The 276,281-nt window shown below is 40.8% G+C and overlaps 34 protein-coding genes, 2 long non-coding RNA genes, 1 other non-coding gene and 1 pseudogene across 96 annotated transcripts in view; 16 read left to right on the forward strand and 22 right to left on the reverse strand.

Moving 5' to 3' along the window:
• Positions 1-269, forward strand: part of LOC135676274 (uncharacterized) — a 4,484-nt gene extending 4,215 nt beyond the window's left edge. For both annotated transcript variants that reach the window (XM_065187249.1, XM_065187250.1), the window contains exon 4: positions 1-269. This exon is cut by the window's left edge and continues 231 nt beyond it. In XM_065187249.1, the coding sequence (XP_065043321.1) occupies positions 1-48 (48 nt within the window). In that variant the 3' untranslated portion in view covers positions 49-269.
• A 1,301-nt stretch (positions 270-1,570) lies between these two features.
• LOC103987776 (chloroplast processing peptidase) lies at positions 1,571-5,779 on the reverse strand. 3 transcript variants are annotated; one of them, XM_018827072.2, is made up of 7 exons: positions 5,104-5,779; positions 3,761-3,829; positions 3,608-3,676; positions 2,615-2,701; positions 2,437-2,538; positions 2,012-2,079; positions 1,571-1,917 (listed from the first exon to the last, which is right to left on the reverse strand). In XM_018827072.2, exons 1-7 carry the CDS (start codon positions 5,725-5,727, stop codon positions 1,776-1,778), a joined length of 1,161 nt encoding a protein of 386 aa, XP_018682617.2. In that variant the 5' UTR covers positions 5,728-5,779; the 3' UTR covers positions 1,571-1,775. The 3 variants fall into 3 exon arrangements, 2 of the variants coding, with proteins under 2 accessions (XP_018682617.2, XP_009404449.2); XR_010514216.1 differs by having other exon boundaries at positions 1,863-1,917; positions 2,410-2,538; XM_009406174.3 differs by lacking the exon at positions 2,437-2,538.
• Positions 5,780-15,581: 9,802 nt separating this feature from the next.
• LOC135676275 (uncharacterized) lies at positions 15,582-19,397 on the forward strand. The gene is made up of 7 exons (XM_065187252.1): positions 15,582-15,840; positions 16,838-16,948; positions 17,038-17,136; positions 17,285-17,395; positions 17,491-17,794; positions 18,141-18,280; positions 18,612-19,397. The coding sequence occupies exons 1-7, from the start codon at positions 15,703-15,705 to the stop codon at positions 19,146-19,148; spliced, it is 1,440 nt and encodes a 479-aa protein (XP_065043324.1). The 5' UTR covers positions 15,582-15,702; the 3' UTR covers positions 19,149-19,397.
• A 1,300-nt stretch (positions 19,398-20,697) lies between these two features.
• On the forward strand, positions 20,698-27,286 carry LOC135676276 (uncharacterized). The gene is made up of 9 exons (XM_065187253.1): positions 20,698-20,881; positions 20,989-21,573; positions 21,649-21,731; positions 22,088-22,441; positions 22,744-23,031; positions 23,100-23,342; positions 23,431-23,652; positions 25,973-26,528; positions 26,609-27,286. The coding sequence occupies exons 1-9, from the start codon at positions 20,737-20,739 to the stop codon at positions 26,821-26,823; spliced, it is 2,691 nt and encodes an 896-aa protein (XP_065043325.1). The 5' UTR covers positions 20,698-20,736; the 3' UTR covers positions 26,824-27,286.
• Positions 27,287-27,431: 145 nt separating this feature from the next.
• On the reverse strand, positions 27,432-29,073 carry LOC135676277 (mitochondrial arginine transporter BAC2-like). The gene is made up of 3 exons (XM_065187254.1): positions 28,933-29,073; positions 28,404-28,720; positions 27,432-28,311 (listed from the first exon to the last, which is right to left on the reverse strand). Exons 2-3 carry the CDS (start codon positions 28,683-28,685, stop codon positions 27,616-27,618), a joined length of 978 nt encoding a protein of 325 aa, XP_065043326.1. The 5' UTR covers positions 28,686-28,720; positions 28,933-29,073; the 3' UTR covers positions 27,432-27,615.
• A 2,621-nt stretch (positions 29,074-31,694) lies between these two features.
• Positions 31,695-36,183, forward strand: LOC103987779 (uncharacterized). The gene is made up of 2 exons (XM_009406179.3): positions 31,695-33,373; positions 35,710-36,183. The coding sequence occupies exons 1-2, from the start codon at positions 31,824-31,826 to the stop codon at positions 36,017-36,019; spliced, it is 1,860 nt and encodes a 619-aa protein (XP_009404454.3). The 5' UTR covers positions 31,695-31,823; the 3' UTR covers positions 36,020-36,183.
• Positions 36,184-36,879: 696 nt separating this feature from the next.
• On the reverse strand, positions 36,880-39,229 carry LOC103987780 (probable membrane-associated kinase regulator 2). The gene is made up of 2 exons (XM_009406180.3): positions 37,424-39,229; positions 36,880-37,313 (listed from the first exon to the last, which is right to left on the reverse strand). The coding sequence occupies exons 1-2, from the start codon at positions 38,493-38,495 to the stop codon at positions 37,249-37,251; spliced, it is 1,137 nt and encodes a 378-aa protein (XP_009404455.2). The 5' UTR covers positions 38,496-39,229; the 3' UTR covers positions 36,880-37,248.
• A 144-nt stretch (positions 39,230-39,373) lies between these two features.
• Positions 39,374-44,862, reverse strand: LOC103987781 (uncharacterized). Its single transcript, XM_009406181.3, has 5 exons — positions 44,555-44,862; positions 42,171-42,432; positions 41,867-42,066; positions 41,593-41,780; positions 39,374-39,896 (listed from the first exon to the last, which is right to left on the reverse strand). Exons 1-5 carry the CDS (start codon positions 44,647-44,649, stop codon positions 39,610-39,612), a joined length of 1,032 nt encoding a protein of 343 aa, XP_009404456.2. The 5' UTR covers positions 44,650-44,862; the 3' UTR covers positions 39,374-39,609.
• Positions 44,863-45,255: 393 nt separating this feature from the next.
• LOC135676278 (uncharacterized) lies at positions 45,256-51,991 on the reverse strand. Of its 3 annotated transcripts, none has more exons than XM_065187256.1 (3): positions 51,833-51,991; positions 51,155-51,241; positions 45,256-47,897 (listed from the first exon to the last, which is right to left on the reverse strand). In XM_065187256.1, exon 3 carries the CDS (start codon positions 47,609-47,611, stop codon positions 45,647-45,649), a length of 1,965 nt encoding a protein of 654 aa, XP_065043328.1. In that variant the 5' UTR covers positions 47,612-47,897; positions 51,155-51,241; positions 51,833-51,991; the 3' UTR covers positions 45,256-45,646. The 3 variants fall into 3 exon arrangements, with proteins under 3 accessions (XP_065043328.1, XP_065043329.1, XP_065043330.1); XM_065187257.1 differs by having other exon boundaries at positions 51,126-51,241; XM_065187258.1 differs by having other exon boundaries at positions 51,155-51,237; positions 51,833-51,985.
• A 2,372-nt stretch (positions 51,992-54,363) lies between these two features.
• On the forward strand, positions 54,364-58,249 carry LOC103988401 (uncharacterized). The gene is made up of 3 exons (XR_010514217.1): positions 54,364-54,587; positions 54,683-56,086; positions 56,370-58,249. It is a non-coding gene; the product is annotated as an uncharacterized LOC103988401 (long non-coding RNA).
• Positions 58,250-60,565: 2,316 nt separating this feature from the next.
• LOC103987783 (F-box/kelch-repeat protein At3g61590) lies at positions 60,566-62,975 on the forward strand. Of its 2 annotated transcripts, none has more exons than XM_009406186.3 (2): positions 60,566-60,882; positions 61,422-62,975. In XM_009406186.3, the coding sequence occupies exon 2, from the start codon at positions 61,453-61,455 to the stop codon at positions 62,671-62,673; it is 1,221 nt and encodes a 406-aa protein (XP_009404461.2). In that variant the 5' UTR covers positions 60,566-60,882; positions 61,422-61,452; the 3' UTR covers positions 62,674-62,975. The 2 variants fall into 2 exon arrangements, with proteins under 2 accessions (XP_009404461.2, XP_018682542.2); XM_018826997.2 differs by having other exon boundaries at positions 60,566-60,860.
• A 1,647-nt stretch (positions 62,976-64,622) lies between these two features.
• On the forward strand, positions 64,623-68,390 carry LOC103987785 (uncharacterized). 3 transcript variants are annotated; one of them, XR_010514220.1, is made up of 5 exons: positions 64,623-64,788; positions 66,771-66,855; positions 67,059-67,267; positions 67,370-67,654; positions 67,842-68,389. It is a non-coding gene; the product is annotated as an uncharacterized LOC103987785 (long non-coding RNA). The 3 variants fall into 3 exon arrangements; XR_010514219.1 differs by having other exon boundaries at positions 67,059-67,263; positions 67,842-68,388; XR_010514218.1 differs by having other exon boundaries at positions 67,059-67,654; positions 67,842-68,390.
• An 848-nt stretch (positions 68,391-69,238) lies between these two features.
• Positions 69,239-73,676, reverse strand: LOC103988402 (uncharacterized). The gene is made up of 3 exons (XM_009406934.3): positions 71,560-73,676; positions 71,292-71,483; positions 69,239-69,962 (listed from the first exon to the last, which is right to left on the reverse strand). The coding sequence occupies exons 1-3, from the start codon at positions 73,674-73,676 to the stop codon at positions 69,398-69,400; spliced, it is 2,874 nt and encodes a 957-aa protein (XP_009405209.2). The 3' UTR covers positions 69,239-69,397.
• Positions 73,677-74,116: 440 nt separating this feature from the next.
• LOC103987786 (DEAD-box ATP-dependent RNA helicase 38) lies at positions 74,117-80,353 on the reverse strand. The gene is made up of 8 exons (XM_009406187.3): positions 80,024-80,353; positions 79,659-79,952; positions 79,351-79,578; positions 78,820-78,885; positions 76,436-76,837; positions 76,246-76,357; positions 74,675-74,760; positions 74,117-74,586 (listed from the first exon to the last, which is right to left on the reverse strand). Exons 1-8 carry the CDS (start codon positions 80,270-80,272, stop codon positions 74,524-74,526), a joined length of 1,500 nt encoding a protein of 499 aa, XP_009404462.2. The 5' UTR covers positions 80,273-80,353; the 3' UTR covers positions 74,117-74,523.
• Positions 80,354-83,768: 3,415 nt separating this feature from the next.
• LOC135676279 (ubiquitin C-terminal hydrolase 13-like) lies at positions 83,769-89,764 on the forward strand. 4 transcript variants are annotated; one of them, XM_065187260.1, is made up of 9 exons: positions 83,769-83,900; positions 84,103-84,169; positions 84,283-84,442; positions 84,546-84,703; positions 84,972-85,981; positions 86,095-86,281; positions 86,373-86,460; positions 86,766-87,328; positions 89,229-89,687. In XM_065187260.1, exons 1-5 carry the CDS (start codon positions 83,790-83,792, stop codon positions 85,280-85,282), a joined length of 807 nt encoding a protein of 268 aa, XP_065043332.1. In that variant the 5' UTR covers positions 83,769-83,789; the 3' UTR covers positions 85,283-85,981; positions 86,095-86,281; positions 86,373-86,460; positions 86,766-87,328; positions 89,229-89,687. The 4 variants fall into 4 exon arrangements, with proteins under 4 accessions (XP_065043332.1, XP_065043335.1, XP_065043333.1 ...); XM_065187263.1 differs by having other exon boundaries at positions 86,399-86,460; XM_065187261.1 differs by having other exon boundaries at positions 86,135-86,281.
• Positions 89,765-90,423: 659 nt separating this feature from the next.
• Positions 90,424-92,304, reverse strand: LOC103987788 (ethylene-responsive transcription factor CRF1). The gene is made up of 2 exons (XM_009406189.3): positions 91,999-92,304; positions 90,424-91,726 (listed from the first exon to the last, which is right to left on the reverse strand). The coding sequence occupies exon 2, from the start codon at positions 91,654-91,656 to the stop codon at positions 90,667-90,669; it is 990 nt and encodes a 329-aa protein (XP_009404464.2). The 5' UTR covers positions 91,657-91,726; positions 91,999-92,304; the 3' UTR covers positions 90,424-90,666.
• Positions 92,305-100,614: 8,310 nt separating this feature from the next.
• LOC135676280 (plastid division protein PDV1-like) lies at positions 100,615-103,381 on the reverse strand. The gene is made up of 2 exons (XM_065187264.1): positions 102,982-103,381; positions 100,615-101,292 (listed from the first exon to the last, which is right to left on the reverse strand). The coding sequence occupies exons 1-2, from the start codon at positions 103,297-103,299 to the stop codon at positions 100,777-100,779; spliced, it is 834 nt and encodes a 277-aa protein (XP_065043336.1). The 5' UTR covers positions 103,300-103,381; the 3' UTR covers positions 100,615-100,776.
• Positions 103,382-109,798: 6,417 nt separating this feature from the next.
• On the forward strand, positions 109,799-112,279 carry LOC135676281 (high mobility group B protein 13-like). The gene is made up of 10 exons (XM_065187271.1): positions 109,799-110,283; positions 110,377-110,763; positions 110,855-110,883; positions 110,995-111,100; positions 111,182-111,247; positions 111,339-111,404; positions 111,477-111,581; positions 111,670-111,770; positions 111,854-111,938; positions 112,014-112,279. The coding sequence occupies exons 1-10, from the start codon at positions 109,870-109,872 to the stop codon at positions 112,149-112,151; spliced, it is 1,497 nt and encodes a 498-aa protein (XP_065043343.1). The 5' UTR covers positions 109,799-109,869; the 3' UTR covers positions 112,152-112,279.
• An 81-nt stretch (positions 112,280-112,360) lies between these two features.
• LOC103987791 (UDP-glycosyltransferase 72B1) lies at positions 112,361-114,419 on the reverse strand. The gene has a single exon (XM_009406192.3). The coding sequence runs from the start codon at positions 114,033-114,035 to the stop codon at positions 112,599-112,601; it is 1,437 nt and encodes a 478-aa protein (XP_009404467.2). The 5' UTR covers positions 114,036-114,419; the 3' UTR covers positions 112,361-112,598.
• A 1,720-nt stretch (positions 114,420-116,139) lies between these two features.
• Positions 116,140-116,973, forward strand: LOC135677436 (uncharacterized). The gene has a single exon (XM_065189793.1). The coding sequence runs from the start codon at positions 116,140-116,142 to the stop codon at positions 116,971-116,973; it is 834 nt and encodes a 277-aa protein (XP_065045865.1).
• A 332-nt stretch (positions 116,974-117,305) lies between these two features.
• On the reverse strand, positions 117,306-121,274 carry LOC103987792 (probable polygalacturonase). Of its 2 annotated transcripts, none has more exons than XM_009406194.3 (6): positions 121,025-121,274; positions 120,528-120,864; positions 120,264-120,384; positions 118,667-118,841; positions 118,250-118,320; positions 117,306-118,126 (listed from the first exon to the last, which is right to left on the reverse strand). In XM_009406194.3, exons 2-6 carry the CDS (start codon positions 120,858-120,860, stop codon positions 117,495-117,497), a joined length of 1,332 nt encoding a protein of 443 aa, XP_009404469.2. In that variant the 5' UTR covers positions 120,861-120,864; positions 121,025-121,274; the 3' UTR covers positions 117,306-117,494. The 2 variants fall into 2 exon arrangements, with proteins under 2 accessions (XP_009404469.2, XP_009404468.2); XM_009406193.3 differs by having other exon boundaries at positions 121,034-121,273.
• A 1,768-nt stretch (positions 121,275-123,042) lies between these two features.
• LOC135676285 (uncharacterized) lies at positions 123,043-126,983 on the reverse strand. Of its 4 annotated transcripts, none has more exons than XM_065187299.1 (4): positions 126,669-126,983; positions 126,487-126,596; positions 126,189-126,414; positions 123,043-123,490 (listed from the first exon to the last, which is right to left on the reverse strand). In XM_065187299.1, exons 2-4 carry the CDS (start codon positions 126,510-126,512, stop codon positions 123,233-123,235), a joined length of 510 nt encoding a protein of 169 aa, XP_065043371.1. In that variant the 5' UTR covers positions 126,513-126,596; positions 126,669-126,983; the 3' UTR covers positions 123,043-123,232. The 4 variants fall into 4 exon arrangements, with proteins under 4 accessions (XP_065043371.1, XP_065043372.1, XP_065043374.1 ...); XM_065187300.1 differs by having other exon boundaries at positions 126,493-126,596; positions 126,669-126,974; XM_065187302.1 differs by lacking the exon at positions 126,487-126,596 and having other exon boundaries at positions 126,669-126,970.
• A 361-nt stretch (positions 126,984-127,344) lies between these two features.
• Positions 127,345-129,809, reverse strand: LOC135676284 (probable trehalose-phosphate phosphatase 6). Of its 6 annotated transcripts, none has more exons than XM_065187295.1 (10): positions 129,704-129,809; positions 129,229-129,430; positions 129,007-129,147; positions 128,831-128,902; positions 128,618-128,743; positions 128,372-128,428; positions 128,043-128,144; positions 127,837-127,914; positions 127,615-127,755; positions 127,345-127,517 (listed from the first exon to the last, which is right to left on the reverse strand). In XM_065187295.1, exons 2-10 carry the CDS (start codon positions 129,418-129,420, stop codon positions 127,374-127,376), a joined length of 1,053 nt encoding a protein of 350 aa, XP_065043367.1. In that variant the 5' UTR covers positions 129,421-129,430; positions 129,704-129,809; the 3' UTR covers positions 127,345-127,373. The 6 variants fall into 6 exon arrangements, with proteins under 6 accessions (XP_065043367.1, XP_065043366.1, XP_065043364.1 ...); XM_065187294.1 differs by having other exon boundaries at positions 129,229-129,504; positions 129,704-129,772; XM_065187292.1 differs by lacking the exon at positions 129,704-129,809 and having other exon boundaries at positions 129,229-129,608.
• Positions 129,810-133,689: 3,880 nt separating this feature from the next.
• LOC103987795 (uncharacterized) lies at positions 133,690-141,199 on the forward strand. 22 transcript variants are annotated; one of them, XM_065187272.1, is made up of 11 exons: positions 133,690-133,945; positions 134,100-134,233; positions 134,324-134,420; positions 135,642-135,729; positions 136,203-136,376; positions 136,725-136,830; positions 137,323-137,505; positions 138,974-139,139; positions 139,550-139,872; positions 140,469-140,558; positions 140,825-141,199. In XM_065187272.1, the coding sequence occupies exons 4-11, from the start codon at positions 135,715-135,717 to the stop codon at positions 140,887-140,889; spliced, it is 1,122 nt and encodes a 373-aa protein (XP_065043344.1). In that variant the 5' UTR covers positions 133,690-133,945; positions 134,100-134,233; positions 134,324-134,420; positions 135,642-135,714; the 3' UTR covers positions 140,890-141,199. The 22 variants fall into 22 exon arrangements, with proteins under 22 accessions (XP_065043344.1, XP_065043353.1, XP_065043345.1 ...); XM_065187281.1 differs by having other exon boundaries at positions 136,212-136,376; XM_065187278.1 differs by having other exon boundaries at positions 133,717-133,798.
• A 324-nt stretch (positions 141,200-141,523) lies between these two features.
• On the forward strand, positions 141,524-156,201 carry LOC135586094 (cyclic nucleotide-gated ion channel 1-like). Of its 6 annotated transcripts, none has more exons than XM_065187266.1 (8): positions 141,524-142,707; positions 145,975-146,151; positions 147,373-147,904; positions 149,588-149,800; positions 152,647-152,924; positions 153,517-153,628; positions 154,022-154,258; positions 155,442-156,201. In XM_065187266.1, exons 2-8 carry the CDS (start codon positions 146,123-146,125, stop codon positions 156,117-156,119), a joined length of 2,079 nt encoding a protein of 692 aa, XP_065043338.1. In that variant the 5' UTR covers positions 141,524-142,707; positions 145,975-146,122; the 3' UTR covers positions 156,120-156,201. The 6 variants fall into 6 exon arrangements, with proteins under 6 accessions (XP_065043338.1, XP_065043339.1, XP_065043340.1 ...); XM_065187267.1 differs by having other exon boundaries at positions 141,524-142,500; XM_065187268.1 differs by having other exon boundaries at positions 141,524-142,500; positions 145,980-146,151.
• Positions 156,202-170,269: 14,068 nt separating this feature from the next.
• Positions 170,270-170,971, forward strand: LOC135677437 (putative B3 domain-containing protein At3g49610). Its single transcript, XM_065189795.1, has one exon. It carries the CDS (start codon positions 170,270-170,272, stop codon positions 170,969-170,971), a length of 702 nt encoding a protein of 233 aa, XP_065045867.1.
• Positions 170,972-171,295: 324 nt separating this feature from the next.
• LOC103987797 (receptor like protein 28) lies at positions 171,296-183,693 on the forward strand. Of its 10 annotated transcripts, none has more exons than XR_010514221.1 (11): positions 171,296-172,323; positions 175,340-176,278; positions 177,246-177,400; positions 178,762-178,979; positions 179,838-180,450; positions 180,541-181,038; positions 181,150-181,257; positions 182,094-182,258; positions 182,368-182,470; positions 182,547-182,638; positions 182,719-183,693. XR_010514221.1 is itself a non-coding variant. In XM_065187305.1 (9 exons), the coding sequence occupies exons 2-9, from the start codon at positions 175,968-175,970 to the stop codon at positions 182,585-182,587; spliced, it is 2,109 nt and encodes a 702-aa protein (XP_065043377.1). In that variant the 5' UTR covers positions 171,296-172,323; positions 175,340-175,967; the 3' UTR covers positions 182,588-183,693. The 10 variants fall into 10 exon arrangements, 4 of the variants coding, with proteins under 4 accessions (XP_065043377.1, XP_065043378.1, XP_065043379.1 ...); XR_010514222.1 differs by having other exon boundaries at positions 175,340-175,405; positions 175,490-176,278; positions 182,368-182,638; XR_010514223.1 differs by lacking the exon at positions 182,368-182,470.
• LOC135676286 (pentatricopeptide repeat-containing protein At3g49170, chloroplastic-like) lies at positions 182,312-185,338 on the reverse strand. The gene is made up of 2 exons (XM_065187304.1): positions 185,171-185,338; positions 182,312-185,072 (listed from the first exon to the last, which is right to left on the reverse strand). Exon 2 carries the CDS (start codon positions 185,006-185,008, stop codon positions 182,420-182,422), a length of 2,589 nt encoding a protein of 862 aa, XP_065043376.1. The 5' UTR covers positions 185,009-185,072; positions 185,171-185,338; the 3' UTR covers positions 182,312-182,419.
• A 137-nt stretch (positions 185,339-185,475) lies between these two features.
• LOC135676287 (long chain acyl-CoA synthetase 4-like) lies at positions 185,476-196,444 on the reverse strand. The gene is made up of 19 exons (XM_065187308.1): positions 196,044-196,444; positions 195,803-195,866; positions 195,641-195,730; positions 194,735-194,791; positions 194,250-194,298; positions 193,908-193,984; positions 193,243-193,282; positions 193,077-193,171; positions 192,325-192,492; positions 192,076-192,186; positions 191,918-192,005; positions 190,431-190,497; positions 190,153-190,228; positions 189,943-190,060; positions 188,313-188,558; positions 187,799-187,938; positions 186,683-186,865; positions 186,421-186,540; positions 185,476-185,733 (listed from the first exon to the last, which is right to left on the reverse strand). The coding sequence occupies exons 1-19, from the start codon at positions 196,184-196,186 to the stop codon at positions 185,698-185,700; spliced, it is 1,968 nt and encodes a 655-aa protein (XP_065043380.1). The 5' UTR covers positions 196,187-196,444; the 3' UTR covers positions 185,476-185,697.
• A 789-nt stretch (positions 196,445-197,233) lies between these two features.
• LOC103987800 (uncharacterized) lies at positions 197,234-200,857 on the reverse strand. Of its 2 annotated transcripts, XR_010514227.1 has the most exons (3): positions 200,204-200,658; positions 197,478-197,877; positions 197,234-197,397 (listed from the first exon to the last, which is right to left on the reverse strand). It is a non-coding gene; the product is annotated as an uncharacterized LOC103987800 (transcript). The 2 variants fall into 2 exon arrangements; XR_001978385.2 differs by lacking the exon at positions 197,234-197,397 and having other exon boundaries at positions 197,647-197,877; positions 200,204-200,857.
• A 1,717-nt stretch (positions 200,858-202,574) lies between these two features.
• LOC135676288 (uncharacterized) lies at positions 202,575-209,136 on the reverse strand. Of its 2 annotated transcripts, none has more exons than XM_065187310.1 (21): positions 208,813-209,136; positions 208,021-208,100; positions 207,546-207,632; positions 207,293-207,343; positions 207,064-207,181; positions 206,903-206,959; positions 206,757-206,821; positions 206,522-206,605; positions 206,387-206,437; positions 206,235-206,297; positions 206,106-206,152; positions 205,908-205,974; positions 205,748-205,810; positions 205,338-205,427; positions 205,186-205,224; positions 204,862-205,089; positions 204,713-204,798; positions 204,545-204,593; positions 204,286-204,366; positions 204,083-204,176; positions 202,575-203,043 (listed from the first exon to the last, which is right to left on the reverse strand). In XM_065187310.1, the coding sequence occupies exons 1-21, from the start codon at positions 208,928-208,930 to the stop codon at positions 202,862-202,864; spliced, it is 1,800 nt and encodes a 599-aa protein (XP_065043382.1). In that variant the 5' UTR covers positions 208,931-209,136; the 3' UTR covers positions 202,575-202,861. The 2 variants fall into 2 exon arrangements, with proteins under 2 accessions (XP_065043382.1, XP_065043381.1); XM_065187309.1 differs by having other exon boundaries at positions 202,728-203,043; positions 206,903-206,977; positions 208,813-209,076.
• Positions 209,137-212,447: 3,311 nt separating this feature from the next.
• Positions 212,448-220,355, forward strand: LOC135676289 (membrane-associated progesterone-binding protein 4-like). The gene is made up of 8 exons (XM_065187311.1): positions 212,448-212,655; positions 212,774-212,850; positions 212,950-213,021; positions 213,505-213,542; positions 214,570-214,613; positions 215,312-215,358; positions 218,877-219,051; positions 219,990-220,355. Exons 1-8 carry the CDS (start codon positions 212,539-212,541, stop codon positions 220,155-220,157), a joined length of 738 nt encoding a protein of 245 aa, XP_065043383.1. The 5' UTR covers positions 212,448-212,538; the 3' UTR covers positions 220,158-220,355.
• Positions 220,356-235,615: 15,260 nt separating this feature from the next.
• On the reverse strand, positions 235,616-250,146 carry LOC135676290 (protein SEEDLING PLASTID DEVELOPMENT 1-like). 3 transcript variants are annotated; one of them, XM_065187314.1, is made up of 10 exons: positions 249,162-250,140; positions 248,872-249,086; positions 247,136-247,286; positions 245,360-245,551; positions 244,583-244,745; positions 244,215-244,459; positions 237,831-238,007; positions 237,638-237,760; positions 237,169-237,494; positions 235,616-236,433 (listed from the first exon to the last, which is right to left on the reverse strand). In XM_065187314.1, the coding sequence occupies exons 1-9, from the start codon at positions 249,573-249,575 to the stop codon at positions 237,180-237,182; spliced, it is 1,995 nt and encodes a 664-aa protein (XP_065043386.1). In that variant the 5' UTR covers positions 249,576-250,140; the 3' UTR covers positions 235,616-236,433; positions 237,169-237,179. The 3 variants fall into 3 exon arrangements, with proteins under 3 accessions (XP_065043386.1, XP_065043387.1, XP_065043388.1); XM_065187315.1 differs by lacking the exon at positions 245,360-245,551 and having other exon boundaries at positions 249,162-250,146; XM_065187316.1 differs by lacking the exon at positions 235,616-236,433 and having other exon boundaries at positions 237,315-237,508.
• Positions 250,147-250,598: 452 nt separating this feature from the next.
• Positions 250,599-252,491, forward strand: LOC135676291 (transcription factor PCF5-like; annotated as a pseudogene).
• Positions 252,492-252,628: 137 nt separating this feature from the next.
• Positions 252,629-254,705, reverse strand: LOC103987806 (protein IQ-DOMAIN 9). Its single transcript, XM_009406224.3, has 6 exons — positions 254,325-254,705; positions 253,982-254,104; positions 253,759-253,902; positions 253,458-253,685; positions 253,202-253,315; positions 252,629-253,128 (listed from the first exon to the last, which is right to left on the reverse strand). The coding sequence occupies exons 2-6, from the start codon at positions 254,054-254,056 to the stop codon at positions 252,805-252,807; spliced, it is 885 nt and encodes a 294-aa protein (XP_009404499.2). The 5' UTR covers positions 254,057-254,104; positions 254,325-254,705; the 3' UTR covers positions 252,629-252,804.
• Positions 254,706-256,183: 1,478 nt separating this feature from the next.
• On the reverse strand, positions 256,184-259,793 carry LOC135676292 (prefoldin subunit 6-like). The gene is made up of 5 exons (XM_065187317.1): positions 259,634-259,793; positions 259,491-259,561; positions 259,246-259,370; positions 259,053-259,113; positions 256,184-256,584 (listed from the first exon to the last, which is right to left on the reverse strand). Exons 1-5 carry the CDS (start codon positions 259,713-259,715, stop codon positions 256,528-256,530), a joined length of 396 nt encoding a protein of 131 aa, XP_065043389.1. The 5' UTR covers positions 259,716-259,793; the 3' UTR covers positions 256,184-256,527.
• A 306-nt stretch (positions 259,794-260,099) lies between these two features.
• Positions 260,100-265,938, reverse strand: LOC103987808 (mannosyl-oligosaccharide 1,2-alpha-mannosidase MNS3). Its single transcript, XM_009406227.3, has 6 exons — positions 265,702-265,938; positions 264,000-264,958; positions 263,087-263,345; positions 261,070-261,267; positions 260,794-260,942; positions 260,100-260,700 (listed from the first exon to the last, which is right to left on the reverse strand). Exons 1-6 carry the CDS (start codon positions 265,780-265,782, stop codon positions 260,442-260,444), a joined length of 1,905 nt encoding a protein of 634 aa, XP_009404502.2. The 5' UTR covers positions 265,783-265,938; the 3' UTR covers positions 260,100-260,441.
• Positions 265,939-266,268: 330 nt separating this feature from the next.
• LOC135677714 (uncharacterized) lies at positions 266,269-267,771 on the reverse strand. The gene is made up of 4 exons (XM_065190090.1): positions 267,271-267,771; positions 267,067-267,171; positions 266,757-266,840; positions 266,269-266,646 (listed from the first exon to the last, which is right to left on the reverse strand). The coding sequence occupies exons 1-4, from the start codon at positions 267,766-267,768 to the stop codon at positions 266,428-266,430; spliced, it is 906 nt and encodes a 301-aa protein (XP_065046162.1). The 5' UTR covers positions 267,769-267,771; the 3' UTR covers positions 266,269-266,427.
• Between the last annotated feature and the right edge of the window lie 8,510 nt (positions 267,772-276,281).

The following is a 276,281-nucleotide window of genomic DNA, read 5'->3' on the forward strand; positions in this document are numbered from 1 at the left end:
AATACCAAACCTATAAGGTTCTCCCAGAATGCATGTTCCTATGAGTGACTTCTAGATTTAATGCTTGGCTATTTGGTTACACGTAATAGGGAACATAACGTGTTTCATTTCCATGTCAGTGAGTGTGATTTAGTTTGTGATAGAAGCAGTAGTGGTATTTGGTTAAGAGTTTGCTAGAAATGTCTTGGTTTATGCTCATTGTAAGCCTATCCTTGTATCATTAAAACAACAAAATGGCAGGATTTTGGTGCAGCATCTTTCAACTCAAATGTCTATGATTGACTGACAGCAGTATGGCAAAGTGAGCTATTTGTGTTCTATGATTCATGCTTTTCATATTTGTTGTCTCATATATCGCGTCTGAAATCTCATCTCCTGATCTGAAAACCCCGTCAAGATTGCATCTTTCCTTCCAAATTCCCTTCAAATTTTCGTCTTGGCGATCGAGCTCGAGGAACACCGTAGCTCATCTCCCTCGTTCTTGCTTATGCAACTTTGATTGACGATGCGGATGACAATCTTGATGAGCTCCAAGGGCTTGGCCAATGACATTGAGGACGATGGTGTCGCTCATAGTAGGTCGTGTGGGCCTTTGCTGAGCAAAGATTATCGTCCTTAAACTAAGCAACAAGAACAACAAAATGATTTTCGTCTTGGTGATCGAGTTCGAGGAACATCGTAGCTCATCTCCCTTGTTCTTACTTATGCAACTCTAATTGATAATGCGGATGACGATCTTGATAAGCTCCAAGGGCTTGGCCAATGACATTGAGGACGATGGTGTCGCTCATAGTAGGTCGTGTGGGCCTTTGCCGAGCAAAGATTATTGTCCTTAAACTAAGCAACGAGAACAACAAAATGATTTTCATCTTGGTGATCGAGCTCGAGGAACATCTTAGCTCATCTCCCTTGTTCTTACTTATGCAACTCTAATTGATAATGTGGATGACGATCTTGATAAGCTCCAAGGGCTTGGCTAATGACATTGAGGACGATGGTGTCGCTCATAGTAGGTCGTGTGGGCCTTTGCCGAGCAAAGATTATCGTCCTTAAACTAAGCAACGAGAACAACAAAATGATTTTCGCCTTGGTGATCGAGCTCGTGGAACATCATAGCTCATCTCCCTTGTTCTTACTTATGCAACTCTAATTGATAATGTGGATGACGATCTTGATAAGCTCCAAGGGCTTGGCCAATGACATTGAGGACGATGGTGTCGCTCATAGTAGGTCGTGTGGGCCTTTGCCGAGCAAAGAGTATCGTCCTTGAACTTAACAACGATACTATCGTCCTTGAACTTAACAACGATCGTCGTCGAGCTTATGTTCAGGTTTATTAGAATTGATTCATAGTTAATTATGACTCATCTTAAAAACAAATTGCTTATCAAATTCAAATCCAATTTATTTTCACAAAGGAGTAAATAATGGAGTCGAAACTTTAAAAGAACTATTATTTCTCTCTCATAATTGCATTCATGAAATAATGCTAACTCAAAGTCACCCCTGTTTTCCATACCGAGGAAGAAGACTTGTCTTCTTGGAGGAGTTCCTGAGACGGAGTTCCATATAAATGACCATAGTATCCTTTGCATGTACAACTACCAACATTATATGAATTGTGTAGTCTACAAGGAGGCAACAACAGTGGAAACCTACAGGAAAAATTGGTTTCTGTGCCTCACAGACACCACGTTTGGTGTGGGTTTACATAGAATGAGCACATAAGAATCTTGTAGAAATCATAATCCGACTGCAGCAGTTACATCTGCCTTCTACTTGGCATTTTGTGTCACTAAGCTGCTATTAGGCTTCACATTTTCACAACTCTCACTGGAAATTGTGCCCCCAACTCTCTTAGGTGGCCAGTACCGGAACACTGATCTGCCAATTATGTTCTTTGCGGGAAGCGGACCCCTGGAGAACAGATTAAATTATAAAGCAAGTGCCACTTGATTGATGCTTCCAAGAAATATACTAAAAGAGAGATTGTGATAGTGAAAAAGATTACCATATGTGAGAGTCGTAACTGTTGTTGCGATTATCGCCCATGACAAATACAGAGCTTTCAGGCACTTGCTGCAGTAGAACAACACAATGGCTGTTAAGAAACAATATGTAAATACTGAAGAAATCACAAAAAGTGAAATAAAGCACCGTGGAGTAAGGCAGTTGGAAAAACAATTCCTAAGCAGAACATAATGCATAGAATGGGCAGAGTTCTTGATAGCAGCAAAAAAAATTGCAAGGAATCAGATGTATGGTTAGGGTGAATCGAGCAGAACCACTCGGTCGCTTGATGGAACTACAGGATGAATGATTCCTTGACCAGGTGAAATTACAGATTTTTATATGTAACCACACCAAAAGTATATCTCAAAGGTGAACGAGAACAGAATATAATCTTGCCCACTAAAGGTTGCCAATTTATGTTACAGCATGTCTGCTCTCTGAATTGCATTGGATGCTTGCCCAAGAAAGATTCCAGTATAATTTGTGAAGAAAGCATAAATTCATGCTGTAGTCTTCTTTTGGGACCTATAAAAATAAAATTTACCACACATTTCTCACATATTGATTAGGAAGACATAAAAGCAATTGACAAAATCCTTACAACTGGGCTCATCTCATAAGATGGCGGCTCAAGAATAAAATCTTCATCTCTTACTGTGCCATTTACTACTAATTTGCCATCATGAACCTGCAAGGTAATGGGCAAAACCAATAATCATTTTTTTCTGGATACATGGAAAAGAAAACTTCCAATGAAAAGACATAACAAACTTCTTCCTGACTGAACATTTCAGACACCTGCTTGCTTAATGCAGTCTGCTTTGACCGGACCTAAAATATTATAATTCAACATGTTCACTAGGGGAAAAGTTTGATCAATATGTTCACTCGTTAAACATTAATACACCACCGGGTCAGTCAGCTAAATGGAGCTCCTATGACCAGTTTCCACTTTCAAAGACTTGTCATCTTTTCATCGAACCTGTTAAAAGCTATCAGAAATACCTAAAACTTTCATATTACTTTCTAATAGTTCTTTACTCTAGACAAACTTGTGAAACTTTGCTCGTTAAAGAACCAAATACAATAACATCCAGAAGCAATGGTGGAGCTAGGACTAAAATATATGGTGGATCTAAAAGAAACCAATAGTTTGTTGAATTACATAAAAAGAGACTAGATTAATGTATTAAAAAATTATAGGGGAATACAAACAACTGAATATATATCAAATGTTTTTTTAGCATGAAGACAAATATCTCCCAGGGCTAATGAGCACAGGTTAAGCTTAAAACATGACATACTGCAATGCCTGACACCATGTAAATTACAAATCGGCACAACTCATGACCATACACTGGGGAAGCAAGTATTCAGTTTGTAAACAAATAAATTGTGCACAAATATATCAGTTCTTACGAGATACAAGTTATTGTTTGTCAACAAGTTAAAAAACATAATAAGTGTACTTTCTAACTCGCACTGTCAAGGTATCTCCTATCCCAAAAGGAAAGTATCAGATAGCATTTAAGCACAACTATCACTGTACCAAAAATTTGTCCATTTAAATAAAAAGCATGATTAAGTTACTCACTTCTACAACATCACCCTCCTTGGCAACAACTCTTTTGATAAATACATCATCATCCGTATATCCCACTTCCTGTATAGAACATTTTATAGTACAGGAGGATGTACACAAAAACTTGCATATAATGATTGTCACAGTTAAAGGTACTCTACTTACCTGCAACACGGGTGGACTTTTGAAGATAACTATGTCATTTACACATGGTTTTCTGAAGTAATATGTCACCTAATAAAGGATAAAATACTAATTAGAAACAAACAATCTCAGATGCAGAGGAGACATCTTTAATGCGTAAGCATTCATAATGTTTAATTATTGAAAAAAAATCTAACAATGGATAAAATCACCTAAGCAACGATTTGGTTGAGTTGCACCAATGTAATTATTGATAAAGATGAGATCACAAAGAAGACCAAAATGACAGAACCCTAAAAATGCTGAAGCCATAATTCTAATGGGTTAAGCTATAATATTTTCTAGCCATAAGTTTATACTGGATTTTCAGTAAATGAGATAATTTCAGAACCTAACCAGTCTTCTACACAGCAGCCAAATCACATGTACATTACACGTGTTACAATGTGGCCTGACTTCAGGTCATCTCCCGGAAGCCCAGTGTACAGTCAAGGCCTATTCAGCCCTAGTTATCCTTCTAGACCTCTAAACTAGTTCAAATATGGATCGATTCAGCATGTTCAGCTTCCGACAGCTTGGTACAGCCTTTGGACACATTAATCCATAAGAATTCAGTACAGAAGAGTCCAATCCAGGATGGTATGAGTTTGCAATTTTATCTCAGACGGAAGACAACTTCTCTGTGGTTTTATAGAAGGAAAGAAGACCTATTTACTTTTGGTAAAAGACTGGGAAGTTCAGTCCCTAGTTAGAATATAAGCTGAGAGATCCTTTCTAAAGACTCTCCAATAAAATAGGAGAGGAGAGGGGTAACCAAAACTTCTCACCAAATTCTACTAAGAATACGATAGACTTTTCTGTTATTTGTTATTCTCAAGCTGATTCTTGTCATTATTCTTGTTGTTAATTTAGTTGGTCGCACATGTCAAAATAATGTCCGTGATTTCCAGTTTGCACATGATATAGGCTAGGCAAGTTGATGGGCAAATGATCATCCGTAAGTGATCTTTTCCTATCAATCCAAGTTCATTTATTGCAAATGTCAAGAGCAATTTATATCAATATATGCTTTTGCAAGATCTAATACTTAAAAAACATTGCATTGAGGTCATCAATCTTTAACCCGAAGCCATCTTAGTTAGAACCTAACCCTAACTCGTACCCGTAGTTGGGTCAGCAATCATTTTTGCATATACCAACAGTATCAAGAACTCAAATCCAGCATTCTTCTCCAAATGTTAGCTACCAAACCCACAACCAAATCATTTTCCTCCTCAAGTATTTCACTACGAGATTGCCTTTTGAGAACTTCAACAGAACAGATAATCAAGATTGAATCTTTACCGTGGAGCCAAGAACAGTACCTTTTCGGCAACAATGCGATCTCCAACATTAAACGTGGGGTACATCGAAAGAGAAGGAATGAACCGCGGCTCGGCTACGAACGTCCGAAAGGCCAAGGAAATCGCCAGCGCCCCCAAGACAGTCTTGGCGTCCTCCTTGGTGATACTCACCCATTCCGGCAAAAGACCTTTCCTTTTCTCCTCCTCCTCCTCCTCATCCTTCTCGTCCTCCTCCTCCTCTCCTCCATCCCCACCCTCCCCGTTCCCGCTTCCACCGCCGCCATTCTTCCAGTTCAACAGCGGCGGGGCGTCAATCTCGTCGCTCCGGTCGTCCACTCCCCTGCCGCATCCGACCTGCCTCCGGTGCTCCCGCGGCCGGAAGAGCTGGAACCCCAAAAAATTGGAGCTCTTCGGCGGAGAAGAAGAGCGGGCACGGTTATAGGCGGCACTTTTGGAGGAGCAGATGGATTTGCAGTGGTTGGGGCTGGGGTTCTTGGAGGATAATTGGGAGGTGCAACGAGAAAAAGAGGAAGAGGATGGGAAATTGGTCGCTTCGGTGATAGCGTTCTTAGAGGAAGAAACGAGGTGACTGGTTTTAGGGTTAGGGTTTTGAGAGGTGGGAGCGAAGAACCGGAGAGATGACATCGTCCTTCTCGGCCACCTCCCTTCCCCGTTTCCCTCAGTGAAAGATTGGAATGATAAAGAATTATTTTTAGTTATTATGATTATAATATATATATATATATATATATATTTTCTAATAATTTTTTTTCTTTTATTCAATAATGTTTCTTTTTTTTAATTAATATTTATAATTAAAAAAATACTCAAACGGTCTCTCAAAAAGTTAGAATTATATATATATATATATATATATATATATATATCAATAGTATAAAAATTAAATAAAAAATTGACTTACTATGATGTTTTGGTAAAAAAATAATAATTTATTTTAAAATAGTATATATGATATAAATAGACTCCTAAGCTCAACCAAACTAACTCTAAATTTAAAAATATAATATCGAATGATATATGAGATAACTAAAGAAATATAATATAATATCATTTATAGTATTTTTTAATAATGTATAGTATTTTTAGTACTCAATAAAAATACTATAAACGTTATTAAAAAATACTATAAATGAGTTAAATAAAATTCCTGTAATAATTTAAAACCAGTGAAAAAATTAATAAAAAATTTTGATGGGAAAATTTGATTGAATATATTTTAGATATTTTTTGAATTATGGACACGCTTAAAATAAAGCAAAGAGGCATTGTGAGGATTTTTTTATAGAAATATACAATTAATTTTTGTTGTCATTATCATTGGACTTAATATTTTTTGCGTAATAATTCATATATATCAACGTAATAGAAAAATTATCTCAAATTAAGATTTCCATCACAAGAAAAAGAAACAAAAATTACATTCTCCAAGCAAATACCAAATTGAGCCAACTGTATGCCATCCATTTCTTGTTGCTGACCCGAAAGCATACTCATCTCCAACTCACGTATCACAGAGGCCTCACTCTTTCTTGCTGCGTGCGACCCGTGCTCACCGGTGCTTGAGCTCTGCTCGCTGCCGCCGCCGTCGTCTTGGCTCGTCAAAGTGTTCGCCAGCCTTCTCGTCTCCGTCATGTACCCGTACTGCCCGCTCTGACCAGGTCGCCCCGCCTTCGCTAAGCTCGTCAACACTTACGCCTCCTTCCAATGCTCGAACAACCTGCTCAAGGTCAAGAAGCTTCTGATCACCATGATCATGGTGGACGAAGATGAAAGCTCGGTGGTCCTTGACTCATTCGAGGTGTCAGGCTTGCCGAGTGAGGGGTGCAAGCAGCAGCACCGGCGATCATACGCCCCATCTCCTTGTAATCGTGGTCATCCCCTACCTCTGGATCAACGAGAGCGTCGTGGTCTCCTGCGTCGAGTGCTCGAGACATCAGTGGCCGTGCCTGCAACAAGATCGATGATGCATGATGGAAGATAGTCAGATCTCGAGAGAACAGGACGCCTACTACCGATCACTTCCAGAATCACTACCCCGAAGGAGAAACGTCGTCCGTCACTTAAATGCTGTTAGATTATGTAATTCTATTTAATTAAGTAAGATATATTATAGATATTGATCTCTATGGGCTAAGTGTGCATCATAGTACATCTGATAGCATCTTAGCAATTGAGATATTAAAGTTTTTCTCTTAATCTCTCTCTCCCCTAATCCTCTAATCCATCAATCAGATCCGAAGATGCAGCGTTTGTAGATTAGATAATGTTTATTCTTCTGAACAACAAGAAAGATACTCATCGTAATATTGTTAGATCCAATTTATTTTATTTCAATCTTAGCATAAAAGTTTTTTCGTATTACAGATAACATGATTACAGATTTTATGCTAACAATTGGTATCAGAGCTAAGTTCTTGAGATCAAATATATTAGATATATTATTTTTGTTTACGATGCCTGAATGATTCGTCGGATATTATTAATCTGTTTTTTCTATATGATTTGCTCTATTACTAATTATGAGCAATGTAAAATTTTATGTTTGATCGATGAATTTACTGTTTACTATCATCGATGTTATTGAGACGATCATCTCTGTTGATCGTTGTCGATGAAGGGTCGTGTACCACCTCGTAGTCGCGCATCACGGTCGTGTGCAGACAGCGGTCCGCTTGTGAGCGGTGGCGGCACCACGAGCATCCCACACCGCGTGTGAACGCGGTGACCGCGAAAGGCGACGACTGCACCCCGTGTGAAGGTGACGGTCGCCCTCACGCATAATGGTGGCGCCCGCAAAAGGCGCATGCGGAAGGGCGGTGGTCACAGATGGCGGCAGCCACTACCCCCGTGGACAGTGGGTAGCGGTTGCGGTTGCACCAAGGCGACAACCAAGCGTGGGCAGGAATTGTCGCAACAGTCGCACGCTGGCAACAGTCGTGGCCAGCCGTGCATGTCGTTCGTATGCAGGAAAGGCCGCAGTGTCGCAGCGGCCGTGCGCAAGCAACGTTGCCGCTTTCGATCCGAAGATGAAGCGCTTGTAGATTAGATAAGGTTTATTCTTCTTAACAACAAGAAAGGTATGCATCGTAATATTGTTAAATCAAATTTATTTAATTTTAATCTTGACATAAATTTTTTTTCCCAAATAGCATGATTACAGATTTTATGCTAACAAAAGCAACTCTCAATCTCGTTGGCCAATCCATCGTCTTGACTAACAGCCTCTGGTAATGCACCACCGGACTAGAGAGACGAGATGCCGGTGGTGCACGCGGCTGATGATGTCGACTTCCGCCTGGAACTCGCGCTCGCCCTACCGGCTCTCTTGTTTCAGTCGTTTGACGGTGACTTCTCGGCCATGTTCGAGCTTCCCTTTGTGTTATAAATTGTTCAAATTAAGAATTTCTTTTCAAAAGATTTATTTGAAAAGGTGTTTTCTTTTATTTTTTGGTAGTTATTTTTCAAAGGTCGTGTCTTTTGAGAAAATAGTTATAATTTTCAAAGGTTATGTCTTTTGAGAAAATAGTTAATTTTCAAAGGTTGTGTCTTTTGAGAAAATATCTATAAATAGCTATTTAGGGGTAAATTACAGAGACAACTCTTTCATGCTCTTCTTCTTTACTCTCCAAGTGATTGAGTTAGACATTCTCTAATTCCTTTCTGAAGATTCTTTATTGTTTGCTCAATACAGATCTTCTAAAGGCTTGTCATATCCACTAAAACTATTTGCATCAAACCCAGAGCAATCTTATTGAGAAGAGGGTACAAATATCGTTTTTAGGAAAGTGTTTATACACGTTTCAAGCCTAAATATCTTTCCTAAAGTATTCTTGATCTTGTGTTTGTTATTTGTTTCCATAGTGGGTTTTATCCTCTTCTTTGTCGTACCTCTTTTTTCTAACAATCTAAAAACGATATCTTGTGAGTTTATTCAAATTCACTATGGAGGCTACAAATACCATCAAATTATTGAATCAAGATTTTGTTCGTTTGGATCGTTTTGATGGAACGAATTTTACCCGTTGGCAAGACAAGATGAAGTTCATGTTGACTGCTTTGAAGATCTTCTATGTGCTTGATCCAAATCTTCAACCAATTCCTGATCCAACCGACGATGACACCGATGAAATCAAGGCTGAACAAAAGAAAAGAAATGAAGATGAAGTCATGTGTAGAGGACACATTCTCAATGCTCTTTCGGACCGGCTTTATGATCTTTATACGGTGGAACCATATGCAAAAGCAATTTGGAATGCTTTGAAATTCAAATATCATGCCGAGGAAGAAGGTACAAAGAAATTTTTAATTTCTAAATATTTTGATTACAAGTTTGTGGATGGCAAGCCAATCTTGGCACAAGTACATGAGTTGCAGGTCATTGTTAATCAATTGAAGGCTGAAAAAATTGAACTTCCTGAACCTTTTCAAGTAGGGGCTGTAATAGCCAAGTTGCCTTCATCTTTGAAAGGGTATAGGAAGAAGATTTTGCATGACTCCAAGGATATTACTTTGGATCAAATTCAAAAACATCTTCGAATTGAGGAGGAATCGAGGATAAGAGATAAGAGTGAGAACTCTTTTTGCAATATAAAAGCAAATGTTGTGAATCAACCTAAGAATTCCAACAAAAGCAAACAAAACAAGGAGAATCATTTTGGCCCCAAAAGGGATCAAAGAAAATTTAAGAAGCCACAGAGTGGAGGCTGTTTTGTTTGTGGAAAACCTGGTCATTTTGCTAGGGATTGCAGATTTAAAAAAGACCAAAAACCAAAAGTCAACTCCGTTGAGGGAGATGATAATATAATCGCTACGGTGAGCGAAGTGAATGCCATATTTGGCAAGGTTTCTGGTTGGTGGTACGATACTTGTGCTACTGTCCATGTTTGCTATGATAAGGGACTCTTCAAGACTTACAAAGAAGTCACAGAAGGGCAAGAGATTCAAATGGGAAATGAAGTTCGTTCTAAGGTGATTGGCAAGGGAAATGTGGAACTCACTTTCACTTCAGGTAAGAAAGTCACTCTTACTAATGTTCTTCATGTACCGGATATGAGTAGAAATTTAGTGAGTGGGAATCTCCTTAGCAAACCTGGAATTAAATCTGTTTTTGAATCCGGAAAGTTAATTCTATCCCGTAATGGAACTTTTGTTGGAAAAGGCTATTCCGCTGAGGGAATCGTCAAATTATCTATTGTTGACAATGATTCTAAAGTTAATAAAGATATTACTTCTATTTATATTGTTGATTCTTATTCATTATGGCATGATAGATTAGCACATATTGGAATTAGCATGATTAGAAGAATGGTTAAGTGTGGCCTAATAAATTGTCATTTTGATGATCTTAATAAATGTGAAATTTGTGTTAAATCAAAGATGATGAAGAAACCCTTCAAAAGTGTTGAAAGATATACTAATTTGTTAGATTTAATACATTCTGATAGATGTGAATTAAATGGCATATTAACGAGAGGAGGTAATAGATATTTTATTACTTTTATAGATGATATGTCTAGATTCACATATGTGTACTTATTGAAACATAAAAATGATGCTTTTAATGCTTTTAAGGCATATAAAGCAGAAGTTGAAAATCAATTGGGGAAGAAAATTAAAGCTTTAAGAAGTGATAGAGGAGGAGAATACTTTCCTAATGAATTTAACTTGTTTTGTGAACAACATGACATAATTCATGAATGTTCAGCACCTAGAACACCTGAGCAAAATGGATTAGCAGAAAAAAAAATAGAACTTATCTAGAGATGATTAATGCTATGTTGTTGCATGCTAAATTATCTTATAATTTGTGGGGAGAAGCTTTATTGGCTGCATGTCATATCTTAAATAGAATTCCCTCTAAAAAGAATAAGATCTCTCCATATGAGTTATGGAAAGGAAGACAACCTAACATTGGTTATTTTAAAGTGTGGGGGTGTCTTGCATATTATAAGAATAATGATCCTCAAAGGACAAAATTGGGACCTAGAGGAATCAAATGTGCATTTATAGGCTATGCCTCAAATAGCAAAGCATATAGACTTCTTAATTTAAAGTCTAATATCATAATAGAATCTCGAGACGTGGAGTTCTTTGAACATTTATTGACTTCTAGTAATAATGTTCATCCTCCAACTAGTGAAGAGTCACTAGTGAAGAAATCTCAAAAGATTGGTGAGCAACCTAATATTCCTTTGATTGGACATCAATCAAGTTCACAAGAGGTTGGAGAGCAATCTTACGAATTAAGGAGAAGTACTCGTGTACGAAAAGCAAAAACATTAAAATCGGATGAGATTGATTCTCAAAGTATTTCTTTTTACTTTGTAGAAGGAACTAACGAGAGAGTATTAAAAACAATTCCTCTTGTTTTACAAGTGGAAGATGATCCTAAAACATTTAAAGAAGCTATGGCTTCTCGTGATGCTACTTTTTGGAAAGATGCTATTAATGATGAGATGGATTCTATTATGTCAAATCATACTTGGGAACTTGTCGATTTACCTTTTGCCTCAAAACCTATTAGTTGTAGATGGATATTTTGTAGGAAGTATCATACAAATGGTACTCTCCAAACGTTCAAAGCAAGGTTAGTTGCTAAAGGATTTCGACAAAAGGAAGGAATAGATTATTTTGACACATATGCTCCTATGGCTAGGATCACATCTATTAGAATTATTTTTGCTTTAGCATCAATTTTTGATCTTTATGTTCATCAAATGGATGTCAAAACGGCATTTCTAAATGGAGACCTCGATGAGGAGGTTTATATGGAACAACCCGAAGGTTTTGTTCTACCGGGAAATGAACATAAAGTGTGTAAACTTATTAAATCATTGTATAGTTTAAAGCAGGCTCCAAAACAATGGCATGAGAAATTTGATGCAATAATTCTTTCTAATGGATTTGTTCATAATATTACAGATAAATGTGTTTATCTCAAAACTTGTGATGACTATATGGTGATAGTTTGCCTTTATGTTGATGATATGCTAATAGTGAGCAACAACATAAAAGGTATTGTAGAAATAAAGAAGTTTCTATCTTCAACATTTAAGATGAAAGATCTTGGGCAAGTTGATACTATACTAGGTATCAAGGTAAAAAGAAATAGTGGGGGATATGTTTTGAGTCAAACTCATTACATAGAGAAAGTATTGGAGAAATTCAGTCACTTAAAAATCAAAGAAGCAAATACCCCATTTGACCCAAGTATCAAATTAGTCAAGAATGTTGGAAGAACAGTGGCTCAATTAGAATATTCAAGTGCTATAGGAAGTCTTATGTATGCAACGCAGTGCACAAGACCTGATATAGCATTTGCAGTTAGTAAATTGAGTATATTTACTAGCAATCCAAATGTAGAGCATTGGAAGGCTATTGAAAGAGTTCTTGGGTACCTTAAACGAACCAAAGATTATGGCCTACAATACTCAAAATTTCCTGCTATTTTAGAAGGATATACTGACGCAAGTTGGATATCGAGTTTTGGAGATAACAAATCCACTACTGGTTGGGTGTTCACCTTGGGAGGTGGCGCTGTTTCTTGGAAGAGCAAGAAACAAACGTGTATAACTCACTCAACTATGGAATCGGAATTTGTTGCTCTAGCAGATGCAGGAAAGGAGGCTGAATGGTTGAGGGACTTTCTATTAGAAATTCCATTGACTTCTAAGAGTGTGAATTCAATTTCTATACTTTGTGATAGTCAAGCCACTTTAGCTCGTGCATATAGTGAAATATATAATGGAAAGTCAAGACATATAAGTCTTAGACATGATTATGTGAGGAAATTAATCAAGAGTGAGATTATTTCACTCACATTTGTGAAAACAAATGAGAATTTGGCTGATCCATTCACCAAACCTCTTACAAGAGAAGTTGTAAGATCAACATCAAAATAGATGGGGCTAAAACTCCTTGAATAAAAGATCCACCAATGATAGCAACCCTACTCAACATTATGAAATGAGTAATGAAGAGTTGAAAGGGTAAGAACAAGTCATTGATATGTGGAGTGGTTCAGCACTTTGAAATATTTTATGAGTCCCATCTAAAGATGTTAAAGTGATGGTTGTCACCGAATGAGGGTTGAGTTAATTATACTCTTAATGAAGTTCAGTCAAGTTAGGACAAGTATCTCAAAGAGTGACAAAGATACTATAAGAACTTCACATATATGAACTTAGAAGTAGTGCCGCTTCGATTGAGAGTTGGAGTTTCTCTCATAAAAGTTCATGAACTTGGATGAGCCCAAGGCCATATTAGGGCTAAGAGAGATTTTATGAGAAATACAAGAATGTTGTATTTATGTGTGTGGTATCACTGGTGTTGTCATGAGGAATAACAAATTCAAAGCTTTTATGCTATTTGGGATTTCGACTTCACTTTGTGATGCTTACACTAAGGTAATATTCAAATCGAAAGATATATTACTTTATTCATAAATACTATTTAATCACTTGGAGAAAATTTTAAATTTGAACAAGTGGCGGATTGTTATAAATTGTTCAAATTAAGAATTTCTTTTCAAAAGATTTATTTGAAAATGTGTTTTCTTTTATTTTTTGGTAGTTATTTTTCAAAGGTCGTGTCTTTTGAGAAAATAGTTATAATTTTCAAAGGTTGTGTCTTTTGAGAAAATAGTTAATTTTTAAAGGTTGTGTCTTTTGAGAAAATATCTATAAATAGCTATTTGGGGGTAAATTACAAAGACAACTCTTTCATGCTTTTCTTCTTTACTCTCCAAGTGATTGAGTTAGACATTCTCTAATTCCTTTCTGAAGATTCTTTATTGTTTGCTCAATACAGATCTTCTAAAGGCTTGTCATATCCACTAAAACTATTTGCATCAAACCCAGAGCAATCTTATTGAGAAGAGGGTGCAAATATCGTTTTTAGGAAAGTGTTTATACACGTTTCAAGTCTAAATATATTTCCTAAAGTATTCTTGATCTTGTGTTTGTTATTTATTTCCATAATGGGTTTTATCCTCTTCTTTGTCGTACCTCTTTTTTTCAACACTTTGTACACCGATCCGAACACACCCATACCGATCCGAACACACCCTCTCCGAGGAAATTAGCGTGGGAGAACCAGTCTGTTGCACCCGCCAGTTCTTCGTATGTGAAGCCAATCCGATGCAGACCACCGTGGGTGGTGGCTGGTTGCGGAGCTAATGGATGTTTCAGCTCCCATCAGCTGCTCGACAGCGGTGTCGGATCAGAAGGGTAGGAAGGTGTTCGATCCGGCTTTGGTGTTTTCTTGTATGAAGTATATTGTAAATATCATTGTACACTATGATCTTGAGAGGGTCGCTCAGGTAAGTAAAGTGGTGAGAACAATATGATGTAATAATATATATTGTTATATATATAAATGATGAGGGATGATGACAGCTGACAAAATGAACTTACATCATCAACGAAAACTAAAATTGAAGTCATTAGAAAAATAGAAGAAAAGTTACACGTAAGACAAAAAAAAAAAAACCAAATACCAAAACTTTCACAAATAATTGAATGCTAATTAAACTATTGAATCTAATATATAAAAAAAGGTGACATATAGTCTATATATATATATATATGTATGTATATGAATCTATTGGCTTATTTTTTTTATACTTCCTAATAAAACATAACATAAAAAAAAGATTTAATTTGAATAAAACCGAACGAAGTAAAAAACTAAAATACTTTTTTTTAATTTAAATTATATTTTTTTATTTTAAAATTATTTTAAATAAAAAATAACGATTTCAATCAAAATCAAAATGATCGATTGTGACCTAAGTCTAAGTGATATACTTGAACTCAAAATCGATGGTTTTAGTTTTGTGATTCTAATTTCATCATTTTAAAATTTTTATATTTTTTAAAATTATAAATAATAAAAAAAATATCCCTAAAGACAAATCATTTATATGTTATTGAGAGGGGCAAAGTGGTAATTTTTCTTAGTCCAACTCGTTTGATTGATTGATTTATTTATTTTTAATTATGAAACCAGTGATTTGGATCGAAATTATTAGTTTTAATTAAAAAATCAAAAATCGGTAAAACCATCGAACCAATTTGGTTGCGATTCCAACGCGGTTGAAACGGTAAGGCAAAAGGGAGACTCCATGAGCTTATAATTCCGTGAATTGGTTAATAATAATAATATTAATGTCTAAAATTCCTTGATTGCTTTCGTGGTTCGTCGAATTTTCTGAGGTCTGAGCCAATTGGAGCCCATTAAACCCGGCCGAAATCCGATCCAACTCTGGGCCGATGGGTTGGCTAATAATAATATTCGTGTCTAAAATTCCGTGATTATTTATTTTCGTGAGACAGTATCGATTTCTCAAATATAGAAAAATTAAAACTTTGCATTATGGGATTGATTGATGCAATTACAAATCAATATATTACTTTTCATTTACGACAGCTGGAAAAAAAATAGTGCACGCTCATCTCCAGTTGTTTTGGTGGGTTCCAACAAGTGGAGGGCAGAGAAAGCAGTCCCCCCTTTCTCCCTTCCTCTCTACTCCTTTTCTTTCTCCGTGTGTGTCAGAGAGAGGGAGGGAGAGAGGAAGAGAGATAGAGAGAGAGAGAGAGGATGCCGGGGAGCCACGATCAGCGGTCGAGATCTGCCAAGGCGGTTACCATCCACGGCTGCGCCCAGTCCGGGGACCTCATCGGCGTACAGAAGCGGCTCCAGGAGAACCCGTCGCTCCTCAATGCGAGGAACGCCGTCGTACGCCCCCTTCTTCTCCTTCTCGTCCTTGGTCGCCCTTTGTCTCGATGGATTCGTTGTTAGTCGTCGACCGTGTCGCGCTCCTCATTGTTCTTGCTGCTTATTGCTATCTGTTTTTGATCGAATAAAATTAGTTACATGGAAACTTCTATTGCCGATTTGTTGGTTCGCTTCGACGCTTTCATAAGCTTCTGCTGTGTCTAAATTTTTTGTTGTCTTTTTCCACACTTTCGTTAAAATTCTTGTCTTTTTTTTCATTTAATCTTTTTGTTCAAGCAATTTGGTGCTTGAATGATTTCTTTGAACTTTTTTTTTGCCGAGGCATCAAAAGTGGTTGCTTTCGTTTATTCTTGAATCATTTTCAAGATCAATATATGCATCTGATATATCTGTCCTCTTTTTAAGCTGCTAAAACATATATCATACATCTCAATTCGGTAGGAGTTAACGGTTCAAAATTTTAGTTTCATATGTACAACTTTTTCTTATCTTGCTAAATTCTTGAGAGAAATAAAATAGAAAATTGTTATTCTAACTTCTTGATCCGTGACCTGTTTTTATCTTGGGGAAATTTGGTTTTGACGTTCAAATTCAAGGGATCTTTCTAAATTTGCTTTTTGTGAATTTGTTTATGGTTTGGAATTTGGGTTTTGTGGATGTTCTTCTTAATAATCTTCATCAGTTGGTAGAGAATGTTTTTGGGGCAGAATTCTTATAAGTTAGTGTTATTCTAAAATCTCGGATGATTAGCACATTGTCTTATTTTCGATGTTGGTTTGGCAAAATGGTGACTATAAGCCTTTGGATCTTTTCAGAACCTCACCTTATGCATTACTTAAAGCATCAATGTACTTAATGTTGCCATTTGATAGTCAGGTTACTCTTGTGGTTAGGCGTGCTTAGTTTAGATCTTGCCAATTGTTGATCACATTGTCTACCACAAGTGCTACTTATTCTTGCAACACTTATGTTCATCGAGGTTTCTGATTATTTGTAGATGGCACAAACACCACTTCATGTGGCAGCTGGATATAACAATACTAGTATCGTCAAGTACCTGCTTGAGTGGAAAGGTCCAGAGAAAGTTGAGCTGGAGGCAAGGAACATGGTAGGCTGAGAGAAATAATTTCTTCTTATCAGTGTAAGCATTACCAAACTATTTGTTCGTTAACGCCCATCGGTGCATACTGATTGCAGTATGGTGAAACACCATTGCACATGGCAGCGAAAAATGGTTGCAGTGAATCAGCAAGGATGCTTCTCAGACACGGTGCTTCTCTTGAGGCAAAAGCCAATGCAAGTTCTTTAACAGCATTATTCATTTTTCTCCCAAGTCATGGATTACAGATCTATAATTTTGGCTGCCTTGCCATATGTTTCTGGTTTACTATCCTTGTGCACTGACATTCCCTTACCTTTATTTTTTTTGTTATGTCAATTTCAGAATGGAATGACTCCATTACATTTGGCTGTTTGGCATGCACTGCGAGCAGAAGATAGCATTACAGTGAGCACATTGCTAGAATATAATGCTGATTGTAGTGTCAAAGATAATGTAAGCTTTCATTATTTAGCATTGTCGGATTATCTTGAAATATCTTGAAAGAGCATGTGGCTAGCAGACATCTAACTGTACTCTTTGTATGATAGGAGGGAATGACCCCTTTAAATCATCTCTCAGATGGTGCTTCTAGCGAGAAACTTCGAGGACTCCTTGGTTGGCATATGGAGGAGCAAAGAAAGCGAAAAGCAATTGAGTCATGCAGCGAGGCAAAAGCAAAAATGACTGAGTTTGAAGCAGCTATCTCAAATATTGTGGGATTGCAGGAGCTCAAAATGCAATTGCGTAGATGGGCTAGGGGTATGCTCTTTGATGAGAAGCGCCGGGCATTGGGATTAAATATAGCACCAAGAAGGCCTCCACATATGGCGTTCCTTGGTAATCCTGGAACAGGTACTTGCTACCAGACATAATACTATGATAGGCTCTGGTCCGTAAGTTGCAAAATATGTGATACAACTTTCCATTTTGGCAAGAAGTTGGATATGCTGCTCTGGCATCTGATCGAGTTGATCTCTTTTAACAATCTGACTTTTATGTGTAATTTTGATGTGAATTAAACTTGAAAGGGCCAACTCCATAATATTAAGAAAAAATAATCCTAAATCTCTTTTCTCTGAAACATAATACATTTTTCGGGGAAAATGTATATGCATTTGAATGTGTTGATCACTTAAACTACAAATTATTATCTTTGATTATCGCAAAGATTTCTTATAATGCTTCTGATATCTGACAGGCAAAACGATGGTCGCCCGGATTCTTGGGAAACTCCTCCACATGGTGGGCATTTTATCTACTGACAAAGTAACAGAAGTGCAAAGGACCGACCTAGTTGGTGAATTTGTGGGGCACACAGGACCAAAGACTAGGCGCAAGGTATATATACTTTTATTTTGCAATAGATATTAGCTTCAGAGTTATTTACCTGACATCACAAAATGGCCTGTTAATTTCTCTATCTGTAGTTCTCGATGCACAAAAAGATCTTTAAGTTGCTTCTCTTTCTTTCTATCGACCCTCTATTGCACCATGAACCATTTATGTTGCCCATCACAATTTTCTTCTAGTAGTGTGTTTTGTTTAAATGTAAGATGTATTCACATAGATTTGGTCAAAATGTGATTTTCTTACACTAATTTGGGGGCTGTGCTGTGTTAAAGTTGTTGGATCAAACATCCTAATGTTACATTAAACTATTTTTTCCCAGATAAATGAAGCAGAGGGAGGAATACTTTTCGTCGACGAAGCCTACAGATTGATTCCAATGCAAAAAGCAGATGACAAGGACTATGGCTTAGAGGCACTCGAAGAAATAATGTCCGTGATGGACAGTGGAAAGGTGGTGGTGATATTTGCCGGGTATTCTGAGCCAATGAAACGTGTGATCCAATCGAACGAAGGGTTCTGTCGGAGGGTAACCAAGTTCTTCTACTTCGACGACTTCAACACCACCGAACTTGCTCAGATTCTTCATATCAAAATGGACCACCAAGATCAGAATAGTTTACTGTATGGGTTCAAGCTCCACCCATCTTGTAGCGTCGAAGCCGTTGCAGAGTTGATCGACAGAGAGACGACGGATAAACAAAGGAGGGAGATGAATGGGGGTTTAATTGGTCCATTGCTTGCAAATGCTCGTGAAAACTTAGATCTTCGTCTTGATTTTGATTGCACCGACACTGATGGTTTAGTGACAATAACATTGGAGGATCTGAAAGCAGGCCTGGAACTACTTTCACCATGATATTTCTCTGCTTAGCTTACAGCTTCACTTCTTGTAGTCAGCTCAGCTCCAACAAATAGCAGATTGTCACACTGCAACAGTAGTAGGTATGATTCGTTGCTGCTGATGTATTCTTTCCAATGCAATGAGTAGTAAATCTCAGGTTGTATGGGATAAATGATTAATTGTTTGCTTCTTATTTGATGGTGTAATACGTAAAAGCAAGTTTGCATCTGTTCTATAAAGCGTTTGTCATTTGTTCTTTAGCCATTAACATGAGAAATCATGAATAGTTTCCGTTCTAATCTATTGGAGGGGTCACATGGAGACGTCTGTCGAACAGCACACAGTTGGTGAGGCACATGGAAGAGATATAGTGTTAGATCTGCTAATGACACTGATAAATGGTATCTTTATGTGGATCCACATGCGGTTTAAATGGATGACATGAACGGGTTACGATCCGCTTCTTATCGGGTAAAGCGGCGTTCCGCATCCGATCGATGTTGCCGTATCTTCGATGGGGTCATCCGATGCGGTCCCGATGGAGCAAGACAGGAACATAGGTCGACCGAAACAAGCGCAAGCCAAATCAAACGGAGATTTGGGCAATTAGAAATCGGGCGGTGGTACGAGCAGGATCAAAGCTTTCAGATCGATGGGGCTGTGCGTTTGGTAGTCCTTGAGCGCATGATTTCGCATTTTGGGACGGTCGATTTCTGGTCTGAAGACGACGAGAGAGTTCTTTTTCTTTGCCCTCGCACGGGAGGTGTCCTCGATTACGCATTATTCTTATTTGAAGGTTTGAATTTGGCCACGCAAAGTTTCAATTTTATTCCCCCGTATTCACGCAGTTCATTAGTCGTCGCATATCATATCGCATTCGTTATTTACCTTTTATAAAAAATAAAAATAAAAATAAAAATAATTAATATATGAGAGGGAAGTAACATATAATGGAATAGAAACTCCATCAAATATCATTTCTACCTCAACCACTAGTAAACCTTTTTCTATTAAATTGGGATTTCTATTCTCATAAAACATAAATTAAAATTCACAAATCCTATTAGTTATGATTGACTCTCTACCCGTTTGCATTCATCAAAGCCTATTAATTTTTTTTCTCTTACTATTCTTGATGTATTTTCAATATATTTTAATGATTATTTTGTTGTATTTTGATATATAATTTAAAAAAATAGCATTTGAACTTTTAAGAAATTTATGTTTAATATACTTTGTGAAAGTATATAAAATAATATTTTGGATTAGAATTTTTTTATGTTGCATTAAATCATGCATTAAACTAAATCGGACACGTATATATATACCGATCAATATTCATTAATTTGATCATAATACAATTTGTGTACCTTTTATTTTTATTATTTTATTTAACAAGATAAGATAAGAGAATTCGGTATATCATTTGTTACTGCATCATATCAGTTGGATTGATATAAATAACATTTAGGGATTTATAACGTCCGTTATATATCTAAATAAAAACATGATATATAGGCTTCATGTCGAACCTACGAAAACAGCGCGGGAAAACAAAGACGCGGAAGAAGAGGCGGAAGAGAGAGGAGAACGAGGGGGCGAAATGGGAGAAGAGGATTCGAAGCCGCCGCGGCGCGACTTCCCGGCGTTCCCTTTCGAGCCCTATCCGATCCAGACCGACTTCATGAGTTCTCTCTACGATTTCCTCGACAAAGGAGGCGGCATCGCCATGCTCGAGAGCCCCACCGGTACTCCTTTCAACTCTCTGCTTTCTCCATCTCCGTCGGTTTCCGTTTCCACATCGCGACCTGTTATGGATTCCTTCCCCGACGACCCTTCTTTGATTTGGGATCAGGGACTGGTAAAACCCTAAGCCTCATCTGCGGCGCCATGCAGTGGGTCGTTGACCAGAGGAGGAAACAGCGGCAACCGAAGCCGTGTCGCGGTCCCCCGACGCTGAATGCAGATCCCGGTGAAGCCAACCATGGTGGTGATGACGATGAACCCCAATGGATGAGGGACTTCGACGTCACCGCTGCGGATAAGAAAGAGATTCCGAGAAGAAGAAATAGTTTTGCGTTGGGGTATTTTGACAGGAAGGCGTCGATTGCAAAACCTATGGCCGGGAAGAAGATCCCTGTGGAGCCCGTGGATGATGAAGAGGAGTATTTGGTGGAGGAATACGAGAGCGAAGAAGAGGGGATGGGCAATGGCGTTGGGAGACCGAAGAGGAAGGGAGGAAGGGGTTCCAATTGGAGCAGCAGCGATGAGGAGGCCGATGAGGAGGAAGAAGAGGAGGAGGTGACGCCACAGGTTTATTTCTCTAGCCGGACACATTCACAGCTGTCACAGTTTGTGAAGGAGTTCAAGAGGACGGCTTTTGCTTCGGAGCTCAATGTCATTTGTTTAGCTTCGAGGAAGAACCTGTGTAATAACTCTGGTGAGATTGTATTCTGATGTGTTGGTTTAGAGAGGTTATCTTGCACGAGTTATGTTTATATCTGATTGTGACCAGAGGTTTTGAAGCTGGGGAACACTAACCAGATCAATGAACGGTGCTTGGACTTGCAAAAGAACCAGAAAGATGCTAAAATGAAGGTCTGTGAAATTTATTTTATAAAATTTTGTTTCAATTTGTCCTTTTCTTTTTGGTTCTACGGTTTGAGAACCACTTGCCTTTAGTATTATTATCTGGTTACGAATTCTGAGATACACTGGTGCTGCTCCTCGCCAGCTTTCTTTAGTCATGATACACGCGACAAGATGATGCAGATGATGATTTATCCCCTTAAGGCTATTGTTTATCTTTTTATAGTCTTTGCTCCTGGCATGCTAATTGTTAGAGTGAGTCAATTAAGCTACCATAGAATGATATTCAGACAAATTGTTGATTCTTGATGCTAATGATATTATTATTGGAAGCTGCAACTTATACAATGGGCATTCTTATGAAGGTCCTGAATGACAAGGGGAAGGCACGGTGCACAAAGATCGCATCTGGTTGTCCTATGTTAAGAAAGCAGAAATTGCAGAATCTGTTCAAGAGTGAGGTACAGGACAGGGGTGCAATGGACATTGAGGATCTTGTGCAGCTTGGAAGTAAAATCGGGAGCTGTCCATACTATGGAGCTCGTAACATGGTTCGTTCATCTGATATCGTTGTGCTTCCCTACCAATCCCTATTGTTGAGGTCAGCTCGTGAGTCGTTAGGTTTGAATTTGAGGAGGAATATAATAATTATTGATGAAGCCCACAACCTAGCTGATTCCTTCACCAGCATGTACAATGCAAAGATCACCCAGATGCAGGTAACTCCTCCAGAACAAATGTATGAAATTGTTTGATGGATATAAACAAGCGATTGTAAAACAATAGAACCTATTTCAACCAAAAAATTGAGCTAAACTTAGAGACTTTATGATCAACTTATCCATAGAATCTTGATACGTGTTCTGCTTTATGTAACTCCATAGAAGTTACTGTTTAATGTTTGTTACTGGTTACAGTAGGTGTTTTGGCAACTTCAACTTATTAATCTAACTAGTGTTTATCATGCTTGGCTAAACACAACAAGGCTAAAATCACTTCTTTGATTTCATTCTATTGTCAGTTGAAGCAAGTACTCTGCAACCTTGAGTTCTACCTTGACAAGTTTCGAGGTCGTCTGGGAGCAGGAAATCGACGCTACATCCAGACACTTATCATGTTAATTCGGTCCTTCCTTCAACTGGTGCTTCAATTTCATGGCATCGATTCTTGCAGAAATGAGCAGGAGTTGAAAGGGAAACTTGGTGATACTTCGATGACGATAAATGAGTTCTTATTTTCTCTTAACATTGACAACATCAACTTCGTGAAACTCCACAGATATATGAAAGAAAGCAAAATAATTTACAAGGTACCACATTAGTGGCATCCATCTATCCTTGGATTTTATTCCCAGCTGATGACCCTATTGGCTTTCAGGTAAGTGGATATGGAACTAAATTGGCAGGCTTACTGAGAGACTCCATTCATTCTGATAGTCAGGGCAATGATACAGAAGGAAGCATCTTATCTGGCTTTCAGGCATTAGCTGATATTATAATTTCACTGGCAAACAATGATAGAGATGGAAGAATATTACTCTCAGGACTGAAACTTGCTGATCAAAGAGAAGAAAAATACATTAAATTTGTGATGCTTTCTGGAGAGAGAATATTTTCTGAGGTCTATTCTCCCAGGTCCACTAAAATTTAAAAAAAAATACAAAGACTGTTTTGACGGTAGCAACCTAACTTAAAATTTTTTCCTGCAGATTTTGGATCAATCATATGCTGTTATTCTGGCTGGGGGGACACTCCAGCCTATTGAAGAGACAAGAGCACGTCTCTTCCCTAGCTTGTCACTAGAACAAGTGCATTTCTACACGTGCAACCATATTGTCCCTCCAGAGAGTATTTTGCCCATTTCAGTTTCTCGTGGACCATCAGGCATCAATTTTGATTTCAGTTACAATTCAAGAAGTTCTTTGAACATGGTTTGCTCTCAGTCTTATAATTTCTAATTCACTGATGGAACAATAGTTGTAATATTTCTGTTGATTTTATTTGAATGCTAGATGCTATATTGAACCGAAGGCTCAAAGCAGATGTTTATTGCAAAGTTAACGTGCTGTTTGATAGTATTTCTTATGAATATGTAATGTCTAAATGAATGTTATTGAAATAATTAAACTGTGACTGATTCATGAAAGAAAGGTTTATGTCACTCTGGAATGAATATTGTTGATGTATACAACATCACTGCACTTTCATTTATGAACGAACAAAAAGGTTTGGTTAATGGATTTTATTGAGGAATACAAAGGGCCAACACATTATAATTATCTAAGATATAGCCAACGAACTTTGTGGTGTAAGTTACTGTTCACCACTTGTTGGTAACCTAGAAAAAGTGACTAGACTAGCACTGAATGCAAATTATACAGATCATGGAAAAGCCAATTATCATTTCAAAATGGTGTTTAAATTTATTACAAGTAAATTGTAGTTCCTTATATATCAATTGCATTTAGTAATGCAACTCAAATTCTATTATATATAGTAGATCATGGAAAAGTCCATTATTATTTCAAAATGTTGTCATAAGTTTATTTTCAAGTAAACTGACCTGTGATACCTCATATATCCATTGCATTTTATAAGTGCAACTCAAGTTATAAGACATTCTGTTTTACTTTCCCTTGAGCTTAAATGAGAAATGTAATAGCATATAGTTTTAACTTTTAAGTATATACCCATAGAGAATAGTGAACTGAGTCATTCACCACCTCGAATGTGCTGATTTTTGTAGTTCCTCTTTTTTTAGGTTCTTTGTTGATTGTTTGAGCATGACTTTGACATGTGTTTCTTGATCTGGCACTTATGTATTTAGCTGTCTGTGTTAGAAATCTCTAGGAGTTGCATTAGTGTTGAATTTTCCTGATCTTGTGATCTTTGTGCTAGTGGGCACTTGGTCTTGAGGCTGTTTTTGTAAGTAGCAGATAAAGTGATTCAGCACTATCTGTATCCCTTCATGTTCTTCAATAGAACTAGAGGGACCTGGTTCGGTTACTAGGATTTGACTACCATACTCTATAAATATTGTGACAGATATTCAAATCACATAAACTGTCAATATTCAACTTGGACCACATTGCGGTACTTCCTGGACTTATTACTAGCATATAGGGTATCATCCTTCTTTAACCAGGAATATTGACCTACATAGTTTTGTATGATGGGAAATGATTTATGCAGCCAACCCAAGAAGTTGGGACATTAAGGCTTGTTTTTTACTGTTATCATGTATTATCATTCCTTGAATTTGCCTATTAACAAGAATCTTTTTGATATGATTGTTATATTTGTTGAACACTTCTGAAAGGGCTGTTTTTTGTTATTGACTAATTGATGATGGGATGATTGTGATCAGGACATTATGAGCATGGCCATGGAGTAGGGCTGGTAATATATGGATGTCAGTTTCTTGTTTTAACTTAAATTCCAACTTTTTAGTAATCTATTGTTCACTGGGTGGAGCAATTGGACTAGTCAGCATGGCATGACACTCACCTTGTATGACCAATAACAAGCTATCATAATGCCAAGATTAGATGGCACACTCTCAGTACAATACGAGATCACATATCAGTAACCAGGTAGACCAGTAGTGTTTACTTGGTGTGCCTCAGTATGCTTGGAACACAAAATCCTTGGTTTCTTTTCGAAAATGATAGCTTATTTATGATAAACAATTTAGGGGGTCTTAAGGTCGTCTTACTTTTTTTTGTATACTTTAAATGGACACTAGTAAACTTGGCTAAAACCAATTCTTTCATAGATATGATAGGAGAATATAAGAAATCCTAAAAATATATTGTTGAATTACCAGCACAGTTCATTATTTTTCAGACTTGCACTATCTGCATATCCATTCATTTGATGTCCATGCATAATAGTTTCCATTGTTTGAAGCTATTCCATGCTTGCAGTTAGCTACATCTTCATGGCCTAGTTGCATATAGAGCTACTTTAGACCTGTTAGTGTATACAAGAATGGAGTATAGTTATTTGAGAATTTTTAATGTCTTAGACATAATTGTTACTATGCATCATCTGCAATTTGATGATGAGCGTTTTTTGTTGCCAGCAGCCTAATTCTAGGCACCTAGAAGATTTTTTTTAGAATCCTGTATATAGCTATCACAGTTCATATTTTTCTTTCTGATTGTTATTATGCTACTTAATTTAAGAGAATAATGCCAATTTATTCTCTATGTCTATCTTATGTAATTGTATGGTTTATTTTCCAAGCAGATAGAAGAACTGGGGCGCCTACTTTGCAATCTAGTGGCAATTGTTCCAGAAGGAGTAGTAGTGTTCTTCTCTTCGTTTGACTATGAACGACGAGTTTATGATGCATGGAAGGCTTCAGGACTGCTTTCAAAAATTCTAAAGAAAAAAATTGTATACAGAGAACCCAGAAGCAGTAACGACATTGATCTTGTACTTAAGAAGTACAAAGAAACAATTGCATGTTGTGATAGAACACCGAAATCTTCAGGAATCAGTGGAGCAGTACTCCTAGCTGTAGTTGGTGGAAAGATTTCTGAAGGTATAAATCTAAGTGATGGTATGGGTCGTTGCATTATAATGGTTGGACTTCCATATCCAAGCCCTGATGTTGAATTGATCGAAAGAGTAAAACACATAGAAGGACTAGGAGAAGCCCCCTTACAGCGATGCAGCGAGTCCTTCGGTGGTATACCTTATGATGACTGCAAATCTGGCTTTGAATTTTTAAGAAGTTGCAAGCAAAGAGGAAAAGAGTACTATGAGAACTTGTGCATGAAGGCTGTGAACCAATCAATCGGTGTGGTTTCTTTTTGAGTTTTATTAAGAAATAGCATTTAGTTATTGGCTCTGTCAATGATCTTTTCCTTGCTACTGCAGGTCGAGCTATTAGGCATATAAATGACTACGCTGCGGTCTTGTTGGTGGACTCACGATATGCATGCAACTCATCAAACCGGAGTCCCTCACACCCGACTAACAAGCTACCCCTGTGGATAAAGCAACGGTTTGTTTCAGCCACCCAAGGCTACGGTGAAGTCCATAGATTGCTGCATCAGTTCTTCCAATTTAATAGAAAGAAGATGCCTAAATAAATGCACACAAGCACAAATAATTCGGACTCTCAGATGGATTGCTGCTTCTGCTGAAAACATTCAGGAGTATACATACATCAGATCTCAATGAAGAAGCCACATTTTCTCAGAACAAACACATGCTCGTGGCCGCTTGAGAATTTGCATTTTTGCTTGGTATAATCCTTGTTACTCGTTTCTTTATCTTAGATGTTAGCAATTCTTATTCTCAACAAGATTGTGTAGCTACTTTTCTTTCTTTTGTTTTTGTTTTTTTTAATGTTAATTGAGTTTCTTCATACCATGATATGTAGAACTTGATCCATAAGCGAATGTTTGAATTCCGCTTTTAGTTATTAGAATCATGTAATTTGCTTCTTTACACGGGAGAGAATGAATCAACTATAATTCAATCAGTTGTGTTGAATTTTGATAGAAGAATGAATGTGTCTTTGGAAACAGTGTAATTTTCATGATCCGAAACTGATGCATTAATCTTCATGATCAGTTGTTATGGTCTTCTTGTCCTCAAAATAGTGTTTGAATGATACATGAATTCACACACTACACCAGTTTAATTGCGTGACCTCTAACTACATCGAGCCGAATGACATCTCAACCAAAGAATGTACTTCAAACTCAGTTCTTTCATTCATAGCTACATCGAACGAGTTCTTATCACCAAAGTGTCTTATGCTCTTTTCTTTCTGCACAACAGAATCTAAACATTGGATACAAACTATGGATGAGTAATATCAATACTCCAATGAACATATGGAACAGGATTCCTAGTTTTACTTCACCCTTGAGAGCTCAGGTCTCCTCCATTGCCAGCCCTCGACTGTTGCTGACCAAGGACCTAAGAGCTAGCTCATAAGCAGAGAAGATGGCTCCATTGACAACAAAGGCCCGGGCAACAGCAGTCCCCATTCCTCGGAACAGCACAGCAACACCTTCTTCTTGTACGCTCTTGCGGATGCAGTCCACAATTCCGAGGTACTTTGGCGGCGGCTGGCCGGCCTGAGGCTTCGATTGCGCCTGCAGTCTGGACTTCACCACATCTAAAGGGTAGCAGCAGATCCAACTCACCACTCCTGCTAATCCTCCGGCGACCAGCATCGTTCCAAGGCTTTCCTGGCAAGTTTTCCGGCAGCCCGGGTGAATCTGCTCTCTTGCGTACTCGTATGTCCAGAAGTAAACTCCATGTGAAGGTGCATCTCTCAGGACAGTGATCCATAGGCCTCGGTATACACCTTTCATCCCTTCCTTGTTTACGATCTCCTTGGCAACGCTGATCGGTCCTATCCCACCTCTTTTGTAGCCCTTGTCACCGGTCATCTGCAGCTGAAGCTTTATCTTCACAAGCTCGACCGGGCTTAGTATCAGACTCTGCAAGGCGCCCGTTCCAACTCCACTCAGCGCAACACTTGTATAGGAAGGGGGTTCGTTCATGCTCTTGGAATCAAAAGCTCTGGAGAAGATTGCATACACCTGGAAGACCATGGCATTCTGCACAAGGAAGGACGATCGATGCACATACGAATGAGCTTTGCTAATTGCTAGCAGTTATTGTAGGCTCTCCGAGACACGAGGAAGCAGACCTGGAAGGCGACGGAGGCGAGGGGAGCGCCCATGCCGCGGTAGAGCGCGGCGGGGCCCTCGGTCGCGAGGATGCTGCGGAGGAGGCCCACGGCCGAGACGGGGCGGCGGGCGGTAGCGGTAGCGGTAGCGGCAGCGGCGGGCGATGGAGCCGGCGGCTGCTGCAGGCTGATGCGGAGCGTGTCGAGGGGGTGGCCCGAGACGACCCCGGCCATGCCGCCGATCCCTCCCGCCACGAACTCCCTCCCCCAGCTGCTCGCCATGAACTCCGGCCAGAACTCCATCTCCCCACCACCATTCCACACTCTCCGCCTTCCTCCTAACAAGACCTTACTTAATTAATACTCCTTGAACAGCGCAGGAAAGAATGGGACGAAGAGCAAAGGGAGGCGCGCAGGAAGCGGCCAAAGACTCTGGTTCCGAGGGCGCCGTGCGCGCTCCTGAGACTGGCGGACGGCAGCCGTGAGACCAACCGCACCGGTGCTTGGTTTAATGCGAGCGGTGCAGGGGAAAGTTGCGTCTTTTCCTTACGTTCTGGTGGTGCTGCGAGCGTCAGAGGCCTTGCAGCGGTCGTGGTACGACAGGGAGAGGAAGGCGGGTCGAATACGTGGATGGATGTGCTAAGGCATGCTAAATCCGTGCGCAGGAGGAAGAAGACCCGATGACGAGAGAGAGACTGGATCACGTTCAACACATGAGCAAGACGTGTAGTTATCTTCTTCGTCGTTGGTTATCCACACGAGAGAAATGGCAGGCATTGCTTCGTCATGTGGTGCAATGTAATGTTGGATGCCGTCACGACTCAATAATTGATAAGAACCACTTACCAAAGATAATTAATCCTAAGTTGAGAGTCTCAATCCCTTCCCTTCCACATTGTGTGGGATTAAACTTAGAAATTAAATCAACTTAAAACTATGAGTTTCACAAAATTCAAAAAACACGAACTCCTAATTAATTTAGTTGATAAAAACTTAGAATTCCATCTTTGGTCATTTATTCCATAGAATTTTATAAATAAAATATTTTTTTTATAGTATTTATATTAAATCCATGGATTGTCATAAAAAAAATAAGGTAATTCAACTTGTCTATTGTGCATGAAATAAATTCATAACTCTACCAAAATCCAAAAAGGAAGAAAAGTTGAGATGAACAATCACATATGCACCTGATTTCTTTGATGGCCAACTGATGCTGCCTCATTCAAGCCCGTCTTTTACGGTACTTATCTCAATTTTTGTGAGATAATGATGTACTCGGTTGACATCATCCCGATCTTTACGGGGGAGGGGGGGTTCGTGTCTTATTCAAGAGATATGGTGCTGATATGATCCGTCATGTTATCAAATTATGCTCTATCAGTGATGTATAAGATGAACTTGGAAATGAATGGTTTTCTACCCCTTGTTGTTGATGGCATCACTCACATGCACATATTGTTTACCGAACTTTTGAGTCACCTGAGTATTAAGTAAAAAAAGCAACCTAAATGGAGCCTTGGTCTGTTCAAGAACAAATCAATTTTCTGTGGAAGGGGCCGATCTCTCTATGTTGAGCAATCCAAATGTATTATGTATTGCTTTGGTTAATCTATGCAAGCAAAATATTAGCGAGAACAATTTATCTGCATCTTAACCATATGTCTCGTCCTTTATTTGATGATCTTATACAAGCTAATGAGTATGTAAGAACATCATATTTACAAACAGTTTTTAGTCAAAGACAAAATTCACCTCTCGATCAACGATGATCCATCCTTTCAAATAAATAAACAAAAGTAAAGAGAAGGTGCTTAGCATAGTGACTTGGACTAATGACTTAGTCGACATCTTGGTATTGCATGGGTGACTTATGGTTGATATGCAATCGATACCTCAATGCCTTGTGATCGACTTGCGTTGACATCTCAACACATATGAAAATATACAATTGACATATTTATGTATTGTGACATGTGTCGAACATCTTAACACCATGTGAAAGACATGTGATTGACAAATAGTTAACACCTCGACGTTTCATGATCGAGGTGTTGACTAAGTCAAATCAACTATTACCATATTTTGAGTTCGACACTCATGACATCATGATCATAATTAAATTCAACTGTAATGCATAACTATTTCTCATAATTATCATATTGATATATTTTCTAAGATTTATTTTTGAATCATCCAAACTCTAAGTTAATTTAGAGTAGACATTTATTGAGAATAACTCTAACACAAATATACAAATTTAGTGTTATCATAGTTGAACAAACCGTACTTTTTCGACTGATATTAAATTAAGATTAACACCGATAACAACCAACCGTCAACTTCGACCGTCAAATATTGAATTAAGACATACTAAGCAGATCGAGGAATACTGACATCTGAATTGCAATAAGAGAGAGCTACACAACTACCCATCATCATTATCATCTCATTTCAAGACAGTATTCTGTATAATATAACATCAGTTTTTGCATCAAAAGATTCATATTTTATATTAAAACATTAAAGTGAGATTGATAATATGATTTACTGTTACGTTCATAAATGAATTTTCTTACATTCGATTGTAGTGTTAACTTAGAAAGTATCAAATATGGGTTAAAAACTCTTCAAATCACTTCAAACCAAAAATAATATATATATATATATATATATATATATATATATATATATCAACTTGCTTTCTTGTTGAACCAATATTAAAATGAAAAACATTGCAATTGGTTATGCAATCGAGTATATCATGATTAATTTACAAGTATAATATAATAAAATTTGTTCAATTCATCTCATACTACAACAATTAAAAAAATAATAATACTAATAGTTATCCCCTTAATTTATATAATTCTTATTGATTTTAATGACTTTATAGTTCATTATGAGGAATTTTATAGTTCATTATATAATAATAATAATAATAATATTATTATTATTATTATCATAGGAATTTTCGAAGTTTAATTTGGTGATTTGGGGAACGAATTATGAGGCTTTTTGGGTATTTCAACAGATTTGGATGCCTCGAGTAAATTCTAAAAAAAAAAAGAAAAACCAATTATGAAGTATTATTATTCGTAGTAAATTATTCTAAATATGAAATATATTTTTAAAACTTTGAATATTTAATTTTAATTTTAAGACCACATGAAAATACATTATAAATTCGACCAACTTTGAATTAATCGAGAGATTAATGTTTGTCGTCGATGACCAATAATTTCTAGCTTCAATTAGAAGTCAAAATTAGGGCAAATTGACCCATCCAATTTGTAGTAGGAATCGTCGATTGGAGCCCTAATTTTGTTCGGCTTCCTCACCCCGCGAGCCTTTCCATACCCTCCTTCGATCCCCCCACCCTTCTTCAACTTCCCAATCTGTGCCTTCGGTTCTTGGAATCCCCACCAACACGCAGCGAACATGCTTCTGTCGCCCGGCCATTCCCCTCGCCAGATCTCTACTCCCCCCTCCTCCTCCTCCCTCGCCGCCCGAACCCCCTCGACTGCCGATGGAGCGCCGTCCTCCTCCTCTGAGGTCGCCGCCGGCAACCCCCGGAAGCGCCGCGCGGCCGTCCTCGACGAGGACACCTACGTCGCCGCCATAGAGCGCATCGTCGAGCGCGACTTCTTCCCCGACATCCCCAGGCTCCGCGACCGCCTCGATTGGCTCGAGGCCGTCCGCTCCGGCGATCCCGTCCTCATCCGCGACGCCCAGCTCAAGATCCTCGAACGCCGGGCCGCCGCTGGAGAACCCGGCGCCGCCACCGCCTCCGCACGCCGCTCCCGGACCCGCACCCCCGGATCCTCCTTCTTCCCCTCCTCCGCCACGCCCTTCGGCTCCACCCCGTCGATCCCTCCCGCGGGTGATGGTCCCTCAGGCCCCGCGACGCACGACGATCCCTTGGCCGACGTCGACACCTCCCTCTCGCTGGATGAGTTCCTTGGTCGGTACACTAGCGAGGATAACGAGAGCTTCTCCAAGATCATGGAGAAGGTCAATCGCAAGAGGAAAGAGAAATATGCCCATCTGTTGGAGGGCGAGAAGGAGACGCCGATTAAAACCCTAGAAGACGTGAAGAAGGACCGGATCACCGATGGATATGGAACCTCCGGGCAGCCGGTTAGCACCTTGGATGGTTGGAAGTACACGGCGAAGAATCTCCTCATGTATGATCCGGCGGACGGGGGGGAGGTGCCACTGACCGAGGAGGAGCAGGCCGAGCGGCTCAAGGGCCTCACCAAGGAGATCAACCGTTCCAACACTCGGTTTCACGGCAAATCAGCATCCGAATCAAGGCCCACGAAGGACGAGGAGTCTGTCGCAATTCTCTACACCCCGGTCGCTGGTACCACTCCGACTGGGGCTGCTTGGCCTTTTGCTGATCGGGAGGCTGAGAGGTCTAAAAAGTATGACTTGGAGGATTTGAGGAAAACACCGAACCCCTTCTTTGAGGAATCAACCAAGAAAGGAGAGAATGGCTACAGCTTTGTCAGGACTCCGTCCCCTGCACCAGGTGTTGATGAATCCCCATTCATGACATGGGGAGAGATAGAGGGTACACCTCTGAGATTAGACCTCGAGGAGATGCCCGCCGGCATAGGTGGAAGCAGTGATGGGCCTCACTTTAGGATCCCTCTGCCTTCATCTCGGGATGTGAAAGCTCATTCGTTGGCGAGGGAAGCTGCACGTAAGGTGAGAGAGAGGTCTAAGATGTTTCAAAAGCCACCATTGCCATCACCAGCAAGAGGAGGCAGTGCCAGCCCAAGTGTGCGAACACTTTCTCCAGCTGCTCAGAAGTTTGTTAGGAATGCCATTGCCAAGTCTTCTCGCTCTGTGGATGAGACTCTTCGAGCTAGCTATCGTGGGTCTAGCCCATTCGCAAGCACCCCAAAAGAGAAGACAAGGTTTTCAAGGGATGGGAGCTTAGGATCAAGATCTCCTTCAACAAGACAGGGATCTACTCCTCCCTGGTGATGTAGTCTTCCCACTCTTATTAGATAAATATAAAAAACAACAAACTTTTGTGTTTTTCTCTTTCGCTGTGTGCTACTGATGTGTAACGAACACATGACAAGACAAAGTTCTGCTGAACATGGAGGTGATTGCCTGCTTGTTTTATTTTCACACCTCTCTGTCAATTCATGTTGTTGCTTCTGTTTGATCTTTATATTGTGTTCATATGATGAAGAAGCCATTAATTTTTTGGTGATTTGCAAGAATTAAGTCTTTCTTGGCTGAAGTGTTGGGTATGGATCTATGACCAAGGGAAGTAAATAAGTTTATGAGAAGTCTAGAACAGAACCGTGCTATGTTGGTAATGGAGTGGTACATGTCTCATATGCTGGATTCAATTCTCTTTGTCGCCTTTTAGAGCGAGTTTGCTGAAATCGACATGGCTATGTGGATATTCTTAAATTAATAGACTACAGTGAGCTCAGGCAATCATTGTCCTCTCTGATTCAAGTTTCTTTTTCTCAGTTTCTTTGCAGTTTTTCTTTTTCTCACTGGTATTATTATCAGAAAACTAGAAAAGGGAATATTGGTAGCTGTAGCTCGTAGGCATTTGCCTCTTGTGCTTTTCCATTTCCTCATTCATCATTCATGCCTTTTCTTTTTACATGTATGTTTGTTAATAATATCTAGAAGACAACTAACTTTATGGGTTCATGAAGTTCTTTCTCGATAGTTTTTGGCAGTTAATAGACTTGGTGAATGAACAAGAGTTGATCACAAATTCTTTTCTGTTGTTTCCGTAGGTAATGAATTGCAAGAATATGATTGTTTATTAATTAGATTATTTGGTGATATCGAGTCACAATAGTAGCAATTAATAATTCCATTGTACCAATGAATCCTTCTATGTTTCTCCGTGTCCTCATAATGGTTACTCTATTGTGCCAAAGAAAACATAAATGTTTATCCAAAGGCCGAAGTAGAGCTGAGCATATTGGTAATAATCTTTTAGTAATTTCTATGGTGATAGTAAAAGCTCTTTATGTTCTCAATCAAGTTTGTTGAAACCATTATATCAAGTTAAATTAGCTTTTGAATAGTAGAATTCCACAGTCAGATGCAAGCAATGTCCTGATTGACGTTGATTTTCTTAATTATTACGCAATATAGATGTTGATTGTCATCTTGTTGGTCCTATTATAGTATTATCTTTGAAATGCTTTGAGGAAGATCAATGGATCTATGATATGTCATGCTTATTGTTCTACTTGTGCTGACCATTTTCACCTCTTTGTTCTCATGCCGCTTCTACGTGAATGCATGGCATGATGATGAGATGATGATTAAGCTTGATCCAACTGTTTTGATCAACTGTGCGGAGTTTTTCTAGTCAATAAGTTATGTTCACGGTAAGTCAATGATAGTGAAATGGCAGCCATATTATTTTTCATCGTTTAATCAAATCTTATTATCTTAGATATATTCAGACCATATTAGGTTGTTTATTGATGTCACTTCTCATAATTGCAAATCTTATTTTATTCTTTCTGGTTACACAGACATCCATTTCAACATTCTTATCTCTTCTTCTAATCTGTGAACATTTTGATTCATGAAGCATACCTGACTTTTAAGTAACTGTTTTTTCTCTTTGATATTTGCTATTTATCATTATTGATTTTTTTTTTTTGTTATAATAAGATGTTACTGTATGCGTCCATTCTTCTCTAAGCATTTATATATTTATTCATAAAGAACATGCATGATTAGGATCATACTTCTCTGGTAGTGAAAATTGTATCCTCACCTTTTATGGTAGGCTCATGCACCAAAGTCCATGACAGTCTGCATGGTTGTGAGTAATTCCTCTTCTTCCCATTAGCCATCGAAGACTTTTTCATGTCAAGTTTGATCCCCAAACACTTGCTGCATTAACAGAAACACCATCAGCTTTCAATCCATTATGTAATCCTAAGGTTTTTATTTGCCTATACCAGTGGAAATCATCTGCTGATCCAACAAGGATAATATACTGTTCCTTGTATACTGCTCCTGACCATGTTACATACAGCATATAATTTGAACTGCCCCTTACCTGAGACCTCCTATCTTTAGTGTCTTCTTCTTCGTCTGCACTGTTGTTAGGTCCTTTGGACGTTTTTCTAAGACGATCAAAACTTCAAATTTTGTATGACTATAAACGAAAATTTCCTACTATTTTTATAGTTCTTAATGAGTCCTAAATTATTTGAGCTTGCTGCTGGATGAAGATGCCATGTGCTCCCATTCAAAGCTTCTCCCAGGTCATAATACTTTCGCATAACTAACCTTATCTTCCAACTTTTTTACGCAGGCCAACTTACATCAACGCATCCAATTGCAGCCTAAACAATGGCGGGAGCATAGAGATGTGTGCTGACTGCCGAGTCCATAAGAGAGAGAGAGAGAGAGTTGGGCAAGGTGATGATGCCTGTGGCCCTTCCAATAATAAGCCAAGGATCAAAACGCCCCCCCTCACGAACAGAGCTGCTGGTCAACACCAGACTCAGTCGAAGACAAATCATGGTCTTCTTCCGTCGGAGAATCACAAGCATCACTGCTCCTGTTATTGCTCATGTCATGTTGGGGAGACCACCAACAACGCTGAATCCAACACCATTTAGAAATAAACCCTCCCTACCAACTCCCACATCCATCTTTGTCTCTTCTCCCCCACCAGTTTTATCTTACTTATTCCCAACCATCACGTTCCTGGAGTAAACCGCGGCGCTGAAGACGACCACTTTGTAATGACTCCTCTCTCTCTCTCTCTCTCTCTCTCTCTCTCTCTAATAAATGGTACGTGATTTCTTCATGCATTTTATTGCGACTTAGGAGAAAGGCTTACATATTTCTTTGGACGATTTTTCTTAAAAGAATATTTTCTTTTTGAACTTTTCTGGGATCATGCTCTTCAATCTTTTTTTTCTAACACCTTAAATATTTTTCTATTGTCGCTTCCTTCTTCACGACAATTGCGTCTTATTTGTTATAATATCCTTCGACTGGGTGCAATTATTTCAAAGTTGCTCTGCTTTCAAGATAGATGTGAACATGATTCAAGAATTACCTAAGGATATTGACAAAAAGGAATGATGAGACAAGATTGAAAAATGAGATAATCATAATGAGACGATGAGACGAAATGATGAGAATTATGATGAGATAAAAACTATAAGAGAAAGATGATAGGATCAAAATGACAAGATAAAAGATGATAGGATCGAAATGATGGGGTGAGAGCTATGAGCCTCATTAAAGAAAGCATGATAGCTTTGAAAAAAAAAAAAAACTACGGTGATAAAAGATATTTAAGATATTAAAAAGAATAAATGTATCAAATAAAACAAAAGAAAACGGAAGGTATCATCGGCCACGTCTTTTGGGGTCTGAGGTTGCTACTTTCCCCTGCCGAAAAGCTAAAAAAGGTGGCGCATTTCCAGGGTACGTGAGCTGCACAAAGCCTCCAAGCACACAGAGCAGAGACAGAAGCTAAAGCATTCATTGCTCCACCATATTGCCATAAGATTGCCATATTATGCTGCAGCTTTCCCGATGCCACGGGAATCTTTCCCCTCCCCTCCCCTCCGGTGTTCGTTCACATGTGAGAGTGAGCGAGCAAAGCTCAGCCCCATCACTCTCACCTTCTCATCATTGCACTCTCGCTCGCCAATCAAACACCCACCACATATAGTCGACACAACCAGTACTTGGCATCATGGATAGATCGAACGCACGATTTTTACAGCGAGGCCTTCCTCCTACTCTACTTGCTACGAGAACCAAGGAGATGAGACACAGTGAAGGCTTTTACTGTTACTGCCAAAATCGGACGGCCGGGAATAAGCGCGGCTCAGATCTGATCGCCCATCGCCCGGATCGGGTCGCTCTTCGATCTCGCCAACGGCGACTGCGACCCTGCGAGATCGGAGAGCCCGACGCCTTAGGAAGCAAGTAAAGCAAGTAAGAGCACTAAGGGACACCGTCGGTGACCGTATCTAGGATCGGGTGCGTCGTCGCTCGCGTACCTTTCTCCGGGGCGGTGAAGGAACGCTTGCAGTGGGCGATGGCGCTCTGGATCCCGTCCTGCTGCTCCAGGAGCGTGTCGTCGCGCCGCTGTGGCGGCGGTGGAGGAGGCGGGACCGCGGCCACGGTCGCCGACGCCGACCGGATCTTCCCCAGCCGCTTCCCGACCACCCTCAGCCCCGCCGGGAGGCCCTTGACCCCGCCCGCGCTCGCCGCCGGCGCCGTTTCCTCCGGCTCCACCTCTCCTGGCGCTGGCTCTCCGGGAAGCCTCGGCTTCTCGCCGTGCTTCCTGGAAGCCCTGACGTAGAGCGGTTTGATCATGTTGACGTACTTCTGAACGACTTCCCTCGCCAGCCTCTTCTCCTCCGCCGCTGTGACGGAGACGGCGGTGTCTTCCGCTTGCGGTTTCACCGCCCGGTTGGCCGAGGAGTTCCGGGAGCTGTTGTCCCGTGTGAAGAGCGAGATGATGGGCAGCTCTTCCACCTTAAACTTCACGAAGAACCTGCTCTGATGCTGCTGAAGTTGCTGCCTCGGGGAGGCACCAACCACGGCGGCGGCATTGGGCTCCGCAGCGGTGGGTTTGGGCTTGCGGAGCCCGAGCAAGAAAACACGAAACTTGGTGGCGGATCTGAGGATGGAGGCCGCCGGGAATTGGGGTTTATTGTCAGACTCGGAGGCCGCGATCACGATCGAGGAAGGTCCCAAAGGGACGAGCTTCCCCTTGAAGAAGAGGTCTTCAGTGGGGGAGAAATCCTCAGTCCGGATGTCATCACCCCCTCCTCCGCCGCCGCCGCCACCATTTCCGACGGAACTCAGCTCGAAGTTGAACTCGCCCTCTTCCACCTCGTCGTCGACGGTAAGGGCGGGGAACTCGAGGTCGAAGAAGGGTCCTTCATCGTCGTCGTTGTCGCCGCTGTCATCCGTGGTAGCCGAGGAGGGGCGTAGGAAGGCGGTGGCGACCACAGGGGTGGCGCTGCAAGGGCGAAGGGTTTCAGCGACGGTGGATCCTCCTCCTCCTCCTCCTCCTCCGCCGCCGCCGCCCCGCCAGTATTTGAGCAGGGTGAAGGATTCCATGGTCGGGAGAGCCAGGGGTGAAAGCCGACCTTTAAACCCTTTACTACCAATTACTAAGAAAGAGTCAGAGGACTGCCTTTCCTCTCTTCAAAGTTCAAACTCTCTCCTTTTCTTGTTTCTCCCAACTTTTAACGGCGGTGTAAGCCAGCAAAAAGCGAGAGAGAGAGAGAGAGAGAGAGAGAGAGAGAGGGGCTGCAGTCCGTCAGTCAGTCAGTCGCTGAAACAGCGGCAGCAGATGAACAATATTACTACGTGCGGAGGCTTTTGCGGTGCACGAGAAGGAGAACACCGCGAAGCACACCGAGACGCTCTACATCAATCGTTCACGTATTGGTCGTTTGACTTTGACCACCAGGCATGCAAGATTCGAAAGTAACGCCGTAAGTCGACTTGGCTCATACAACGAACCGTTACATCGGGCCATGACACGTTGCAATCGACATCCTAACCTTTTTAGCCGTACCCTTACATCACGGTAACGGTATCTATTCCCACACCTCGAAGCAGGTAGAAGAAACATATAAAGCTGGTTAAATCCCTCCATATAAAAATTGTAAGAAAATTAAATTGCAATAACGTGACGTTTGGATCTCCGTATGTCCGATCCCTTATCAACAGTATAATCCCTTAAGACCGCTTGTCGTTCATTACGGGTGTGTCCAATGCAACTCGTCCGATCAACATCCGACCCCTAATCTTAAAGCTAATCTACGTTGTTATCCTATCATTCACCACATGGCATGCCTTGTTTCCCTAAGTTACAACTATGTAATGTATCGAATGCAATTTATCTTTGCAACATATAGAACTAAATAACCAAAGATAACTCCTGCTCATTCGATCAAGTAGAGTCGGCTATGTTTTTTTCATGTAAAACATGAAAAACAATCGATCGCCTTAAATTAATTTCAAAACGAAAACAAGCACACTTCGTCTTAATAAGAGTGCAGAATTCAGAGAAACTAAAACAAAAACAAGCATCTCTATTCATATTTGACAACTAAACACTGCATTGGAAACAAATCAAGAACATACAAGTGGATGATGACATTACCTGCTCTTTCATGCTGATCATGGCATTTGGCTGATATAGAGGCAGTCGAGAAGGAGTTAGTTACTTGACCTTCTTCACAAGAGCTGATCTCCTGAACTTGGCATCATCCTTGATGAAACTCCACCAGAGGTACGTGAGGGGAATGGTGGTGGCGTGCCACAGAGCATGGGCATCGGCGTATCCATGAAAAGGAGGGAAATCATAGATCTCCAAAAGCATTGCGAGAGCACATCCGAATACAACTGCCCAGAGCTTGAAACGTGAAGGATGACGAGTTACACCACCCCAAATTGCCCACATCAGAAGTTGAGAAACACCCATCAGAAGGCACACTTTCATGTTCCACCCTGCCAAAAACAAAAGGAAAGATTAGAGGATAATGGGAAACATATGTGGGTTAATGGTTGTCAAAGCCATATTTGGGATATTCACTGAACTTCAAAACAAAGAGAACATAGCTTTCTGTATGCATTAAGATGACCATTGCGTCATGATGACAAGATGGCTTCTTACTTTCAGGAGTAGAACAAAGACTTTATAAAGCAGGGTCACCAAAGGCATCTTAAAGAATTTTGTACTATTTGCTAATTCAATTAAAAGTGAGATAACTGATCTTGCATGTGGATTTGGCTGACAGATGAGAAATCTAAGTTGAAACTCTCCCTTCTTTGTAGACTTGCTATATTCCTTACTGTGACAATATTAATCTGAGATATTAAGTAGATTATGATACGAGGAGATAGAACCATAAGCATCAACATCTACAAGACAAATAATTAACGTTTACAAAGATACTTGTACCTTTACAAAGAGAATCTTGAAACTGTGTTGAAGTAGTATTGCTAAAAAGAATAGCCTAGTGCATAAGATTACTGCCAATGTAGAGTTTAAGAGAGTATTCAGTCTTACTCCTACAAATAGTGAGGTTATTTCGGCAACAAACAATGCAGTCTTACCTATTATGTTTATCAAATAGGATCAATTAGTTTCTACAATGTCACTGGTCTATATTGGTTTAATAATAGTTAACTACATAACAAGAACTTATGATTTTAAACAATAAGCAAGTCGTGGATATGGTACCAAGAGAGAGAGAGAGAGAGAGACAGATAAGTGAAATTGTCTTCTTTAGGTTCAAGGATGACATGGGCAATAATAAATGTTAAACTTCCTGTTAGAATCACTTAGCATCTTTTGGTCAAAGCTTAGGAATCAAAATCTGAAACTATAATCTTAAAAAACAGAACAAGACATCTTACAAGGTAATATTAGCACCTGGATAAATGAATCACCAAGTGGTGTCGAGTTCACTAACTTGTTAATTGAGGTTCTAACTATCATACTCGACAAATTCAAATAGTAAAAAGAAACTGTGCATTAAGTTATCTTAGTTGGCTTCTTTGATAAATACATATAGATAATTAGGATGATCTCTTCGAGTTTATATTTGTTAGTACCTGGACATGTAAGCCAAATTTCTATAGAACATGCGTGCTCATGGTAGAAAGTGTGCAATGGTTGTTTGCCAAGTTATGCAATCTTCGAATGTAACCTTTAGAGAACAATGCACAGAAGTAGCTGCTATATGACGGTGGAAATTGAAATGCATGGTCATGAAGGTACTGGCTAGCTTTTGACAGATTATTGCAAAGTACTATGCTCGAATACCATCTTTGCCACTTACCCTTTGCAAAAATAAGAAAAAAAAAAGAAAATGCATGGTTGTAACCGTCCTCCATGCTAGGAATGTGTCCTGTGTTCTTCAATTATGTACAAAAAAGATGAAAACAGGAAGAAATCAATGCACAAGACTCCCACCAGTACAGGATATGCAGAGAGTCAATGTAAGCAGTCTTAACCCCCACCCATAAAGAAAGAAGTTATTCAACGCATTACATAGAGTCGAGCTAATCTCAACAAAAAAATAATGTCCTGCGTCAGGTGGTCAAAACATATGCTCCCAATGCATAGAAAGAATGGCTACAATCACAAGTAAAATTAAGGAAGTTGGCTAACAAATTCGAACATGATAAGAGACCTTACCGTAGTCCATTTCATAGAAGTTGAGGTACAAGATATGTGTAGTCACAAAGGCTAAAATTGGGGCTGCAAACATGACCCTCGAAGCCTCATCCTTCACATCGAATACCCTTAGTAAACACAAAATGAGTGAATAGCCAAGCACAGCCACAGCAGATGAATAATCCAACTTTTCCGTCAAGTCAAAGTCTCTGCAATAGGTTGATCACCATCACCATAATAGAAAGCATCAAGCTGTAAATGGAAGTTTATATGGGGACCAAGTTTGGTGAGATACCGAGTATGGAATATAGCACTCCAGAACCAAGCATTCATGGATAAGACACCATATATATGCCACAATCCACTGTATTCATAGTATGTCCTCCGACTCTGAGGCCTAACAGGTAACTTGTAACGTAGTAAGATGAAAAAGGTTAGCCAGCCAATGAAATGCATCAATAGATTGAATGCCGAGAGGACAGCAGAAAGAGGCTCCTGCAAAGAAAACATAAACAAGGGGAGTTACCACCAAAGTAATAAAATAAAATAAGTTTAACATTGTACAAAGTTTATCTGCAAACCAGAGGAAATGAACAAACCTGGAAAATGAATACACGTTTGAAAGGCCATTTTCCATGATACTTAACAGGATGTTGACCAAGTTTTTCCCGTTGATTTTCTCTCTGCATCATACAGTAGTACCGGCAGTCACTCCTGCAGTTCAGTTGCTTCCATTGCAAGTAAAGTGGCTCTTGCATATACCATGAACTGTCGAGAGGCACATCACTGTTTTGAAACTGGCAGTGCCGAATGGATTGGTCCCCAATATCTCCAGTCTTTTCACATTGCCCAACACAATTTCTGGTATTTAGAGGCATGTCATGAAGTGTGAAATTTAGTTTTAAGCTCATGTTGAAAGAAAATCCAGGTCCAAGTAATACCTTAAGTTTAACCTATATTTAATAATCTAAAACCAGGCTGAAAAAAACCTCTTACTAACTTAAGGAAAAGAATATTAATGCTTACTTACTAAAACAGTCAGCAGTTCAAGATTTCATACAAGCATAAAAAATTAACCATGTTAGACAACACAGTAACACACATCTTTATCAAAAACTCGAAAATCTTAATGGTCTATGGCTTTCTGCCAATGTTCATTGTGAAACAAGAAGCACAGATTACTAAAGCAGGTCTATCTGAATAATATTAAATGGTGCCTGATTTGGATGCCAATAATTTCAACAATAGTAGGTACTGATGTTAGAATAACATGATTCTCTAGCACACCAAAAATATGATATTCGGTACAGGAATGCACCATTGTCACATATCAACTGTTCAAGAAAACAGTCCTTCACATCTACTGAATGATCCAGTTACTTTCTTGTAAATGAAATATAAGTTAAAAACTCTAAATATAATTAAGCACATAACAGCATGAAAATGAGAATACAAAAGGTCCAAGATCCATGTGAGACCAACGGAGGGGGCATCGTGGCTTTGATTGTCAAAAGAAGTAAGCTTCTTACGCATGCTGACCAGTGACTACCTTATTTTGAAAATAACATAAAAAAACATGCCATTCATTTATAGACAAAACAAAGTCAGGTGACAGGCACAATGTGGCACGATGTGAGTGACTGGGGCAAATTGATTATGTTTAGTAGTGTGACATCAAAATCACAATAATTGAATAGGTCATATGCAAATTCATAGTACTTGGAACTTAGCTGTGTGAAACCAAAGTATAAGCACAATAATTGAATCCACTTTGCCATGAAGACACCTTTTATCCAGAATTTTGTAATGTGCTTCTGAGTCGAATAGAACTGAAATTCTTTGAAATAACTATTGTAAAATGCAGCCAGACTTTGTATTCACTAAGATGTATTATTCCATTTTGAGAGTGATGCAATGATCAGCTTAATAACTTTTAAAGTATATTTAAGGACGAAAATACTTCCCAGTAGATAACGATATCAAATTAGTTCTAAGGCAAAGAGATTAACTCATCTCATTATGCAAGCCAACAACAACAAAACCGTAAATCCCAACAATTTGGGATTGACAACATCGATCTTTTGCCGCTATTGAGATATGTAAAAAATCATATGTTTAGTTAAGCTTAGAGTATTTAAATCTTTATTTATAATTTTCATTAAAGTCTTTTTAGATCTTCTTCTATCTTTTCTCGTACTACTAACATTAATTATTTAATCTCTTTTGACTACCGCATCCGAAGGTCTCCTAAGCACAAACTCATATCATCTTAAACGATTTTCTCTTATCTTATTTGCTATCGAAGCGATACCTAGTTGTTCACGAATAAAAGTATTTTTTTTCTTTTTTTCTTAGTGGCTCCACACATCCATCTCAACATTTTCATCTCAGCAATACAAACTTTTTGCATATGTTTTTTCTTAACTGTCCAACACTCTGATCCATAAAGCATTGTTGGTCTCACACTATGAAAGGTATCTCGTTCTGCAGGCCACTTGTTCAAATTTGACCCATGGATCCTACAACAACATTCTATTTCTAGCAAGAACTTAAGCAAAGATTAACAACGACATAAAAAATTTTGTGGTCACTGATATCAAGGAGCTTACACCAAGTAATGAATGCTATTTTTCTGAATTAATCATCGATCACTTGATTCTTAGATAGAACAAATTATCATTAAAATTCTGCAAATCAAGTGCAACTTGGCTAGATCAAGTTTCAGTATGTTCTGTGCATATCATTGTTAAGCTTATAATCCAATCCAGTCAAGATCATGCATATCACTTCCATTTAGATATCCATGAAAGAACAAAATTAAAAGGTCGAACACTTCACTTATGTTGGGGGCCTTGTTGCATAGATCTACATCAGGTAGAGTTATAGACGACTGTCCCAAAGCCAATCAACATGTTACACTTGAACAGGTATTTCCGTATCATCTCTCCAACATTGTTCAGATAAAACTAGGAACCTTTCGTACCTGTAGAGCGAATCCGCGTCGCCGGCGCTGGCATTAAGAACTCCGAATAGGCATCCGAATGCAATAAGAAGCGAAATCCAAGTGCCGACACCCATCTCGCTCAAGAGAGCTACAGATTCGGATGACAGGCAGCTTCGACGGAGGGATTCGGAGCTAGATCAAGATGCCCGGAAGAACAGTCCACCGGGCCGGCGATGCAGATGGGAAGGAACGCTTTCCCAAGTATAGAGAGAGAGAGAGAGAGAGAGGAGCGACGACTTCGGGGAGACTGGAGGCGGAGGCCGTTGAAGGAGGGAGGGGAGGGATTGTTCACGGCGGATCAGAAGAGGGTTAAGATCTGACCGCCCATGTCCATCATCGAGGGGTTCGATCTTGATGGACGGTTGGATCGTGTCGATAATGGTCGCCAAAACAAGAAATCTAGAACCTTCTTCGGCTTGTCGATAATGGACGGTTGGATCGTGTCGATAATGCTATTTGTTCCACAGCTTTCAAGCTTTTTGTATCGATGTTTACCTGAAGACCTTAGCACAGATATGAGAAACCAATAGAAAAAGATACAGTGCATCCCTCACTGACAATTTAGGCCACATCGACAAGCAATTATGAATGAAGCCTAACAGGCTGAGGAAGTATAACCTCATGGGTGTTAATGTAACATTTGAGACCACAACAATCAAAATACTTAAGAGCAAACAAACTTGAATCAAAGTACATCATATGGTCCAAAACTCTACAAGGGACCTTGTTATGTAGAAATCCAGATTACATGATAAGCATAAGAACTGTACATCTGTACATTTTTCGCTAGCGACAACAAATTACATCAGACCACACGAACTATCGTGCTTACATTTACACAAACACCACATGCTAACAGAACAACTCATTGTCTATTATGTAGATTAAGGGGGAAGAACCTACAGCAAGGATTGGCTCCCACAAGGTGAACAATTACCCCTTATTTGGATCAGTTGAATTACAGGCATGTTTCTACCCAACAGCTAAATCACTAATGATGTGTGCTGACGATGTGCCGCAGATAAATCAGGTCACACGGGGAACAAACATAGGAGACCGGTATTTTGGACTTCAAACACGGTTCCCCTGTTTGGAATTACCACCATCAACTTGGTTTGTAGAATCGCCACCGAGACTTGCACCGGTGGCCAGCATTGCAATGAGACTTGCGCCATGCACCCTACCTTCTGGAACAGAAGCCATCCTAGAATTAAGAGGGTTTGTAGTATGCACATGTTCCTTCTGATCACACCCACCAAAGCTAAAGAGGGTGCTCTTCCCATTTTTCATCTCCAGGAGACCCTCTAGATCAATAATCTCTTTCATCTTCTCATGCTTGCTGAGTGTTCCATTCTCTGAAGTTGCAGCCATCAGTTGATGTCCACCATGTACACAATGATCTTCCACCAGTGCAGTGTGTGCAGCACAGAGGCCTTTCTTCCCCCTAGCAAAACGGTCACAAGGAGGGCCACCATTACCGAGATTGGAACCAGGTTGGCCCCAAAAGCAACGCTTACCACCCCCATGAGCCTTGCAGAAGTCAGTACTACCCTGAGCGCTCTTTCCACAACCTTCAACCTTGCACCTCTTTCCACCACCATGACGAACACAGAAATCTGTCTTTCCTCTAGCACTTTTAGTGCACTCTGGTGCAGCACACCTTTTCCCACCACCGTGAGCTACACAGAAAAGGGTACCACCATGCACGCTCTTTGTGCAACCACCTTGAAATGCGCAACGCTTCCCTCCACCATGTGCCTTGCAGAAGGTTGTGCTTCCTTCAGCCCCCTTTGTGCAACCCATGTATGTGCACCTCTTACCCCCACCATGTGCCTTGCAGAAATTTGTGCTGCCCTGTGCACCCTTTGTACATTTAGGATGTATGCAACGTCGGCCACCCCCATGGGAAATGCATAATCCAGAACGGCCTTCTGCACTCTTGGTACAATTCTCCTTTTGGCATCTCTTGCCACCACCATGTCTTATACACAGACCAGATTTTCCCCTTGCTGCCCTAGTGCAGTCTTCATGGCTGCAACGACGACCACCACCATGAGCGATGCATAAGTCCGTGCGACCTTCAGCACTCTTGGTGCAGCCAAGATACTGGCATCGCCTGCCACCTCCATGAGCTTTGCAGAAGATGGTCCTGCCCTCAGCTCCCTTGTGGCAACCTTCTTTCTGGCACCTTCGACCACCACCATGAGCTATACATAGTCCGGAAGAACCTCTGGCTCCTTTTGCACATCCAGGAAACTGACAATTTTTTGTGCTACTATTGCATTGTTGTGCTTGAGTAACCCCAGAAGTGGCAACTGAACTTTTCAGCTTGTGCATCATGGTTGAGGAAGAGGAATCTGGCTGTCCAGGAGATCTGGCATAAATCATTGAATTGGAGAAAGAACTTCCAGCTGCGTCAGTGCTAGTTAACTGTGGCAGTAATTTATTCCCATGCTTCTGGCACGATGTTGTTGATCCTTTATCAACTGATCCTTCGTCAACTGCTGGCACTTGACTAACAGTTACTGGTTTGTCCAAACGAAAATAATGATGAACCGAGTCTGGAACTACACCAGTAATAACAGATTCGGATGGGCCTACCGATAAACTTAACTGAAGATCAAAGTTAGGATCAGCATTCATCATCTTTGGGACAGCAACAACAGATTTCTTTGCACTTTCTGTGTTTTCATTGCCAAGATTAAGATCAAAATTTAGTCCAAGATCCATGGAGGACCCATCATCAGTTTCCTTTGCTGAAGACATGGTGCAAGCTGTTGCAGAGCTCTTCTTGCTGCTATCTGAAGAACTTGATGGTCGGCCTAAACCTAAGACTAATGAAGCATTTTCTGTACCAGTTCCATCAACATCACACCACTTCCTCTTTATCCCTTTCAAACTCAAATCGTTAGCACCAGAGGGGCAAGGGGAACCAATCCTCAATGTAGTATCAGTGTGATACTGAGCCAAACTCTCAAAAGCATTTCCAGGTGAGACATTCAAACCAAGTCTGAAAAGCCGAAGCCTATCATCCATAACAGCAATTGGCAGAAAAGATCACAACCTCAACAATATATCTTGACAGGAAAATAAACAGTTGCCTAACTTCCGGGGTTGATTGAGATTAAGAATCAGAACAAGGATTCATGATCTCCGAAAAGGTCATTGCAACCTCCACCGAGAAATCCTGATGTATCACAACGATCCATTTACCAAAAACTTTGAGGAGTTATTTATGTACTTGGTAGAGTCTTAGGTTTGGCATCAGACTATGACAAGCAGAAACTGGTATCAAGAAAGATGACCAGGCAGTGAAAATTTCCTGTTGAACAAGTTAATTAAAACATTACTTGCTATAACTGGAGCTAGATCCAACAAATTAGTTTCTGCACAAACCAACTATAAAAGTCACATATAACACAGAAAAAGCCACCCGCAACTAGCATTCATTCTCCTAAGAAAAAGACAAAAAATAACACTTGAAATTTGAAAATTCCTCCACAACAATAGAACAGACCAGGCAATCAAATGTAGAAGAGCCTGGCAGAGTTGATTCCGAGGACTTAACAAATCCATAGAAATTCCACATGAAAGAAAGCACACCTTAGAAATTGAAAATCACATGGTACAAAAACCACAACCATCTAAGATCAAATATAAGTAACATATAAAAGCATGAATGAGATATTTGCCATTAGTCGATGAGTTAAGCAATACTTGTATATTGCAGCACAGCAAAATCATACAACCAATTATCAATTGATAAAAGATTACATGTATTTTTAAACACAAGGCAACTACAACTGATATGGAGACGAGTCGAACAATTATTAGTTGGCCATTCAATTTGCTAAGGGAAAACATAGGTATTTTAAGTTTCCAAGTCTGCAAAACACAAAACTCTTTCGTACAGTCATACCCTAAATAGAAAATAAGAAAATTGACTTGTAATAATGAATCCAGAATGGTAAACTCCACCTAAACATCCAAAAGAACTATCCGTACATGCTGGTCCCAAGGACTCATAGGTCCCTAATAGGTTCCTTCTAGGAAGGGGACACTCTCCGAAGGTCACATAGTTTGCTCATCCACAGCACTTGAATCAAAACCATCAAAGATCGAAAACAAAGTAATAAACAAAGAATGAAGTAACAGGATGACTTATTACCAACTATCTTAAGTTGAAGAAATGCAAGTGCTTAAAAAAGTGTCAATCGTAGCAGGCAAAGCAAAATCAAACAACCAATCATCAATTTAATATTGTTTAGCTGGATTTCTCATACACAGTGAATCTCAGCGACAAGTGATGTGTAGGTAAACCTAACAGTTATTTAAATGTTTACTCAAATAGTAGATATAAAGAGCACCATAAGACTAGTGTAAAGGGAATACAAGTGAAGTGCTTGCTTCCCATGTACGACAGGCTCTCTAATATGTGCTTTGAAGTATCCATGTTTTCCAGAGCAACCCACTGCTTGAGGCAACAATATCCACTTTATCTGAAGCTTAGCAAGGGAGCTTTCTGGCCACAAAATCCTTAGCTGCATTGAAGCATCATAAAGCATCTTTATAAAATGATATGGTCTGTGTGCAAAGCACATATTAGAACATAGTAGTTCTGTATTTGAGTTATTAAATTCAAATTATTTTACCTATTTGTTTAGTCTGATAATCGATTCTAAGTGTCTAACCTATCCACATTATATGGCTTTATACAGTTTGATTTCCATTAACCCCTGCTCTTTAAAGGCGATACAGTTCTTTTGTGAAATATATTGGCTTCTAAAAACCCATGACTCTGAAAACTAGGTTTCGTGGTGCACTCCACCTACAAATAGTCCCCATCTTTGAGATGGTCACATCCTTATTCCTCAGTAATACTTTCTGAAGCATAAAACCTGGAATTTGTTCCTGTCCACATCTTTTTATCCTATTTACATCTCAAAACTCTCCTAGAGAATCCCATCATTCTTGATGTCTCCATACTTCTCGTTTCTTTTTACCATCTATCCCTTTGCATTAGCTTGTAAAGGTCCATTAAATGAATTGTGAAGCAAGATATGTAAGTCTTTGCACTACTTAGCTCAATAAACAAGCCATTAGGACATCCTTTGCTGGGAGGGCAGATTACAGTGAGAAATACAAGTAATATTGAAATAAACCAATTTCTAAAACATGTAATTCTCAGTGAGTGACTCACAAATTTGTTGTAAGCTATGGAACAAAGATCTAGAAGGTCCTGATATACAGAACTGCACTGAAGATGTCATAGATATTTTGTCGATCCTTGCAGATTTGAAAGATCTGCAAGTGATGAAGGATGTAACTTTCTGCATAAACACTGCAAACCAGGTAAGATCTGTTTCCAACCTAATCTGATATCACACTGCAGACTTAATACTGCATAAATACTAGAAAAGCATTATAATAGAGTTAGACAGCTGAAAAACAAATGGTTTTCGATTCTACAGGTTACTGAGTTGCTTTTACTGGCATACTGGCTATATGAAGAAGGAAGCCTGTTGTTTCACATGTTCAGGGCAGAGAAGATATATGGGAGGAATGAAGAGAAAAGAGGAGGAAGAAAGAGTGGGAGAACAGGAAGATGGATGGGAGAAGGGAAAGATCGAGAAACAAAGAGACAGGTTATTTTTTTCCCCAAATTCTCCAATACTTCAAAGCTTCAATTCCACTAGTAGGCAGAGGATCCTTATTTGTTTAGGACATAATATCAGGAAAATATATTTTAAAAATAAAGAAATTCTAATCTAAGCAACCAGCTATTGACCAGCTCAAGTTTGATCTCATGTCAAATTCTTCATACAAAAAATTCTTCAGATCAAATCCAAATTATCCGAAGTAGACTTGTACCAGTTTATTTAAGACTAACCTGATCTAAATTAACCAATACCATTGGATCAAATCAAACAAAAACAGGAGTATAAACAGTCACAACTTGCTATCCAATCAGGAGATGCCAGTTCATGGAGGCCTGGATCGCGTGGTAGCCCCTAATATTTCAGATAGTATAGATCTAGTGCTGGGTCAGGGATCAGACCAGTATTGGGCACTTAAATAATTTCTTTCTACTAATGCACCGAGCATCTGCCAAAAAGCATAATAAAGATGAGGATATGTCTCCAAGCAACCCCTCAGTGCAGTTCACCATATACCATTACATTTATAATATATATCACTGTACATAAGCTCTCAGTGTATATTTCTAATCCTTAATATAAACATTATGGGAAAAAATAAATTTTGTAATAAGATCAAAAAAGTTACTACTAAGCATATGTACGAGACATCAGGAAAATAAAAGGTTCCTCAACAAAGAAGCAAGTAGATATAACCCCAAAAAAACGCTCCACCATGCAAACATAATAAGGAACCCAATAAAAATCTTCTAAAATCAAGAAAAATGTGCACTAGACATAAGAGGATTTCATCATAAGACCAAAAAACAACATGAAGCCCATTGACAAGCTTACTGCAGGATTCTAAATATAACAGCACATGGGATCATTAAAGATAAGTAGCAATTTACAACCTGCAGTCAGTCTGAAGAAGCATACCAACCTCAAAAACTTGATGAAGTGGTGAGCAACGAACAGATCCAGACCTCACGATGCTAAAGATAGGTGATGGTGATGACGATAGATCTATCTGGATCAAATAAAGTGAAAAAGTGGCAAGAGAAAGAGTTACTACGACTTCATATTTGTTTTCTATCATACAAGACTTAGTGGCACCGACTTGAAGATCAACATATCGCACTACCTTCCGTCTATTTATCGGCCATGGACATATATCGAAAAAGATCCACAACTTTCAACCACAGAATAAAGACGGAAAGCTGTCTTGGAAATCCGAGACAAAGAATCACAAAATAAAAATACAACAACAGGAATCATATCGATAAAACAAATAAAATCGGCCAAGACGTTAGGAAAAGAAAAAAAAAAGACCAAACTAGAAGTGAAAAAACACTGAGAACAACTGAAATCCGAATACGATGGATACAGACAACTTCTTTCAACAAAATCGAAACCCTCCATACCGACGACATCACGCAATAAGCACAAATCTGCGTCCAACAGAGGCACGGCATGAGAAAATTCCATCAAAACACCAGATTCCTCAGAACCGATTAGGAAACGGAAGAAGAAAACCAATCTACAAGGCGGATGTAAATGCACCGGAGATCTGCAACCCGGACCAATAAGAGACAACAAAACTAATGGAAAGGGACCTTACATCGGATCGAGTCTTCCAAAGAACAAGGAATCGAAGATCTCGAGCGGTAAAGCGATAAAAGATAGGGTTTTCTTGTTTCTTCTGCTTGCCTTCCCACTCCTTCCCCGCTCTCGCGGACGGCAGCGGAAACCAGAAACCACACGGATGCTGAAAGAAAGGGGCGACGCGAATGCGTTAAAAGTAGGCGTCGTTTTTGCATGGAAACCCCTTTAGACATTTATATTAATGTATATGTTTTTCGCAGGTTGAGATTTGTATTTGTGAATTTACCCTAAAAATTGCAGTAAAATCAAAATTAGTCTTTGCTGGACTTAACATCAAAATTCCTTTTTTTCTTTACTATCGATAACCAGTACAAAAATACTTGACCAGTTATAGTATTTTGTAATTACATTATAGTAGTACTTAAGGACTGTGTCGTATTCTATGTTGTAGGAGGAAAGATACGGAAATAACATGCTTTTAACGGGCATAAATGCAAAAGTCTCGAGGAACGGACAACAGCCGCCCAACGGGGGTGGCGGCGCAGGGTTGCGGTCACGTGGTCGTTGTTATGAGCACGTCATCTCCTACGTCAGATCAATGGCTGCGAACGTGGGAACCACCTGGACTGGGCGGAGATGACAAAACAAGTGTTGCCACGTTTTCGTCGTGGTAAAACTAGCGGTATGCGGATGTCACAAGTGGGGCCCAACTGAGCCACCACTCTTCATCCGGGACGTGGGTGGGTAGGTTTACGCGACGACAGCAATTCCTTTTCCCACTCTACCAAGAATCCCACCCTTCTCGGTGATTGCCGACTGAGGTCAAGGTGGGACCGCCTAAGACTTTTCAAGCTGGTGGATTGCAGGGAAGTGAAGGGTCGGGGTTTCGTAGATTCGGACGAATCTGCCATCCGCTGTTTCTGGGTTCCCTCGAGCCACGAAAGATTCTTCTTCTCCCTGTCGACCACTGTCCAAGGACCCATGAGAAGTGTTCGTGGCTCCACTGCTCGCCACGAGGCATTCCTGGGTGCCACTGTTGTCCTCACAGTGTTCACTGCCAAATGAGAGAGGTGAAGTTGGAGAACACTGCAGGTATGCTAGTGACTTGGTGGTGCCACTCAAGCTTAAAGGAGGTGGTACTGTGAGTTGTTGATCAGCTTGCGTATTGGTTTGTCTACCTTTTATGTCAAGAAAAATCTTTATTATATTAACAAACAATAATTTTCACCTCTGTATGGGCAATTTTGGTGCTTGCGCAAGGGATAGTCTAATCTGCAAGACTTGTTCTTCAGCCACACCTTTGCTGTTCAGGAAATTTCTTCATCTGGCTTATGTGATTCGGCTGGAATTCAGTGGCACCAACTGATGAATTACACCAGAGATTTCCATACATTTGGGCTTCTACAATCTTGTTTTGTTGTTGCCTGTGACAGACCTCTGTTCTGATGCCACCAGTCTTACTGGATGCTGAGTGTTCTCCATCCATGGCAGGAAAGAAGCTCTATTCCTTCCTCTTTGTAGAATAGATTAAAGCAAGATTTCATGACTCATTAGCAATATAGACTAGTGGTAGTTCTTAGAGGAAGGAGGTCACTTAGCACCTACCTATTCATGAACTAAGTTGCAAAGTGAAACCATTATAAAATGTGTTTTGCCATGACCTAATTGAGTCTAGTAAACACCTTTATATAAATCTATTCACCAGTAATGTGCTGATTCACCTATCTAAAATTCACATGAAAAGGACACAGTGGACCTGAGGAGCACCATCCAACAACCAAGAACATTGTTGTTTAGTGAAACCAGTGATTCAGAATCAGAATGACCTTTTGGATCAGTCCAACTTCCTTTTCTTCCACATCAGAAGCGCATGTGCATGGACTTTGAATCTAAGCCTTGACTGTCAAAGAGAGAGTGTGGCATTAAGAAATGCAAGAAAGCTCATCTTGTCTGCAAGTTCTTGCAAGCCTTTTTCTCTCTTTCCCTCTCTTTGCTTCTTTCTTGGGCAGGACCTATGAGACATCAGATCATGCAAGTTATCCTTTCTTTAATGTTCCTCTGCTGTGCAAGGATGCCTCCAGTAAGCTCCTCTGCAACTTCCTACTGTTCTTTCAGTCATCTGGCTGCTATTCCTTCTTGTATCTGTTTCATGCAGGCCATGACCATTTTCTTGGATTTCTTAGCTGACTGCGATGGTCATTCTCTGCTCATTGAAGCACAGGGACTCGCAATGAAGTTTCTTGGAAGCTTTGTTTGCAGAATGTATTGTTTCTTTAATCTAAATTGAGCTGATTCAATGGACATCAGCAAGCATTTTGTTGCCCAGAAAACGAATGAGTGACCTCTCAAGTCATCCATGAATTCCTTTCACCTATGAAATCACTGATCACCTGTCCATAGGATACAGTGCTGCCTTACGATTCGTGCATCTGACATGATTAAAGGAAAGCTAATCAGACGGTCTGCAGCTCAACGGTCTGCATAGACATAGCATGGGTCAATTTCTGGCCTTCGGTCTTTTAATTGGGCTGTAAACGGGCTGATGTTGATCCACTTCGCCTCTCGAGCGGGAAGAGCCGAGAAGGGTCGAGAAGCCTCTCGAGCCGAGCGTGCGAATGGTCTGCGCGCCATTCTCCGGAGAAAGATTGTGAAGCTCTTCTCCGGAGAAAGATTGTGAAGCTCTTCTCCGGAGTCGAAGGATTCGGGGGAGAGAGAGAAGGGAAGGAAAGAAAGAAAGGGTTCGCAGATCGATTCGCCGTTACTCTCACCAGGTTCGATCATTTCCATGCTCCGCCCTGAATGTTCCTTTTTCGTATCGCGCTTCTTGAAATTTTCGTTCCTTATGATGTGAAACCTAATGGGGTAGGGTTATGTTTGAGTTCCTTTTGTTCGTTCTGATCTGGGAGGGGGTTGCGGAATCGGCTTATGGGGTGAACCAAAGTGCGTGGGGCGAGGGAAATGGGGTAAAATGGGAGCGGAAGCTGCTCTCTCATGGGAGGATTGAGCAGAGATTACTAGACTCGTCGTTTCCCGCTTCTTCGCAGCCATCAGACAACGCAGGAAGAACACTTGTGGTGTGTAGGATAACGCAGGATGGACTCCTATGGATATCAACGCAGCTGATGTTGGAAAAACAGGATGGAGATGAAAATAAGAGTCTGCAGACTGATAAATGGAGAAATCAGTTCCCATGGCCAATAATCTGGATTCCTGGTGATCATAAATCAGAAGATGCAGTAAAAGATTTGGTGGTGAGAAAATTTGATCAAAATGTTGAAGAAAAATCACCCTCAAAGTTAAAAACCATTCCATTAAAACTTCTTGAGGATAGCACTGTGGTGAATTACTAAGAAATGTGGAGGACAAGCGCAAAACTCTTGGGCATCGAGAAGCATTAGCTGAGAAAGAAAGAAGAACTAAGATCATCCCTGTTAGGCATATAGAAGAGGACATGGATGAGAAGCACAAAATTAAGGAGAAGGACAATTCCCTTAGAATACCTAAAAAACAAGAGAATGGAGTTAACAAGTCATTAGATAGCAAACAATTGTCACAGATCAAGACATTAACGTTACCTTCTATATGTTGAGAGTGGATCCACTGGCAAGGAAGAAGATGGTAAATGGCACATCGAGGTCTCCTAGTCCACCAGTCCTTAAGGTCAATGAGAAAGCCAACAAGGACAAAACAGAAAGAGAACAGCAAACAGTAAAAGATAAGAAGGAACAGATACCTAAAAAAGAGATTCAGGCAGCAGAACCTTATGTTAAATTGTCAAATGAAGCAGAAAATTCAAAAAAGAAAAGTCAGGCAATGATGACAACTAATCTAAATGAAGAAACTGCTAAGATTATGAATGATCAACAGTCCAACAAAGGAGCAGGACTCAAGGTTATGAAGGTCAAGACAGTAGAGATACTAGAAGGAGGATGATCAACAACCAATTGATAAAGCACCACGTGAACTCGACGAGGGGAAGAGGCATATGGAGAGCACAGAAAGCATAATTACTGATGGAAAGAAGGCAACGAAAATTTTGTCACAGGAAGATGCAGCAGTTCTTATTCAATCTGCTTATAAAGGATTTGAGGTGAGAAGATCACAACCTCTTGAGAAGCTACGAAAAGTACATCAAATTCGTCAACAAATTGAGGTGGCGAAGAACAAAATTCAAATGTTTGAATCCTCCTCCACAGACCAAGATTTGAAACACAAGGTTGCAGCAAGTGAGACCATAATGAATCTTCTGTTGCAGCTGGATACCATTCAGGTGTGTGATCCCACACCTATCTTCACATGGTGCCTTTCTTTCTGCAATGACTAAAAAAATTATTCATAAATGTTAACTCTGTGCCATAAGAGTCAGTTATTGTTTATAAAATTGTATTATCCATATATCTGCATTTTTTAAGGAATCCATTGGTGTGGATTAGCGGGTTATTGGATTTACTTGAAACTTTGAACATGTCTCCTGTTTCATATTTGCTTCAGAAATTAGCTAGTATTCTGCTTTTTTATTTCTATTTTTGATTGATCCATTGTGTATCTGACAGGCGTTGCGCCAAAGTGTCGGAGACCTGAGAAAGTCAGTTGCTAGGGAGCTAACCATTCTTCAAGAAAAGCTTGATTCGCTAGGCAGTCCAGTCGTCGTGGGACACGAAAAGATGAAACTTAAACACCCCAGTCACACAGTTTCTGATTGTGGAGCTACCTCTGCGACTGACCCATCTGTTACTACCCATTTGGTGCCGGAAAATGTCATCACAATCAGCTGAGGCAACTTGTTCGTTGGAGATAACATCTGCGGATGGAAAGGAAGCAACTATCCAACGACAGAGAGATCTAAAACTGTTAGTGACTGAATCTCGAGATTTTGCAACTGGATCAAATAATTTCAAATCATCGAACAGCATAAAGAAATAGCTTTTATGAAATAGCAATTTGCTTCTGCGGTGAGGGACGCAATTGAATCACATGCTGTGGGGAAAGAACAATCCTTTGGATTGGAAGATGCAATAAAGATTGTAGCATCTACTTCTCAAGAAGTCTTAGAGGCGGCACCCTCTACCTCTGTAGATGAGGTGGCAAAACTTGAGACAGACAAGCATCTAGAATGTCAAGGGACCAACTCTTTTCTCAAACAGGTGAGAGATGAGCTGTCCGGTTCTAAAGCTGGAATTAGTGAGAAGATTGATGTTGAATTGGAGAAACCAATAATGCACTTGGTAGAGGGAGAAGCTACCAAAGTGGCATCTGAGGAATCAAAGCTTTCTTTTAGAACAACTAACCCTGAATCAGTGTGGCGTGTAGAACGCACAGCTGCAGTCTGCATCAAGGAAACTGTTTCACAGGGTGATGAAGTTGATACCAAGCTGGAGGATCTTCAGGTGCCTGAATTGCAAAACCCGGACCTTGTTGAGAAGACAGTGGGAGATACAGATGACCTCCGCATAGTCACAGAAGTTCCATGCTTTGAACATGCTGTCCCCATCACTGGTGTCACCGACAATGGAAACGCTCAAATGCCTAGTTGGCAACTTAGAAAAGCAGGCAGCAGATACTGACAGGATGGGTACACTCCTTATGGTTCCAACTTACAACGAAGGTCATTCACTGGGAGCTTTTGAACCTGGCCAAGAGAATGGAATCAGTCCAATGCTGTTGCCTGATGCCATCAGTATTATTAAAAATGAAGACATTTCTTCGGATTAAACATTTCGAGCAAACATTGATGTAGAAGGGACAGATGGGTCTGGCTGGATCAGATCCAAGGCTGCTTCCTGATGCAGCAAATATAAAAAAAGATGAATGTATCTATCTCTACGGCTGATACATTCGAAACCAATGTCAATGAAGTTGATGGTGCAGCTTCAGATCAAGAAAGCATGTCTTTTAGCAGACCCGACTCTCTAGCTCGAGGTAAGGCTGAAGGTTTGGCTCATTCGGCAAAGCTGAATGGTATTGCTCCTGATGTCCATTTAAGCAAGGAAGAGAATGAAAAGTTAAGAGAAATGTCAGAGAGGCTGCTTGAGGCACTGCTGGGAGTCATTGCCGATGTTAATGGAAGAGTCAAACGACTTGGAGAGAAAACTCTCGCAACAGTAAAGGTGCAAGGTAAAAAAGTTTCAGACCAAAAATGAACCCTCCTCCCATAAAAGCTGCATCATCCGCTAATAATGTGAAAGTTGCAGCTTAAGATATCTGTATACATATGCAGGATACGATAAGTATAAAATGAAGTGGTTCCCACCCCCACCTTTTTTTTTTTGCTTCATCTTTGTATGTACCAAATGGATTGAAGAATGTGCATGCTTTTCTATTGTAACACCGTGGTGTTTCTTCTCTAGTATCCTTTGGGAATGTCCATGCTTTTGTTTGTAATCCTGGGACTTTTGTCTCCCATTATTTTCATGCCATGTTCTCTTTCTCCTTCTTTCGCACTTAAGATGATGGGACCATAGAATGTTGCACTGTATATATTATTAGATCCCGTTTTCTGGAAATATTATTATTATTATTATTATTATTTATAATATGCGTATCTTTGTTTTGGTCAGAGACCGTCAATACATTGGTCGACAGAATCCATGGAAGCACGCACCGTAAACTCAACCATGGAGAGATGACTCGAATTTTATGCAAACACAAGTGGGTGGAGAGCTCGAGAGAGGAGATGCAAATTGCTCGATGCACCACAACTCAATGTCTCATTCCGCAGAACATTCTGAGCCACTAAAGTCATAGTTTGTGGCTCAAAAACTCTCTCTCTTTCATCTTCTTCTTCTTTAGTCGAGGAGACATAACCCTTTTACTCCAACACGCATCTCCATGCTTCTCTCTTTTGTTTACTACCCCTTAACCGCCGCAGTCTCCCCGAGTTTTCCTTACAGAAAGCGCCACCGGACTTCGTTTTCCTGTCTCAGCAGGGAATTGCCGTCGAGTCGGTACAGCCAAATCAATGGACTCCACAGATGACAGCCTTATTCTGAAGTCGACGTCGGATACATGTTTTTGACTATTAGTTCCTTTAGATCTTCTCCCTTCGTCCGCTGCATTTTTAGAAACAAATCGATACTCCTATCAGACTGTTTCCACTTCCGTCACTGCGATCGATTCAAACTGAGGTCTCTCACTTCATCTTCTTGTTTGGACAGATGCATTTTGGTTGCATCACTGATGTTGCAGTCTGATGTGGACTTGGATTTTGCTGCCACAGTCTCCATCTCAAATCAAAGCCTCCGAAGAAAAGGGCATGACTTGAAAGGCGATCTGAGTGGTGCTGCCACTACTCGATGACTTGTCTGTAGCGCACACGCTTTCCATGTCATTTGGAGGGTCAGAAGCAATAGAAAAAGGCATGTTGATCCACCACCAAATCATATGCCTTCATCGATACTAGCTAGTGGTGTCGGAGTTGTCATCTTTGTTGTAACACACACATTACCGATCGCCAAGCAACATATGATTCTGATGGAACCAACAAGTGATGCATGCGCCCACATTTCATTCTTTCCTTCATCCATCCCATCCCATCCCATCCCATCCCATGGAGTCTGCTTGCTTGTCTGCAAAAAGAGGATGCAAAATGAAAAGATTGAATTCCTTACTTGCACCATAAGAAATGACTCATTTGTTTAGACACACCACTCTTTCTGCACAATAATTGCATTGCATTGCATTCTGATGAACGTTATAGCTTGCAACCCGAAGAATCTAAATGTTCAGTACATTAAACCATCAACTTTTGGATGGTTGAGCAATAGATTTATGTCAGCTTGTGGGGATTCCAATCATACTGCTCACCGGATGGCTTTGTGGGTTACCTTGAGGACAAGCTTGAAAGGTTCTAATTCAAGCAGCATGTCAAGAAAGCCATGAATCCGTGGGAGGATAATAATATTCCTTCAGAGTGTATCCGAAGAAACATGGATATATAAATGAACAATGCACATTGTTTTATCTCATAAATCACATGACTATCATCGTAATCTTATGATAGTGAGAGGGTAACACAACCCACTCAATATATGTCACGTGCTTATATCGTAAATATTCTCTCGATTAATTCGTTACAAAAAAATATTTTAAATATGATAATAAATATAAGTTATCATTTATTAAAATTATTTCATCCTTATTCAATACTGATCAGGATCACATCAAGAGCCCTCAACCTCGATTAGGTTGCTCGAGTGTTCGAATTTACATAAGTATTCGAGTATTCTCCTCAATCGATTTCTTATAAAGGACTTAAATCAAATCGAACCAATCGAGATATCATCAATATTCAAATTATCATATTAGATTCCAAGAAGAGTATGCAAGGACAATACAAACAAATGACAAGCAACCCACCCACATAGCAATGTAGTGGCATGAGGTCGGGCAAAAGGAGGAGGAGCAATGGCGCCTCAACCAATCAAAGAAAGCACCCAACCCTACCTTCTCCCCATTTACCATAGGGGACGGGTAGGATAAGAAGAAGGAGGACTCTTTGAGTGTCATCATCCTCGGTGCTGAAAATTAAAGGAGGAAAAGAAATGGTTGCCTTCTCCATCATTTCCACCCGAAAGGTAATAATAATAAGCACAGTGAGGTTGGAAGGAGAATTCGAGAGCTCATGAGATCTGAAGGCTAAAGGTTGGGGTCCAGCAATGTAACCATCATTTCCTTAAATGAGTCCAAACAAGCTTCTGCTTCAATCCAAAAGAGGTGTATATATATGTGTGTATTTGGTCACAACCACAGGACAGTGATACAGCCCATCCTTCCTCTTCCACCCTCCTCTCCTCCTCTCACACACCCTCCTCCTCTCTGTTACATAGTCATGCCTGCCTCTTTCTCGCTTCCCTTATTTCTTGAAACATAGCCCACTGTTCCATCTGTTCCGTGTGTGTTCCTCTTCTTCACCGGTCCTTATCTCGAGTAAATCCTGGTGCTCATTGGTTGTCCTGTCCCTGTCCACTCCACTGTAGCGCGAAGGAGATGTAGGAGCACTCTTCTCTTGATCCCAGGCGACGCAGGAGTGAACTGTTTCAGATAAGGTTAGAAAGTCTGGATTTTTAGGTGCTCTTCTTTGCTTTGACTCTGATCTTGGGCAGCAAAAAGATGACATTTTTCCTGGTTCTGTCGATTGCTGTTGGATTATGTTTTGATTGATGCTGGTTTTGGAGTGTTACATGTTTCGGATTCTTACCGGAGGAAGAAACTCCATGTTCGTTTGCTCCGTGATGTCTGGCTCTTTTGTTTCCATGCGATGCGATGCCCTGGCAAATCCGGCGAGGTGGTGTAGGTGTTCGATGATTTGATAATGTGAATGGCTTTGGCTCTGTCTCGGCCGCACTTTGTCTTCTTCCAACAGCCGTCCGAAGCGATCAGTGTTTCGTTGGTCTTTCTTGGACGCCACCTTTTCGCTTCATTATGCTGGCAAAACACGGTGGAAGAAGATGTTGTGTGTTGTTTCGTTGATCTCGCAGGGAATCCATCTTTTCTTGCTGTTTTACTTGCGTCCTGATCGCGTTCGAGGCTTTCTCGGGATTTCTCTGACTCGAAGTTGGTTCTTTTACCATCTCAATTTTAGTTCCGCTGTTCTCCGTGCTGTGCAGTTTGATCTTGTCGCCCCGTTTCATCTTCCTCATGGCGGGTGAGAGATCATGGGAGGAGTCTTATCCCGTTACCTACTTCCGGGGCGAGGTTGGGGGGCTCAAGCCACTCCCCGAAGACAGTGACAACCGAGACGAAGACGCATTGATTTCATTGGACGCCATCCTGCCTGATGACCTCTTGGAGAAGGTTTTGTCCTTCTTGCCCATTGCGAGCATCATCCGATCGAGCTCAGTCTGCAGGCAGTGGTACGACGCCGTGCGTTCCGGGAGGTACTCATGGACCAAGATGTCGCCACAGAAGCCATGGTACTTCATGTTCACCTGCAGCGACGACGCCGTCTCGGGCTACGCCTACGACCCGAGCCTCCGGAAGTGGTACAGCTTCGACCTCCCTTGCATTGAGAAGAGCAACTGGTCGGCCTCCTCTTCCTGTGGGCTGGTCTGCTTCATGGACGGGGACAACCGGAGCCGCATCTTCGTCTGCAACCCCATCACGAGGGACTGGAAGCGGCTGCACGACGCCCCCGGCGAGAGAGCCCCAGACTACAGCGCGCTCGCCATGTCGGTGGACCGGAGAACTCACGGCTACACCGTCGCCGTCGCCAAGTGCAAGCAGGTGCCCCAGGATTACTACCAGTGGGACTTCTCCGTCCACATCTACGAGTCGGAGGCCAGATCGTGGGTGACCCCCTTCACCGAGGTCTTGGTGGGGTGGAGGGGAGGAGACGAGTGCGTGATCTGCAATGGAGTCCTCTACTGCTTGGTCTACTCCACCGCCGTGCTCAGGAACGTTGAGCCGCGCCACTGCTTGGTGATGTACGACCTCTCGGCCCGACCTTCCCGCACATCCCTGATGCAAATGGCCATCTCCGTGCCATGCTCGCTGACCTGCGGCAGGCTGATGAACCTCCGAGACAGGCTGGTCATGGTCGGCGGGATCGGGAAGCACGACCGGCCGGGCATCATCAAGGGGATCGGCATCTGGGAGCTGCACAGGAGGAAGGAGTGGCGAGAGGTGGCTCGAATGCCGCACAAGTTCTTCCAGGGCTTCGGTGAGTTCGACGACGTTTTCGCCAGCAGCGGCGCCGACGACCTCATCTACATCCAGAGCTTTGGCTCCCCAGCTCTGCTGACGTTCGACATGGCCCAGAAGCTGTGGAAGTGGTCGACGAAAAGCCCCGTCACGAAGAGGTTCCCCCTGCAGCTCTTCACCGGGTTCTGCTTCGAGCCCAGGCTCGAGGTGGCTTCCTGATGTCTTTCGCTCATTGCTTTGCCCTTTGGTATAGTTTTTGTTTCTCTTGGAAGGCAAGAAAGATCTCATTGGGGGCCTGAAAGATTCATATGAAATGTTTTGTTTGATGGAAAAGATTGCTCGTGGAAATGATCGATCATGTCGTCTACTTGATTTCGCTCACACAGCATATAGATTGTGTTGGACTTCATGTTCTATCTATAGATCAGAGCAAGAAACCAACCAGTTGAAACAGTTCATGTGCTTCATATCCAACACACAGTTTTGCTTGTGTTGTCTTCGTGACATCTCTTGGCTTCTCAGTACGGATTTCTTCTTCTTCTTCTTCTTCTTCTTCTTTTGAAGAAGAAATGATCTGCCGTTTATGTTAGATTTTCTCTCCGTGATTGAATTACCAATTGGATCATCTCATTAATGATCTGATAGCTCCCTGCAAACTGGTTGGTTGTATAAGCTGGCACAAACTATGACAACAATTTGCTCCTCCATGAGTTCCTGTGTTGTGAGTTCTTGGTGGAGACATGGCCAGTTTGGAGAACCAAACAATGTTATTGGATATCCAAATGCCTTCCTGTGTGGAAAAATCCAATCTTTCCATGGAGGTTGTGCTTGGGATATACTTCAGATGTTGGTCAAAGCAGAAAGGAGCAACATTGAATCCTGAAATTGATCGTGAGAAATCCAACAAGAACCAGACAAGCTAAGCTGCACTCGAGTTGAACAGAGTAGTGAAAAGGCTCAGGGGAGGAGGGTGGAGGAGTTGCATGGAAATGGCACAGTGAAGAGGAACAACCATCCATTCTTGTGACTCCCCATCAGGGTTCTGTTGGAATTGTGTGGCTCTGTCCGATTCAAGTCAGGGGGATGGATGTCAGCCGGTGGCTCAGGTCTGGCCACTGTCCCTGCCACCCTCACACCTCAACAGTGCCATTACCAGCTATTAAAAGAAGAGATGCATGGCTGTACTGCTACTACTAGCTGTGAGTTGTGATGGGAGCTGCCTCCTCTGCGTTGGCAGACTGATGCAGCAGACAGAAGCTTTCCAACCAAGAAAAAGGAAAAGCTTCCAAGTGGTTGGTGAGTTTGCTTGCTGAAGTACCATGGAGTCATGGCCAATCATGAACCACATCTGATGCACCCAATGCACCTCCTCCTCCTCCTCCTTCTTCTTCTTCTTCCTCTAAGCTATTGAATCTTGTCTTTTGCTGTCCATTTTGGGCACTGATCTCAGCAGTCTCTTGGAGGTTTCATATATGGTCCAAAACATGCTTATGAACTCATTACCTGTGACATTGCCAACATGGAAGCTTCATCCGATCAAAAGCCTTAGTTGTACATCAATCCTCTATCTAATTTGTGCAGTAGATCTTCACATCTTCTAAGAATCCACCACACTTAATGCTTGTCTTATTATAATGCCAAATATCCCACAGTAAAGAGATCTCTTCTCTTCTTCCTAAATAGATAGAGTTATTTCTTTACTTGATTCTTCTTTTAAGAGCTTAATGCTATTAACTTTGATGGTAATATAGGAGATCACCTCATAATCCTAATTTATTGTGGGATATTTGACATTTACTTCTCATTGACTTAGGGATTTTTTTTTTTCTCCAGCATGAGTTTTGTAAGATAGAAATTTAAGTATAATACTTGAAGAAAATTTATGTCCAGAATTCATCAATAAATTAGTAAAAAGTTTATCTTAATCTCCAAATTATTAATTTATTTGTATATTCAAAGTTATTAATTTTTAAATTTATTCCTTTAAATTTAAAATTATCAATTTTATATTAAATAATAAACTATCTTTAAAAGAATGTTATGTAAATACTCTAAAAAATAAAAATATTTATTATTATTATATAAATCATTAATATTATTCTTTTTTATTTATATATAAATGTTATAATTTGATGTGAGTAAAAAATACGCCCCTTTTGTTAGGATAAGCGCAATTGGTTTGACCGCCGCGGAGGCGTGGCGTAACCCCAAAACCAATCTCCGTCGATTCCGCCCTATTACAAGACGTCGACAGCAAGCAACATCGATCTCGATCCGCTCCCCTCGTCCGATGACCTCATCGAATCGCCGTCCTCCTCGCGACACCAGCCATCGGTACGTCCTCGTCGCATCCTCCTTTCGATCTTCGATGCGTGGCTTTTCATTCATTTATTGGATTTCATGTCGCTTTCGCCCGTCCAAGATCGAATCTTGGCGTGCCATTCTGTTAAATCTTGTCAGCGCGCTCGGCCTGATCTCACCATCTCTGTGGGATTTACGTGGATCCGCAAAACCTAGGTTGGGCGGTGTCCATGACCCCTCCTCGTGTCAGAAAAGGCGTCACCTTTTAGTGGGCGGTGTTTTGGATTCCTTGATTTGACGGGGGGAAACCTCTGGCTTTAAAGAATTACAGCTGCGTGGCAGCTGTTGGGGCAAAGGTTTAGAGAAGGGGCAGTTCAGGGCGGGGCTCTGAATCATTCTCTTTGTGTTCTTTTTGGTAGGTAATTTACTGTTCTTTTCGGTAGCTGTCGTGCTTTAGGCATGGTGGTAGCCTTCGGTGGCTGGAGGTTTCCATTTATTGCCTGCTGAATCATAAATCGACTCTCCAAGGTCAACACTTGCAGCTGGACACTGCAATAAATAATTGTCATGACCTAATTAGTCTGCCACTACCCGTAGACGAGTTCGATAGCCAATTGTAGCCATGGCGGTTGTGCTACTTTTAGGTGATGGAAAAGTACAGCATAGAATAGATTGCAGAATCTTCTTTCAACTAAATGCTCCTAGAAAGGCTTTATGATGAAAGACCGTTAACTAACTTACCTGGGGTTCACTTGTTCTTTCAGCTAGCGGACTAACTTTTAAGTGTATGAATTCTCTCTGTGTTCTTTCCACATCAACCTATTATATCCGGGAAACTGATCTGTGGAAGCAATTACTCTTAATGTCTGAACAAACATTGGTTTGTTTCTTTTCCTGTAGTTGGAGTACTCTGGGAACAATTCTTTTTCTTTTTCATTTCAATGCATGATGAGGAGGAAGGTAGATTGGATTTGCAAAATGTAGGGTTTATGTGCATGAGAGAGTGAAAAGGAAATGTCTGTGAACATACATGTCCCTGAAACAGACTTCGTTGCTGAATTAAGAGTTATAGTGGAATTTTATAAGCCTGTTTATGTTGATGGCTAAAAGATATCATTGATTTAGCACAGGAACATTTTGGAGTATCTTTTTTCTGATGAATCTGGGGTATATATTAGTAAAAGTTCTGAAATGGATTTTAGGATTCGGAAGCAAATTCTCATGTCACTCTGGTAATGGTTCGAGTCTTCAGGGTCTGCAACTGGTAGAATGTAATGTGTACAACCATCTTGTTCAACAAGTTGCTTCCTGGATCTATGATGTTAGATGGAGTCAGAACACAGTTCCTGATCTTTGGAACCATGAGGTTTGATCTCTGACAAGTTCGTTTGCTGTGCTGACACCTTCTTTTCCCTTGTTCTCAAGGCCACATCTCTGATGTTCTTGCCAACTTTATGAAGTTATATCTATTTGATGAGGCCTCTGTTATACCCTTGAGTTTGAGGAATTTGACAGTAAGAAAGCCCCCACACAATGTTTGCCACTGTTGTGTTGGAAATGCCTCTGTTCTGTTGCATAGAGATGAAGTTGATGGTATTTTGTCTTTTGTTATTCTTTCTTATTCCACTGTTTTGATTGTATATAATCTAGAATACTCCAAACTAAGTTAGCTAATGCATAAAAAGAGCAAAAAAAAGCAATATTCCCATGGATGACTTGTATAAGTAGTACACCAAATAGCTTTTTTCATGCTCTAGTGCAGCATTTTTAGGCAGCAGATTTCTGAGTCTCATTGACCGTCGATTAACTTTACCAAGAGTTTTCCATTTATCTTTTGTTTCCTTGTTTTCCAAATTGGAAGATAAAAAAAAAATCTTTCTGCTGCCGAGTTTTTTTTATCGTTGGTCCTTTTAACACAAATATTCAGTCAGCGTAAACTATCTATATTAGCAGCAGTATCTGATATTACAATATTGTTCTTTTAAATGAACTATTTTACATGTTACACTAAGCAGGTTAGCTGTGGTAACTGGGAAATTTCCTTCGGTTATGCGAGAATTCTGATCACAGATTTCCACCTCAAGGTCACCATGTAAAAAAGTAAGATCTATGGACGATCTTAATATCCTATCTTCATTCATCATTTTACAATTAATTTCTGATGAAAAGTTTTGCAACTGCTAGCTATGCTTTGTAGCTCATCTACTTATCTTCTTTGACCACTATACTTAGCACTGCCATGTTTTCCAGAAGATTTACATTCTTAGAGCACTAAAAAGATCTCATCTAACTTGCATAAACAGTGCATGGAAGAAAAGGATGAAACTAATTCGGGTGGTGGAGGCCAAATGCAGTTTTTGAACAGATCGCAGGTTAAGCATCCAGACGATAACTCCAAGTCTGAAGGAATAGAAGTGGATCGGATCGAAATTAGCAAAGCTCAAGTTGCTGTTTACTTTAATGCTTGTGAAGGTTCAAAGAACATGCATACGTAGCAGAATCATCAGTGTGGGTTAGACCACCTAATTGCTTATTCTGTGAAGAACTTTTCAGAAATTTCTGTATGTTCTAAGGTTGATCATGATATGTTAAAATATATCATGTTTGAATCCAGATTGCATTGACCAGCACAAGTCTGCAGATCTTGATATATCTATATCCTTAGCGAAATCAGCAGATGTGTAAGAGAATACATTGAAGGGAGATTTCTTGAAGCAAGGTTAGAGGTAGACAAGATGGTCTGAGAGCCTCAAGAGGTTCAATTGTTGGTGGAATAAGGCAATGAAAAGAAGCAAGTGATATGCACCAGATATCAACTTGACACATTCTTTGGTTCTTTTGGAAGGTACTCTGAAGTCTGAAGAGCAAAGGATGATGATTTGGCTTGTCTCTCACTCTGGTATCCCTTCATACATTTTGGATTTCACTCTTAGATGTTTATATGTACTAGTTGTGAATACTTGTGTAGTGAGTATCTTAATTGTTCTTATTAAGTTTAGCAAATTATTTCATTATCTAAGGGGAAAAAAAAGGTGCCTGAGTTTTTTTCATTTATATTTCTAATCTACAACCGTCTACATGGACAGGTGGGAAGGCAGCATCCCTTGGACATTATTTATGGCGGAGGATAGCCTCTTATTCATCGATGGCATCCTTCACCTGAGAGCTGAATTGACCATCAAGCAGGCTTCCACAATGTCATTGCAGTCTAAGTATTGCTTAGCCTTCTGTTTGATAACTGGCATTCTATGACCCCTGGATATCGGTGTAGAGATTCTCTGATGCCGTATGGGCGCTTAGCATGAACAGATTTTTGGAAGGAAAGGTGTGTTCTTGGATCCTCTTGCCTTTCTTACACGAAGTGCGAAAGCTCAGTCTGGGAGCTCGAAGCTAAATACATCTTTGCTTAATGTAATTGCACTCATACCTGTTGATATCGATACCAAACAAAATATGAAACATGACAAACCATCAGATTTTGCTATGTACAGGCAGCAGTCTTTCAGTTTTGTAGATGATTTCTTCTGTAACTAAATATTGATATCAGCCTGAACTGTTTTCCCATCATCACCTTGAAAATCTATATGTTTTTGACAACTGAGGGTTTGAAATTCAATGAAAACAATTGTCTGATTAACTTGATCTTTCTCAAAAGTCTTCTCAATCCTGATGTTCTTCTGCATATGAGAATCATTGTTTCTTTTATTGTTGTCCAGTGTGACTATTGGATCCAAGTGGAGCTTCAGAAGTGTATGAAATTGTGTTCTGTTTTGACATCTTTTTCTTATTTCAAGCATCAGATATACATAATACTCTCAGTGCTTGTTTTCTTGTTTCAAGTGGGCTGTAATTGACTCTATGTATCCTTCCAATTTTATTGGATGTCTCTGAAGAGACTAAAAGGAGTACAACATGAAAACTTTCCAAGGGGTCATCCATCCGACCCCTATCCTAGTAGGCTGTAATCCAATTTTATTGTATGTCTCCGACTAAAAGGAGTATAACATGAGAACTTTCCAAGGGGTTACCCATCCGACCCCTATCCTAGTATTACTCCTGTCCAAGGACGTTTAATTTCATAAATATGCTGATATGATTCACTTCAGAAATCTGATGCTTTAGTGCTGATATGATTCACTTGGATACACTGCAAGTATCAGCAGCTATTCTCGGTAATCACCACAACCTTGACTTCAAGTCCACTTGAAGTCAAACCTTGACGTAACCTTTTCTAGAACTGCTTTTTTGTCCTTTTCTAAGCCAACAAAATCTAATTTCTTGATATATCCAAGCACTATATTCGTTTATGAAACCAAAAATATCATTCTTCCACATTTCATCATCATTATCATCATATGCTCCTGTCATGAGAAAGATAATTGGCACCCCCAAACTTACATTTGCTATGTTCTCTGTAACGAGCAAAGGCAGCACAAGGACAGCATCACAAACCCAAAAAACATTGGAGTTGTTTAGAGCCCTCAGTAAATTGTTTGTGCTATATGAACTTGAATCGTTTAGGTACAACACTGGATAATCTGATCATTTGATAAAAGAATCATCAGACGATCCTTCTCTGAACCCTTAATATACAGGACAAGTCATACGAAGAACATAAATGTTACAGATAGTAATGGTTGCGTCAGACACCAGAACCAGGTTCTCCTTCATGGCGAAACAAGGCCTTGGACAACGGGTTGGAACGGTTCATACCGCCACAAGCATCCTCCTGGGACTGTGATTGAACCTTTCGATCCATCATCGGAGTCTCGCAAACCCTGTCATCGGTGGAGGAATGACGTCTCCTTCGTTTCAGTGGCTTGGGCAATGAAGAACGCATCAATCTTTCTGCCTTTGGTTGCTTCAGCGCCCAGACCCTCTGCAAATCCGGCACCCAGCTTGTGAATGATGAGAACCGCTTGTCTCTGTTCCTTCTTTGCTGTGCTTTCATTAGTCTTCGCTCGTGCGCATTATCCAATTTCTCTTGCTGTGTCCTGGCATACTTTTCCTGATGAGCAACTTCAGAACCAGCAGCTCCGATTGGATCTGCAGGAAATCTGTTGCCAATGTCAAAGTCCCCCCTCTTGAAGTCTTCACTGTTGCTGTTGGGTAATGAGTCTGAAGCTCCAACTTCATCCTCATCAAATAAGCCAAACTCCATTTGGTTGTATATCTTATCAATGACGTCTTTTAGAGAATGAGAGTACCTGCAAAGGGGATGGAAAAAGTTAATGACAACAATTACTTGGAGAAGTTTTTACAAAGAGTAAAAGAAGATATGATCAATTGCATGCATAACCTTGCCAAATTCAAAAAAAAAAAAAAAGGAACTGTTAACCCTTGTAATGTTCTCGTTATGCTTTATGTTGTCAACAGTCAACTCATAGAACCCCTTTTACTTGCCCTCCCATTCTTCTACCAGTTCATATTCTTCTTCTTCATGGGAAATGCTTGTGTTCAGTGATCTCCATGAACCAGTGCTCTCAGTAATCTTTCCGTCCTCGAACTTGCTCGAGCGCAAGCCATATATGTGCCAAAGCTTAAGCATTACATGGTAGTAGTTGAGAATGGAAAAGAGGGAGACGTAAAGGGAAGAGATTAGGGGAAATGGACCAGAAAAAGTGATTGAGAGGAAATGATGGGGATATATTTAGCAAAATAAAAATGATAGTTTTGGCTGTTAATATTTGGTTGACAGTTAATTTGGGTTTAGATTGTCTCCAGTGATGTAAAAGGGATGTATGAAAATTTCTTAGGCTTTACAAAAGCATGACTTGCAACTTTGTGAAGGTAAAACATGAATTTAGCATCACACACAAACTATTTTTCTATAAAAAAGCTTGTCATGTTATAAAAACCAAGTGCAGAGGAAAGGCATACTTTCAGCTGCAAGATGTTGCCAAAGAGCTAACATTCTCTGCAATACTCAAGATTGGTCAGATGTGAAAATTTGATCATAGTGGCTTGCAAGAAATTTGGGTTACCATGAAACACCCTTTCGACCAAATAGAAACCCTGTCCGGGTTCTTTCCACTTGTAATCTCACTGTTCCCTATGGTTGATCAATATATAGGTGTAACATTTTTCTTATTACAGGGACTGATGATCACTAAAGGTAATAATACATGTTCAGAGTTACTCTTTGCATATACTACTACTTCCAGATTCAATTAAAATTGTACCTTTAGAAAAAATTGAAGCCCACTTCATGTAATATTGCTCCAGATCAATGAGAAATGATAACCAGGATTTCTACAATGTGATTCATAAAACATGTTTGCTAAGCTTATCGTGCTGGAGCAATTACAAGACCTAAGACTCGGACATCATTGGGAGCAGAGAATAATGGACATTAAAGACAGGTAAGTTTTCATGCAATGCCAAATGTATTAACAGGAACAAAAGGATCAACCAGTTTGATTGTCCAAGAAAAAGAAAAGCAGAATTAATATTATGGGGAGATTTGAATCTATATAATAAAAAAAATTCACAATTTAGCATTATTATAACAATGCTATATATGCCAAGAAGAGTACCTGCATTTTATTGTTCTTTCTGCAAACTCAACAATACTTTGACCACAAAATGAATCCCCTTCCAGATTGATGTCAATAAACTGCAAAAGGGAGCATATATCTTTAATCATCTTCTGTTTTGTATTGTCTTCAATGCTTGGTCCGACACTCGAACAAAGTATTTCCATTCTAAACAAGATCTGCAACTCATGTCTGAAGTGCATTAAGGGATAAACTGATGCCAAATATGAAAAATTGCAGTTCAAAATCATAACATAAAGAAGGATACTCTCGAATTTTGTATTCTGTGTTGTATATATCAAAAACTGGATTTGATGATGCAATACGTGCAGGATTTGTGGTTTTGTAATTCAATATTAGATCCCTGGGCTTCACCAGTAGAAGACGAGAAACCTCATCAACAATCTTCACATAAGATGCATCGCCAGTTTCATCTGAGATGATATCCTCGACATTCTTTCCAATCTGTGCATCAAGAGCTTTAATAGACAAACCGACTAGGCGCTCAGCTAAATTTCCAATATCTGTATCTAGTGAACACAGACCTTGCTCAATCTTCTGAGGAATACTTCTCAAGAAAGTTTCCATGTCTTCCACGCAAGAAAATATTGGGGCATCCTTGTTTGCAGATGATGCACTTTGATGAGCATCCTCAGCGGAGGAAGGAATGGCATCTGCTTCAGATGCATCTTGTGAGGCAACATTTCTTGTTTCCACATCTTCTTTGATATCCAAAGGTTCCTTCTGTTCATCAAGAATTACTTCACAATTAGTATTGGACTTTACAATCTGTCTCATCCAACACTTCAAGAACATTAATTTCTTCGATTTGTCGTGTATCTTGCCAGAGTATAGTTGCTCCAGACCAACTCCTAAAGCAACATCATCTGTTTGACTTGACACCAATTCACGGAAGGAACTCAATGTGGCATTTTGAATCTGATTTAAATGCAATTTCTTTCTTTTCCTTCTACTGTCCTCTCTCGACCCAGCAAGTGCAGGAGTATGGAGTGTTTCAGATGTGCTTCTGCTTTTTCTAGCAACTAATTGGCATGAGTTCAGAGAATTCTTTTGGGGAACAGCAAGCAAAGCATAATTAACCGTAAAAGGAATTAGCATGCCCTCCATAGATTTATCATCACTGTCGTAAATAGATACAGAAGCCCAGTAGCTTTTGTTGTAGAGGAATGTGAGAAGGATCTGCCAAAGAGGCTTATCTGCAACCAACTCACCCTTCTCTCTGCAAAGCAATTTGAGAACACTGTCTGCAAAGAACTCTCCTTTAGCATGATTCCTTGAAACTTTGTTGCATTCTCCTGTAGTTCCTCGAATAAGATAAAGATTACTTGGGTCGCTCATAACCTTTCTTCCATCGTCGCTTCTCCACACTTCTCTAATGCGGATATTTGATGTCTTGCTGCCCAAAAATTTTAACAGAGATCCCGTCATGTCTGATCTTTCTCGGACTGGTTTCAGATCAAGTACTTCAAGTTCACAACTTTTGCACTCCAAAGGCTCCCCATAAACATCGACGATTTCTAGAACAAGCTCTGAGGTGCCCTTGTTGAGGCCACTATCCGCCGCAAAACCCATAGCGCATCCGATGTAAGGGAAAACCAGGCCAAAAGGCACCAGCGCAGATCCCAGAACGATTGCATCGGTGGAGCAAAACCCCCAACCCAACTCCCTGACCCCTCTCTCGAAAAATTCCGAGCCGGAAACATCTCTTTCGCAATGGTGGTCAAAATTGACGTCGACCCAACTGAGATGGATATCACAAAAGGCCAATCGCTCTTTTACCAAACCAAAACATTCCAAGAACCTCTTTAAGAACGCATCGGACGACATCGCCGAGTCCGACTCGCCGGCCAATTCCAAATCGACATGTTCCGACAAAAAGTTTGGGCCTGGGTACATAGGAGAGAACAGCACGACCAGATTCGGACGGATAACGAGCAATTCCTGCGCACCTTTGCGATCTTGAGGATGGGGTTCCCAGCCGTAGTCGTGCTCGAGCTGGAGGAGAGACTTGGCCAGCAGCGACGCGCGGGAGAAGCCATGGCCGGCGGAGTGGCATGAACCGGAGACCGAGCGGAGGGAATCGAGGGTTCGGGAGAGGGAGTCGAGGGTCGAGGCGGGGCAATCGAAGGAGAGGAAGGTGGAGGACTTGCCGAGGAGGCGGTGGACCGTGGAGGTGGAGAGGATTGGGGAGAGGGAGGAGAAGAACAGCTTGTAGGCGAAGAGGGAGGAAGCGAGGGGGGCGAAGGACAGGATCCTTCGGGCGGCAGATAGGATCGGGGAGAGGTAAGAGTAAGGGTTTTGGAGATCGAGGAGAGGGTAGAGGTCGATGAGGAGGACGACGCGTTGGATTCGAGAGGGATCCATTGCGAACGAGCGAGCGAGCGAGACAGGAAAGTTTGGATTAACTATTAGGAAAAATGTGGCGGGAACATGGAGCTCCATTGCTGGGTTTCAATTTTTTGGCGGGAAACGATGAACCGATGCGTAGGAGTATTTAAGTCACTACGCTTTTAGGAATTGAAATATTAGGAATCTCCAACCCAACTCACTTCATGAGGTTACAGTCTATCTTCCTTGTGTCATACTATTTATATTATATAGTTTGTGTATTTTTATTTATTTATTTATTTATATATAGTATTTGTGTTTATAAATCAATTAGCCAAGTTTGCATGTCAAAATTAAAAGTAAAAAATTGAGGATAACAAAATTAGGATCTATGATTAAAGGTCAGATTAGACAAAGAACTAACTTTTGTGCTGATACAACCTAAAGCTGATCAATTTATGGGTTAGTGGGATAAGTGACTCCAAACAATAAATTTATTTCAAAGAGCTCATACAAGGATAAAAAGTCATTATTATGCCCAATGGCTTTCCAATCTCTCAGAACCAAATTCAAATAATAGCTGATAAACAATGTCAAAGTCGATAGTCATTTTGTTCCAACTGTGCAATTTCTACAAAATATTTTATATGGTGAGTAAACAAACTTGAAGGTTTGACCGTCGTCTACCTGTCGAACCATATCTGCTAATAACACCACCATCAGACAAGATGTAAGAGCGCATTGACTGCGTGGAATGCCATCGCCATAAACGAGAACAAAATCTTCTAATTGTTACGATCGGAAGTACAAGATATATCAATCATACAAGGCACAACTTGCAAATTCCTTTTCGCATTTTATAGGTGCTTAGGGAGCCTTGGCTCTATAACAGACCAGCATCCTTCAGAGCAGACTCAAAATCTTCCTCACTCCTCCAGTTAGGGATCTGCGGCACAGTGGAGTGTAATCACGGTTCTTGGGATATTTCTAGATAAAATGGTGCATATAAAGAAGAAAGAGTACAAAGAGGTTACCTCAGGAATATGATGCTGGAAGTGACGCTCAATTTTCTCCATGACAGATCTGTCCCTATCAGTGCACAAGAAGTTGAAGACGGCACCTATTACCAGACAGGATCAGCAAAATACACAAGGTAAATTATGTGATTTGCCCAGTAAAGGATTGCATTCTATCAAATGAATAGAAATTATCACAAAAAGAAATGCAATATAACTCGGTCATAAAGATGTGGGACATAGGTACATAAATGTAAAATAAAATAAATATCAGATTGCCTAGATTTACTGCCTCCAATAGAAAATGAACAATTTTGTTAAGAATGTAACAATGTTCTAACTTGAGAAAAAACTGCTGTGATATGCCATCCATTGAGGTACCAGATAGCACATAACATGGTATGTGGCTAATATGCAGACACATGTGATTCATAATATAATATTTCGAGAAAAAACCCACAAACAATAATATACTGAAAAGATAAACAGACAAAATATATCCTATGGCTAAATCAAGTATTTATAAAATGATAATTATTCTCATTTAAGAAATTTCTTAAGAGACAAGTTATAAGAAACAGGTAAAAATTTAAACAGAGAGTCATTCTGTCCCAATGAAAAGAAAAGGAATCTACAGGAGGTAAAGGTGTACATGATCAAAATTATATAATCTCTTATCTCGCTTTATCATAATTAAATGATATTGTAGTTGAATAATTGGAAAAACCACATATTCAACCGTATTTTGATTTCCTAACACATTGTATTCTGTAGCCATACTTTCTTGATTATGCAGACCGCAAAAACAGCTATATAACAGCATATTTAGATTGGTTGCATCAACCATGTGCAATGCAGTCATATGACACATGCATATGCAGCGACACAGCATCTTTCAGAACATTGACCGCAGAGGTGGTGAACACAATTAAATAAATCAAACAATGAGGATGTTGAGGAATAATGATCTAATCATGTGTGTAGGCATATAGTCATGCACAGATGAGGAATTTGGCCATCACATTCCACTCTACAGTAACAAATAGTTTATCTGCACCAGTTTATCAATATGGAAGATCCTAACTTCATGCAAACAAAACATACATTTATTTACTTGACATAGGAATATGGAATATTTTTTTCCCACACCATTATCCATTGTATTAAACATGGTTCACCTTCCCAGTCCATACCGGTGTACCGATCGACTGTCGATATAATACATACAAAACCATACCAACGTACCAACATGTGGTACGGTGAGATGTACCAACAAACCAATATATATCACCCATATCGATCTCCCGTCAGACTAGTACATATTACCCATAGTGGGCGGTACATTACGGTATGATGAACCTTGGTATTAAATATTAATATCAACAAATCCAAGCAAGATGCATGTGGGTATTAGAATATCTAATAAAATGATCATTTGAGAGCACTTGTAAGTCTAAAAATCAACCACTTGCAACAAACAAACTATGAATCAATGAATCCATAGCACATGAAATGAACAAAGAACAAATTCTTGTTCAAAATTTTAATGTTAAATGTGAATTAGAATTAAGATGAACTGATTGAATTACCCTTGCTACCGAAGCGACCAGTTCTACCAACTCTGTGTAGGTATAGTTCACAATCTGGCTCTGACGGATTCTCATGCTTTACCGGAAGATCATAGTTGATAACCAAATTAACCTTCAATAGAACAAAAAAAACATAGGAACTATTAAGTTTAACTACAAAAATTTATCTGTAAATACATTAATTTAATACCTGTCTTTGATCAAATCCTCTAGCAAGGAGATCAGTCGTGATAAGAACTTTGGTTAATCCAGCTTTAAATTCCTTTATAATTAGGTCCCTGTCTTCTTGCTTGAGAGCACCTTGAACTGATGTGCATTCATAACCATCTTCAGTCAATGATTGGTGTAACATGCGAGCACTATTCCTTGTACGGACAAATATAATTGTCTGGCCTACTTTTTGTCCAAATTCAAAAATTTTGTCCTTTATTACTTCCACTTTGGCAAGTTCATCTGGACATTGGACCTTATACTGCTTTACTTTTTCCAATGTGAGTTCCTCCTTCTTCACAAATATTTGATTTCCATCTTTAATTACCCTTGATACAAATGCCTTGACAGCTTCATCGAAGGTAGCAGAAAAAAGAAGCACCTAAGAAAAAAGTCATCAAGAAAAAGAGCAGTAAGTTCAATCACATCTAATTGAATGTGGCATAGCAATATTATAGTACCATAAGATTATTATAAGATCGATTACAACAGATTGTACGACAGAAAAATTGAATATCATAGTATGATCTCCATACCATTTATTGGCCTACATATAAAAATAGTGCCTAAAGCAAACTAAGTCACAGGTTTCTTCTCTCAGTATGTTTGAGATAGTTCACACACAATGGTAAAAATTACGCGAGTGAATAGAAGGAACTACGAAGAAATCAACAACAAATTCAAATAAAAATGCAACTTTAAATTGAAAAATTGCATTAGCCACAATGTTAAAATAAGAAATTATCATACAACTAAAATTTTACTAAAACAAACACAACTACAAGCAATTTAAATAATAGACCTAATGATTGTACAAAAAGGTAACTCTAATTGATGGAGCCAAGATTCAATAAAAGAACTGTGTTTAGCTAAGCCAAGAATACGTGTTTCGTCATTTCAGTGTGAGTGCTTACATGTATTTATTCCATGTGAATCCAGGCGCCATGGAGCCATGGATAACAACAAAAAACAGAGCTAGAAGTTTATACTGCTTTCTATCAATGATTTTATTGATTGAGCAGATTCCGAACCCAAAACATCTGCATCAATTTTGCTTCACCCAGAAATCATCTGGAGAGTTCAGAAGAATGAAACACTCACTGGAAAGTAAGTGACACCCATACTCATGAGGATTCCCATTATAAGTCAGCCACTATAAATATCTAGATATGGAGTTAAAAAGCATATGAAATATGAGATATGAGTACAGCTTCCATCATGATTCTTATCATGAATTCAAGATTTCTCTTAAAGCATCGATAGACCCACTGTCACAGAAAGAGTTGCAGACAGGAATATCGGTGCTATTCTAGAATCAATTTCCACTACCTCTAGAACCCTTTAGGACAAAAAAGAACAATAATATATATATAAGAACCTACTAAAGAAATGGGGCGATTGATGTTCTAGGAATGAGAGAATGCTTTGTGATACCAGGTTCAACATAAAAAGGTGAGTTTAACTGAATCAGAGACAGTACCATATTGGTGCCAGAAACCAAATCTCATAACCTCTGCATTGCTTCAGTAATTTGTTATTGCCAATTTGAGAAACTGGATTGAAAGGGTCAACTGTGAATTACTCCCCAGTATTTATGTTGTGTCAATTTTTGAATTAAGGGGGTACATAGCTTGTATTTTGAAAATACCATTGTCATTGTATTTATTTCTAAGGTCCCCGGGGTTCTTTATAGGGAAAGAAATATGATAAGCTAGGATTCTCTTCCACTTATCAAGCAATCCTTGTTTGGACAAGAATTTGAGCTGACAGTTGAAGGATAATCAACCTTTAACAACATGATCTTGGAAATGTAAGTACCAGTTACTGTTCCCATGTCACCGAGAAAGGTGCAACCATTCCCTTGATTTGGGAGAAAGTCATTATGTAAGTCCTGTATATTTTCAACTTTTCTGGGACAAGTTAATACATTATCATGCTGCAAACGCATTCTGTTGGACAAGGACGTTGATGATGTTTGTTTCTTGCATATCTAAGTAACCATATATGGATCAGGATATCACCTAACCAAGTGATGGTGGAAAATTCAGAAAGATGAAGGGATAAAAGAATATTAAGATGGCTGTGACACTTAGACAGTAAACACATTATTCAATTTGGATTTGGTAAGATTACAAGGATCTAAACTACCAGCCTGCATGACTCCAATATGAAGGCATCTTTATATAGTCGATATGCATCTACAGGCCTTTCAGAATCTACTTGAATTCACGTATTAGTTCTCTGAACTGTTAGCAATCAACAATATAGAAACACCAGCATAACAAAACACAGGATAAGAACACTTAAAATCTGAACTCGCAATCCTAAACATAAAAAAGGAATTGCATCTTAAAAGGACCAGACCTGACAGCCACCACTGCTTCTTTGAATCTCTTTCATAATCCTTTCAGAATCATCCCTAAAGCCGTCCTGTACCAAAACAAACAAAATACACAACAAAATTTAAAATCCCAGGAAATAACAAGAATAATAAAAGTAGTCTAACAACTTAGAACAAAGTTACTAAAATAAAATAAAATTTCTGAGACACATCAAAAGGTCATCATGAGGACATACAAATGAGATTCATAGGAAACTAATCAAATTTCTCATTAAAATTCATCAATAATTTTCAGGCAATCCCACTTGGGATTAAAGTTGTCGATATGATATAATGATTTAGGATGAGCCCAAAGTGGGTTCAATTTTCTTCTTCTTTTTCTTGTTTTGCAAATATATTAATTAAGGTTGTCCAGTTGGAGAGAAATTACAAAATTGTTCATTAAAATTTTTGATTTCTCTATGACATTGGATTTTTGTTACAACAACTGCAGAAGGTAGAACTCCTAACACCAACAACCTACTTAAGATTAAAAATAAGTTACGAAGACCTGCCTCAGCCAGCATATGGTCTGCCTCATCAAAAACAAGTATCTTCACGTCCCTTGTGCTCAACTTTCTTGCCGATGTCCACTTCTTGATGGTTCCCGGAGTGCCAATAACCACTTGGTCAGTTACCGGTGGGCGCTTATTTATTGGGATGTAATTAGCAGAATCAGACGGAATAGCGCACATTGAAGTTATGCCAGTATATTTTCCCATCTTCAAAAGGACCGCATGATTCTGTTCCATTCATCCGAATAGTCACAAGTTGATATTCCAAACGCTATAGACATGAACAAGAATGCACTGAGCAGACAAACCTGCTGAGCCAGCTCTCTGGTAGGGCAGATGCAGATGGCCTGTGGAATCTTCTTCCTCGGATCAACTCTGCTCAACATTCCAAGCACAAAACATGTCGTCTTCCCCGAGCCATTGTGAGCTTGAGCTACCAGATCTTTGTATGGAGGCGTAAGAATCATAGGTAGAGTAATAGCCTGTATCTTGCTAGGCCTACTAAAGCCCATCTCGACATATAACCCTTTGATGAGCTCATCAGATAATTTCAAGTCCTCAAACGCCACGGCAGAGTTATACACAGTTTCACCGGATGTAACCTATTCAAGTTATAAATGGTCATGAATCGAGCTTTCCAACATCGGATTAAACCCTAGACAAGAATCCTTACAGCTTTGATATCGGAATCGTCGGGATCATCCAGCAGACGGCCGCCACCGTCGGAATCTTCCGGCGCCCGGTCGCCCCCATCCTTCACGTCGGAGATGGAAAGCGACTCGATCTTCTTCAGCTCGGACGGCTGGGCTTCGTCAGCGGCCTGCGATGGCGGCGCGGCCGCTTCCTGCTCTTCGTCGGACTCTTCGTCGGCCCACGACCGCTTCTCCTCCTCCTTCGCTGGCGGCGCAGCGCTGTCGGCCATGGAAGCAATCGGAGGAGCAGAGATGAGATCTCAGCGAAAAGAGAGACTTGCGAGGCTGTAAAGCATGGAATCGGCCGCCAAACCGTGTCATCACATAGGCCGGGTTCGTTCTTTTACCAATCGTGTGCTCAGAGGCCCCACAATGTGCTCCAATCACAATGCAGGTAATTAGAAATGTGATTTAATGCTTGTATTGTTTCTATTTGTGTCAAATAGAAACGATTCGACCCGAACCGACCTTCTCGTCACCGATCCACACGGAATCATTAGATATGTATTGGATGCCTTATCCCATTTTGTATAATACAAAATAAAGAAAATCATTTATTTGTTGTTTCACTCAATTATTATTGATTACTTGATTGATTGATCTTGCTTGTGAATATATTTTCTTAAATTCTTGATCTTTAATATCATCTTAGTCAATTTTTTTATTATAATCTTATATGAAAAAATATTTACCCTGGATGGAACCACAATCACTTAAGCTTAATTATAATAAAAAAATATATAAATAAATATTTTATCTATAATATTGATAGGTGATACTATCAACTAATCATCATTCAACAGGTAACCATGAAATTCTCGATAAGAGAAAAAGATCTAGGTCATCTTCTATCTGTTTGCTTGGATGAATAAGAGTTTAAAACAAATCTAGAGCAGCCAATTTGAGGCTATCCACCCTATCACCCAGGTGAACAAAAAGTCAAGACAGGACAACTAGGACAGTTAGAGATTATCACCCTTCTGCAATTGACTATAAAAACACATCCTTAACACAATGAATGGAAGGGATATTTTTTTGACACTCATGTCTGCACTCACAGACTTCAAGTTTCTTAGACGTCGAAGGGATTAGGTTAGGAAACATCTCTCAACCTTGGTCTTCATGAAGATGATATCTTAAGAGCTCAATGTTTTCACATCGGAGTCACCTCAAGCGACTCTAAGGCACATGAGTCAAGAAAACTCAACCCATGTAAGGAGAAATATGACAAGGCAGAGGCACAATACAAAATGTGCCTGATGCATACGAGTCGGGAAAACCCGACTTGCATGACGAGAAATTTGTTACAACATAGGCACAAGACAAAATGTGCTTGAGGCACATAAGCTATAAAAACTCAACCTATATGGAGAGAAATGTGCCATGACAGACGCATAATGTAAAATGCTCGATACGTAAGCCAAAAAGATCCAACAAGAGAACTTTGTCACGATGAAGACATAAAGCAAAATATGTTCAAGGTGCACGAGTCAAAAAAACCTGACCTGAGTGAAGAAAAATTCATTACGATAGAGGCACAAGGAAAAATATGTCTAAAGTGTGTGAGGAGAGAAATCTGCCATGGTAAAGGCATAAAAATAAAATGTGCCTAAGACGCATGAGTCGGGAAAACCCGACTCGCGTGGGGAGGATCCCATCACGATAGAGGTGCAAGACAAAATATACTTGAGGCATGTGAGTCATGAAAACCCGACTTACATGAGTAGAAATTTAATAGTGGAGACACAATGCAAAATATACCTTGTGCTGCAACAATGGAGGCAAAAGTCAAAATGTGTCCGAAGCATATGAATTAAAAAAATCCGACCCTCGTAATGAGAAATCTATCATAACGAAAGCATAAGATAAAATATTTTCAACGTATTTGAGTAAAAAAAACTCGACCGGTATGAGAATAAATCCGTCATAATGGAGGTATAATGCAAAATGTGCTCGATGCGCGTAAGTTGAAAAAAACCTGATCCGTGTGGGGAAAAATTTGCCATGATGGAGGCACAAAGAAAAATATACTCGAGGCACTTAAGTGAGCAAAGCATGACCCGTGTGAGAAAAAATTCGTCACGATAGAGGCATTGGACAAAATGTGCCCAAGGCATGTAAGTTAAAAAAAATTGAACCTGAGAAATTCATAATGACGGAGGCATAAGGCAAAATGTGTGTGAGGCATGGAGGTCGAGAGTATCGATCCCTACCTTCGTCCAAGGTGTGAAGGTCAAGAAGGTTAACCCTCACTTTCATTTAAGACGTGAAGGTCATGAGGAGATGGAAAGATCGGAAAACTTGACCCCCTGACCAATATGCGCCCTTCGATGCCACGAGGGATATTTCGACAATGGATCGCCACCAACAACACTAAGGAGGCGATCCTGAACGTACTCATGCCGGATGTACTAAAAGCTATACTTCAAACCTCTCTTGCAAGAGCTCCAAAGCATGCATGACGGGGGGAGGGGGGGGAGAAATGATGGAGGAGTACATTATTAGTTAATCATCATCCGATACGTTACCACCACGTAGAGTCCTCGGTGGGAGCAAAAGATCTAAGTCACATTTTACTTATCTACCTGCATGGACAAGGGTTCAAAAAAGGTCCAAGGTAGAAATTTCGAGGTTGTCCCTCCCTTGTCGCTCACGTGAACAAGAGACTAAGGGAGGATCATTAGGGCAGTTAGAGGCTATACCTCATTTGCGACTTGGTATAAAAATATACCCTTAACAAAATGAATTGGGGGGGGGGGGGGGGGGAAGACCACTCATGTCTACACTCTCAGACTTCGGGTTATTAACTTAAGCATCGAAGAGACCGAGTTAGAAAACCTTTCCTAATCTTAGTCTTTATGCAAGTAATACCTTGGGAGCTTAATGTTTTCACCTTGAAAGTATCTCCAACAACCCTACTTATACATGTCTAGACTATGTTGGACTGATTAAGATATCAATAACTTTTTCCCCTAGCAACTATAAAATATTCTCTTAGATTAATTTTTCATCAATTATTTCCCTTTCCATCTTGGGATTAACTTAAGTATGGAAGAGATCTAGTTAAACACACCATTCAACCTTAATTTTTAGGTTGATACATCAATGCACATCGAGCTATCTTGTCAATTACATCGAGTCTCTTTTCCATTCTTTTTCCTTTGGGTCAATCTAAATCGATTTAATTATAATATTTTTATGTTATATTATAATATTTTCATAAATATTATAAAAATAATATTATATAAAAATATTTATATTATATTATAATATTTTCGTACTTTGTTATAGTATTTTCAGTAATATCAAAAATATTATAATACTGAAAAATACTTTATATTATATTACAATAGTTTTCAAAAAATTAACTCTAAAAATTACTAGTACACATACTATTCAAAGGACATGAAGTTATATACTCTGATAATATTTGCATATATTTATATCCAATTCAAAGTTAGCGATTTAAATTTTATTTGTTGTTTTAATTAATAATTATATTTTCTTGCATGGATTTTCATTATCCGAATAATGCAATTAAATATACAAAAAAATGCAATATTGGTACATAAAAGGTATCCACGTTGTCCGGCGTACGTTACAGCCTTCTGCGCTCATCGTTAGCACCCTAAAATTACTGGAATACCCCCCTAGCGGCCTATATAAGCCCTGTCCCCTCGGAATAACCAATTCAAGGCAGCTTCATTCGCTTCTGAGAGCTCCCCTTCTTCGGTATTCTCCCCTCCAATGCCGCAGTCTCCGCCAAGGTTCCGCCCTCGTCCCTCCCACCCTCTTCCTCGGATCAGCTCCTTAGCCGCCCCGCCGCCAAGGACTATGACGACGCCATCCTCTCACAACGTATGCACCACCACCACTGCACTCCTGCTGCTCTTTCTCCTAATCTCTCTCGTTCCCTGCTTTCGTTCCTTCGTCTTTGCTCTAAGTGTCGATTTCGTCAAGGCTTTAGGGTTCGGGAAAGGTATCTGGCTCGGGCTTGGTGTCAGATGTGTAGGGTTTGACTTTGCCGTCAGGGAGCTGACTCATGTGGTGTTTTTTGCAGCAGGAGGACGATGAGATATTGAACCCTCGTCTGCAAATGGCTGAGGGACACCAGCAAATGGATCTTGGTTTTCTTCCTCTTTTCTGTTTGAACTTGATTAAGATTTTAGTGGATTGAATCTTTCTGATGGATTAAATGTAGCATTTGGGGTTTGATTCGTCTGTTTTATATGTCGCGCAGATGCTCAGAGTGAAACCGATAGTACTGATTATAGTACCAATGATGACGATGATGTTACGGAAACTTCTATTTCCAAGTTTACATGGGCGATCAAGAACTTCTCGAGGTTGAAAACCAGGAAGCTCTACTCGGACGTCTTCTTAGCGGGTGGCCACCAATGGTTCGTAGATTTCTCTTTTCAATGCTGATGGCGAATCCGGATTCTTTATCATTAGTAACAACCGTTCTTTTTCGTTCTTTTGTGTGTGGATTAATCGTGACAGGAGACTGCTTCTCTTTCCGAAAGGTAACAATGTTGATTCTTTGTCCATATACATGGATGCTGCTGATTCGGCGAGCTTAGTTTTTGGGTGGACAAGATTTGCGCATTTCGGTCTGACTGTAATCAATCAAATCAAATCCAACCGTTCGATCACAAAAGGTAAATTGGACTATCTAACGATTTTGCTCAATGATGTTTTCCAATTTAATTCAAATTGCCTACTTCGTCCGAGTCACTGGTTAAGGCCACACAGGTGGATTCCTAAAAAGAAAGCCTTCAAATAATTGTTGATTCATTTGTTTGATGATCTGCAATTCCTATCATTCATCATTACATATTGAACATACTTAGTCATTTCATTTGGCAGATAAAACTAATAATTCAGGTTATCCTTAAGAAATTTTCATTTTTTTCCTTGTTTTTGCAGATTGCCAGAACATATTCTGTGCACTTAGAAATGATTGGGGTTTTTCACATTTTATGCCACTAAGTGAAGTCCATAACTCGAGCGAAGGATTTCTTGTGAACGACACTCTTATAATCGAAGCCGATGTCACTGTTCTCCGATTCAGTGATTGGTCTTATGAAGAAAGAAAAGAGACAGGTTTGGCTGCTGTCAAGAGTCGAGTAGTTGATTGCTATCAGGACTGGACAGACCGCATTGCTTACTCCATGAAGGTGCTGAATCGCATGATTCCTCCTCTCCTTGACGGTATCTGTCAGTGCTTTGAGCGCTAGTCAAGCAAACCGATATCAGTGCTTTATTTACTCTTGGATAGGAATAATAAACAAACTGCTCTCTTTTGTTGCTTGAAACAAATATTATCATTTTCTTGATGCATTATTATTGCTTTAGTTAATTTTCTTTTTATTCCGCTTATCAATTGTTAGTGTTCGACCAAATTATTTAATTGTGGTTCTCGTTATATGACTTTTGGTTCTTAATCAAAATATGAGATTAGGATTTAAAGTTGATATTGTTTTAGTGGTTACTTCCAATCTGTACTGTGGATTTTTATTTTGCTAATAATACAACTGTATATAAAAATTATCGTATATGGAATAGAGAAGCGTATAGAGGTTATATAGCGCGCGGTAGCGCTCTGCGCTCCATAGAATTCCCAGAATACCCCTATTGGCCATCCATTTTCCGTGCCGTCGCTCCCCTCTGACAGTTCCCTTTCTCCGCCCTCCTCTCTCCTCTCCTTTGCCGTGGTCTTCCCCGAGATCGCAGGTCCATCTCCTCCGTTTTCGGTCGCGATTGGGCTCCTCCGCTTCCCCGCTCTCACGTCTCCACCTACGCTCGCCGTACGCGCCACCACCTCCTCGATATCTTGATATCTAAACCTTCGGAGTTTCTTTGACCTTTGTGCCGGCACCGTCGAAAGTCCCCAGCCAATGGCGGGTTAGCCATGATCTTGGTTTTCTTCCTTGGAGGTTGGTTTGAGATTTTGTTGTATTGAATTTGATTTCTTCTTTTCAATTGGAATTGATCTATAGGTTCCTTACTAATGCTGGAATTGTGTGACTTGATTGATTTATATTATTAGGGTATTGGTCGGTTTTCTTTTCCTTTTTTTGTCTGCATAGTTGTTCAGAGTGAAGCCACCAGTACTGACTGAAGCCATCAGGAGGAGGAACCTTCGTCCTTAGATTTACGTGGGCAATCGAGAATTTCTCCAGGTTGAACACCAAGAAACTCTACTCTGATATCTTTACAGTGGGTGGCTGCCAGTGGTAAGTAGAAATTTTCTTTTTGTACTAGTCGTGAATCTGAATTCATATTCAAAAATCATTTTATTTTTCTTTGGATTAATTGCTGATTCAGCACAACCTACCTTATGGGTGGAGTAGATTTGGATGGATCGATCTGGCTGCGATCAATCAAATCCAAAGCAAGCATTTGATATGAAAAGGTAAATTGGATGACCTGCTGATCTTGTTCAAGGATGTTTTCCAATTCAATTCAATTTGCCTGATAGTTCCACACTGGGAGATTGTACTTACATAATTGATCTTTCATTCAGGTGTTCGCCTAGAAAAATACACCTTGAGGCAACAAAATTCAAATGTTTTTTTATATTTTCTATTAAGTCTTGACATGAAAATTTAGTCAATCACGGGATTCATACAACATGATCCGGATGACAATTTTTGGATCAATTGTCCTGTAAATTTATCGTGACATGGAAATAATATGTCCAAAACTGCCCTGTGACAGGTGAAGTGCACAAAGGCAGCTTCCAAGTGCTAATCGGAAGTCAGCTGTTGATGCTCCACTCCGGTTCTATCGGTTCTCGCCCCTCGTAAATACGGAACCAATCCCGTAGCTGCTTAGTGCTTACAGTCTCATCCTTTACGTCTGATCAGTGCGATTGGTGCACATTATTCATAACCTTTCACCTTATTAGAGTCTTTTTGCATATCCACCCTTTGTATTGCATACCATGTTAAAATTTGATTTTAATATCTTTGAATCATCTATGCAGGAAAGGACAATATAGTCCAGATCTAGAAAGAAGTATGAGTTGGTTTATTAACTAAATATGTGTTCTACTATTAGTTTAGGATCAAGTTGATGGATTGGTTATCTGATCAAATCGACCGTATAGTTACTGGGCCAATAATCTAATTGAGCCGGATGACAATTTGGCAAATCAAGCCAATGGTAAAAGATATTTGATGATTACTTGATATTTATGAAGATGCATGCAAAGACAGAGAGAACAGTACCAACCTTTGAAAATATTATGATCCTCCACACATACCACTTGTGTGAGCCAGGTTGGTGCATTAATGTTCTACGTGTACCTACTGACTTTTCTATTATCATACAAAATGGAGATGTTAGGGTAATTAATGCTCTCCTGTATTAGTGTTACGTAGTTGATTAAACTCATTAGGTACATTTAAATTAAGGAGTATATGTTATTTCATGATTTGTGATTGTTGTGATATACACTGAATTCAAGCAACACCAGAATATCACACCGATAATCTAGAAAGAACTAAACCATGAAAAAAAGAGATTGTCCTAGTAGTGATGGCCTTGAGCAGCCCTAGTTAGAAGTTGCACAATCTCAAGTTAATTTGGATTTGACTTTTTCTAACTGCTCGATTTGGCATTCTTTATAATTTAGATGTACTAGGGATTTTGGAATTATGCTGCGGTAGCCATCTTGTTCTCTATATTTTTCTAGTGTAGTGCCTTATCTTCTAATTGTAGGTTTATGAGTCAAATCATGAAAGTTTTCATTATTCTTTGATTTCTTGATTCTTATGGATGGTTGTTTTTGTTGTATCATTACAGAATGTATCTTTCATCCCGATGAAATTTGTAGTGTTTTTTTTTTTGGAAAATGATGTGAAGGTTGTTAGGCTTTGATAATGGGTAGAGAAGAGACTAAATTTATTGTTATCTCTTTTCTTCTTATGTCATGTAAAGAGAGTATCCAGACCCAATTTTAATATGATCCGAAAAAATGTAGTATAGTTTAACCTTCAACAGATTTATCTTCTCCCTCCTGAATTGACTAATTTCACTACAGCTGAAATCAGCACTGATCAAAGAAAGAAAGAAACACATAAAAAGAAAAACCATGGCAGACATTGAAGCCCTCTTAGACCCTCCTGCTCTCCACATGAATTATGGTTTTGAAACAGTGAACTCTTTGTATAAATTGCAGCAATTAGAACGAGTGGATCCGTGGGCCATTGCATTTACCTCATTGTCATACCATATCCAGCCAAAGAATCTCTGGGAGGTCAGTACTATACATGGACTTGCTGGTCAATAATCACATAGCGTGTACATCCAGGGTTGCTGTTCCCGATATATAATATATTGCCTGAGTTTGGACCTCATGTGCCTACACTATTTTAAGGATTAAAATCTAAACCACCTGGAATTACAATTAATGGAGGCATTAAATCAGTGAAGGAGATGTGTTTGTGTGCACGAGTGGAAAACCTAAACCCTGGAATCAGGCCTAGTGAACCATTTTAGAAAGAGCGGCAACTGCTGCTTCTTCTTCTCATCTAATGTACTTTGTAGAGCTTTGTGTACTTGCAGGGCTTTAGGGTTTGTCATGCATTGAGGAAAAGAATAGGAGCCATGTGATCCACACATGGGATGGGACATTTTGGTCGTAAGAGCTTTTTTCTTTTTATTTTTTTAAATGTTCCATATATGTGATGCATAATTTTTAAAAACCTCACTTTGCAATTTATTCATAATCGATGGCTGTGTACTTGAATTAGATTCTTTGTTTTTCTAGATGACTCGACAATTAGATTTCGCACATATATAGACAAAAAAAAAAAGAGTAGATACTTGAGTTGGATTTGGAATGAATTTGAATGCTTTAGCATTAGTCGAGTTTGAACTTGAATAGGGTATTTTATGCATCGCAATTCCTATTTTCAGTTCACTACTTATCTGTGTATATATACATACACTGTAAAAGAGCACATTGTAATATGTTTCTACAAACTTTAAGTGTAGAACACATTAATTTAGGAGACTATTTCTAAGAGCATTGAATCAAGTTCTCCAAAATAAGATTTGGTTGGTAGTAGTGATGGGAGTCATGATTTGGTGTTTACAGTCTATTTTTTTGAATGATTTCTTTATATATATTGACCCTAAAATCTCACGCATCACGTGGTGGCTAAATATGTTCAGCTTAGTCTGCTGCATCGCTTACCGTCTACTGCGGAGGAGAGGCTACACAGGAAGCCACCGTGAGATGGTACACGAACATCTGGGAGTTGATGCTTGGTTGACTCCTCCTCCTCTGTGCATGGAATGGGGCGCTTATTGTCTCTCAAAACATATGGAGTTTACTCCCAGTCTGAGCCGTGCACAGGGACAGCAGCAGTCGCCATGGCCGGTGGGATTCGGCCGATACCGTCGCGCTTTGTCCCATTTGCTGGCCATGACCAATTCGTCCACGGTAGTGTGCATCATCCTATAGCTTCTCGGCATCTGCAGTCATATATAATTGTTTTGGGTGGCTCGATCCGAGTTTTTGTCGTTGTGCTCGGAAGGTTTTCGTTGTTGGGTTTCTCGTGGGTTATCACCGTACGCTTCCTCCTGCTACATCCTTATTTTTTATCCTGCTGGGGCCTCTCTTTCTTGCTATATTTGCTTTTTAACAATCACACGTTGAGGTGTCTAGTAAGAATTCAATTTTAATCACAGATTATTTTTATAGTTAATTATGTTTTTATCCTAGTTCTAAATCACGGGTTGTTATGTGTAGAATTGATACTAAAAAAATAAAAAGATAATTTCGATTCACATGATATTAATTTTATAAAAAAAATATTTTTTTTAAAATTTTGTTATCCTTTTTCTTTCGGCTTCGCTATCCTCTCCGATGGCCTATCTAATATGAATGGTGATCCTCATCTCTTATATTATCGAGGTGGTAATTCTCATCTCTTGTATTGTCTCAAGAGGATGGCCTACCTAACGATGATATGGATGGGGATCGTATCTCTTATATTATTGAGGTGATGATCCTCGTAGAATCAATGAAGAGAAAGAAGGATGTTAATATAATTTTTAAAAATATAAATATCAATATGCTAAACATACCAAACTATGGAAATAATCTATAATTATCCCTAACTTAAGAGGGGAAGACTACCATAAAATTCAAATTAGTTAAGAACTATTATATTTTTATCTTTGCAAGTGTATTTCTCATCCAATTTCTTCAAGATTTTTTCTAAAAATCATTTAAACCTTAAACTAATTTAAGCATCTCGGACGAATCATATCCCCTCAAAAAGATTAATTTTGAATATTAGATAGAGTAAGCGCAAAAATTGCGGTGAAATATGTACGATTCCAAGACAAAAACCCTGACCAATAAAACAAGAACTCGCTTGTGGCAAAAAGCAAAATTAAAATAACAAGAGAAGGGGAAGAAACGAGAAACACGTTCTCGATTCCGTTTCCCTGCCATTTAACGGAAGGAGATATTTTTGGGCAAAACTGCAAAAACTAAAAAAGTAAGATAATTACGAAAAGGGATTTAAAAAAAAAAAGGGGGCCAACATCTCTCTCTGGCGGCTACAAAATCGGACTATTAATCGGCGACCGCTGGACGGCATCAGACGGCGGCGAGAGGTTCGATCGGGAATAAGTCGGCTATGTCCTGGAAATAGTCGTCTCCCGCTTGCCACGTCGACGAGCCGAAGTCGAGGTCGGAGCCGATGAAGGTCTGGCTCAAATCCCCGGCTATGAAGCCGATCTGAGCGGAGTCGTCGAAAAGGCTTGGCTCAGCCGCGCCGAAGTCGAGGAAATTGTCGTGGAGCATCGCCTCCTCGAAGGGCAAAAAGCCACTGAGCTGCCCCGGTATAATCCCGGCGGTGAGCATACTTCTTCCGCTCTCCTCGGGGCCCGTAACCTCTGGCGGAAACCTCGGCCTCTCTGCGGCCTCCTTGGACGTCGTCAAGGAGGAGGAAAAGCCGTGGAGGACGGAGGTCGGGGAGGAGAGGTTGCGCGACTCCTCGCCGGAGTCGTACCCGCCGGAGATGAAGGTGAGGTTGCTATTGGAGGGGCACTTCTTCGGCGGCGGCTGGGGAGGGGGCTGGGCGGCCGCCATGGGGTGAGAGAAATTGGTGGTGGCGTCGGGACCACGGAGCCGGATGGCGGCGGAGTCGTAGACCTTGGCGGCCTCCTCGGCGGTGTCGTACGTGCCGAGCCACACCCTGACTCGCCGCCACGGGTCACGGATCTCCGCCGCGTACTTGCCCCACGGGCGCCGCCGGACGCCGCGGAACCTGCGCACAGCGTCGCCGCTGCCCGCCTCGGTGGCAGCGAGGGCGGCCGTCTTCCTCTTCCTGGCGGGTTTGCTCTTTCCAGCGGCCTGGGGGCGGGCCTCGAAGCGGATCTCCTGGACGTAGCGGCGGACACGGCGGCGGTCTCCCTCGTCGCCGGAGGAGTCGGTGGCGTCGTGGTCGTCGCAGAAGATTCTAACCGTGCGCGGCCTGGCGGCGTCGCAATGCCGGTGTTTGGGGTGCAGCAACGGTAGGGTCTTCGGGGTCACGTCGACGTGCTCCGTCCGCTTGGTAGGCACCATTAGCACCGTAACCTCCATGGTTCCTTGATAGCTCTGTTCTATTCTATACTATTCTATCCTATTCGCATCTATTTGCTCTCCCCCTCCCCTGCAATCCACCGAGAAAGCACAGAGACACATCATAAGAACTCAAATCTCCTTTGCTATACCGGCAAAATGAAATACACTCGAAGAACAAAGAAGAAAGGCATAAGAAGTGAGATTTCCAGGGAAGCCTCGGCGTTTAATGGAGGGAGAGGAAGACAAGCAAAACCCCACCGAAATGACCCCAAAAAGAGAGAACAAGAGAACAAGAGAGAGAGAGAGAGAGAGAGACGAGAGGGAAAAGGAGAAGGGGTTTAGAGGGGGTTTGAAGATTACCTCAAAAAGGCAAGAAGGCCACAGTGCGGTTGCAGGCAGCAAATAGTACGCGATCGTGTCGGATAGGAGAAGTAGAAGCAGCGGGAGCGGCGGCGGCAGCAGCACGGACTTCAAGTCTCGGAGGCCGCTCTGCTCTCCGTATGTCCCAGCATCAAAGCACCCGAGAAGAAGATAACGTGAACGGGGGAGAAGAAAGAGAGGTGGGTTTTTGGGGTTGGTGGTGTTGGCATCGGCTTTGGCGCTATTTGGTAGCAGCTGAAGAGAGAGAGAGAGAGAGAGAGAGAGAGAGAGATCTGCAGTTTGTTTTATAGGATCCCCCAACACCGCACTGCCGTAATACCCGACACCTCCACCACCTCACCACCGTTGCATTCGTACGTGAGAGTGAGAGAGAGAGAGAGAGAGATGGCGTTTGTTTCACCCTCAATTATTTTGCTGACTAATTTCAGTTTCCTCCCTACAAACGCTTAATTAAAATTTTCTCATAAAATATATTTTTTAAATAATCATTCTATTCGGATTGACGATAGTCTTTTGACGAACGCCGCTAACGAGCATCGCATATGAGTTTAATCACACCTGTTATCGGTCTAAGAGGTGGAGACAACTAGAGTTGTCATGAGCACTTGTAACGCTCTTTAGGTTCGAGGAAGATGGTAAACACAACATAAGGAAGAGAATGGGTCGTGCAAAGATAAGAGTAAAATAATCTTTTTACAAGGTCAAAGACGTTTTATGAAAAAATTATAAAATTAGAGTGCTATTTGAAAAATTCTCTAAGTTCAATTTTTTTTTTGAGAATTCACATATTTTTCTTTACCAATTTTACCCCTTTATTAAAAAAATATTTATTTATTTCAAATAATTATAATGATTACTAAGAGAATCTGATAACCCATCTATTTCTCAGAAAAAAAATAACAAATTTATGACCCAAGAAAGTTTATGTTATTCCACTGTAATTAGAATTTTGTGGGCTGTTTTTTTCATTTGAATTTCTTATAATAATAGGTCACGAGTTGAAATTCTATATTTAATCAGCATTCATAGTTATTAAAATATATGATAATCTAATCATAATATTTTATTTGACAAGTTGGTGTAAACTTAAGACTAAAATTGTTTTATCTCTTAATTAGAATCCAAAAAGGAGAAAATTGGATAGCGTCCATAAACAGAGCACTGATTTGATTTGATGGTCAAACAGAACAAAGGGGCTTTGAATTGCGACGCCTTTTTCCATGACATGTGTTCCTATGGATTCGCGTGGAATTGATAAGATGAGATGAGGGGGTCCCACACGTGGCAGGTGAGGCCAAATCAGGAGACACGGCCGAATGGATGGACTCGAGAAACCAAGTGGCTTATGCTGACGTGGTCTCGCGGCATTTGTCTCCTCCTCTGTGTGCGTCTATGTGGCATATCCATTTCTCGGCTCTCGCTGATCCATTTGTTGGCAGGACTAACAGATGGCAGGCAGCATCGGCTCCCATACTATGTCATGTATGCACAACATATGACCAGAAAGATACAACAGAGAGAAACAAAATTCCAAATCTCTACTGAATTATATATTTTTAATAGTGCTAAAATAAAATTTTGATTATCTAAAAAACATATCAAAAATTCGAAATTAACGTAAGTTCCATATCTTACAAATGTAGGAGGATAAGAGTGTTGTGTATTCCAAGTTGTTGTTTAAGAGAATCTAAAAGAGTGCAATCAAGGCTTTTTTACAATGGACTGAAAATTATTAGGGATAATTATATAAAATCATCAATTGATCGTAGGAAGATTTGTCGAATCGTTAAGCACTGTGACTAGGGATGTGGATATGTGTTAATGAGGTAAGGGAGTCGTATGATATCTTCGTAAACAAAGAAATGAGAGTAATAATGTACTCAAAATATATAATTAGAGTATTTCTTAAAATGTATATTTTTGATTGGTCTCACTTGGGTGAATGATCATAATTGAGAACGTACTACTGGCCAATCACTATACGATACAATATGAAGATTGACATAGAAAAAAAATTATCTTAATCACCCTCCGATCGTCAGCCCACCTCCTCTCTTAACCTAACCCTAAATCATATTAGGGGGGTGTGTGTGTGGGGCTATGAAAAAAGAAGAAAAAACTACAGTAATGAGGAGAATATTATAGCCACGTGATTCCAAAGATAAGGAGGAGAACAAGATAGAAAAATAAGAGAAAAAAAGGAAAAAAGATAAGGATAACGTAGTGAGACCGTTCTTAATCATCCAATAGTATTTTCATCTCAGGTTAGATCAAATTTATAGTAGATTCTTTGGGAAGAATTTGGATATTGTGTATAGTGACGTGATCCTTGTATCTCAATTATTCTCTTGTGATTGTTGTTCGGGTTTAGGGCAAGAGATTGAGATTTGTATATTCATTATTCTCACAATGGATTATCTGTAGTGTGCCCCATGATTTTTACCCTTCACTTTGGAGGGGTTTTTCACGTAAATCTTGGTGTTCTATTTGATTGTGATTCTATATAATTCCGCTGCATGTTATGGCCTGTTAGTATTTATTCATATACAAAAGTTTATTTCTCTTTATATCCCATCAACTGGTATCATGGACAATAGTCTAAGGGAGGTCGTTTGGGTTTATTTCCCTCTTTGTTGCCCACGTGGACAAACCGCCAAAGGAGGACATTAGGACATTTGTAGATTATCTCTTTCATTGATCATGTATAAAAACTAACCCTCGACGTCATGCCGAGGGACTCTCTTTTTGAGAAAAACTCATACCCGAGACATCTCAAAGCCACTTCAAACACTCCTATGCCTTTGGGCGTAGACTATATTAGGTTGACTCAAATGTTGATAATAATTTTTTCTAATATTTTTATGCCAAAAGGAGGGTTTAATGTCACAGAAATGTCCACACATCAATCCTCCCAATGAACACTCCAGCGAGGAGATCATGCCTCCAACTCATAACACTTTTACTCAAGGGCAGCAACTGTCATCCTTCCCTCACACGGATACGTCCACTTTGGTATAAACATCAATACGATACTGGTATCTGTTCAATGACCCATGCTTTTCGCCCCTAGGGACAATCTCAAGCCACCTACTTCTCTCTATCAAGGTATTTATAAACCTCACCCAATAGGTGTAGACGCTAACAGGCATGATGAAGGCTATTGCCCCACTTCTACCTCTGTCGTGAGTTGAGAAAACTCAACTGTAGGAAAATCTTGGGGGGCATTACATGCGCAGTGGAAGAACATAAAAATAAAATCCTCAAATTTTCCAAAGATGTGTTCATCGTCATGCAAAAATTGGTACGCAAAAACCCATGAAACTTAAATCCATGTATGAGATAGTGTTTCACCTAGGGAGATTGTATATCCTTAAATCCTTGTAGATCTCCAAGCCTACGATTTGAGGAGAAGAAAGGGAAAGGAGAATAGGAGATGACAACCAAGAGAACCTCTAGCCTACGGGCCTTTGGTTCTCTTCTATTTATAGAAGTCTCATATCAACTTAACCCTAATGGATCCTGCTCTATTGGGTATTGGATCTCCATCCAACTACCCAAGCCTATTAGATTAGTGGGTCTCTATCTAATAATCTCCTATTGGCTCTTATTAGATCTCATCCATAAGATCTAATAATTCAAGGGCTTATTGGATATCCAATAAGATATGGGCTCCAGCGGATATCTCATATCGGAACCTCTACTCGTCGCAACGCTTACCATATGTGTGTGACCCTCTAGGCCCAATATCGAGCTGGTCGTGGTCATACCTATCAAAACTCCTTCTAGGCCCAATATCAGATGTATTAGGCCACTATGTCGCAGTCCCCAGGTGATACAGGAGAATCCAATCCATTGGACATGTATGTCCTCCATTATTGTGTACCTATAGTCCTTCATCCATCTAATATCTCAGAGACTATATACCGGGCATGGTGCTGTCAGGCCCATACAATTTCTACATGAGTCTCGCTCTAATCGGATTCTCTCGGAGAACTCTTTCTCTCTAAATTCGAATGACCCTAGCTAGGGATTTATCTGAGCAAGAACATATGAGATATTCCTCTCATGACACCGAGAGTGGATGATCCTCTATCGACACTCAATAGTCCTTGTAAGATTGGCTGCCACTCTCAATAACCGACTATGCTAGATCTAGAATTTCCATGCCTATAAGTCCGGTATCAAAGAATAGAGTATTCATACAAGACATCCTTGGTGTCTCAAGTCTAAGGACCAAATACATCACTGGGACAATGGAATCATTGTCTGACAATGAGATATCATTCACCATCCAGCATTCCGTGAGTAAATCAATCGGTGAACTCATTCTCCAATGAACACATGTACTATATCTCTATTGTCCCCACACGAGCAGCTATAAGACTAACTGCATCAATCATATGGATGGGTATACAGCACACCAGTCTGTCCGGTTATCTTGATATCCATCTTGAGTAACCTATGACCGAAATTATTTAGGATATGTGTTTAAAGGTGAATCGATCTCATTATCATGATCTCATCACGATCCGATTTTCATTGCACAAATCCATGGACATCACAATATATTCATATAACAGATAATATAAAGTGATAAAATACTAATTAATAATAATAAGCAAAAAGACTATGTCAAGTCACATATGTCATCACTCACGTGATTGGCTTGTAGGGCACATATGACTAGCACCAACCGCATGAGAAGAAATATGGCGTGATGAAGAAATAGTCCAAATGTGCCTGAGACGCATAAGTCAAGAAAATTTGACCTACGTGAGAAGAAATTCGTCATGGCGAAGGCAAGGGCCAAAATATGCCCGAGACGCATGAGTCAAGAAAACTTGACCCACGCAAGAAAAAACCACCATGGCGGAGGCATAATCCAAATATGCCCATAAGAAGAAATCCATCACGGTGGAGATAAATGCTGAACGTGCTTGAGATGCTTGTGTTGAGAAAACTCATCTCACATGAGAAGAAATCTACCATGGTGGAGGTATAATCCAAATGTGCCTAAGATGCGTGAGTCGAAAAAACCCATCTCGCGTAAGAAGAAATCCGTCACAGTAGAGACACGAGTCAAATGTGCCCGAGATACATGAGTTAGGAAAACTCGTCCTGCATGGGAAGAAATCCATCACGAGGAGGCATAGGCTAAATGTGCCTGAGACATGAGTTGGGAAAATCTATCCCACATGATAAGAAATCTGCCACGACAAAGACACAATCCAAGGGTGCTCGAGATATGTGAGTTGGGAAAACCCGTCCCACGAAAGAAGTCCGCCATGGTGGAGACACATGAGTAAAAAGAAATCCATCCTGCATAAGAAAGAAATTTTCCACGATGGAGGCACAAGTCGAATGTGCTTGAGGCCCGTGAGTTAGGAAAACCTAACCAATGCCAAAATAAATCTGCTACGGTGGAGGCGTAGGACAAAATGTACTTGGGACATGTGAGTTGAGAAACATAATTCATGCCCAGATAAATCCACTATGATAGAAGCACAGGGCGAAATATACCCGAGGCATATGAGTTGAGAAACTCAACTTGCTCCAAGATAAATTTGCTATGGCGAAAGTGCAAACCCATATAAACCCGAGGCGTGTGAGTTAGGAAACCTAACCCACACTAAGATAAAATCTGCTATGATGAAGGTGCAGAGCAAAATGTACCCGAGGTATGTGAGTTAGGAAAATTCGACCCATGCCTATGGGTGTCTCCTTCAGGTTATAGAGGAATAGATTGGTGATAGGCCTGTTAGGTGAATTGAATGTCGTACTCCGAACCCCTCTAACAGGAGCCCTCGAAGCACGTCCTGAGGGAGAGAGGGGACAAATGATAAGGAACATATTGATGACCAATCACCATCTGACACCTATCGTCATGTGGAGGCTGACGTAAAAAAACATATCCTAGTTGCCCTCCACACATCTGCCCCCATGAACAACAGTCCAAGAGAGGCCATTCAGGCCTGTCTCCCTCTATCACCTATGTAGACAAAATATCAAAGGGGGACATTGGGATAGTTGTTGGTTGTTTGCTTCATAAATCAAGTATAAAAGTTAACCTCGATGTTGTGCTAAAAGACTCTCTTTTTGAGAAAAACTCATACCCAAAAGGGACCTCATAGTAACTTAAGAGTCGGAGAGATTGGGTCGAAAAATTTCGACCAATATCGATCTTGATGTAAGTACCATCTCGAAGCCACTTTGGATGCTCTTACATCTTTGGGCTTGGACTAATATCGACGATGATTTCTCACAAAAGGCATATACATCCAATTCTATCCTTCAACATGCATAATACATGCAGTTAGATTTTTATTCAGATTCAAGTTTTCTTATTAGAATAGTAATTTAAATTCATTTGAAGTTATAATTGGTTGAAATATTGTGATCCTAGTTAGGAAAATAAGTATCATAATGACCAGTGATTATTGGACATCATAATCACTGTGTTCGAACAACACAATAAAATCCCAAAAAATATGGGATAAATATTATCATTATTTTATTAAAAATATGACTATCATAATCACATAAATAAATCAGAACATAAATACAGGTCGCATAATAAAGGATCTAACAGCACTAAAGACTTTTATAACATAAGATTTATATCAGTCAATATAAATATTAATAAGGAATCTGTGAAAGATTGGGATGGGTTTGCTGACAGTAGAGCAATGAGGTAAGCATGCCCATCATCTTCCTGCTGCTTGCCCATCACCTGCATCTGCGCCGCAAGAAGGCAGCCATCTCCTGTTCTGGTGCTGCTGCTGCTATCCTGAAGCCTCCTTGAGATCCTCCTATTTGGGTTTGGGTTCGTCACTTCCGGCCACCATACATCCCTCTCTCAGAATACCGCCATCCTCCATTAATTTCACCTGCTACATGATCTCATAAAAAAGAGGCATCAGCTGCAGCTACAGTAACAGTAGTACTGGAAACCCCACAGACTCACGTTTGCAGACTTGGTTTCTCTTCTTCGGTGAGAGAAGACGCATCGAAGTGCGTCACACGTCACCTTCGCCCCTTCAAAGTTGCTGGTCATGGGATAAGGGCTTGATGGAAAAAGGATGGATCGAAGGCATTGTTCTTTCTCTTCTTCTTGTTTCCCCACCGACAGGAGTACGTGAAGGGAGTGTGAGGGAGAGGAAACATGTTGAATCTTTAACAGTATCCGTACGTTTGCGGCGTCCCACCCCCTCTCCATTGGAATGCATGAAGACGACGACCTCCTCCAGCCTTAAACCTCATTCACTCCGATACCAGTGTCGGCACATGCCATCGCTTGTGTATCTACATATTGGATACACGTATAAATGCAGCTTGAATGATCACCATTTATTTCTGATTCCCCCTTTCCACCACCATCATCACCACCACCAAGTAGAAGAAGAAGAAGAAGACCTCTTCTTCTACCGCTGGGTGAAGATAATGATGACGACGATGAGGAAGGTCATAATGAGGAACATGGGGTCATGGCCACCTACCACTTCTGCCTATTCACATGTGCAACACACTGCGGTAGTTTTTCTAAACTACGAAATTGAATGGCAGCTGACCGATTGCATGAAAGCAAATTTACTGATGAAAGCTACTGATTCATTTTACCATGCATGCTGAGCATCATTCATCAAAGACGCCATGCATGTGCGACTCATGCGAGCATTCTCAAATTAGATCTCAGATTTAATTCCTTATTCTTCTTTATGAATCTTTCAGAGATATATGATCACATTAACTAGATTCATTTTTTTCCCACCATTCTCAATCATTTAACTGAGAAGATGGAAAAAGCACACAACTGATCTCACATCAGGATAAAACTCTACATGGGCCAAGTGATCTTTGTGTAGGGACATGAAAGATTATATTTGATGCGAACCCAGCAAGAGGTAGTGGTGGAGTGAGGAAGAAGAGCAGCACGAGTACCTCATCCGACCAAGATTTTGACGGGTCGAAGAGCCGGAGGCATGTTGTCGTTTCTTGGAATCCAGTAAGGCTCATTGTGGATCCCCAGCGGCACCTCTCTTCTTATTCCGCCTCCTGACAAGTCAAAGTCCTGCAACAGAGAAGAATCATGAGACCGTGGATCCAGTGGCATGCAGATGGCTGTGATGATGATACATACCATCAACCAACCCCAACCTGTCTGATCATTTCATACTTACAATCTTGCAGTGTACTTTTAGGATTTTGAGATGAGATATGCAATAATAATACCTTCTGCAAACCTTTCATCTCCGGATGAAGCACTCACTCTCAAATGGCAATATATAGCGACCACCACTTCTTTTTGTTTGGTCGCGGTTGGTAATCAAGCGGTCATCATGGCCTTCGGTGACACCAAGCAGAATGATGGAGACAGTGTCGAAGAGGCAGAAGCCGACTCGATGTGACCTTCATACTTCAATCTTCGACGCATGTTAATGCATTTATAATGAATAAATACATGACATGTATGTATATATGCAATTACCAACCAAAACAATTTATTCAACAGTACTAGCAAATTAAACGTCAAATCAGGCTACAGTCAGGCAAGAGAATTATCTATAGTTTGATTACAATATCCAACCAAAGATAAGGTAGTGCAAGTAAGGTTGATATCAGGCAATCAAAGAACAAGAAAACACAGCTGGGAAATAATGACGTCAACTTACATGCAACAACAACAGAAATGACTGCTAAAAGTTTCTAGGACAAGATTTTGACAACCTCAAAACACATGGACTGATTACGTTCTTCAAACTAACCCCGAGCTGACAAAACATCAAGATGATTTATCTCACCATTTTGAGAAGAATTATCTAAAACCCAAGTATTCCTCTCACTTCTCTTGCAAGATAGTTGGTCCGGTATCTGCGGACTGCTGCTCTTAGAGGAAATTTGATGAAGCTGCAGAAAAGCAAGCATACTCGCAGCAAAAATAGCAGCATGGCTAAAAACACCACTGATATTCTCCAATCTGAATGACCTTTTAGCTAAAGACAAACTTGATACTACCATTTGCAGGAAAATGCTAGACCTTCTCTCCTCGTAATCTTCCAAATTATCACCAGATTGACTCCTTGGCATGTCATAGAGGGCCTCTGGTGTTATAAAACAGCCCTTATCATGCACATCGCCGACAAAAGCCAAGGCCTCTTCTATGACTTTGTACTTTTTTCCTTGATGATTTGCCAATCTCATGGCAAGAACAATGCGACTTTGCTCTAATTGGGCAACAGCAGCATCTCGTTCTGCTCGCTGCTGTAATTGCACAGTCTGTAGAAGAACAATGATAATTAGCTTAATAACTTAACTACGAGGTCACAATAGCATGATAGACCAATATGTAAATTTCATCAAAGCTTACAGTTGTCATAATAAGAATAAAAAAATATGAAATTTTTTTCAGCATATTCCTCTTCCATTACCCAAAACAAAAGGCATCACAACAATTTGAACCTCCATAACATAATCTGACTGTAGGAAGCTAGCATGTATTCCAGCTCATAGCATATAGTTACCTTATAACCATTTAGAAATTGCTAATCACTTTCATTTTATAAAGAAAATGGGAAAGATAGACAATGTGGATCTGAACTCTCCATAACAAAAGATTTGACAATGTTGAATCGAGTCCACAATTGACAAGCTTACTTCACGAACTGTTGAATGGCAACTGGCCTCCAGAACACAACAGGTCAAGAAAAAAAATATAACCACAAGTATCAAAGGTTCGTCATGCATACATACATGAAACAGGTATGGCACATCGAAAATGAAGATGAACTAATGAATGAACCCAAAATCTACATGTCCTCTAGAATTTCATCCCAACGAAGAACTAACTAGGTTCTTGTTATTCAAGAATAAATATTCCATCAACAATTTTTTGTAACACACCTTTATGCTACTAAGTGGAAGATGTTTGAACGCAGTGATTAAGACTGTAAGTTGACATAAAGGAAAAATACTTCACAAAAAGATATATGCTGTCAAGGTTTTATATGTCGTAAGCAATAAACACAAATCGAAATACCAGAGGCTGACAAGAACAACGTGTTGTAATGTAGGCAACTTAGGAATGATATGGTGGCTGTAGTGGTTGGAATAGGTTGTATTGGATTCTCAAATATAACTGGTCAGTTGAATTAAATCCAAGCACTAGTATAGCCAATCGTGTCTAAGCACATGTTAAACAATAACAATGATATTATCAACATAAACAGGGCAGACGTTCATATTAAATTCATAATGAAAATTGACAGGACTATAGAACAACATATATCAACAAAGATCCCAACCATACTGATAAAATGGCTTGCATGACCACACTTTAACATTTTCTAAAGCCTTGTCAAATTTTAGAAGAGTCATCATGTCACTTGAAGACTTGGTTGGAACCTATTGCTTAAGTGCAATAACAAGGTAAAGTTAACTCAAGTATAGTACCATAACTCATGTTCATCTTCCTCTTCTCAGAAATTGCAACACCCTCTTCACATTGGTTATCCTATCAAAATACAGGTCTAGAATTTCACAGCAATAAAGCTTAACTGTGGCTTAAAGAATTGGCAATACAGAACTATTGCTTATAGCGCAATCAACTTAGCTCAAATCGAGAACCATAATTTCTCGTCTTTGTTGTCTCAGATATTGCAATGCCACTTTGCATTGTACATTGTACCAATTCTACATGATGCCTTACATGATTGGTACATTGTACCCAATCGAAAAGGCATGGGCATGAAGGGATCCAAAGCTTCACCGGTAAAACTTTCAGTAGATCTAACCCGCTCAGGAAGACTTTGATCGATCTTGTCCTCCTCGACCCGCAGGTCGCATTAAACGCATAACATGTTAACCTCTCAAAGAAAACGAAGAAAATGTCAAGCACCTATACCAGGAAACAGAGAATTCAATCGACAGAGGACACCAAACATGCGACAAAGAAAGTGACCGACTTACATGGAAGAACTCGAAATGGTCCTCGAGGTTCTCGAGGGCGGCTCTGATGGCGTCGAGACTCCTCGCCTCCGCCGCCATCGCGGCGCCGTCCTCCGCAGCCGCCAGAAAATCTTTGGTGAACACGAACCCTCCCTTCCCGTCACCGCAGCAGGGCTCCGCCGCCGTCTCCACGGCGCGGGCGTCGGACTTTGCCAGGGACTTGATGGAGCGGAGGAAGTGGGCGCGGGAGAGGGCGTGGATGGCGTCGCTGATCTTGTCGTGGAGGTCCCAAATCCTCTCCAGCACCGCCTCGATCTCCTCCTCCATCTCCCACCCCATGGCGAACAAGAACGCGAGGGGGTTAGGGTTTCATTCGCCCCTCCGATTCGGGAACCGCAAGACCTTTTCTGGAAGGTTTTTAGGGAGGGGAAAAGGGGAAATATTTTCTTTTAATTTGTTTGAATTTAATGGAGAGGGAAAAGAACGGAAAAAAAACATATCTCGAGTGAAAACCTGAAAAGAAAATAATATTATTATTGGCATACACCACAACAATTTTCCGTAATAGCATATTTAAAGTATTCATGAATACTTTAAAGATTTATGAAAATAATATTATCATATACATGAATACTTTACATATTTAAAGTATTCATGTATATATATAATAATTATTTTAAGTATTATAATAGATATAAGTTAAAATTTTCTTTTATAACTATTTCAATATTCGTCTTCCATTTCGAAAAGTTGTTTCTCATAGGCATCTTTTAGTTACATCAATCATTAAACCTCGTATGACCACGTTGTTGCAGTGTTATATTTTCTTGATTTTATATTTTAATGATGAATAAATCAATTGATATGTTTGATAATTAATTAATATTTCTTTTTATTGAATATATATATATATATAATGCAGATATTTGAGTCGATTTAATCTTAAGAATAATTATGTGAAAGAATTACACGAACAGATGAACGAGAGAATGTACGAAAAGAACTAAATCTTACTAAAATTGGGTTAGCCATAGGAAATTGTTGGAGGAATATTTCTCAAGACTATCACCCTCTTTTACTTGTAGTTATAGTTAGAGGATTATAGATTATCGGGAGGATTAGTATTAAAAAGGTACATAAAAGTTTTTATCTTTATTTATTAAAAAAATTTGTATAATTTTTATAGAGAATTTTTTCTTTTATATCTCTTCTTAGATTGATTGTGTTTAACTTCTGAAACTAATTTATATAAATTTTTAAATTTGAACTTGATAGGGAGTACGTCATCATCATCTAATTTTCATCCGACATGTGACCACCATATAGTGATCGAAATGAAAGAAGAGGATGGAAGTCATCCCCTACTCGTTTGCCCACATAGACAAGGGTCCAAGACAAACGATTATGAGTCGTCCCTCTCTTATCGCCTACTTGGACAAAAGGCTAATGAGTGGTTATTAGAGATAGCTAAAGACTATATCTCTATAAAATATTTTCTGATGAGGTATAAAGGTTCATCTTCAACACAATAATAGAGGGTTACTTTTTTTTTACCATTCGAGTGCACACTCATATATCTCGGGTTGCTAACTTGGGCGTCAGATGGATCGAATTAGAAAACCTCTCTCGGAGTCTGTCTTCGTACAGGTGGTATCTCGGGAGATTGATGTTTTCATCTCAGAGGCACCTCAGATAACCTTGTGCATATAGGTTTGGACCACTTCGGGCTGACCAGGATGTCAATGACTTCTTCCCTTGATATTTTCGACACTAAAAGGAGATATCGATATAACAGGAACACCCATCCATCGACCCTCTCAATGAATACTCAAGCATGTATACTTTGTCTCCGACCCATAGTACTTTCATCTAACGGGTAGTAGCCACCTTTTCCGCATATGGACACATCCACCTCGGTATAAATATTAATACAATACATGCATCTATTTAATGACCCGGGTCTCTCATCCCTAGGGATGACCCTGACCACTTGCTCGTCCTCATCAAGAAATTCTTGAATCTTGCTCAATAAGTATAAATGCTAATGGGCATAATATAGGTTGTTGCTCTACTTTTGCTCTAATTAGCCCAACGAGCGATGCCATTGGCACCCATCAAGGTTACCCCACCCGACATAGTACTGATATCCCAAAAGCGCTTCAGATCCATCAAACCGCTAGCCGAGGGGACACTTCAATACCAACTCTATCTTACCTAAATTTGAGACTCAATCAGTGGATTCAATGGAGGATTTCTCTATGCATCTAACTATGCAGATGGATCAACATTTGAAGGAGATGTTACGAGAGTTATAACAATTAAAAGAGGAAGGGCTAGTCGACCCCACCTTGGGTCAATTATCGTTTACCTAGAAAATCCAAGAGAAATTGATTCCAGTGAATTTCCGCCTCCAAGGATATGACGCATTGCAAACTTAAAGAATATCTACCTATAATACATCTCTTGGGGTTAGGTCAGGGTGACTATGCCCTGAGCATCAAGCCTTGATCTACAATGTCTTTGGTGCTATTATAAAAAAAATATTTTCAAGGTATAAATGTTATAAGTTAAGAAAAGAAAGTTTCATTACTTGAAAAGACTACACTAATTAGATTAGGCCTCTACATCCAAAATGAGGCCTTGACCTACCTAGGTGGAGACTTCTCGGGTGGACGAGTCGAACGATGCAGAAAAGAATAGACGTATAGACTAAGTCAGGTAGGCAGACTCAATGACTTCAAAAAGACCAACACTTCATAAGAAAAAAATGTGTGTGAATACATGAGTCGAGAAAACTCGACCCATGTAATAAGAAGCCAACTACTGTAGGAGGTGCTAGTCATAGATGTCATGCAAGCTAATAGGAGGTACAAGACAAAATATACCCGAGGTACATAAGTCGAAAAAACCCAATTAGCATAATAAAAAAATTACTACTATGGAAGACACAAAATAAGATATGTTTGAGGTGCATGAGTCGGGAAAACTTGACCCGCATAATAAGAAACCTACTATAGAGGGAGGCATAAGATAAAATATAGTTAAGATGCATGAGTTAGGAAAACCTGACTCACGTAATAAGATACCTGACACAACGATAAGCACTCGAGGAGCGTGAGTCAAGAAAATCTGACCCTTGTAAGAAGGAATCCATTACAGTTGGAGGCATAAGACAAAATATACCTAAGGTGTGTGAGTCGGAAAAACCCAACTCGCATAAGAAGAAACTTGCTACTGTGGGAGATATAAAATAAAATGTGCCTAAGGCGTGTGAGTTAGAAAAACCTAACCCACGTAATAAGAAACCTACTATGGTGAGAAGCACAAGACAAAATATGGCCAAGGTGCATAAGTCGAAAAAACATAACTCATATAATAAGAAACCCACTATGACGAGAGACACACGACAAAATGGCTTGAGGCGCATGAGTCGGGAAAAATATACCCTAGGCGCATGAGTAAAAAAAACTCAATCCTTGTAAGAAGAAGTCCATTACGATAGGAGGCAAAACTAGACCTACATGAGAGTAAGTCTGTCATAATGAGATAAGGGAAAAAATACTCAAAGTAGGGAGATATAGTTTCGACCCCTCATTTACTCAAGATGGGTAGATCATTGCCTAACGAAACCTATCGGCCAATAAAACAAAAAAGGAGAGATGCAAGGACCTCGAGTAAAAATGAGGTCTCTATATAATAAAAAAAGAGATGCAGACTTGCTTTTGCCTGAGGCGGGGAGGCCGAGAAGCCTGACCCCCACCTTACATTAAGGCATAGAGGCCAAGAAGCTCGACCCTAACCTTACATCGAGGTGTGGAGGTCAAGAAGCTCAACCCTCACTTTCATCAAAGACGAGGTGGCCCCCATAGTGGGTTGAACCCATGACCACCCGAGGAGGTCAAGAAACTCAACCCCTACCTTCGTCAATGATAGGGTGGCGCCCACCATGGGGGTTGAGTCCACAACCACCTAGGGAGGTCGAGAAACCCAACCCCCACCTTATGCCAAGGGATAGAGGTCAAGAACCCTGACCCTCGCTTCATCGGGATATGATGGTCAAGAAACCCAACCCTCGCCTTACGCCAAGGTATCGAGGTTGGGAAGCCCGACCCCTACCTTTACTAAAGACGGAGTGACGTCCACTATGAGGGTTGAACTCATAACCATCTAGGGAGGTTGAGAAACCCAACCCTCATCTTATGTTAAGGCATGGAGGTCAAGAAGCTTGACCCCTGCTTCATCGGGATATGAAGGTCAAGAAACTCAACCCTTGCCTTATGCCAAGGCATAAAGGTTGGGAAGCCTGACCCCTACTTTCACTAAAGACGGGGAGGTTAGGAAACCATACTCTATCCTTCGCTTGAGGTATTAAGGTTGGAAAACCTGACTCCGTCCAACCAAAGTGTGTCCCTCAACAATACAAGGGGCAAGATAAATGATAGAGAATATACCATCAACTAATCTTAATTCGACATATGACCGTTACATGGTATCCGGGATGAAAGGAGAGGACGAAGGCCACCCTCCACCCATCTTTCCATGTGGATAAAGGTCTAAGGTAGGCAATCACATGTTGGATGAAGAGGCCATTGGAAATGGTTAGAGGCTATCTCCCCGTAGAATATTTCACAGGGGTTAAGGTTCATCTTAACCCCTATGATTTTAGCTATATATTATTTAAACCCCTATGGTTTACTCGTGTTTAAAATAACATATATATTTTAAAAAATATAACATATAAGCCCCTCCCGTCGAGTCTGAGTTAATAGACGTTAGAGTCTACTTACATGGCATAATGACTCATAATAAACTATTAATATAATATTAGTATAATTTAAGTTAAAAAGGGTCTATTTTAGCCCTTGTAATATTGGTCATGACTACTTAAGCCCTTATTGTTTTGTTTATATCTAAAATAATTCTTATATTTTTTAAAATATAACATATAAGTCCCTCTCATTATAGCATATAAGTCCCTCGCATCAAGTCTAAGTTGATAGACGTTAGAGTCTGTTTATATGACATACTGACTCACAATAAACTATTAATATAATAATATATTAATTTAAATTAAAAAAATCAAGATCACCATTAATTGTGGAAGGAGGCATCATCATAGAAGCGACCACTAGCAACAACACTAAGCCATTGTTGCCTAGTAGGATGTTGTATGAACGCAACATCTATCGAGCTAATGATAAGCTTAAGAGTTTCCGATCCTGCCTCAAGTGGATGTGCATTGACCAGTCCAACATTAGGCATGATGTAATGGTCTCCTAGTCCCTCTTCCTCCTCCTGAGCGTCTTCGTGTCCATTGCTTCCCACTTCGTCCTCTCTTATGGCCCCATCTATCACTCCTACGAGGTGGTGGTCCAACTCTCTCTCACCTCCACTTTCGACCTCTCCTACCTTTACCTCTCTTCCTACGGTCTCTGTTGCTTCATCTTTCTTGACTAGATAGACTTTTTTATTAAACTTAAATTATATATATTATTGTATTAATAATTTATTATGAATTAACATGTCACGTAAGTATACTTTGACATCTGTCAACTCAAACTTCATGCATGAGCTTATATGTTACGTTTTTTAAAATATAAGAGTTATTTTAGACACGAACAAAATCATAAGGAATTAAGTAGTACATGACTAAAATCACATGTGCTAATATATATATATATATATATATATATATATATATATATATATAATTTAAATTATATATATCATTATATTAATAGTTTATTATGAGTTAGTATGACACGTAAGTAAACTCTAACGTTTGTTTACTCAAACTTGATGGGAGGGGTTTGTATGTTACGTTTTTTATTTTAAACACAAGTAAACCATAAGGTTTTTAAGTGGTCTATGGTCAAAACTACAAGGGCTAAAATAAACTTTAATCATATTTCATAGAATATATTATTATTTTACGATTAGATATAAAAACTCATCTTCAACATAATGAATACCTTTTTGAACTACTTGCATTTACACTCATATACCTTGGGTTGCTAACTTAGGTATCGGAGAGATCGAGTCGAGAAACCTCTCCCGACCTTAGTCTTTATGCAAATAACACATCGGGAGCTCAATGTTTCAACCTTGAAGGCATATTCGACAACCTTATGTATATAGATTCGGACCATATCGAATTGATCAAAATATTAACAACTTATTGTCTCCAAAATACTTACACTAATTGGTATACATTTGTCACATAAATTTTTAAACAATTTTTTAAATAAAAATACTTTTATATAAATTTATGATTTTATAAAAAGAAACATGAGAGTGTGAATAAGCAAACTTAAAACATTTCGTACCAAATTTGAAGCTTTATACATAAAATCGAGGAAGTCAAATTTTGATTAACCTATCAAGAAAAATAATAATTATAAATGAAATATGTGTCCCTATTGCGACGGTGAATAATATTACTACCGTTCAAATATTCCTTCAATTTGATGATGCCAAAATTTTATTTCTATTAATTTTAAATTAAGGTACAATAAGTTGTGGTCAAAATAAAACTTGCAGGAGTCACAATTTGACCATCACTGCAACGTGACATATGATAGGGTCAACAAAACTAAGATACTGTCAACGAACTTCGTCTCTCAACGTCAACCATGTTAACATGCATGGGTCAATTGCCTCTTCGTGATTCGTGAATTTTGATCACTTCCCCTGGGAAGTGTTCGAAGACCCAACGGTCGAGTCCGCCCAATTTCGCGCCCGCGGAACCGAAATAGTTCTCAATTCTGCCTCACACTCGATTTGAATTTTGAATAATAGTACCGTTGTGTCTGACCGTTACATAAACCCCCAACATCCTTCGGTCCGTCTCCACCGTCTTTCCTCTGCCCTCATCTTCATCTCCCTCTTCTCTCTTCCCTTCCGTTAGCCATGGCAGCCGCGGCAGTTCAGAGGAAAGGGAGGAGCCGGAAGGCGCTGAAGAATTTGTCGCCGAGCGACATCAATATCCCCGCTGGCGAATCCTCGTCCCCGTTCGGGGAAGTTGGCAAGGAGAGCCGAGACGGGCTCTCTCAGCTCCTCTCGCCGAAGAACTCCAAGAAAGTCCCTCCCAAGCCCAAGTCTTCTAAGGCGACTGGCAAGTCTTTCGCCGACGAGTTGCAAGAACTGCAGGGGCGGCTGCAGATGCTTCAGCTGGAGAAGGAGAAAACGGAGGAGCTCCTGAGGCAACAGGATGAGGTGCTGAAGCAGAAGGACGAAGAGATCGAGAACTGCGGCAAGGAACAGGAGCGGCTACAGGATGAGCTCAAGAAACTCCAGAAATTGAAGGAGTTCAAGCCAACCATGGTACGCGCCTTCACTAGATTTGTATTTCTCTTTTCGTTTCGTCTTAGGACTAGGGTTTCAGGGGGTTTTTCTGCTCTTGTTGATTTCGAACAGAGCCTTCCTCTGGTTAAGTCTCTGAGAGAGAAAGATCAAGAAAAGAACGAAAAGAAGAAGAATCATAAGAACAAGACCGGCGTCGAGAAGACCAAGAAGCCGTGTCCGGCATACATCTCATGGTGCAAAGATCAGTGGAACGAAGCCAAGAAAGAGAACCCTGATGCAGATTTCAAAGAGATTTCCAATGTGCTGGGAGCGAGATGGAAGGCGTCGAGCGCCCAAGAAAAGAAGCCCTACGAAGACAAGTACCAGCAAGAGAAAGAGGCCTACTTGCAGGTGGTGAAGCAGGAGAAGCGCGAGAACGAGGCGATGAAACTGCTGGAGGAAGAGCAGCTGCAAAAGACAGCCATGGAGTTGCTCGAACAGTATCTGCAGTTCAAACAGGTCAGTTTCTCGTAAGAAAAATGATATGGATTCAAGATCTTTTGTTGGTGCCGCAGAAGCTGATCAAGGTTTGTTCCATTATGTATTGCAGGAAGCCGATAAAGAGGGCAGTAAACCGAGGTATTGTCATCTCTACAATCTCTTTTTCCTGTCTTTGAAGGTCAAATGTTATATCAAGATTCTTGGTTCTCTTAGTCTTTATGACTGATCCAGTGTCATATTTTCCTTCAGGAAGGAGAAAGATCCTTTGAAGCCAAAGCAACCCATGTCAGCTTTCTTCCTCTTCTCGAAAGAACGACGCGAGGCTCTGCTACAAGAGAACAAAAATGTCCTCGAGGTAATACTTAGCTTACAGAACCTAAAACCTAGAAGCAATCTGCAGTTACCCAGTTAATCTCATGTTATGTATCAACCTCAGATCTCTAAGATAGCAGGAGAGGAGTGGAAGAACATGACCGGAGAGCAGAAAGCACCCTATGATGAGGTATCAAAAAAATCGATCCTTTCTGCAGCCAACAGTGGAGAAATAACTTTTAATTGTTGCTTTATTCTCATACATTGGTACGTTCCCACAGGTTGCTAAGAAACAGAAGGAAGATTATAATCGGGAAATGGAGCTTTACAAGCAAAGAAAGCTCGAGGTAAGAAGAAACTAATGTTTCCAGAGCTCAAAAATCTAAACTAAGATAATACTAACTCAATGTACGAATCAGGAAGCTGCGACATTAGAGAAGGAAGAAGAGGAGCAGAGGAAAGTTCTAAAGCAGGAAGCCCTTCAATTGTTGAAGAAGAAGGAGAAAACAGAGAATATAATTAAGGTTGAATTCATTTTTCTTTCATGCTCGAGGCTTTCTGTTTTCCGTATGATAAACTCCATCGGGTAATGTTTACTGAAATCTTGAACAGAAAACGAAGGAGGACCGTCACAAGAAGAAGAAAAACAAGGAAGAACAGAATGCAGATCCTAACAGGCCAAAGAAGCCACCCTCTTCTTTCCTTCTCTTCAGGTTTGGATATGATGCTGGAGTTTTATGTCCTTCAGGTATTCATGTATATAGTTGAGGCTAACTCATTTCATTCCCTATTCCAGCAAAGAAGCAAGGAAGCAACTCATGGAGGAACATCCGGGAATCCCCTATTCCACTTTGAACGCCATGGTTTCAGTGAAATGGAAGGTAATAATCATCTAATTCTCCATGGATGAAGTGCGTTTTGGTGTGTTTCTCAACACTGCTTGCTTGCTGCTACAGGACTTGGGTGAAGCTGAGAGGCAGACATGGAACGAGAAAGCAGCAGAAGGCATAAATGCATACAAGAAAGAATTAGAGGAGTACAACAAAGTTGTCGCTATGGCCAGCAAGACCACTACTCCCGAACATGAGTCCTGAACTTTTGTAATGTTCAATTGTCTTTGTTGAACACTGCCCTTCTTGTGTTCTACTGCTTCCATTATGTTTATGTTGAACGATGAAATTATCCTGCAAGTCAAATAGTTTCATAGAGACCTGTTTACTAATTGTGGTCGGATTCTTCCTCTCATCAACATGTTATCTGTGTTGTGTTTCTGACGGAGATGTTGTAATTATGTTTCCGCTACTGCTCATGACACCATCGTGCTTTCTCACATCGATTCATGAGTTACACTGACAGATAATGTGTTTATTACACACTGAACAGCCTCCTGCGTTAGAAGCAGATCGCTGCATGGAACTAAGCACTCAATGTGATTCAATAGGGAGTGCGCACTCCAACACGGTCGAAGGCGACAGACACGGCCGATGAGACAAAAGCAAAGAAAGAAACCAAGCAATGAGAAATTGACGTTGGGAAGTAGCTTAGTTCGTGGCCTTCCACTTGTTGGCGACCGCGTCAAGCGCCGTGTACGCGGCGCCGCCCTCCTCCAGGCATCTGGCCGAAGTTTCCCGGAGCTCCGCCACCCGCTGATGCGCGGCCTTTCCCTCTTCCCCCTCCATCAGCTCCTTCACCACCCGCGCCACCTCCTCCCGCGGCACGATCCCTTCCTCCGCCCTCGGCAACCGCAGCGCGATCCTCGAGCCCTCCGCCAGCATCACCGCGTTCTGGCGCTGCTCTGCGAACAGAGGCCATGCCACCATCGGCACCCCGGCTTTCACGCTCTCCAGCGTCGAGTTCCACCCGCAGTGGCTCAGGAAGCCGCCGGTAGCGGCGTGGTTTAGCACCGCCGCTTGCGGCGCCCACGACGGGACCAGCAGGCCCACCTCTCGCGTTCGGTCCACGAACCCCGCCGGCAGGAACCGGAACGGGTCCTCCTTGCTCTGGACGGTGAAGTATGCCTCGCTGGCGTCCCCGCCGTCGCTCGGGCTCTTGACGACCCACAGGAAGCGCTGCCCGCTCAACTCCAACCCCAGAGCGAGTTCCGCCATCTGTGCCATCGACAGCGTTCCGCCGCTGCCGAAGGACACGAACAGCACCGATCCCTTTGGCTGCCGGTCCAACCACCGCAAACACTCGGCCCCCTCGTCGGCTTCGTTCTTCCCGGACTGCGTCAGCGGCCCGACAAGGTAAACCGGCGGACGGCCCGGTACGGTCTGCTGGAGGATATTTGCGGCCTCCGGCTCCATAGCATCGAAGGTGTTGGCGAGAATGCCCTCCGCCTCCCAGTACCGGCGCGCTTGGTGGAGCACCCACCGGTAGGCGTCGTTGGACCGGTCCTGGATCGGCTGGAGGAGGTCCGGTCCGGGGATGGGGACGCAGCCCGGTAGGCGGAGCGGCGCGGGTAGGTCCCGGTACTCGCAGCTGGTGGTGGCGTCGAGCTCGGGGAGGTGGAGGAGGAGCGAGAGTGTGAGGAGGTTGGTGGGGAAGAAGAGATAGGGCGGGACGCCGAGCTCGCGGGAGACATCGAAGGCGTCGGTGCCAAAGATGTCGGCCACGAAGGCGACGAGGTTGTCGGAGGATCGTAGGCGGGACAGGGCGTCGCGGAGGCAGGGGAGGGAGCGGACTATGGCGACAGCCATGGTGGTCTCAATGTTGGCGTCGGGAGGGAGGTCGTGGAGGGGAACGGGGGCGAGGGCGACGGAGGAGACGGAGTGGGGGAGGGAGGAGAGGAGGGTGGCCTGGGCCTTGGAGGCGGAGATGGCCAAGGTGATGATGGTGACGGAGAAGCCATGGCGGGCGACGAGGAGCTTGGCCAGTTCGGCCATGGGGATCAGGTGGCCAATGCCGGGCGTCGGCAGCAGCGCCACGTGAGGACGCCGCGACCTCGTACCAGCAGCTGCTCCGTTGCTGTCCTCCATGGCTACCAGAACGAGACTCGAGTATCGCACACGACTGGGACCCGTACAAGCCAATGTAACCGAGCGACGATGAGGTGAGTCCTCTCCCTTCCATCGTGTTATATACACGAAGGAGAGAGAGATGATGATGTAAAGCACGCGTCAGGCTCATCTCTGAGCGAGAGAGAGAGAGAGAGAGAGAGAGCGAGGATGAAAAATGATATGATCGCTTCCGACTAACTAAATCACCCAACAAACCCATTCCCTGCCTCAAGATTCGCACAGAAAGCCGCCGCCCGCCGGAGACTCGGTCGGATGGATGATAGTGTAAGTACTGATCGATGTGCACCTCCCTACTCCTAAGTGCATCCACATGATCGAGAAGGTTCCTCCACATAATTGAGACGCGGCTCATATCGAGTCCTCGCCGCCAATGATTCCATGAAAGAAAAAGCTGTATATTTCGGCAAAATATTCCCCTTTTTATGGTTTAGTTTAATTAATAGTGGCTTGTTTTGTTGTCTTACGTTGTTCTTCGTGCATTTGGCATGGCCAGAGTGGCTGACGATTGATTCATGTGTTAGGTTGCAGAACATGTCAACATGAGGAGGAGGAATCCCCTGTGAGGCGGCTGCCAGAGAAGAATACTAAGAACCTTTATTGGTAGGAATTATTGTATCAACCCATTTTATTAGTAGGAATTATTTTCTTACATCTATCAGCTGTACACCGTTGACCAAATTGACATCGGATTATTTTGACTCGGTTATCATCCCTCGCGTGTGAAAAGTACACTGCACATCGTGTCTACGATCGCAGGGAGCCATGGGCGTAGCCAAGATCGCCGTCGTCCTCTCCGTCATCTCCACCCTCTTCCTTCTCTCCACCGCCACCCGCCTTACCCTACCCGCCTCTTACGTGGCGGAGCTCGACCGTGAGCGGCCTGAAGACTCCCGCCAGGCGGCCACCGTCCTCCCCGTTGAAAAGTTACGCGAGGATGGTGCCGCTACCGGCGATGCCTTCCGCCCCATCGACCTCACCCACCGCCCCATCATCCACCAGTACCGCCATGGCTCCCAATTCGGCGTCCGCCTCAGCCGCGCCGCCGGCGACGAGGAGGTGGTCGTCCCCTATGGCGACGACATGATCTTATCGGTCCCGGCCAACGACGGGGAATCGAACGCCGAAGTGGTCAAGGAGGAGGAAGAGCAAGAGACAGTAGCGGAGGCGGAAGGGAAACAGGGACCGCAGGAGGTTGCGGCGCCGAAGTGGACGGAGGAGAGCAAGGGGGAGGAATACATGACCAAGAAAGAAAGAGAAGAAGAGCCTGATTCGGACTCCGACTCCGATTCAGACGACGAGGAAGAAGAAGATGGAGGTCGTTTGGCGCAATGGCTTTGGGGCCTCTGGAAGCGCTTCCATATCTAAGTTGACTATGGCGCTGCATGGACTCATGGATTTGGACGAGGACGGGCGTCAGGTATGCATGTATCGTGTTTGATGTATTGCTCAGCCCTCTTCCGTTCTTGTGTTCGTAAACAGGTGTGTGTACGAAAAGTGTTTGTGCTCGTATCTTGTTTGACGTTTCCCGATACGTTCTCTGTTCTGCTTTTAATACCAAACGATGTGTTTGTGGAAATGTCAGCGCTCCTCACTCGTGCTTATATGAAATGATCGAGCAACCTTAATGACGATAACTACAGCAGCACACGATCGAATCTCTGTTCACGGGCTCAGTCAATGTTGTACTGGAGATGGAGAGAGGAGTCCTTGTCTGGATGCTAAGTAGCAATAATGGAGCTCGGAGGATTGCTAGCTTTTCATTGATCTCTTCTATATGACCTTTCACTAATTTCTCGTATGTTTCTGTCCACATCTGTGGAGTTCGTCCTCACTGTTCGATGACCTGCAACCCACTGGTCCAAGATGTGACCCCCCTCATCTGCATTGGACCAGGAGAGGAGTCCACTGCTTTTATCCCGACGCTTCCGTCCCTCGAGAGGTGGCGGAGACGATGAGAACTTGTTTGTTTACTTTTCTGTTCCCTGCATACTTATTTTAATTCTCTTTGCTGTCCTGTCATACGCAAACACAACGACTCCACCATCATTCCCGTCGCAGATCCATGGAATGCGCCACCAGCCTCATCCTCTCGCTGCTCTCCACTCTCCTCTTCCTCTCTCATGCCGGCCGCCTCGCCCTTCCCCTCTCCGCCGCCGGGGACCTCGACCAGCCGGAGGGCGGCCTTCGCACGGCCACCGTCCCCCGCTTCGAAATTGATGCCCCCCTCTCTGCAGATGGCTCCCGCCGCCGCTACCGTCACCGCGGCGCCGCTGTTCCCTACGGAGACGGCGTGATCGCTTCGGTCCACGCGAAGGACGGGGAAGCAGGCGGTGAGGCGAAGACAGGCAGGGAGAAGGCTGCCGACGGGTGGCAGGGAACAGAGGCGGTTGACCATAGTGGGGGCGAAGAGTACAAGAAGAAAGATGACGACTTGAATTCAGGTTTAGACGAGGTAAAGGAGGCAGGAGAAGAGGAGCTGCGGCTTCAGACTAAGAATAAGAACAAGGATAAAGAGAAGAATAAGGAGAAGAACAAGGATAAAGACAAGGAGAAGGAGAAGAACAAGAACAAAGACAAGGAGAAGGAGAAGAATAAGGAGAAGAACAAGGATAAAGACAAGGAGAAGGAGAAGAACAAGAACAAAGATAAGGAGAAGAACAAGGATAAAGAGAAGAACAAGGAGAAAGACAAAGATAAGGAGAAGAACAAGAACAAAGATAAGGAGAAGAACAAGGAGAAAGATAAGGAAAAGGAGAAGAACAAGAACAAAGATAAGGAGAAGAACAAGGAGAAGGAGAAGAACAAGGACAAAGAGAAGAGCAAGCACAAGCAGGAGAAAGAGGGTGAGGGATGGATGAAGTGGTATCGGGAGCTGAAGAATCGCTTGGAGCTGTAGGTAGACCTCCTCCGGTGCTGAAGACAAGCTGGTAGCAGCTGACTGCAATGTTCCATCTTATCGTGTGTGTTTTCCTAGATCAGCATGACATGATCTGTTTCTTCTGTGTCGTATCATCTACTAGCAATCCGTACCTGTTCCGTGTTGATAAAACGTTCCATGTTTGATCTTGTATCATCTTCTTCCAATAATTGTTCTCTGTTTTCTTTGGAAAGTTTCTGGCTGGTGATGTTTTCAGAAGATGATGCATCTCCATCTAACTCTAGTGAATGTAGTCGACATTTGGTAGACACGATGAGAGTGAACAATCATTCTCAAAGAACATGATGCGATCGGAAGAACAGATTAACACAGTTGCTTATATTACCTTCAGAATCTTCATGCTGAACACCGCTGCTGATTTGCTGAAACAGTTCCAGCAAAGTCGAGACTTCCTTGGCAAATCATGTACGTATTGTTCTGTAGCACTGTGGCCATCTTCAAGATCTGAAGAACAAGATGACCGCAGAGCACTCCCAACATTAGAAATCATTCGAGCAATAGCTCATTGCAAAGCTGCTGGTGAGCTGCGGACATGGCCCTGGGTTGACTCCGAGCGCAGCCCCAGTGACGTCCGTGCACTTCCACGGCGAGGCCCCGACGCCCCAGAGCTTGACGTTGGAGAGGCATACCCGAGTGAAAGGCGAGTTCTTGATGCCCTCGATGGATCCCGGCTGCTCAACCTCCTCACCCCACACGTTCTTGATCGTCACTCCATCAACCGTCGGGACTGCGTTGGGATCAAAGTTCTCGTCGGGGTGGTCACCGACGTCGCCGGCGATCCTGATGGCCTTCCGAACGTTGTTCATGTTGACGTCGCTGATGGTTATGTTTCTGATGTAGCCTCCCCTGCCGACGTTGGTCTTGATGTGGATTCCAATGCCAACGTCGTAGAGGTTGATATTCTCCACCAAGACGTTCTCCACCCCGCCTGAGGTCTCGCTTCCGATGGCGATGCCGGAGAAGGGTGAGGAGCCAGTGAGCCTTCTCACCGTGATGCCAGAGCTTGGACGGCCGTAAGCAATTCCATACTCGTCCCAGCCACTCTTCACAGCCACCAGATCATCCCCAGTCGCGACAAAGGAATCCTCGATGCAGACATTTGAGCTAGAATCTAAGTCATGGAAGCAAAGTTCATGAAGATGGAGACAAAAACATCATCAAAGGAATCATCCTTCTTATTCATTTTGTTCCGTAGCACTAGAGGCTGAGACTTAAACGTATGAGAGAAGCATACCAGGATCAATTCCATCAGTGTTAGGGGAGTCAGATGGAGCCAACACAGTCACATGCTTTATCACCACATTGCTGCAAGAAAGATGTTAGGTTAGATGCAGAAGCATTACAATTGAGCAAAGCTAAGCTTGATATGTATGCATCCAAGGATTATATTATAGTAGAACAAAGCTTAGACTTGTTATATGAATCAAAGGGCAAAGCCTGAAATGTAATAGTAGAATCAAAGGAGATCATAAATCAGCTTCAGATAGCAACTGGTAGGAAGCAATCTAAAAGGTTTGTGATGCCTCATGTTTCTAGCTTATGTTCATGAGGTCATTGAGCTGTATCAATTAACTGCAGCTCTCAATCAAGCTACCAAAACATTCATATCATACATACATGCTATGAGAGCAATTTGTTTGCTCATGGTTACCTGCAATAAACAGGGTGCACATTCCAGAAAGGAGAGTTGAGAAACACCACATTGGAAACAAGAACATCCCTGGAGTTCATTAGCTCTAACAAATTTGGTCTTGTGTGAAGAAGAGTTCTTTGTCTCCATTCATTCCACCAGACATCACCTTGACCATCAATTGTTCCATTTTCTCCTGGGAAAGCAGAACAAATAATAAGGATGATGTGAATCAACTCAAGAATTATGGAACGAAAGCAAATAGAGAAGTCATAGAGATTCCAGAACAAGTTAAGACATTTCTTCTGTTCAATGACAGGACCTGGACATAACAACTGACTCAAACACACCCAAATTGGACAAAAAGAAGACAGAAAAGTGAGAGCTTATGTTCACTATCTTATGAATAGTTAACTGCTGAACGAGAAGAGTGTTGATGTGAAATCTACGAACGACTTGCGAAAGCTTCCTAAGGGATCTTCCGCATCAAATAAGCACGTACCCCGTTTTACGGAGAAAGGGTAGGCATAATATGAATCATTCTCTATCGCATCCCTTTCACTCGGGTTGGTTTTGAGCAAAGCTGGACTCCAATTGGCTCGAAAGCTTACTCAAATATGGCCAAAATGATTTCCCACTTATGAAATGAAGTGATATAGGCGAAAATTTAGGCCTCTGCTCAAGAGAGAGAGAGTGAATTCGGGCAGTTTCCCTTCTCTTCGGAAAGCAAGAACCATAGTTCACCTTGATCCAAGCCTAGATTCTGAACTACAGGGCATCGTTATCATTTCTTTATTGTGAACTTTGAGATCTCTAAGAAAATACATATAACAAAAGAGATATCAATGCAAAAGATATCAAGGAAGTAATTCTAGATGCATCATTATTCAAAGTGAAAGCTCTGGTAAAATTATTAGTCATTACCTGATGAACTTGCAAATTGGTGATTGCAGAAAACAGAGAAATGAATTAACAGAAGCCTTGGCAAAAAAAAAAAAGAAAGTTCAATTATAGATTCATTAAAAACAATCATTCAGCTAATGCAAGGCCTGATCACCAAGTTTACAAGATTTAGGTGATAATATCTAAGAATTTTGGTTACGGATGAAAGATTTATTACACCTTAAATAGTTGGGACTTCGGTTTTGTTGTTGTTGTATGCAAGATTCATTAGACTAGCAAATCAGAATCCAGTTAGATCAGGATAAATACTACACTTCACATAATTTGAGTCGAGATATAATGTTCATAAGCCACCCAGAGCTTTGACCAATCTGTCATTTATAGCTTACTTAAAAGAATTGAATTGCTAAAGAATTAGACATCTCTGAAGAAGTATAAAACAGCTATGAACAGATGACAACTCTGAATCGATGCTAAGCTGCTAAGGTGAACTTTAGATTCAATGTTTTTGTCTCCAAAGTGAGCTTGCAAAGATCACAGGAGTATGTTGGATGAACAGTCTGAAATCTGGAACCTAACCATAGCCGACAATTCTTTCATCCAGTCTGATAGCAGAGAAACAATTATATGTGAATGATCTGCAGAGGAAATATAGCTATACAGAGAAAGATCCATAAGCAGAATCTCCTGATTCAAAGAGAGGAGGAGGAGTCACCTGTTATGATCACATCACGGATTCCATTCCCCAGGATAAAGCTCCGATATCTGCTACCAGGAAGCTCTCGTCCTCTTCCATAGGATGGTAAAGGATCCACCAAAGGCCAGTTCCATATATCCTGCACCAAGAAAGGATCTCCAAAGCATAAACCTTGTCATATGTAAAGACCTAATCAAGAACAAGTCCCGCTCAGATGACTCCAGACAAGCCACGATCCAAATCTTCTTTATTCATCTCCGTTCCTATGTACTGCGTAGATACCTGAGCGGCCTTGATGACGGCTCCTCTGGCCAAGTACAGTGTCATGTGGCTGGTGAGGTCGAAGCTTCCTGTGAGCCAAACCCCTGGGGGAATGTAGAGAAGAGTACCACCCCGTTTCCTGAGGTGCTGGATTCTGTATATGGCCTTGTGGAAGGACCAAGTGTTGAGAGTCTTCCCATCTCCCACAGCGCCGAACTCGGTGATCGATACCACCTCTCTCCGCCACCTCATCGGGACGATGCCGGCGCACGTCGCCACCGCTTCCGCCGCCCTGCACTGCTGTAACGATGACAGCAGCGCGGCCAGAAACGCCAAAATTTGCAACAGCTGCATCTTTCTGCGCAAGAAGGCTGATTACATGAGCTTATGAATCAAAACAAACAACGGAGCAAGATGAGTTCTCCTTCATTTCTGGATCAGTATCTGAAGCTATAACAATGTGAGCTTTGGGCAGTAAACTACAAGGATTGGAGTTCGTAATCAGAAGATGGACTCACTGAGCTTACCCAAGGAGACTCGGTCGAAGCCTAAAAACTCCCAAGTGATGGAAGAGGAAGCAGTGCGGTGTCGGCGCTGAGGATGTCAGTGAAACAGAGGCCAGAGAGCTTAAAAAAAGCCTCTTTTTCTTCTTCCTTATGGTAAGTTTTCGTTAAGCTACAAGTATACTTACTGCTCTCACATTTCATGGATTAGGACACAGAAAACAACAAAGAAAGATGTGACACAGAGAGCGAAATGAGCTGGGAATCTTGTTGCTGGGTCAAATCAAAGAGGGGCTCCCTCTGTCTCACAAGGACAGCCCTGCATTACCTTGCCTGCAACCCTGACAGTGGTGGTATACACTCATAAATAATGGTCGTATGGGGATGATGGGGCCTTTCTCCTGGCTTCCAGCTCTAGACAAGCAGGGGATGATGATTGCCTCTACGTTGGCATTTCCTGAGAGCAAACTCCATGTACTGGCTGGCACTGGCCACCACTGTCACTGTATGCAATAGCAGCCAATTCTTCTTCCTTGTGGTGCCATCGATCTCTGCATGTGGCGGGTGAGCTTTCAATGGAAGGTGCAGGTTGTGGCAAAGGATCCAAGAGGCCAAGCATGGGCAACTCCATGGATTTGTACGTGCCATCCTTGCACAGGGACCCATGTTTGTTAGAATACTTTGCATGGAGTTCTTAGTGTTCTTTGTGTATTGTATAGCATTTTGCTTTGTGTTGTTACCTGTGACGAGCACATGAGAGGTAGAGCAAGGAATATAGAATCGATGAGCAACATCGATTCCTCTGCCATGATTTAATGAGAAGATTATTTTATGTAGATAGAAGGGTTTCAAAGAATATCCATGTGGATAGATTAGCTAGGGTAAACATCTATCTCATTCTTTCAACCTGGATATTATCATGGGGGATCGTATATTCATGTCGAACGATGATTGATCGATCGATCGATAATATTAACTTTTTTTTTATGATGATAAGAGTGGGTAAGCGACATTCTCAAGCCTTTAATGTCGATGCTGGATCAAGCCAACACATCATATATGCCAAATCATGAGCTGCATGGCCTATTAATGCACCCAATTCCAACATCTACCATACAATAAAAGATGGACAAGCTTACTTTTTATGATTAGCTTTAGCTTCACGATGAGCAGTGAAAGTTACCTAGCTTTGTGGCCATGAGCCATTCGAATCCTTGAGCTTTTGGGCGTGTCTTCCTTTCGTCTTGGCTTTTTCCGAGCATGCCATGAATGCAATTATAGAGTTCATCGGATCACTCTGCATGGTTTAGTTTGGATAAGCATCCAGCGACAGCTGACACAGTTTGATGTAAACCCGAGGCACGATTGCTGCCCATCACAAAAGAAAGTGTACAAGGCAAGTGAACGAAGGACAAATGATGGAGATGGACTATGGACTGATGTAAGAACATGGGCAGTGGTACCTGTAAGCCAGCTTTTCATCTCCGGAACTCGACATGAATGCAGTGGACCAACCAATCAATCCAAAGACAGCTCCAAACTTCATATTAAAGGAAGCATATATGATTGTATCCGTCTATCTTTCCTCTCTTATATATAATGATTTCAAGGTCTAGACGACCCCTAATTATATGGAACAATCATACCAAGAAACATTTACCGGTTTTGCATAACTATATCTCCATCTACCAGTCAAGATTCAATTAAACACATATTTCTCGAGTAAATCTTCTTCATGATGGCATTAGCCAGCTCCAAGCTGTTCTACCGATTCAGCTCCTTTGACCCATGTCAAGACATTCTCCAATTGACCTCCACTGTAGGAACAACAATTCTTTGGCTGACAACCTAGCCAGTTTTGATAGACGGATCAGTTGTCTTTTTTGGGGAGAGGTGACCCACCTCCTAGTATTATTTTGTATGGTGACATTTTGAACAACAATGTGTTTTTATGCAACTCTCTCTTCACCCAGTTTGATATATGCACTGAACAGAAGCTAGCAGTTGGTGCAACTGCAATCTCAGAGAGGACATGAAATGCTAAAACTACTAGTGAACAGTAGTAGAACAGCAGTTATATGACAAAGATTTAATTGTTAATGGCTTTAACTGGACTAGTCTTGGACATGTTATTTCTGATTCTTCAACCTCCACTCAAATAATTCTTCAAATTTTCATGGAGTAAGACGAAAAGCTTAACCATCGGGCAACAAAACATACTGTCTATTCCACATCATATTCTTCATCACCGTCGTCATCATCGTCATCGTCATCCTCATTATCTCCCTTGTTGAACAAGCTGCCACTTCGGAACATGCTCAGCTCATCTTTTCCCTCGTCCTCATTGATAAACTCCAGTCCATATACTGCATTCCTGTGTTTCACGATTAGCCATCGCAGTAGATGATCTTCCTTGTTTAGGTACTGAAGTTCCTGATTAAATGAGGGTGGGACCATCATTGTCATCTGCATGAGTTGGCCCTGACAAAGCACCATGTATTTGAGCACATTGGTGTAAGGGGAAAAGAACAATTTTACAAGATATTTCAGAAGAATTTAATTATGAATGAGTTTTATTACCAGATAATCATATGCAAGTTTTGCATGTTAATAGCTTCATCACATGGTAAAAGGAAAAAAAATCTTCCTAGAGACAGCCCAATCGCACACGCAAACCAAAACGACGTAAAAATTATGAACTTACTATCATGTAATTGCAAATGAAGATTTATTTCTGTGGAACCACAGCTAACCACATCTGATCACATAATATGATCCTGGAAAGTACTCGCAACACCAAGGTTGAGAAAATTCTTGTGTATGCCTTCATTAAGGGCTTGTGAATCATAATTCAGCCAGAAAACTGAATTTCTCAAATGAATTACAATTTATTTCTAATTTAAAAATATTACTAATTCAGTCACTGAATAGAGGTTTCAAACATAATGAAAAGGTAATTCCCATATTGTCACAAGGTCTCTATTTATCAGGCATTCCAACCAATGCTCAGAGGAAGCATGTTAGCAACTGTACTGACAGTGTGTTAGTTCACAAATGAAAATTGTGGTCAGCCAGAAGGAAGAAGTCTGGAGGAGATTCTTAAAAGTAGTTTGGTCATCTTTTATATTAACCTATCATGTTAACAAAACGGGCCTCTTTAGGCTGATTATTTTCTTCCAATTTTCCAGCAACAAGACCTTTTTTTTTTTTGACAAAGTGGCAATGTGAAATTCACCTGTGCACCCCACATACAACTGATTCCTGTGCATCCCAAAGCCATGTCTGCATCTTGTTCGTGATCTCTCTGCGCTCAACCAGCCAAGTCAGTGTCCAAGCCTCTGATGCACCTCGTGCATCATGATTGGCCACTAACTTCGATATGAGCCCTTTCAGATGATCCTAAGGTTTAAAATCATCTCCTGTCAAGGGAGATTCCTGAGGAAGACCAGACCAGGGTTTTTGAGTTTTTGACCCTTTCCATGACTGCACCAGGGTCAAGGACTCCAATTCCCAGACTACTAAGGGTCCATGCTCCATCTCAGTCTCATATTAGGTAACATGTAGAGAAAGAACCATGGTTAGCCATTTTGCCCGGACCGGTATGAAATGGGTAGTACATACCGGGCATGGACCAGTATTCAGGTCGCCCTTGTTATCGGTGGTTCAGTCAGACCCATTAGAAAAATAAAAGAAAAGTAAAAATCTTCAATCAGGGATTGCGAACACAAACCCTCTTCTCGGCTGCCATCGAACGCTGCCTACCTCCCCGCTGCTGCCGTTTGCTGCCGCCTACCTCTCTGTTAGTAGCAATATTGAGCTTAAAAGCAATTACAGCAATGGGTTTAGGCGTGGGACGGCCTGTGACGAAGAGCTTGCACATTGAAGGAATGCTTCACACTTTCAGAGAATGTGACAGACCCTCCTTGAAAGAAATACACCCTGATGCAAGAAAGTAATTTTCCTACATTTTTCCACGAGAGACTCTTTTTATGTCAGTATATGCCCCAAAGGGGAGACTCTCTCCTTAAAAAGACACTAGTTGAGACAGGTTATTCTGACTTCCAAGCACTGTCCACATTCAGAAAATAATCTAAGAAAGATTGTAAAGTTTATTATTTATCTTTCTATCTTCTGTCATTCTAGATTATTAACTGACTGTTTAGCTGCACCATTCTCACAAGACTCATTCAATATGTCAAATGCTACTCTAACTCCCAGCACCAAGTTCAAATCTAATGGTTTGAACATTTCTAAATATGCACATAATCAATCAAGTCAATATGTAATACATGTCGACAACCGCCTCATGACATTCGTTCGGATCTGTGTGAGTTAAAACTAGTTTAATCATGTGCTCGACCTGTATATAGCAACACATAGTTCGGATTATTTAAAAATAGGGTTTCTGGAGGTGAGTACTTGTAGAGTCCTTGAACATTTTCAAGTATTCGACCATCATGAAATTATCCATGCTTCTATCTCGTTATTTGACAAGGCCAGTTGGACATTTATTATCAAAGAAACACCTCTCGGTTGTCAATTAGTTTTGTCGCATATGCTTGCAAGTTGCCTCATACAAGATGAATCAATATGAAAACTACAACTTATAGACATATTTATCAACTTCAGGATTTTGCTTATACAAATATGGAATATAACTAGTAAGAAGCACCACTAATATTTTTGATAAATCATGTAGAAGTCCACATCCGTGACAGAACTAAGAGGACGCAAAAGTTTACGGCTCACAAAACCGAACCATGCAACTTTAGGTAACTGATCTATTTATAATAACTTCAAGGATCATCACAACAACTAGTAAAAGCAGACTGTTACCTAGCTGATCACCAAACATTCTAAAGGAAGAAAGCAGAACACTTCCAAATCACACATTGGGATTAAAAAGGGATGTAACAAATTAGTAATAGCTTCAAACGGAAGCGGATCATTGAAAAAGCTATTTCAAATAACAACGCCAACAACATGAAGAACAGAGAAACCATGCTAGTCTTCAAAATATAATTTTTTGGGGAATATGAGAAGTATCTAGTAAGAGAAAGTGTGTAGACATTTTGTCGAACACAACAAGCACCATCACATATGTCCATACACAGAGAGTATCCTAAGAAGATCGGATTCTTATCAGAGCTAATGGGGGCAACTGTACGACAAAAGATACCTGGTAGTAGCGGCCATCGGTCTTCTTGATGCCGTAACCGAGCTGGACGGTGCCGAAGGATTTGACGTCGGTGATGACACCGTTGCGTTCGTAAGCCTGGATCCCCACGCGCGCCACCAGGTCCATCAGCGACTCCTTCCGCACGTGAGGCTTCACCAGGAACAGGCAGTCGTACAGAGGCATCGCTGCTTTTATCCTCCTCTTCCGATCGATCGCTCTCCTCCCTCTGGTAATCCTCTGCGTTGATGAACGTTATTTTGTTGAACGAAAATGCATCTAAGGAAAAATCGCAATCAACCGTAACAGATCAGAGCTATTCGACATCCTCTAGGTCGATTATTCGGCTTTCAAGACGTCAACTTGCCCAAATCCCGCATCCAAGAAACCGAAAACTCACGGTCACGATATCTGCGAGAGGGGAGAATGAAGGAAGAAGGAAGAGGGTTTAGAGGTGTAGAGCGAGAGGGAGGACGCGGATACCTGGTCTTATGGCTGAAGCGGCGAGACCTCCACGGTCGGTGCTCGCATGGGGCGGTAGGTAGCCGAAGGGTTACTGCGGACCTTAGCCCGTGGAATCGGATGGTTCGGGCGGCGCGCTCGGCTGGGATCTCGGCGGACGCCGCAGAGGGGACGAGGAGTGAGCGGCGTCGGGAGAGACACGAGTTATCATCGGTTCAACTAATTAGGTTAAACGTTTTCCGTCACCAAACTTCCATCCCAAAAGCTTTCTCATCCACCGTGGCTCTCTCAGATCGAGCGGGCTCCACTGGTGAGCTCAAGTGCGCACCCCCACGGTGAAATCAAGTTATTTACGCGATCTTTAAATTCATATTAGAAACCTTTCTTAATTAGATTTATATTTTCAAAAAATATACTCATTATTCTTTGCTCGTTCTCATTTTAGTGTTTAGAAGTATTCTTACCTAATGATTATATAATATATATATATATATATATATATATATATATATTCGAGATTAATATATATCCGAGCTGACACTCATTGGATCAAAACCTTAAGTCCATTTTAATTCTTATCAATGTAGGATTATTCTTTTAGAATTATTTTTTCAATCTCTTTTTATAGAGAAATATTTTCTAATCATTTTCAAATTTATAATATATATATATATATATATAATTATTATCTCATACAGAAATATAATATCACTATATCTTTTCAATTTAGGAAGAGTCTTTCTTCCATCTAAAAAGATGTAAGAGGAAAGACATGACTTCTGATGGATCTCTCAAGGAGTAGGAAGCTTCGGTATCTTTAGGAACAGAAGATACAATGATAGGATACCCTTGACCTCTCCTTTGCAATATCTACAAGAACATAATATAAGAGTATATATATGAATGTATTAATGAGATATTAAGCTAGATAAAGTGAACAAACTTAGGACTTAGCTTAGTTTGATACCTTAAATGCGTCTTCATCGGTTCGATCATCTCCGATATATAGTGGAAGTGTTTTATCATTATTTCCAAATCCTAAGGTTTCAAGTAAATATTCAAGAGCTCGACCTTTATCCCACTTAATTGATGGTCGGATCTCAATAACCTACAAAAGAAATAAATTTATATATTAATTATGTTGGAAACATATGTCACAATCTCCAATCCCAAATAGTTTGTGACTTACCTTCCTACCTCTTGTGATGAGCAAAGCTGGATAGTTCTTCATGGTATCCATCACTTGGTTTTCAAGCAAACTCCAATCCTATGCCACATTTGGTCATTAGGCCAAAATAAACTAAAATTCTTTTTTCTTTTTATATCGCTAGTAATTACAATAACGAGTTCAAAAAAGAAATAATAAATTTCATAAAAAACATGACAAGTAATAACCTCTTCATCGACTCGACGAAAATGGACACTAATGCAAAATTTGTTATTCTCAATTAATACTCCTTGTATTTCTTTTGTCTTCTCCTTCAACTCGGAGTATACCTATATATATATATATATATATATATATATATATATATATATATATATATATATATATATATATATATATATATATATATATATATATATATATATATATATATATATATATATATATATATATATATATATATACACGAAGAAAAGAAAAATATTAAATGATTAATAGCCATTAAAAATTTGTACCAATAATTGAAAGAAGAAGCAATATATAATGGTTATTGTACCTCTTCAATCATGGGTAAATACTCTTCAGCTGGTTGAAAGAGGACCCCTTCATTTCCCTATGGTATCATGGGACTGAATGATTAATTAGAACTCAACATTTTAGTGAGTTAGTGACTAACCTTTGTTGAATGTGACAAAAGAGTTCATCCAATTAATCTAAATGATCTTCCATGTATAATGTTCATGTTTGTTAACTTGACATGCAACCATATGGCATGATACAATTTATCTAAATGCATCAGTACCTTTTCCTTGATTGCTTGCTCATGAAGTGTAGAATCTATTTCATCAACTGGTTTCAATGGTGCCATGATATCCATTCCATGACTTCCAACATAGTAAACATTAGTCAATTTGACAAACTCATATACCTAAGCGAAGAAGACCAAATCATAACAAATGTCAATAACAAAGACTAGCTAGGATAATACATAAGAGATCTTATGTGAATTACATACCTTATCTCTTCTCCTTCCACTGATGATGCAAGTTGGGAAATATTGCGCTACTTTGTTGACCGCGGAACGCATCTAATCATCAACAAAAATCGTATCGAGCAAAAAAAAAAAAAGATCTAATTCATATCAAAATTATATTTCGATATCGATTCTGAGAAACACAGATTGCGGTATACCGAGTCGGACATGAATGCACGATCAGGATCATCGACTATGGGTGATAGGGTTCCGTCGTAATCGAGGAAGACAACCACCATTTTCTCCTTTGCTATGCTCATCATTCGATCAAATGCGATGAGTGCTGAAGGATGCTTCACCTGCATATTTATACAACATTTGATCTCGATTAATCACACAAAGAGTCGATAGAAATAATGTCAAAGATGGTCGAATCTTGCCATCCATGCAGCATATGCTTCCTCCGCACTGCTCTCCACTTCATCTTCATTAGACTGCAGCTCTCGTGTTGGTTCATCACAACGACAATCTCTCGAGCTCATCTTCGCGATGCGCTCTTCGTTCTCATCGATTACTTCTTTCTCCGTAGAATTGGTTTCTATTTCTTGCGCTCGCAGTCGCTCGAGACCCATTTGCTTGGTACTATGCACGCAGCCATGGGAACTATATGAGACTTGTGCATGCTTGTACGGTATCATTACCTCTCAATAATTAGCCTGTAATCGTTGAGATCGAGAAACGAAGAGACAGAGAAGGAAAGGAAATCTAAATTCCCGGACGAGCTCATATATGCATGCATTGAGAAGACGCGGACGGGCGATAACTATTGCGACATGGAGAAGAAACGACAGGGTTTCTTGGAAGCATTCATGCCACTAACATCCATGAAAGAGATCGAAAAGGAAATAAACTTACGTGCAGGTCTCTGGCTCTTTCTCGGAACCCTTTTGTTCTCGGGATGAGAGAGGAAAGAGATGGAAAGAGAAGATAAGGGAGGGAGAGAGAGGATGATAGATTTGGAGAGGTTATTTATGGATAGAAAAGGAGGGCAAAGAGACAAGCACTGTCGTTTCTCACGGGATACCTGCCGGCTCTTCAACGCTTACAATGACCACACTGCCCAAAGCGTAATCTATGATCCGTAGAAACGCCAATAGAGATGATAGAAGTAGCACTACTGTTCTTTTTAGCGTCCTCTACCTTTCGGAAGTATTTTTTTGTCTTGTAGACGTCTAGAGATCCACACGTGACAATCACATCACTTGAAACGATGAAGGAGCCAATGACAAATACATCACGTCAACTGCAATCCAAAAATTATATATATATATATATATATATATATAAATATAATTTTGAGATCGAATATTTTTTTAAAATATTTCTTAACTTATTTCGAGATATGACTTGGAACTTCGAAGGGACTATACGTTTTGACGTCGATCTTAATACAAAATGGAGGAGATAGGATGAGTGTAAATTAGAGATTGACACTATATTATGAGTTTACTAGAGCTCGAAAAATAATATCAAGTCTCTTGACATAAGTTAGATTTGGATCATACGGTAGTATAAAATTTAAATGACATGACATATTAAGTAAGCTTACGTAGAAAAATCAAGGTTTCTAAAATAACTATGCTTATTGTCTTTATGTTAAGTCTTGATTTTTTTTTTTTATTTTCTTCTCTGATTATGACTTTGTTATTGTTATATTTTATTTTCTAAATTTCTAAATTAAATCTTAAATTTTTTTATTTATTATGTTTTTGTTATTGTTGTATTTTTCAATACATTGATCATTTGAAGGTGTTAATATTTTATTTTTATCTTTATAAAAGAAAATTCAACGTATAGCTACTCAACATAGTATCCATGAGATCGACAAAAAAATGAATTTGATTCAAGGGTAATTATAATATATATGTGCGAATAAATTTAAGAGATCTTGCTCGTATGAACGCTAAACCCTTTCTCTTTTTTTCTTTTATTGAGAATAATGTGAATATATAATTGTTAGATGAGAGGATGCAATAACTCCCCTCTCACAATTGTTGGGCACTACAAGAGAAAAAGAAAGAAAGAAAAAGGTACAAACCCTACCTTAGCAAAAGTATCGAACCTTTAGCTTGCAAACTCACATGAAAAGAGAGAAGAATGTCACATGTAGAAGAAGGTTTTTTGCCCAACTAGTAGAGTCTTTGACATGTGAATGGTGGAAACCGATTTGAATGATGTATCTCCTTGTTTGTGTGATGTTGTTTCATTATTATCCATGAAAGACCTTTTTTCTTGAGCTCAATCATCTCTAGTGATATATATATATGGATACACATTGGTCACTTTGAGTATTAATGGTCATTAGGTCTTATAGTTATTGATAACATAGATGAATATATATTTTACCATTTATATGGCTAAGCTTTTAAGTGGAATGGTAATTTAACTATATATATATATATATGTATATATAATATCTAAAATCTAGTTTTCACTTTTTGGTACTATCATGTCAAAGATGCCAGATTTGAGGCCTTTATTAATATTTATAATTAATATTTTCTTCACTCTAATCTCATTTCTATCATGTGAAGTAGTAGAGAGGTTATTTTTACGATTCAAATCTTGTTAATCTAAACGATAAAAATTTAATTTTGCTATAATAACAAGATGCATCCTCTACTCGATTTTTTTTTTATTGTTTGTAAGATATTGATTAATCGAAACCTTCATGTTAAAAGTGTGGAACAATGTGTTGAAATGAATTCATACTTTTTGAGCACCTAATTACTAAATGTGTAAGAGTATATATATATGTTTTGATTGAAGGTAAACTGGGAACCTAGTCAACATGGATGTTTGGTACACCATATTGTTTGAGTGCACCACACCACACCACACCATTTGATTGACCATTTTGAGAGAGCTGTCAATGTCCTATCTAGTTCATGGAATCCACCTGTCCACTTCCTCTTTGTCCCTCTCTCGAGAGATGATATCCTTAGTTTCCTAAGCAATCAATCAATTGATTGGTCTCTCTCTCTCTCTCTCTCTCTCTCTCTTCCAACATCATAGTCTGTACTGTCATGGCAGAATGCAAAGGCTTACTTATGAGGCGTAAGAAGGGCAGAAGAGCTTAAGTTATCTAACATTCAAGTCAAAGTGTGATGCTATTAACTTACGTAATATTACGACAGATATTATTGATATATGTAAACGTTTAGATATGTGCATGATCGAGAGGGAGTCTAATAAAAGTGTTTAAATCGAATCAAATCTAAACCGAATTAGCTTAAAATGGATTTGATATGCATCGGTTCTCCAATAATTGTGTCTTGTAGGTTATAAATGATTTTGATTTGGGATTGCTTTTTGGGTTCGATTAATTAATTGAACCAATCGAATCAATTTTAATTTTAAAATATAATTTTAATATTCTAAGCTCGACTCAAATTGATTAATCAAATTGACCCAAATGTCTAAATTTGTAAAGGACATAAATTTAATTTTACAAATCTATCTTATCGGATCAACATTTTGATTCGGTTCAATTGAATTAAATCGATTTATTTAAAAAATATATATTTTAAATTATTTAAAACTATAAATTGATTAATCGAATCAAACTAATAATCAATTCAATTAGGTAACTCCAAATTGATTTGGTTTTAAATTATATTATTTTAATCAAATCAAATCAAAAATTAATTTAATTTGGTTTGATTCTTAATACTTAGTTCGAATTAGTTTAATTATTAAGGTGATAAGAGATCATTTGGTTGATCGATCAGTCCGTAGATTCATGATAAATTATCTCCGTATGGTTTTATCCTTTTAAAGCATGTAAGTTCCAAAATGTGTCTTTAAGGGTAAGAGAGACGTGACAAACTTACGAGCAAATGGTCTTATCAGTGCTCCCTCGAGAGTGAGTTTGCTCGATCGAGGTGCAAGTCTCCGGTCTTCCTTTTAGCGTCAATCTTATAAGGGACCATTTGGTTGGCCGACCATTAGTGCAGCCTGTAAGTTTACGAGAAATTATTCGCTTTGGACGATAGGTGTACCTGCATGATTTTATCCTTTCAGAACGTATGAACTTCAAAAAAACATATCTGAGGATAAGAGAGACTTGACGGAATTATGAGTCGTTGATTCCTATATTCATATGTAAATGATCTTATCGTAAGATACTAGTTTATCATAAAATTTTAGATTTATTCGCATGTAATCACAAGAACGATTAAATCAAACACGACATGTAATCACAAGAAATAAGATCGATGATGGCGACTTGTTTCTATCAAGTGCACCGAATAATGTAGATTATGAACGACATGAAACACTGATATGATGATGATTGCTAAATAGTACAAGTGTGAATTTTTTTTCAAAGTGGAGAGGGGTCCACCACTACTTTATTAAAACCACTCCAAAATCCAACAAAAGGGAAATGACTCCATTTGTTTGCATCGTCAATGCTCGTTCTTCGGCTGTTGTTAGTGCCTCACGTCTCCTCTTCGTCTTCATCTTCTCTACAACATCATAGTGATGCCTGATTGATTGATTGATTGATTGATTGATTATAGTTTTCGTATGTTTATCATTTTTAAGTTGGAAAATAGCACGTTTAACGCTCCAATTTTATGTTACATTTTTACATACACTTCTTTTAATTTATATGTTATTATCACACACACATATATATATATATATATATATATATATATATATATATATATGTGATAATAACATATAAATTAAAAGAATTTTACTATACATATCAATGAGATTATTACAGAGGTACAAAACTTACTCATTAATTAGATAATTAGTCCATCGTAATTACGACCGGCTTTACTTGCCTATATAAAGGGCGAGAGATCCTAATCTCCGTCGAAGTCCTTTTACCGCCGCTTACGTCCGATCTTCCCCTCTCTCTCTCTCTCTCTCTCTCTCTCTCTCTCTCAGAGGTTGGACAGAGGGTTGGAGAACCCAGAGTTCCTCTCTTTATAGGTAAGCGCGGATGAATCGATGGATACCTTTCTCAGATTCGCTGCGGATAACTAAATCTTGGGGCTCTTTTGCTGGGTTTTGTTGCTGGTGTGAAGCCGCTAAATTTAGAGAACGAGTGTAGAACGCTGGCGGCTGACCACTTCATCTGTACTTCCTTCTAGTTCTTTTCTCAATAATTCGGATCTTTTTCTATGCTCTGATTTGTGTTATTTTTGTTCCTTTTCTTTTCATTTGAAGTTGTAATAGTAGAATTCTGCATTCAGAATTTGATGAATTGAATGTTGAAGGATCTTCGTGGTAGGTGGAAAAGGCATTTGGGTTTGGATTGTGCAACGGGAAAGCTGAAATTTATGCTGAGATGATTCTCTTCTGTTCTAGATTTGGAACCTAGAGTCTGATGCTTCCGGAATTCTGCTTATGTTGGAATAGGTGTTGGTAGGTAGGCTGCTATCTTAAGTGCTTGTTATTGTCGAGACTAGCTATTGATCACTAGTGTTTTGTGACTTTTGTCCACCTATGGTACAGTTGCGGTCTTCATCAGTAGGATGTCACTACCAATCTGGAATTTTAGATCCTCTGAGCCCATCAATTTCCAACGACTTACAGCTGTACATCATTAAGAGTTAGCGATTTCATACCTAAATCTTAGCATCTTCGTTTTCCAGCCTGTAGATTTGTAGCTTCCCGGAGAGGGTTTGCTACGTAGTCAGTCTCAGTTTTCTCACACATAAAATCTCTATTTGAGCAAAATTTAGCTCTTTTTAATTTTTGGCTCAGTCTGCACCTTGCTTGGATATGGATAGAAAGTTTCAACACTGTTTTGTGCATTATATTTTTTGCCTATTGTTTGGTGATCAAAGGGACATAATAGTAGATGTTTCTAGTTCTTCTTGCAATTTATAACTTTTAGCAAATGGCATATCTCTCTCTTTGGTACTGTATCATTCAGTCATGTGTGTTTCTGGGAGATACTGGAAAACAATTATATAATTCGAAGATTATTCTAACTTGAGCATAATTATTGAGATAACAGTGATATGAATGTTTATTTGTTATGCGACTATTCTTTGTAAAGCATGAACTGCCTGAAAATTGTAGGTTACAAACTTATTGTACTATCTTGAATCTACTTTCCATTTATTATCTTTAGTCTTCCTCATTGATCTAGCATGTGATGCCGACCCCTCTGATTAAAGGTGAATTACATGCTGCTCTTTCTATACAAGGCTAACTGAATTGTTGAGCTCTTGATTATGAGCCGAGGAACATATGACAAGCCTGTTATGTGATGTAAATAATTTGCATGATTGTGTGCAATGAACTTCACCTTCTGTCGAGCTAATTAAGCATATGATTCTTTTTCTCATGAAGTCAGATATTGCTTACATCAGAATGTGATTTTATTTTATTAATGGTTGTTGTAGTTTTTGTCAGAAAACAACAACAAGATTATGAATGATGCTTCTGTATCAGAAGGTCAATTATGGAAAGATTACTACAAATGAAATTAGCTAAGGCTTCTGTTACCTCCATGTCCTTTCTTTTCGTCAGGAAGAATTAACTCAGTTAATCATATGACAATTTCGACTTCTTGAAGGATATTAACTTTTCTGTTATGTTTTATTTGATCATTCTAAGCTTTAACATTGGGTATCGGGATACCTCACTCAAACAGATTCAGATGTAATTTTTCTGTTCTCAAATTTCTGTTTCATGAGATTATACAAGCTGTTTTAAAGTTTCAGTCCTTTGGTCTATTTAAATTTCTTTGTCATACTCATATTGTGTGTTTCAGAAGACAATCATGGCTGATATGGATTATCTATTCTGTGCTATCTTCTAGATATGCAGACATCACTTGGACATCTGTCTCGAAAAATCTGATAACATAGCAGGGATCAATGCGATGAACTGAAATGAAGACCTCGGAAGTGAGATCCTCCACTTGTAATATTACAGATCTATCCTTCCAGAGTTGTTTGTCTCACTTTTGTCGTAATCTATTTACATTGCCTGGCCATGTTTCTACAATATCTGTATTTAAAATTCCCAATCGTATGTTTTTTCCCTCCCTGCTCCTTTGATTAGCTGGCATCAGAACAAATTGAAATGTTCTAAGTCCTTTAGTCATTTTAACAAACAGATTTCTCCACATTTGTTAACTCTTTTGTTTAGTTGCTTCACAAATTTTGTGAAGCAGATGTTTTGTTCAGTCATGTTTGTTATTGTTGATCATATGTTCTTTAGAGATTTTAGGATCTATCTTTATACTATTGAAGAGCTCTGGTCATTTGCTGGTCTGAAATTTCTAGATATATGCCGATGGGAATCACATGATCTTTCTTTCTTGCTTCACTCTTCAGATCTTTTTCTTATCTATTCCTCATCTCTTAATCAAGCAAAGTTTGCACAGAATCCTCAGAACACAGAAGAATTACAACCATCATCACAAGCTTCAAATGAAATTCAACCTATTCATCAAAATCCTCTAGTTGCTGAGACTCCAGGACCAAATCCGTGTTCATCATCCATTACAAATAGTCAGAACAGAAATGTTTCCCGTGAAGACATTGAACTTGTAAGTCAACATACCATTAGTTTTAACCACTTGTAGGAGTTTGTCTCTGTGGAACTTATTGGTTGAAGAGGATATCTTTTTTCATATGGTTGCCCTGCCCCATGGTCGTAGGTGCCGCTAGCATGCTATGCATACCTGCCTGCACATACTTGCTGGCACCAAACAATCACACGACAACAGGCCAGGCAGCACTCCATGCCAGCGTGTAATACCTGGACATGTTCTTGGGCTAATACACAGCACAGCATGACCTGTACTATGCTACCAAGCCATGGGCAGAGGCAGGGCACTTGGTACCTTGATATTTTCTCTTTTTCACTACCTTATTTTTTGTTCTTACTCTTGCAGGTCCAAAACTTGATAGAACACTGTCTACAACTGTATATGAACAGAGGAGAGGTGGTTAGAACTCTGTCCGATCGTGCTAGGATAGAACCTGGTTTTACTACACTAGGTGAGCCTTCTATCCTTAGAACTTATGCATCCATGCAATCTAACCTTTAATATATGTTTGTGTAAGTGAATTTGGTAAGGTTTTCTCATCATAGTTAGACATGTTTGTTGTTTGTACTTGTCAAAACATTTGAAGAAATGCTGATAAGATCTTTTATGCTTTATGATTATTCTTCTCTGGTTCAAGCATCTGATACACATATATCCCCTACATGCGTATGTAGTAATTGTATCTTTACACAGTGTATAATTCAAAAGATGTTTATGCTTATGGGACATGCATCTACAATTTAATTTCTAATTTTTGTAAAGAAATGTTGGCAGTTGCTTTTGAAGAGTTCTACTTCAAAATTACGAACGTAAAGTTCGATATAAATGCCATAAGGCACAATTGACAAGGGCAAGAAATGCTCATGAAAAACACACAGTTTTGTGAGAGCCTAAAAATGAAAATAAACTTTATTTTGGTCTGATGCCCTTTGTCTGTTTGCAGTTTGGAAGAAACTTGAAGAAGAAAATCCGGACTTTTTCAGGGCATATTATATAAGGCTGAAACTGAAAAAGCAGATCATTCTTTTCAATCATTTACTGGAGCACCAATGCCAGCTGATGAAATGTCCTGTCCTACCTAATGTTCCATTGGCTCCAATACATGGTGGCATTCATGCTGGGCCCGGTAATTTCTTTAACTTGAGAACCTGTCAAGATGATAACTGTTCAAAGATTTCAGAAGCTATCAAGTGAGATGCTGATTATTCTTTATTTTGCAAACTCTGCTGTACATAGAAAATTTTGTATTGTTATTTTCTTGTGAAGTCGTGTTCATAACTGTGATCCTGGTTCCATTGGTTGACAGGAGTATGCTCCATCAATCTACAAAATTTCTTTTTTTTGTGACCTTCGAATCTTGCTGCTTTGTCCTTGATGTTCATTGAGAATCGTACATCTGTATGAGTGGGATGGGTGGGCTTGGGGCTAGTGGAGGGCCATGCAAACCATCCAAACCCCTGGCTGCAACCTTCCTTTATGCTCCTTTTATTGGGTCAAGTTCACCTATTAAAAAATGACTATTCTCTACCAAATCCTCTGGCATTGCTAAAAAAATTTTCGTCCATGGATAGCTGGGTTTTTGTTGTTATAGGATTCTGTAGGTCTAGTTCTGATTATACCAAGATTCCACCATCCAGCTATCCTAATCTGATATACATTCTTTTTTATAAGTGAGATTCTGAATCCAGTTTCTAATGATTTTAGCACTTGTCAAACTTGAATGCTTTCAAATAGTTTGTTGGTCCTATACTGGAATCATGTGTGTAAGACAACCTGTACCAGCATTGCCCTTTTTTTTGACCTCCTGTTCTGTTTTACTTGTCACCACTTCTTAATGACTTTAATCCTCTAATGTTCTCATTAAAATCACATTACTACTCAGATAAAAGCTTCTTCTGTATGTCAATTACGACAATGACATTAAGAAAAAGTTGAAGAGAGATTTTTTGACTGCAGTATATGCTTATTTCAACAGCAAGTTATTCTGCATCTGTGCAAGTTTTCATATTCATCTATAATGTAGATGACCTTAGTACTGTACATCTTTCTTTCATTTCCTGCACTGATTATATGTTCAACAAGTTCATGGCAAGCTGGCTTATTGCTGTCAAGTTAAGTCATATCAATTTTATCCAATTGCTTATCTACTTTAACTCACAAGGAAGCAAATAATCACAGCTGATTTGCAAAACCATGTGGCCAAATGCCATTTTCTTCTCATCCCATTTTTTAGGCCAAATACATGCAATCTGATTTTCATAATTTATCCTGTTTCACCAATTAAGGAATTGCTTTCCTGTCGAACCATTTGAATAAGCTTTTCTTTGCCTCTTTTATTACTTCACTTGTATGTTGAACTTCCTGGAATGTTATTGCCATAAGTTATAGTTAAATTTTCTAAACCTCGGTATTTTTTTGTATTAAATTTTGTGCAGATAGTAAAATAGTCAGTACTTTAATTAGGTTGGTTTTTTTTTAATCTACAAATATGATTCTTATTAAAAAGCTGTTATTATCATCTTTAAGAACCACATAAATTTAGTTTGAAGCACACAGTTAATCACTTACTCAAAGACAACCTGTTTTCAGTGCAGTTAACAGTATGCCTTTGGGGTATCCAGTTCTTCAGCAACCTGCAATGACGACTACAGGTCAGCCACATTTTGATCCTGTAAGTTGTGTATTGTCTAGCTGCAATGTGGTTAATGGTATTCCTGCTCCTGGAAGATATCACCCGATTCATGTAAATTCTGGAAATGTGTAAGTTCATTTGTTGCAACTTCTTTAGCATTGCTACAATTCTTTTACATAATTGTTATATATCGTAAAGGAGACATCAAGTAGTGGAGGATTGGAACTTAAACAACATCATATATCAAAAGAAATGATAAACTATTTTTTATGGTTTGGACAATCTTTTGAAATTTTAGTGGAACTCTGATGCAGGAAGATAACAGATGATATGTTCCAAGTTAGTTCTTAGAGGAGTCAAAGTTGTCAAACTTGAGTCAAATTGAGTTTTAGGCATGTAGTGTCTTTGGAGATTTTCAATTAACTTGTTCTCTTGTGGCTATTTTAAATAGGAAAAAATTGAGTTTCATTGTTAATTTATGAATTATATTTTTATTTTATATAGTCAGTCTGACGAACACTTCTTATGATTATTGCAGCATTGTGATTAATGATCACAAACCTGAAGCAACTCCTGCAACTGCTCCATGTGGTGCCATATCATCTTTGTCAGAGATGGCTGCAAGTCCTGCATCAGTGGCATCAAATAATCATTTTCCATTCACTCCATCTGAGATATCTGGGATGGGCCTGGATGCATCAACACTTGAAACAACCTTAACATCTGATGTGGCAAGTATGGGAGAGTTGCAACTCAGTCAAGATTGTGCCATTGGTTCCTCGAGAGATTCACTGGGTTCATTAGGACCACTTTGGAACTTTAGCATTACAGACTTAGCAACTGATTTGGCAAATTTAGGAGGTAAGCGTTTCTCAGAGTACACCAGTTGACATTTAATCTCAACACTTGTAGGGCAATGCTAGCTAATTGTTCATGGCTTAAATCTACAGATAGTCTGTGAATACATTTCTGAATTTGTTCCTGGTGTCTCTTGCAAACGAACTAAAAGCCTAATGAGAAATTTAATGAGAACAAAGATATGTGTATATACTTAATTCATCTAAGATTCATTATGATGATAATTGATGTTTCTCATCTTGTTGAAAATACATACATGAGCCCATAATTTCCATTACCTATATTATCTTCATGTAACTTTAACATAGAGTGATAGCAACTTTTATCATGTGCTAACAAACTGATTGAAACCTATGTTCAGACACGTCCTATATGTTTATTCTTCTGAATGGTTCCTATCAAAATCTATGGACTGCTAACTAAAATATTTGTCATCTGAAACATTATTAAGATAATAAGATATCAACATGCACCCTACCATTCAGACCACAATCTTGATTATGCTAGAAATTTTTGGGTATGGGTTTCCTCGTTAAATTGCTAACTATGTGGATGCCTTTTCTGGTTATGACATCTTATTCCTGCTTGGTTGGTTGAAGATCTCGGAGGTCTCGAAAACTACACCAGCTCTCCTTTCCTGCCATCAGACTCAGACATCAGGCTTGACTCCTCAGAGCACGATGACACAAGTAAATGAACCATCCCTTTCCTATAGACTTGATCTTTTGCATGCAACTTTAGGATCTTTGCATGGTACAAAACTGTAACTAGTCCTGATCTTTCTGCATTCTTAAAATGCGTTCCACTTGGAATGATATTTATTACATCTTCCCAAGAAGGAGATATTAATGGAAATACTTTGTTAGATATTACATTTTCTGAAAAGAAATAAGTTGATAGCTGCACCCAAACTCATGAAATCGCTGACACACTCAATTGTTAAATCATGTTTCAGTTGAGGAATACTTTGCGGAAGCTATAACTGCACCATCCTCTCAACCAGATGAAGAGAAATCTTAGGGATGTGGAGACAATTTTGCCGACTTCTCATTTACCATAGGTCGCTTACGACTTGCATTGCAGGCTCTTCATGTTGGACTTTGATGCCAAGCACTGAGAACACCCGGTAGGTGCTCTTTGAATAAGGTTCTCACCATCTTTCTTTTATTTGAATCATGGAGGTAGCAGACAGGATGTCATTTTTCTGGTCTGTCTTCCGTAATGACATTGGAAATGTGTTGTTGAACTTGAAAACCAAATTCATGAGCTATGCTTTTGTAGTTCGTTATCATGGACATCGATTTGGTGAAATAAATCATGTTGAGAGTCATCAAGTCGTCAACGTTTACTCTTCTTAAAGATTAAATCTTTTCCATAATTGGGACTTCGACAGAGATAAGTAGGCAAGAAGAGATTTTCCCACCGATGAATCGAGAGATAATAAATAATCTGAGCTTCATTCTCTGTGTCACTTCGTTGACGAGCAAAAACCGACGAGAAGAAGGCGACTTTCAAAAATCAACCTGCACGAGAAAGATTCCGCTGCGAAGGGCTCCTTCGTGGTTAAGCGGCACCGAGTGTAGCAGAACACATCGACAGCGACAGACTCTCTTTCTCCGATTACTGCGCTTGTTATCTAATTGATCGGACGGTCCTGATCCAAAGTGATGTCGGATCCGGAATCGATGGATGTCTCTGATACTTGCATTGGAAGTTCCCAGTTCAAGACATCATTGGAGAGGATCCGCACCGTTTGACTTGGTATCGACAACGACCAAATTGTCGTGCACTTGATCGGACGGTCCTGATCGAAAGCGACGGTCGGGTCCCGAATTGTTGTTGGACGTCTCTGATACTGGCATTGGAAGTTCCCAGTTACAGACATCGTTGGAGAGGACGGCATCGGTCAACTCGCTTCATCTCTGATTGCTGCGCTTGTTATGCAATTGATCTTACGGTCCTGATCCCAAGGGATGGTCGGCTCTGATACGCGTACTGGAAGTTCCTAGTTGCAGACATCATTGGAGAGGATTCGCACCGTTTGACTGGGTAGCTCGACAACTCCAGCCAACCTTCGCCGTATACCTCGGGGACCGCCGCTACCCCCGAGATGGATACCTTATTCCGGACGCCGAATCCTCTCACCCGCAGCGATCGCGTTCGCTCGTCGAGGGATCGAGGATGGATATGGTATCCGGGCGGATACCCACCACGGGACGCGATATTCCACCGTTCCCCCCGGGGCGCCGCTCCCTGCTGAACCAGTCCACGTCCAGAGAAGCATCGACGAAATTTCTCTGCTCTTTAAATTATGGCAACTACTCCAATACTATAATGCTTGGTGGCAGTTAATCGCCTTCTCAATGACGCCAAGAAAGTAAACCTCCCAGCGAGTGGAGGACGACTTCTTCTCGATCGCAGACCAGGAGGAGGTACGCTATGGCTTTCCTTCTCGATTTGGCTTAGAGTTCGGTTCCTTCTTGTCATGCGTTGGATTTCGGTTTGATCTCCCCTTTCTTGTTTTCTTGGATGGGTTCGGCTGTCAAATTGTTTTCTTTGGATGGGTTTGCCTATTAAGTTGTTTTCTTGGATCGTATGTGGATCAACAGAGGAGGATTTAGAGCCGACTCGGTAGATTTCTTTCCCCATGTGGACTTCTTTGGAGCCGGAGTTTCTTGATCGTTCTGGTTTAAGATTTGTTTTGTCGTTAATTCTGTTTGTAACATGGGATTTAAAGCTCTAAATTTTCTCTACCTTTGTGGAGTCATGTTTGTCGCTGGAGGTCGATTTCCTTCTCGAGATCTTCCCGTGGACCTTTCTGAGTTGAATATGCGTGAGGTATAAATGAAAGCGGAGCCAAGATTGTACCGTTAGCTAGTTGTGAGTTCGTAACATGGTCAAGTGGAATGCTTAGGTGAAATTGCATGCCTAGCGGTAAATCGTCTTCTGGCTCATAGATTTGGGCTTATCTGTTAGGTAGAATTGTTACTCGTGGCATGATTCCAAGAGTTGAAAATCTTCAATCAAGATTGTAAGAAACTGCAATCAATTACTCATGTAATGATTAATTCAGTTGCATGCCATGGTTGTACACAAGAAACATGATAAGGTAAAAGAAAAACTATATTTCCTAAAGGAGGTTAAAAATTCATGTGAGTGACGACAAAATGTCAATATGCAAACCATAACTGGTACAGCTATACATATCATTCTTAACATTCCTAATATCTATGTTTAAATGGTAACATTTATCAAACTTTTGCAAGAACACTTGAAAATGAAAAAGATGGTTAATTTTACTCGATATGAATGAAAGTGTCCAATCCAAAGCAATGTTAACAATCTTCCTATTATATTGTTTACACATTTTTTGTTGTAGTACTTGCATTTTTTTATGAATCAAAGTAAAGATCAACAAGATGTCCAGCATGAGGATGCCTTTTCTCTTCCATACTGCTGGTTTGACACACTCAGCAGTATTATGAACAATCACATTCGGATAACGATGCTGATGTTTCTTACATGAACTCCCCAGTAGTTCCTTATGATCTAGTTTTGAATTACTTGCTAATAGTCAATTGTTTGCTATTTGTGTTTTTTTAATAATTTGTTGAAAATTTGTTAATCTTAATTATATTCATGGTCAAGATTGAAAATTCTGAATCATAAACTGTTGAACTAGAGCATCTAATAATTTAGTTCAAGCCTATGGTTCTCTAATTGAAAGATACAACTCAATTTAGAGGTCAAGTGAGTTAAGTCTACTGATCAACATTGCATGATAATAATATGATGATGTTTTCTTTTGTTCTTGTTTATGACAAGTATGCTTGTGCCTTGTGTATTCAATTATGTCTAAAGTTAGTCTATCCCTACTTTAAGAAAAGCAGAGCTCTTCTTCTTTGAAGCACTGCTGTGGGTGTAAAAGAAAATAAAACTCATTATAATTTTTTGCATATATAAAAATCAGAGCGAGATTTTTTTTCTTAAAGAACATAACATTATTTTCAAAGAGCAAAATCAGATAGGTTATGGTGTCACTTTCGGTGTAAGATAATAATGGAGATCAGTAAATGTTGATGAATCAATACTTTAGATACAAGCTTTTCTTTTGCAAAGAGAAATACCTCAAATCTTTTGAAATATTGTAATAATAAAAGAAACAAAATCATTTGACAAGACTCACAAAATACAAGAATAGCATCAGTGCTGTTACACCTCCAAAAGTGAATTCAGCAGTGGGAAATGATGGTGAAAGGGGATAGGAGCATCAGCAAAATGACGTGGTCAGGCCACCATGACATGGTGAGGGGCGCATGACATAGTTTGGTGAGGCCAAGGAGAATATGGTGTGAAATACTTGCATTGTAGTTTAATACCTGATCCTGGGTTTTTAATATGTACCGGGCGGTACGTATCGGTTCACCAGTTGATCGGCATGCGAACCGCTTGCTATCTGGTGGTATCAGCTTGGCTGCGGTGAGGCGAGGCAAGGAAGAAGAGAGCGTTCAAAGAAGAAGGAGAAGCATCGAAGAAGAGGGAGAAGCGTTGAGAAAGAGTATTGCGGAGTCATCAATGCGCCATCACTAGCATCTCGATGAACCTGAGCCCATCGAACCTTAGCGCAAACTTGTCTTTCACACCCTTTCTCGATCCTGATCCAGCGCCACCCTCCCTCGACGATCCTGATCCAGGAGGTAACGACAAGGAGAGTTGTACCTCTTTGGAGGAGGAGCTCGAGGCGCAGGGATCAGGGGAGGCAACGGCGAGAGCAGCGAAAGAGGCGGCTGCGAGGAAGGCAGCGAAGACCCCGACCTTCTTTATCTCTGAACGGTCTCCTTTATCCGTTGTTGTTGCACGGAGAACCTTCCGATATCTATGTTGTCTTTCTTCTCCTCACCTCCCTGACGTCGAAGGCCACAGACGAGGTGACCGCTCGGTACACCGTATCTTTATCTTTTTATATATTGATTTTTCATTTTTATATTTTTATATAAAAAGATATATATTTTATTATTTCTTTTAGTGATCTTGTATGCCTAACTTCACATTCAAGCGTTGTCTATGCATGACTTAGATGGATTGTCTTCATCAATGCATATAGTATGGGGATAGGGTGGAATAATGCCATCGAAGATTTATATATATATATATATATATATATATATATATATAATATTTATATATTTAGTACTACTCGGTACTAAAATTGATTTTTATATTTTTTTAGGCATACCGCTAGGTACATTGTACAATACCGTACTGAGCAAAGCTAGAAACACTGGTATGGTACGAAATTTTAATTCTTGACTTGATCTATATCTTGTAGTTCTTGGATATTAACCTAAACCACACAATGTCATCGAAGTTCATCAATGTCTTATTTTTAAGTAACTCACCCTAGTAGGGTCAAGTTTGACACAGTTTTAACCTAATAATTGTTGGGTTGGCTCTAAAACTTGACGAGTTGAGTCAAACCTGCTGAGTTTTGAGTTGACGCTTTGAGTTTTTAATTTTTGGTTCAGCCATGAACCAGAAATTAAACTGAAGCTTCCGATAATGTTCTGCCTTTCCTTTTTCATATCAATGCTCTGTCTATCTTGGCAATATTTGCTTGACCTGAATGATAATATAAACCCCAATTAAGCAAGGGTGACAAAACCTAGTATAAAAACTATATTATCATTAACATGACCTATTTCGACATGCATCATTTTAACTTGTTTTGATTGTCCTTCAGCATGTTACTGTCCGTGTATTTGATAATATAAACCCCAATCAAGCAAGTGTGACAAAACCTAGTATAAACACTATAATATCATTAACATGACCTATTTAGACATGCATCATTTCAACTTGCTTTGATTGTCCTTCTGCATGTTACTGTCTGTGTATCTTTCTCTGTCCCTTTTATAATTTGTCAACATTATGCTTGATCATATCTTTTTTTTTTTACATCTTAGCTCCACATAAATATGTGCATTATTTACTAATTTAACAAGAAAGAGTGCCTACTCTGAAACAATCATGATAACAGTCTTTTAACTGTTATATAAAATGATGTTTGTTTCTATCCTGAGCGAATATTTTACTTACCTGTTGCAGAACAGCCTGTAGTTCTTGTTCTTGCTGCTTTCCACTACTTCTTGAAAAAGGCTGGCGATTAGTTTAGTCTGTGCAATAGATGCTGGTGTTCGTGATCATGAAATTCAGTTCTCTTTAGTAGGCACTGCACTACAATTAAGCTGAAGCTATGAATCATCGGGAGGATAAATTTGTGAGGTTAGTCATTATTTGGGTTTAATGTTAATTCATGTCTGCAGCTTGTTCCTTTAGTGCAGTAAATTCTGTTGGCCATTACTGAAGATACTTTGTACTTTGTAGTGCTACCCTGCCTACTGGAACCTTGTTTTTTGCTGTTTACAAGGCTGGTTGTTTTAAAGCAATTAGTGCTGCTCTACAGCTTTCTTTCACTTGTGGTTGAAAAATACTGGATTATTTGTTACAAGTTCATTAAATTTCAAATATTCTCAAGTGAAGTTTGTGGATTCTACACTTCTTTATAAATTTTTTAGTGTAATTCGGTAATAGAAGCTTGCCATTTCTTTTTTAGGACCTTTTTATTGAAGGAACTTCAGGAAGTGAAAAGGGAAGGTGATCTATATTCATTAAATTGTCCTGCTTAATATTTCCATGATAATAAGTTTTTTTTTGTTTTGAAATTCATAAAACAAGGCTTATGGTAGATTTTCTTGCAAGGAAGAAAGATGTTGAGAAAAGAATGTTAAAGATAGGGGAAAAGAAGCAAAGGTTTATAACTTTATGTTATGTTAGATGCATAAATATTGAAAACCAGAGGGTGCTTGTTGATGATATTGAGATAAGGAAATACATGCAATTACAAAGGGAATATCATATTTAATGGTCTTAATCTTTTATATCTCAATCAATTTTATTTGTATTTCATCCTTTAATTAATAAGATGAAATTAATAGGCATTTAATGCAATTACTCTAAAAAATACAATTTAATAGGCAAAGGGAATCACACCCCCTGTTTTTAGCATAATCTTGTATCTAGGACCATGCAACAGTGATTATGCTTTGTTTTTGTTGATTTTGAAACCAAACACCAAGAGTATTTGTATCTGTGCATAATGCAGGGTGATACTTTGAAATTAAGTGAGCTTCAGGAAGGTGCTATATAGTGTGTAACATGAACATAGATATTATTACAGTGTCAGGAAAATGTTCTGCATTTTAAGCATGATAATTTTTTGTTTATCAGTCTCAGAGAAAATGTCTTCACTTTTCTCAGGATTGTGAAATTTCAAATAGTAACTAATGCTTATTTAGTCAATTTCTTCTTCTCTCTGATTTATGTTGCGCTATTTCACAAAAGTGGTAACCAATATGACTTATGTAGATTTGAGAAAACATATCAAGCTTTGAAATGGAATTGTTAGTGGTGATCATTGTGTCATCATTGCCTCTCTGTTCACAGGTTTCATGACTGGAGTTCAGAGCAATCCCTGGATTCAGAAAGGGCTTTTTTAGGCAGAAAACAGAGAAGTCTTAGTTCAGTAAAAAGGATTTTTCAAGGAGGATTTGATTGGGTTAGAAGCATTTTTAAGTTTCAGTCTTCTACAAATTCATCTGCGGGGGTACCAAAGTCTAAAAAGAAAATTCTAGATCCTCAAGGACCGTTTCTTCAAAGGTGGAACAAAATATTTGTCATATCCTGCATAGTTGCTGTGTCTGTGGACCCCTTGTTCTTCTACATTCCAGTTATTGATGGTGACAATAATTGTCTTTATTTGGATAAAAAACTAGAAATTGCTGCAAGTGTACTGCGGTTTTTCACAGATATCTTCTACTTGGTCCATATTGTTTTTCAATTTCGAACTGGGTTCATCGCTCCTTCATCTAGGGTATTTGGAAGGGGAGTTTTGGTCAAAGATTTGTCAGCAATAGCCAAGCGATATTTATCATCATATTTCCTAATTGACATTCTTGCTGTTTTTCCACTTCCACAGGTATCAAACTCATTCTATGTACTATCCATGAATGCATTTCTATTGTCAAAACATGATATTTATTTAGGTAGTGGATTTTGATTATTGTCTATATATATATCAGTACTTTAACATTAGTAAGAGGCGAAGCGTATCTATTTAAACAAAGACTAAGGAAATTAGTCTGCAAACTTTTTACTGCTAATTTTAATTTACACAAGCAGATAATTTATTGAGCTTATCATTTTGCTTGTAAGAAAGACTGTTGAGGACCATGTTTGGGTTTCTTGTTTGTTTTTTCTAATAATCAGGAAGCTACTCCCTTGAATGACATTCACTAATCACTATCAGCCTGGGTCATTGTGAATCTTTTTGGTACCACATTTTCATCTTTCACTAATATTGGATTATTGGCAATTATAGTTTGTGCAGTTAAATTCCAAAGTCCTTGTCATCATCCCTGTGTTCCATAGGCATGATGAATGATGCTAATGGAACTGCATGCTTGGTTTTCTACTAGATCACGGTTTATTGGGATGCATAGTTGATTATTTGTAGCTTGCAAGAGGGGATATCTAAGAACTGCAATGTTAGGTTTCTTGATGTATGAGTATTAAGGATTTTCTTATGCACATTGGGGGACTAACATATGCCACATAAAGTATCCTGTATTACCAGTAGCAAAGCCAAGCAGGTCCATATTTCAATGTGGGGCACTTAAAACCATGGATGTGATCAGGACCAATCAACATATTAGGGGATTTAACCATGACTTAGGATTGGTTGATTATGGTATTATATTCACTGTAACTAAGAAACCTGGCAACTATGCTGGAGTTTGAAGGGGAGAAAATATTTGCAAATATGTTGGCATGTCAGTCCTACATTATTTATGTGCAAAGATCATACTTATAGAATCATGGAACCCAAAATAATAGCTCCGTGTTAACTATTTTGGACAATGTTCTACTTTGTTGCAAGTATCTCTACCATGGATCAATCCATGTTGTTATCAGAGCACCTTTGTGGGTGTCAGTGTTGCTAAATTGTTGTGTTACACCTGTACTGGTACAGGAAAACTGTTAGTCTAATAGGAGGCCTTCCTGATTTGCTCACACATTAGAAATTTGGAGCAGAAAAGTAATCCTATATTTAGTGTTTTCACCTAAAAGTTAGTGGGCTTGCTTTGTCAGTGGGCGAGGATTGACGTTATGTGACATGTTTCAATTTTTCCCATTTTTACTGCCATAACTATGCAATATTCATATTGATAAGATTAAGAATGACTTAAAATTCTTCTTGATACGCTATAAAATCCATGCTTTAAAATTCTCCTTAAATGATGATTGTTATTCCATGCTTTAGGTTAGTAAATTGCCATCATGCAGGAAAAAATCGAAGCTTTGACAACAAATTATTATAAAAATATAAATGAAAATCAATTGAGGCACAGATCTTTAGGTTGTGGTCTTCCTATTTGTTGTAATTGTCCAATTATGGTTAGATTTATATCAACTTGCTAAATTCTTTGCTTTGAAATGAGTACATGATGTGCAGTTTTGTTTCCTTTTCATTCTTTATTTTAGTTTCTTATAGGGTAGAACTATTTTCTATGGCAGCTATGGTTGTCACAGTCAGTATTTTATTAAAATCACTGATTACTTTAGCTACAGTTACTGATAACATTTTTATAAATCCAAACAGATTATGATATTGCTCATAATACCCAAACTTGAAGGTTCAGCACTCCTGAATGCAAAGAATGCACTGATGTTTGCTGTTATATTCCAATACGTGCCAAGAGTTCTTAGGATCATACCATTGTATCTTGAAGTTACAAGATCTGCTGGTATAATTGCTGAAACAGCATGGGTTGGAGCTGCTTTTAACCTTTTACTTTACATGCTTGCAAGTCATGTAAGTTTACTTGAAGTTTCAATTTTAATTTTTTTTTTATTTTGGTGATTTTTAAAAGACTATACTAATTCTGGCAACATCTGCTAGTTGTGGTTCATGTTTTGTTCTTGTTTCAGTCCACTGATCCCTGGTCTCCAAAATGTCATTCTGGGATTAGTTTAGGCTTCAGAGATTCAGCAGCCTTATCTATGGACCCCTAAGATGAGGGGTTTCTTTGCTGCATAATTAGGAATATCATCCATGAATCATGATAATGTTTTAACAAGATGTCTGCAGTTTGAAATTAAAAATTGAAGTTGATTTCTTCATATTTACACAAGGTCCAACCAGCTACTTCAATGTGGAGGACAGTAGAGAAATATTTCCTAGAACTTTGTAGCTTTACTGTCCTGAACCAGGAGTTGCATGTGAATATTAAGGGTTCCTTTCTTGATCCCTTTTGTCTCATTTTAAAATTTTTTCATTCATGAGGTTGTAGTCATTTACCTCTTTTTGACAATAACTTATCATGTTGTAGATAAGTTTTATTTACAGCTTGTCCTGTCAGGGCTTCACTGTCCTTTGTTTGGTACGCATCATCTTTTCCTTTGATTCCTCTTCTTTTTTTTTCCAACTATGCCCTCTACATTCTTAGAATTGTTCCTTTGCACATTAGTGACTAATTCTGAACTTCATTTCCATTTTGACTTGTCCACGTTGATTATGAATTTACAAAAAATTTAATTAGTCACAGCATACAGTTGCTATGTGTGAGGTAGAAGACTTTCCTGTATGCTTTCATAGCCACAATGAGTTATGGTGATGGAAGGTGATTGGAACTTCAAAGTAGCATTGCTTATTTTCAGTAATTACCTATATGAAATCGAGTTAATCTAAGGCGTTCATCAATTGTAAGTATAATAGAGAAATCTGGTCATTAGGGATCACTGCAAGGAATTAGGAATTTTCTTGATTGGCTACAGACCTTTGAAAGATTTTTTAGGTGCTCCTAGTTGTTTAAGAGATAAGATGCTTTTCTTTGTATAGCTGAAGGTTCTTTCCTTTTGTGGGGTACTAGTAGAATTTGGTGGAATTTATCTTAACAGTACCACTACTTGGCCATCAAATTTTAGAAAGGGATGGAGACTAAGATGGGCTATCATCAGTTTGCAGAGTCGTTACATGGAAGTATGACAAAGAATGTGTACAACTCCAAGTTCTATGCCTTGGTTGCATGTTCTGTATTTCCATGCTCAAATACAGGAAAAACTGTATGCATGGCTGGCCAAGAAGTTCTTTTATAATCGAATTTCACCAATAAAAAACTGTATGCATGGCTGGCTCAAATATAGGACTCAGTGGTTAGATTTTTGTTAAAACTAGAAACTCTCAAGTTATAACTTATTGGATATAACTTCTGTTTTGGGCAATGTTAGCATGGTTGAGATTGGCTAGGGAAAACATGATTGGGCCGAGAAGAATTGCAATTAACCAAAAAATATGTTTTTAGTATAAAGTAAAAAAAAAAGAAAAAACTTAAGAATTTTTTTTGATTTTAAATGATTATAATTTATATTAAAATTTTAATGTAGGTTTGGCTACAAAATCTGTATATAAGTTAAAATTAAACTTCTAATGTTTAGAATTTAAGAGCTAATTAATTTTCCACATCATAAATCTATCTTTTTTTTTCCATTTTATAAATTTCAAAATCCATTTCTAATTAGTTTTTGATTATATAATTGCTAATTTTTTTAACTTTACATGATGTTAGTTTACTCTGTAATTTCATATGTGATCCTTTTAGGATTGTCTGCAAAGTCAATATATCCATGCAAGTTCTCTGATATGGTATGACAGTCATGATCAAAACTCTCATCATTTGCATATTATGTGCTAAATTAGGAAAATCTTTCCTCAATCATCTTTATTTTGGTTGTTATCATATTATCTCATTCAAGGAACTATCGATTAGTATCTATTGGCCTGACCAAGGACCAAGGTCAGACCTTATGGGTAGGTATTAGTCAATATTTTAACTTTTTATTTTTATTTTTTTATTTTTCTCTCATGATAGCATGTGGTACAAGTTGGTATATCCTGCTTAGTATACCTGTGTTCAATATTGAACTTTTTATTGTTTCTCTCGTGATAGCATGTGGTACAAGTCGGTATACCCTGCTTGGTATACTAGTGTTGTACATTTCGAGTAACTGATACTGATCGATATTTTAATTCTTGATCTTGTTATTTTTGTCCTTTTTTTATTGTTATAAGTCATATGACAGCAGCTATTTGAGTGTTGCCGAAGCTTGATCAGCCATAATAGTAATCGGACCTTAAGTTCTCCACTATTCTATTGGACTTAACATCTTCGACTTCACCAATTTCTATTCTGCATCATATAGTTTAAGATTTGATCAGATATATCCTCTTTTTGAGCTGATCTGTTTTCCAACAGTGCAGTATAAGCCTATCAAGGATCTGTTGGCTCTCACTTCCTTTGTTTAACATGAAAGAAATGACATTGAGATTGTTTCACAAAAATTCTTTAGTATGAATGCTTATATATATCTTTTTTCTGTTTTTGCATATCAAATTGCTGAGAATGTCCTATTTTTCATCATCTTTAATGCATTTACCAATAGTTGGCAAGCTGATTCAGTTCATTGAGCAATATTCTCGCACTGCTCAAAGAAAAAGAAGTATATATAGGTTGTGTCTCTATAGTACATTTTCTAAATTTTCAGTCAATTTTTGATGTATAATACGACCAATAACTTGCAGAAGATATTTTATCTGGCTTACATGGAAGAACTTAAACTTTCTTTTGGCTGATCTGGACCTGCTGTTTTAATTTCTTGTAGATACTGGGAGCATTTTGGTATTTTCTTTCTATAGAACGTGAAGGCACTTGTTGGGGAAAAGCTTGTGCCCAACATGATTGCAAAATTGACTCTTTAATCTGTGGACAGCAAAACAACCAGAATAATGGTTTCCTGGGAGGTGATTGCCCTATAAGTCCCAAAAATGGGACTATCTTTGACTTCGGAATATATCTACAAGCTCTGCAAAATGTTGTTCGATCAGAAAAGTTCTTGGAGAAGTTTTTTTATTGCTTTTGGTGGGGGCTTCAAAATCTAAGGTAATAATGTATTTGATAATATATTCGATCAGAAATTTTTTGTGAGGCACAAAAAATTATAATCTATGTTTATTGATTTTGACGGACACAAAATATTATTTCTCAATGTTTTTTTGAGTATAATCCTTTTCTTATAATCTGTGCAAACTTAAGAATCTTTGGAAGGATTTTTTTCTTTCTTTTTTTCTGTGTTTTTATTGCTAAGTATCATAAACATTATAAATCTTTCTACATGAGAAAATTAAGAGTATTTAACATTGTTTTGATTTTCATTTATTTGTCCCAATAGGTTTATAGTTCAAACCATCTGTGAATGACAAATGCAGTGTAATATATTTGTGTTTGCACCAGGAGCAGATGCACTTACATATGTGCGTACATGATTTGACCTGTTGCAATCTTCACTAAATTAAGTGGATCTAATTGCTCTTGAACACACCTGAATAATCTACGTTAGATACTTCATTGTTTACTCAAGACACTTGTATGGTAGATATAAGGATTTGGTAGATGTAAGGACTTCTTTGATCAGATTCAATACTATCACATTTCATCATTTTGCTTCTGTAGCTAAAATATGACTATTCTGCAGTTCTCTTGGACAAAACCTTAAAACAAGCACTTACATTTGGGAGAATATTTTTGCTGTTTGTGTTTCCATCTTTGGCTTAGTTCTGTTTGCGCTTCTCATTGGCAATATGCAGGTACGCCGCTTTCATCATTTATCACACTCATGATTGTGATTACATTTTTTTTATCTATGTTTGAAATCAGAGATATTTGCTTTATATCTTTCATGTAACATATGTACGTGGTTTTTTAACAACTATAATTGTCCGTGACAAAGTATAAATCTTTAATTGTGCAATGTATTCACCAATCTTTGACATGAATCTCTTTGAAACTGCTGCCTTTTTGTCCACACTTCATGTAGCTTCATGGAAGGACTTTATGGCAAATCCTCTTTATTCCTTCGTTTTCTTCATATTTTCCAAGGTTAAGATATTAGTATCAAACAGTGTGCGCTTTGATTCACCAAGTCAATACAACCATATTTTCTTCAAATCCTAGGTTGGTAAACATTTTTGCTATTCCAGACATATCTACAATCAACTACTGTCAGAATAGAAGAAATGAGAGTAAAAAGGAGAGATGCAGAGCAGTGGATGTCTCACCGATCCCTTCCTGAGAGCCTAAAGGAGAGAATACGCCGTTATGAGCAGTATAGGTGGCAAGAAACAAGAGGAGTAGATGAAGAGCATCTTCTTCATAACCTTCCTAAAGACCTTCGAAGGGATATAAAGCACCATCTCTGCTTATCACTCCTCAAGCGGGTAGGATTTTTTATGTTAAAATTTCCATATATTCTATTTCTCTAATTGCATTTTCCAATTTTGTTCCATATTTTTGTGGTGAGAATCGTCAGTAACGATTTTGTCATGACTACTGCATGTAATTTTAGCTCCAGCAGCATTATTGAATCAATGTTTCTAGTTTCAAACTAAGGTCTAATTGAGTTAACATTTTGCAGCTCACAGCTCACTGTAAAAGATGATTTTCAGTCATTTATTGAAAAATGAAAATACTGTAAAATTCAAAATTTCAACTTTTTCTTGTCATTTATTTGATACTAGACAAAACATGTTACTGGATGAAATAAATAATGCATATTAGATCGATGGCTAACTATAGAACATGACAACATGTTAGTATATGAGAGGGATATTGTTATATGTCAAAGTTCCTTTAGTCATGGTTACAACTTATAATGATAGAATATTTTTTTAAAAACTTAAAAATTAACTTTCCAGAAAGTTATCATTACAAGCAAGCATAATTTCCAACATCAAATAATTCAAGTGGAACACATTTTTGTCTGATTCTCACTTCTGATCTGTTGAAACGTTCAATTTCTGATTGTTTGAGGTTAGAATTAGCTTTATATTGGGAGAGTAAGGGTGGTGAGATTTGAAGAAACCATATGGGTTAGGGTTATATGAACTTTGGGTATGGGTTAGCTTCTGAGATTAGTTTCCAGAGAGACGGGTGCTTTTGTCTTTCTAGAGCATCTGTCTTCAGAAAGAAGAATCGTGAATAGGAATAGGGAGATTTGAAAGAAGCACAATAGAGAATTCAGAATTGGTGAATTTAGCTAGAAGATTGAGAGTATGAAACAATAGAGAATTCAGAATTGGTGAATTTAGCTAGAAGATTGAGAGTATGAATAGGTGTTGGCTGTCTTCCCTGCATGAGAGGTGAGGCCCAACCCATTTAGGAGTCATCTTTCGTGTTTCAGAATACTAAAAGTACCTTGCCCTGGTTGTTCAGAGTCATCACATTTGCCTTGTTTGAAGGAGCTCACCACTAATATTTTGGTTCACAAGACATGGAAGTAATGTTTGATATTCTTCATTGCACTTCCAAATGAATCATACTTATGATACGATTTAGTGAAAACTTGTAGTTGATGAGTTGTTCTTTGGAGAAATGATGCAATCCACATATCATTCCTTGTAGGTTCCGATGTTTGAGAAGATGGATGATCAACTCATCGATGCCATGTCTGATCGTTTGAAACCAGTTTTATACACTAAATGCAGCTGCATCGTTCGTGAAGGAGACCCAGTAAATGAAATGCTCTTTATTATGCGAGGAAAGCTAGAGAGCATGACCACTAATGGTGGAAGAACTGGATTTTTCAATTCAGACATTCTGAAGGCTGGAGATTTCTGCGGGGAAGAGCTTCTGACCTGGGCTCTAGACCCTTACTCATCATCCAGCCTCCCTATCTCGACAAGGACAGTTAAGACACTATCTGAAGTCGAAGCTTTTGCTCTGATGGCTGATGATCTGAAGTTTGTTGCTACACAATTCAGAAGGCTGCATAGCAAACAACTGCAGCATTCATTTAGATACCATTCGCAGCAATGGAGGACATGGGCTGCTTGTTTTATACAGGCAGCTTGGCGTAGATACTCGAGAAAGAAGCTTGAAGACTCTTTGCATGAAAAGGAGAAAAGGTTGCAGGCTGCAATGGTCAGCGGCGGTGCTAGTTCACCGAGCCTTGGCGCCGCGCTGTACGCTTCGAGGTTTGCAGCGAATGTGCTGCGCAACTTGCGCCGACACAAGAGCAGGAAGGCCCCTCCTTTGATGCTATTGCAGAAGCCAGCAGAGCCTGATTTTTCTGCTGAATAAGCATTGGTGCATAGCCTCCCGCCGAATTGTTCTTCTTGCTCCTAGTTACTACCGTACTCGTGCCTTTCCAAAATTTTTTTTTGTTTTTCTAAATATATATTCAAAAGAATGTAGCAGCAAATTATGGTGTATATATCAAGTTGACTAGGTCATTTCATTCTATGTCAACCACCTGGGTTAGTTGTGCAGCTATACATGTATTCTGGTTAGATGTCAAAGTTCCCATGAAAGACTGGTGTAGAAAGATATGAAAACTTATGTTGGGGATGTGGAATTATGCTACTTGTAGATTGTGAATTATAACAGAAGCATTCTTGTATTGATTTCTCAAGCTAAGATGGCTCCAGTGATAATTTCATGGTCATGTCCGGTTACAAAATTGTTTGTCTCACTTCTTTTGACCTCAACCATTCATCTGAATTTTCAAATTAATTCTTTAATTTTAGTTTCTTTTTTTTTTTGAAAAAAATGGATTGTTGATATTAATAATAAATAATGAGCACTTGAAGTGATTGTTCTACATTCTTGTATGGGAAAATAATTTTTTTTCTTAAAAAGATAAATATATTAACTCTTATTGCTGACATTCAAAAAATAGCTTTCTAGATCACAATACCAAAAAGGATTCAATTGAGAGAGTCACTTCCACTCCTCAAGAAAAAAAGAATGGTCTGATTAACGTGCATATTTGGCTAACCAGTTAGTTAATCCATCTTCTATTTAAGATCCGTATTAGTATGTGTGACTCCACTTAATAAGTTCAAATCTCAATTTTCACAAACAACAATATAGAATATTTCATCAATTAATATACATATATTCAGCAAAATATGGTTCACCAATATTTTTTTTTTTTTGAATTTAAGAAAACCCAAATCACTTATCTTTCACCACATATCCATCACAATTAAGCTTTACATATTATGTTTATGGTGTGCTCCAATTCCAGTAACCATGGATTATAACTTAGTTCACAGCCATCATGTCGATGACTGTGTCACAACCCATGTCGACATTTATTATCTATCAAATATGAGCAGCAGCACAGTTGCCAGTCTCGTCTGCAATGTTGCAAAGACCTTTGGTTTCTCTGTCACCACTATTCCATCTTCTCTTTCATTCTACGAATGGGACTTAATTTGATCGCTCTCTTTTCTTCTCAGAGATTATTATTATTCAGTCTTCTTTTTCATGTAGCACACAATTTTTGTCTATTGGATATAATAGTATTTATTCCAAATGAAACGCCACTCGTAATCCATCATTTAAGATATAGAGAATAATAAGAGAAAAAGAAATCCAACAGAAATGAATCTAATTTCGAAAAAGGAAAAGGAATCACTCACCCCAACCGTTGAAGACTTCGATCCACACTCGGTTTCCTTTTCCCAAGACGATTTGTGCTTCCTCAGACAATGCAAAGCGGAGTCCGAGTAGAAATCAACCTCGGCTTCGGATTCTCATGCGTCTCTTCTATCCCTATATAAACACACACGTAGAGTGATGGTGTCCATCCATCGCTGCCTTCTTCTCCACTCTCTATCTTCCCTCCTTTGCTTCAAGAAAGGTAGAAGCTGAAGGTATCCATCCATGGGAGCCGTCACGTCCGAGTCCAACAGCGAGGCCACAGAGGGGCCAGAGGAGCCCCTGCCGCCGCCGCCGCCTAATTCCCCCGCGTCGCCCGGCGAGGGCACGTCGAAGAAGCGCAAGAAGGTCGCCAGAGACATGTACCGCCCGCGTATCGTGCCCAAGTGGGTGACCGAATCGGTGACGGCGGAGCGCGTGTTGGGCTGATGGCCCATATTCAGCCCATGTGGGCTTTATCAGCCCACGGCCCACACCCCCTCTTAATCTAACCCTAATTAAGATTAGGGGGTGTGGTGGCTGCGTTTTAGAGGCAGATTAAAGCTATAAAAAGGCAGCAACGAGGCAGGTCTTTGTAGCGACGAGATTCCAAAGAGAAGAAGGAGAACAAGGCAGAAGAGAAAGAGAAAGAAAGGGAAGAAGACAAGGACAACGCAGAGAGACTGTTCACAATCATCTAGCAGTGTTCTCATCTCAGGTTAGATCAAATCTACAGTAGGCTCTTGCTGTGATTACTTGGGAGGTTTTAGATATTGTGGGCAGTAACGTGATCCTTGTATCCCAGTTATTCTCTTGTGGTTGTTGCTTGGGTTTTGGGCAAGAGATTGAGATTTGTATATTTATTATTCTCATAGTGGATTATCTCTAGTTTGCCCCGTGATTTTTACCCTTCATATTGAAGGGGTTTTGCACGTATATCTTGGTGTTCTGTTTGATTGTGTTTCCATTTTATTCCGCTGCGTATTTTGGTCTTCTAGTATTTGTTCCTATACAAAGGTTATTCCTGTTTATATCCCCATCAACTGGTATCAGAGCGGGATTTTGGTGATTTAATTTTTGTATTTGAACATGGAGGCCAGTAATATTTCTCGCATGATTAGTTTGAATGGAAATAATTGGATGATATGGAAACCAAGAATGGAAGATCTCTTGTATTGCAAAGATTTGTATGGACCTTTGCAAGGGGATAGTGCAAAACCTACAACTATGATAGATGATGAGTGGAAGAGGTTAGATCGAAAAACAATTGGATTTATTAGACAGTGGCTTGATGATAGTGTATTTCACCATGTTTCTACTGAAATTTCTGCATATTCTCTTTGGAAAAAATTGGAAAGTCTCTATGAAAGAAAAACAGCTGGAAACAAAGCTTTTTTGATCAGAAAACTTGTGAACCTAAAATATAGAGAGGGTGCTTCTATTGCTGAGCATTTGAATGAAATGCAGAGTATTACTAACCAGTTATCCTCTATGAGAATGTCTCTTGATGATGAGTTACAGGCATTGTTACTTCTCAGTTCATTACCAGAAAGTTGGGAGACACTGGTGGTTTCCCTTAGTAATTCTGTGCCAGATGGTATTGTCACTATGAGTCAAGTAACAAGCAGTTTGTTGAATGAGGAGTTGAGAAGAAAAAGTTCGGCAACATCTCAGAATGATTCACAGGCACTTATCTCAGAGAACAGAGGAATGTCAAAGTCTAGAAGCAGTTCACGTATAGGTAGGAGCAAGTCAAGATCAAGAAAAGATATTGTTTGCTATAACTGTGGTGAGAAAGGACATTACAAGAACCAATGTAAGCAACCTAAGAAGAACAAGAAAAAGGGAAAAGAAGTGGAGTCTACAGAGTCAAAGGATAATACTACAGCTATAGTGCAGGGTGGTGATTATTTGATTTTGTCTCCTTCTGATGATATTTTTTCTTGTGTGTGTCAGGATCTTGAGTGGGTGATTGACACAGGTGCTTCTTATCATGCTACACCACGGAGGGAGTTTTTTGCTACATACAGGTCTGGAAACTTTGGTGTTGTCAAGATGGGCAACTATGGCACAGCAGACATCATTGGCATGGGTGATATCCATTTAAAGACCAACCTTGGCTGCAAGTTGGTTCTTAAGGATGTGAGGCATGTGGTTGACTTGAGGCTAAATTTAATTTCAGTTGGAAGACTAGATGATGAAGAGTATGAAAGCAGATTTCACAGAGGGCAATGGAAGCTCAGTAAGGGTTCTCTTGTTATAGCTAATGGAAAGAAATGTCATACTTTGTACAGGTTGCAGGCTAAAGCTTATGGTGAGCAGTTAAATGCTATAGAGAAAGACTTCAGTATGGAGTTGTGGCATAGGCGATTGGGACACATGAGCGAGAAGGGGCTGCAAGCTCTTTCCAAGAGAGAGGTATTACCAGATCTCAGAGGTATACATCTGAACCCTTGTATTGATTGTTTGGCTGGTAAACAATATAGAGTTTCATTTGCTAGTGCTGCTTTGTCTAGAAAAATGCATGCCTTAGACCGTGTTTATACAGATGTATGTGATCCTTTGAGGACAAAAACTCCTGGTGGATCTGTTGATGTTCTTGGTATAAGTGGTGCACTTTATTTTGTCACTTTTATAGATGATTTTTCCAGGAAAGTTTGGGCTTATGCTTTGAAGACCAAAGATCAGGTTATTAATGTCTTCAAAGAGTTTCATGCCAGGGTTGAAAGGGAGACAGAAAGGAAATTGAAATGCATAAGATCAGATAATGGTGGTGAGTATATGGGATTGTTTAATGACTATTGCAGGTCGCATGGGATCCAACATGAGATGACAGTTCCTGGTACACCTCAGCATAATGCAATTGCAGAGAGGATGAACCGCACCATCATGGAAAAGATCATATGTATGCTTTCACAGGCCAAGCTACCCAAAATGTTTTGGGATGAGGCTTTGAGGACTGCAGTTGATGTGATCAACTTATCACCATGTACAGCCCTAGATGGTGATGTTGCAGAGCATGTATGGTCAGGGAAAGATGTTTCCTACAGGCATTTGAGAGTGTTTGGTTGTCGTGCATTTGCACATGTTCCAGATAATGAGAGGTCCAAGCTAGATGGTAAATCTAAAGAATGTATTTTTCTTGGTTACTCACATGATCAGTTTAGTTACAGGCTTTGGGATCCAGAAAAGCAGAAGGTGTTCAAGAGTAGAGATGTGGTCTTCTTTGAGGATCAAACCTTTGAGGATTTGAAGAAGAAGGCACCAGCCAAGACTTCTGTAGAAGGATTAGCAGATTGTGACCCAGTTATTCCTCCAGTATATCAGGGTGATGGGGGAGATGTGCAGGAAAATAGTGTAGAGCCTGATATTGATTTACCTGCAGGACATGTTGAGAAAGAAGAAGTAGGAGAGCAAGTTCCCGCAGAACCTCAATTGAGAAGATCTTCTAGACAACGTCAACCTTCCAGAAGATACTCTACAGATGAGTATGTAATGCTTACTGATGCAGGTGAACTAGAGAATTACCAGGAAGCAGTTGAGAGTGAGCAGAAAGAGAAGCAGTTGCAGCTTCAGAAAATTCATACAGATGACAACGAAGCAGACATGTTGACGAAGACTTTACCAAAAGAAAGACAGGAGATATGCCGACAGTTGGTCGACATGGCTTCACATTGAGGAGTCATGGGACAGCCTCCCTTATAGGCTGAAGGGGGAGGTTGTTGGGCTGATGGCCCATATTCAGCCCATGTGGGCTTTATCAGCCCATGTGGGCTTTATCAGCCCACGGCCACACCCCCTCTTAACCTAACCCTAATTAAGATTAGGGGGGTGTGGTGGCTGCGTTTTAGAGGCAGATTAAAGCTATAAAAAGGCAGCAATGAGGCAGGTCTTTGTAGCGACGAGATTCCAAAGAGAAGAAGGAGAACAAGGCAGAAGAGAAAGGGAAGAAGACAAGGACAACGCAGAGAGACTGTTCACAATCATCTAGCAGTGTTCTCATCTCAGGTTAGATCAAATCTACAGTAGGCTCTTGCTGTGATTACTTGGGAGGTTTTAGATATTGTGGGCAGTAACGTGATCCTTGTATCCCAGTTATTCTCTTGTGGTTGTTGCTTGGGTTTTGGGCAAGAGATTGAGATTTGTATATTCATTATTCTCATAGTGGATTATCTCTAGTTTGCCCCGTGATTTTTACCCTTCACATTGAAGGGGTTTTCCACGTATATCTTGGTGTTCTGTTTGATTGTGTTTCCATTTTATTCCGCTGCGTATTTTGGTCTTCTAGTATTTGTTCCTATACAAAGGTTATTCCTGTTTATATCCCTATCAGCGCGTCACCGACATCCACTTCATCGCCGAGAAGACCATCGAGAAGTCGGACCTGGTCGAAGTCGGACCTGGTCCGGCAACAGAACCGCTTCTACCTCCCCAAGGACTTCGTCAAGGCCAACCTCGTCCCCATGCTCTCGGAGTTGGAAAGGGAATCCGCCAGCCTCGTCGGCGACGACAGAAAGAGGAGCAGGGTGACCGAGGGAGTCAAGGCAGAGAAACGGAAGGCGATGGTGTCGGGAAGGGAGCACGGCGGGCTGCCCGTGGTGGTGTTCACCAGGTGCAGGTTCCGGTGCTACCTGAAGCTAACCTGCTGGGACGGCAGCGCGGGCACCGTCATCAAGGGCGACGAGCTGAAGTACTTCGCGCTATGGAGCTTCCTAAAAGCGGGCGACGAGGTAGAGACGTGGGCCTTCCGTCGAGGAGGCGACCTATGCTTCGCCATTGGGAAGCCGACCGCGTCGTCCTCCAGCTGCGGATCACGTCATTTGGAGAGACCGCCATGCGCACTTCCTTTGCGCTTTCTGTAATCTTAGCTTAGCAGCTTTTATTAGGAACTTGCACTACATAAGACAACTCTTTTCTTTGTTTTTCTTGATATAAATAAGAGAAGACTGATTTTTTTTCATATGATTTCATTCATATATTAGTATAAAAGGTTGATCCACAATAACAAAATTATTTTAGGTCGTATCATCGGGAAGCCCGTCTTCATGTATGATGATGTTGACTCGGATCCACTCAGCGTTGACCTCGCGAGAAAGAGACATGGGGGGTCTATTCTACTGTCATTAATGTACCCCGTGAAGCGTACACCGTGTCGTTACGTTCTTTGTTTTGTCTCTCGAGTATACTATCGTTACCCTGTAGCCTACACTATAAATATCGTAACGGCACCGTGTACGCTTCACGGCGTCCGCGAACAAACCTCCTTCGTCTCTCTCGCTCGCTAGGCGAAGAGAGGGGCCGGCGTGCATTCCCGGCCCGTTTCAGTAACCGTCGCGAGCCCTACCCACGCCGACCGACACCCCATCATCCGCCGTCCAATCCCCTAGAGCGCTAATGTCCACGCTCTTCCTCGCTCCTCCCTGAGGCGACTCGGTAGAAGTCCGAATCGCCAAGGACCGACGTTCCTCCGTCGTCCGCGTCCCCCCGCACGGGGATCCACGTCGCGGGGCTTGGACCCTTGACGGGCCCCATACACGCGGGCGGGATCGTGTGGATCGCATGGCAATCCGACGGTCGGTGGTTGCGGCCTTCTGGTGTTGTATCATGGAATAGAGGGGTCAAGCCGCGTGCGCTCGGCACATGAAACCCCCAAGCGTAACGGCCGGCAGCCCCGACAGCCACAATAGGATGGCGGCGCAATCGCAATCACACTCGGAGTCGGAGGGGCCTCCTCGCTTAGGTTTCCTCATGGGTAGTTCGCGGTGTACGATGGGCATGGGGGAAGGATGGTGGCGCGGGCGTGCCGGGACAGGCTGCAGGTGGCTGTGACGGAGGGCCGCCCGGGTGGGTGAGGGGGCGGCGACGTGGAGGTGGGCGTGAAGGTGGACGCCGCGGCGATGTTGGAGGTCACGGAGCTGTAGCAGGGGTTGGTGGTGGGAGACAAGTGGATCATGGTGGCCACATGCGGCGTCTCCCGGACTGTGCTCTCACGCGGCGGGGTGGCCGTGCCCCCTTTCTATCCATCAAGGTCTGTTTCTTCCTTCCCTTTTTATCTCACAAGAAAGAGCTCTCATCTTTAATGCTTCCATATTACTTTATCCTCAGCATTTAAGTATCATTTTATCCTCATCTTCATCTTTATTGTGGTGTATTCTTACTCATTTATTGCAGAATTGGAGCACTTAAGGTACAATGTATCTATATTTTCATGCTTTATATGCTGTTGTCGTCATTTTCATTCCCGAAATGCTCCTCGTTTCCTCATGCTATCGACTTCTGCTGTTTGTTTGCTTGAGTACTATAAATGTAGATTAGCATGTTGAGGCTGGACCCATTGTGCAAATATATTGTAGTAAGTTTCTACAAGGAATTCTAGGACATGTTATGGTACCATTTCCTTTGTGTTACCCTTGGTATGAGTTGTCTTTATTGCTGCAATGGCCTTGCATGACATGATTTCTAGCAAGTGCATGTTCCTGTATTCCTTCAGGGAGGTAGACACTGCATCTGGAATAGATGCAATATCATGCATAGATGATAGCAGAGATAACGGAGGATCCTTTAGAGTTAAGAAAGCTCACACTATATAGCAAAAACATTAGCATATTTCGAAGTGCGGGTTCTTATATGTTGTTAGTTAGTAGTCTGCATCTTGGCTTTCAGGGCTTACCGGTTAACCAGTCAATTACATTCTCCATATGTGTGGATTAACTTGATTTGTACAAATGAAAAAAAATTAAAAAAGAGAGAGAAATTGATGCTAAAGCTGTTACAAGTCTTCAACACCCTCTGTTCCATTATGTGAGCCAGGACTTGTATGTTGACTTGTTTGATTTTGTAAGATGAAATGCTAAAAAAAAAAGAAACTATAGAAAAAGAACTATTAGCTGAAGTGTTTCTTGCAATTGAATTGAGTAACGAACAACAAATACGAGGCCATCGTTGATGAATTCTCAAAAAGAAAAAGGGGAGTTCAACAAAGAAGCATTTGCATGCAATCGAAGGGACCAATGAACATTGAGAATGTGGAAGAGGAGTTTGTTAAATTATAATGACAAAGGAAATCGGCAAAGAAACACAATCCCACAGATTGGTGAATGCTAAAAACATGGCAGCAGACCAATTCAATACTAAATGAAGAAACGAAAGCATGACAAATAATTTCCTTTAAATAATTGCACAATACATAATTGATTAATCAGCATTTGAAATCTGGCATTCGATTCTTGAGTGTCTACATGTTTTCGATGTCTTTCCATTATTTAGTTCTATTCTTCCTCTCTTAACACATCTCAATCATCTTTGTTTAAAGCTTCCAGTATAAGCTTATGATTTGATAATGAATACAAATTAACAACTGAAGCAACAGTTGGTGATTTGCATGGGAATGTTCATGTGCTTTGTACCACCCTTAGAACTACTTAGGCCCAAACACTACACTTTCATCTGTGTTCATTGCATACGTGGATTGTGATAATTTCTGGATGTATATATATATATATATATATATATATATCCAACATGGTCATGAGAATTTCTTCTTCCTGTCTTGCAATGAGTTTGAAATTTTGTTATGATCACCTTGGCATTAGTTCAACCAATCATTTGTGTTTCTTTAGGCTATCATCCAACCTTTTGACAATTGGCAAGTTCAATTCTTTATCAAGGTTCCACTTTTATCTAGTTAGTCTAGCTGGTTTCATCGCAGCTTGTGTATCTTTATGAGTTCAATTTGTTATCATTTTCATACAGAGTGATTAATCAATCACATAGCAAATTCATGACCCTGTTCTTATTGTGTGGATGTAATAGGTAGCCATTTCCACCAATCTAAGCACTACAGTTTATGCAACTTGAGCCCGAATAATTGCTCTGTGGGTTTCCTCATTGATACAAGCTCATAAACATACATATAGTATATATATGCCTTTTCTATAACAAACATGAAATAGCAAAATGATATATATGGTTTTTGTGATTGTCAGTAAGTACCTGTCTTTCATTTCTTAATCTAGAACTAAATACTTGGTGTTTGTTCTCAAAGCGTGTACGCTTAAGAAAATACTAATGAATTTACAAACAAAAAAACGTCGGTACTAATGATTGGCTTCTTCCTAAAAGCCTGACAGGGCCAGATGAGCTCATAAGAGTGGAAGAATCTTTTATTGGGTATGTTGTGTCTTAGTAGGTGTATTATCCACTTGTAGGTTCTTTGGTAATATTCATACTTAAATTGATGTGAATGGTGATTCCTGCAGCTCTCTATCACAAAAAAAAGAACATATCAGCTGTGAAGAACAGCTCGCTATGATGTGAGTAGACTCCTCATAAGAGTGATTTTTGCACACAATCAACAGAGATGATGTTATAATTTTGTACACAAATCAACAGAGATGATTGGTAAAGAACGAGTGACTCATAAGTGTCATCACATTTCTGCCAGAAAAGCTCCATATTTTTCTCGTAGATTCCATTACATACGCTATATTATCTTTCTAATGAGCCAAAGCTGATGATAAAAAAATAGAATTAGACACCCATGAGAAACTTGTTACATGCTACTTAATAAGCTGTTGCTGGTTGAGACCCCAGGCGTACGCTAAATGCATCATTAGCTTATCCGGTGGTGTCCCCTCCCAATATTCTGGTGGCTCTGAAACAGAGGGTTCACGAAGATTCAGCAACATCTCTCTCTTCCAGTCAAGGGGGGATGCTGAGAAACTAGCTTCCATTCTCCACAACAAAAGCAAACATTGAACGATTATATAATTTCCACAAAAAGTCCCCATTGAGCTTTACTTTCTTTTTTTGCAAATAAACAAAAAGAAAGGCAAACTTGATTTATTGTCTTTTTTGTTTTTTTTTTAATGAGCAAAAGTTTTGTGGCGCAACAAAAGAGAAGCACTCAAAAGTGGGAATTTAAATGACTGCATGTTCAGACCGCCATGCGCACTTCCTTTGCGCTTTCTGTAATCTTAGCTTAGCAGCTTTTATTAGGAACTTGTACTAAATCAGACAACTCTTTTCTTTGTTTTTCTTGATATAAATAAGAGAAAGACTCATTTTTTTTTTCATATGATTTGATTCATATATTATTATAAGAGCCCATCTTCTAGGTTTTTCTTGATATAAATAACAAAAATATTTTAGGTGGTATCATCGGGAGCCCATCTTCATGTATGATGATGTTGACTCGGATCCACTATGCGTGGACCTCGCGAGAAAGAGATATAGGAGGTCTGTTCTACTGTCATTTACGTACCCCGTGAAGCGTACACCGTGTCGTTACGTTCTTTATATTATCTCTTGAGTATACTATCGTTACCGTGGAACCAGCATACAATATAAAGATTGTAACGACACTGTGTACGCTTCACGGCGTCCGTGAACAAACCTCCTTCGTCTCTCTCGCTCGCTAGGAGAAGAGAGGGGCGGTGTGCATTCCCGACCCGTTTCAGTAATCATCGCGAGCCCTCCCCATCATCCAATCCCCTAGAGTGCTAATCTCCACGCTCTTCCTCGCTCCTCCCAGAGCTGATTCGGTACTTTCCCGACCCGTTTCAGTAATCATCGCGAGCCCTCCCCATCATCCAATCCCCTAGAGTGCTAATCTCCACGCTCTTCCTCGCTCCTCCCAGAGCTGATTCGGTACTTGCAAAAAACAAGCGCTTCTCATTGGCTATATACAAGTCTGCTACTTTCATGATTTATCATACTCACGATTGTGAATACATTTTTTTTATGTGTGTTCCAAATCAGAGATATTTGCTTTATATACTTCATGTAACATATATAAGTGGCCTTTTAACAACTATGAGTGTCCATCTTTAATTGTGCAATGCATTCACCAATCTTTCACATGAATCTCTTTGAAACTGCTGCCTTTTTTGTCCACACTTGATGTAGCTTCGTGAAATGACTTTATGGCAAATCCTGTTTATTCCTTACGTTTTCATCTTGTTTTACAATGTTAAGATATTAGTATTGATACGGAAAATCATGTAAACTCAATCTTTCAAAAAAAAAAAAAATTGTCACCTAGGCAATGGCGGAGGAGCCCATACTTTCCTAACATCACCCACTGAGAGATACACTCACTAATCAACCTTCAACGATGTAAGGGGTATCCTAACCTATAGTTAGCTTTTACATTACCGATCAAAGTATAAAAGTCAACCCCTAAAATCTAAAAGGGGGCAAAGTGGTACTATAAAACTCCACTCAACTCTTTCCTCACTTCCATACTAACTTACGTATCGAAGGGATCAAGTTAGGTGGCGAACATCCTCCCGATGCTGATCACTTGTATATGGATCTCGGTGAGACTAAAGCACATCTTGGACAACATTAAATCTGTCTCAATGAATAAGCAATACCTCAAGACAACACTAAATCCGTCTCAACAAATAAGCAACACATAGGGATTGTATCAACTAGGTTTGCTTTCTACTCAAATCACCCTCACATGATCCTCATGAATCCCTTGAATGAACTTATGCCTTCGGGATGGAGTTGGATCATGTAGATTCCACAAGAAGTATCAAAAAGTGTATCCTTTGATTCACTTATAAAAGATATACAAGTTAAATCCAAAGTTGGTAAACTTTTTTTTTTTTTTGCTATTCCATACATAACTATAATCAACTACTGTCAAAATAGAAGAAATGACTACTGTCAGAAATAAAAGAAATGAGACTAAAAAGGAGCAATAGATGTCTCAACGATCCCTTCAAAAGGCTCCTAAGAGAGAGAATACATCGTTACTAACGATATAGGTGACAAAAACAAGAGCATCTTCTTCGTAACCTTTCTAAGCTTATCAAGTGGATAGGAATTTTTATGTTAAAATTTTCATATATCTTATTTCTCTAATTGCATTTTTTTTATTTTGTTCCATAATTTTATGGTGAGAATCTTCGGTAACAAAATTGAGTCAACATTTTGCAGCTCACTGTAAAAGATGATTTTGAATCGCTCATTGAAAATACTGTAAAATTCAAAAGTTTAACTTTTTCTTATCATTAATTTGATACTAAGATAAAACATGTTACTAGATGAAATAATTAATGAATGTTAGATTGATGGCTAATTATGGAACATGACAACGTGTTGATATATAAGAGGGATATTGTTATCTGTCAAAGTTCTTTTACTCATGGTTAAAATGATAGAATATTAAAAGAAAATTTTCAGAAACTTATAATAACAAGGGAGCATAATTTCCTACTAGTTTTTAATCAAATAATTCAAATGGAATATATTATTGTCTGGTTTTCACTTCTGATCTATTGAAACGTTAAGTTTCTGATAGGTTGAGGTTAGAATTAGATTCATCTGGGGAGAGTAAGGATGGTGAGTGATGAGGATAGTAATTATGATAAGACTCGGTCGACGTCAGATGATGCCTTATGCAATAGCACCTGGTCAATGCAGATCGGAACGCCGACCGAGGCGCATTAACATCCTGCCAAAGCTTAATTCTTCACGCCACGCCAACACAAAGTCAGACGCTACCAGCCTGCCCCCTGCAAGCGGGCAGCTCAGGAAGCAGTATGCTTCCCTATAAATACCCTCTCGTTCATTAGAAAGAGGGGGGACGGACACACAAAAACCCTTTTTCATTTGAAACCCCCTCCACATCAGCTAACTTGATCGTCGGAGGGGTCGGGCCGAGAGCCTCGGCTCGACTTTTGTGCAGGTGCGAAGCCGAAGGTCCTCTCTGGGCGCGTAGGCGAGGAGTTCCTGCCCGGAGGAGACGGCTACATCGTCCTGATCGGGCACTGCACCCGATCGCCTCAGCGGGTTCGAGGAGTGCCCCAGGGAGATCCCCGTCGTCCGGATCCGAACCGAGCCGTGTCGGCCCCGAGGTCACGGCTCAAAGTTGTTTCCCACAGCAGTGAGATTTGAAGAAACCATATGGGTTAGGGTTATATGAATTAACTATGGGTATAGATAGGCTAGCTTCTGAGATTAGTTTCGAGAGACACAGATGGTTTAATCTTTCGAGGACATTGTCTTCAGAAAGAAGAATCGTGAATAGGGGATAGGAATGATTCGAAAGAAGCACAATAGATAATGGTGTCTTCCCTGCATGGGAGGTGAAGCCCCAAGTCATCTTTCATTTTTCACAACACTAAAAGTACTTGCCGTGGTTGTTCAGAGTCATCTCACATTTGCCTTGTTTGAAGGAGCTCACCACTAATATTTTGGTTTACAAACATGGAGTAATGTTTGATATTCTTCGTTGCACTTCCAATCGAATCATACTTACGATACGATTTAGTCAAAACATTCTTTGGTCTCTCTGTCACCACTATTCCATCTTCTCTTTCATTCTACGAGTGGGACTTAATTTGCTCGCTCTCTTTTCTTCTCAGAGATTATTATTATTCAGTCTTCTTTTTCATGTAGCACACACAATTTTTGTCTATTGGATATAATAGTATTTATTCCAAATGAAATGCCACTCGTAATCCATCATTTAAGATATAGAGAATAATTAGAGAAAAAGAAATCCAACAGAAATGAATCTAATTTCGAAAAAGGAAAAGGAATCACTCACCCCAACCGTTGAAGACTTCGATCCACGCTCGGTTTCCTTTTCCGAAGACGATTTGTGCTTCCTCAGACAATGCAAAGCGGAGTCCGAGTAGAAATCAACCTCGGCTTCGGATTCTCATGCGTCTCTTCTATCCCTATATAAACACACACGTAGAGTGATGGTGTCCATCCATCGCTGCCTTCTTCTCCACTCTCTATCTTCCCTCCTTTGCTTCAAGAAAGGTAGAAGCTGAAGGTATCCATCCATGGGAGCCGTCACGTCCGAGTCCAACAGCGAGGCCACAGAGGGGCCAGAGGAGCCCCTGCCGCCGCCGCCGCCTAATTCCCCCGCGTCGCCGGGCGAGGGCACGTCGAAGAAGCGCAAGAAGGCCGGCAGAGACATGTACCGCCTGCGTATCGTGCCGAAGTGGGTGACCGAATTGGTGACGGCGGAGGGCGGCACCGACATCCACTTCATTGCCGAGAAGACCATCGAGAAGTCGGACCTGGTCCGGCAACAGAACCGCTTCTACCTCCCCAAGGACTTCGTCAAGGCCAACCTCGTCCCCATGCTCTCGGAGTTGGAACGGGAATCCGCCAGCCTCGTCGGCGACGACAGAAAGAGGAGCAGGGTGACCGAGGGAGTCAAGGCAGAGAAACGGAAGGTGATGGTGTCGGGAAGGGAGCACGGCGGGCTGCCCGTGGTGGTGTTCACCAGGTGCAGGTTCCGGTGCTACCTGAAGCTAACCTGCTGGGACGGCAGCGCGGGCACCGTCATCAAGGGCGATGAGCTGAAGTACTTCGCGCTATGGAGCTTCCTAAAAGCGGGCGACGAGGTAGAGATGTGGGCCTTCCGTCGAGGAGGCGACCTTTGCTTCGCCATTGGGAAGCCGACCGCGTCGTCCTCCAGCTGCGGATCACGTCATGTGGAGAGATCTTCACGCGCACTTCCTTTGCGCTTTCTGTAATCTTAGCTTAGCAGCTTTTATTAGGAACTTGTACTTAATCAGACAACTCTTTTCTTTGTTTTTCTTCATATAAATAAAAGAAAGACTCAATTTTTTTCATAGGATTTTGTATCATCGGGAGCCAATCTTCATGTATGATGATGTTGACTCGGATCCACTCTGCGTTGACCTCGCGAGATAGAGACATAGGCGGTCTGTTTTTTCTGTCATTTACGTACCCCGTGAAGCGTACACCGTGTCGTTACGTTCTTTATATTGTCTCTCGAGTATACTATCGTTACCGTGAAGCCTACAGTATAAAGATCGTAACGGCACCGTGTACGCTTCACGGCGCCCGTGAACAAACCTCCGTCGTCTCTCTCGCTCGCTAGGAGAAGAGAGGGGCGGCGTGCATTCCCGGCCCGTTTCAGAAACCGTCGCGAGCCCTCCCCACGCCGACCGACACTCCATCATCCGCCGTCCAATCCCCTAGAGCGCTAATGTCCACGCTCTTCCTCGCTCCTCCCTGAGGCGACTCGGTAGAAGTCCGAATCGCCAAGGACCGACGTTCCTCCGTCGTCCGCGTCCCCCCGCCCGCGGATCCACGTCGCGGGGCTTGGACCCTTGACGGGCCCCATACACGCGGGCGGGATCGGGTGGATCGCGTGGCAATCCGACGGTCGGTGGTTGCGGCCTTCTGGTGTTGTATCATGGAATAGAGGGGTCAAGCCGCGTGCGCTCCGGCACATGAAACCCCCAAGCGTAACGGCCAGCAGCCCCGACAGCCACTATAGGATGGCGTCGCAATCGCAATCACAGTCGGAGTCGGAGGGGCCTCCTCGCTTAGGTTTCCTCATGGAGGGGCCTGACCCAACCACCACCACTACCCCATCCGCCGCCGGAACTCCGATGCCCCCAAGCTGACCCTAGCGGAGGGAGAGAACTACCGTTCCTCCTCGATCATCCCCTCGCCGCCCTCCGCGGACACTGGCGCCGGGGAAGACCCTGTCGCACGGGTCGGTGTCGCTACTGGGGAGGCGGAGGGACATGGAGGACACGATGACGGAGGTGACGGGCTTCTCGGCAGGTGGGTACGGGTAGTTCGCGGTGTACAATGGGCACGGGGGAGCGATGGTGGCGCGGGCGTGCCGGGACCGGCTGCAGGTGGCTGTGACGGAGGGCCGCCCTGGTGGGTGAGGGGGCTGAGACGTGGAGGTGGGCGTGAAGGTGGACGCCGAGGTGATGTTGGAGGCCCCGGAGCTGTAGCAGGGGTTGGTGGTGGGAGACAAGTGGATCATGGTGGCCACATGCGGCGACTCCCGGACGGTGCTCTCACGCGGCGGGGTGGCCGTGTCCCCTTTCTATCCATCACGGTCCGCTTCTTCCTTCCCTTTTTATCTCACAAGAAAGAGCTCTCATTTTTAATGCTTCCATATTACTTTATCCTCAGCATTTAAGTATCATTTTATCCTCATCTTCATCTTTATTGTGGTGCATTCTTACTCATTTATTGCAGAATTGGAGCACTTATGGTACAATGTATCTATATTTTCATGCTTTATATGATGTTGTCGCCATGTTCATTCCCGAAATGCTCCTCGTTTCCTCTTGCTATCGACTTCTGCTGTTTGTTTGTTTTACTAGAAATGTAGATTAGTATTTTGAGGCTGGACCCATTGTGCAAATATATTGTAGCAAGTTTCTACAAAGAATTCTAGGACATGTATTGATACCATTTCCTTGGTATAAGTTCTCTTTATTGCTGCAATGGCCTTGCATGGCATGATTTCTAGCAAGTGCATGTTCCTGTATTCCTTTAGGGAGGTAGACACTGCATCTGGATTAGATGCAGTATCATGCATAGATGATAGCAGAGATAACAGAGACTGGGTTTGGGAATCTTTTTTAGAGTTAAGAAGTTCATACTATATAGCAAAAAACATTTGCATATTTCCTTGTAAGAAAAGAAGGCTAATTCATTAATCAAACAGCTCTACAAGTGACTCTGTTGGGTCCAAAATGGTAGTGGCCTATGATTTCGGAAGTGCGGGTTCTGATATGTTGTTAGTTTGTAGTCTGCATTTTGGCTTTCAGGGCTTACCTGTTAACCAGTCGATTACATTCTTCATATGTGTGGATTAACTTCATTTGTACAATTAAAAGAAATTAAAAAAAGAGAGAGAAATTGATGTTAAAGCTATTAAAGTCTGCAACACCCTCTGTTCCATTATGTGAGCCAGGACTTGTATGTTGACTTGTTTGATTTTGTAAGATGAAATGTTAAAAAAGAAAGAAACTATAGAAAAAGAATTATTAGCTGAAGCGTTTCTTGCAATCGAATTGAGTAATGAACAACAAATACGATGCCATCGTTGATGAATTCTCAAAAAGAAAAAGGGAAGTTCAACAAAGAAGCATTTGCTTGCAATCTAATGGACCAATGAACATTGAGAATGTGGAAGAGGAGTTTGTTAAATTATAATGACAAAGGAAATCGGCAAAGAAACACGATCCCACAGATTGGTGAATGCTAAAAACATGGCAGCAGACCAATTTAATACTAAATGAAGAAACGAAAGCTTGACAAATAATTTCCTTTAAATAATTGCACAATACATAATTGATTATTCAGCATTTGAAATCTGCCATTCGATAATTTCATTTGTCATATACTTCAATTGAGATTGTTCTTCCATATTTGTTGTTAGCATCATTGGGTAAATCTGAAGACAAAAAGGTTCAGTCAGGGCAAAGCTATGCATTGTCGTGACCCATCCTTGGATTGCCTTTGGCCAAGATTCGGTTTGGATCGACATAGCTCTTATTCAGCTATGCAACACACGACATCTGCAGATGCTCTCCGCCTTTCAAATATAGCCTTTGATACTCTTTTTGATTTATCCAAATTAGTGAAATTAACCTCATTCACACATTGGAACATGCCACTGCAAAGTTTTGCCTCCACAAGTTTGGAGGTTATGTTGTCATTTACTACAACTTAAACTGGTTAGATGTATCCAGTGATACCTTTTTTTTAATTTAAACCATTAGATATATTCAGTGATTCTTTTTTTTCTTTTCTTGAGTGTCTACATGTTTTTGATATCTTTCCATTATTTAGTTCTATTCTTGCTCTCTTAACGCATCTCAATCAGCTTTGTTTAAAGCTTCCAGTATAAGCTTATGATTTGATAATGAATACAAATTAACAACTGAAGCAACAGTAGGTGATTTGCATGGGAATGTTCATGTGCTTTGTACCATATATATATATATATATATATATATATATATCCAACATGATCATGAGAATTTCTTCTGCCTCTGTCCTGCAAGGGGTTTGAAATTTTTTTATGATCACGTTGGCATTAATTCAACCAATCATTTGTGTTTCTTTAGGCTATCATGCAACCTTTTTACAATTGGCAAGCTCAATTCTTTATCAAGGTACCACGTTTATCTAGTTAGTCTTTCTGGTTTCATTGCAGCTTGTGTATCTTTAGAAATTCAATTTGTTCTCATTTTCATAGAGTGATTAATCACATAGCAAATTCATGACCCTGCTGTTATTGTGTGGATGTAATAGGTATCCATTTCCACCATTCTAAGCACTACAGTTTATGCAACTTAAGCCTGAATAATTGCTCTGTGGGTTTCGTCATTGATACAAGCTCATAAAAATACACATGGTATATGTCTTTTTTTCTATAACAAACATGAAATAGCAAAATGATATATGAGGTTTTGTGATTGTCAGTAAGCACCTATCTTTCATTTCTTAATCTAGAACTAAATACTTGGTGTTTGTTCTCAAAGTGTGTACACTTGAGAAAATACTAATGAATTTACAAACAAAAAAACATCGATACTAATGATTGGCTTCTTCCTAAAAGCCTGACAGGCCAGATGAGCTCATAAGAGTGGAAGAATCTTTTATTGGGACTGTTGTGTCTTAGTAGGTGTATTATCCACTTCTAGGTCCTTTGGTAACATTCATACTTAATTGACGACATCGATAAATACATTCGTTCAATTAGTTATTTTGGAATACCAAATCTTATGTTCAACCATGATAAAATTTGACAGATTGGTTTCTGTCGATAAAGATTATTACATCACAAAGGGAAGAGAGGGAAAAGCTCATCCTCTTTTAATCATCGACTGATGGGAATCGACAAATCAAAACCAGTAACCAAAGAGCTTAGATCCCAGTACTGCATGAGAAGGCTAGTTGAGATCGCTTTGGATATCTTTGTATCCATCATCCTATAAAACTATCTACATTTATTATCTTTATATCCATTCCATTGATTAGTCTGCCTCAACTATCTTAAAGACTTTGTAATTTCTCTTCATATTCTTTGTTTCTTCAACGCTGAACTTGTGCAGGAGACTACCTTCTCAAGCAGTTTTGACAATGTTAGCGTGGTGGTGATGGGGCTGAAGACTCACAAGGTGGTTGTCTCCTCCCAATAATTATTGCTTAGTGACATTGATAGATGGATTGCAAGGTGTGCTTGATACTACACTTTGTTTCAGCTTACTAATGATGCTGTCTAGCGCACAAGCAATAGTTTCTCAACTCCAGTTTGTGTTGGCGGGGAACTGTGCATCGCTTTAAGTGTAGAGAAACAGTTTAAGCATACTATATAGATAGATTTGGAGCGTTCAATGCTATATGCACTGCTAGAGTTCCAGTGTTCTAACACCTCTAGTTCTATGCTTGTGCCTGAGTGGCTTTGTGCGCGCAAGGTGCTCGACCCGAGTTCCGTGACTGCGACGGCTTGATGTGGCACGTTTTGCTTGCAGGAGAAGTAATCGTCAAGCAACCAATGGCTTTACGTGTTGCTTAGAGGAGAAGTAATCATTAAGCAACCGTGGCCTATAGAACAGGTGATGGTATCTGTGTCATTTATGCATAACGAACCAATATAACGGTTCAAATAATCGTTACGAGATAATTCTTTTGGTTGTTATAAATTCTGGGAACAACTTGCCACGAAGCGGCCCCCACGAGATGGCCAACTCTAAATATTCCTGTCCGTCAACATCTTCTTCTCTCTCTTTCTCTCCCTTCTCTTCTCCCGTTTCTTCTCTCGCTCCGAGGCGAAGTGGCGAAAAGGCGAGGAGAAGGACGATGGACGGCGACCCAGAACTCGTGGGGGGATTGGTGGGAAGATGCATCGATGCGGCGACCGCAAGCGCGGAGAGCGTCGAGAGGTGGCGGAGGCAGCGGCGAACCCTGGATCGCCTCCCCTCCTACCTCGCTGACGCCCTCCTCCGACGCATTATCCAACGCCGCATCCTCCTCTACCCCTCCTGGCTCGAGTATGTCCTCTCTTAATCCGCTTCTTCGTGAAATTAGTTGTTCTTTTGTCTCAATAATCGGGTTTATTTTGTCAATTTCTTGCCAAGGATTTAATCTTTGAAAGTTGGGGGTCAGGGTTATGGCCTTGGAAGTGGGCGACCGACTCTAACTGCATTATATGGATTAAGATGGCGTGTTGAGCTTACTTGGTGTAGATTTATAGATGAAGGCTAAGTAGGCTAAGATTAAGATAAGCTTACAAGGGGCATATTCTATCAGATCAGGTCATGTCTGTCCATTGGTATGTAAGATGCCCTAGTAGGAAAGGCCCCTCTGGATGGGTTCAGAGTATACCTCAATTGACGAGGACCTCAATTCCATAAGTGGGAGAGTTTGTAATGCCCCGATTAGTCCCATATCAGAAGCCAGTTAAAACTAAGATAAGCTTATAAGGGTTTAATGGGTATATTTTTGTTAACTTGAGCCTTAGTATTTTGATTGATCAGTGGTTTGGTTTGGGCTCAACGAAGTTAACAGGTCAATTATCCAATCTGCTGCTTCTTGTGACATTTGTGGTCAATCAAGCATCTAGATCAGGATAAAAACATAATTTTCAACTCTTTTATAATTTATATTGAAAATGTGGTTTTGAAGATCAGAACTGCACCTTAAACACTCATTGCTGTTGCATTTATTAGGGAGGGATCATTTATGAGAAGTAATAAGTTATTGCAGACAGTTTTGTTGTAGATATAAATAGCTGAAAAGGTTCGGCTTTCTTCTGCTTAGAAACTGTAGAGAGTCCTCGTGCTATGTTCTTGTTATTGGACATGATCTACCGGATTGACTTAATCATCCTCTTCAATTATGTATTGGTGCATATCTACATTGCATACCACTGGAACTCTCTGGGCCTGATAATGCTATAGCCCATTTCTTCACTTTTTTCTCTAAAATTATTGAGAGTAAATTTCCTTTCTTGTGCAGAATTTTTCAGAATTCTGCAGAGGAGATTGACTTGAAAGGTGAGAGCTCGGTTGATGTGGAGTGGTTGGCATATTTGGGTGCATTTCGTCATTTACGTCGTTTGAATCTTGCCAACTGCAGGGCAGTCAACAATTCTGCAATATGGTATCTTTCAGGTACAATCTTTGGAGGATACACCACATTTTATGATAGTGCAATGTACAATATTAACATCTTTGTTTTCTACAAGTATTATGGTCATGCAGAATGTTGAGCGGTATATTTGATGTATCCTACTATGTTCCAAAACCAGATCATAAGACTCTTCATTTCTCTAAGGGATAACAATAGTCTTGGTGCATTTTATTGTAACCAAATCTTAGCTCACACTGGAACAAATGGAAGAATAGTTAATTTTTTTACTTTTATATGTCATTACCTAAGTCAGAATAGCAGATGTTCATTTGTTGATGGTCCTATTAATAGCTCTGGATCCGTTTGAATACATTGCTTATATTGTTTTCCAACTAGTATTCTCAAGGCAGCACTTAGTTATACCTTATGCAGTGAATATCTCTATAAGGAGTAAGTGAAGCAATTCATCTTTGTCAAACTATATGAAAAATTTTGAACTTTAGATGCTTGGCTGCTTATGGCATGGTATAGTCTGTTCATCTCCCAATTATTTCTTATTTTAGTTGGCTTCATTAGGAGCTGGGTGAGTGGATAACCTGTTACGGAAAAACCAAAAAAGAAAACTTGTTTGGTTTGCTAATTCGGACAACTGAGAATTGCTAGACAAGAACCTTCATATAAGTCCCTATGATCTATTTGCAAAATTTGTCCAATCTTAGTCTGCAGAAAATTTTATGAATGTAAAGCCAATATGTTTGGCATATTCTGAGATGCCATGAATTTGAGGTACATATGCCCTCTCATAGTCAACATGGTTTTAGTGCATGCAATTGAATTGAATTTTGACTTTCTTAAGCACATTGGATCCTCCCACTCTTACATGTCACACACTTTCAGCTCTTTTATATAGCACCTACAAATTGCGGGTCAACACATCCTCCTATTACTCAACGGTGCATTTATACCTTCAGCTCTCCTATTCGAAATTGTTGACACCATCTACCGTGGCCCCTGTGACATCTCTTCCATGTGTACTGCCGTTCAAGTTTGACGTGGATTACAAAACAGGAAGTTAACTATTTCCTCAGCTTCCTAGCTTCCTAAGCCTATTACTGAGCTTTCCAATTAAGAAGAATATTCACAGTTGTGGGCTGTCCAGTTGTATGGAGACCTTCAAAGATGTGAACAGGGTTATCTTTGCTTTAATAATGTGTAATTTAGGACATCTATTTATTCTTTCATCTTTTTTTATTCAGCAAAATCGGTATCATTATCTATTCCTGGGAAGTTAATATTATCAAAACTAACAGCACTGATTAAACATGTTTGTTCGGTTTGGACATTTTCTTTTGGTCTTATCAGTAAGGGCATGACATTTTTTTTTGAAAACTATTTCTATTAGGAATGAATAATTTAAAAGAGTTGGACTTGTCAAGGTGCTCTAAGATTACTGATGCTGGCATTAAGCATGTTTTGGCCATTCAAAATTTGGAGAAACTACATGTGTCGGAGACTGGATTAACTTCTAATGGAGTTGTTCTCCTTTCTTCACTTCAAAATCTGAATCTACTGGATTTAGGAGGAATTTCCATTACTGATGAGGCACTTTGTTCATTACAGGTAAATATGTTTAACCTGCCATTTATTATGTTGAAGATATTTACTCTCAGAACGATGAAATTTACATGCATGTCGTGCTAGTATGTATGCTATGTTGCAGCATTCTTCTTAATTTTTCAGTTATATTATTTGGTATGTTAGCTTTGCTTTTCTCTGTCTAGATATATTTGGTCACAGGTGATTTGGTGCAGTGAGAATGTTTGAAACCATTGAGTGCTAAGTTCCTGTTAAATGGTGTAGATCCATGTAACAGCTGATAACATTTCTAGGAAGAGAACATGTTAAGGCAGGTACTTCTTTCCCTTTCTGCTACCGTGATCCTGTTCTCAACAGAGGAAGCACCTTGTCAGAGATGTGAATGGCCTTAAGGATGGGGTTTTCATGGAGAAAGGAGGATAAGGAAAGAGGAGATACTGCAAAAAGCCACCAGAGAAGAGATTAGAAAAATCCCTAAATTCAAGAGAGAGAGAGAGAGAGAGAGGATGTGTCACCACTAAACCAATAAAAATGTTTAACATCTTAAATCTTAATGAATGATTTAAATTAGCTTATATTAAGGTTTTAAATATTGGTAAGATATCGATTTTGACAATCAGTTATACCAATATGGTACCAATTTATTGGTCAGCAGACATACCTGTAAAGTCCAATGTCATTGAAGAAACAATAAGAATTTAATATTGATCATCACCAACTTATATGGTATTGTACTGATCTAGTGCTTAGTTCATTCTATCGGTGTTTAAAACCTTAAGTATATGTGGTAACTTATATTGGTTCTTTGAATGGAACACAAAATGCTTTTGCACATCATCCTTTTGATTATTGACTACAGCAAGCATGCAATATGTTATGTAGGTTTTGACAAATCTTGAGTATCTGGATCTATGGGGTAGTAAAATTTCGAACAGAGGAGTTCCTGTCCTTGAAATGTTTCCCAAGTTGAGCTTCTTAAATATAGCATGGACAGAGGTCACCGAGTTGCCATATCTTCCTTCTATAACATGTTTGAATATGAGTAATTGCACCATTTGCTCTATATTTTATGGAAAAGGCAGCACAAGTGCCCCTTTACTGAAGCTTTTTGGTCTTGGAGCCACTTTTGTTGATGCTGACAAAGTATTTTCCATCATAGATACTAGCCATGTAACGTACTTGGATGTTTCTAGCTCTTCTATTTGCAATTTGCATTTTTTGGTCAAAATGGACATGATTGAGCACTTGGATGTTAGCTTCTGTGGAATAACTGATGATTCAGTTGAATACATTGCAAAAGCTGGGAAAGGTTTGAAATTCTTGAATGCCAGCAATAGCAAGCTCACATCCCAGGGAATATGTGTTTTGGCTGGAAATGTCATCAACTTGGAAACCCTGTATCTGTCAAATACATCAGTTGATGATGTTGCACTTTCCTATATCGCATTGATGCCTTCTTTGAGGATTGTTGATTTAAGCCGAACAAAAATAAAAGGTATGATAACTGGGGTTTCTTTTTAGCATTTCATAACTTAGAATTTTTTTATTGGTACATGCACTTGTATACCATCTTTTCAAATATCAGGTTTCGCTTATGAAAAAAGTCAAGACAATCTAGAGAAGACATTCCCATTAAGCTTGCTTCAGAATCTCAGTCACCTGGAAAGTTTAAATTTGGAAGATACATTAGTAGAAGATGAAGCATTACTTCCCTTGGTTTTCTTGAAACAATTGAGATGCCTATATCTGAAGAGTGATTTACTCTCTGATGTCTCCTTGCATATTTTGTCATCATTCTCTAGCTTGGAGTATCTTGGATTTCGCAATGCTGTACTCAGCAATTCTGGGCTTCTTCTTTTTGTGCCTCCAAAGGCACTTCATACATTAGATTTGAGGGGGTGTTGGCTTTTGATGGAGAATGTTTTTTCATCATTCTGTAAACTACACCCTCAGATTGACCTAAGACATGAACTTGTTGGAACGGTTCCAATTGATGAAAATGTTTCTGCTGGTTCAACTTCATTACATAAAACGTACCTAACATCAGTAGTGAGATCTGAAGGGTATGATGGGTGCTTTGTAGGTAAAATCAACAACTTTCTCTAAAGATTTGCTTACTTGTACTCTTGCTTTCTTGTATTTTAGCTGTGCTTATAAATGTTTTACATCATATGATATTAAAATTTCTGGATAGATGAAAGAATCAAGTACAGCATGGAGGACTTGTTGGGGTTGCAGCTCTCATCTTTATCAACTCCAGCTTTGCATGGTCTAAATATGCTACCAAAGGAACTGAAGAGAAGTAAGATGAGCAATCATATTTCCTTCCTGTAAGTTTGTAATGAAAGCAAATTTGTGAAGTGTAAAATTATTTAGTAATTTGCTCCTTTAACAGCTTCTCTATATGTATGTGGTAACAATCTAAGGTTATTGTTATGCATACAAAGTAACTAACCATACAAGGATATGTTGCGGTCTAAATTTAAAACATCCACAAAATATTTAAAAAATATATTGAAGCATAAATAACAAGTAGTTGTTGGAACGCGGCATACTACTAAATGGAGTGGTGTCGACTTCTCACGGATAATGTTCTTTACCCCGTGGATTGAGCTAAGACATGGATTTGTTGGAACTGTTCTAATTTGATGTAAATGTTTGTGTTGTTTTAACTTCATCATACGAGACATCCCTAACATCAGAAGTGTGATCTGAAGGGGTAAGCTCATTACAGTCTGATAGGTGCATTGTCTGTGACACCGATAAATTTCTATAAAGAACTGCTTACTAATATACTGGCTTGTTGATGATAGATAGAATCAAATACACACGGAGGAATTATTGGAGGTGCATCTCTTACCTGGATAACTCTACAGACTGCATGATCTAAATAAGCTAGCAAAGGAGCTTGAAGAGGAAGTAAGATTAACAATCATGTTTCATGCCTAATAGTTTGTGGTGTCAATTATGTCTAGGTTAGGGTTAGGTTTGGGTCCAACAGAATTGAGAATAGAATAATTCGAAACAAAAACATACGCAAAATATACAAATATTGAAGTATAAATTACAATGATGTACTAAAGTATTTTGTTTTGTTCATGAACGCGTCCCACTCTTCTCTCTATTCTTGGAGGACAGCAGAGGCACTTGCTGGATTTGGCACAAAGTTAGCAGGACCTGAGGTACGCCCTCTTTCTCGTTTGGTGAACGGAGTTGGCTTACCACGTTTCTTCTGTTTTCATGGACGGTGCAGATCTGGCGGCAGCTCTTCCCATTCGTCTTCCCCACAGACCTCAAGCTCAGGTTAAAATTCACCATCATTGATCAATCCCACATTTGCTTATCTTTATTAGAGATTAAAAAAAATTAGGCTGGCACTTTATTAATAAAATAATTACATAAATCACTCCAGTACAAAAAATTTATACACGGAGACAACATATCAACCAAAGAACCGCATGATCTCACCAGTAGTCACCACAGGAACATTCCCCATTACAAATATGATGGAACCGGTTAGAATCCCGCAAAATCACTTCTCTGCCAGTAGCTTTTGAGATATATTTGATTGCGTCGTGACAATCTCCACAGACGCGAAGATTCTTAAATACCCGAATAGGCTTTGGAGCTGAAGTGTTGATGAGGCCGAAGGCAACTGCAATCTTCTCGCTGTGCTGAAGCAGGTACTGTTCTTTAATCTCTTCCTCTACGTCGTGCAGAACGAAGTTGGTGTTCGGCACATAACCCATTTCCTTTATCTCAGCAAACAGTTCATCCAACTTGGCGTAGATCTCCCAAGCCTGTGGGTGACTGGTATCCCCTACATGAAACTTGTGGATGCTGTTCTCCATCTCCACCCAGCTCAGTCCAGCTTCTTTGCTCAGCCTCCTCTCCTTCATGCCACGCCTTATCATGGCCACATCCTCCCATCTGCCTGCCTCCGCATACAAGTTCGAGAGCAAGACATAGGCTGCTGGATCCTCCGGAGCCAACTCCAAGATGTTCTTGGCAACGATTTCTCCCAGTCCGATGTCTCCATGAACTCTGCAAGCACCCAACAACGTCTTCCAGACCAAGGCATCAGCTTCGGCCGGCAATGACTTCACGAAGCCGAAAGCTTCTTCCACTCGGCCCGATCGCCCCAGCAGGTCTACCATGCAGGCATAGTGTTCCATCGTCGGAGCCACGCCGTGGTCCCTTTGCATGGCGCGGAAGTGCTCCCACCCTTCTTCGATCAGACCTGCATGACTACAAGCAGACAGAACAGCGACGTAGGTCACCGCGTTCGGCTTCGCCCCCGTGGCCACCATGTCATGGAACAATCCCAGGGCTCGAGCTGCATCCCCGTGTTTGGCGAAACCGGTGATCATGGCGGTCCACGAGATCACGTTGCGGTCACCCATCTCGCCGAAAGCTCGGCAGGCGTCGTCGATGCTGCCGCACCTCGAGTACATGGATACCAGCGAGTTACCCACGCCCACATCTGACCCGAATCCTGCCTTCAGCATCTGGGCGTGCAATTGCTGGCCTTTGCTCATCATCCCAACGCTCGCCGCCGCGCTCAGGAGACTCGCGAACGTGAAGGCACTCGCTCCCCCATCCATGCTCTCTATCTGATAGAGTAGCTCCAGGGCTTCTTCACAGTCTGAGTTCTTGGCATATCCATCGACGATTGCGTTGTAGGAGACCACATTCTTCTCGTACAGTAAGCTGAAAGCTCTCCGGGCTTCTTCCATCCTACCGGCACGGGCGTACATGCTGACCAAAGAGTTCCCTACAAAGTTGACATACGCCAGGCTTGATTTGGTGACCTGCGCATGTATCTGCTTCCCCAGCTGCAGGTCAGAGAGGTTTGCACAGGCCTTGAGGATGCTGGAATAGGTGAAATGATTCGGCCGAACCCTTCCCTCCATCATCTTGCAGAAGAGCTCGATCGCTGCCTCATCGTGCCCGCCGCTCTGCACGTAGCCTGAGATGACAGCCGTCCACGACATGACATTGTGCTCGGACATCCGGTCGAAGACCTTCCTCGAATCCTCCGTTGATCTCCTGGACGTGCATTTCGCGTACATGTCGATGAGGCTGCAGCCAACACATGCGTCGGAAGCCAGTCCGTACCTGATGGCCAGAGAATGCATCTGCCGCCCGAATTCAAGCGACTCCGAGTCGCTGCACGCGGAGATGACGCTGCTTATGGTAAATCGATCTGGTTCGAAGCCATCGTGAAGCATATCCGGGAACAGACCGATCGCATCCCTTCCGCGACCGTGCTGCCCGTACCTCGTTATCAAGAGAGTCCACACAACAGTATTCCTCTCGTGCATTCCATCGAAAACCTTGCGGGCGGACGACAGATCTTGCCTCCTCGCGAACATATCTATCAAAGCGCATCCAACCGACGGATCCCACCAGAAAAATCCCATCTTTATCACGAACCCGAGAACCACTCTTCCAACCCAATCATGCTCTGACTTCGAGCAGGCCTGAATCACGCCGCAGAAGCTGTACTCGTTCGGGATGATTCCCGTATGGAGCATTTCGCAGAACAGCAGAATCGCTTTCTCTTCCATCCCATTCCGCGCCGCGCATGAGATCAGCGCGGTCCAAGACACGACGTCTCTTCTGCTCCCCATTTCTTCGAAGATGGAACAGGCGACCTCCCATTCACCGCATTTGGAGTAGAGAGCGATGAGGGAATTGGTGACAAGAGAGTCGAGCCGGAGGCCCGAATCCAGGAGACGGCGGTGGACGATGCGGCCGCGGACGAGATCCCGGGAGCGGATGCAGGACCTGAGGAGGATGGAGTAGGAGACGAGGTCGGCGGGGACGCCGCGATCGGACATGAGGTCGAGGGCGGAGAGGGCATCGTCGAAGCGGCCGGCATCGGCGAGGCGGATGAGGCGGTGCTTGAGGGGCTCGAGGGAGGGATGTTTGGTGGGAATTCGGGGCGGGGGGGAGGTGACGGAGGCGGCGACGGTGGGATTTCTCTGGCAGGAAGGGTGGGAATGGTTTTGAGGATAGAGTTTGGCGGGAAGGGGAAGAGCGCAACGCATGGCGGAGTCGAGCTTCGGAAGCCGTGAAGGGTTCTTCCGCGCCGCTTTATCGATCCGTCCCGACCTGGATAGCCACGTGGAAGATGGTAAGTGATCCTTAACTCTGCCTCAGAGACGATTACATGGAGTCGTTCTAGGGTAATAAAAGAACTGAAATCTTACCGCTTTCTCTTTTCATCGTACGGCTGTAGTTAATGCCGTCTTTGTGGAGCCCAATCAGAATCCAAGTGAAGCAAATCGACCATCCAACCTGAAAAAATTACTCTAAAGGGATCCCAATTTTTATTTAAAAAAGATATTTATTATTAAATTAAACCGCTCGACCACGTAACAGAACGTTGATGAAGAACTCATAAGAAACGAATAAAGAAGACTCGAACCTAATAATTTGATACAAGTTAGACAAAATAATTAAGCACAAGAAAAATGGCTTCGAATTAAACGTGCAAAAGAAAGAAAGCAATACATCTGGTGATCTGATAGAGAATTAATTCCAAATAATCGGACATGACACTTCACCAATAGTTTTTCACCAAGAAAAATTGCTTTGAATTAAATGTAAAGAATGGTCTTAAATAACGGACAAGTCTATCTGATACTGTATCATCAAACACTTGATAATATACGATAAGTGTACAACGCGATACCACAATGCCCGTCTCGGGAAGTGTTCATGCATCATCAGATGTTCACTTGGCGCTCTCATACAGACTGTTTATGACACTCTGGAAAGAAAGGTATGCCAAGCAAGAACTTGGATTAATTAAGTCACAGGTATCAACTACTATTACAATAATAAATCATAAGTTTCAACTACTTGAGATCACCAATCACAGGTATTAACTCGAAAAAAGATAATTATGTAGTTATACAAAGAGAGTGTTGGGTAGATAAAAAACAATATATACAAAATTTTGTGTTGCTAAAATGAAAATATTAATATGAATATGTGAAATTATTAGGAAAGATAAAAAATATATATTTTTATTTATGAACAACTATGTATCGCTTTGACAAGGGATAAAATAAGAAAGAATCATTTACGATAATACTAACATGCCTATGAATGTAACATTCAAAAGAAACAAAATTATTAATGTTAGTGATAAGAAGAGAGAAAAGACTTAAAAAGACCCTAATAGAAATAGTAATATGTAAATATAATTTTTTACTGATCTCAATTATAACAAAATATCCATGTAATCGATCCTAAATAATTGAGACTTATAATTTTATTATTGTTGTTATTATAGAAATAGTAATATGTTATTTCTTCACTTGTTTCTAGGAACACATGTAATCCTCTAGATTTGAAGAAACAAATGATAAGGAAGTCAATCAGAAACAGGGACGTAACTATCTCCTTTATACCACATAAATATAGACAAGTGGAACAAGATGTCACAGCTAACCTGGTAGTACTTGAGCATTTGTGGCCGCTTCTTTTTATATGTTGGAGTTAGGAGACCTCGATCCATGTCAAATGGTATGGGTTCAAGATGAAGAGCTCTAATGATCTCAAAACCTTTCAGCTGGCAATCAAAAAAGCAAAGCTTCGTCAGCATAAAATTGCAAGGAAATAAAAATCCACTTAGCCAGCAAATTAGCAAATAAAAAAATCCTTGGGAAAAGAACAACCAAGCAGAATTTAGGTGCAATAAAAAGAAGTTCAACCTTCTTTGATTTGGCAACTTTAGTTATCTCCTCAAGTATATATTCTTTGGCTTTTGAATTCTCACATAAAGCAGCAAAATCTCCGGTTACCCCTTTCTCTTCAGCCCATCGCTCAAGAGCTTGCTGATTGGGATTCACCACAGCGACAAGGAAAGACTCAAAGCTATTCCCATAAATCCATATCTGCAACAAGATGATTATTACTCGTGGCAAGACAATGAATCCAAAGAACAAATAATGAAGAGGGTAAAAGAAGAAAAACTGAGATTTTTGGGGCTAAATATTTTTTCTTTGAACAAAATTATGCAATGATGATTTATTATTGCTAAGAGCATGAAGAAAATGAAACCAGTGTCAAGCGCAACATTCATCTATTAAGTACCACCAATAGCTTGAGAAACAAGAAGAGCAGATTGTGATTAAACTATGATACTCCTAAAAGGGAGGGTTGTCATTGTTTCTTTTATCAAGCATAGGTAAATTGGTTGCTACACTCTCATCCAGTGATGATCCTATTAAGATCTGTCAGTCACAAAGAAAAGCATGATGAGTAATAAGGATTTACTTGCATGCACAAAATTCTCTATTCTAACCAAAGGAGCAACTCATCCAAGTCTTAGATTTGCTAGTGTAACCAGTCATCCAATTAGGATCTTATGGCTTTATTTTAGTTTTCTTATATAGCATGTGTTCAGATAGCAACATTTATGGAAGGTCCATTTCACTTGACAAAATGTTTTAAATGCATCTTCAATAGTACATGCCTGAAATGGGGTTTCTTGCATGTCTATAAATCTGAAAGCCTTCTATTTGCAAAATAAGAACCAAGGCTTCTGATATTCTACAATGGCAGAAAATGCGACAAAGTAGTATGTTCCATCTGCTTTCTTAATAAGAACTGAGTTAAAAAGTTCACAATGTCTAAGATATAAAAGAAAATGAAATGGAAGCAAAATTGTTGTGATGAGAAAGATGTGTGGTGCTTTTTTGTTTCGAGAAGGCATACAAGAAACTATTTGTATGTGTCCTGAAAGAGTTCAAGATACCACTGCTAATCTGGAAATTCTTTAATGGAACATCTAAATCATTCTTCAAGATATTATTCAAGAGACTTACTGAGTCAATTGTTGGAACAAGACCATAAATGCTCTCAAGATTCTCTACTGCAACATACTCTCCTTGTGATAGCTTAAAAATGTTTTTCTTCCTATCAATAATTTTTAAGCTTCCATCTGGTTGCCATTCACCAATATCTCCTGCATATAATCAAAATAAGATTCAGAATGGGGAATGCGACAACAGAAGCCAATAGGTAGATGTATATAACAGGAGTTGTGTATGATACATGAAAAAAATACAAAGATGGAACTAAATGGTGGTTAAAGCATAAGGATCCTAAAATGAGTTTTATAATGATCCAAAAGAGAATTGCAAATTCAATATTACACATTAAGTCCTAAATTGATAATTCATATATCTGAAAATGGAGAAGGAAGATTTGATGACCAAATAGGTTGAATGGTGACTTATCAATGTGATCATCATATTCAACCAAAATAATTTAGAAAAAAAAAAACAATCTTCTATATGCTTCATTGTACCCAAAACTAGATTGCAGTATGAAAAGAACCTGTGTGAAACCACCCGTCAATCATAACTTCTTTCGTTAGGTCTTCTCTCTTGTAGTAACCGGAGAACAAAGTACTTCCCCTGATGCAGACTTCTCCACGAGGTGTGGTTGAAAGTGCATCATAACCCATCTCAGGAACAGACTCAAGGCGCACATCCACATTAGGTACAGGAGGGCCCACCGTTCCAAGCATTGAGAACTCATTTGGTACTGACACAAATGTGCCAGCACAAGTTTCAGTCAGACCTGAGACAAAAAAAAATTAGCTATTTTAGCACCCCCAAGAAAATCGAAAATCATTTCGTGTGCCTGCCAAGCATTGTGTGTACACAAAAATATACATAAAATTTGCTTAAATAATTCAAATTACACTGACACGGCATAAGAATACATACAACCATATCATGATGTTGATACTCCAACTAATCTCATTAAAAGAAATGCAGGGTACAAGTTCAGTACCCAAATATAAGCCTTGATGGCATACTAGATCACTTGGATGTTTCAATCTTAGATGTATTAAATAAAACAATAAAATCCTTATTGTCACTTTACACTAATTAAGGTTTGGAAAGCATGGTAATCACACAGTTGAAAACATTCCTCAGTCGCTCAGTTAAGATTGCTGAACTGCTGATTCCAAGCTTCAAATGATACGTGAGAAAGAGGTGAGTCCAAATAAGTTTGGTTATGAATTGGGAAAAAGGAAATAAAAGAGCCTCAAAGAGATAACATGGATCTTTGTTCAACAAAAACAGAAACATTGCTGCTGTTATCTCCGACATAGCACAGTAGTGGTTCAAGGTCATATGAAGGTTTAGGTTAATGCAATATTGTTAGAGCGTCACAAGTTCTAAATTCAAGATTGTTTATGCTGCAAATGATTGAGATAAAAAAAACTTATACAAGTGAAGCAGCATAAAAAAAATGCAAAATAGATGCCAAAGAAGCAGATATTAGAGAACAAGGAAATATAAGGAATCCCTTTGAATCAGAAAGTTATCATAGGATTCAACAATTTAAAGATTTCTTCAGTTTAATATAAGAAAAAAATGATGAAAATTGCCTTTACTTATAGAGTACAACCATAATTTGTAGGAGAAAATGAGCCAATTTAGAGGCTTTAAAAGAGTCCAACATAAGCAACTTCCGTAAGGAGCATGTAACTTTTTGTAACATGGACGGTTTAGTATGTTGTCAGCAAGCATATGACTCCATAAAGTACAGCAGTATAAAATGGCTGTCACCAAGTTGGCAACGGTTGGCATGTAAAAATAGTAATCCCATGCAGCATACTCTTTGCTAAATGGTGATGTTAGCATTTATGAGAATTAATAGACTATGGAAAACTAATTCAACATATACATAACAAAAATATTTCCTAAAGAAACCAGGAAAAGCAAAGATAAATCTTTCTAGCCAGACCAGGAAAAGTAAAGTGGCTAAACAAAGATAGACTGGGGAAATGCCCTTTGTTTTGCCTTTTCAGCCTTATTTTCCTTTTCTTTGTACTAACATCATCCGCTTCTCCTACTTAAAATGTTGCATTAAATTGAGCAAATACACCACTGTAATTTCAGAAAGATATAGGACTAGAGAAATAAGCTAAGAAATTTAAATATTAGCATACCATAGCCTTGTATAACATGAGCACAGGAGACCACCCGCAGGAAGGTTTCGACGTGGGTAGCTAGAGGTGCTGCTCCTGATAGAATAATGCGCACATTTCCACCTAATCCTTGCTTGACCTATGGTCATTACAGATCACATATCAACTAATAATCCTGAAGAATCCCTGAACTGAAAAAAGAAGCAAACTTTTACTGGCAATCCACTTCACCTTACTAAAGACTATTTTATCAAATATTGGAGCTGCCTCCTCATGCTTCTGTCCCTTACTCATATTGCTCAGTTTACTGCAAAATTCCAATGTAACATATCAGCTTCAACTGAGCCAGATACACATTAATCAGGACATTTGTCATAATAAAGTAATAAGGTAAAAAAAGACGTGTTTGTAACTGAGAGTACGTTGAATATAATAATTGAAATCATAACTCATAAGTACATTGACCTAAGAACTAAAGATTGTAAATTTGCTATTTTGTATAAACTCACCTTTTGTAGGCAAAATTAAACAAAATTTTCTTTAGGAAACCACCAGAAGATATTTTATTTTGCAAACCTGAAAATAAAAATAAAGTACAAGATGAGTTAGAATACTCTTCTTTGCAACAAAAAAATGTAAGATTCCAACCACTCAAGGTTGGTTGCATGCATCTTCTGCCATTGAACTTTTCTGAAACCCAAATCAGTAGTAAGAGACACTAATTTTTTTTTTTTTGTTTCTAAAAGGCTCCTTTGCAACCTGAGAGATTAAAATTCAAGTCATGGAAAAAGCCTTTGTATATAGAGGTAGACCCCCGAATGGTAGCAACCTTATGCACCGGATATGCCCTTTTCTTTTTCCTCTAGCTGTAAGCTATCAACTTTTTAAGGTTAGTTATATGGATCTTCTTTTGCCATTGAATTCTGTTGAAAGCAAAATCACTAGTCAAATTAAGAGCCATCAAGTTTCTTTTATTGTCTCTAATAAAGTTTCCTCAAGTCATATTCTACCCATTTTCTCACAACACATGCACTTTCCTCAAGTCTCTTTAGAAGACGATAGCTGACTGCATTTCAAGTAATCCTATCTGTTGGACCAAGCTGATCAATAGGAACATTTATGTCTCAATTTGCTTCCCTCAAATTTTTTCTCTAAATGTCACTGAATATATAGACACGGATGAACCTAGATACAAAAAAGAGAAACTACTGTTGAGATCACATTTGGCTGGAGCTTTATGTTTTATCACTAAATACTGGCAGGTAGGTCGAGATCTATTGAGCCTGTGCATGTCTCATACTTTACCATTAAAAGATATTTCATTTAGACCTAGGGGCATTAACACTGCAGTTTAAGAAGACTTCAACAACCTCAGCTGCACAATTATCAGTCCTGCTGAATGGTTATGCATTCAAATATTTAACAAATTTTATGACAAGTCTAAGGAATTCACTTCTTTCAAAAGAATACTGCTGAAAGTATACTAACATAGGCATATTTGATGTGCATGATGTTAAAGTAGATTAATACATAGCTGTGTCGTTCCATTTCTTCGGAGACTACCATGAGAAGATTTGTTTTCTACTGGTCCAATGCCAAAGGTATCATCAAAGAGATGCACAAACTCATACTAATTGAGGGCATCTTTTCATGTGACCTTGGTATCATTTTAATATCAACTTCTGGCCGGGAAGATTGCCCAGATGAAGTGAGGAAAGAAAGTAATTGGAATATGGAACCATTGAAACCATATTCACCACCCTAAAGTATGTCAGTATTCTTAAAATATTAATACAGAAAATGGTGAATTACAAAATGGAAAGTCGGAAACAACATGCAAAGAAAGATATAGGAGGTCAAACAATCAAACAAGTATTAAGAATTTCTTCACACTTTTCAACTTTCGGTTATCTGCCAAAATTCAATATTTCACTTCCGTATATATGATGGTGAATAGGAAAAGTCTATGATACATTTTTTCTTTTACACATTTTACCTGAATATATTCGATCAAGTACACGTGGAACAGCACAGAAGATAGTAGGTTTCAGTGCCCCCAAGTCCTCAACTAACAATTTGATATCCTGAGGATGATAACTTTTATAAATTCATGAAACTTAATCTGCTGTAATATCTTCTACTTAAATAGCTTACCCCACTCCAAAATCCAATTGAAGCCCCATGAAGAATAAAAAGCTCTTCAATCACTCTATCAAACATATGTGCCAAAGGGAGATATGAAAGGTAAACGTCATTGTCATGTAACTGTAAGAACAAAAATATGAACAAGAATCGCAAAGTCAAATCAGCAGAAAGAATTAATTTAATTGTTCCTCAAGGGTTGAAAGTGAGCATGAAATTTGGCTAAAAGGTTAGACTTTTGAGATTTATTTCAGGAATTACCTCTGCCTTTGCATTGCCAAGCAAACAATTTGCGCCAGCAATAAATGTGACGATGCTGTCATTAGATACCATTACACCCTTAGGATCGCCAGTTGTTCCACTAGTGTACATTATAGTACAAATATCACTTTTCTTGTTTACTGGGAGATCAAATTGTTCATTATTGCCCTGTAGATAATCACAGAAGAGATATTTAAGACAACAACTCAATCTTTGAAAACAATTTTGCAACAATAATGAAAGCAGCAGATGGGCGTTTGATTTCCCAGTTCGGTTGCAACAAAGAACAGCAATGAATGAAATGAGATTGCAACAGAATGAGCAATCTTCAGAAACTAAATGAGAAAGTTGTAACAATTAGTGATCTGATAACAACATTGAGATGGATGACAAAGCAGAAGCCACACAGTTTGTGGAAAAGCCTGAAAATTTTGACTTTGTTCCAACATGTAAATACATGAAACCACTATTTGTAAGATTTTCCACATGGGTCATACAAATATTGATGATGCTTAACTTATGTAGAGCAATTACTTCGACTCAAGCGTTGGAATACCAATCATGTCACCGATGACAAGTTTCTTAATTAAATTATTTGGTACTGCAAAAACAAGAAGAAAAATAGTGCCACAAAAATAACTAGTATTGGTAGTTAATTCTCACAATGCACTCAAAAGCCACAACAATAACCAACTCGACTCTAAGCATCATGATTTGGCCTAACTGCATCAGGAACGAAAACAGAGACATACCAAGAGTAAAAAGTCATTCCAAGAATATATGGTCAAACCAAACTTTTCAACTTCTTCTTTTTGTTCTGTGGTGACTTTCCCAAAACTTACAAGTGCTGCAGACATAATAAAGTCATCAATATGACAGATTTACTTGGGAGTAGACATAAAACTGTAAGTAACTTACTTCTCAGGTACTTGACCGTATTAGGAAAGGTCTTCAACACCTGCAAAGTTATAGATGAAACATTTTAATACTTAATGAATATGATTTAACTGAATAAGGAAATGTGTCCACACCATTCTTTTATGCCACACAATAAGGCATGAGGCATTGGCCAATTAATAATTTGATTATTCAAAACAAAAGGAAATCAAATACAAACTAGCCACCTTTCTCAGCAGTATTGTGCTGGGAAATACAAACTTTGGGCTAAGATCTGTACAAGAAACTAATCAGCCCCAACCTCCTTCAACAGTTACTTAGATAATAACTATGAAAGTGAACTTACAAATTTCAATTAAACTCAAATTTAGCATGGGGGATCTCATATTGTCTCATGTGTTTCAACCGAGTTTCCAGATTTTATGGAACTTAGGAAAAAATCTTAGATGGCCTCAACAGGGCAGTCAGGTAAAATGAGAGATCATATAAGTAGTTAAATGATTAAAATGATTCAATCTGTTGACATGATTGAAGCATGTACAAACCTTTTTATGATGTTTTGATGGAATAGGTTAATTTAAATCATAGAGAAAATTTGGTTAATTTTCTTCAGGAGTAACAAACTCTAATGAATTTACACAAAATCCATGTAAAATTCTTCAGGAGGTATGTGAAAAAATGAGTACCTCCATGATTTTCTTTTCTTCCACAAAAACAATTTCAATCTCTGCATGGCATATAATAAATTCTATTGCTCCAGCACCTACATCATGACAGGAAAAGGAATGACCAATTGCAATATAATAGACACAGAAGAAGAGAAAAAACACAGAAATTACAAGAGCACAACCTCCCAGGGAAAATTGCTATGGTATAAAACTTCAAACCTCCTTAAGCTGGTTGATTAATTAAACTTTCCATTTTCCTTAATTTTAAAAGCAATATTTTGCAAGTGTCATTATAACTAATGCATTAGCTCATCGTTCAACATGCTTATAATATCCAACAAGAGCATTATGGCCGCTTACCAAGAGTATCATACAAGGGAACACAGTAAATCCCATGGGCATTGCAAGCCTGCAGCACTCACAGACATTAGTGAGGTTAAGGGCAACACATAACATAAATATGGATTACTCTTAAAAAAATAATGGAATATAACATTACTGAGAAAAAAAGGAAAGGAATGATAATCTGCTAATTGATAATGAAGGATAAGATATTCACAATGAAACTTGAGATGATGAGATTGTTTGTGTATGATGATTTATCGTTGCAAATGCTCTACACAATTATAATTGGCAGTCTTCTTGCTTACTATGTGAATCCTATACAGTATACATGTACACATAACGTGCATCATTCAAACACAAAGTTGTACTAAATCTAACATGCAACAATGAGAAAAAAACCCGAAAAGGTCAATGTAATTTCTATAATGCAGCATTTCAAAATGGCAACTAAAAAGCCGATTCCATTGCCACAAATATAACTTGAACATTTTTGCACATACCTCCATAGTCATGATCCATTCAGGACAGTTCACACCATAAATGCCGCATCTACCACCCTGAAGCAAGTGCAAAAGAGAAAGTTATTACTTCTAGAAGATCTAAAATCAGAATATACCTTATTGTTGCAGTTATGAAGGCTGCAAGATATTCTGATTTCATTCAAGGGGCTTCTATAGTATAAAATCTGATAAAGTGATAATTGTACACTCTCAATATGGCAATTGCAAGTTAAAGAAATTATCAGCATCAGCAAATATAGAAGCATGTTACTCATTAAAATTGATAAATAATCTATGCTTAAACATGATCACCAAACAGTGAAATGTTTCAGAATCGAATTTGTTCATCATTAGTTCTGTTTATTTTTTCTTATTCTCAATATTCTAGATGAATTGATTCCACAAATGATATAATATTATTGATACTATGAGGCAAAGGCACTTCAGGGACAGCTTTTGCTTACTTCTCACATGCAAGCCATCAATTTAGTTCATCAATTTACTTCTTCACTAGCTTTATAACACATACAGTATTGTTTCCACAAGATGTGGCTTACAAAGTTTGAAGAATGGTCATATAAGCGATAGTTATCAAGACAAGTAAAACTTCATACGATGGACCATCATCCCCTGTTTTGGATAGTAGAGCATTTCTCTTTCTTTATGGGAGGTAGGGTCCAAATCATCTACAAATTGTGCATTTTCGCCACTATTATGGCAAATGACCTCTGTGGATGATCTCATACCCTACTTATGACCTCAGTAATGGTGTCCCCTTGTCAAAAAAGAGAAAAACATAGAATTATTTATAAGACAACAGTTTTATTCACTTTATTCTATGTATACAAACCATATTTGTGATGCACAGGAAAGTAATCTGAAAAATAGAACGTCAAATAAAATTACCTGTCCAACTCCACGACAACGGATGGATGCACCTAATTCTATTACTATGTCATATGCTTCTTTGTAAGTCAACCAAACATATTCACCAGCCTGCAGCACGGTGACACTCATTTCACAATCAATCCACGAAAACAGATTTTACCGGTGCAATGGAAGACTAACCTTCCCATCTACAATTTCACGGCGGCCCAGCATTCGGTTGTCGGGGTTTCGCTCCACAGATATCCTACAAACACGATCAGATCAGCTAATCGTCAGTAGACTGACCGCCAGTGTCATCATAAACTTAATTACAATAAAAAAAATCAATAAATCAAACATCAGATCCTCCTTTCTTCTTCAACTGTCACCAATTCAAGAAGGGGAGAAAGAAGAGAAGAATCAGAAAGAACAAGGATCTTACCGGAAGACATCCCAACAGGTCTCCAAGCCCGGGGCCGGCGACGGGAAGCCGTCCTTGGCCAAGACGTTACGGTAGGCAGGGCCGACGGAGGGCCCAGCACCATCGCCTTCTCTCCCTTTCTCAACCTCCACCAAGTATTTCATCGCACACCGCCGATCCGAACTCCCAAAGATCCAAACCCAACCGTCGCAAGTCCGACAAGAAACCTCCTCTTCTCCCTCTCACTCTCGTCGCGGCGTTCTTCTCCTCGTTCGGTGGTATTGTTTGGCTTGCGATCCACTCCGTTGCTAGTCTGTCTTCTTACCTGTTTCAGATCTTTTGCTTGCTCCGGATGGCCAAGAATAGTCCAAACTCCAAGCCCGAATGGGCTAGGATTGACGACCATTTAGTGGTTTCTGACTTCTGACAGACTATTTACTAGTCCAAGCTTCTGACTCTATTTTATATATGACCTTGAGGATTTGTTCCGTGTTGGCAACGTTCTTACGCGGATGGTTTTGGTGGACTTCAAATCAGAATTTAAACGGTTTATTAGCGGTCGAACCCGTTTATGCTACCTCATTGTGATTAGGGAGAGTACGGGGCCCACATCGATCTCCAGGTAGCTGCCTCCATCTACTTTGGCGGGTAGATCTTCATGGCGACGAATCACAATTCTTTGCGTTCTTTATAGAAATATTTTTCGGACTCATTGGATCTACCGCTCGGCTACCCTGCTTATGAATGGAGCCACGTTGCAAAGCTCTCTCCAATAGTAAGGGAGTCCGGTGGGTCGGGTGTGAGAGGAGCGGGTACGAAACGTAATTATCCTGCCACGTAGCACCAGCTTCCTTACAATTCATTTGTATAGATTATGATCCATGAGATGCGTCCGGCACCAAAGTCGTCCAATTAACTATCTATCCAATTTCATTGGTCTAATAATAGTGATATATATATATACATATATATATATATATATATATCACTATTGACCTCAGCTAATTATATATACATATTAAGTTATTCCTTCAACAATGGACAACTCATTTGTACTAAAAAAGACTTGCGAGCCTGTCAAGCATTTCATTAAAGAAAACCTTTGCTAACTGTTCCATTATATTTATATTAGTCAAATCTACTTTCAAGATAATTAATTTCTAGTCCTGGATTGAAAAAAATGACGACAGTTCTCATCAGCGGATAATCCTTTTAATATTTATTCTACGGTAAGAACAGCTGATCGTATCCGAGATCTGTAGACTTCTATGCACAGATACCATAAGATAGTTTGACTTTGTTCCCTGTGATCTTACATCATCCGGTTTTTGCCCCCATAATATATTGTTACTGATACCCTTTAGATGGTGGAAACCTGCAACAAGAGAGAAGAAAATGCAGTGTCAACTGTTACCAGAGCAAACGAATTGAGCGATGAGCGACGATGATCGCAACCTGTTACAGTCCAAGGAGAAACGGTGACGGTGATCTGGAAGCTACACAGACGCGGAAGCAGGGAAGCAGGGAATTATCACAGATCCAAGAGCTTAAATGTTGGATGCAGATAAGAATAGCCACACTAGGAACCTGGTTATATTGGTGTTTGCTCAGATCAACAAAGAACTGGACAAAATTCAGCATCTACCAATTACATTAATAAAAATATTGAAATTATTCAATGCTGATGGGACATCATTCAGTTTAGTGACTTGTTCTTGCAAAAACTGCTACAAGAGTCTATTTGCCTTTAAATAAACAGGGCTTACACCACCTCAAGACTGGAGTCGTGACATCGCATTTAAGCAGGGCTTACACTAGATGCAGGTAATCTATTTGATGACTCCATGTCTGGCCTCTGGAAAAACACAGAATTGAGAGCAGAAATCAGCAGCAGAAAAAGGCATTGGCAGTTTAAAGAGAATAAGTTTGGACACAAATAAATTGCATCCATTAAATGCAATTGATGTGAGAATTCTCTCAGGAGGAGCTGGAACTCGATTGAGACTATACCCATGTCTAATGTTGATTTTTATGTCTCACGGAAATAAAAAGACAATAATAATTTATGTGTGCAGCGAGATGACAACTTTGATATGGAAGCTATTCTTGCAAAATATGTTTAGACCTCACGACATCGAATGTTTACCAGAAGACTCTTACCGAGTAGACTCATCTTCGTAAGTATGATTTTACAAGTTGACACCTAGTATTTATACCTCCCAATCTGGTATACCGCCTACATCAAATGGTTATACATCTCCTAGTGTTACTGCAAATATTGGCAAGAGAGGGTGAGCATTGGTGTCATGCAAAGGTCACCTCAATTTGATTCATGTTGTGGTCAGATTCATGGAAACAGTCTCTCCATTTCTGAGAATAACACTATATCCAGGTTCTGTATTGTCGGGAGCAAGAGTACCTACAAGACTAGCAAGACTAGCAAAATGGATTTTTAGAAAGACTAGCAAGAGTACCTACAATACCACTCTATGAAAGGGAATTTGATCTTTACAAAGTATTCCGAAGCAGCATATCAAGATCTTTTACAATTTCAAAATATGTCCAAGAAAGTTGCAAGCAGTTTAACAAGGATAAAACAATCATCTCCCAGGCAGAATATGAACGAAATAAGCTCCTAGCAGAATTGGATTTCTAGCCCTCTTTACACAAAATCTACCATTAATACCATCAAGATCTCAGATACCATTTTCTCCTACTTGAAAAGAACAAAATGTAGAATATATATATGAGGATCCAACAGAAAAGCATAACAGGATCACAAGATTATAAATTGCAAAACTACTTATTTCGGTTAATAAATTTGATGAATTTGTGGAGTGCTACATCAAGAATTAATAGCCATATAATGCTTTAAAACCCATAAGACAACATATAGAGAGGGTGACCATATGTGGAAAATAATGGATGAAACATGGCATCCAGAGGAGTTGAAAGGTCTAAACAAAAATCAGGAAATAGAAACAATGGGTAACAAGCAAGCTGCAAAAATATTCCAAAACGTAAGGTAACAGGAAACCAAGGTACATAAATCAGAAACCTCTATCGCAAACCCCGAAGGAGCTGTTGCTAAAATCTTTACTAAAGTGAAAATACAGTGAATGACACAGGAGTGAAGCATTCATCTAGATGAACCTAAGGAAAGATTAGCTTTTAAGAGAACTACCATCCGAGAATTCTTTTCTTGCAGGAAAAGGGATGGTCAGTTCTCCCCGACTATTCAGATCCAGTAAAATGGAAATTGATCAGCACTTGATGACAAAATTAAAAATAATTAATCAGGTGTATGCTACAGTATCTGTGTGTTCATGATGTCAATTTACTCACAATGAAAAGCTAAATTTATGTCAAGCATCAATCATACTGGTTTTCACAACAGTAGTAGTTTTGTCAGAAACATCTCACAGGTACGTCGGAAGCATCGATTGTTCTACGTGGGAATTAGGTAAGGAGATGAGCAATGAAGGCATCTAATAGTTGAAGAATTGAACCGCAAATCTACATGTCATCCACAATGTAAAACCGAAAAGCCTTACCATAAGACAAAATAATACGTCTTATTCCTGGTTGTGGAAATAAACACAATTTTATTCCTGAAGTGCATATCATTTTCTAATATGGCGTTTGCTGATATTTATCAAGTACTCAGTATTTCTCATGCATATACCTTAGAAGGCTTAACATGTCAACAACCAATAGAAGTGATGCATGAACTCTATTGTCATAAAAAGATATTTTGTTATGAGTATATACTCGGTTAGAATGGTCTAAACAAAGTTTTGATGCATTTCAGGTTAAAGGCAAGTATCTCTATCTTAACCCCATCCCTAGCGAAAACTATCCCACCACAGTAAAGTTCAAGAACAATACGCCTGATGCAGCCGAAGTTAGGGTTAACATGTTTTGCAACCCAACTCAACACAAAAATTGCAACCCTAAACCCTAAAACACCTATCCCCAAAGCAATTCCATCTTTACTCATCTATCTTTTTCGCCAAATCTACGTCAAAAGAATCATCTTTAGCGAATCCCACATGATCTTGACATAAATCTAATCATCCTTAATAAAACTAAACCTTATTCAATTTGGACAACTTCCATCAAAATCAATGTATCAATTACTACAAAATTCGAAACGGAAGTCAAAGGGAAAAAGAAATCACCCTTTGTTTATTCAAAGTGCCTTGTTGATTCAAGTAACTAAAAGTCTGAGCAGCGGCCTCCGCGCTCCCAATCGCCGTACCGCGTAGGTTCGGGGCCCTTCGGCCCGCCGACCTCGCCGGTGAGCTTGTTCACGTGGACGCCATCGTCCTCTTCGTCCACCGTGGTGCCTTCTTCCCCTTTCGTCCTGGCCGAGTCTTCCTCCTCCACTTCCGGCTTGGACGGGGTAGGAGAGGGAGCGAATCGAGCTGCCTCTTCCGGCGTTGGAACGGAAGACGCAAGGGACCTCGCGCCCGGAAACCTCAACCCTAGCCCTAATCCCGGCTGCGCGATCTCACGATTCCATGGGATGGTCAACAAGCGGTGGAGTTTGTTCGCCATCGCCGCCGGGCTTCTTCCGGTCGACGGAAGCGAAGCCATGTGGAATTATGTAGGGCAGCCGAAGATATTACTACGCCTACTTGTTTGAACGATACGCGATGATATACCTGACCGATGGTGGCAGATTCAAGCGGGGTTGACACGGAAACGAGAACAGAACTTCCAATGACCATTGTGGTAGACGTTTAGGTAAACTTTAAAAGGCGCACTTCGAACGAAGTCTCCACGATCGATTCATGGCGCATCCACACCGCTCATCTGTTACCCGCACGAATCTTGTAGTGACAGTGGCAGATCGACCGTACGCCGCCGTGAAGAAATCATAAACTATGTTTAAGACAATACCACTATAAAAAATATTTTCTTATTTTCATTTCATTTTTATTTGTATTTGTTTTAGATTTTTCATCCATCTCTTAGCGTCCAGATGTGATGATGTATAAATATGAGATTAGATAAAACACATTTCATTAATATATTTATTATGAGTTAGAATTCAATTGGCCAAGATCAAAATTCACAAATACCAAAATGTCAATAATTTATCATAAGATCTTGAATTTAAATCTTATTTTTATCACTTATTTTTTTGTTTCAAAATAAAAAAAATTATTTATAAATATTATTATATTGTCGATGTTTGACAAGTCAAGTCGAGTTTGTGTGTTCATAATTAATCGGCGAGGCCGAATCCAAATCGTCATAAAATACAATAATTTTTTTTCTTTTTTCCCTTATTGACGAAATGATCAGCTCATGCTCATGTCATCAGGAAGAAAGGATTAGGGGATCAACAGGCTGTTGTCTCGAGAAATTTCCAACAGCCATGAATGCCGAATGGTGGTACTCGTGCAAGCGTGAGGTTGGAAGACGTGAGATGAACAAGGTAAAGTGAGAGCAAGTTTGTTTGCTTCAATGCTACTGGAAGTCTCATGTAATGGAACAGCTTCTTCTTCCCTTCTCGTGCCGTGTCGGCGTTGGATTTGCTTTCTTGCAGCCTGAATGAAGTGTGCTCGTCCGTTTCGTTCTTCTCTCAAAATACAACGTGTCTTTATCCAGTCATCCACCTGAACGAAGCATGCGGCTGCACATTGTAGTCGAGTGTTGCACGAGATAGATGCCTTGTGGAAAAAGGAGACCCATAGCTTAGTAGTTTCTAAGGAGTGGAAGCTAAAAGGTGAAGTGTTGAAGACCAAAGGATCACAGCTAGGTAGAGAAAAAGTCTCTACCGACAGGCTCAAGTGTGTGGTGCTCACCGTACATGTTAGAGGAGGAGCGGCATTGTGGAGAGGCTGGCAGTGCGAGAAGGAGTCGGCCATCGCTTTCTCAAGGTGAAACGGCTACAGATACTTGACCATTTCCCATCATCACTTCAGTGAAGACACAAGAATCCATTGTTAATTGGTGATGGAAGCTTGCTGGTGGACCACCACACCTTCCGCCCACCTCCGACGCCAAGGCATGACGAACTGGCACATTTACTTAAACTCATGAGGCTTCTCTCTGGTTCCTCGTGGTGCTGGGATTTATGGGCAACCGGATGGAGAGATGTGCTCCACGGCAAGTGGAAGAAGACACGGAGAAAGAAAAAGGGGATGGAGGTTGCAAGATCAAGATGTTGCTGACAAGAAAGGAGCTGGCATGGCTGGAGCTTCACCTGAAGGAGAAAGCGGAGCAGAGGCTGGAAGATGTGTTGGTGGAGATGGGTAGAGAGATGCAGAAAGAGAGAGGAAAAGGTAGAGGAGGGTGGAAGCCCACATTGGAGAGCATAGTGGAGATCCCAGAGGTCCAGACTTGTAATAATGTGGCTGTGTGAAGCTGCTTCTTCTCGAGCATGCAGAGAACCTTGTTTTTGGTGTCTGTGGTATGTATGTATCCTGTTGATCTCCAGTTATGTGTAATGTTTAGAGGGCTAATACAAATAGTCAATTTCTTCTCATATCAGAGAACACAATTTGTTCATGCCATGAAATTTCAAGAGAATTCTTATGGTGATCCCAAATCATATGTTGTTTCAGGGTTTAAAAGGATTTAACATTTCTAGCCTGTAGATCTGCAACCTACAGGCATTAAGCAGACGACACAAGTTTTCCATCTACAAAGAAGCAGATATTGTCACTTGGAGATCCTATCAAAGCTATATTAAAGTAAAACAGGCTGCTTCCATCAAAACTTTGGACGGGCACACAACCATTATATCTGAACTTGAAGTAATGCATAACTATACAGACCAAAAGGAAGAAACCTTATATTCTTTAGACACAAAACAGCATCCATTGTTAAGCATGCACCCCATCGCCATTGGAGTATAAGCCATATGCACGTTTGTTGTTGTCCCCGTTTTGGTATGGATTCAGCTTTGGAGCTCCATTGATGGAGAGATCTTTATGAGTTCGCATGTCAGAGTGGCTGAGGCTTTGCAGCAGCCTTCCCAACTGGCCACATGAGGCTGCAACGAGCCCTGTCGACAAATTAACTTGTCAGTCAGGTCATATGAAAATGATTTAGCAATGGCACCAGATATTCGCCCTCTCGGAAGCTGCCATTAGGGAGTTCTGCAGGTACTCAGGTAACTACTTATGAATGAACTTGTTGTAAAAAAACATGTGCTATAGACTTGCAAATGAAGATTAGAACACAAGAATCTCTAGAAGCTAAAACAAAAACATGAAATGGAAATTGTTCTTTCTCAATGATTACTCAGAAAATATACTACAAGATTGCCAAAGATACACAAGAATATTTTTGCTTTTATAATGGTATACAATTTTTATCATTGCGAAATAACAGTATAAATACGAATGAAGAAATTTTCAGTAGAGCTCTGAACTCACAGACAAACAAATGCACTCTAGCCCTAAGACATACAAGATTTCTTTTCACAGGTGAAATATATGCACTATTGTTTTAACAACTACCTTTATATCAGGTTATATTTTGTTGCCATCTCTCTTGTCTGAGCCATCTCAGAAGATTTTCTTATGTTTACTTCAATTTTATATAAAAAAGGATTATCGTGGATCCTTCTCATAAATAAAAATAAATTTCATGCATGAAGCTTCTCTTACTATGGATCTAGAGCAATCTTATCCCAATAAATAGCAAAACTGTTTCTATAACTCGAATCTTTGATTACACAGATTGCAACCAAGAAACCTTGTTGTTCAGAAATATGATGAATCCTTCTCATATTTTTCTTAAAAGAAAAGAAAGAGAGAGAGAGAGAGAGAGAGAGAGAGAGAGAGAGAGAGAGAGGTGTAGTTTCTCGCATTTATTTTCCATTACATGGGATTCTGTATAGTAGGTTTAAATGATAATCTTTGAGTTACAGGATAATCATCATGGACAGTGGAATACACATTAGTGACCAAAATCCAAATGTCAGTTTGACTAAAAAATCAAGAAAGGCTTTCTTATACATTGCACATAGAGTTGAAAATCAGAGAAAAATCTGTGTACTTAAGGATTAATAGTGTGAAAGGCTCCTGGTGAGTCATTACCTAAAAAGGGAGCAGAAGGTTTTCCTGGTCTTGACTTGTACTCTGGATGAAATTGCACTCCCACAAAATATGGATGAGTAAGCAGCTCAAGAATCTACAGTAAATATGGTGTGACAATGAAGTCCAACAATGCCATCACAGAGATCCAGAATGAATAAGAACTCATAAAACAAACCAATAAGATCGTAATTTCACAATCGTACCTCCATGCGTCTGCCTGTTTCGTCCTTACCAACAAATGTAAGACCAGCATTTTCAAGTTCCAAAATCATGCCAGGATTAACCTTAGATGTGTTGATATTGATTAGTACAAGATATTCAGAATGCTATTCTAATTTTTTTAGTACCAGCTAATGGTGAGGTTTGCTTACTCTTGGAGGATCATGGAAATCAAGAAATGTCATGAATCACTTGATAACAGACTTACCAACTAGTATACATGAAAAAAATCAAGAGACCAACCTCGTATCTGTGTCGATGTCGCTCATCAATGTACCTGACATTGCCATACCTATCACAAGGGAGAATGGAGGAGAGAGAAGAGATTTAGTTTCTTTAAATATTCCTTCAATTGCAAAACCATGCATGTCAAAAGACATTTTGTTCATAACGGATATGAACAATACTTACAGCTTTGCAGATTTACAGTCCAGAACATGAAAGAAAGTCCTCCGGGATCCAAGTCGCATTGTCCCACCCATATGAGTTTTTGAACCCTGCAAATATTAAGTATTAGTGCAGCAAGTAAAAGGTCCAATGATGAAATCCAAGTGATTTACCTCTGGCATAAAAATAACACATGGATTTTTTGTGTCTGGATCAAACTCAGTGCTATTTGCATTCTGCAGCTTGAGAATGGAACGTGCATACTCAATAACAGCTATTTGCATGCCCAGGCATATGCCAAGAAATGGTACATTATTTTCTCTAGCATATTTTGCTGCAATAATTTTTCCTTGAACTCCTCTGTCACCAAAACCTCCAGGAACTAGTATGCCATCTGCACCCTGAGTTGGTACATGGCACATTATTTCAATGAGTACAAGAAGAATACATACTGGTGTAGAATGCAAAACTAGCACTATATACAAGACCTTGCTCACCTTTAACATATTCCAGGCCTTTCCATGAAGATTAGGTGCCTACACATAACCGAGTAAGATTTCAAATGACATTAATAATAATAACAATAATGACAACAATAAAGAGATGGAGTGAAGAACAAGAGAACTAAATATTAAATTAAATTCTAAACCTCTATTGCTCTTAATTCTTCAAGGTCGGCAGCCGGAACCCACTCAACTACAAGCTTCCGTTGACAAGCAACAGAGGCATGTAAAAGGGCCTGCAATGAGGGAGTACACATTAATTATTGATAACTACAATTTGAACTTGAATAATCACACAGTAACAAACACATCCATTGAACACATCCTTTCAATAATAATAACATGCAGGAGAATTTGGGCACAACTGTAAATAAAGAGATTCCTTAAGAATCAACTACAATGGGTATTAGTTTGGCATTCAACAAATTTATTTCCAAGACATGATGAACAGAACCAGAGGAATTATTAGCTTATGAAACTACCTACGTGAGAGGATAGGATATAGAAAAGGGCATGAATAGGAAAACGCATTTGAGATTATGCCAAAAATGATTACCTTCAATACAGACAAATAAGAATCGGAAAGACCAGTATACTTTCCAACTATTGCAATTTTGACCTGACAAACGAAAAGGTGAAGTTGTCAATACTCCAGCTAAACAAATCATGAAACCACAATACCTTTAACTCCACTATTTTAAGTTACTGAAACACACGGGATCATGTAATGTGTCACAGAGTTCAGCCCTATCCTTCCATTTTCTTAAGTTTGGCTCTCCAAGACTGCAGTAAAAACAAAATAAAATTATGATGTAGCCAATTATAATCTAGCCTATACACCCAAGAAATCAACAGACTGAAAAACTGCAAAAAGACATAGAATGAAATGCATTTTTTAAGTCTATTGGACAAACCTTAATAGGTCCAGTTTTGTTAGAATAGCTTTATGTGCCTTCTGGTCCTGTAACAAACAAAAAAGAAAATCATATTGGGTTTATATGATTTTCCAGATGCCTGTACATAGGCAGCCGGGCTGTACGCACCCTTAAAAGCAAAGGAACATGCCAAATGTTTGAAACATCATAAAGGGTAAAGATGTTCTCCACCTGCAAGTGAATTTTGACTGAATTAGTTATTAACCAAAATTTCCAATATATCCTTCTAGAGAAACATATATAAAGTTTGATCTACTTACAGGAACATGGCAAAACTGAGACAATTTCCCTTTCACATTCTCATCAAGTGGCTGCCAAGAACAACATCATCTATCAATGTCCAATGGCGTTGCTAAAAGATATACCAAGGAAAAAGGATAGACAAACCTAGGTACCTTTTCACTGCGACAAGCAAGAACATTTGGTGCCAATCCAAGTGCCCTTAATCCCCGAACGCTATGCTGGGTGGGCTTAGTTTTCTGCATTGGCAAGAGAGAAAAAAAGAAAAATCTTATGACTTAGTCCTGAATACTATGTTAAAACTTTATGGCCTTATTATTGTTGTAATAAGCAGCATATCAAAGAAATAAATACAAGAAGTATCTATCTATTTGCAAACTTTGTTAGTACCTGTTCACCAACCACATTTAGAACGGGCACCAAACTGACATGAACAAGACAAAAGTTGCCAGGTCCTGAACAATAGCCATTAGGGCAAATATCTGTGCAGGAACTTCATATATTTTAAGTTCAAACATCCATTTTTCAATTCTTACCTACGCGGCATGAAAATTGACATAGGGCCTCAATAAAAGGCATTGACTCAATATCCCCTGCATCAAAAATTAAATCTTATGTCATAGAAAAATATATATTGATGACAGTATGGCTGAATCACATGGAAAAAATTAAATGATATGGTAACTAATTTCCATACCTATAGTTCCACCTAATTCAATGACACAAACATCCGCTGGTCCTTCTTCGCCATCAACAGGAATCATTGCTGCACGTTCAATCCACTCTTGTATTGCGTCTGTTACATGTGGCACAACCTTTGCAGAATGACAAAACGGACATAGATTGAGTTTATGTTAGATAATTTCCATGATGATCCACTCAACAATAAAAGCAAAGAGCGAATGATGCTGCCACAAGGGTCAAACCTGAACTGTTTTTCCAAGGTAGTCACCTTTTCTCTCTTTATTGATGACAAACTAATGACAACAACAAGAAATTGTTGGAGACCTCAGCACGACATGAAAGGCATGTTAAATTAATGCCCAACTAGAAACTCCAAAATTAAAGAAAGTTAGAAACATGTCTTATAATTAATACTTTTGGTTATACAACTATTTAGAATAATATGCCTAGTCATTACATCTCAGGTTTAAGAAGAAAGGTTGATTCCTCCAGCACCTGGTATATCTTCCCAGTTGTAATGTTGTTGTCACGAGTCAACTTGATATCTAAGAATCTCTCGTAGTTTCCAAGATCCAAGTCCGCCTAATACAGTACCATTTATCAGAAATTAGAATTCCAGAGCATAAGCCAGACTGAAAAGAAGAAGACAACGAAATGTGACGATAAAAGAATGCAAAGTAGATAAAATTTTGAAAGGTGATGGATTCTGAAGGCATAGTCAAGTACAGGGTTTTATTCAAACACAATATTCCCAATTTAAAGAAGAAACAGTTTTTAACTAGTACTTCAAGACATACACTTTTTATCTAGCAGCTCAAATTGAAAAATAGCAACAACAAAAAAAAAGATAAGGTACATCCATGGTATACTGTTGGACAAGAAACAACAAGAAAGAAATGAAAAGCCAAGGCCGTGTTATGATAAAATGCAAGAAATTCAAACTATTGGGACAATCTTGGGAAATTTGTACCTCACCACCATCATCTAAAACAAACACCTCACCATGTTCAAATGGTGACATTGTTCCTGCATCAGTATTCAGATAGGGATCTGCACAAATAAATTAAAATTAACATAATGGTTCTTTTAACTTTCACATGCAAATGTCCAAACCAAAAACTGGCATCAATGCATCATCATGTATTAAGTCTGTGACAAAATCATCCCGTGGAGAAGAGGTCCATGTTTTGAAAAGGCTTAAAAGGACATCGTGAACATAATTGACAGCTATTTATGGTATGCTCGTTCTCTTCTCTTAAATAAAACCAACACGAAAATTCTAGCTTCCCGATCTGATTGTCACTACTATCTACTGTTGAACCAATGAAAGAATCAAACACAAGCAAGGTGACAACCCCCGTCACATGCCTTTCGCATATTCCCCCTTTAATATATTAGGTGAAAAAAAACTGATCAAATCTACAAGGAACCACGATATTCTCTGGGAATGCGGATAAAACACTTCAAAACAAACTAGACTCTTTAATAAAGCGATGCAGAAGAATAAGGCGAAGATCGACTCCGTATGTACTATATTTAATGTCCTATCACAAACATCGATTTCCAAAATGGCCGACAAATACTCTGCTGTTATCCTACAAGACAAAACACTCACGTTTCTGTGCAGACCAAACACAACGAAGATTGTTCAAAGTTTCTTCTTTTTAGCTCAAACTATACGGTTAGCCAACCAAAAGGAAAAGAAACAAACATAATTATGATCGAATCTACCAAAAGAATTCAAGGAGGGCAAAGGAATCACCGATCTTGATAGAGGTAACCCTGAGACCGCACGCCTTGAGGACGACACCAATGCTGCTCGCCGTCACCCCCTTCCCTAGCCCACTAACAACACCTCCCGTCACCAAAACGTACTTCATCTCCTTCTCCGCTCCACCGCCACACTGGTAACCACAAATACTTCAAAGGGAGCCTTTTCTTCTCTCTTTCGAAGCAAGGACTGGGACAGAAGGGCAGCGAGATCAAGAGGCAAGATAATGTAGGCCGTAGAACGAAGAGGAGAGAGAGGAAGAGGAGGTGCGAAAAGGTCGTGTTCGAATTGGGTGAAGAAACGGAGGCGACACGGGTTACGATCGAAGGGCACTGGAGATGGCGTGAAGCAGAGGGCGATTAAATACCCGTCCAGTTTTAATTTCACCCCCTTTATCCCATTACTATACGCTTCGATTTAACGGAATGGCGCTCCTCCGTAGGGTTTAGGCTAACTGCCGGTGACTTGCAGTTGGACCCCTTTTTTTTCTGTTATGTTTAAATTAAAATTAATATATATTTCTTTTCAAAACTGAAATATCAAATTTAATATTCCATAAATATCATATAGTATAAACATACCCTTATAAAATTTAAAATATATATTGCATCAAATATTTTCTGTGATCATTAATTTTGTTCTTAATGACAAATTTACCCTTCGTTAATATAATTTTTAATCATTATTGAATTCTTATCTTAAGGTTTAAGTGTGCACGCATCTCAAAGCGTTAGGGGAAGTATATCACATCTTCAAATGAAAGTATCACACACAGATCTGAACTCATGCATAGGATCAACTGGTTGGATATGAGACCCAGAGAACTATTCTTGGAGTTGACGAACTCATGCAGCGGTCTTCCCTTCAAAACTGCAGTGGTAGATTTCTTCCTCGCCGGACGCCCAGATCCAGAACACGAACACCATGAACCACAGATCTCTCCCGTTCCAAAGAGCGAAAGGAAGTGAACGTCCTTGGCCTCAGAATCCTTTGCCCACCTGAGACGTCAAGCTGAGAGAGCTAGATGCCTCCTCTGCTTTCCATCACACCCACCTTCACCTTGCGGTCGGCCGCACGTCGTCCTGCATGCAGTTGACATCACCTGCATGCATGTCGGAGACAAGCTTTTGGATCACCCTACGTGATTCCTCTCCTGAAATAGCAGTGCAACCATTTATCCGGTTCAAGTCGTTACAGACCTCGGGTTGCAGACAACCGAAGCTTCCTGCACACCAAAAGATGGAACATCGGGTGGCCCAGTTGTTCCCTGCAGGGGATGAGTCACTGGGGGAAGCGTCCATTTCCTGCTTGCACTTTTCAGCTGCAGCATCTCAGAGGCGTCTTCCAGCAGCTCCCATGCTGAGGCCACCTGTGGAAGTCCAAGCGAAAGTTAGCGAAGGCATCACATCATTATTGATCCTGGAACTGTGGCATGTCAACAACGTGGCGTGCATGATTGCTACAGCCACGAGCTTGCTGATGGAGACACGCTATCAGCTTTATGTTGTGCAGGCTACACATGCAGTTCCTGATCAGTTTGCGACACCAACCCATGTAGGACCCCTTCGGTAGGACACCTTGCTCACTCCCAAACAGGTGAGACGTGTAACAAGGCTTGAGGGTGACGAGTTTTGAGTGTTTGATGCCAATTAATGGAAGAAACATATGTTTTCAGCAAGTTCTTAATCTTTGTCAATCGTCTGTATATGAGTATATGATGTGGCTATGGCCTATGGGTTTGAGAAGGCCAGACAACACAAATGGCACACTTGGCTAGAATCTATATGTATGAGGAAAAAGAGAACGGTGTTATCCAAGACAGAAAGCATGTGTGCCCCTTTTCATCACTTCGGACTCAGCATTATCCATGGACTATAAAATGATGCATAATCAGCAATCAAACCCACTTGCCAAACAATGTTAGGAGGGTTATGAATGCATGCGCGACTACCTCTTCTTCGTTCTCCTACAGCTTCAACAAACGAGTGGGAACTTGCCACTAATCTAACCTTCCTTCCTCTTTCGGATCACACTTTGACGACGTCCATGGAGTGCGTGGAGATGACGAGGAAGAGAATACCTAATTACTAGCATTGATGTCGAGATCAAACCACGTCAGTCACACGTGGAAATGCGTGGACGCGACGCCGGCGGAAGCCGAGCATTTATTTGCCACCGGGTAGTTGGTCTGCGTTAGCAATCGACAACAAGCATTCCATCACGCCCAGTGAATTCTATATAAGTTGAGGTGGCAATATTGCATTTTTCGACATATATTATACGTACTTGTGAGATATCTTATGTACATTAGAAGGTTTGCATCGTTTAGTCCTCGTTGGCAGTGTCGCCGGCGTCACCTCCGACAACAGAAGCTGGTAAAGGCAGTCACCCAGTCGACAGGCACTCCTCACATGGAGCATAATATACGTAAATCCAATGTGAATTATCCCTGAAGGATAAGATATAAAACCATGCATAGTGATCATCTACCGAACTAAAAACATCTAGATTAAGGTGCCAAATTCTGATATGGATTCCATATAATATAAAATCACGCTTGAATATTCTGTTTGACTATGGATGAGTTGTATTTGAGTTGGTCTTCCAATATGACATTGCTCTCTTTGGTGAGTATCTCTGAGGAAAATGTAGCAAAAACTTTTTGACTTCAGGGCATACCTTTTTTCATACTTGATCTCTGAAGACATACACGCTATTTGCAACCATAACATTGCTTCAGCTGCACTCCGAGCACTGTCATCCAAATTCACCTGTCACAAACATGTACATGCTATTGAGATCTCTCAAGACTGGGTTCTTCGCAGCATCAACCTCCAACTGCCACACCTAACCCTTTTAATGGAACTACAGCAGCATACACCATTTGGTTCCCTGTCCAAATCATGCTTTCCTTACAAGCCTTTCTACTCTTCACTGCGACGATGCGTTGGTCCAAGAGAAAGGTCAGTCGAGGCTTATCCTTACACCCCTTAAATGTTCGCTTATCTAGCAGATTGGACAAGATCATCGAGAGACCACAATTCCAAGAACATTGGCTAAAGCTTTATCTTGATTCGGTGGAGCTTGCTCCGTGGTTGCCTGTGATGTCGCGGTCCATGTGGGGCCACGGAGATCATGTGTCAACGACAGCACATGTGGCACTGACTTAGCATGCGGTATATGTTACTGAGGGCAGCATACAGTCGTAGTTGGAAAGCCTCCTTAAGAGTCTATCCATGTATTTTGATGTTTCCATGAGAATCCCGTTCTGCTAATATTTCCATATTGTTTTATTATTTATAATGTTAATTAAGTTAACATAAGGACGGATTTGACCTTATTATCGATCAGAAATGGTTGCTGACTCATCCGGGTGAAGTTACAAGGTGATGTGGGCCACGGTCCACGGGTGGTTCGATCAGAAAAAGAAATGGAATATGTGGCCCAACAAACAGAGCCTAACAAAGGAAGTCCATTTTCGAGCCCAGTTCGGTTGTGAGTGGTAGTGGGGCCCACCAGCTTCGGCCGAGCGAGGTAGACCTTTGCGGTTGGTGGACGTGGGTAACGGCCAATGTGGGTACGTTTTACATATGGTAGAAAAGTCGCTTCCGGGGGAAGCTTTCGCCGCCTTCTCCTTCGGTAATAATTTCCCCGACCAAGAAACGAAGTCGAGCTAAGAAAAGTAGGAGCGAGAGAAAGAGAGATAAAGAGGGGCGAATGGCCTCGCCGTCGAGGCCAACACGAGTCTCGTCTCCCCTGCTTCTAGGGTTAGGGTTCCTGATTGCCCTCATCGCCTTCGCGCTTCAGTTCTACATAAGGAAGCATCTCCGACCGGTTCGTTCCTTCAATTCTCTTTCAAGCTTGATCCGCAGGCGGATTCCTTTGTTGCTGATCGAATAACTCCCCGCGCGGTGCTTAATGATCTTGTTTGATTCTTGGACTTGTTTGGCAGAGACTGTGGACCGTGGAGGAGTTGAGCTTGTACAATGGGACTGAGGACGGGCTACCGATACTGCTCGGAATACTAGGGTATTCTAAGATTCTGCTATATGCTCTCACAAGCTATCGTCTCTTGGTGTCTTTGGTTCGTTTGCTATGCGAAAGAATTGACTCTTTTCTTTCTTGCAGATCAGTGTTTGATGTCACAAAAGGAAAAACACATTATGGCCCTGGAGGAGGTTATCATCATTTTGCTGGCAGGTTTGTGCATTTCATGATCCTATCTTATTCTTATGTTAGTTGACTAATTTCACGATTAGGTATATAATTTGAAAGCTAAGCTATCCGAGGATGGAATCTTAGGGATATTGGACCTTGTCCTGCTTAATGCTGCTAATCTACACACAGCTAAGATGTTACAGTTATGCCTTAATTTATTCATCTTAGGGACTTGGTACCCTTACCAAAGATATCCAATCTTTTAAATAATTATACAAAAATTGGGTACTTCATATATTTGTCTGACATGTATCCGAGAAGTATCCTACAACTACCACATCTGACAGGTATCAAGTTGGAATACAATAATTGAAGTATCCATGTGATATACTCTTTCTTCAATTTAAGAATCAAGTCATTTGATGTATCCAATTTTATTTCTAGTTTTTATTTATGTTCTAGTTATTTCATGAACTTTCATATTTTCATCTGATGCTAAATTTTGAACTGTTTGGTGGATGTCAGAGATGCGTCACGAGCCTTTGTATCTGGAAACTTTACAGGTAAACGTTTATATACATTTATGGCCATGTTAAGTTTACTACAATACTTGAAAGGGGCAATGTACACTTGCAATGTTCTTGTGCTGATAAACAATGAAAGCAGTCAATCGTGGTATTGTAATAGCATGTATGCTTGTTTGTGCAAATTCCATCTTGCCGAAACAACAAAGTCTGAGCCCTACACTTTCTGAAATCAGGCTGTGATATTTTGTTGGACCAGTCAGTCTGGCTCAGCATTGTATCAGCCAGTTGGCTGAGTAGAAGTGGAAAGACCTAATTTGAATTTCATGATGAGACCCCACTTTCAGGTCTGGCTCAGCATCGTATTGGTCAGTTTTGCTGAGTAGAAGTGGAAAGACCTATTTTGCATTTCCTGATGAGACCCTCCTTTTAAGTCAAGGAGCAGGAACTACATGGTTAATCTCATCTGATATGGGTGATTAGAAATGTATAACATCGATCTCATTTTTCCCTATTTTTGGGAGGGAGATTGAGTGTTCTATGATTCCCATTATTGGGATAGGGATCTTCCTTGTTTAAGCATTATTTGGAAGCTACACCTGTGTATTGTTCCCTTTCCTGCAAAAATTAGATAAGATTGTATATATGTTGAATTATCAGTATATACAATATATACCAAAAGAATTATCAGCATCTCTATTTTGGGTGGCATTCTTTTGTTTTTTTTGTGATGGTATGTGACCCTCTATCTCAACTGACTGCTGGAAGAATCTGTCAGTTTAAGCTATCAAGTTTGTCCTTTGTTTCAATTCTTTATGCAAATCGTTGGACCAGTGTCCTGTGGGTACTACTGAAGATTTTGGATCAAGGATGAATTTGCATGAACCATTGATTAAATGAAATGAATTAATTATGGAGCAGTCCATAAAAAATTGAAAGTTATTAATATTGTGATTCTAGAAGAGATTTTAGTTTATGTATTTAAAATTGAAGAATACCGAACAGTTGTAAAACTTCAGGCTATTATTTGTTCACAAATCTTAATCATGAATATCTTGTCCTGCAGGTGATGGATTAACAGACTCATTGCATGGTCTATCCACTATGGAGGTGATGGAATAGTGAAAATTTGATTGTATTATTCTTCCTTTGTTTACGTTTAGAAATGTTTGAGAGATGAACTATAAGAGATCTATAATTGGCATGTCACAGGTAGTTTTTCTTTGTAAAAACATATTGTGATACTTTACAGCTTTTGTGCCTTTCCCTAGAACAATTGGCAACAAATGCATATGCAATGGTGATCAGGTTGTCATATAAAGCACTATCAATTATATTAAGATTAAAAGCAAGGAACATCAATTTGCAACCATGTTGGAAACAATGATTCACATTTATATACATCATCGTCTATGGAACCAATGATAACTAATTTCTGTTCTGCTCCATCTTCTTCTAATCTCTATTGCTACAGAAAGTTAAGGTTTCTCATGCTCTGACTGCTTGTTTTCTGATGGAAGATCCCATTTGCATTACAATTATGTTGACAAAAATTGCATTGTAAATTTTGTTACTTGCTTTAACCATATTAAATGAGCACTCTTGCCATGGTATATGAACATTTTCCCATTCTATGCCTGCCTGCCAGGGGTGATTTTATTAGGATGAAAAAACAGAGTGTAGTAGACCTTCTTTTCCTTCAGATTCTTGGTGGTGTGCTTCTAAGTTGTCATAAAATCATTGATGTTAATTGCTATAATTTTGAATATTTGCAAGACATAATATTTTCTCTAATTTTCTTGTTCTAGGTAAAGAGTGTTGTTGACTGGAGAAAATTTTACATGGAAAGATATATGTAAGCAAACTTTTGTCTATGCTATATATTTCATCCCCTATATCTGATATGTTTTAGTCTTTAATCCTTGAGATGCTATACTTTACTGTAAAGGCTATTTTGATCAACAATTTTTAATTAGGAAAAAATGATAAAGAAAACAAATCAGTCTTTTTGAACATTGGAACTAAGAAGAAATGTAAACTATAGATTTACAAGGACTGCACAGCATGATTTGTAAAAATAAATTACAATAGATGGTTGACATGGCGCCATACCATCATGCCTTATAATTAAATTAATATTGCTTGAGTGAAGAGGGTTATGATCGACACATATAGCTCTATTGAGATCTTCTACTTTGATGCTTTTTGAAAACTTAGGCTATCAACTAATAACCTTACCCAATGACTTCTTTACTGATGGGATCCACCGATGACTCCATCTTGTTTCTCGAGATTGTGAATCTACACATCATATTTACAGATGAACCTTGCTCCAAAACAATATTGACTAAGTTTATGATGGTGGATATCCCTTTGGTGTATAATGCAACCATAGGCCGATCCACATTGAATAGGATGAGGGCAATGGTATTGACTTATCACATAATAATAAGGTTCCTGATGAGGATCGATATCAGAGAGCTGAGAAGCAACTTAAGGGAGTCATGTCAATGCTATCTGATGACAATCTTCATGCTGAAGAAAACCCAACCCAAGTTACCACCTATGGACCTTGGAGACTTGACCAAGTTCGCCTCACATCTTAAGCAAGTGGCATTGCTAATTAAGGTCCCCTAGATAAAGCCTAACCCAACTAAACTATTAAGGTCAGGGTGACCCTTCTCGAGAAGAGGTAGATGTAACTTATCAACTTCCTTTGGGAGAATTCTAAGGTGTTCATATGGTTATCGAGAGACATGATAAGAATTGACCCTAACATAGCTCAACATCACCTGGACATTTTCCATGAGGCATGACTAGTGAAGCAAAGGTCTTATAAGTTTGCTCATAACTGTCAACAAGCAATTAGTGTAGAGGTAGATAAGTTGTTAAGAGCAGAATTTATTGCCAAAGTATAGTAGCCCCGATGACTCACCAATATTGTATTTATTAAAAAATCTAACAAAAATGGGAATATGTGTATTGACTATACTAATATAACAAAGCATGCCCAAATGATAGCTACCTCCTTCTTCAAATTGATCAGTTGGTTAGTGTTACTTTGTGTCATGAGCTTCTCACCTTTATTGATACATTCTTAAGGTATAACCAAATTAGAATAATACTAAAGGAGACATCAATACCATTGTCGCATGAGGTTTAGCCTTGCCACCATGGAAAGGTTTGTTACTGTAACCTTAGCGTCAATAGTTATGGTCAGAGATAACCTTTCTGCTTATGTGATAAGATGGTGTGTACTGGCAGGAGCCTTACTGAAGAATATGTGTGTTTTATATTTTGTGGTACAAATCCCAAGGGGTTTGTGTGATTAACCATGCAAATGACACTTTCTAATCACAATCCTCCACGAGTCTAATTCCAAATGAAAAGCTAGCTGAAGTTATTGCACTAAGATTCTGTTGTCAACTAGTATAGCAAATGACTGGCTTGCGAACTTTGGGAGCAATATGAATTTTGATTTTACATGGGTTGGGTCTTATTTTGATTTTCGTGTGCCTATTTTAGACTAAATTTTCACTAGGTATTGGTTGACCACTTCAAAGTTGTCAAATGATATGAAGTTGTCTTTATTTTTTGTAAAGAATTTCATTGATTCCAGCTTAGGATTAATAGTCCTCCTGCAACTGTCACTTCAAAGTTGTCAAATGATATGAAGTTTGTAACGAAGATATGGAGAAACAAATATAACTTATTGTTTGCTGGCTTGTAGATGTCATGGTCATGGAGATACAAAGACTTCTACTATTTTGCTTATGTGATCAATTAAACATCATGTAAATAACCATTTAGTCCCTATCTGGAGAAGCCTGATAATTTGATTAAAAAATATATATGCACCCCTCCATATGTTTCTAGCAAAGAAACAGGAATTATTTATGATCTTACATTAGGGTTTGGCATCAAAGCTAATCCCTTTCAGTTGCTGGTCAGCAATTCTAATATGGATTTTAGGCTATAGTTTGGAAGCATTCGTGAAGTCCACCTCTGTGCACTTGCATATAAGTTTTCTGGTTTTTACTCTACCGTTGGTTGCAACTGAGAAATTCTGGACTGAAGCAACGTAAAACATTCTCAGACTTACTACCTTACAATATGCTGCTGGGAAACACTTTTGAAAATAACCTTGCCATCTATAATATGTAATGTATTGTTCTAAATGGATAAATGTGAACTTGTCTATCTAATTGACCTCAAACATGATGTGCTTATTTGGGTTATTAGGAGATGAACTTACTTTTGAATGCTATGATAAAGTTCAAAGTTATGATAGCTCAGTTAAATTGCTTCCATCCTATCTGGGGCCAGTATGTGCTAGCTTCTAATTGATGTTTCATGGTTAGAAGGAAGAAACCAATGAAAAATGGTAACATCTAATGCTAACAATCCATTCCTTAATGCAAGCTTTGGAAGCACTTTTGGAGCTTACTTAATCAACTCTATGCACATGAATCCAATTTCTAAAGTTGACATAAAGACTCCTGCATCCAAAGTTGAATTTCCTCTAGTTGAAACATATATAAATTGGTGGTCGAAATCTGTCTCCATAAGGTTCTAAAGAAGTGTTGTTTATTAATTCCTGTAAGAGTATCTTGCTTTGTCGGTATAGTTATGGGAATGTGAATTGAATCTATGATGCTGATATAGTTCACTGAAACATAGATAATTGATAACCAAAATTTGTTCTTTGATGGAGTCCATTCGTCAAGAAAGTGGGATGTTTAAAAAAGAGTTAGAAATGGTTAAGCATGTAGCAACTGTAATAAATAGTTGCTCTAAAAGCAAATAGTTGGATCTTGGATGCAAATGACTCTCGTGATTCTAGTGTGAGGTTTTTTAGTTATTATTATGCTGTGGCTAATACTGATGCAATGTCTACATTTAATGCCCTATTTTTTGTATTTTTATTAAAATAGTTGGTGTCACTTATCCAAATGCAGGATTGGACTAAAATGGGCAGAATTATTTCTCTAAGGATAGAAGTGTATACCCCATGGGTGACAATAGGATCCCATGCAATCCATAGCCAGTGGATGATTTTTTTCCAAACAGCCAAAAAGGCTAATATATTGTTTTCTTCTTTTAAGAAATGAAATTCTCTTTCAGTATCAATCAATGTAGTAGGCCTTTTGGCTCATTTTTAGCATCAAGTTAGTATCTTCTTTATTATGGAATTTATACTGGAGTTTTTGGAGTTTTCAACCGATGTAAGTTCTGAATATTATATTCTCATGGTATTTAGTTTGTAAAGTTGTTCAGCTTGCAAAGTATCAAATGGATGATTTATGTTAACTTGGTCCAATATTTAATGGACTAACCTCATTTCTGATGTTCTTCCCTAACTGCATGTGTTAGATTTGCTGGTAAACTCGTTGGCCGGTATTATGACAGCCAGGGGAATCCCACAAAATATTTGAAAGGTGTTGAGTCAAAGGCTAAACGAGGAGCTCAGCTTTTAGAGAAGCAGAAAATTGAGGAGGCTAAGATACCAAGTTGCAATTCTAAATGGAGTGAACAAGAGGGAGGAGAGGTATGGGCTTTGTCTGAGACATGTTTATTTGTTGGTTCAGCAAAAGATAATTTGTAGTGTACCTAGTTCTGAAGTGCTAGATGGTCCTAAGTGTTACTTATTTGAACTGCCATACATTTTTGTTTGATGTAATGGTCAGAGCAATGGTACCTAGTTTCAGTGCCAAACAAGCTTGCTAGAACATTGTTGTTACATTGAAGATGTCTAAGATTTCGTAATATATGCAGGGACCAGTATGTGACATTAATGATCAGGCCCATGTATCATGTTGGGGTATCTTTATTTGGCTGATATTAGTTTGTCATTTAATTAACTAAATGTTCCATGACCTCATAAAAGATGAGGTTTTTCTTATTCTTCTGTAGCTCCATCTTTGAAGGCTTGCTTTTTTCTTTTCTATATATTTATTTGTCTATTTTTGTTTGTTTGTTTGTATTTAGCTCCTTTACTTTATCAATATGGTTTTTCCATGGTCTCCCATTTCCTGGTTTGCTTTCTTGACCTCCAAATAAATAAATAATAAATTAAAAAAAGAAAGTCCTTGGGCCATTCAGGTTTTCCCACTGCTTCTTAGGTAGGTGTTGGAGTATAAGATGCTGTCTACTATTTTATTGTTTGAAGGCTGGTACAAAATTGTATTGGTGTTTCCATAGTTTAATCAACTGGAGATAGTTCTTTATGTTCTTTTTTGCATAGTATATTTTGCTAAAAGATAGTTTTGTGTGTCTTCTTTGTCAAATGTTCTTTGCTTATAGGTTTATCCAATAGGTAGTCTTGCCCTTTTACTCATAGTTATTTTTTATAAAATTTCTTCCACTGGTGAAGTTATTGTACTTGCACCTTCTTGGATACAAAGAACATACTGGTTGACTTGCTATGCGTGCTGTAAGTTTGGTTGATCCAATACTCTTTGCTAACATCAGCTTCCTTTCTATTAGGTCTGGTGTGAAACTGGCTATCCAAGATTAGTGAAGAGACCAGGGGATATAGCCCTCACTGGAAAAATCAGCCAGCGTTGTGCTTGTTTTAAAGAAGAGGAGCTCGGACGGCCGGGTCTTGAGGTGTACAAGGACTGTGATTATTTGTCCAAATCTTGCAGAGTTTAGTCATCATCTGGCTTAAAAGCATTGCACCAATGTACAACACTATGATAGCTGTCAGGAGTCACTTGAGACTGGGACTGTTTCCCGCAGCTGATTGATTATTTCCTTCTCTAACTATTGATCTAAAAGTATTTTATCATGGGTCGATATCTAATAGTTGTCTCTCTTATTTATATTATTTTCTCCATAATATTTGGGCCAGCAGAATTCCTTTTTATGATGGTAATTCATTCTGCCCCAGTTTTGATTTATCTACTAGTACGAAAATAAGTTTTACTCCCATAGCAGAATGTGTATGTTCTTCTTGCTGCATATCCAGTCATCTCCAAATTGCACTACTATGAGAGATGAAAACACTGAACCGTGGATGATCTAATGGAAGAAGTCAAGCCTAATTATTTGGTGCTTGAAGCAGCGAGTTTTATTTAACTATTGGCATTAAATGCTTAAGTTTAAGAAAACAAATTTTTTTTTTCATACTAATCAGAGTTTCCCCAAAAGGATTTGATGGTCTCGCTCACAGCATATCCCATTCGTGGTTCTATGTGATGTTCGAGTTTAACCTAGTGTTCTTATTTTACATAATAAATATGAACCGTTGTGGCTAAGCTAAGATCAAAATGTGCTTTTAAATTGAACGGTGGGACCGCTGTTTCAGATGTCGCCTTCTCCTTCCCATTCACTTGCGTCTCACGAGAAGAATATGAAAGAAAGAAAATTTCATGGCACGGGCACATCTTCCTTAGCGGCTGCAAAGAACACGTGCGTAGGAAGTGATTCTAATTCTCAAGCACGAACTCCACCGACTCATTTAGATTTCTTTCGCGCCAAGAAAACCAAGCCATGGAAAATCTCTTTTACATGACGCTTCCAGGCTCGATTCATCCCTCTCCGAGAATTCATTTGGAGCAGCTCTCAACCAGTCGCTGGGGGGTCAACCTTTTCGCATCGAAGGTTCCAGGTTCCTTGTGTCAGGCTAGGGGTCAACCTTATCGCGTCGAAGGTTCCAGGTTCCTTGTTTCGGCCTCTTGCTTGGAGTAGAATTTACCAGTATTTATTAATCGATGAAGAAAATACTCTCTGCAGATCAAGTTGATCTCGGTCATTTGCGTCAAAGGTTTAGTTGTTTGATGTGGATCGTCCTACTATTCGTCTCCATGTCGGTATGTAGCTCCTATCCACGTAGGAAACGAGTCCTTTTCCCACCATGTTCATTACACGAACGATCGTGCGTCCTCTGACTATTCTCAGTCGTCCTCGGCGAGCTGCTGTTTCCTCGGATTCTTCTTCTCTTGACCTCAAGCAGAAAGTCACTCACCCTACTTGTATATCTACGACAGCGGAGCTTCTTCCTCCCCACAATCTAGGAGTGCACTCCAGCCATTGCCATGTCTTCCGACCACGCACGGAGACCGACGAAGGTGAGAGTCATCGTCACGAAGTGCGTACAAGCCGACGCCGCACAGTTCAAGTCCGTGGTGCAGTACCTCACCTGGAAGGACTCCGTCGTCGCTGAGACGTCGGAGAGCCCGGGCGGTCGTGCCGGGAGGAGGAGCCATGAGGTCGAGCGAAGCTGTGGCGGAGGAAGAAAGCGATCCATTTCGGCGGAGCAGGAGGCGGGGGAGTGTGGGATTGTGCTGCTGCCTTCGCTGGACGAGTTGTTCGAGTTGCTGAGCGATTGATGGAGGCCAGAGATGGTCGCAGACACAATCGTAGCGTGAGATTCATATGAGAGAGAGAAAGAGAGGAGACGAGAATAGTTTATTTACTTATTTATTCATTTAGAGATTAATTAATACTTTCTGTAATATATCTGTCATCATGTGAATAGAGTCTAAAAGATTTATATTTTGATTAGCAACATGGCGATCAAATCATGGTTCGGAGGCTCAGTTAAGAATGTGCAAAGATATCATTAAACAATAATTGATTGGTGTGGGCTCCGAAGAAGATAGAGATGAACTAGGGATAATTGAAATAATAATATTACTGAGGTTTTCTTATCATAAAATTACTCATGTAGTTACTTCATCCTAAACTTTTTGATTGGAATCCTACCTTTGGTATTTGCTCTTTATGAAAACAAATTTGTGTTAATCGAAACTCTTCTCTAAGAGAAGTATCAATCGACAAGATGACAAACTTGAGTTAGATAAGATTTCTTCGATTGTACGATGAAATTTTGTTTATAAATAGGGAAAACATCTCAATGAGTAATATAGCTTCATGTATAATTTTTATCTTCGATCTTCTTCATTTAATTTCTTACATGGTATTAGAGTCGCTTGCCTAGAGCAAGCTATCTTTTCGTTGAGGTGCTCGACGAACCTCGTCAGCGGAGGTGCTCGACGTCGATGGTGCCACTTTGCACTGGTGCCTCTAGCATTGTAGACATCGATGCTTCTTCCCTCACTAGCGCTACTGCTCCATCCTCGCTAGCAACAGCAAACCACCTCTCTGCAATCGTTGCTAATCCGATCTCTAGATCTGATTCTGTTGATACCGTGTCATCGCTACTGCCACTGCAGAACTCAATTGGGTCACAAATCTGCTTAAAAAACTCAATATCAATTCCACTCCTATTTCTACTATTTCTACAATATATTGTGATAATATCGGAGCTACCTATCTATGCGTCAATCCGGTGTTCCACTCTCGTATGAAACATATTGTTATCGACTTCCACTTCGTGCAAGATCAAGTCGTCCGGTGCCAACTACGTATTTCTCATGTACATACGACTAATTAATTAGCAGACTTACTCACAAAGCCTCTCGCTTGTAAACTCTTTGTATTACATCGGTCCAAGATTGGTATCCTTGATAGGAGCATCATCTTATTGGGGCATGACAGATTTTCAATAAAAATATTTAGATTTTCAAATCAACATGTGATCACGTCCAATCTTGTTCTTATGAGTTCTTTGTAGCACCAAAAGGAGTCTTCTTGTAGTTCATCCACGTGGAATTACTTGGAACTATCGAGACGATCGACTTGGTTTTGTGTCGAGATAAATGCAAGAGCTGAACTCGCCTTTGATTCGAGAGACAAGAGAAGAAGGATAAAAGTTGAATTCCCATAGGCTTCCTTCCCACACTAAAGATCTAAAACGGGTTCATTTCAATTTGGTCTCTTCGGCGATTAATTTAGCTATTTGCAAGAGAAAAAAAAAAGAATCTAACCCCTTTTGTTGTCGGACAAATATCCCTATTTACAGTCGAAAATGGCTAACAGTTTAGAAAATGGAAGTTAAATGTGACAAATTTGGGATGATTGACTTCATCTTGATTAGGTTTACGTGAGACAAATAATTTTGTCTCGATCGAGTAAGACATATGATAAAGATATTTAGAAATATCTTCAACTAATCAATTAAAACTCGATACACACATAAGTTGAAGAGGGAGAATATTATTTACATTGTTGCTTATTATAGAAATATTCACCTAATCATTATATGAATAGGAGTCTCAAGTAATATGATTTGGGATCCGAAACTTTATCGTCGACGAGGGAGTCATCCTAAAGAAACATCGAACTCTTCGAACGTTTGTGAAGGAACGTTGTAGTTGACTTTTAACGTAGAATCACAATACCATTTGGAAACAGAGAGGACCGATCAATATGGAAGGAATCATAATTAATCTTTTTATTTATCTCATATTGCTGCTCACTATGTTCTACTCGCATGCTCCCACACAAAAGACTCATCAGGAACAAAGCTAAGTATATATGCACAGGTAATCAAATCGGAAGATGTTGTTCCAGTAGCCATGAGCTACACTGTCCAAATACCAGCAATCAGAAGATAACGAGAACATTTAGCCTCCACCAAGTGATCAGCAATAAGTTTATGCAACGGCAATGCTCATGACCGCATTGAGAAAGTCTTGTAGGGTACACAAACTTCATCCGCACACACACCTTCTCCATTGCAAGCTAGATCATCAGATAACGCAATACTGAACTCTTTAGGAGAGGTCGCAAACCATTGCTCCTATCTGGGTATTTAGATGGCACTAAGTAGGTCGTGTCCCCTCAAAGCGCCCCTTTCGAGGGGAAGGGGCCGTGGAAGAGTCTAAATACTGAACAATCTCAGCTGGGGTGATCTTTGCTTGCATGCAGTAGACAACCAAATCAAGCTCATGCACTCTCAGGTATACACCAATGGTGACATGTTCCAAGTGTTTTTGAGTCCATCGGGATGCCACCATCACCATGTCAAGGATATTATGGTAGGGACTAATGTGAGTTGCTTGCAGAGACCACATCAGATGCGGCTGATGGATTTAATAGCGGAGTGTTTCGGTTTCGAGTTGAATCTGCCGCTCCACTTCACATGCAACAAGGAAAAGAAAACGATTGTGCCATCGCAGACACTACCAGCACAGTCTGTCTTTTTTGTGCTGCAGCACTACAGCACAGGCAAGGACGAAGCTTCACTTTTCTCAATGACGTTGGTCGCTGGCCAAAGGCAAGGGCAAAACTTCGTTTTTCTCACTGCTCTAATACCATGATAGAAAGAATAAAAGGGATAATTATTGAAGAAGCTTTATTAAAAGGGTAAAGAAGCTTGAATACATTAACATATTCCCTCTTCTATTTATTTTTTTTCCTCAATAGAATAGGAAAATCTTATATTCGAGCAAGGAGAGACACAGACGAAAAAAAGACAAACGAGGAGGAGGCCTTCTCAGGTTTTAAGGGGACACGGAATGGTGCTGCGGATCTGGACCCCCGGGACTCACCCTTTTCGATTCGTCGAACGCAATCACTGCCACCCGATCTCCTCGTCCTCCTCCGGCGTCGAGCAACAATACGACTGAGACTGCTTGCCGTTCTAATAAGCGAGCTTTCGAGCTTCCAGCGGAGGTGAGCAATATGAGAAGCACGCACGGCCAAAGCCCAAGGCTGGGAAGTAGTCTAACCATCGTTGTTGCTCGGTAAACCTGCGGTTTGAATTGGCTAGGTTGGGGTTTATATAGAAAGCGCGCAACTACCTAGTGTGCCCAATACTATATTTCTGTGTTATACGGAGAAATCTAAAGGAAAAAAAAAAGGAAAAAGAAAGAAAAAGCAACACCAGCTGACTTTAGTTTTTAACGCGAGACAAGTAAAAAATAATATATTTTAAATAATCTAAAATTATTTATTTATTTTTATTTTATCCTATAGTATTAATTTTTATGTTTATTTTAATTATTCTATATTATTAGTTATTTAGTTTTCAAGGTCTAAAATTAATATAAATAAATACTTCATCTAAACTTATAAAATCATGAAAGAGCAATATCTTGAAGTACTATAAATATTTTTCTATTATAGAAAGCTGATTTCTCTTCTATTATTTTATAAGGTCAATTTATCATAGTTTTTTTTATTTTGGTTTCCTTCTTCATCGATTAATATCATAGCCTTACTATTTGTGTAAGCATAATATATTTATGGTTAGAAAATTAAAATGTGTGTTATACACTCATCACTTATTGTGCGTATCTGAAACTTAATTTGCTAAGTACAACCCTATAACCTATTAAGATGAGGTCTAGTGACAATAATGGTAACAATGACGATAGCGTTATCGATGATGGCAATGGCAATTTCGATAGTGATGACCTTTATAATTGAGGCAATGGCAATAATCCCGACAAAAATGATCGGGGAATGCCGACCCTATCGGTAACACTAAAAGCACAAGAAGCGAGGATGACCCGAGAAAATCGAGAGATTTGCGACATGCTCGTTAACTTAAATTTAGGCATCAATAGAGTTCGTGATGATGGTAGGATCAACCATGTCAAAGTTAATACTTATGGCCAACTTATTCATCAACATGGGTCTGCAATCCAACATAGGCAACCAACCTATGAAAATGAGTCAAACGAAGAAGAAGGAATTATGGACTATCACAAAAGCAACCAAAGAAGAGGTGTAGGTGCAATTCAACCTTGATACTTTAACCAATGTGGTACTTTTTCCTACAACAACCAACAAAACATAATGATGACTTAAAAGATGATAGTAAAATATACAAAAAAAATATCAAGCACCACCCAAACAAAATAAGCTATTTGAGGATTACGGCCTAAAAGTAGACCTCCCCAGTTTTAATGATCACCTCAGCATTGAAGCTTTTCTTGATTGGAGTTACGAAGTAAAAAACTTTTTTATGGTGATAGATGTTCCCGATCATAAACAAGTCAAGCTTGTTGCATACAAGTTGAAAGGAGGTATAGTAGCTTGGTGAGATACATTACAAAATAACATAAGAAGACAAGGAAAGACACCAATACAGACATGACAAAAGATGAAGCAACTTCTCAAAGGAAGATTCCTATCCCTAGACTATGAACAATTATTGTTTCAGTAGTACCAAAACGGTATCCAAAGTACTTTATCTATAATAGAGTATACTAATTGTTGGTGTAAACAACTTTAAGCCGTGGCCTCGGGGCCGACGCGGCTCGGTTCGGGTCCGAATGACGGGGGATCTCTCGGGGGGGTTCCTCGGGACTGCAGAGGTTGCCGGCTCGGGTCGGTTCGATCGTGGAGGTGAGTCGCCGTTTCCTTCGGGAAGGGGCTCCTCGCCAATGCGTTCGGAGAGGGGCGCCTCGTCTTCGTCCCTGCACACACCTCGGGTCGAGATGCTCGACCTGACCCCTCCGATGATTAAGTTAGTCTGTGGTCGCAGGAGTCTCCCCCTTGGTGCTCAGGACGCAAGGATATTTATAGGGGAGTTTAGTGTCATCTGACGTGCCTGCTCGTAGGGGACAGGATCGTACCTTCTGATGATGTCTGACATTGCTGTTGGTGTGGCATGTGGAATCGAGCCTGAGCGGTCGTTAATGGGCCTCGGTTGGCGTTCCGGCCTGTGTTGGCCAGGCGCTGTCAGCCCGACAGAGACGTGGGGCGTCAACTGATGTCACGCAAGTCTTATCGTAATTATCATCCTCATCATACTCCCCCCCCAAAGGAAGCTATGCGTCAGTTGTTGAAAAAAGGGGGGTCTGAGGCATGGCTTCGGTTTTAAAGAACTATCTCCATCGGGCGAAGGCCGGTTCGTCGCTCAGGGCGTGGGAATCGTAAAGCTTGGCAATTGAGGAAGGTTGGATGAGCCGTAGCGGCGCTGGGTAGTGAGTGGCCGAGGAACCTCGAAGAATAACTCGTAGGTCGAATTGGGTTCGGCCGTAGGGGTGGTAGTCCCCTCGGGCGGGCAGGCCGCGCAAACGCGATCTCGGGCGACATGAGACCGAAGAGCGCGACGTAGGCGGCTGCGACCGAGGAGCTGGACAAGGGCGAGTAGGACGCACAGGGGTGGTCACAGGCGACATGAGGCCAAGGAGCACGACGCAGGCGACTGCGACCGAGGAGCTGGACTCGGGTGAGCAGGCCGCACAGGCGTGGTCTCGGGCGACATGAGGCCGAAGAGCACGACGCAGGCAGCTGCGATCGAGGAGCTGGACTCGAGTGAGCAGGCCGCGCAGGCGTGGTCTCGGGCGACATGAGGCCGAGTAGCACGACGCAGGCGGGCGCAGCCGAGGAGCTACTTCGATTGGATCTGTTACGCTGTGTTGTGGGATGCGCGGGTGGCCAGGTAGCCTTTGGTCTGTTCGGAAGTCCAGGGGACGAACCTTTATGTGAATCGCGAGTTTTCGAGAAGACCGGCGCCTCAAGCCCATTGTTTGCCACGCGTAGCGCGCCTGTTGGTTACCCTGCCAAGCTGCAATTATGGCGGAATGACGTTGTGTCATCCCGATGCGACATGCCTGAGTAGAGGAAGGGCCGCTTTTTTGGCGGGATTTTGTCTATAAGTATTGTGCGGCTAGCCCCTCGAAGGTCTCCTCACTCGTTTCTATTATGCCGCTTCGGACTCCATCGTTTCGTTTGCGTCGATCGTTCTTCTCTTACTAAAGGTCAGTAAGGATGGTGTCTTCTTTCTCTTCCTCTTCATCCTCTTCTTTGGCTAAAGTCGAGCAAACAGCGGTTGCGTCGAATCCTAACTTGTCGTCCGACGAAAAGGCGACCCGGGCCCTTGAGGCTCTGATGTGGCCACATGACCTTGACTCCACCGTGAGTGAGTCGTCGCTCAGTCGCCTCCGGGACCTCTACGGCATCCCGGAGGAATTTGTCCTTCTTGCTCCCAAGCCCGGCCAACGGGCATATGATCCGATTCCCAAGGGTTTCGCTCTCACCCTTGATGCTTTTGAGGCCGGGCTACGCCTCCCCTTGCACCCCATCATAACCTCATACATCTCATGGTGGCGTATCTCCCCGTCTCAGATGGCGCCCAACTCTTGGCGCTATTTGGTGGCGTTCTTGAGGGAGTGCCACTATGACAACATCTTCCTGACCCGATCCCTCTTCCTTTCTTGCTTTCGACTTTACAAGGGGTCTGGGGGCTACTATCTGTCCGCCTGAGCGGGCTTCCGAGTGAGCGGGGCTCCTTCCAGTAATAAGGGATGGAAGGGGCGCTTCTTTTTCGTCAGCCACTCGGAGGACTGGGGGTTCGGGCTTCGATGGGCGGCGCGCGTGATAGGCAACACCGCCCCGGGTTTGGATGATAAGGAGCGCCGAGAGCTCCGGAGGCTTAAAAAAATCCTTCCAGCCTCAAGAGCCATCCGGAGTATGTCCGAGCAGTGGTTGGTCGAGGCGGGTCTTAGCCCGATGCCTCGAGGTATGCCCTAAGGGGTAGTTTTAGGGTTTCTTTTAGGGATTAACTAGTCAGCTGACCAATGTTAGTGCTTTTGCGCAGAGATGGTGGTTCTCCGAGCCCTTCGTGGGGGTAAGACCTCGACGGCCCCATCCACTCGTTCGCCGGCCGAGGCGAGGGCTGGCTCGAGAGAGGCCCCAGTGGATGTTGAGGTCGGTCGTCCTCGAAAGAAGGCGAAGACCTCCTCGGTAAAAGCCTCTGGGGAAGCTGCAGCTCAGCCAGCGAGGGCCGTCGCCACACCGACCGGCCGCGCCGGGAAGAGCCTCGGGTGGGGAGAAGCCAGCTCGAGTAGGGAGGCGGCAGGGAAGGCCCCTCGAGAGCCCTCCGTCCGCGAGCTTTGCCGCCTTCAAGCCAGGGGGGAGGACGAGCCCTACCAGGCGCAGGCGATAGGTGACCTTCCTCAGGGCGAGCCCTCCGACCCGTTGACGGCCCGCTGGGAAGGCCTTTCTCGAGGCAGCCGGGGATTCCGCAACCGGGTTTGTCTGCGAAGGGCTCCATCCCGACATAGCTCGGGACTTGTACACTCTGCCCTTCGAGGTCCTTCTTGGCAGGTCTGCCAAGTCGCTGCTGTGGGTAAGTGTCATTCCGCTGGTTTGGTTGCGTGTGTTCGAATAGCTCTTGTCTTAACTCGTTTGTCTGCAGGGCACTCATTATGCCGCAGCGTTGATGGACCGCGTTCGCAACGCGGGGCGGGTCATCGACATCCTGAGTGACCGCAATGCCGACCTCCGGAAGCAGGTGGAGGAGGTCCGCGCCGGGGCGGCTCCTAAGGCGGTCGCGCCTCGGATTTGGATGCGGAGGCAACGCGCCTCCGGTCCGAGTTCAAGGTGTCCGAGGAGCGGAATAAGGAGCTTCAGATGCATCTGAAGGCGTCTGTGGCCAAAGCTCGTTCGGCAAGAGGGGAGTCGGTCGAGCTGATCCGTTGGTTGGAGGAGGCGCGTGCTGAAGCGCGGGGGGCTACCGAGGCCCTTACCGTCGAGATCCGTCAGAGGTTGGAGAAGGACAAGAAGCTGATCGAGGTTTACAAAGATTCCTCGGGCTTTCAGCTTGGCCTTGTTCGGACTGGGCAGGTTTCGTACGAATACGGGTACCGGATCGCCCTCGCCCGCTTCAAGGCGCGCCACCCCGGCTTGGAGGTCGCGGAGGATCCTTTCGACTCCTTCCTCGAGAACATGGGCATCGACATGCCGGACGAAGTCTCTTTTGATGACAGCCCCGACGCTCCTGAGGTATAAATGTAGTCTTTTCTGTATATATTTTTTTTCTTTCTTTTTCTTTTTTGTTGTTCGGGTGTTGATCACTAATGTAATGCGCTTCTTGAAAATAATATAGCTATTTTTACCCTCATCGTACTCGTGTGTCTTTTTTCCTGGCTTGTGGTTTGCCAATCACTAGCTTTTGTTAAGTCCCAGTTCATCGCATTATGGAAAAAACCTTTTGAGATTTTGCGAGTTCCAAGTCCTTGGCAAAGCGTGGCCCTGCATCGTCGCGAGCTGGTACGTACCGACCCTAACAACTTCGATCACCCGATGAGGGCCTTCCCAATTGGGAGCTAACTTCCCACATGCTCGGGTCGGGTCGATAACCTCGGCCCTGCGTAAGACCAAGTCACCCAGCTTAATTGGTCGAGGCTGCACCCTACGGTTATAGATTCTAGCGACGATCCTTTTATAGGAGAGGTCTTTCAGGTGCGCGTTAGCGCGCCGCTCCTCGAGTAGATCGAGATCGGCTCGCAATCCCTGGGCCGATACCCGTTCGTCGTAGCTTGCCGTCCTCGGGGTAGGGAAAACCATCTCGGGGGGCAAGACAGTCTCGGTCCCAAACGAGAGGCTATAAGGGGATTCTCCGATTGTGGTCTTGGGGGTGGTCCGCAAGGACCACAGGATACTGGGGAGCTCATCCACCCAAGCTGATTGGGCCACTGACACTCTCCTCTTGAGTCCGCCTAGAATAGATCGGTTAGTGACTTCGGCCAACCCGTTCGTTTGGAGATAGGCCATAGAGCTGAACGTCAACTGAATCCCGTAGTTCGCACAGAACTCCTGGAATCGAGCACTGGTGAACTGGGATCCGTTGTCCGTGATGATGGCTTCGGGCAAGCCAAACCGAGTCACAATATTTTTCCAGACGAATTTCTCCACTTGCCGCTCCGTGATTGTTGCTAGTGGCTCAGCTTCTGCCCATTTGGTGAAGTAATCTACGCCCACGATGATGTATCGTCGTTGCCCCGAGGCCGATGGGAAGAGGCCGAGGAGGTCCAATCCCCATTGCGCGAACGACCACGCACAATCGATGGGGAACAGGGGGACCGTCGACAGCTGGGGCATTCGGGCGTGCCTCTAGCAGGGCCCACACCACTGCACGTAGATTCTCACGTCTCGGGACATGGTGGGCCAGTAGTATCCTTGACGAAGGATTTTGTAGGCCAAGGTCCGACCAGCAATATACTCCCCGTAGATCCCCTCGTGGACCTCGGCCAAGACCGCCTGCGCTTCGTCAGGCTCGAGGCATCGCAGCAGGGGCTGTGAGAAGGATCGCTTTTAGAGCCATCCGTTCAGCTCGGAATACCATGCTTGCATTCGGCGAATGCGCCGCGCCACGGCCTTGTCGTTGGGAAGAATCCCGTCGCGTTTGAAGAGCAACATCTCTTGTACCCACGTGACGCGTGCCTCGGTAGGAGTTATAACTGAAACCGAGATGGCATGGAATGGGAGATCTTTAACATTGATGTGGTTTTCGTGGTCTGGTCCTGAGGCCATCTTTGCCAACTCGTCGGCTCGTTCATTTTGGCTCCTCGGCACCTTGGATATCGTGAAGTGGGAAAAGTTGGAGGCTAAGCTTTTTACCTCCGCTAAGTACTTTGCCATGGTCGGTTCCCCGGCTTCGTATCCACCGCTGAGTTGCTCGGCGACAAGCTGCGAGTCAGTGAAGACGTGGATGGCGTCCACCTGCATTTTAAGGGCTAGTTTGAGTCATGCTAGGAGCGCCTCGTACTCGGCTTCATTGTTGGTTGCCCGGAACCCGAAGCGGAAGGAGCGTTCGAACGAGCATCCGTCGGGTGCCGAGAGTACCAACCCTGCGTCCTCTCAAAGTTGTGGGGAACACCCTGCACATCAGAGCGTCAGAGGTTACATACAGTGTCATTTGGGTGTGGAAGGCGGCTACATGGTCCGCTAGGTCGGTGGAGCCATCGTATGTGTCCAGAGAGGGGAGACGAAAGTTATGTGGGACTGTTTGATCCCGTATTTCAGGGACGAATGGGGATCCCTGATGTACGTCCTCCCCGAGCTCTCCTCTTGACCCGCGGACCTCCTCTGCACCTCGTCAAGCCGTTGACTGACGAGGAGCAACTGGGCTCGCAGGGAGTCCGTCGAGGCCGAAGGAAGGGCCTCGGGTTGCGCGTGGCCTCCCCGGTCCGCCGTCACTTGATCCCCGAGTGGGGACACCAAGACCCGAGGCGAAGCGGGAAGCTACGCATGAGCCTAAACGGGCGGCTCCTACTGTCGCACCAGTTCAGCGGCCGGCGGGTGCAGCGTTCGTGAGACGAGTGGAATGATGGACTGCACCATACCGGTCAGAACTTGGACCTGATGGGTGAGGTCGAGAAATGCCTCAGACGAGACGGGCGACGGTTCGGCGGAGGGGGCGTTGGGTGGCAACAAACCCCGGTCGTTGAAGATCTGCCAATAGCGCTCTGAAGTTGTGGCGGGGTATTCGTTGCGGAGACCCGTCCGCGGGGAATGTTCCCCCGGAGCCCCGACCGGGTGCGACCCCTCGACTGCGAGTTCGACCAAGTCGGTCTGGCGATCCCTCGACATGAGGGCCCTCCTTCTAGCACCAAAATGTTGGTGTAAACAAATTTAAGTCGTGGCCTCGGGGCCGACGCGACTTGGTTCGGGTCCGGATGACGGGGGATCTCTCAGGGGGGGTTCCTCGAGACTGCAGAGGTTGTCGGTTCGGGTCGGTTCGGTCGTGGAGGTGGGTCGTCGTTTCCTTCGGGAAGGGGCTCCTCGCCAATGCGTCCGGAGAGGGGTGCCTCGTCTTCGTCCCTGCACACAGGTCAGGTCGAGCATCTCGACCCGACCCCTCCGATGATTAAGTTAGTCCGTGGTCGCAGGAGTCTCCCCCTTGGTGCTTAAGACGCAAGGATATTTATAGGGGAGTTTAGTGTCATCTAACGTGCCTGCTCGCAGGGGACAGGAACGTACCTTCTGATGACATCTGACATTGCTGTTGGCGTGGCGTGAGGAATCGAGCCTGAGCGATCGTTAATGGGCCTCGGTTGGCGTTCCGACCCGTGTTGGCCAAGCGCTGTCAGCCCGACAGAGACGTGGGGCGTCAACTGATGTCACGCAAGTCTTATCGTAATTATCATCCTCATCACTAATGAATTCTTATACCTTTCAACCAGATGTAATTTATGAGAGTCAGAAGATCAGTAAATAAAAAGGTATGCCAACTGACTAAAATTTATAATTAAATATAAAATACCTTTAACTCTAATATGGATATTAGGGAAAGCTCACAATATGACATTAAAAGCTGAAATATTATTGACTCAACCTCCAATTGCTACTCGATTGCTCGTAACAAAGAGAACAAGTTATGACTAAGTCAATACAATATGCTCAACCTCTGGTTATGATGTATTTTAAATGTGAGCCTGATCATCGTTCCAACGAGTGTTGTGCTAGTAAGTCTGTCAACCTTGTAAATCACAAAGATGACTTTAAATAAGAAGGACATACCTAAGATGATACGATTAATGATATTGATAATACTAAAATAGTAGAAGAAGAAGGGGATCATGTCGCATGTGTTGTAAAAAATCTATTACTCACCCCTAAATAAGAGGATCTATCTTAACATAAGAAAATCTTCAATTCTTAATGTAGTATTAATAACAAAATCTATACATTGACATTAGATAATGGAAGCTATGACAACATTGTATCCACGTCATTGGTGAGACACTTAAAATTATAAATGAAAGCTCATCCAATACCATACAGTGGATTAAAGAAAGCCAAAATGTCACTGTAATTGAGATTTGTAGAGTTCATCTCTCAATTAGAAAAGACTATAAGAAGGAAATTATAAGTGAAGTGGTTGACATGGATGTGTGCTATGTGCTACTTAAAGCGGTGAATGCAACCAACCTTGAAAGAAAGAATGCCTATATTTTTTGGTGGAGTGGGAAGAAAATTATCATTCTGTCGTCTAACAAGAAGGGTGATAAATCTAATACTTTTAAAGTGGAGGGGAGGTCTTTCTTATCTATTTCCAACAATGTGTTGGAATTCATTACCAAGTCTAAAGAAATAAGAGTATGCTATACTCTTATTATGAAGGGAGAAAAGTCACTTGAAGCAAAGATTCCAAATACACCTGAGTCAAAGATTTCAAATGAACTAAGATTGATATTAGAAGAATTTAAAGAAATCGCCCTAAAGGATTACCAAATAGTCTTCCCCCCATAAGAGATATTCAATACCAAATTAATTTGGCTTTAGGAGAAAGTCTACTAAATTTACCTCACTATCGGATGAACCCAAAAGAGAATGAGATGCTGAGAGAGAAGATAGAAGAGTTAATGCAGAAGGGACATATTCAAAAAAGTATGAGCCAATGTGCTCTCTCAGCTTTGTTGACACCTAAGAAAGATGAAAGCTGAAGGATGTGAGTAGATAGCAAAGTCATCAACAAAATGATGGTTAGGTATCACTTTTCCATACCTTGATTAGAAGATATATTAGATTAACTACATGACTTTAAGATATTCTCAAAGATTGATCTCTATAACGGATATCGTCAAATTAGCATAAGACTTGGAGACGAATGGAAGCTATATTTAAAACAAGAGAAGGCTTAAATGAATGATTAGTTATGTTATTTAATTTGCTCAATCATATTTATGATGGTTACTTATTCAAAAGTAACAAGCTGTGTATTCTGATTATATCCTTATGAAAAAAAATTATTTAAGATTTACATGGAGGAGGACTCATTAGACATTTCGAGCATGACAAAACAATAGTAAGCATCGAGGAGATGTGCTTTTGGTCACAATTAAGAATGAATGTTGATAATTTTATAAGAAAATATTCGACTTATCAAACTGTAAAGGGGCAGTCGTAAAACACTAATTTATATATGCCATTACCACTTTCAAAAGATATTAGAGAGGATTTATCTATAGATTTTATATTGGGATTGCTAAGAATTCAGAGGGGAGTTGATTTTGTATTTGTGGCTATGGATCAGTTCTTCAAGATACTCATTTCATGCTATGTCGAAAGATTTCATATGCAAATCATATAGATTTGTGCGCCTACATGGAGAACTAAAATCATTTTTGACTGACATTATAGAAAAGACTTAACGCGAGTTTGAATTTCAGCAACATAACTCACCCACAAACTGATGACATAGGTAACTAATAGAACTTTAGGAAACTTAATTTGTTGTATTTGTAGTATCAAAGTAAGACAATGAGATTTTACACTCGCACAAGCTGAATTTGTCTATAACAACACAATTCATAGTTATATTAAAGCGTCACCATTCTATTTTGTTAACAAGAAAGCATTGAGGCATGCTTTGAATTTAGTTTTACCAGACTCCCGAAACGAGTGTAGCAACTAATAATATGACTCGACTAGTACAATCAACCTGAGCTGAAGTGAAAAAGTTAGAAATTACTAATGTCAAATACAATGAAGCAACTTATAAACATAGGAGAGAGAAGATGTTCCACGGAAAAAATATAATTATGTTATACTTGTAAAAAGAGATATTTTTCATAAACAGAGAGAAAAAGTATAATCTCCACGAGGTCATAAAGAAAATCAATAACAATGCCTATGTTATTGATTTACCAAAAGACTAAGATTTTAAAGACCTTCAATGTTACATACTTATATTTCTAATAATATATATATATTTTAATCTACGTCACAGTCCTCTTCTGCTGGAAGTTGAATTCAGAGTCCTCTCCATGTCCAACTTCTATTACTTTGGAACCTTCACTAGTGCGAAAACAAAGTGTTCAAAAAGGTATCTGCACTCTAGATGCCACCCAAACTTTCATATGATCTTTTATCGGAGTCAACCTAAACTCGGTGTAAGAATGATAAGGGCGGACGTATCAACGTTATCTACTTTCCATGATACATCAGCTCTTCTCATCTCTTCGGGTTGATGACCAACAGTATGTTATCCATCTTGTTTGTGGCCTCCGATGCAGACTTGACGAGAATCCCACTAAATATCATTACCGACCATTACGAAGAATGTGGCAGTCGCACTCAATTTTAAAAGCTGGAATTCTGATTGGCAGCTCATTCAGCGGACTTAGAACACTGGGGGAGGGAAGGAAAAAAAAATAAAAAAAGGGATAAAATCTAAAGAAAAATTATTCACATTACAGGTATTTGCAAGCAACTTGGAGGTTTTGCCAAAGTAATCTCCCCTGCACAATTGGTGCAAGAGATTGGGCATCGTCGGTGTCCACGCAGAACTTCCACGTCCTGAAATGATCTGAAGATAAAGTAGTGTCGACTTTGTCCGCTGCATGAGTCAGTAAAGTGGGCTTAGCTATTCGATCAATAAAAGAAAGATCCATCGAAGTTGTAAACTACGGAAAGACATCAATTTGAAGGAAAGAGGCACAGTCACAAGTCATAATCAAATCAGCAAACCAAACTCGCCGCAGACAGACGCCCTGTGGTCCACAAGAAGACGCAACAAGTAATGCCAACCTCGTGCTGATGGTGCGGTTGTCCTGCCGCACTGCTCCGACGACAAGCTTTATTGCTTATCTAAGCAGACAAGAGATAGGACGTACATCTAAACAGGCCAACAGAGGGTTGTCTGTTTGACGTAACAACAGATCAACAAGGTTGAATTGTCAGCAGCAATATGGAACAGAACCAAATGAACACTGGTAAATTACATGATGCCCAAGGATTCATCAAAATGCTCACAAAAAAAAAGGGAGGCAGAACTGTTCGCCTGCACAAACTCAAAAGTAGAATGTTGTTTGGTGGTGGTACGGCCAAAGGCCATGTACGGAAATGATTTCATTCAATTGAGATTTCCTTCTCAAGAATACATCCCTTGAGATCAAGCATTAAAAAAAAAAAAAAATCCCTTCAGCTTTAAAAGGTTCAAGATTCTTTCTTTTTTTTCTTGTTTATCACAATTAATAACTCATATCCAAACAAATTGGGGAACAAGATGGCAATTTATGGAGAAAGGCTATATATTCTGTAGTGAATGAAAGAATAGTGAAAAGTTATGCACCTGAAAGACTACTACCATTCAGGAAGGAGAGGCAGTCTAGGTACCCCACTTTGTGAACTCTCTGTACCACCAAAACTTCTTAAATCGTCGAGCTCAATGTTCTCATCAACAACTTGATCGACGGATTTCTTCTCTCCAATGCCAGCCTGGAGAGGAAGGGGAAAGATTCTTAGATAAACACCAGGCTCTTGGCCCACCATCTCCCACTTGAGTTTGTACTTCTTGATCAGGTCTATCTGAACTGGAATGATATGTGGCGGCCTTGGGAGAAGCTGTAAGGACTTCCCTTGTGGAATCACAATTTGCTCGATAGCCAGTCTTGCTTCCTGAAAACAGAAAACTAGTATGATGGTGTTCAGGATTGTAGTGCATGAGTGTTGAATGACTCAAAAGAAGCTGAATTTGGAGGAGATATTTGGATGAATTTGGAGGAGATATAATAGAAATTTCAAAAAAAAAAAAATATTACCTCTAGAGCATCAACCATCTCTGATGAAGTTGCTTCGTGTTCTTCTTTATGATATTTGGATACATTGGCATGTTCATTAACAAGGGCACCTACAGCCTTTGTAATCTGTACCAAAGAGGTTGACTACAAGACACAAGCATCCATGAGACACAAGCCAACATGGAAAATAAGTTTACCATAATCTTGTACCTACCTTTGTGACAAAGATTGGAATGTCGCGAGACTTGGCAACTGCCTGAATTTGGGAGTTCTTTTTGAGTTTGGAGGATAAGGCAAGAAATGCATCTGCTTCACTTATATTATCAGTTATCTCAATCATTTCATCAATTCCCAACTGTTTTAGTGCTTGTAAGATGCTTGATTCCATGATCTAGAACAACTGTTCAACCAGTTAGTTCAAAATTGAACTATTTCTAAATATGTCTTAGATACAGACAACAAATTTATCAAAATCAGACTTGGGAACAACTACTACTTACATGTAACAACTGTATATACAAGCATTCAAACAGATGCACACCTCCAACCACTGCTTGCATATTTGATTTTGGCTGCTATTTTCATGCATTTACAATTGTAGGCAACCAAATACCCCTAAAAGCTTATCATATGGTACCATGTCCATGTCAGACATTGGCACTTGTAAAGGACTGGCACAATTTTAGGTGCTCCACAACATAATGTGACACGTTGACACGGACTTAGCTGGTTTTGCCTAAGTCGTGCGGCACCCTTGCGTGTCCGTCCGCAAAGGTCAGCCTCCCCGAAGACTCCCATTGTCCCTTAGGACCAACAAAAGAGAGAACAGGCAAGAGAGAACGCCTCAATCGGGATCCACAAGCAAACATCTCCGAAAAACACTTCATAGACAATGCAAATTACAAACAGACTTTACAAGCTCTGAACAGTGGCACAACAAAGGGTAAAATGGTCCATTATAGACCGAAAAGCTCTCGCACGTGTCCACATGACACAACCTTTATTTACAAGCCTAAAGAGGCCACCACCAAACTAAAATGAGACTTATAAGCCTTCGGCCGCCCCTTTACATTCTGTACAGGGCATGAACATGCCAAAAGACACGGACACACATAAGCATTACATCCAACATCTTGTTGAGAAGTTTGTCCGTGACATTCTCCCCCACTTATCCCTTCGACGTCCTCGTCGAAGCCTTTGTGAACACTGCAACTCTTCGCCTTTGCTGAGTCTTCAATCTTCTGCTCCAGCTGCAATGCGCCTCCTGGCTCCCAGCTGCTCTCCGCTGCTGTTTTTGAGTAGTCGAACCTTTGATCCGCCATGCTGCTTCAACTCGCCAATGACTCTGACTCTGGTGTGGGGTTGGCTGAGTTGTGTTGATCCTCGTTGATTTCTGCGGATCCACCAAATGAAGGAAAAGACCATTCTTACTGCGCCAGTTTCTCAAAATTTCCACATGCTGCTTGAACTGGGTGGATGCTTGTTGGAGCTTTAACGAGCATCGCCTCGCAAACTTCTGAAGTTTTGGGTCATTCCTCCACAAAATCTGCTCATTGACTCTTCTTTCAGTTAGTTGTCACATCCAAGTAGGTTCGCATCACTTCCGCTTTCGATTGGCATTTCGTTGGGAAATGAAGCCGACAATCTACTCTCAGTAGCACTGATCACCGTTGGTGAGGATTTGACAACTATTGTCTTCCATTATCTTCGAAGGGTCTTTGAACTTGTGCAGAGCTCCTCTGCTGGATAGATAAGAGAACTGGGGTACTCGGTTTCTCCCATTCTCTAAGAGTTGAGAAGGCAAAGGTTACTTGACTTCGCCCGCCTCCTCGAGGTTGTACTTCATGCATCGAGCTGGTTACTAGCCTTCGCCTGCTCTTTGCTCACACTTCTGAAGCACCTGAAGTGTTTGCACTCCTTGCGTTGAGTTAGCTACTGTGATTCACCTTCTCAATGCCATTGAACTTCTGGAATGCAGGAAGTTGTCACCCCAACTTGGAGTAATTCTCTGATAGATGAGGTCGCCTCTGGGATTGTACCGTCTTCTCCATCAACCCTGCCGCCTACTCCACTGAGTAGCAAAGGTACAGCACCGCGTACTGCCTGCTTCGTTCCTTGGTCATGTACTCTTGCATGACCCGAAATCCTTAACTTACGGCTATCTTGATGAGAAACTTGTTGACACCGGTCTTACGAAGTTTCTTGGCCTCTGCCCTTCAGCCTTGTCTCGGTACTTGGAGATTGCCTCTGCATGCTCCACCTCCTCGGCCCCTTTCACGACCAAACGCTCTCCCTCTGTGAGAGCAAGGGATCAATGACTTTCACGGAAGTCCCGCCTCTGCGGTACCATGGCGCTGCCATGCCCATGGCACTACTATCCGTCGCCTCGTCTCTGAATCCCTTTTCTTCACAATCAGTAGAAATGTCTCCGTGGCACTCCTCTGAGTCCATCTCCATTCTGACTGATGCTTGATTTTGGGTAGCTAAGTCCCTCTGGACTCGTCGTCGCTTCCTCGCCCCTTTCGACCTCCTGCTTCAACACCTCTGTGTTCTCCAAGCAGTCTGTTTGGTCGATGGAAAGACAGACTGCAACTCCCATGCATGGCCTCTGCCATCACATTGTAGGGTTTGCACCAATTCTGTTCTCCTTAGCTTCCTTGGTAGCAACGTTCGCTTACTCGACCTTGTCCTCTGACTTGTCGGGCTCCCTTAAGCGAATATGAGCTCTGGAGTAGTCCAACTCTCCAGCTGCTTCGATCATACCTCTGCATGATCAAGTCCCTCCCATGGAACTTACTGGTACTTGCATTCGAACTTTTCCCTTGGTGGAACCCAGCTCCCATATGCTGATGACCAAGGTTTTCATCCGATGCAAAATTCGGTGCACGCCCGGAAGACCCGCCTCTGCGGTACCATGGCCTTCACTCCTTGAATCCATAGCCCTTCTTGCCGTCATGTTGTTCACCAAAGCGGGGCTCCCAGTAGCTCCCGATCATACCTCCATATGATCTCATCCCTCACGGGACATGTCGTGTGTGTCGCATTGCCACGAACTGTTCCACCACGATCCGCTGCACCATGTCGCCTCCTGGTGACATCTCCATTGCATTCTGATCCTTGTGGAATAAACTCGAATTGTGAACCCTCCATGTGTGGCCTCTGCCAATACATCGCAGGGTCTCCTCCACCTTCGATTTTGTTCGCTCCTTTGGCAATCGACCTTCATCCACCCACTCTTGGGTCACACCTAGATGAAGCACCGCTCTAGGACAGTCCGTCGCCTAGTAGCTCCCGAAGTCCACCGACTTCACTGTAATTTGTGCACCATTGTCTGGATCCTAGGCCTCTGCCCCTACCAGCACAATCTCCGCTGCACACCGCTTCCTTCATAGCAACTCGAATGGCAACACTGTGGCATATTCTTCAAGAGTACGCGCCTCTGCGTCCTCTTGCCCCGTGCTAAGGCCTTCTGAACCCAACTTCGCCTCCGCAAATTGAGTCGCCTTAGTTCCTCCATCAAATGCTTCTCCGAGATAAGGTGCATGTGCCCCGAAGCTCCCTTCGTCTTTGGCGCTATGCAAGATGAGTCCGCTCCGTCAAAATGAAGGACCCATGGAACAACATGATCCTACTCTTGCCTCTGCAAGAGTTCATGTCCTTGACCTCTGTCTAAGAAAAGCACTGTGCCTCTGCTCCATGTTCCAACTTCTATGCTGGCTCCCTTCATGCGGCTTGGGTACTTCGCCAAGTTACACCCAAGTTGCTCCGCTCCTCGTTTTTGCATTGAGTCGATGGTGGCCCTCGCGCCCACCATTCCACGGGTCAGCCCTCCCTTGAGTCCGATCTCCACATCGACTCCAAGTGTGCCTTCATTTAAGTTGCTTTAGGTCGCTCCCCCACTTGATCTCGCAATGCATCCACCAATGCATTCTCTCGAGCGAGATCATGCGACAACTCCTCACCACTTGCTCAGTCCATCGAGCTTCGTGGAGTTGTTGTTTGTTGAGGTACTCCTCAACATGTGAGGTCCGTCTCACATGATTCTCCCTCTAGAGAGCCGAGACTTATCCCTCCTGGATAACTATCCCATTGGAGCAACATCTCTCTTCGTTTCGGAGACCACCATCCCCTTGGACTACTCCGATCTGCTGAACAAACTGTGCACTGTTCTGCCTCCTGCAAACGCACTTGCTAGATTGCGACTCCATGTCAATACAGCCCCCGCTGCACCCCTCAAGGCCTAGCAACATGCTGAATTCGTTGCACACTTTAGCCTCCGACGGACGTATCCTTCACATGCCGAAGAGAAAGTTTCAATGCTCCATGGCGCCGAGTTTCGGTCGCCTTAGGATGGCCACGAACATTCCGTCGTCCGCATACAAGCCCATGCATGAGTACCAAAATCTTCGAGTTAGCAATTCCCCTCACCTCTGTGAGCTTTGCATAACTCTTTTGGTCGTTGAGCAACTCATTCCACCTTGCATGGTCTCATTCTTGCCAAGCGCCTCGCTTGCCTAGAGCACCATCAAGTATAGTTGTCAACGTTGAGCCGTAGCTCAAACTCAGCCATCCCAACCTTTGTGCGCTCCAAATTCTTCCAAGCTTGCCTGTTCTCGTGGTGCCTCTTGCGCGAAGGGTTGGCCATTCCTCTGAATGCCAATCTCAGATGCCCGCTCCTCTGAGCGACTCTTTTCCCTACATCTCCATGCCCGTTTTCCCTCAAACGGTCGCGCGTGTGCTGACTGCCCTCAACGCAGCCCCGCTAGGTCCCTCACGTTTGCATGTCAAGTGTTTCTATGAGTGCTTGTCCCGCTCTGATACCATATGACACGGACTTAGCTGGTTTTGCCTAAGTCGTGCGGCACCCTTGCGTGTCCGTCCGCAAAGGTCAGCCTCCCCGAAGACTCCCATTGTCCCTTAGGACCAACAAAAGAGAGAACAGGCAAGAGAGAACGCCTCAATCGGGATCCACAAGCAAACATCTCCGAAAAACACTTCATAGACAATGCAAATTACAAACAGACTTTACAAGCTCTGAACAGTGGCACAACAAAGGGTAAAATGGTCCATTATAGACCGAAAAGCTCTCGCACGTGTCCACATGACACAACCTTTATTTACAAGCCTAAAGAGGCCACCACCCAACTAAAATGGGACTTATAAGCCTTCGGCCGCCCCTTTACATTCTGTACAGGGCATGAACATGTCAAAAGACACGGACACACATAAGCATTACATCCAACATCTTGTTGAGAAGTTTGTCCGTGACAACGTGTCACCTAAACTTATGGGTATTTTACTTACTGTGATGTTGAAATTATAATTAATGTTTGGTAAATAGGTTTCAAGTATTCTTATACATGGTTGTTACTCATGCAAATGACTGTTTATCTTTATAAGTTGCACCAAATGATGATCTTCACCTGAATTCATGATTATATATAAATTTACTACACTTGCTGATTCCCAATTGCGTGTTTTGTTGTGTCTCACTGTCACTGTCAAAACATGTGTTGACGTGTCTGTAACATGTCACATCCTAGTCATGCTTGACAGGTCGAGTTCTTGTCGAAACTCAAAGTGATAGCAAAATAAGCAAACAGTTGTAGCCAAAAAAAATTGTCTATGATATAATACTAGCATATATGCCAGTGTTAAATGCAAGGAGAAAAGCCAAATGTGGCTCTAGAACACGGCTCTTTAAATATGACACGGTCCTATAGAGATTTGAGAAAATAATTTATGGCTAAACATTGTCTTTATCAACCACGTTGTAGAATACTCTGGCCAAGACATTCGCTACTAAAGAAACTCCCGAAGGATGGTTCTTGGATAGGACTTTCCTCTCATCCAAGAAGGTCCATCCGATAGCCTATTCCCATTGAAACAAAAGATCCGAAGTGTTGAGGCAAATTGTTTAAGAAATTGTTTCTTTATTCACTTCAGGTTATTCCCCTTTCTATGAGCACTATTCAGTTTGCAATTATAGCATTCTGACCATTGCCAACCGTGGTCATAATTCATGAATCACAAAACCAGCACAGATACATGTCGCACAAAGGCATTCCTTAATTAACATATTATATTCAGTTAGTAAATGTATATAACTTAAAACCTTTTTTGGTGACTTGTATACAAATTAAAACAATGAACGTCAGTTTCATGGTTTTTGTAACTCTCATCGTGATCAGAGTTCACCAAACACCATATCCTAGAAAATGGCATCCATTACTTGATTATTTAGATAGATACATAGATTTGTTGATAAACAAAGAGATGCTGAATATAATTAGGACTATCAGCGAGACATAGATTTGTTTATGAGTAATGAAGGATTCAGCATGCATGATATTCAACTTGGTTATTGAAAAATCATGGTGTATGTAATTTAAGGGAAAAATAGCTTGCTTAGAGATTTCTGCAGGATGACTGGTGCCATCAAAATCAACCTAGAGCTACAATTTCAAATGATAAAAACAATTTAAATAATGAGCATATTTTATAAGTCGGTAAAAACAGTCAAAAGAATAAGAACCACGAAAAGTAGAACATAAAGCAATTGAGTCAAAGAGACAGAATGTGTACCAGTGATCCTTACCCCATAAACAAAGAGGTGGAAATCTCTTCCAACTTTATGAGATATATCAAGCTCTTTTTCCTTAAATTCAATAGTAGGCATGTTGTTGCACAACTTTTGACTAGGAATTAGAAGATCATTCTCGACCTTGCTTTCTTCTTCCTTCAAAGTGAAAATATTGCCAAGAGATTCCTTCTGCAAAGGAAGGGTTTCAACTGTCGACTCTTCGATGTCCATCTTGCGAATTTCAAAATTTGGAGACCGGCCTATGTGAAAACAAAGAAAATAATCACAGGATATTGAACAAGTGAAAAAACAAAGAAAGTGTTTTTTCCTTTTAAAAACAAAATGGCCCAGTTGAGAGAACCACAAGTGTGACTTCTGACAACCTGCTAGAAGAGCATCCACTGTGGCTTCTAAACTACGATGGACTCGTACTTCAGTCTTTGAGACAATCTCTGCACCAAATGTAAATGTTGAAGGTCCTTTTCGCTCCAGGACAGTCTTCTGGACACCTCTTCTGCTAGCCTCTTCATCACCTAAAGTAACACTCTTAAGGACAAAAATCACCACAAGAAGTTAGTCTCAAAAAGTCAGCCTAACTAAGAAATATCATTAACAAAACATATCTGTCTGGCTAGTATGCTAATAAATTGAGGAGGACAATTTTGTTCGTGAAGAACTAGAAGCACATAGAGAAAAGGTAAGTAGACAGATTAGAGAAATAACAGAACTTACAGAGGAGACACACCAAGGTCCTTGGCCAAATAAAAATTTATCTATCACTCATTAAATTAAATTAATCACAAGAAACTATAAGGCCAGAATAAAGGGATAACTTTTCCTGGAACAATTCATAGTCACAAAAATACATAAGGAACTTCTAAGACTCTTCAAATCAAGACCTAATTGCTAAACAAATATTCTAAATCATAAAAGGAAAAAAGGTGGCCAAATGTACGAGGCTCCTGTTAATACAGGATTTGGCAAGATCCGGTACACCTGTTTCAGCAACTTAGATAATTAGTCCATGTCCTTTAAAGATGTTTGAGCAAAGCAAATGTGGAGACTAAAACAGCAAGCTTCTGTTACTTTATGACCTTAATTATTTATTTTTTGGGTAAACATAAAAGCTATTGACGGAGATTGGAAGGGAAAAGGCATACTTGTATTCCCCCCACAAGCATCTCTAAAGAAGGATTCATGATCAAATTCTCTATTGTTACTCCATGAGCAGTGGCAACAAGCTGGATACCACGTTGTGCAATGGTACTAGCAGCTACCGCTTCTAGCTTAGTTCCAATTTCATCGATCACAATTACTTGTGGCATATGGTTTTCTACTGCTTCGATCAACACCTGGTTGCCATGGAGACGAACAAATACTTATTAGTATCAACCTTAATACATATGATTAAGACTCAAATTCTAAACTAAGACATGCACTTACAGAGATTAAGAAAGAACAAATGTCCCGCGCCCCCCCCCCCCCCCGCGCCAAAAAAAATAAAAGGGACAATATCTATTAGAACAACACATTAATCTGAGCTGCATGCTAAAAAAATTCTTGGTCTTTGACCTATGATGTTTTACAAATTGATTGATGCCAACCTAAGGCCATCTACAATTAACAAGCCATGATGGTCTATCATAGTACCCGGTCAAGCATGGGAACCCACTGTTGAACATAATAGAACAAAGATGTCAATGCCATATGTATGAGACCATGTCGATGCCTGTTTAGTGCTAAAACCTATGTACGAGTCAGGTGTCAAGAATTGTAAAATCTCATATGAGGGTGACCTTTTGCTATCTTCATACTGCTAAAGATGCATGCTCAAGTCCCTGGAAACTTAAGTTAATAAAAGAATGTCAAACTAAAGACCTCCTGCAACATTTTCAACTGAAAGGAACATCATGAAACAAGTCGAAATCATAATTGGCCAACCATAAATAGACCAAGACCTTTAGTTGTCAACAATTTTCTAATAATACTCCTCTTTCTAAGTGAATGGCAAAATATATGCTTTGATTTTAACTTTTGGTGTATGTATCTTAATCTTGAATATGAAACCCAAATACACTCATCAAAGCCAACAAAATTAATAATATAAAATAATGTTGAAATTTGATGAAGGAGCTTCATTTTTTCTTAGATTATTAGCTGAATTTTAACTTAGATTGTTTGTTCATGAGAAATGTTATCAGGTTTCTCATTAAAATATTAACCATCTAGGCCTTCTGTTTTCCTAATGATGCTTCTCCTTCAAGCTCATAACAGTAAGATTTGTTTTTCACATGGTTCGCATTATTAATCTGTACCGGTATATCAATCAGTTGTCGGTACAGTACATACCGAGTTGTACCAAGCAAACCAACACATGGTACACTAGGGTTTATAGATGTACTGTTCGTATCGGTCCTCTGTCAGACTGGTACATACCACCCGTATCGAGCGGTACATTTCGGTATGTCAAACCTTAGTTTTTCATGATAGTATTAAAAAACCACCACCAACACAATCCTGATCAGGATTGAATGTAAGTCCTAATTTCTTGGTTTTCAGATGGTTCCAATACTTCCTATTCAGGTTAAACCATGCAGATCAACTGATTGCAACAAATCTTTCTTTTGTTTTTCTTTTTTCCTTCTAATTAAATAGAAGTTCAAACATGATTCACATGGCTGTGGCATCCTCTGCAACAAAAGAAAAATAATTATAAAAAACTGCTACAAACACTAATAAAAAATCAGTATGTTTATTTACTTCATCTTCAATAAACGATACAGATTATACAACAAATAACTTTGACAATGGAAGATATCAACAAAAAGGTGTTGATCCATATTAAGAGAAGCATATTAAGGCCTACAAAAAGCTACTCTTACTAAAATTTGCAACTGTACATGAAACATGCACTGCCACTAGTGAAATTAGTAGACCTTGTGTTGCATGTCAGGGTTGGGCACTTGCAACCTACGGGCACTCCCTATCCCAGCATGAGGAATGTCACCATCTCCACCTATCTCATTGGAGGTGTCAACGATCATGACCCGTTTCTTGTAATCATCTGCAAGCATCCTTGCTATTTCTCTGTTAAAGTCAGTCAGGTAGATGATAAGTACCCAAAAAAACCAATGCTTTTGCGCAACTTCCATGAAAATTTCAATCTGTGGCATACCAACAGATTCTTAGGCTTTACAAAAGAAATTATGTTTGTTGACATGAATTTGGGGCTGTACGGTCTATAAGTTCACATACAACATATTCAATCATTTTGTAATCTTGAAGAACAATTTTCTTTAACTAATGCCTTATCTTGGTTATAATGGACTTCAACTAGCTTTGGAAGAAGGTAAGATTAATAATAAGAGTTTGTCTTCTCGGATCAAATATATATATCTCATTTAATTAGTGAGCTAATTCAACACCTATGGTTACCATCCATCTCTTCCCCCTATCTTCTCCCATCACCCCTTCCAGAATGTGATTCGAACCAGACAGCGACACCGTCTGAAACTAACCACAATAGTTGAGATGCAATTTGAGGTAGGCCATAAGCAACTTGTTGAACATAATAACTGATCATTTAGATCCATATACTCATAATATATTAAGTATCCTCATCGTCTCCATCAATTAGCCACCTTCTGAAGATGTCAATCAGCAACAGATCGATGATGGCCAGAGATTGGAATAGCTATGTTTAGACTTTAAAGGAAAGGAAAACAAACCAGAAGTGACAAAACACAGAAAAATAATATCAAACACCTCTGACCATGGCCTGCTATTGGCAGGCTGCAATAGTGGTGCAGACAACAGGTGACAACGTGCCATGACTACATCTAATCCCCATCAGTTGATAACACCACAACTCCACAAGCTAGTGGCTACATCTAAGCCCCATCAGTTGACTACACCACCAGCTTGTGGTGGAAACACAGAGTCCCAGCGTGCAACCACAATGGCAGCAGTAATGATGTCATCGGCCACAAATGGTGTCAGCTTATGTCCTTTAGGTGTTTGAATTTGAAAAGAATAAGGAAAAAAAGCATTGATTCTTTTCATCAAAAAAATATTGTGTCTTCTTCATAAACTAAAAACAAGTCACCTAAATAGATTGTCAAATCCCATTGGATCTTTTTTTTTTTTTGCTTCAACAGATCCTCTTATCTAGTTTTCTTCCTCTCTAGGAGTCCAAAATCCAAATACAACAAAAGCAGACATGCTAGAACTCCAAAATTCTTTGATAAGAAGAACCTAAAAATTATGGTGACTTAATAACCTTTCCCAACTAAAGTAGACTCTAATCTCAACAAGCCATCTTTAATACAAGGATAAAAAGAAGTTTTGATATCTCAACCATTTGGAGTTGACTATATGGATCAGTTCCCACCACTGAGCTCTTTTTTAGGTTAATATCAAAATTAGAAAGGTCATTTCAATCCAACGAACTAAACAAATTACAAACTCAACGTAGACCTAAATTATCAGATCATTTGAATCAGATTGCATTGATTCTTTAGAACTTCGATTAGTTTTCACGGTAATGCTTCACTTCCTAAAGTCAGCCATTTGGTGTCCATAACATGATTTCTGGAACCCTAACGTTCTATACTAAGAGAAACAAGACCTGCTCTACCTAATTGCATGAGTCGGAAATAGATGAATGTGAAACCTGATGACTGTGGTCTTGCCGACTCCTGGAGGACCTATAAGTAACAGTGAACCCCCATCCTTCACCAAATCACGCAGCAGATTGGCACTGCCGGTGACTGATCGGCCAACCCGGCAAGTGAGTCCAACGATGGAGCCCTTCCGGTTCCTGATGGCGCTAATCCGGTGCAACGTCCGACTGATGCCCGCCCGATTATCCGCGGCAAAGTCGCCCACCTGACACCGAAAGAATCATTCCCATGACCCACTTGCTTCTTGATTCTTTCTTGGGGAAATGGAGGAGAGGGCAACCTGGGAGGCGGCGTGGTGGAGTTCCTGGGAGGAGATGGGGCAGTCGGAGAGAAAGAAGTCGCCGGAGGGGAAGCGGGCAAGGGGCCGCCGGCCCAGGTCCATGACGATCTCGACGAGGCGGCGGAGCTCCGGATGGGCCTCCGCCCGCCTCCGCATCTCCAGCGGGAGGAGGACCAGAAGACGGCGCAGCTCCTCATCGAACCCGTCGTATTGGTCGGCGACGTCGTCGCCGGCGGCGGGATGGGGAAGACGGCGCGGCCGGCGCGGCGGCGTAGAGAAAAGGGGCAACGGCGCGGGGAGGCTACGGGACGGAAGCCGGAGGGAGAAGAATGAGAGGAACGGCGGGAGGGAGCCGCGGGTGCGGGCTTGGGCGGCGACGGAGGACAGGTGCGGATTTGGGCGGAGCAGCAGCATCGGACGGTTCGAGGCCTTTGCTTCGACTTGTGATCTGCGTGGCGGTGGGAGGCCCAAGAAAAATAAAAGAAACACGGAAACTCAACCTCTGGTTTTTGTAATAATTGTAAGCCGTCTGATCTCTGACGGACAGTCGTCGCACCATGAGGCTTGAAAGCTTATCAACGGGATTGCGAGCCACTGTTGAGTCCAACTCTACTCGACAGATCGCACCAAGGGATCACCGGTTCCGGAACCTTACGCTTCGATTCCATGCTTCCTTCTGCAGCTCGTACATTGGCCACGAAGAACCTCAACGGAGGAGCCCAAAGCGACCTCACGCACCGTTCGCCGCCCACACCTCCAAACAACATCAAAGTACATGCCTCTCTGTCGTCGTCACCCTCCTCCTTCCCGCGCAGAACTTTGGACAGCACAACCTACCCACTGCTCTCTGCAACGAGTGATTGCCTATGTGACAGTCCAATCACCACAGAGACGTAGGTCTGTAACGATGCAGAGCATCCGTCGAGTGGAAGCTCCCCAAGAGTACCGTCTCGGTAGTCTAACAATTACTAGGGGTCCGGCACTTGAAGATGAACTCGCTTAGACACGATTGGCTATGAATGGGACTCGGATGACGATTATTAATCATATAACACACACAACGATCCTCCTCTGCTCCCATCAGTCCCTCCTCCACTCATCTTCTAGATGGATTTGCGTGGGATGAGGGGGGACACACGTTATTATATGTGTGTGAGATTTCGTCATCAAGCTTTGGATATGACCTCTCCGAGAGTTGACAGAAAGCAAGCTTACGAAGAAAGAAATGGCGCTGTCGAGACAGATTGGGTGATTAACGTAATGGTCTGCTCTTTATGCCTGGAATGTCGCTGCGTGGTTATGTAACCAAAGCCAGCAGCAGTTTACACTTGGTTACAGAGGGGTAGCTCAAAAGACCATGGTGGGAGAAAGGTGACGTCTCTTTCGGCAAAGCAATAAAGGAGCGAGATAACGAAAGCTGTAAGTGTCATCGTCTGAAAGGTAGGATAGGATTGAACAGAGACGAAGATGCTCTTGTGAGATGATATTTTGTGGCTTTGTTCGTCTTTCCAACGGGAGCTCATGTTGCTGCTGAGATTGGAGGTTTGTCTTCTAGGAGATAGGTTCACCTTGATCTTTTGATCTCTCATGCCTGCTTGTCCTTGGCAACCTCTCCCTCCTGTTGCCCATCTGTGTCACCGCGTCCTTGTGCTTCTGTTCTTCGTCCTTCAGACACTGTGTCGACAGCGGTGTGTGCGGTGTTGGTCGACTGAAAGCTCGAGTTTTGGTCTCGGCGATGTAATTGAGAGACTCGGTGGCCAAGACTTCTCGAAGAGGAAGTAAGACGGAAGAAACTACCGCTGCCAGCATCACGTGCAGACCACCACCAGCAGGAGCAGCAGGAAGTGGAGCGGAAGATCGCGTCCTCATCGGTTGCCACGGCTTCGACTTCCAAGGATGCCCATCTTTCGGAGAAGATGGGGGAGGGCCAAAACCACCACGGAGGCCTCGGCTTCCGCCAACTTGCTGTCCATGACCGCCACCAGCAGCGGCGGGCGCAGCCCCGCTCGGGATTTGGAAAGCTGAGGGGCGCCGGCGGGGAGATTTTGGAGGTCCATGGGGGTAGCATTGTGCGGTCCACCGGCCGGAAAGACTGCCACAGCAAGGTGTGCACCGCCAAGGGCCCCCGCGACCGCCGTGTCCGCCTCTCCGCGCACACTGCTATCCAGTTCTACGACGTGCAGGACCGCCTTGGCTACGACCGCCCAAGCAAGGCCGTCGATTGGCTCATGAAGAACGCTAAGGCCGCCATTGACCAGCTCGCCGAGGTCCCAGCCTGGACCCCCACCTCCACCTTGACCGCTGCCATTACCTCCACATCCCGTGTACCTCCACCATCCAATCAATCCCCGGTTGCCCAAATGTCAGTAGTGCCTTCAGCTTTGGCGGTGGTGACGGTGGCGGCGGCGGTAGTGGGAGTAATTGTCTTCTCCAGCCATCGTTGGACTCCGATGCCATTGCCGATACCATGAAGTCCTTCATCCCGATGGCTGCTACTGGCACCGCTACTTCACCATCCTCCAGCTCTCCGATCCGCGTCCAGAACTACCCGCCGGGACTCCTGCCGCGATCCACCACCCAAACTCAAGGCCTCTGCCTCTCCCTCCAATCATTCCAAGATCCGATCTTTCACCAGAACCCAACTCCGTCCGCTCATAATTCTCTACTCGCTGGCTCCGCCGGCTTGGGTTTTGACCACCCCGACTCTGCCAGTTGGGCCGAACACAAGCAGCGAATGGCTCCATGGAATGGAGCGGAGACGAGCGACGGTGTTGGCCATGGAGGATTTCCTTTCTGCGTTCCACTACCACAGGCGGTGCCGACGCACTCGGTGCTCTGCCCGAGCCAGTTATTCTCTCAGAGGGGGCCCCTTCAGTCCAGTAACCCGCCTTCAGTCCGTAGCTGGGCAGAACCCATGGCGGCCAACGCCGAGATCCAGATGCATCCGGCGCTACATCACTCTGTTTCTTCCTCTACATCCCAGCACAGGTTCAGGGCGTAGAGGAGCATGGCGGCATCTACAACAAGCTGCGCTCTGTTTCCTCTGCTTCTCGCCATCGATGCAGTGGAATGAAACAACTAGACCATCTCCAATTACTACAGCTGAAATTTCCGATCTTTGCTTTATCCATAGGACTGTTTCGAGGCAGAAAGTGAAGACGAGCAACAACATTGCCTACATCTGCTGGAAATCCGTGTCTTCGGTCTGTTCTTTTCTTTTCTCTGTTTCTTGTCTATTGGTTCCTCTGCCTTGTTAGTCTCAGTTATCGTCGTCTTTGTCGTTGTGATGATCTGTTGTCACCTGGTAATGACAATACATTGGTTCTGTTCTGTCCAACAGTTAATGAATAACCTTTGATTGGAAGTGCAAAAGGAGCAGCATTCATGACTGCCCCCATTCCATTTTAGGATACCGAGGACAGGTCTCTTTCTCTGTTCTTGGTATAGAACACGGCACGGACAAGAAATAGCATCCAACCTTAACGCTGCTTCACATGGAGTCAAAATGCATATTACACAGTTCAGTAGTCTACACATACAAAGGCAGAATGGCCTCTTATTCTGCACATCAAACGGAAAAGAATCCCACAGACTTTGCTGCCACTCGTGTTTGCATTCATTGGCTATCGAATGACGGTGAAGCTTACGGCTGCTGTTCTTGCTTCGTCGCTTTTGTACTCCTGGTTCTCGGGCGAGCAGAGCTTGCAACGTTGGTGGTGTTCGACTCCTTGCTCGCTGCTGCTTCTTCGGATGGCTTAGATGGCTTCTTCGTGGATCCTTGTGCTTTCTGACCTGAAGGGCTGGCGTTCTTACCTGCTTTGCTGGCTGTCTTGGCCATGGAATGAGATGAAGGCCTGGTCTCCCACGGGCGAGCAGCAATCCACCTGTCCACCCAACTCCACTCCCAGTTGCCTTTTGCGAGCTCGTACACGAATGGCCCTTGGCTCACCCCAGAGTTCACCCTCCACTACAGATGCAGGACAAGTGCGTTAGTCCTACAGCCATGCTTGCCTTCAGCAAGATCCTCTTCAACAACAAACCTGGTGGGAGAAGGCATACGCCATGGCTCGCTCCCGCTTGACTGCTGCTTCTTCCCTTTGTTGTATCCTGGCAACGATTTCTTCCTTCGTCTCGGAGCCTCCGTTCCATTCCAACTGTGAGGAACTCGAGATGATGAGATTATTATGTTCTTCTAGATGTGACGCAGAGGTCTAGGATTTCTCGGTCAACTATTTTAGCTGCTATCAATCATTCATCCCTGAAAGAAAGGAACAAACATAGGGATATGAACTTTACCGCAAGATCATGAAGCTTGGCCTCAAGTTTCGACCGGTTGTCATGTTTCTTCTGCCTGACGCGGCCTTCTGCCACCATATTAGCACGTCGGGCTCTGATTTCTGCTTGCATTTTGCTCCAGGACTGGACATGGCTCCAAGTGTTTGATGCCTGCTTCTGTACAGAATTGCGATGGGTAAAGGCTTGCAATCTGTGGACTCTCTTCAGACTACGGAAAGCTTTCCTTGCCTGCAAAATGGCATGCCATGATCGATGTCCACACCGATAAGATTCCTGTAAATTGGTATGAAAACTAGCATGCCTTGAATCCTCGGAAAGCAGTTTGGATTCGAGTAGCAGCAATATCCTCAGAAGCCATGCCATCAGCACCACCAAATAATTTACCGGGATCTTTACGAGACTGACCCTTCAACTCGAACCCATTGGATTGCTGGTTGGACGAACCCTGTTAACAGCAAGAACTCCTGAAGAAGAACATCATTATCTACTTAGAAACATCACCTTGGGATCTATTGTTTACTTACCGAAAGTTTCTTTGCCCCATCTTGCTTTGCTTTCTTCCGATTAATTATCGTCTTTAACCAATCTCCAGAGCCCATCCTCTTGAACGCACTCCAATTTTAGCTCTAAAGCTTCCAACAGAAGACCTGGAAGAAAATTATCAGTGTTATTATAGCAAGAAACTTTGATTAAGGTGCGTCAATGTAAGATAAGAACCATGTCATGCCAATATGAGAAGAGCATGATTGACTCTGTTGTCATGACAGAAGATTTATAGGGGCAAGGGACAATCAAATAAATCAAAGCCATGAATGAAGCACAAGGCCACAAATCAAACAAAAACGGAGAACATGTGGATCACAACACCTTTAATCAGAAATCCCTTGCGATAGAAGAAGGTCGCACCCACGCAAAGAGAACAAGTTCCATAAAAGTGTAGGGGAGGATGAGAAGGTTGAAGATGACGAGGAGATTTCGGGATAGGAGGAGGAGTCACTTTGGCAGCAGATACAAGTCGCCAGGGTGAACCAATGCAGATAATAATATGCGGCAAGGGAAGGGAAACAGCGGGTGGGGTAGAGGTTGAGAGCAAACGCCATGGCCCAGCACAGCAGCAGCAGGAAGTCCTCTCTCTCTCTCTCTCTCTCTCTCTCTCTCTCTCTCTCTCTCTCTCTCTCGCTCGCTCGCTTGCTCGCTCGCGTCTGTTGACCTCCATTTCCTCTCTTCTTTCGGAAGGGCGCCACCTTCTCATGGATCCAAAGATCTCGACGGGAGTACAGCCGCCGACACCCACTTCAATCATTGCCGCGGAAGGTGGTGGTTGTTGTTGGACTGAGGAACCCGACGAAGGGAAACAGAGACAGGACAACCCCCATGCAGCTGCGTCTCCGTGGCTGACGACGCTCTTTGGTTGATTGGTTCACATCATACTATTTGTCTTCGATCCCCAAAGCAAACTTTGATCTGTCAAAACTAAAATAATGTGCATATATATATAGCCAAATGATTAGAGAACATAGGAACGGTGTGGGAAGGGGAGAAGAAGAAGGTTGGGCCGACTGCGTGCCATCAGATTGGCGTTGAGTTAGATAGCAGATGCCGAGCTGTTGCAGCACAGATTGGCAGTCGATGGCGCCTCCGAATGCGTGCAAGAACTTTGTTTGTGTCTTTAGCATTCGTGTTCCGCCTCGGAATGCCTTTAGATGCGTGAAATAGTTTTTGCGATTGCGGTGCTGCCGAGCTATACGCGTGAAGATTAAAGCTCGCCTCCGTTGCGCATTGAGATGCGTGCAAAGAAGTTTTGTAAAGATACTGAATCATTTTATTGTTTTGTGGCACGAAATTAATGAGGATTAAATTATCAATACATGTCTTCATTAATAAGATAGATTTATGTTCATTAATTTTTTTAAAAAGTTAATATAAAATATGATTATCAAATTAATAAAAAATAAAAAAATAATCCCGACGAGGCGCCGAGGCGGGCACCGCCCGGTGGATGCTCTCGCCTTCGACACCCAACCACTCGGAGGACTCCATGTATGCAACCAATGAATGCTCCGAAGGAGGAGGAAGATTGATGCAATCTACAAGCGGATTGAGAGACCGCTCAATCACATTTAAAACAGCACGTCTCCTCTACCATGCTGCACTGATCGGCCAGTGGAGCAGACACGCTTCCCTGCATGTTTGGAACGTGGAAACGGAAACGTTTCAGGATCCATAATGTCGTGTGTATCAAAACATATCCTGTAAGTCTTTTGATTTGTTATTTGATATGTTCGCATACCGACTCGTCGCCACCAGAAACATGCGGTCACGTCGTCAACCAACGTCCCATTGGTAAAAAGTGTTTCCTCCTGCAACTTAAGATGAATACGACGACCAATATATTTAGATGCTGTTCTCTGTCACTCGATAGGTACAGAGATGAAAGAGAGGAGGGGAATCAGTCATTCACTGAATAATGATCATTTTGTCTGATGTGTAAAATTAGGTGTACTGACACTTACTGATTTCGAACTAGGAGAAGACTTGTTGTTGGTGTTGGACGTGAACTCACCATTTAGGATCCCGATTTCAAGTATTTAGTTGCATATGCAACACCCAAGTACCTCCAAAAATAAGATATGTAAGCTTCATAAAGTGGAAGGTGCAAATGTGTGGGTTACAAATATCATACAGAAGTCTTAGCTGACAAGAAAGCATCACGAAACTATGCAAAGTCAAGAAACAAGCAATTGTCTCTGATGAATAGAAAGAATATCATATGCATGAAAATGGCGAAGTAGATGAGTTCATATCCAAGAACAAGTTCTTCACTTCCACTAATTACCTCACAGGCTCAAGATTATCTTCTCAAAACCCAACTCCAATAAAATGGGAACTTTGATAATGTTTAACATAGTTGCTATACTAGATTTCAAGAGAAAAACACATTACCACACAGATAAGCACACGAACATGACTTCAGCCTGAAAATTTCTCCATCTGGTGGAGGGTATTTGATCTAGGAGAACTACCAGAGTGAAGGTGAGACAAATCGCCTGACAGTCCCTACATATGGAATCTAGGATTTGGATTTTCCAGCCTGTAGTGAATGAATCCTCTGTTGTAATTTTAAGACCTGCAAAACATATTGACACTGTTATAAAAGATAGTAAACCATCTAGAAGTTTCAAGTGACAGTTTATCCGATGAACTATTCTAAGCAAGCATACACCATCAACTTGGTTCACCATGATCAACTTTGATATACTATGCCAAGTGAGGATGCTATTTCTCATGAGTTTCTCAATTTCATCAAGGCCCCTTCGTGCCGATCAATCGTTCAGAGTCCAGAATTGTCTATGAATCGCTTCTAAACAGCCAGGGAGCGTAACAAGTTCTCGAACTTCAGGCCCTCTTTCATTGTGAACAATGTGAAACCCATCAAATTCTGTAATTTGTAAACTTATCAACTACCAAGCATTTATGTAGTGTAATGCTAAATATACATCAATGACCCGAGGCTTGATGTTGCCACTGGTCAGGAATCACATATAGTACAGCAGCAGACCCATATCCAGCAAAACCATACACTAGTGTCAAGCAATCACAACTTTAAAATTTAAATTACATAACTTGGTTTCAAAGTCTTACAGATTGCCGTTGGAAGATGTGCTATGCAAACCAAGATCCTAGTAGCAGGAAACTTTAATACACACAAAGGTACTTCAGAATTTTTGCGAACTGGAAGCTTTCTAGAAATTGCAATCCTTAATATTTGAAATAGTGATTCCTAGTATTAGAATGACAACTTCCATCAATCCATTTCCTGTTATATTAAGAAATATGCCACCATTTCATCTCTACAGTATCTTAGCAAATAGAGATCAGAACTTTTCTGCTTCACATATATGTTATTTGCTTCAAGCTACATAGCGCTGAATACACTGACCCTCAGGCTTCACTGGGATTCCATTGCCATCACCTTTACCATTTGAAGATTGTAGTTCTCAAGCTTCTTTTCAAGAAAATGGATAATAAATGAAGTAAAGGACAACATATGACTCCTGCATAATTTTATTCTGGTCCAGAACATACATGTTTGCTAGAATCAATGGTAAAGGTAACAACAGTCACCTAATAGCTTTCTTTAACCTGGTTGAGCACATGACCCTTATCTTCTTTACCTTGATCTTTTTTCATCCTTACTGCAGCTCCTTTCTGAAGTTCAATCATTTGATACCAACATTTTGATGCTTCTATATATCTTCCAATTAAAACCAAGAATAAACCTTAAACAAACTTGTTTATGTAGGATCTATAGAACACCATCCCCCAAAAACCAAAAATCCAAATACTAAAGTACATTCGATTCTTCTGATAACTCGAAATTTTCATAACCCTTGTTCGCTTCAAGGAGCCTCAGGTTGACCAAATCTGACAACTTTGTGTTCTTATACATCGAAGCCTTTAGAGTTTAGACAATAAGCATCTCAACTATAATGTAGGTACATTGATAGCATGATTGTCTGTGTGCCACATATGAGCTTTGCAGTACATTAACCATCCACGAACAAAAACACTGGCCAGTCCTACAGCCAGAATGGTATGAGGTTTTGCCTGTATACAAAATATGTGCATCACTGGCCAGTTCTCAATTGCAAGCTCAGTGACAGATTGGTGTTTCTCTACCTCATGTTTAACATTACAGGCTACAAATTGTAAGCTTAATGCAACAGTTTTATAAACATCCAAACCGTTCCCCTTAAGCTAGAAGGAAGCAAGCCAACCATATGAATGCTGCTTTACATTACTGTGTGTCTTGACGATATCATAAAACTGATGCCTCGATTTAATTTTATATCCTTAGATTAAATGATTTTTGTGGCATATACATATAACCATCACTCTTTTCCCTCCGAGAACAATGACAATGAGTCCTCATTAACCAATGATAAAAATTCATGGTATAACACATTGCCTTACAAGAGCCAGAACTTCATAGAAACTGATGATGCTATCAATTCTCCGGTCATTTCTTTTGTGATGGACATTCTTTTGCTAAATACTTTTCTTTTCTAGTACGTTTTAATTAATAATTTTAATAACAGTCTCATCAAAGGAAAAAAAAAAAGGAAAAAGCTCAATCTTTAGGATATTTTTCAAAAGAAGGTTTCACTGCGCACCGATCAAGGCAACACAATCTTCTAGATTACAGAAAAGAAAAGGCCTTTCTTAGGTTTGAAAAGAAATGTACTCTAGAAGACTAGATAACAATCATCTCAAGTAGCTGCAGAGACTGCAGCGTGTTGCAACCTAGGTGGGAAAAACAAACATGTAGCAATTAGTTCTGAATTATTGCTTGCTTCACTTATATCTAAGGGGTGATACTTGTATTCACGGCTTCTAACATATAAGAATCGCAAAAGCTCATACCCTTTAAGGCATTAATATACCACAATATGAGGGAGGCTTTATTTATATGCTGAGCAGAAGCATCTATCACATCAAATAGATTTAAGTAACCTTTTCCAAGTAGTAGAACCACATTTGTAAATCAACCACAAGAAACATGAAGTAATAAATTTAGAGGCAACTGTCACTAACCGATTCCTTCTTGCTGTTCTGCTTGTCCTCCAAATCCTGAAGCGTCCCATCAAGCCGTTTACTGTAATGTGATAGACAGCAAACTATCAAAATAAAGCAAGTGCAACCTTAACGGAACTCAATGAAAAGATTAAGCTGGCCATGCTCGACAGCCAGCAGAAAATTAAGAGCAAAAGGAAATGGTGGAACTCACAGTTCGGCCGAGATGTACTCGATCCTTTTACGCACATTGGCGTTGGCTTCGGCGAGGTCCTGCTTCACGAGCACCGGCCCGATCAGCTTGTACACGTTGGAATTCTCATTCAATAATTCCAGTTCCTTGCATCACCACAACCAATTTATTTTCTTAAACATAACGAGCAAAAGAAAAGCAAAACCCTAGGATGACATAACCAGAAGCAAAATAGAGATTGGGAAACAGGGAAACGGGAAAGAGACCTTAAGAACGAGCTCGTTCTCGCCGAGCTGGATGGTGTACTGCTTCCGGACCTGGTGGTTCTTGGCGATGTCTGCAGCGAAGGACGGAAGAACAGGTGAGTCGGGTCAAATAGGGGATACCAAGAGAGAGGAGAGGGAAGTACCTTTTTGGATCTTGCTGAGGGCGTTGGCCTGGTTTTCGAGATCGCGCTGCAGTTCCTTGACGGCCGCCGGAGACGAAGCCATGGAGACAGAGATCAATTCGTCTTCCCCGAAAGAGAAGGGCGGATGGGGGAGGCCTTCTTAATGCGAGTGCCACGGCTGGACATACTCTTGATGCTAAACTTTAAGATTCGTGATATAGTTTGATATGATTGTGTCTTAGGGTTGAGCGCCTCATCCATAAATATGGTTATTATGATGGGCCGTTATCCACGATATCAGTAAAGATCCAGCCCAAATCCAAAACCTATTACTGATCAAAAGAATCTTTAATTCGTTGAGCTACATTTCGTGGCACTTGGAAGAACGGAATCTAATCAAATGTAAATTTTCAATTGAATTATGCTTTTTTACTTCAAATAATAACCGTAAACTTACTAACTGGTTGAGTATGGACACTGAAGAACAAACCGCACCTAACAAGGCGACGAATTGTGAACAATGACCTGTCTGCTAATTTCAACAGAAACAACACGGTCTCGCTATTTGACAAGGTTTAAAGAGAAAAGACCAAAATTGGTTATTTGCCACAATACCTACTATAGAATCCTATTTCAGCGGGTATTTCGCGTACAGAGATCTCACGTCGGAACACATCTCCACAGTGTCTCAAGTTGCATAGCCCGGGCTCCAAAATAGTTCCTGTTGGGAATGCACAGGGCAATCGTCGAGTTTCCATGAGACCCAATAAAAGCAGGTCCCTCGAGCTCGCATCATCAAGATGTACTCAGGAGGGTTGCTGGCGGAGTTCTAGGCCGAATATTTAGACCAACTAATCGGAAGAGGATGGGCTTCTGTGTTGAATACAAATTTATCTAAAGGCACAACATGCTCGTCTCCAAACAGCAAATATAGATACTTCAAGGTTTCACCTAAGAAGAATGTCTCCATCTTGTCTCTTTTACGAGGAGGTATTACTGTGACGTCATCAAGGGATGTGTAGCCACCAGAGTCTGCTTTTGTATATTTTTCAAAGGCCTCAAAGATCTGCCAACCCCATTCTCGATATCTGTCAAATGTCACAAGTGCCAGAACCAAGTTAAAGTTCAGAAGAATGATGAACATGCAAGGTAACTAACATCCCAAAACCTCTAAATCTTACTTTGGATCTTCAGTTATACGATGCAACACAAATAAAGATTCCACTGTTTCAGGGCGCAAAAGGTTGTGACGATCATTGTGCTTAATTAATATGTCATCTATATACTCAGAGCTCTTATTACCACCATCGAGACCCCCTTCAGAATCACCCTGATTCAATATGGAACATTCAATCAACAATTTACAATTCTAGAGAGGAAAATGCCAAAAGATATACAACATTAACGAAACAATACTCAGCCATCAGTGACAGCCATAAGTTTAACTAGTAGCTTACCTCAACATGGAAATAAGCAATTTCAGGAGCAAGACCTGTAGAAGTGACAGCATACATTTCAAAGCAGGTTTTTGCTAGATCTTCAGCAAGCTTCAAATTCTCCAAATCCTCTGGGGTCAACAAATTTCTTTCCACTGCTTTCTTCCTTGTAATACCTTTTGTTGCACCAAGAGCCAAGGTTCCTGGTAGGAAACAAACCTTCAAAAGGAAGAAAAGTACATCACATATCATAATATGTGATTCAAATGTAATATAAATTGGATGTTCCTAGATATTTGGCTAAGAAGTTTCCTGATTTTTAAGTTGTGGGCAAGGCAATCATATAAAGGCGATAGTTGATAATTTATATCAAGCAGAAATGTTTTGTCTATCAAAAAAGTGAAATATCCGGAGCATTTCCTTTCTGCTCCAATGCAAACAGAAATACCATGAGAAAGAAGTAGATCAAGTTTTGGATACCAATAATTTAGTATAAAAGCCAAACAAGAGCTTTATCCATCTGCTACGAAAAAACTGACAGTTTGGATGAATACTGGCACCAACTACTGACAAAGTCTGTGTGACCTTAAAGATAAAGATGACTAATTGTATATTCCAATAATATATAAAATCTGAAGATTTCAACCAACGAAATGCTTCTTTAGATAATTCCACTCATCTGTTTAAACACATTGGTTGGCACACCTTCTATCTAAATCAACCAACAAAAGAAAATACACAACCAGAAATAAGGATATGGTCAAAATGGATGGTGAAAAATAAAACCTACAGGCATAGGCATGTTTGGAGCAGCACTCTAGTCCTGAATTTAGAACTAACCATAATATCAGCTGCACAACTCCAAAAAAGAAAATTCACTTAAACATGTACAATTCATAGTAGCTAGATCAGCCTATTATGCTTGATTTGACAATCACAGATGAACTTCCTTCGAGACAATTCTTCAATTTGCATTCAGCACTTACTCGTATACTCGAGCAAACTTAAGGATTTTATTCATGATAATTATTATGCAGCAGATAAGGTAATATTCTTCTTCCTCTATCTTGGTTCTATTTACTGCTTTTTACCTCTCCTAACACTGCAAGACCTACCCACACCCCTTCAACCCCCAATGACCCAGGAGTGAAACAAGAAAAAAATAAGAGAAGAAAATATGCAAAAATTCTCTATGCAGTTCATGACAGAAGCTGCACTATCAATGTATCTAAATTATGAACCCTAACCACCTTTCATCATCAGAATATATTTACCTCTTATCGCATCATGTTGTCACCTTCAATCATTGAAACTGAATGGATCATTGTGTCCTATTATGGTCCTCCTATTAATTATAATTCAACTCAAATTCAACGCTATCCTTCTTTTGCAGCTAAAAAAAATGTATCTGTTTCTAATTCAAACTGCAGCACAAGTCAAACTATAGGAATTTTCGTGAGAGGAACATATCTGAAAATTGACACATGCCTGAGATGTCCTAGAATATAGAGACCATCTAAGTTAGATGTCAGATCTCCATTGCAGGATTAGACGTACACAAAGAAGATTTACACCACTCATCTACCATATATATAGAAAAAGATAATTGTGAAAAATATATCTGGCTCATCTACAAGCTTTTTCCAGAGAACAAGCGAAGGAATGTTAGGAATTTAGACTTTTTCATGGATGTTCCACATCATATCTAACAATCTTACATCGGGGAAAATTTGATCAAGGAAGTAGTGCCCAGGTATTTTTCTTTTATATATTATTTGGATATTGCAATTTCTGAACAAGTGAGAGAAAATTTTAATACAGAGACAAACTTGAGCATAAGCAAATAAATATCCTAAAGCAATTAAATAAAATTGTAGACTGAAGATTATAATACAGTTTAATAAAGGCCTTTATTCATAGCACTCTCCACCTGTAAAACTGCACTAGCATCCGCAAGTTAAACAACATATCATGTACCCGAATAAAGATGAGCTTATTATCAATGCCATGGAAAGAGAATGCAAAAATATTTCCATACCAGGTGATCCATTTTAGGGCTAAAAGCACCGTTAGATCCATAAGGAAGCTCCCCAACAAAAACTAATCCTTTGGGAATGGATCTTCGAACTAGAAGGTGCCTCACCCCTCTCATTGCTTCTTCATACATCTCATATAAATAATTTAGCTGGCTGCCACTATTCTTTTGCTGAATCCAAACTTTTATCAAGTATTCATAGTAGCTGTCACCACGAGATCCTAGCCGAATATTCTCTCCATTAAACTGACCAGAATGAGGACTGTGATCACAACAAGGACTAGTGATGTTCTTCATAAATTGCATATAATCCAAAGATCAACTAATTACAATAGACGAAAAAAAAAAAGAATCATCTAACAACAAAAAGGAAAAATGACAATAAAGAATGTAACATATCATTATATTAAATTAGATAGAAAGCATAGCAGTTAAAAATTTTGGCAGTAGTCCTATATCATGAAGCAGAAACTCTAATATCAAAGATGCTCGACATGAAAATGTAAAGAAATTTTCAGCAGATACTATGCTGTTTTGGTGTTTATGCATGGCTCACTTTTCTGATATGGTTTCAGCAGATACTATGATGTCCACCAGTCACCCCTAGGCAAGCAGCAAAGACCAGTAAATGTCTTCTAAATATCGGTAACAGCTGAGTCAACATAACTTAAAGAAAGAAGCAAAATGGACAAGTCTGCAAGACATTGACCCTACTAATAGTCTTAAACAATGCAATGGCTGGAGCCTTGTGCACTTGGCCTCCTTTTATGTATAACATACATATATTACTAACTAGCTCAAGCAATGGCTGAGCTTATCATTATAAAGATTATGAAAAAAATTTAGGTGTCAAACCATTCCTAAGAAAGAAAATAAACCCACAGAACCATCAACCTTGAAATAAAGTTCTTTGTACCTGATATAGATAGGAACCAGTCCTTCCACCTTGGGAAGAGTCCTAAAATGTTCCAAAACCTTCATCGCCTCTGAACCGTACTTGGGATCACCAGAAACTTTACTGAGGTAATTGAACTCAAGCTGCAAGGTTGATACTTCAGACGTACTGCTTAACCCATCAGGAGCAGGATGGGCAGAACGATCATGGAGAACAACATCACTGAAAGGAATTGGCGTTGGACTTGAAGTAAAGGCAGATAACAGCCTGTCACCTAAGTTTTTTGCTATTTCCAAGAGAATATTAGATTTAACTCCTTTAAGAGTCATAGGTATCCCAATGTCACCTGTAGTTACATTATCCCCCCCGCTCAAGTGATAAGCACTGAGAAGACCACCTAACACACGAATGGTTGTCTCAAATAAGTTGACCTGCCCTTTCTTTTCAATTCTTTCCATAAGTTTATTTTCTATCCAAGACATTGCCTCAATAACAATTTCATCAGCACCCATGATAATTGCTGTATCCAAGGAATCTATGATGGTGGCACCTAGACCTCCCAAACCATCAGTGCCTCTTCGACTCAATGGCATAAGTTCATCATAACCCATTGCATAGTCCCTGTAGCCAGACCAAGCATGAATAAACGCCTCTTTGACCTTTTGTTGCCTAGAAACCCAATAGAGCCTCTGTTCTTCAGGACTAGATCTAAAATTTCCCTCTTCATCAGGTGGAAGCTGTGGAGGAAGCCTTGGAGGTTTTCTCCAAATTCTACGTATTCTACTAACACCTTCCTTGACATACTTATGTTCACCATTTTCAACTCCATTCGAAAGTACATTTGATGCAGAATGATCAGGACTTCTATGCATTACCAAGTATGTCAAACCCACGATCATTAATAACATTAAGAATTTTCCTATGCTACAGCCACCGCAAGAATATCTGATGCGGCTGGTAACCAATGCTTGAGTAATCACCTACAAAGAAAACAAAACATAGATATGAAATGATTGCAATCTATGTCATAGCAACTGTTTAATCACGTAAGTGTTTATGAACTTTATTGTTTAGCTTTGAAACCAACTACCAAGCATACTCGGTTACTTGGAGTAGAGAAAGGCTTGTAATGATCCAGTTAATATCATTGAAGTAGCTGTTGATTCCTTTTGACTAAGAGCATAGATATAAGAATTAAACACCAGGCCAGATATCATATTCTTCATGGTTATAAAAAATTCATCTTATATATTATTAGAGCAAGCAGTAGAAGATCTCACTTACTACCCCTTCTTAGATACAACTTGACTAAAGAAAAAAAGAAAAAGATCCCCATTGTAATCACCCGTTAATCAATTTTCTATTAATTAATTTATTGTAGCTCCAATTTCTTCTACAGAGCATCTAATCTGTCAAGACAACAGATCAAGAACTTCAATTTACAGAACTGAAAAAAAAATCCAATCACTCGAATCAAATTAAACAAGGGGAGAAAAGTGGGAATTTAATTTTCAATCCAAGAACAGATAAGAAAGAGTAATAGAGATACGTATCATTACTCTCTCCAATCCCATGCGTATTTGCATAACGATAAACTAAAAGGTCGGAAACGATAATATGGATCTCAGCGAATTAACAACATATCAAGAACCTCCAGATCTCCATAGAAGATTTAACGAGATCGAGCGAAAAGGAAACCGATAGATCTTGAGCAGAGAAGCACCTTGAATGGGGATCGGTGGCGGAACTTGGCGTTGTCATAGTGAACATCTTGCACGGAGTAGGGCAAAGATCTGGATGACATGACCGCAGAGGTCAGTTAGGGTTCAATCTACCTTCTTCTTCTCCGTCTCCGATCGCGAGATCCACGCAGCAGAAAGGGGAGGAAGAGAAGGGAGAAGAAGGAGCGAAGAAATGGGGCTGACCCTGGACGAGGGTCCGGAGTGGGGGACGGTCTTATGGGTCTGGGTTCGAGCGCGAGTCTCCTTAATGCCCGTGCTCGTCCACTCGTGTGGGTCCACCATTTGGGCCCACGTTCCACTCCAATAACAAATCAGGTATACCGTTAAAGCGCAAAGTGTTGTACGAGGAGTAAGCTTGTAACTCGACTTCCGATACGACTTTCGACAGGCTGGTCTGGGCGCATGGAGGAGGTACGGGAGGTACGCGATCCCCGTCTGTTGTAACGTCAGTCGTGGTTACAATCGTGACTCTGAACTTTCGCAACACCGAGTTCGTGGCGTTGGGTGTACGTTCTCAAGGCCATAACCATGATGATGATGATGGAACGAGCATGACAATAGCATAACGAAGTAGAATAGAAACTAAAAAAGCACAATAATAGTACATGCAGTAGGATACAAAGGGGGAGGGGGGAGGAGGAGAGGGAGTCCATGTGTGGGTCTTCAGCTCCTTGAGCAGCAGCAATACCCGAACACGTCTCGAGCTGCTACTTTTGTGTGTCTTGCGGACCATCATCAGTAGTCGGCTCAGATGCAAACGGGCCTAAATCTTTGTACTCTTCCCACGATGTCTTCGCCTTGTCGATCAATTTATCCAAGTCTTTGAGATCGTTCTCGATCGAATTTTTCAGCTGATCCGAACTCATCGTCGTCGTCGGCGAATCTGCCAACATCCTTTCCACCGTCAACATCATGTAGATAACAGCCTGCCACAGATACAAACAGGAGGAAGCGTGATCTGTAAGGTCTGCTGCTGCAAAATGCTTCTACTTTCAACTGCTCATAAGCAACAAGTTGATTGAGATGACAAATTGACCTTGAAAAGACAGGGCCTGGCGTCATGCTTAGGTCTGACAGCGCAAATTTGCTCGCAGATATCTTTGGCCTGATGATAGTCTTTCTGCAATGAACGGGTTCGTTATTATGATGCGGGCAGCAGAATCTTCTGCTCACAAAACTTGAGGCGTGTTTGGCATTACTGGTAAGATCACATTAGTGTGTTCTTTTTTGTCTCTAACTCGTGGAGTTAAAACTGCATCCTTTCTCTCATTGGTTTCCCCTCGCTTGAAGAGGAAGGAAGAAAATGTGATCATAAAACTGGATGAGAAGTATAGAGAATCGATTACCTTCCCGATGTATCTTTGAACTAGACAGATTCCTACATCGTACGTCCCGGCACTTGCAAAGCAATTTTCGGACGAGACATTAGTTGTTCCCATGGCTGAGAGATCCTGCCATCAGTAACAGGAATGAAATGCGTCATCAGTAATAGAACGACGAACTAGCTAGGAAAGTAACAGTACTGATGGCTTCTTGGTGGGAGATTCTACCTTCGTCCCGAATAAGATATCCCGCAGCGCATCGCGCGTCGCTTGCACTGTCATGTTGCAGGGCGTCGACGGATCTTGACTGACGAGCACATTCCTAGGCCCGCCGCCGCCTCCCGACGGCCCTTGAATGGGTAATGACCGGCCGTTGTCTTTAGTGGGCATAGTCCTAAACGTGCTCGGCAACGCCGGAGCGGCAGGTGCGCCGCGCGACAGGCCAACAGCAGCCAAGGCGCAAGCTGCGACGACGGCGACCCCGACCGCCGCCACTTTCGTCACTTTCCGCCCTCCGGAACGGCCCTTTTTGCCTTCGTCCTCCTCGAGAGGCGGTGGCCGCGGAGGAACTTGGGAGCAGGATACGCCATGATGGCGGCGCCACGAACGGGGAAAGCTGAGGTGGCGAACGGGTGCAAGGCCACTCGTGGGGTGGAAACCCACGAGGCAGCGCGTCCTCGTGGACGGAGGAACGATCGCGGCACGGAGGCAGAAGATGGCTTCCATGTGTCGCGGAGGTGATTTAGAATTAGCTTCCATGTGTCGAAGGCAATATATTACGAAGGCGAGAATAAATCTTTCGTGCTGTTAAGCTACTGTTTCTTTTCTTGTTCTACGGGCAAGGAATGGACATCCTTTTTTGCTCAGATACCTCAAGTAAGGTATCAGCCACCGTCTTAACCCGTCATGCACAAATGGACTGCGCTCGTGCTGCCATTTCAAGGTGCAACTTGTTGACGGAGACTTTTGTAGCTGTTCATTGTGCCAATGGACAACCGAAGAGCATCAGAACACTGCAACCTTGAGGAAGAAATCGACGACGACTGCTCGTTTCGGTGTACTTGTTTCCCTTCCTCCTTTCTCTTTTATCTTTGCGTAAGCTATGAAATATTGATAGCGAGAGAAAATCATGTCAAGAGTGAAAGAAGATAATTAATGTAATCCTTCGTCAATTTGACAAGGATCCAAAATTGATAATTATAAGTTATCGTTTCTTATCACTCACGCGGATAAAAAGCTAATGGAAGATTATCAGAGGCGATTAGAGATTATCTTCTTATAAAATATTTTATAAAATATTATGTCCCTTTACGATCATGTATAAAAGCTCATCCTCAACACAATGAAAGAGGATTACTTTTTGACTACTCACATTCATACTCGTCTATCTTGGACTACTAATTTGGGCAGAGAGATCGGATCAGTAAATCTCTCCCAACATCGATCTTTGTGCATGTGGTACTTCAAGAACTCGGCTTTTTCACTTCGAATCATATCGGGCTGACTAGGATGTTAACATTTTCTTCCCATAACATTTTTAACACTAGAAGGAGAGCTCAATATCACAAGAATGTTTATATGTCAACCCTCTCAATGAACACTAAAATAAAGAGGTTTTGCCCCTCGACCCATAGCACTTTCACTCAATGGAGGCAACAACCACCATTTTCCACGTATGGGTGCATCCACCTCGGCGCAAACGTTGATAGGATACTAGCATCTATTCAACGACCTAAGTCTCTCACTTCTATGGACAATCCCAAGCCACCTTACTCATCCCTACCGATGTGTTCTTAAATCTCACTCAACAAGTACATATGCTAATAGGCATAATACAGACTATCACTCTACTTTTACCCTAGTTAGCTTAACTAGCAATGCCATTAGCTCAGTTATGATCACAGGCTTAACTACTATCGGTACTGACACCCTTCAAGATTCTTTAGCTCGACGTGGTGTCAATATCCTAAGAGCGCTCGAGACTCATCGAACCATCAGCCAATGGGACACTTCGATCCTCAACTATGGAATTCAACGGATTACACCACTACTCTACCCTATTTAAATCCGAGGCCTATTTAGTGGATTTGACGAAGAATTCCTTGTGAGTCCAATTATGATAGATAGATCAAGGTTCGGAGAAGATGCGATAAGAATTTCAACAATCCAAAGAGGAAGCACTGATCGATCCCACCTTAGGTCAGTCACTATTCACCCAAAAAATCCATAATGTATCGATTCCAAATAACTTTCACTCCTGTCCTTAGAGACTTTCGATGGTAGTGTTGACCCAATAGAGCATATCATAGTTTTTTGTACCCAAATAACATTATATGATACTTTGGACATCCTAATGTGCTACAACTTTCTGACCATGATAAGAGACCCAACATAAGAATGGTATGCTCGCCTGAATGTCACGGACTTAGCCAGAATTACCTAAGTCGTGAGGCACCCTTGCGGCAAAGATGCGAACTTAGCTTACGTTGCCTAAGTCGTGAGGCACCCTTGCGGCAAAGACGCGAACTTAGCTTGCGTTGCCTAAGTCGCGCTTCACCCTTGCGATTTGCGTCCGCAAAGATAAGCCCACTTGCAACCTCTCACAGGTCCCGAAGGACCAGTAAAAGAGAAAGTTGATTAGTTCGAAGAACGAGGAACGGACAAGTCCCAACGTCTCGCGAAAAGGGAAGCTTTACAAGTAATTCAGCGAGCACCTTGCGTGCACAAGAGAAAAGAGGGAGAGGAGAAAAACAAGGACTTTAGAGGGTCGGACGAACAATTGCAAGTCCACAAACAACTGCTCACCGGGTGTCGGGCGTGACAACAAGTTCCCGTCAAGATAACGTGCGAACTTGCAAAATATTGTTCAACGCCTAACACTATACCGAAGCCCCATCCCCCATGGTGCCACCCGGGTGGTTCCGGGGTGCTAAGATGGCTGACGTTTCGCATGTAGTAGTGGGCTGCAGAAAACAGCTCATGGCACACGAAAACGGATCTGTTTTGGGGCTATTTTGCTCAGTTCGGTGAGCGATCACACTATAGCGCTACAACTTGTTCAAACTTACATTTTTACAAGCAAAGGGACTTAAAACCAAGCCAAAACATGATGCTAAGCAGCTGTACATGTAGATTAGAGCGACGAACGGTTCGTTGAACGAAGTTGTTGCGGGTGCGCGATGACCGTTCGTGACATTCTCCCCAACTCAAACTGTCGACACCCTCGTCAACGCTTATTGGTAGTTGTTGATAATTGTTTCTTCATGTAGTAGGGCATCTTCGGGCTCTCAACTAGTTTCAATTCGGGGAAGCTTTCGCCACTTCACCAAGTACTCGGTCTGCTCAGTTCCATTGGATAGCTTTATCTTGCGATCCGCTAAAATAGTTTCAACTCGCTTCTTGTAGGAGACTCTAGTGGGGGGTAGCCAAGTTGAAACACTTCGGGAAGCATCTTGCGGATCCGAGTGGTAGACTTTTAGGTTGCTGGCATGAAGAACATTGTGAATTTTGAACCACGCCGGTAGCTGCAACTTATAGGAAACGTTGCCCACCCTGTTGATAATTGGGAAGGGCCCTTCATACTTGCGCACCAATCCTTTGTGTACTTTGTTCCTAAAGAATTAGAGTGATGCTGGTTGGAGCTTTACTAGCACCAAATCGTCGATCTTGAACTCTTACGATCGCCTTCCCAAGTCTGCCCACTTCTTCATCCTTTTTGTCGCCTTCCCCAAGTAAGCTCGCGCAATATTTACATTTCGGTGCCACTCCTTTGCGAAGTGGTAGGCTAGCAGACTACTCCCAGTATACTCGATTGCCATGGTATGAGGAGTTGATAGTTGTTGTCTTATAATGATCTCGAAGGGGCTCTTGTTGGACGCAGAGCTCTGATGCAAGTTGTATGAGAATTGGGCAATGTCCAACAACTTCACCTAATCTCGTTGGTTGGCACTCACGTAGTGCCAAAGATATTGCTCTAGGAGTAAGTTTATCCTTTCGGTTTGGCCATCCGTATTAGAGTGGAGGCTTGTGGAGAAGTATAACTTGGACCCCAACAATTTGAATAGCTCAATCCAGAATCGTCCTAGGAATCGAGCGTCTCGATCACTGAAGATATTGTACGGGACTCCCCAATACTTCACCACATCTTCATCATTAACTTGGCTGCCTCCTCCACTGAATAGTATAGGGGAGCAGCAATGAAAGTTGCATACTTTGAAAATCGATCGACCACCACGAGTATCGATCTGAGTCTTCCTACTGCGGGCAAGCTTGATATAAAGTCTATGGAAATGCTCTCCCACAACCTTTCTGGTACGGGCAATGACTCCAAAAGACCCATCGGCTTCCGTTGCTCCACCTTATCTTGCTGGCAAGTGAGGCACGTTCGAACATATTCCTCCACGTTAGTCCCCATCTATGGCCAATAGAAGGCCCTCTCCACGAGAGCCAAGGTTCTGTGAATGCCAGGGTGTCTAGCCCAAAGGGAATCGTGACACTCTCTTAAGAGTTCACGTCTCATATTGTCCACTCGAGGGACATAAACCCTATTCCCTTTGGTGTAAACAAGTCCCTCCTGGACTCAAAACCGTCGTGTCTTGCCTTCTTTAATTAGTTGTATCAGGGCTTCTGCCTGCGGATCACTATACAGTCTATCCCTGATCCTAGAAAGGAAGTTGGAGTGCAGCTGACTTGCTTGGCCTCTGCCCTCCAATTGTACAGCATTCACACGCTCCACTTTCCAACTCAATGCATCGGCCATGATATTTGCCTTTCCGGGCTTATACTTCATTGTCATATTAAACTCAACCAGGAAGTCCTGCCATCATGCTTGCTTTAGGGAGAGTTTCTTCTGAGTTTAGAAATAGCTTAAAAAGATATTGTCTGTCCTTAGTACAAATCGTGATCCAAGAAGGTAGTGTCGCCAAACTCGTAGACAATGGATCACCGCTGTCATCTCCTTCTCGTGCACCGGATACCGTCGCTCGGTCTCGTTTAGTTTGCGGCTTTCGTAGACTACCGGATAACCCTCCTGCATGAGTACTCCCCCAATAGCGAAGTCTGAAGCATCTGTATGGACTTCAAAGGGCTCCCCATAGTTCGACAATTTAAGCACCGGTTCTTCCAATACAGTAGCCTTTAGATCTTGGAATGTAATCTCACATTTATCAGACCACCTCCAAGGCTGCTCCTTCTTCAACAACTCCGTCAATGCAGTTGCACGCTTCGAATACCCCACTATTAAGCGTTGATAGTAGTTGACGAAGCCAAAGAAGGATCTCAACTTTGGCACTTTCTTTGGAGTTCGTCATTCCGCAACTGCTTGCACCTTCGATTTGTCCATCCGAATGGAGCCATCACCGATTCGATGCCCCAAGAATAAGATCTTCGTTTGGGCAAAGTGGCATTTCTCCCTCTTCACGAATAAAGTGTTCTCCCTAAGAACCTTGAAAATTGTTTGAAGGTGCTTGACATGCTCCTCGAGAGTTTTACTGTAGACGACGATATCGTCCAAGTAGATGACCACGAACTTATCCAAATACTCCTTGAATAGCTAATTCATGAGGGTGCAGAACGTGGCCGGAGCGTTGGTTAAACCAAAAGGCATCACCAAGAACTCAAACGCTCCATACCTGGTCACACAGGTAGCCTTCGCTTCGTCGCCTTCAGCAATGCGCACTTGCCAGTATCCCGACCGAAGGTCGAGTTTTGAGAAATATTTGGCTTTTCCCAACTGGTCGAACAAGTCCGCGATGAGCGAGATGAGATACTTGTTCTTCACCATTATTTTGTTAAGGGCTCGGTAATCGACGCATAATCAGATGCTCCCATCTTGTTTCTTCTAGAAGAGAACATGAGCTTCGAATGGTGCTTTAGAGCTACGGATAAGACTACCGCTTAGTAGTTCACCTAACTGCTTTCTAAGTTTTGCTAACTCTGGTGGGGACATGCGGTAGGGTGGTCTCACTAGAGGCTTCACTCTTGTCTCTAGCTCGATGTTGTGATCCACGCCTCTGCATGGCGGAAGAGTCTTTGGCAACTCAGGTGTCATAACGTCAGTGAACTTTTTCAGGACGTTCGCAACCACAACAGGTTCATGAATGGCCTTCTCATCGAGTGGCTCTAGCTTCATAGCAGCCACGAATGTTAATTCACCTTTTCGCACCCCTTTCTTCAGTTGTAATGTCGATATATGTTGGGGTTCCCTGGCTCCTCTTCAAGAGACGGGAACTACACAGGGGTCATCACTTCCCATCACACATAGGGAGTCAAGGAACGACATTGGCACCAACTTCGTCGCATGCATAAATTTCATTCCAAGAATCACTTGGAAGTCATTCAGTGGCATCGCCATCATGTTTGTACTCCCACTCCATGTTCTGATCTTGATAGGAACTCCCTTTGTTAACCCGGAGATTCGCTTGGCCTCCGAGTTCACTGCCTTCATTCGACTTGGGCTCTTCTCCAAGATCAGCCCAAGTCACTTTGCCTCTCGATCGGCAATAAAATTGTGGGTAGCGCTCATGTCCACCATTGCACAGCTCGTTTGGCCATTGAGCTTCATGTCTACGTATATCAGCTCGCCACTTCTTGCTTTTTGTAGCCTTGTCTTCGTGTTCTCCCCCACTTGACCCCGCATGATGTTCAACAAACGTATTACTCTCATCCGGGGTCCTTGCGACTCCTTATCATCGCTGCTGGATTCAGAACTACTCAAACTAAGAGTGACAGCCTTGCTCTTATTCAATCGGGGGGGTGTGGATGGAAGCTATTAAAGCATTGAGTGCCTATTTTGGTGGGCACTCCCTCACCATGTGTAGCCCTCCGCACAAGAAGCATTCGCCAGGTTTCGGGGCCTTACTTTTCGGGCTTGGCCCTTTGTGGGAACTCTTCTTCCTTTGTTCGCCCCTGAGCTCCTTCCCTCGAGAATATTTTAGAGGGTGATTGCTTGAAGATTGTTTCCTTTTTCCTAGGTCTTCGGAGGAAACAAAATCGGTGAGCCTTTCTGCGGCAGCAATTGCCCCGATCACGTTAGCAACATTCCTTCGATGTAGTTCTTATTGAGCCCATGGCTTCAAACTATCGAGGAAGCTGAACAGCTTGTCCTTCTCGGACATGTCCTAGATGTCCAACATTAGCGTAGAAAATTGCTTCACGTATTCTCGAATAGAAGTATTTTGGTGGAGTTGTCTCAACTTCCTTCCTGCGATGAACTCTGTGTTCTCCAGTAGGAATTGCGTTCTCAACTCCCACTTCAGGTCCTCCCATGTGTCAACTCAACACCGACCTTGTTGGATCTCCTCCCAACGGGTTCGCCACCAAAATTTTGCATCTCCGTTCAGATACATTGTTGCTATAGAAATTTTGGTTTTTTTCAGAATCAGGCCTCGTAGCTCGAAAGTATTATTCCATGTCGAACAGAAAATTCTCAAGCTCTTTAGCATCTCTGACCCCTCCATAACCATGAGACTCGAGTGCCCTCAAGTTTTGTGATGGCGTAACGCGGGTGTTGCTTCCTCCCACATTTAGTGCTCTTGTGAGCATGGTCACCGATGAAGTGAGTTCCACCACAACTTCCTACAGGTGTTGCACGGAGTCTTTGGTGTCATCTGACAATCGGTCGACTAGGGCCTCAGCCTTGTCGATCTTGGACTTCGCTTCTTCTTGCGAGCTTTCTATCCCAACAAGCCTTCGTTGGCCATGGTAGAGTTCCTCCAAGCTTGCTTCAAGAACATCCAAGCAGGTTTCCGCCATTGTGAGTCTCTCCTTATAACTCTTTTTCCCGGTTAGTGCTCCAAATTGCACATCCTCCGCTCGCGGAGAGCGGCCAACTTCTCACTCATCATGTTCGCTATCGCGCTCCTCCTAAGTGGCTCCAACAGTATGAGAGCGAGTGTGCACTTGCAGCCCACCTACGGTTGCTTGAGGCAAGGGTCCGGCTTGCCCCGTCTTGCTTGATTCGCCACAATGCTTTGCCTGCTTTGATACCACAATGTCACGGACTTAGCTGAAATTACCTAAGTCGTAAGGCACCCTTGCGGCAAAGATGCGAACTTAGCTTGCGTTGCCTAAGTCGCGAGGCACCCTTGCGGCAAAGACGCGAACTTAGCTTGCGTTGCCTAAGTCGTGCCTCGCCCTTGCAATTTGCATCCACAAAGATCAGCCCACTTGCAACCTCTCGCAGGTCCCGAAGGACCTATAAAAGAGAAAGTTGATTAGTTTGAAGAACGAGCGACGGACAAGTCCCGACGTCTCATGAAAAGGGGAAGTTTTACAAGCAATTCAGTGAGCACCTTGCGTGCATAAGAGAAAAGAGGAAGAGGAGAAAAATAAGGACTTTAGAGGGTTGAACGGATAGCTGCAAGTCCACAAACAGTTGCTCACCGGGTGTCGGGCGCGACAACAAGTTCCCGTCAAGGTAACGTGCGAACTTACGAAAGATTATTCAACGCCCGACACTATACTGAAGCCTCATCCCCCATGGTGCTGTTAGGATCGGAGCGGCACTAAGAGGGGGGGTGAATTAGTGCAGCGGATTAAAACTTTGGTTTTAATAAAAACTTTCGTACGATAAGAACGGAACTTGAAAAGCTTTAATCTTGAAAACGTATTCTTAAATATGTGCAGCAAAAGTAATAAGGAACTTAAAGCATATAAGAAGGTTTGCAATAATGTAAATAGCAATAATGAAATGCAAACCAAGAATCACGCCGATTTTAGAGTGGTTCGGTCAAATGACCTACTCCACTTGCGAGGCCCCTCTTCGATGAGGCTCCCACCTTCCACTAGCAAGTCTCTTGAAATGGAAGGGTAAATACCCCTCTTACAACTTTTACAAGCGGTTCACTCTCTTATAGATTTTCAACAAGAAAGAAGGAGGTGAACACTAGCAAATTGAAAACAAGACAAGCTAACACTTTTCTAAGGCTTTTCTCTCAAACACTTGCTGCTCAAAAAGTTGTTCTCTCAGCTGAGATTTGAGGGGTATTTATAGGCCTCAAGAGGATTCAAATTTGGGCTTCAAAATTTGAATTATCTTTGGGTTCCCGCTGTTGGAGGTGCCACCGCCCAGCCAAGCGGTGCCACCGCCCAGGGCTCGGGTGCTGGGCGGTGCCACCGCCCAGCCAGGAGGTGTCACCGCCCAGCTCTCGGGTGGTGGGCGGTGCCACCGCCTACAGTGTTTTCAGCCCGACTACAGTGTTTTCAGCCACTAGTTGGGCTTCAATCTTGGCTCTCTAGTT

The sequence above is a fragment of the Musa acuminata genome, chromosome BXJ1-6 (genome assembly GCF_036884655.1).
Source record: "Musa acuminata AAA Group cultivar baxijiao chromosome BXJ1-6, Cavendish_Baxijiao_AAA, whole genome shotgun sequence".
Taxonomy (NCBI): domain Eukaryota; kingdom Viridiplantae; phylum Streptophyta; class Magnoliopsida; order Zingiberales; family Musaceae; genus Musa; species Musa acuminata.

Excerpts from the sequence above, each read along its gene's own strand:
- LOC135676290 (XM_065187314.1), bottom strand. The coding sequence starts at position 249,575 with ATGCTGCTGCTCCGCCCAAATCCGCACCTGTCCTCCGTCGCCGCCCAA. Across the intron at positions 244,746-245,359 it reads TGCTTGTGGGGGGAATACAA|AGTGTTACTTTAGGTGATGA; the intron begins GTATGCCTTTTC and ends TTTGTCCTTAAG. Across the intron at positions 237,761-237,830 it reads TTCCAATCTTTGTCACAAAG|TCAACCTCTTTGGTACAGAT; the intron begins GTAGGTACAAGA and ends TGTGTCTTGTAG.
- LOC135676281 (XM_065187271.1), top strand. The coding sequence starts at position 109,870 with ATGGCAGCCGCGGCAGTTCAGAGGAAAGGGAGGAGCCGGAAGGCGCTG. Across the intron at positions 110,764-110,854 it reads AGTATCTGCAGTTCAAACAG|GAAGCCGATAAAGAGGGCAG; the intron begins GTCAGTTTCTCG and ends TATGTATTGCAG. Across the intron at positions 111,771-111,853 it reads TCTTCTTTCCTTCTCTTCAG|CAAAGAAGCAAGGAAGCAAC; the intron begins GTTTGGATATGA and ends TCCCTATTCCAG.
- LOC135676285 (XM_065187299.1), bottom strand. The coding sequence starts at position 126,512 with ATGTCGAATAGCTCTGATCTGTTACG. Across the intron at positions 126,415-126,486 it reads AATAGCTCTGATCTGTTACG|AGGGAGGAGAGCGATCGATC; the intron begins GTTGATTGCGAT and ends GAGGATTACCAG. Across the intron at positions 123,491-126,188 it reads CCGATGGCCGCTACTACCAG|GGCCAACTCATGCAGATGAC; the intron begins GTATCTTTTGTC and ends GTGCTTTGTCAG.
- LOC135676277 (XM_065187254.1), bottom strand. The coding sequence starts at position 28,685 with ATGGAGTTCTGGCCGGAGTTCATGGCGAGCAGCTGGGGGAGGGAGTTC. Across the intron at positions 28,312-28,403 it reads TCGCCTCCGTCGCCTTCCAG|AATGCCATGGTCTTCCAGGT; the intron begins GTCTGCTTCCTC and ends TTCCTTGTGCAG.
- LOC103987783 (XM_009406186.3), top strand. The coding sequence starts at position 61,453 with ATGGCGGGTGAGAGATCATGGGAGGAGTCTTATCCCGTTACCTACTTC.
- LOC103987791 (XM_009406192.3), bottom strand. The coding sequence starts at position 114,035 with ATGGAGGACAGCAACGGAGCAGCTGCTGGTACGAGGTCGCGGCGTCCT.
- LOC135677436 (XM_065189793.1), top strand. The coding sequence starts at position 116,140 with ATGGAATGCGCCACCAGCCTCATCCTCTCGCTGCTCTCCACTCTCCTC.
- LOC103987779 (XM_009406179.3), top strand. The coding sequence starts at position 31,824 with ATGCTTCTGTCGCCCGGCCATTCCCCTCGCCAGATCTCTACTCCCCCC. Across the intron at positions 33,374-35,709 it reads CAGGGATCTACTCCTCCCTG|GCCAACTTACATCAACGCAT; the intron begins GTGATGTAGTCT and ends TTTTTTACGCAG.
- LOC103987806 (XM_009406224.3), bottom strand. The coding sequence starts at position 254,056 with ATGGGCTCTGGAGATTGGTTAAAGACGATAATTAATCGGAAGAAAGCA. Across the intron at positions 253,686-253,758 it reads CTGCTTTCCGAGGATTCAAG|GCAAGGAAAGCTTTCCGTAG; the intron begins GCATGCTAGTTT and ends GCCATTTTGCAG. Across the intron at positions 253,129-253,201 it reads CGTATGCCTTCTCCCACCAG|TGGAGGGTGAACTCTGGGGT; the intron begins GTTTGTTGTTGA and ends CTGCATCTGTAG.
- LOC103987792 (XM_009406194.3), bottom strand. The coding sequence starts at position 120,860 with ATGCAGCTGTTGCAAATTTTGGCGTTTCTGGCCGCGCTGCTGTCATCG. Across the intron at positions 118,842-120,263 it reads CCGTGATGTGATCATAACAG|GAGAAAATGGAACAATTGAT; the intron begins GTGACTCCTCCT and ends CTGCTTTCCCAG. Across the intron at positions 118,127-118,249 it reads CACTGATGGAATTGATCCTG|ATTCTAGCTCAAATGTCTGC; the intron begins GTATGCTTCTCT and ends TCCATGACTTAG.
- LOC103988402 (XM_009406934.3), bottom strand. The coding sequence starts at position 73,676 with ATGGATCCCTCTCGAATCCAACGCGTCGTCCTCCTCATCGACCTCTAC. Across the intron at positions 71,484-71,559 it reads ACAGAATACAAAATTCGAGA|ACATGAGTTGCAGATCTTGT; the intron begins GTATCCTTCTTT and ends AATGCACTTCAG. Across the intron at positions 69,963-71,291 it reads GAAAGAACAATAAAATGCAG|GTACTCTCATTCTCTAAAAG; the intron begins GTACTCTTCTTG and ends TCCCCTTTGCAG.
- LOC135676275 (XM_065187252.1), top strand. The coding sequence starts at position 15,703 with ATGCCGGGGAGCCACGATCAGCGGTCGAGATCTGCCAAGGCGGTTACC. Across the intron at positions 16,949-17,037 it reads AGCTGGAGGCAAGGAACATG|TATGGTGAAACACCATTGCA; the intron begins GTAGGCTGAGAG and ends TACTGATTGCAG. Across the intron at positions 18,281-18,611 it reads GACCAAAGACTAGGCGCAAG|ATAAATGAAGCAGAGGGAGG; the intron begins GTATATATACTT and ends ATTTTTTCCCAG.
- LOC135676287 (XM_065187308.1), bottom strand. The coding sequence starts at position 196,186 with ATGAAATACTTGGTGGAGGTTGAGAAAGGGAGAGAAGGCGATGGTGCT. Across the intron at positions 195,731-195,802 it reads GTGAAATTGTAGATGGGAAG|GCTGGTGAATATGTTTGGTT; the intron begins GTTAGTCTTCCA and ends ACCGTGCTGCAG. Across the intron at positions 192,187-192,324 it reads TTGGCAATGCAAAGGCAGAG|TTACATGACAATGACGTTTA; the intron begins GTAATTCCTGAA and ends TTGTTCTTACAG.
- LOC135676284 (XM_065187294.1), bottom strand. The coding sequence starts at position 129,486 with ATGATACCGTACAAGCATGCACAAGTCTCATATAGTTCCCATGGCTGC. Across the intron at positions 127,756-127,836 it reads TCATCACAAGAGGTAGGAAG|GTTATTGAGATCCGACCATC; the intron begins GTAAGTCACAAA and ends TTTCTTTTGTAG. Across the intron at positions 127,518-127,614 it reads CCGATGAAGACGCATTTAAG|ATATTGCAAAGGAGAGGTCA; the intron begins GTATCAAACTAA and ends ATGTTCTTGTAG.
- LOC135677714 (XM_065190090.1), bottom strand. The coding sequence starts at position 267,768 with ATGGAAGCCATCTTCTGCCTCCGTGCCGCGATCGTTCCTCCGTCCACG. Across the intron at positions 266,841-267,066 it reads TTCAAAGATACATCGGGAAG|AAAGACTATCATCAGGCCAA; the intron begins GTAATCGATTCT and ends CGTTCATTGCAG. Across the intron at positions 266,647-266,756 it reads CCAGGCCCTGTCTTTTCAAG|GCTGTTATCTACATGATGTT; the intron begins GTCAATTTGTCA and ends TATCTGTGGCAG.
- LOC103987780 (XM_009406180.3), bottom strand. The coding sequence starts at position 38,495 with ATGGAATCCTTCACCCTGCTCAAATACTGGCGGGGCGGCGGCGGCGGA. Across the intron at positions 37,314-37,423 it reads CTTCACCGCCCCGGAGAAAG|GGTCGCAGTCGCCGTTGGCG; the intron begins GTACGCGAGCGA and ends CCGATCTCGCAG.
- LOC135586094 (XM_065187266.1), top strand. The coding sequence starts at position 146,123 with ATGAATCATCGGGAGGATAAATTTGTGAG. Across the intron at positions 152,925-153,516 it reads TGGGGGCTTCAAAATCTAAG|TTCTCTTGGACAAAACCTTA; the intron begins GTAATAATGTAT and ends ACTATTCTGCAG. Across the intron at positions 153,629-154,021 it reads TTCTCATTGGCAATATGCAG|ACATATCTACAATCAACTAC; the intron begins GTACGCCGCTTT and ends TTGCTATTCCAG.
- LOC135676280 (XM_065187264.1), bottom strand. The coding sequence starts at position 103,299 with ATGGGGTGGGAGATGGAGGAGGAGATCGAGGCGGTGCTGGAGAGGATT. Across the intron at positions 101,293-102,981 it reads ACCATTTCGAGTTCTTCCAT|ACTGTGCAATTACAGCAGCG; the intron begins GTAAGTCGGTCA and ends GTTCTTCTACAG.
- LOC103987781 (XM_009406181.3), bottom strand. The coding sequence starts at position 44,649 with ATGGGTGTCGGCACTTGGATTTCGCTTCTTATTGCATTCGGATGCCTA. Across the intron at positions 42,433-44,554 it reads GACGCGGATTCGCTCTACAG|AAATTGTGTTGGGCAATGTG; the intron begins GTACGAAAGGTT and ends TCTAAATACCAG. Across the intron at positions 39,897-41,592 it reads CTTCTATGAAATGGACTACG|GGTGGAACATGAAAGTGTGC; the intron begins GTAAGGTCTCTT and ends TGTTTTTGGCAG.
- LOC103987795 (XM_065187273.1), top strand. Across the intron at positions 136,377-136,724 it reads CCCGTGAAGACATTGAACTT|GTCCAAAACTTGATAGAACA; the intron begins GTAAGTCAACAT and ends TTACTCTTGCAG. Across the intron at positions 136,831-137,322 it reads ACCTGGTTTTACTACACTAG|TTTGGAAGAAACTTGAAGAA; the intron begins GTGAGCCTTCTA and ends GTCTGTTTGCAG.
- LOC135676278 (XM_065187256.1), bottom strand. The coding sequence starts at position 47,611 with ATGGATGATAGGCTTCGGCTTTTCAGACTTGGTTTGAATGTCTCACCT.
- LOC135676288 (XM_065187309.1), bottom strand. The coding sequence starts at position 208,930 with ATGAAGTACGTTTTGGTGACGGGAGGTGTTGTTAGTGGGCTAGGGAAG. Across the intron at positions 206,822-206,902 it reads TCAATTTTCATGCCGCGTAG|GACCTGGCAACTTTTGTCTT; the intron begins GTAAGAATTGAA and ends GCTATTGTTCAG. Across the intron at positions 206,298-206,386 it reads CTCAGTTTTGCCATGTTCCT|GTGGAGAACATCTTTACCCT; the intron begins GTAAGTAGATCA and ends ATTCACTTGCAG.
- LOC135676289 (XM_065187311.1), top strand. The coding sequence starts at position 212,539 with ATGGCCTCGCCGTCGAGGCCAACACGAGTCTCGTCTCCCCTGCTTCTA. Across the intron at positions 213,543-214,569 it reads TGTATCTGGAAACTTTACAG|GTGATGGATTAACAGACTCA; the intron begins GTAAACGTTTAT and ends CTTGTCCTGCAG. Across the intron at positions 215,359-218,876 it reads TTTTACATGGAAAGATATAT|ATTTGCTGGTAAACTCGTTG; the intron begins GTAAGCAAACTT and ends TGCATGTGTTAG.
- LOC135676286 (XM_065187304.1), bottom strand. The coding sequence starts at position 185,008 with ATGCGTTGCGCTCTTCCCCTTCCCGCCAAACTCTATCCTCAAAACCAT.
- LOC103987808 (XM_009406227.3), bottom strand. The coding sequence starts at position 265,782 with ATGTCATCCAGATCTTTGCCCTACTCCGTGCAAGATGTTCACTATGAC. Across the intron at positions 264,959-265,701 it reads GCCACCGATCCCCATTCAAG|GTGATTACTCAAGCATTGGT; the intron begins GTGCTTCTCTGC and ends TTTTCTTTGTAG. Across the intron at positions 260,943-261,069 it reads TTGCTTATTTCCATGTTGAG|GGTGATTCTGAAGGGGGTCT; the intron begins GTAAGCTACTAG and ends ATATTGAATCAG.
- LOC103987788 (XM_009406189.3), bottom strand. The coding sequence starts at position 91,656 with ATGGAGGTTACGGTGCTAATGGTGCCTACCAAGCGGACGGAGCACGTC.
- LOC103987786 (XM_009406187.3), bottom strand. The coding sequence starts at position 80,272 with ATGGCCGACAGCGCTGCGCCGCCAGCGAAGGAGGAGGAGAAGCGGTCG. Across the intron at positions 78,886-79,350 it reads CAGACCATATGCTGGCTGAG|GACGGCTTTAGGGATGATTC; the intron begins GCAGGTCTTCGT and ends GTTTTGGTACAG. Across the intron at positions 76,358-76,435 it reads GAGGATTTGATCAAAGACAG|GTTAATTTGGTTATCAACTA; the intron begins GTATTAAATTAA and ends GTTCTATTGAAG.
- LOC135677437 (XM_065189795.1), top strand. The coding sequence starts at position 170,270 with ATGGGAGCCGTCACGTCCGAGTCCAACAGCGAGGCCACAGAGGGGCCA.
- LOC103987776 (XM_018827072.2), bottom strand. The coding sequence starts at position 5,727 with ATGTCATCTCTCCGGTTCTTCGCTCCCACCTCTCAAAACCCTAACCCT. Across the intron at positions 3,677-3,760 it reads AAAGTCCACCCGTGTTGCAG|GAAGTGGGATATACGGATGA; the intron begins GTAAGTAGAGTA and ends TGTTCTATACAG. Across the intron at positions 2,080-2,436 it reads ATTCAGAGAGCAGACATGCT|CAAGTGCCTGAAAGCTCTGT; the intron begins GTAACATAAATT and ends GTTCTACTGCAG.
- LOC135676276 (XM_065187253.1), top strand. The coding sequence starts at position 20,737 with ATGGGAGAAGAGGATTCGAAGCCGCCGCGGCGCGACTTCCCGGCGTTC. Across the intron at positions 21,732-22,087 it reads AGAAAGATGCTAAAATGAAG|GTCCTGAATGACAAGGGGAA; the intron begins GTCTGTGAAATT and ends ATTCTTATGAAG. Across the intron at positions 23,032-23,099 it reads AAAGCAAAATAATTTACAAG|GTAAGTGGATATGGAACTAA; the intron begins GTACCACATTAG and ends ATTGGCTTTCAG.
- LOC135676279 (XM_065187262.1), top strand. The coding sequence starts at position 83,790 with ATGCCGCAGTCTCCGCCAAGGTTCCGCCCTCGTCCCTCCCACCCTCTT. Across the intron at positions 84,170-84,282 it reads ACACCAGCAAATGGATCTTG|ATGCTCAGAGTGAAACCGAT; the intron begins GTTTTCTTCCTC and ends TATGTCGCGCAG. Across the intron at positions 84,704-84,971 it reads CAACCGTTCGATCACAAAAG|ATTGCCAGAACATATTCTGT; the intron begins GTAAATTGGACT and ends TTGTTTTTGCAG.
- LOC135676292 (XM_065187317.1), bottom strand. The coding sequence starts at position 259,715 with ATGGCTTCGTCTCCGGCGGCCGTCAAGGAACTGCAGCGCGATCTCGAA. Across the intron at positions 259,371-259,490 it reads AGAACGAGCTCGTTCTTAAG|GAACTGGAATTATTGAATGA; the intron begins GTCTCTTTCCCG and ends TGGTGATGCAAG. Across the intron at positions 259,114-259,245 it reads GAGTACATCTCGGCCGAACT|TAAACGGCTTGATGGGACGC; the intron begins GTGAGTTCCACC and ends ATCACATTACAG.
- LOC103987797 (XM_065187305.1), top strand. The coding sequence starts at position 175,968 with ATGGCCAACTCTAAATATTCCTGTCCGTCAACATCTTCTTCTCTCTCT. Across the intron at positions 176,279-177,245 it reads CTCTACCCCTCCTGGCTCGA|AATTTTTCAGAATTCTGCAG; the intron begins GTATGTCCTCTC and ends TTTCTTGTGCAG. Across the intron at positions 180,451-180,540 it reads AAGCCGAACAAAAATAAAAG|GTTTCGCTTATGAAAAAAGT; the intron begins GTATGATAACTG and ends TTCAAATATCAG.